This window comes from Mus caroli, unplaced genomic scaffold, assembly GCF_978045245.1.
Source record: "Mus caroli unplaced genomic scaffold, Mus_caroli_1 scaffold_15, whole genome shotgun sequence".
NCBI lineage: Eukaryota > Metazoa > Chordata > Mammalia > Rodentia > Muridae > Mus > Mus caroli.
In genome coordinates this window covers 47564975-47801416 of record NW_028227270.1, presented here as the reverse complement: position 1 = coordinate 47801416, position 236442 = coordinate 47564975, and the positions used below count along the sequence as shown (strand labels likewise).

At 48.2% G+C, this 236442-nt stretch overlaps 4 protein-coding genes and 1 pseudogene across 13 annotated transcripts; 2 read left to right on the top strand and 3 right to left on the bottom strand.

Annotated features, from left to right (window-relative positions):
• Window positions 1-12827: 12827 nt before the first annotated feature.
• On the bottom strand, window positions 12828-29622 carry Slc6a18 (solute carrier family 6 member 18). Of its 7 annotated transcripts, none has more exons than XM_021180620.3 (12): window positions 29356-29621; window positions 27316-27456; window positions 26963-27100; window positions 26032-26213; window positions 23993-24103; window positions 22868-22980; window positions 21000-21128; window positions 19204-19360; window positions 17934-18138; window positions 17366-17525; window positions 16606-16768; window positions 12828-15378 (listed from the first exon to the last, which is right to left on the bottom strand). In XM_021180620.3, the coding sequence occupies exons 1-12, from the start codon at window positions 29510-29512 to the stop codon at window positions 15187-15189; spliced, it is 1848 nt and encodes a 615-aa protein (XP_021036279.1). In that variant the 5' UTR covers window positions 29513-29621; the 3' UTR covers window positions 12828-15186. The 7 variants fall into 7 exon arrangements, with proteins under 7 accessions (XP_021036279.1, XP_021036281.1, XP_029324345.1 ...); XM_021180622.3 differs by lacking the exon at window positions 17934-18138 and adding an exon at window positions 17769-17859; XM_029468485.2 differs by lacking the exon at window positions 23993-24103 and having other exon boundaries at window positions 29356-29622.
• Window positions 29623-31332: 1710 nt separating this feature from the next.
• Slc6a19 (solute carrier family 6 member 19) lies at window positions 31333-53261 on the bottom strand. The gene is made up of 12 exons (XM_021180593.3): window positions 52992-53261; window positions 45040-45180; window positions 43661-43798; window positions 41683-41864; window positions 41468-41578; window positions 41015-41127; window positions 37644-37772; window positions 37343-37499; window positions 35758-35962; window positions 35481-35640; window positions 33581-33743; window positions 31333-33418 (listed from the first exon to the last, which is right to left on the bottom strand). The coding sequence occupies exons 1-12, from the start codon at window positions 53191-53193 to the stop codon at window positions 33215-33217; spliced, it is 1905 nt and encodes a 634-aa protein (XP_021036252.1). The 5' UTR covers window positions 53194-53261; the 3' UTR covers window positions 31333-33214.
• A 30881-nt stretch (window positions 53262-84142) lies between these two features.
• LOC110308547 (protein phosphatase 1 regulatory subunit 14B pseudogene) lies at window positions 84143-84799 on the top strand (annotated as a pseudogene).
• A 10977-nt stretch (window positions 84800-95776) lies between these two features.
• On the top strand, window positions 95777-179332 carry Slc12a7 (solute carrier family 12 member 7). Of its 4 annotated transcripts, none has more exons than XM_029468666.2 (25): window positions 95777-96046; window positions 147892-147986; window positions 148389-148511; window positions 152072-152218; window positions 153442-153496; window positions 154157-154287; window positions 155829-156070; window positions 157206-157417; window positions 158396-158563; window positions 158866-158964; window positions 160033-160090; window positions 160763-160937; window positions 161678-161796; window positions 162184-162282; window positions 162854-162973; window positions 163667-163771; window positions 164210-164378; window positions 167805-168000; window positions 168407-168576; window positions 168684-168815; window positions 171543-171650; window positions 172453-172631; window positions 173240-173254; window positions 176114-176247; window positions 177429-179332. In XM_029468666.2, exons 1-25 carry the CDS (start codon window positions 95836-95838, stop codon window positions 177518-177520), a joined length of 3354 nt encoding a protein of 1117 aa, XP_029324526.1. In that variant the 5' UTR covers window positions 95777-95835; the 3' UTR covers window positions 177521-179332. The 4 variants fall into 4 exon arrangements, with proteins under 4 accessions (XP_029324526.1, XP_021036671.1, XP_029324527.1 ...); XM_029468667.2 differs by lacking the exon at window positions 95777-96046 and adding an exon at window positions 126692-126880; XM_021181012.3 differs by lacking the exon at window positions 173240-173254.
• Window positions 179333-180714: 1382 nt separating this feature from the next.
• On the bottom strand, window positions 180715-208583 carry Nkd2 (NKD inhibitor of Wnt signaling pathway 2). The gene is made up of 10 exons (XM_021180640.2): window positions 208389-208583; window positions 208256-208291; window positions 207899-208002; window positions 189590-189650; window positions 188395-188522; window positions 187776-187871; window positions 186938-187082; window positions 185971-186055; window positions 185389-185516; window positions 180715-184238 (listed from the first exon to the last, which is right to left on the bottom strand). Exons 1-10 carry the CDS (start codon window positions 208411-208413, stop codon window positions 183661-183663), a joined length of 1386 nt encoding a protein of 461 aa, XP_021036299.1. The 5' UTR covers window positions 208414-208583; the 3' UTR covers window positions 180715-183660.
• Between the last annotated feature and the right edge of the window lie 27859 nt (window positions 208584-236442).

Here is a 236442-nt window from a genome sequence, read left to right as displayed (position 1 = left end):
GCTCTTAACACTCTGCCTCCTCTTTCTTGGGCTTCCCTGGGTTCTGAGGGGAGGGAATTGAAGAGGTTTTGCCGTAGCTCTCTGAGTTATCTTGTCTCTGGTTCTTGGTGACCCAAGCAGTGTTGGGTATGAGTTTCATCATGTGGAGGGAGCCTTGAGTCAAATCGGACATGGGTTGGCTACTCCCGCAAGTTCTGTGCCACCATTGCCCTAACATGACTTATGGGTAAGGCAGATTGTAAGATCAGAGGTTTTGTGGCTGGGCTGATGTTTACATTTCTCTTTTGGTGGCCTGCAGAGTGCCCTCCCATACCAAAGACACTAGAAGGTAGGGGTGAAGGCTTCATGTAGGTGCCAGCTTGATTTCTCTATATCCAATGATTTGTGTGGGTATTGTCCTCAGCAATGGGACCTTGCCGTCAGTTTGCAGAAAGCAACCTATTCCCTCAGCAACAACCCTGGGCTATTTGGGAATTATGGGACTACACACACACACACACACACACACTTTGGGCAACAACTCAAGAATACACCCCAGTCCCTTTACTAGAAGCCCCAGTTGGTGACTAATGGCTAGTTGAGACTCAGTGTCCCCAATTATTAGATCTCATTAGGGTCATCTTCTGCCTCACCACCTCCAGTAGGATCTGTGTGACAAGTTTCACAGACTGAGGCGGTTGACCTCAAAAAAGGGGGAGACTTCCTGGAACCGGCTAGGTTGTGGAACTCTTCCCCGGAGAAAAATTATTGAGCCGCAGTTCTCATGGCAATCTATCTGTTTTGTTTTCTCTTATTCCTTTTCTTATTCTACATGTTCCTGGTAGCCTAGGCCAAGATCTTAAGCAAGAATAATGAGTAAGAAACCATCCCTTGAGATGAGGTTACAAACATGACCTTATCCCCGGGGAAACCAACGCTTTACTTTTTAAATCATTTACAAAACTATTATGATAGATAAAAACTTCCCCAACAATAAAATTTCATATGGCTACACATGTGTCATCGGAGGTGGATTTTGGTATATGGTAAAGAAAGCCTTAATTAGAAAGAATTAAAATAGTTTAAATTTATGCGTTGAAGATTTATAAAAAATCAGGCATTAGATGTTAAATAATAATTGACCATATGGGACTGGAAAGTTAGCTCAGCGGTTCAGAGCACTGACCATAATGATTTATTAACCTTCTCTTGGAACTAGCCTTGGACAATTGCCCTCACTGAATACATTCTTTTAGAATTGTTATATTTTGATGATTTATATTAATAATGATGTTACCTGTTCTCTTTGTGATTCACTAAATACATGGTTTCAGAGTTGTAATGCTTGGGTGATTCTTGTGCTTTCTGTGCCAAATGATGTTTGTTGGTTATTTGTGATTGTTTCACTGGATATAGTTTCTAAGAGATGTAATGTTTGGTTTTTTTAATGTATAAAATCCCCTGCTTGAGAGCTGCAAAATACACTCATATTCAAACTGCCTCTGTGCTTGTTTCTGTTTGTCACCGCCGAATCCTTACCCACCTAGCTTCGAGGACCCTCATTCCAAGGACCCCCATACCCGACTGGGGTGGTCCGAGGCAATCTTTATACATTTTAGGAAGTTTCTGCTGCACTAGGTTTACATATCATCCCTCAAATGCCCATCATTTCCAGCTGTCTCTCTCTGAGTTCCCTCCCTCAACTCTATCTCCTCTCCTCCACCCCACCTGATCCTCCTGTTCTCCAGCCCCCAATCCACCCATAAAATCAAGTCTGTCTCCCCAGCCAGGGAGATCCATGTGCCCACCCCTAGTCCCATCCTCTATACCTAACCTCTGTGGTTCTTTAGTTTGCAGCTTGGTTATCACTGACTTCACAACTAATATCCACATATAAGTAGCTACACACCATATTTGTCTTTCTGAGTCTGGGATACTTCACCCAGGATGAAGTATCGTTCCATCCATTTACCTGTGAATTCTATGATGTCTCTTTTTCTGATGTCTGAGTAATACTCCATTGTGTAAATTTACCACAGTTTGTTTATCCATCCTTCTATCTAGGATCATCTGAGTTGTCTCCAGTTTCAGGCTATTATAAGTAGACCAGTAATGAACATGGTTGAGCAAGTGTTATCGTGGTAAGATGACGCTTCCTTTGGGTATATACCTAACAGTGACACAAGTGAATCATTCCTGATTTCCAAAGGAGCTGCCATATTGATTTCCACAGGGGCTATACAAGTTTGTATCGGTGAGAGTCTTGAAACTGAAGAGCCTCCTCCCAGTAGCACAGTTCCTCCAATGAGGCCACACCTCCTGATCCAGTTCCACCGACTGGGAACCAAACATTCAAATATAGAAGCCAATGGGGGCCATTCTCATTCATGCCACCGCCTTCCATTCCCTGACCCATACAGACTTGTAGCCAAATCCTTCTAGTAAAATGCATTCAGTCCAACTCAAAAGTCCACTTAGTTCTAAAGTCCCTGTGGGTGGCAGTAGTGTACACCTTTAATCCCAGCACTTGGGAGGCAGAGGCAAGCATATCAGGACAGCCAAGGCTATACAGAAAACTCTTGCCTGGGGTTGTGGGAGTCTGAAGTTTATTCTGAGACTCAAGGCAATCTCTTAATTTTATTCCTCTATAAAATCAAAAGGCCAATTATATACTCCCAACATACAATGGCACAGAATACACTGTTTTAAAAATAGAGGAAAGGGGGCATAGTGAGGGACTCAAAACCAAAAACCAGGAGGGCAAACTATAAATTCTCTATCTCTGTGCCCGCTGTCAAAAAGCTTATCAGAAAGCTCTCCATGTCCCACTCCTTCCAGCTTTGTTGATTGCAACCCACTTCTTTCCCTTAGACTGCTTCCATACCCTGGCTGCAGCTCTCCTTGCCAGGTGCCCCCGTGGCTTTGGCATTTCCAACATCTTGGGGTCTCCAATGCAACTCAGACTTTACCTTCACAGCTTCATGTAATAGCTTCTCCAGGTCTCATGAAGAGGCTCCCCTGGCACACAGCCCTCTGCTTTCCTTAACCACAACTCCTCTCCCTACACTTTCCTTGATAAAGTGATAACATGGTGGTTGATGCTGTCAAGTTCTTCTGCTTGCTTGGGCTAAAACCTGGCCCCCTCCATGACTTACATTTGCATAGGCTTAGCTGTTGGTGACTTCAGCCTTTACCTTTCAGAGGTTGCAGGCTTAACTGGATGGAGTCTCTCCCTGACGGTACCACTCCCTTTATCCCATTTATCGACAGGGTTTCCTCCCCGCCTTTTTTTTTTTTTTTCTTTCTTTTTTTGGTTTTTCAAGACAGGGTTTCTTTTCGCTGTCCTGGAACTCACTTTGTAGACCAGGCTGGCCTTGAACTCAGAAATCTGCCTGCCTGCCTCCCGAGTGCTGGGATTAAAGGCGTGCGCCACCACGCCTGGCTGGGTTTCCCCTCTTTTTGAGCATAAGGCTTGTCTCCAACATTGTCTTCTGGTGCTCTTTATTGCCTCAAACTTTATATTTGTTTTTACCCCTCTCACTCTTTTTCATTGTAGCCCTGCATAAGAGTGGTCACTAATAACCATGTGACATGTGACACAGTCAGTACTAGGTTGGCTTGAGATCTCCATGCTGGAGAGATGGCTCAGCGGTTAAGAGCACTGACTACTCTTCCAAAGGTCCTGAGTTCAAATCCCAGCAACCACATGGTGGCTCACAACCATCCATAATGAGATCTTACACCCTCTTCAGGTGTGTCTGAAGACAGCTACAGTGTACTTACATATAATAATAAATCTTTGGGCTGAAGCAAGTGGGGCCAGAGTGAGCAAGGCCAGAGCAAGCAGAGGTCCTGAGTTCAATTCCCAGCATCCACATGGTGGTTCACAACCATCTGTACAGCTACAGTATACTCATATACAAAAATAAATAAATAAATCTTAAAGAAAGAAGAAAGGAAGGAAGGGGAGGAGGGAGGGAAGGAGGGAGGGAGGGAGAAAGAAAAAAATTTCCACTAGTTCAAAAATTCTTCAATTTAGCCTCAGAGATTTTTAGGGCAAGGACAAACCACTTGCTTTGTCAAAATGTCACAAGAATGTTCTGTAGCCTGGCTGCTAATATTTCCCCTCTCTGAAACCTCTTGAGCTGAGCCTACATGATTCGCGTTGCTCTCAGCAGGACCGTTTTCCATGCTCCTACTAGGACAGCCTGTTGACCCGCACTTACAGCATTTAACTGATTTTCTAATCCAAAGTCCTTTAAATTTCTCCAGACAACAGAATGGAGAGGCATGTACAGCACCACCCCAGTCCCTGGTACTGACTTCTGTCTTGATTACTGTTCTATTTTTGTGAAGAAACCATGATTAAGGCAACTTATAAAGGAAAGCATTTATTTGCAGTCTTGTTTACAGTTTCAGAGGGTTAGTCCATGAACATTTTGTCAGGGAGCACAATGACAGGCATATATGGCATTGGGGCAGTAGCTGAGAGGGTTCACATCTGATCCACAAGTACCAGGCAGGGGGTGAGGGGAGTCTGGCGTGAGCTTTTAAAACCCCATCCCTAGTGACCCACCTCCTTCAACAAAGCCATTCCTCCTAATTCTTCTCAAACAGTTCTACTAACTAGGGACCAAACATTCAATTACATGAACCTATAAGGGCCATTCTCCTTCAAACCACAACAACCTAACAAAGGAGATTAGAGACCCCCTACTATGAAAACTTTAAACCCCTTAATAAATTGAGGAAGACACTAGAAAGCAGAAAAACTCATGTTAACAGGTTGGTAAAACTGCTATTATGAAAATATAACCATCTTACCAGAGGCATCTACGGATGCAGCACAAGCTTAATAAAAAACCCCACAACATTCTTCAGAGAAATAGAAGACAGAAAAAATAAAAAGTACTGCCAGGCAGTGCTATCAAAAGTCTTTAATCCTAGCACTTGGGAGGCAAAAGCAGGCAGCTCTCTGAGTTTTAGGCCAGCCTGACCTACAGAGTGAGCTCCAGGACAGCCAAGGCTATCCAAAAACCTCAATATGAAGCCTGAAACTGCTAGAAGAAAAAAAAAAAAAACATAGGCCCTACTCTACAAGATAAATGTGTAGACAAGGGCTTTCTGAATAGGACTACATTTGCCCAGGAATTACAGTCAACAACTGACAGGTGGGACCTCATAAAAGTAATATGCTTCTGCAGAGCTAAGGAAACAGTCAAGAGGAAAGGAAGGCAACAGTGAGGGTGAATCTTCTAGTTATACATCCAATAGGATGAATACCCCACACCATGTACAGAATTGTAAAATCAAAGAGTCTGAAGACAAATGAACCATCCAGAATATGAGCTGTGGATATGATCTGATCAGAGTTCTCAAAAGAAGAACTAAGAATGGCTTTTAAAAACCAAAGATGCTCATCATTCCTAGCAATTCAGAAAATGCAAATGAGAACAACTTTGAAATTTTATCTCACCCTGGTTAAAACAACTAAGGTCAGTAAACAACAACAAACGCTGGTGAGGGTGTAGGCAAAACCACCTGCTTTTGCTCTAGATTATAAACGGTGTAGCAACTGTAGGAATCAATATAGAAAATTATCAAAAATCTAAAAATAAATCTGTCATCCACATGATCCACTTATATCACAGCTTGTCCTATGCCCCAGGGATTCAGTATTCTTCTTCACAGATACCTGCATGGCCATGTTCTTTACTGGTCTATTACTCATAGCTAGGAAATGGAGATTAGACCTACATGTCTTTGAACAGAAGAATGGATAATGAAAATGTGGTACATATACACAATGAAATATTATTCGGCTGTAAAGAAAAAAAGAAATTGTGAAATTTGGAAGTAAAGGGAGAGAATTAGAAAGTATATCAAGTGTGGTAACTTGCTAAGGTTTGGTCTGTTGCTGTGTATTGTAATGCTAAGTTCTGTACCTGAAGGTCAATGAATTCTCATGTTTACAAGCTTTTGTGGTACAAACGTTGTTCCTTGATTTGAAACTACTGGTTGGTTAAATAAAATTGGCTACAGCCAATCACTGGAGGGATTAGAGGTAGGTGGGTTTTGAGTTACCTGGTTGGGGTGGAGAAGAGAGAGGAGGAGGAGGAAGCCACCATGAGGAGAGATGGACCATGAGCATGTGGTTAGGAGAAACAGCAAATATCTGGGGTACACCACTGGGGAGGTAGCAAGGCCAGAAATTAGAAAAGTATTAGGGATTACTCCCCAGTAATTGTCAAAGCCAAATAAAATAGCAAATGTCTGAGTCTCATTTATGCGTAAGCTAATCGGGGATAAGCTTAGAGTGGTTGTACTATAGTAACTCACATCCAGAAAGACAAATGCCACATGGTCTTTCTCATCTGTGATTCCTAGCTCAAAATCTTCAGATGTTACTGAATAACCTGGAGTAACTGCAGAAACCAGGAATGTAAAAAGGCACCATGGGGAGGGGGATGTAGGGAGTTGAAGAAGCTCTAAGAGAATATATGTTTTGACAATGGTGATGGAGGGTTCCACGCCTCAGACCCATAGCAAAGCCATTATCCAAATTGACCAGGCTTAGGAGTAACAGCCACGCTTCCCTTGGGATGTCAAATATGAGTGTTTATGAAGATGGTCAGTGAGTACTAAGATCAGTGACTGCAACTTCCTCCTAAATGTTTAAACCCTGAGGCTGCCTGAAGGGACCTCGTACTAAGGTAAATGCTTCCCTGTGCTGTACCTAATAAACATGACAAGGTTGCAGTTTGCAGTAGTAGTGTTTAGAAAACCACACCTGAATTCCTCTGTGTGTGTGTGTGTGTGTGTGTGTGTGTGTGTGTGTGTGTGTGTGATAGACAGAGAGAGACAGAGAGAGAGAGAGAGGTGGTGGAGAAAGAAGCAATGATAACGCTATCTTCAAGAGCCATAGACTGTTGCAAGATATTTGATCACACTGTGAACCCCAAGATTGTGCTGTTTACTGTAAAAACTTGTTTCTACTTGTGATGTGGCTCATCCCTTAGCACACACCTTTAGTCCCTCTGGCTGGAATGCAGACACGCCCTTACTACATTTCATTAATCCCCCAAAATGAATGTGAAGTTAGTTTGTAGAAGTTAGCACCCAAATTTGAAAGTGATGTCTAATTTATAACTACAGGGCTAGATATGTGTCCTTATATCCATATTACACGTAATCCTTATCCTTCATCAAAGAAGCTTTTGTTTGCAATAGATAGGTAACATTACAGAAACCCACAACTCTACAAAATACTGAAAGCAAGAACCCAGACCCAATGGATTCATCTACAACACAACCCATGAAGGAGTGTAATGGTTGAGGGGACAAGAAGATTGTAACCTTTTTCCTTTTAGGATGGCTGCAAAGGTGCACCTATTATACCTAAACATGGTTGCCTAAAAAGACCTGAACAAAACCATCACCAATATACATAGCTCTTCCTTGCTCTGGCCCCATGGTGGAGCAGACAGCCACAGGCTCTGTTCAGCGTCAAGTTGGAATGTTCAGGTGTTTGGGGAAAACACAGGAGGCCACAGGAACATAACCCAGGGTATGAGCAAGGCCATGGATATGCTGAAGGGTAGAAATCACTGGGGGCCTCTGGTGAATCTGGCCTTCTGGTCCTCACCTCTGCTTTTATGCCATGGGCCCCTACTGTAAGAGTTTGTCGGAACACCTAGGATAGGTTTGTCCTCATTCCTACAACCCCATTCCCCCAAGGAGATATCCATCAGTCAGGGCCCTCCTGTCCATTCTATTGAGATACCACCTGTCCCCACAGATTAGCACAGCAGCTCCCTGGAGAGAAGGCAGGTCTTAGTAAAGCTAGATAAATGCCATTCAATAGACAGCCTGCAGATAGTAACATGGGAGCAGGATTGCCAACATAAAGGGCAGAGGGGTGTACAGAACAGCCTTCCACTTCCAAAGGGACTGATTGAGCTGGATTCACTCATGTCTCATTAACCACCAATCAGCTTTGAGCAATTCTGGAAACTCTGGGATATCACTGGTGGGGCCACTGTACCTTGGACAGAGCTCCCAGTGCTGATGCAGCCTAATTGGCTTCAGCTGGCCTTATGGCATCGCCTTGCTCATTTGCCACCTTTCAGTGTACCCAAGTGACTAAGCCCAAGGCATTTACAGCAGAGCCAAGTCCAGGGACTGGACCATAAATGCACCCAGATTCCTGGAACTTCCATATGGAGGGTGTATGTTTGGAGCTCCTGGCAGCCAGCCTGTTGGAGCCAACCCCATCCCAGGGCAGAGGACACTCAGTAACAGAATCAAAATAGGCTTTGGAAATCCTAGGAGGCAAAGCCACAGTTCAACACGAGACTAGAAATCTTCCACCTGGACTGGGCATACTCAGGTTCTCAGGTGCTCCAGTAACATGTCATTGACCAACCCATGAGGTGCCAGGATCTTATCTCTAGTCCTGTTGATCTAGTTCCAACTCTCCTCAAGACCATTTTTATTCCTACCAGATTGCTAAGGAGTAGCTAAAGGCTCATGTTCTGATGGGCCCAAATCACGAAGTTACTGAGTTCTTTCTTCAACTACCACGGAGACTGTCAGATCTGCTCAGGGTGAAACAAAAATGGTAAAGTTATGGGGGGTTCTCCTAGATCTGAGCTGAATCAATCTCTCTCTCTCCCTCCCTCCCTCCCTCCCTCCCTCCCTCCCTCCCTCTCTCCCTCCTGCTTTCAATCCCAGAACTGTCTCAGTGAAGACAAGTGAATCCTTGGACTCCCTCGATGCTCTAGCAATACCTGCTTGGTAAGTTCAGGCCAGTGAGAGACCCTATCTGAAGATCAAATCAAATAGTTTTTAAAATATGGATGATGTACTAGATGGTTTTATGTGTCAACTTGACACATGTTAGAGTTATCAGAGAGGAAGGAACCTCAGTCAAGAAAAACGCCTCCATAAGATCCAGCTCTAAGCCATTTTCACAATTAGTGATCAGTGGGGGAGGGCCCAGCACATGATGTCATGGCTGGGGATACTGAGTTCTGTGAGCAAGCCATGGAGAGCAAGCCAGTAGGAAGCACCCCTCCATGGCCTCTACATTATCTCTGGCATTTGGATTCCAGCATTGCTTGAGTTCCTGTCCTGACTTCTCCCAGGGACGGACTATGATCTGGAAGTGTGAGCTGAGTAAACACTTTCCTCCCCAACTTGCTTTTAGTCATGGTGTTTTTGTCACAGCAGTAGAAACCCTGAGACAGACAGCTCCTGAGAAAGGACACTTTGTTCTCTGACCTCACAAACAAGCACACAGAGTCAAAGAACAGCAATGAAAAGGATTTGAGCACTAGGTGGCAAGGTCAATGGAGCCAGTCATGAGCTCCCCTGCAGGGCAAGAGTTCTTTTCTGCCCTTCTTTGGACACCCACACACTGGGCTCAAATCTTGGCACCTAGACGTTCATCTGTGTGGTGCTTTAAATGAAAATGGTCCCCACAGGCACATAGAAGGGGCACTATTAGGAGGTGTGGCCTTGTTGGAGTATGGTGGCCTTCTTGGAGGATGTATGTCACTTTGGGTTGGCTTTAAGTTTTCCTGCTGACCTAGTATAAAGCTTCCTTCTTATTGCCCGAGAATACAGATGTAGAACTCTCACCCCCTCTCCAGCACCATGTGTGCCTGCACTCTGCCACACCTCCTGCCATGAGGATATGGACTAAACTTCTGAACTGTAAGCCAGCCCCAAATAAATGTTTTCCTTTATAAGAGGTGCCTTGGATATGGTGTCTGCTCACAGCAATAAAAACCCTAACTAAGACAACATGCGAATGATATTATAGAGCGAAAGGAAGTTCCCAAAACTCGATGGACTTTACAAGTCCCCTCACCCCTAAGAGCTTATTGTCTTGGTTAGGGTTACTATAGCTATGATGAAACACCATGACCAAAACAACTCTCATCACTGTTCATCATCAAAGGAAGTCAGAACAAGAGCTCAAATAGGGCAGGAACCTGGAAACAGGAGCTGATACAGAGGCCTTGAGGAATGCTGCTTTCTTGCTTGCTTCCCATGGCTTGCTCAGTCTGCTTTCTTATACAACCAAGACCACCGGCCCAGGGGTGTACCCACCCATAATGAACTTGACCCTCTCACATCCGTCACTAAGAAAATGCCCTACAAGATGGTGTACAGCCCCATCTTATGGATGAATTTTTAACTGAAGTTCCCTCCTCTCAGATGGCTTTAGCTTGTGTCAAGACAGCACACTTGTGGTGAGCAGAACAATGACAACAAAGATGTGTTGTTCCCCCCAGAAACTGACTACGCTACCTGATCATGAAGTGTGAGTAAATTTACAGATGGAGTGAAGAGGGCTGGTCTGTTGACCTGTAGATATGGCTCATTCTGTTTATCTGGATGGACCTGAGATCATCACAGGGGTAAAAGGGAAGGCTAAGTAGAGCTGGGTTATAGAAACTCTAAGACAATCACTGTTGTCTTTGAGTCTGAAGAAAGGGCCAAGCCCAGGAATGAGGGCACAACCAACCGGACTAGCAAAGGACAGGTGCTGCCCAGCATACCTCAATCCTGGCTCAGTGAGATCCATCCAATTCGCACTCTGGGCCTCCAGGACAGTTAAGAGTTCAGATACATTTGGGATGAGCTTCTGGTTTTCTGAGGACCAGGGTGGGGACATGTGGCAGGTGACAGAGACTGGACTGAAACGTCAAGATTGACATGGGAAAGAAGCCATTTTTTTTCTTTTCTTTTTTTTTTTTTTTTTTTTTTTTTTAGAGAAAGACTGGAGTCTTTCTTCACCTGGACTTTTTCTAAGGAATGAATTATGTACCAGACATGAATGGGATACACAAACTTAGGTGAGCCTGGTTACATAATCCAATAAAGGACTATGGGCCACTTGCTCCAGTGTTCTTTGAGTTCTTTTCCAAGCTTACTAAGCACAGTCTCATTCTTGGGAGAACTTTCTCTTGCTTAGTAAGCTGTATCTCTTTCTCTTTTTTTTTCAATATTTTATTAGATATTTTCTTCATTTACATTTCAAATGCTATCCCGAAAGTCCCCTATACCCTCCCCCGCCCTGCTCCCCTACCCACCCACTCCCACTTCTTGGCCCTGGCGTTCCCCTGTACTGGAGCATATAAAGTTTGCAAGACCAAGGGGCCTCTCTTCCCAATGACTGTGAGCATCCACTTCTGTATTTGCCAGGCACTGGCATAGCCTCACACGAGACAGCTATATCAGGGTCCTTTCAGCAAAATCTTGCTGGCATGTGCAAATAGTGTCTGCATTTGGTGGCTGATTATGGGATGGATCCCTGGTCCATCCTTCTGTCTCAGCTCCAAACTTTTTCTCTGTAACTCCTTCCATGGGTATTTTGTTCCCTATTCTAAGGAGGAATGAAATATCCACACATTGGTCTTCCTTCTTCTTGATTTTCTTGTGTTTTGCAAATTGTATCTTGGGTATTCTAAGTTTCTGTGCTAATATCCACTTATCAGTGAGTGCATATCAAGTGACTTCTTTTGTGATTGGGTTACCTCACTCAGGATGATAGCATATCCTTCAGATAGATCCATTTGCCCAAGAATTTCATAAATTCATTGTTTTTAATAGCTGAGTAGTACTCCATTGTGTAAATGTACCACATTTTCTGTATCCATTCCTCTGTTGAGGGACATCTGGGTTCTTTCCAGCTTCTGGCTATTATAAATAAGGCTGCTATGAACATAGTGGAGCGTGTGTCCTTATTACCAATTGGAACATCTTCTGGGTATATGCCCAGGAAAAGTACTGCTGGATCTTCTGGTAGTACTATGTCCAATTTTCTGAGGAACCGCCAGACTGATTTCCGAGTGGATGTACCAGCTTGCAATCCCACCAACAATGGAGGAGTCTTCCTCTTTCTCCACATCCTCACCAGCATCTGCTGTCACCTGAATTTTTGATCTTAGTCATTCTGACTGGTGTGAGGTGGAATCTCAGAGTTGTTTTGATTTGCATTTCCCTGATGATTAAGGATGTTGAACATTTTTTCAAGTGCTTCTCAGCCCTTCGGTATGCCTCAGGTGAGAATTCTTTGTTTAGCTCTGAGCCCCATTTTTAATGGGGTTATTTGATTTCTGGAGTCCAGCTTCTTGAGCTCGTGGTATATATTGGATATTAGTCCTCTATCAGATTTAGGATTGGTAAAAATCCTTTTCCAATCTGTTGGTGGCCTTTTTGTCTTATTGACAGTGTCTTTTGCCTTACAGAAGCTTTGCAATTTTATGAGGTCCCATTTGTTGATTCTTGATCTTACAACACAAGCCATTGCTGTTCTGTTCAGGAATTTTTCCCCTCTGCTCCATTTCCTCCATTGCTGGTGGGATTGTAAGCTTGGACATCCACTCGGAAAGCATCTTCAAGACTTTTCCCCACTTTCTCCTCTATAAATTTCAGTGTCTCTGGTTTTATGTGGAGGTTTTTGATCTACTTAGACTTGAGCTTTGTACAAGAAGATAAGAATGGATCAATTCGCATTCTTCTGCATGATAACTGCCAGTTGTGCCAGCACCATTTGTTAAAAATGTAAGTTGTATTTCTATTTATAGCTATGTATCATTGGAGCAATCCTAGAATAAAATACCCGCTGAATTCAGATCTACAGGTTGGCACTCCTAAACATGCTCTCCCTGAGATTATGAGATTTTTCAATTTCTCTATATCCCTGTCTAGTTTAAAAGGTATAACTTTTTCTCCATCTCCCCTCCTTTAGCAATGCTGGAATTTTCATCTTGTTTATGTTGTTTGTTTCTCAAACTTTAATCTAAAAAAAAAATGTCCTCAAGCTGCCTTCTGAGTCCATTTTTAATTATTTTATTAATGAGACCAAGAACCTAAAGGGAACTCATTTTCCTGACAACAGAGACACTTCTGTAGCCCACCAGAACTGGTACCCACAAACCTACAGACTCACTCCCTAGTCACATGGGGGCGTCTTTCACAATGAGTTCCAGCTCCACCCATATGTAAGAGGGGTTGCTTCCATACAGTAAGTTGACTTGTCTGAACTTGTGCTCTCACGATTGCCTGGGATACAGAACTACCTCCCACCCTAGAGTATAGATGAACGCCTCTCTGGGTATAATCCTAACCTTAGTCATAGGATAGAGCTAGGGTGAAGAAGAATACTGAGAGAAGAAGTCTGAGTTTCATGTGGTTGAGGAAGACATGGACACTGTGTCCGTCTTAGAGTTCACAGGCTATTGATGGCAGCTTCATTTCTATGTTGACACTGTTGCCCTGAGAAGTAGTGTGTTCCAACAGGTTGCAGGTTTTTGTGGTCTGGTTTTTGCTGCATGGGCCTTGCCCATGGTTTTCTCAAGGGTAGGGTCAACTGGGGGGATACCTTGCATGAAGTGATGGTCATGCAGTTTCAGGTCATTCATTCACCTTTGCTCTGCAGTCTAGCCCCTTGTTCACCTCATCCTGAATAGTGCTTTGGTAGCCACCCCTATATCCCAGGCACTCATCAGGGGCTCCAAACAATCAACCTGTTTGATAGAGGTGGAACCTCTGATGTTTTGGACTGCCCATATGTTGATATGCCTACCTGTAAGCCACCCAGTGGACATGCCTCCTGTCCATCTTTCCTTCTACCTGGATATTTTCATAGCTGTATCAAGAATGTGTGCAGAATGGACTATTCTGAAGAGGTTAGCACCCAAGCCCTTGCTCTCTATGGCTAAGCAGGACTCCAGATTCTAGGGTCCATGCTTTCATTTCAGTCCTGGCAGAAGGCATATTCTTCCAAGGTGCTGGCAGAGCCCACCCTGCTTTTATGATGCCCAACACTGAAGGTATTTCCTTGATAATAGGCCCCTATGACAACCTAATTTTGAAACATGATATGGACATAAAATACCTTGTATAAGGATAGGTGCCTCTAATATTCCTGCTTATCAAGAATATTTATCAATGGCAGAATAGATGGACATAGGTAGTTGTCATAGTCCAGGATGCTGGACCAAGTGCAGGCTTTAACCCTTTGTAGACTTGAGTACTTTCTGTTGCACACCTTGGGGTTCATTCTGTGTATAGTGCTCAGTGGATATGCAGATGGATAAACAGAGACTTTCATGTTTACTTTGAATTCTGGGCTAGCCCTGACAAGGGTGGTTTCCAGTAAGAGCCACATTTGCACACACATAAGCCTTTTTTGTTTAAAATGTCATCACTGTGGACAGTACCACTATCCTTCTCCCCCTCCCCACCCTCTCGCCCCAAAGGCACCAGAGTCTGCTGTGCCTGGGAAGTTACTGACATCACAAAGCCACTGGTTAGTACAAGAAGTGAACATGCTTGCCCAAGTCCCCAGGTTTCAGAGATGACCCTAGTTCACAGTCTTGATGGAAGGGGCAGAAAACAGAACAGGGTGGAGGGTGGCTCTCTGAGCCTTGCAGTGACTTTAGAGCCATGGCTATACTTCAAGGTTGCAGAGGCCCACTGGTGAAGAGTACCAGTGAGTGAGCAGATGTGAGTGAATAACTGGTTATCACTCTCAAGAGAGTAGAATCTAACTGTCCAGGAGCCATTTTGTACTTTCTTGACAAGCTTGAAAAATAAAAATGACAATATGTCTGGTGAAACGGGGCACAGTCAGCCCCTCCTCACCTGTGACCACCTCCCCCTTGCAGCAATGATTGTAGGCATGGGAAACTCAGTCCTCTAGTAGTCTGGTATCTGCACCTGTGGATCACTCTCTTTATAGATGTGGTAACACCAGGATGATATGGGAGGAAGAAGAAGTTTCCTGCCTTTCAGGTTCCCCATGCCCCTGAGCTCAGCTTTCCCTTGAAGATCAACATTAGGTCTGGATTTCTAAAATTAGTAATGTGGAGGCCACTCCGAGAAAAGGGGTTCCACAGTCTTGCCACTATGCCAACAAAGTACACTTAGGGCTACCCAACTCAGCATGGATTCTAGGGGAAAGCCATGTCCACACAGAGTGCATCCTGTGAGACCTAGCTTTGGAGGAATGGCATCACACGGACTCCCACCGAGCAACACACAGCTAGCCTGAATCTGTGAGTCTTCCACCATACAGAAAGCTGGGAAAGCAATAATCACGTGGTCTCAGTAGTGGACAGAGTGTAATGAGGCTGCATCTGAGTGGGCACAGGTCTTCCTCCCAACCCTGATCTACCCTAGTTCTTTGCCTCAGCAGCCTCTGCTCTCCTGTAGCTTCAGACCACTTTCCAGATGCGTAGCCTTCCACCTCTGTTTGTACTGGGACAGTAACTGAGCCAGAGCAACTCCAGGGACCCACAGTGAGGGCAGGAAGGACAGGAGCACACAGGTGACCTGCACCCAGCCTGGGTAGAACTTCTCCTCTCTTGAGGGAAAATGTTCCTGTGGGGACAAAAGAGCATGCTCAGATATGTGTCCTGACAGAGACCACACCACCCATCTCCAAGTGGAGTCAGGCAGATTCTTGGTCACCATCAACATAAGTGGCCACTTCACACATGCACACCCTTCCTGTAACAACAGTGAGCACATGGATTCTTGAGAAAATGAAAGAAGTTTGCCCAGAATTTCCTCTACCCCAGCCCCTCCTGAAGGTGGGAACCACGGAGAGGCCAGTTGGATCTAGACACTCTGGGTCCCCAGCTTTCTCCTCTGTGACATGACAACATCACTCACCCAACTTCAGATGTTTCTTGTGTGTTTGCCCACACAAACACACAAGAAACATCTGAAGTTGGGTGAGTGATGTTGTAGAAGGTACAATCTAATGAGACAGTTCTCAAGAAAACCTCTCAAGTATACAGCCTACTTTGCAGGTCCCTGCTGGAGTCTTTCTTTGGGAATGCCTTGGAAAGGATTGCTCCCGTAATAAAGAGATAAGGCATGGGTGCAGGTCAGATTCTGAACTTGTGCTTCTGAGGACCAGGCAGTTGGGTAAAGGACAGGACTAACAGTTGGAAGAGACTACCCTACCTTAAGAGACTGGTCAGAGACTGGGGTCATATTGCTAATCATAAAACACTCTCTACTCATCACTTGTCTTCTCACAGATAGAAAATGAGCAGTTTTCTGGCTGTTTGTCCCTAGACACACTGAGACAATCAAATAAGTCCATATTCCTAACAAGGAGGCTACTAGGACCTATGATGTCCCAAGAGCAGTGGTCCTCAGCCTTCCTAATGCCGTGATCTAATACAGTTCCTCATTTTGTAGTTACCCCCGACCATAAACTCACTTTTGTTGCTGCATTATAATTTTGCTACTGTTCTGAATTATAATGTAAATATCTGTGTTTTCCAATGGTCTTAGGTGACCCTGTGAAATTGTTTTTCAGACCCCTCCCCCCAAGTGGTCATGACCTACAGGTTGAGAACAGCTACCCTAGAGTCTAGACACCATGGGATCCAGTCTCTGCTTACCAAAGCCCTTGCCTTGAAATGCCAGCAGTCTCAGGCCTGATAGCCAATCATCATATCTACATCTCTAATTTCCCTGTTACCAGAAGTGGTCAGACCACTCTGCCATGTGTAGGTCATCTAAGCTGTGAGTAGTACTATGGGTGCTAGGTCAAGCCAGAGGAATCCCCACAGCACTGTGGGAAGGACCTACATATTGGGGATTCCAGGCCTTGTAACTGGGCGGTGTCTGGATCAGAAGGACAACGTAGGACAGGAAGATTCCGAACAGCAGCATAGGGCTCACAACCCTCCATGTCACCCGCCAGTAGAGGCCGGGCCGCCGCCCAGTCATCCATTCAATGTCATCACAGAACCTGCAGAAGACACTGGGCTCAGGCTTCCTTGTATGGTCTCCTTGAACAGCCAATTCTTAAAAATGAAGAACAGTGGACATCCTGACCCCACCCTGGATCTTAGGGTACTGTACCGGTTGGTTTTATGTGTCAACTTGACACAAGCTGGAATTATCACAGAAAAAGAAGCCTCCCTCGAGGAAATGCCTCCATGAGATCCAGCTGTAAGGCATTTTCTCAATTAGTGATCAAGGGGGGAGGGTCCATTGTGGGTGGTGCCATCCCTGGTTCTTGAGTTCTATAAGAGAGCAAGCTGAGCAAGCCAGGGGAAGCAAACCAGTAAGTAACATCCCTCCATGGCCTCTGCATCAGCTCCTGCTTCCAGACCTGCCTGGATTCTAGTCCTGACTTTCTTTGGTGATGAACAGCAAAGTGGAAGTGTAATCTGAATAAACCCGTTCCTCCCCAATTTGCTTCTCCGTCGTAATGTTTGTGCAGGAATAGAAACCCTGACTAAGACAGGTACTATCTCAGAGTGTCTCCAAGATTTAGACATCTGTGAATACATACAATGCACCACAATACCATTCCCTGAGGTGAGGCATGGGAACAGCTCACCGTCTCATCCCATAAATGTGAATGACTCCTATCACTTCCATGAAGGCGAAGATGATCAAATTCAGAGAAGCTGCAAAACTGTCAAAGATCTCCAACCAGTAGTTTCCAGACTGCAGTGTGAAGCAAATGGCTGAGAGGAAACAGGCAAAGCAGGTCACCCCTGGGGACAAAGGTAAGTAGGGTGAGAGACAGTGGGATGGAGGGCCAGAAGACCCTGGGCATCCTTGCCCTCAAACCTTGATCCTTCCCACCCCCATCAGGTGCTGTGCCAAGCAACAGGGAGGACCTGCTAGGAATGGGGTTCAGCTTGCATAAGAATAGGAGGGGAAAAGCCCAGATCTTCCTTCTCCCTTATTCCCACTCCTTTCTTCCTCCCCACATCCTTTCCTTCTATTTCCCCAACCTAGGAGCACTGGGGCTTCACAGACTCTAGAAGTCAGCCTGGCACAGCCTTCTCCAAGAACATGGGCCCCAGAGATCTGCTTCCAGATGGGCTGGTGAACAGTGAGCAGGATGGACAACAGGCCAAAGTAGACAGTGAGGACAGGCCCTCCAGGCAATTACTCACCAGTCATGGCCTCCTTGGGTATACCTTTGGGTAAGATCCCCATGTCCAATAGTGGTGTAATGACACTCTCCATGTTCCCAAACATGGAGGACAGACCCAGGGTAAACAGCATCCCAAAGAAGAGCACAGACCACACAGAAGCACCTGGCATGTGCAGGACAGCTTCTGTGAAAACGATGAAGGCCAGGCCTGGGCCAGAGGCACTCTGCAACACAGATTCTGTGCTGTGGACATGTACACAGCCCATATCATGATACATGTGCATCCATACCATTACCTATGAATGCTCCATTGTAACATGCACATACTCACAGTGACATTATGTACACACACACACACACACACGAACATGTGTGTATAGCACTGTAACATGTATACACCCCATATCATGATACCTGTGTGTCACACCATTACCTGTGAATGCTCTACTGAAATGGTGTACACACTCACAGTGACATATGTACATACACACAGATGTGTATATAGCATCAAAACATATACATACCCCATACCATGATACAAGTGCCCTATAGAGTGACATATATGCTCCACACTACAGCACATACACACCCTCATTATGACACATGTGCATCTATGCTATAACACATATGCACCCCTACCACAACACATGTATACCTTCACTATGACATATTTGTACTCTATACTGGTACATATATGTGCCCCACACTATGACACAGGTACACACTGCACTGTGGCGTGAGCTTGAACCACAGCATCACATTTGTGCATCTTCTCACCCACCATGACATGTGTGTCACATACTGTGACATGTACACACTCTACACCATGACCTAAGCGCACGCACACACACACACCCCTTCTGGTGTCAGAAGTGCTACCCTGTCCTTCTGAGAAGACATGCCACAGGCACAGCTCTGAGAGAAGGAAGGATTCTCTTTGAATAAGGAAGATGGCATGGTTGAACAGAGAATCTATGACCTTGGAGTCAGAGACCAGGAGTTAATGCCCTGAGAATCTTCCCCCGAGTGACCATCCCTAGCCTGGTGCCTGTGGGTCCCCAGCACCCACTGGCCTCTATGACCAGGCTCTGACTACTCCCTCCTGGGTTCTCTATCCCAACAATGTTGTCATTCTGAGGTCATCCTGTCTGCCAGATGCAGATGGACTGAGGAGCTTTTTTTTTTGTAGTTTCCTATGGGATATGTCCCCAGCCTTTTGCAGCTCTGCATGCGCCCTAAGTGGCCCTGGTTTCCTAGGGACATCCCTCCCATTCTGCCCCTGTGGGTACCTTATCCAGAAAATCTTCCAGATGGCAGGTCTTCAGGGGAAGTCGGGCCACCCTCGCAGCCTGAGTGGCATTCAGGTACCTGAGGACAGATGGGTACTCATCCCTGGAGATGCTAAGCTCTGGAAGGTCGAACTCATCGATGAGGCTCAAGATATTTCTGCAGGAGCAGGAAAAAGGCCAGTGAGGATGAAACTGGATACTCTACAATCCAGCAAATGTTCCAGTGTTCCGGGAAAGTTCTCGAGCAAATAGCAGCACTCAAATGAGAACTTTCCTGGAGCCTTTGGTGGTTCATGGATACCTGTATTTGGCCGTAATTAGAAAGGGGAAGTAATTTCTACCTGTGAACCAAGAATGGGGGCATCTATATGTGGGCATTAGTGAGAAGGAGGCAGATTCTCACCTCATCAGTAAGGGATCTGGCAGTATGGGGATAGCAAACCTTGGTATCATCCTCTTGATGCTGCTTTTATGAGCGTGTACAATATAGGAGTTATAGGGCAAGTCTCCCTAGATTTCTAAGGAAAGTCTGGGAAGTGAGGAGGTGAAATGAGGTCACAGTTCTGAGGCAGCTGCTGAGAAGTCAGCATGGGAAGCTGTGAAGGTGAAGTGGATCCCTCCCGATGCTGGAGATACTTGGAACTTCTGCTAAGGAAAGCTGCAGGCAACAAGAACCAGTAGAAGAGAGAGGCCACACAGCTACAGCTGACAAGGCCATGGAAGTGGAGCTGCCAGGGCCTATTGGAACTCATACCACTACCATGTGTCCTGGGTACCAGACACAGAGATTCGGGATTTCACATCTGTCTCTTCTAGTTTTCAGTCTTGCTTTGGTTTGGTCCTTCTTTGCTGTTCTCCTGATCCTCCCTTTTAAAATGAGAATGTTTCCCACTTTATCTTGAAATATCTTCCTTCTTGATGTTACAGTTGCTTACAGCTAGGAATTTGTGTCAATCTCAGAGGAGACTTTGAACTTTCAAGCCATGTTACACCTGTTGACTTTGAGGATACCTGGACAGACTGGATGCATTTTTTATTACAAAATAGCCATGTGACTTGGGGGCTGAGGTGGAATGTAGTGGTGGAGATAGAAAGCATCCCACATAGGGTATGTGTGAAGTCCTAGTCTCAGGGGTATCTTTGAGAGAGTTTATTTCTTGATCCTGTCTCTTTTATTCCTGTTCACAATGATTTGAGGAATTTACACACACACACACACACACACACACACACACACACACACACACACACACACACACACACACTCCTGATGTGTATGTGACCATATGAGACCAAGCAAGCATGAATTGAACTCCCTAAATTTTAGAAACTAAAACCATGAGGAAAATAATCCCCCTTGAAGGTTATTTCCACCAGGTAACTTTTTGTCACAGATAAGAAAAGCAACCAACGCATTCCTCTTCTACAACCCAGTGGCCATAACCTTTGCTCAGTTGCATCGTAGCCTCTGTCCTCTCTATCACAGCTGTTTCTTCTGTGTCTATTTCTGTCCCAGTAGGACATCTATCATTGCTTTAGGACCACTCTGCTCCAGGAGTACCTCATCTCAATTCCAACTTTTCTTCCATCAAAGGTAGACTTACATCTTAGACCTACGTCTAATCGAGTCATATTCTGAGGCTGCCAGTGGACAGGAATCTTCGGAGGAAACTACTCATCTCATTGCCCCGGAGAAAGGGGACATGCCCATGCAGTCTATGCATATGTGGACTCCACTGTTAAACATCTGTCTGATGACCTTGCCCTGTAAATCCCAGTACAGCATCTATGCTCACCTGTCCAGGCACCTTCCATAGTCATTGGATGCCTTGAACCCCATGATGGAGAAGATGGTGATGGATGCATACAGGGAGGTCATACTGTTGACCAGGGCAATAATCACGGCGTCCTTCTCACAATTGTTCCTGGACACAAGCACATGGCCATCATGGGACTTTCTGGGTCAGAACCAGGCTTCCTATAGGAGGAAATGGAATGGTTCCCTCCTTAGCACCTCTGTGGCCTGAGATGTGCTCACTCTGAACCTAGAGGATGGTGGGGTTGATCTTGTGCTCCCAGGATGACTTCAGCCTCTTCCTATACTCCCTCACTACAACCCAGCTCAGGGCCACTAAGGGCCTGGGTATTCATGGGGTGGTGAGGAGGAATGAAGGTTTTTTTAAAGACTATCTTCCAATCATAATGTATGTAGGTGAACTTTGAGTGAATTCAGGCCAGTAAAATATGACCAAAAAATTATCCCAGATTACATATCCTTCCCTAAAGGCTGGTAGAGAAGAGTCACTCAGAAACTTCCTCTATCCCACAGAAAGGTGGGTGACCACACAAAGTTGGCTTGTTAGTCTGTCATAATGTGACCCACTGGCTTAGCTTAGGAGCAATGCATCCTGGGTTCTGTGCACAGACTATCTGGCAGCAACATCTGCATGGGTCAGCATCTTGGCTGTTTCAAGAGATTAGTAAGCTTAACGCTACATGTGTGCTTTTATGGTTCATGTACATGTCATACATACTTGGGTCAGCATCCTTCCCAGTGTGAAAGGCATGTGAACACTGTCATCAAAAATGAAATTGCTGGGGCTGGAGAGCTACTAGCACAGTGGGTAAGAATACTTGCTGCTCTTGCAAAGAACACAAGTGCTGTTCTCAGCACACACAAACAGCTATAACTCTAGTCCCAGGAGATCTAACACTTTTTTGGCCTCCTCAAGGCACCAGGCACATATGTGTACATGGTAGGCAAAACACCCATACACATAAAAATATGTTAATAAAAAATAATTTTAAATAAGTCATTAAAAATGGAGCTATCGGGGCTGGAGAGATGGCTCAGCAGTTAAGAGCGCCGACTGCTCTTCTGAAGATCATGAGTTCAAATCCCAGAAACCACATGGTGGCTCACAACCATCTGTAATGAGATCTGATGCCCTCTTCTGGGGTGTCTGAAGACAGCTACAGTGTGCTTACATATAATAAATAAATAAATCTTTTTTTAAAAAATGGAGCTATCAGCCATAACAGAAGGAAAAAACCAGAGATCATGACAGAAGGAAGTTCATGCAAAATTGCTTAATATAGGGGGGCTCTCCTTAACCACTACCTCACACAGAGGCCACCAAAGAATAGTTCTGCAAGGACAACTACTAATCCTGTCTGATCAGCTTCCGACTGTTTATTGGTCACTGTGTAAAGCTTGTAAATCCTCATCTTCTTTTGGATCTGACCATGGTCTACCCTGTCCCATTGATCTACCAGGATCTACTGTGTCACATGGTACATGCCTTCCCAGTGCAGTGCTCTGCTATTTCCAAACAGATGATGCCAAGATTCCTGAAGCATCCTTGGCTGCTTTTGTAACATACACTTACAGTTCTGTCCAGCCTCGGGTGAGCTGAGTATTTTGGTAGACTTGAAGCACTGCCACCAAGGCCCAACCTGGCAACCTTTAGAGAACACCCTGCCTTGTCTTCAGTAATACCTCAGGAAGTCTTAACAAAAGCCCTACTCAGAATGAAATTCTCGCTTGGAGTTCACAGGAGTCCCTTTATCCAACAGTGTGGTTCCAAGTGGTTGTGTCTATCTCAGGTTTGCCGGCTCAACATTGGAACTGTATAGGCACCCACACCACAAATGGGCTGCATACCTGGGTGGGTTGTAGCTTGCAAAAGCAATATGCCCTCCAAAGGCCAGGGACAGGGAGAAGAAAATCTGGGTGGCTGCATCCAACCACACCCGTGGGTTCTGAAGAGACTTCATCTGGAATGAACAGGGGTGGCCTCATTATGCAGAGGGCAGATTGTACCAGCTGGTCCATCTGACTCTTCCAAAACATTTGGCATACTCATGAGCAGGAGGGTGTGGCTTGTTCCAAAATCTCAGAAGTGAGCAAGCCTGGGGGTAGCACTAGACCCAGTTCTGATGTAAGTCTGGCAAGCCTCTAACTCAAGAACTTGCAGACCCAGGACTTTGGGGTGCTTTGAGGGTATCCTGGGAGCAGGATATATATGTGTGTGTCTGTGTGTGTATACATACATACATACATATATGTGTGTATGTGTATATATATTTAAACATATATGTGTGTATGTTCAAATACGTTCAAATATATATATTCATATATGTGTGTGTTCAAATGTACATATATATGTTCAATTATGAGAATATATATGTGTGTATGTGTATATTCAAAATTTTATGTTCAAATATATATATATGTTCATATATGTGTGTATTCAAATATACATATATATATTCCCTTATGAGATATATATGTGTGTATATACATACATATATGTATGTGTCTGTTCAATGTATATATATGTACAAATATTTATGTTCATATATACATACATATATATATATATATATATTCACACATCTATGTTCCCTGTATTTGTCACTATTACAGGGACTCTCATGGACCACAACCTCACACAAAGGCAACCAAAGAATACTTCTGCAAGGACAACTAATATATATGGGTACAGGAATCTTGACTCTTGTAGCTCCCTGTTATGGGGAGCGAGCGGGGCAGAGGTCAGGTGTAGAACACATGGTCCCCAGTCAGCCCCTCCCTGCACTGCACTCAGTTGCTCCCTACCTTCCTTCATGTGCCTCCCACTCAGTTACCTACTTGTCCTGGATCAAAGTATTGCATGCTATGATGCCCCTCCTAGTTCCCGTGGGAGCCCTCACCCTGCATTACCTTGGCAGCCCTTACCTACAACATTCTCTGGCCATGATCCCCGGAAGCATAAGGTCTACTTACATTGGGAGTAAACAGGTAGGTCAGGCCCTCTGTTGCTCCAGGCAGGGTCAGACCTCTGATGAGGAAGATGGTTAGCACCAGGTAAGGGAATAGGGCTGTAAAGTAGATCGCCTGAGGATAACAAAGTATGAAATGTGGCCCGGCATGTGTCACAAGAAAGCCTTTGTAGGAGCAGCTGGGTAGATATTCAGGGCCTGTGTTTCAGCACTCTTCTGAGACCAAGCTAGAAGTGGGTGCTTGGGAATGTGAGGTCAGGGCAAGGTCAGGTTCATGATTTGGGCTCATGAGCAAACATCAGGTGATCAGCTTCATTTTCACATTTGAGCCCTGTGGATCAGCTGAGGTGAGCATTGAGGTCCTAGGACACACAAGTGTCCTATCCCCAGCCTCCTCTTCCTAGCATTTGCTCTAGCCTTCCTTCCCACCCTCAGCCCTTCCTCTTATCCTCCAGTCTCTTCTGCCTCATTCCCAGACTTTGCTTCCCTTCCCCTGCCTCCTCCTTCTCATATCCCAGACTCCCCTCTTCAATTCCCCCTCCCTTTCCACAACTCACAGCCGCCTCCTCTACACCCCACTTTCCAGCCTCCTCTTTTTATACCTCTTTTGCAATAGCTGTGGGCTCTACTTGATCTTTCTTAGGCAGCCTTGTTTCTGAACTCCTCTTCAAATTCTCTCCAACCCTCTTAAGCCCATCAGGCACTTGCTATGTTATAAGGGCCCTCTATCTCATCCTCTTTCCCCTGATACTCCAGATGGCCAGAGGGCTAGTCCCTGTCTACTCCTGCCCACACTCTCCCCTCCTACACTGGCCCAGCATAGGTCTTCAGCTGGTTTTTCAGGCTTCTGCTCACTAAGTATCCATGTAAAAGGACATGCAAGGGAGAATTATGTATGTGTGTGCCTAAACCCCGTGACACAGACCACAGAATCTGCTGCCACATTTTCAAGAGCTTGCAAGAACACAAAAGGCTGCATGGACTCTGTGCGGAATCTCTGCAGCCATTGGTCAAAGGCAGGACCCAGATGTAAGGGTCCAAATGGCCACCTGAATAGAACCTGCACATGACATGAGAGACTTCCAAAACCTCTCTTTCCAGAGAAGCCACATAGACAGAAGTATCTCTTTTCTCAATCTCTAAAAGACAATTACCTGTGTATAGCAGAGCCTGACAATGCTTGTGCTATTAACACTTTATAAGTAAAAGCAGTGCCAAGCCAGGAGGAAGAGGTGGACAGAAACAGGAGAAGGTTCTTAAAGGAACAGGATATGTGGGGTCAACTGGTGATGAGTCGGAGCAGGATAGGAGTGTGGAATCTCTGCAGCCATTGGTCAAAGGCAGGACCCAGATGTAAGGGTCCAAATGGCCACCTGAATAGAACCTGCACATGACATGAGAGACTTCCAAAACCTCTCTTTCCAGAGAAGCCACATAGACAGAAGTATCTCTTTTCTCAATCTCTAAAAGACAATTACCTGTGTATAGCAGAGCCTGACAATGCTTGTGCTATTAACACTTTATAAGTAAAAGCAGTGCCAAGCCAGGAGGAAGAGGTGGACAGAAACAGGAGAAGGTTCTTAAAGGAACAGGATATGTGGGGTCAACTGGTGATGAGTCGGAGCAGGATAGGAGTGGACCAGTCAGTGCTTTTGGCCAGCTCTGTAGCAATCCCAGGAGAACAAGTGGGACTTAAGTCCTCAGAGAAAGAGCAACAGGAACAATGGTTTGTCGGGACTCACAGAAAAGAAGCTGATAGAAAAGCTGGTCCCAGTCACGTACGTTGGTGTGAGTGGTTATACCGGCAAAAGTGGTCAGAATGGGATGAAAGAGACCCAACAGGATGCTTTCAACAAGAGCACACATCCAACAGATACATCCAGAAGAGGGTGGACATGCTGTGTCAATGTACAGAAGAAAGCCAACCCCATCAAATACAGGTCAGTTCCAGTGCAGGCAGGACTGGGAAAAGGAAGCACTCAGTGGCCATGGAGGGGTCAGTCTTGAAAGCACCTCTGGCACAACAGAGCTCCCCGCACTCACCTTCCCCGTGCTCTCAATGCCTCTGATGACACACAGGTACACAGTTGACCAGCAGGCCACCAGGCAGAGGAACAGCTTCCACTGGATAGTGCCTGTGTTGCTGATGTCAGATGTGATATTCAGAGTCTGCCGGTACCAGAAGTAGCTCACGGTGCCACTGGTCTGGCATTCCTGCACAAATCCTGGAGCCAACAGCACTGTCACTGGCTAGCCACAGGGTTTGGGGTCAGTCCATACCATAATGAAGCATTAGCCAAGAACTGTAGGTGCCAGCGTGGCAGGCCCTTCACAGCTGACCTGTCACTAAAGCTGCCCTTGAAAGGCCTACCTGGGCTGTGTTTACTGCCTCCCTTTTGGGTTCAGGAGCCGTGTGTGTGTGTGTGTGTGTGTGTGTGTGTGTGTGTGTGTGTGTGTGTGTGTGTATGAAGGGTAAAGGATAACTTTGGGTATCATCCTTAGAAATATCATCCATCTTTAAGATAGGGTCTTTCATTGTCCTGATATTCACCAATTAGGGTAGGTTGTCTGGCCAGTGCACCCCAGGAATCTTTCTTTCTCTACATCTCCAGTACTGCGAATATAAGCATACACCACAACATACAACATGAACTCTGGGGATCAAACTCAGATCCTCATGCTTCTGAAGAAGCTTTGCCAACCGATTTATCGCCTCAGCCTCCAGGAGCCCCTTCTTGTTTCTTTTTGGGCCCCAACGCTGTGATGGAGAACTCTGCAAGAGACTAAGTGCCTCTATGAACCAATCTGTCCAGATGTCTCTGGGCTCAGCGGGTAGTCAGAGGCCAAGAGTAGAGGTGAAGGGCTGGATTTCAAATGTGCCCTTCAGGGGAGAGACCTGAGTGTGTGCCCTGGAGCTTGATCAGCATCTGTCCCGGGGCCGCACATAGAACCTCCACGCCCCGTGGACTCTCACCTGTTCTGTTGAGATCCAGCGGACATGTGCTCCAGGGCAGCGGGTGTTGGAAGGAGTTGAGGAAGTACCATAAGACCCACAGGAGAACCGTGTTGTAGTACAAACTGACCAGGAAGGACACTGAGAAGCAGCCCAGGCCTGCAGACATGGTAGTGCATCCAGGACCAGGTAGGCAATGAGTGGAACCCTTCCTTTATGTGTGGCCTGCTACTGTAGCTTCTGTGACTTTCCAATAACCTTCACCCTGTTCTCCTATGCCTGCCATGTCTCTCACCATAGGTGTGCCCCACCAACACAATTAAGAGGTCCCCAAGAGGTCTAAGCAGACGGCATGGTATGGGAAGAGAGCGTACCTACGCCACCGAGGTAAGGGGAGATGGTCTTCCACACTCCAATGCTTCCCCTCCGTAGGCGCTGGCCAATGGCAAGCTCGATGTAGAAAAGCGGGATACCCTCAAAGACCAGGGCAATGAAATAGGGGATGAGGAAGGCCCCTGCAAAGACACAAGGTGAGGGCATAGCTCCTGGCTGCCTATAGCATATCAGTGTGGTTAATGAAAAGACACATTTAGGTTGTGCTCAGAACAGTTTAAAAGCAGTGCATGTTGCCAGCATGTACTTTGACATTACCAGAAAAAGGGGCAGCAGAGGCCTCAGGAGTTACATGGGGATCCTACCCAGACATTATGGCCTTTGTTGCTAAGTTTTTTTTAAGGTAGTATCTTGCAAGCTGAGGATATAGCCTGGCTGTTAACGTGCTCATTTTGCAAGCATGAGAATCTGATTTCAATTCCCAGAATCCATGTAAAAAGGCTGGTCATGGTTGTGCACATTTGTAATCTAGGCTCTGGGATAGATTACAGATAGGCAGATCTTGCTGGACAGCCGCAACACCTATTTGCCTTGCCTAATTTCAGGTCACTAAAAGCTAGTGTGTCAAAAATATGGTAAATGAAACATCAGCTGAGGCTGTCTGTTGGCCTACACAAATGTGTGTAGATATACACACATACTCACTCACATTCATACTCACACTCATTCAATATAGACTACATTACTGAAATGCCCTAGGAAGCCTGTTTGGAGAAGATTCAAGCAAGGCCAAGGTACCTACCCACAAGCCCAGTCCCATGGAAATGAATTGACAGAAGTCCTACTACCCTCTCCTTGGTCCTGTTTGTTTGAATTTCTTTTTTATATATATATAAAGATGTATTTATTTTATGTATATGAGTACACCATTGCTCTCTTCAGAGACACCAGAAGAGGACATCAGATCCCATTAGAGATGGTTGTGAGCCTCCATGTGGTTGCTGGGAATTGAACCTCTGGAAGAGCAGTCGGTGCTCTTATTCACTGAGCCATCTCTCTAGCCCTTGTCTGAATTTCAAAAGGGTCAACACACCATGAATCTTGGAAGAGCCTTCTTATCAGATGGGATGGCTCTGTCTGCTCTTCTATCTGCTCTTGGCCTGGGGAGGTAGGGTCTGTTCCACCCACACTTGTACACACTTTTTCACCACAGCTTTCTCTGTCTTGATCACCAGCCAGAGCAGCCAGGCCCACAAGCTCACAACCCTGTCTGCTTCCAGGCAGTGAGTTTAGAACCACGGGCCCTGAAAATGATGCTCTCCATGTTGTTGAAACCAAAGCAGAGACACCGTGGAATAGGAAGACAGACCTGTGCAGCCTGGGACCCCAGAACTTAGAGAAGCTGAGAAATCTGAGTGGTATCCCATCCAGATCCCACAAAGTCACAACTGTCCTATGACACCTAGGGACAAGATTGGGAGATGCTCCATGTTAGCGTTCAGGATAGCACAGCTCATTTGTCTCCTCCTGCGCCCTCAGTATGGAGATATCAGTGTGAGTGCCATGAGTTTGTGGTTATGTGAAGGGAAACAAGTGTTTGATGGAGGGAGGCTCTGTGTGTGTGTAGAGGGGGGCAGAGACTTGGCTCCTTTACTAAGTAATAGGCTCTCATAAGGAGACAGTTTAATGGTCAACATAGTACTAGGTGTCCTGCAGAACCTCTGCACTCTCAGGAAGAGCTGCTGCCTTGGGATGAATCATTGGTGGAGCCAAACAGCTAGCTATAACATTATGCAAAGAACCAGGAAGAAATCAGCTCTGGGTCCAGCTGGACGCCGAGGTGGTGATGGGAAACCCAGAGGCTGCTGCTTGCAACCAGAACAAAGGCATGATGTAGCAGGCAACAAGTTAACACATTCTACCCTTGCTCAAAAACCCAGACCATTGGAGACCAGGATGGGACTCAAAGACACTGAGCTATTCTTGGGGCAAAAGCAAATTATAATTTCCAAGAAGGGAAACTTGCTACTCAAGGGCAGGAAATGCTTTGGAGAGGGCTTGGTGTGAAGCAGGAAGCTTACCTCCTCCGTGGGTCTGGCACAGGTAGGGGAACCTCCATATGTTCCCCAGCCCCACAGCAAAACCGATGCAGCTCAGAAGGTACTGGAGTTTGTTGTCCCACTTGGGTCTTTCATCCTCAATGTCCACAAGCGGGTCCATCCCTGAGGCCTGTGCCATGATGAGCAGTCACCTTGGGTAGGGCTGGGAAGGCTGGGTGTCCAGTGGACACTTTGCAGCACACTAGTCCAGAAGGCCCTCTAAGGAAGCTGAAGCAGTCAGGCCCTCCTTGAGGCATTTATCCATTTGTTTAAATGAGCCCAGTTAATTGATAACTGACATCAAATTCCTGCCTACTGCAGAGTCCATCTTCAACACCCACATCTACTGGCCTATCTGTGGCTTTCTGTACAATGTGATCAGTGAGTAACAGAGCCTGCTAGCACAACACTTAATATAGGCCGGATGCTCCCTGGAACCTGCAGGACTCCCAGAATGGAAAGTTCAGTTGGCCACTAAAACCTATTTATTCTGTAACTAAGCCTGTGATGTAAGTACTATAGGCTCACTTTCCATAAGGGTCAGTAGAGCATTCCTCAAACTGTTCTCTTCCTCCAGGTAATAATAATACCTTGTAGCTCATGGCAACATGTGGGCATGGTGTGTTATGGTCCAAAACACTGTGCCAGGACAGCTTCTGCTCTTCCTGTGTTGCTCATCCACCCCAGTGGCCCAGCAGCCCAAGCTCCCTGCAGTCTTCTCTCAGGAAGGCTCTGTAAGTGGACTTGGAGCATACAGCCTACCTCTGCTGCCTTTGCCCAGTACAGCCTGGAGTTCTTTGGGTTTCCCTAATGAGCAGTACGTAGTGCCCAGAGGGTATACTACTGTCCAAACCACACAGCCACCGCACCAGTCCTGTTGCGCTGTCACAGGTACAGCTGCAATGAGGAGCTGACCTTGGCTTTGTATGGATGTTGGACATGGTCTTTATTTCCCTGAGACATGGAGTCAGAAGGGGTCTACCACATGCTTAATCTTTAAGCACACTTATTTTTCAGGTATCTGTCTATGGGTTTTGTGGCTAGTTCTAAACCTCCATGGTTTGAGTTTGTCAAGAAAAACCCCACCTGCACCCCCCCCCAGACTACACCTGCTCCAGACCCTTGGCACAGCCCAAAAGACCCTGCCTGAGAATAGCCCATATCCATCTGTGAACAAGAGTTTTGAGGGGTGAGCACAAAAAGCTTCATCCTCGTGTACAGGGATTTAAGGGGCTTCTTCCCAACTTCATCCTCTGTACTAGTGACCTTGCTGTTGTCTGGGGGTAGCTGGGAAGGACAGAGTGATGCTACCATGTGTATTTGTGATGTTCCCCAGATTCTGAGACTCCTCCCTCATGATGTTTCTCCCTGAAGACAGGCTAAGAGCATCTTAAGCCCTTGAACCTATAATTCTCGTCCTCCTGCACACTGCTCTTTCAACTATGCAGCCACAACTCCAAATATGTACATTGCAGAAGCTCTATAGGAGATCCTATTTTGAGCGTGAGGGTAAAAGTGAGTAGAGGTTTGAGAAGAGACGGGAAATGAAGGGAAGTGTAGGGTATGGAGGAGGATCTTGGGTAGAGGAGGCATCCCTTGGTGTTACCCATAGGCTGGACACGTTTCTGGGATTCTCTGTCCTCTTGCTTCCCTCAACTCTCCACCTCTGTTTCCATCTGACCTTATTTCCATGCAGCCCCCACGTCCCAACTCCAAAGGCCTGCTGGTCACCTGCCAGTAGGCAGCAGAATGTATAAGACTACATTACCACTGCCTTAGTCTTAGTCTATCCCTCTGGGATATAGGAACCTCTTCAGAGAAATCCCCCAATCCAGAGCTGTCTGAGACATAGGGCTGGACTTGCTGACCATGTCATCCCTGCAAGTTCTTGGTGCCTGCCAGGGGCCAGGCTCATCCTTCTATGCCTGAGCAACAAATCTTAATCCAAGGACGTTAAATAGGAGTACTTTATTGAAAAAGATGTATTTTAGACCCAACAACCAACCTGCATTTCTGTCCCAATGGAGACATGAGGCCATCAGGCATGGACCAGAGAAATCAGAGAATTTGGTTGGCCTCCAGCCAGACCACACAGGACCAGAAAGGAATCTCCATTATGTACATAACAGGGCATATATTTATGGCTATAAATACCAGCAGTATTTTTCCAGCTGAGGCTTCAGAGGCCCAGAGGAAGAACCCCTGAAATTACTAGTGTGAGACTCTTCATATTCTCCCAGGGCCAACCCCCATCTTATGCCTCTGTCTGGTTCTTAAGGTGATAGTACTCAGGGAACCGATGTGTGTAGAAGGGAGTAAGAGGACTCCATGATTCAGCAGTAGGAGCCTCAGCTTTCTGGTGGGGGAGATGTGGCTGGTGTCACCAAGTAGAAGGCACATGACTGGTATCAGGGCCCACCACAGTTTCTTACCCTTTTCTGTGAGGATTTTCAGAAAGTCAAATTCAACTTAATTTGGGCTTTCCCATGAAAATAAGACATTAGCTTTTAACAGAAACCCCAAGTCCCAAGTAGATGGGTAGATGTGAACCCAGGAATAACCAGCCTGTTGTAGGGAGGAGCAGACATAGCCCTGCCTGGCTTCACTGACTGCCACAGGAATGAAGACTTCTAGGCTTCAGTCACTGGGGTGCCCATTTCGTTTGGAGTGTTCTCAACAGCAGTGTCCACAGCTGAGTTACCCTGTAACCCTCCTTTTCCAACACTTGGCTAAAGATTTACAGACTCATTCCCTCTTCATAAGTGTACAGAGTGGCCCCTGATTCGGAAGAGAAGGTAAGGTCAGCTTGGCTGCTCAGCAGCCAGCTCAGTGACCAATGATTAAGCAGGCATGCAGGAAGTGAGGGTGTATCAGATCTGACTGAGACAAGTCTTCTCAGCCTTGTCAGTCCACCAGCTTCCTGTGCTTCTTACAGAGCAGAAGAACCTCGGTCCAGCCCTCACAGCAAGGGGCAGAGGAACGCCTGGGTAGTGACAGCATTACCAGGAGCCAGGCCTGCAGCACATATTCACCTCCTACCATCCACTCAGAGGGAAGGAGACCAGACTGGACCCTCCACATATTCACTTTTGGCTCTCTGCAGGGAAAGGTAGATCCTAAGCTGTCTGTACCCAGGCTGTAGTCCATGCCCTATAGTGAGAGCAAGCGGAGGACCACCAGGACAGAGTGGTAGGCACTTCCATCAAGAGCATGTAAAAATATTTTCACATGTGTGCCATGTGTACAAAGATGGCATAGGAATGTACACATACCTATTTGCAATGAACAAACATAAACGAACAAGTGCATGCACATACACATACAACACAAAATTCACTTGAGAAGATACACACATACATACAGACATACATATATAATAAGTTTATGAGTGTGCATGTTCATACATATCATAGATTCCATTCATGAATATATGTATACACATGTGTACAGAGATATATGTTAACATGTGAGCATATATATATATACATCTAGATAACACATGTGTGCATATATACATGTGTGCATAAATATGCCCTCCTCAGAATATATACACAAACATATGCACATCATGTGTACATTAACTCACAATTACATGCATATACACTTATGTTTACATGTGGTACATGTGATCTATATATACACATGTGTAAAACTGGCATATACACATAAGCATGTCTATGTGTCCCACATGTTTGTGTAACGCTTGTGTACACGTCTGTGTGACATGAATACATGTATCTGTACTCACACATTCACACATATTACAGCCTACTTCCCCCCATGTGTCCTGCATCTTGCTTCCTCCACACACCATCTTCTGTCTTATGCAGACTAGGCCCATTCAGTTCTTAAGGTCCCCATTCACAGAGGCTGTGGACAATGTATTGACCAGCCCATGGTGGTCATCAGACTTCTGACAACAATTTCTGATGAGCTTGTAGATGGCAAAGCAGGGGATGGAGAGGCAGGGTACTCCAGCCACAGTGACCACAACTGCATACACCCAGCTGGGGTATGGAACCTTCTGAGATTTCGGGAACTCCTCCTGGGGAGAGAACCACAGGTAACGCATGTGGAAAAGGCCTGCCACCCCCATGATCCCACCTTTTGTTTCCCAGTGGAGCCCTTCTACTGCCCTCCCACCCTACTTCCTGCCTTCTTCCCCAACAGTTCTTCCTCCCCATCCAGACACTGTCTGGGCACTCACATAGTTAGGGTCCCAGATGCTATACATGAGTGTTTTGTTGACCTCAATCACAAAAAAGAAGAGGAAGATGACCAGCATGATCAGCGGACTGACCACTCTCCATGTGACTTGCCAGAAGATGTTGGGCTTATGGCCGATCATGAACTCGATGTCCTTGTTGAACCTGCAGCAGAAGCCAGAGTCACTGGTAGCTCATGAAGGCCAAAGACTGACCAGACTTTCTATATCTGGAAGTAGCTATCATCTTGGGGTGCTGTGCCTTAGCCTTCCCTTGATAAGGTCCTCTAATTTTGCAGGCAAAGATACCATCTGACCTTCTTGGACTCCCCACAGCACTGAGCTATGAATTCATCATCAGAGGTCTCATATCCTCACCTACTTCCTGTCATGTGACAATGAGGGCAGGGGGCCATCAGACTTTGCTCCTTCCAACTCACACAAGACTGAGCAGCAGCAGCCTGAAGTTAGGTGATGCACACCATTTCCTGGTCTGCTCAAAGGCAACTCTGTGGCAGAACTCATTTATCATAGGGATTTGATGTGATCACAATGAGGCATATTGAACTACTGGTGATTTTTCTGGGGCCCCAGGAGATTCTAGGGCTTAGATGCAGGTTTGGTGATAATCTTAGAGTAACCAGTATCGAGCCTATCACTAATCATGTGCCCTCCTCTCGTCACATCTTTGGGCAATGACTTTCCCAGTGCTACTCACAGTTGTGTGGAATTCAGACCCCTGTGCATATGCTAGCTGTAGCCACTCCAGGTATCAGCTGATACATTCCTCATCAATGGCTCCTAGCATCACAAAAGTCACATGGCTGGCCCTGCTCCTCAGCCTCCACATTGCTTCCTCGGGCTTAGAGTCTGGTCTCACTCATGCTGATGTAACCTTTCCCATGTCCCCTGTGGCCTTCCACTTTTCAGTGACTTGAAAAACATTTTCCAGAATAGGATCTCTAGCAGAGGGCTAACACCAACTTAATTTTAGTGGATCGTGATAGATCGTTTTACAGGGATCACAACACAGCTTCTTTAGAAGATGTAGCTTCCTGGATCCCTGTCCAGCAATGGAAATGATGCCTTGAGATATTGGGTCAAACTGATAGTTGGAAGTGGCCCTTAATAGTGGTCCTCTGTGCCTTTCTGTGCTTGAGTTCTAGAAATCTGCTGAGGCCTCCTTCCCCCTAGAAGAGCCTATGCCCACTTCCAGAAGTACTTCTGATGTAGATAGCTGCCAAGTGGATGAAGGGCATTGAGCTCCATCTTGCCTGAGGATGTGTGATGTCCACATCCTACAGAGCCCAAGTCCTGCCATCTTGCATGCCCCCCCTCCCTCCTCACTGCCTACTTCCATCCTGCTTTGGTTCTAGGCCCAGTGCTGCTTCTGGAACTCCAGACTGAAGATCATATATGTGTATGTATATGTATATATGTGTGTACATATGTGTGCATGTATACACACATATATACACATACATATAGTTTGTGTAATGAGGTGTGTCTGAATTTTCACTTGTATTTTCTTTCTCTGGCACCCAAAGTTACTACATGTCAGTTTCTAGTACACCTATAAATTCCTGTTCTTGGACAGGAAGCAGGGGCCATTGGGAGTTCTATGTACTGTTTAGATCATGTCTAATAAGAAAGGAGGCACCACTTCATCAAGGCCAACTCTTGACCCTTTGACCTCTCTCCACCTCTCGGACCAAGTGCCAGGACGAAGTCAATGCCAGCCCACTCCTATGAAGGAAGTCTCCACTCTTGTGCAATAGTGAAAGCTTTCTGCCATAGCATGCCTACTTCCCTTATGCCTACTTGGCTGGCTCAGCTTACCAAAGATTCTGTGACTCAGCTTTTCTGTAAAGATGGCAAGTCGCCACGGAGCTACCCCTCCTACCTGTCAACTCCATACACGTAGACAACGGCAAACATCTCACAAAAGGCGATGATTAGCAGAGGAATGGAGCCAGCATAGCTGTCCAGGAGAGAGAGCCAGTACTGGCCCGAATTCAGTGTGAAAATGAAGGCGATGAGATATGTCCCCAAGCAGATGAGGCCTGTGGCCAGACAAGGAGCAGAGCTGTGGCTACAAGGCTGCTCAACCCAGGGGTACATCCACCCTTGTCATGAGGAACACAAGTGTGTCCCCCTTAGATGATAAGCTTCATACATACCTGTCAACAGTTCTTTGGGCCACTTCTTAGGGGTGATATTGAGGTCCTGAAGGGGTACTACCACACCCTCCATGTTCCCAAACATGGAAGAGAGTCCCAGGCAGAAGAGCATTATAAAGAAGAGCACCGACCACAGTGGGGACACTGGCATCTTCGTGATGGCTTCAGTGAAGACAATGAAGGCCAGGCCTGTGCCCTCCACACCCTGTACCAATGCACAACACAAGGTCATCTCAGCTTTCTGTTCCTTTCTTCCCTCTTGGAGCAGCTATTGCTGTTGCCCTTCACTGCTTCCCCAGAGATTAAAGGTTAAGTCTCCTTTACTAAAGACACCATGCACTTTGGACACAGGATTCTAGAGAATCTAGCTGAATATGATCTGAAGACCTCCTTCTCAAGGGAGGAGCCCCTTTCACAGTACCAAAGGTATTGAGTAAGCTGCCAAGGGAGGAAAGCAAAACAATAACCCTCCTCAGCTGCGAACTATAACAACGATTTCGGAAAGTTCATCAGTGGCTTTCATATCCTGGCCTCAACCAACAGCTGTTTTAACTGAACCTAAGGCCAAGTTCAGGGAAATCATGCCTGGCACTGGACCAAGCCAACTCCCTGGAATGTTGAGGTCATGGATCCAGAAGGAGAACTTGAGCTACTTTAATAAACCTGCATAATTCCTAACTGCGTGCTGCGCGTCCATCCTTATAGCCACAGATAAGTGTAGCCCTTATCCCTCACCAAAGAAACTTCTCTTTGAATCAGCTAGAGACTATTAACAGAAAATGACAATCAGCCAAAACACAGAGAACAGTGGATCTTGGGGTGCCCGTCCCCAGTGGATGTATCTACAATACAACTATGTACCCAAGGTCCAGGGAACATTATGAAGGAGGGGACAGAAAGATTGTAAGATGCCAAGGATCAAGTAAACAGCTGTGGTATTGTGTTTTTTATGACAAGGAAGCAACACTCATAACACCTCAAACTCATAGCATCTGCCTACACACGACCTGAAGAAGAATAACACCAGCAGACATGACAATGACGTGGTGGAGACTGTAAATCTCACTGAGGGGAGGGGGGAAGGAGGAAAACACTCCTATACAAAGACCTATGGGCAACTAGGGAATGCTGAGAACAGGAGAATAGAATTCCCCAAAGAAAAACCCTATCGCTGGTTATCCAATACCAAGTGATCACCCTGAAACAATATACGTACAAGCCATGGTAAGTGGACTCAGCAGGCTGTGTTCATATAGCTAGGCATATATGTGTATTTATGGCAGTAACAATCAAAGAAAAAGAGGCCGTGGATCTGAGGATTGAGGGGGAGCATGGGAGGGGTTGAAGGGAGGAGCAGGGAGTGTTTTGTATAATTGATTTGAGAGGCTGGAGGAATTAAGTAAGGAGAGTCATGATGGGCGAACAGTGGCTCCTTCCTCCTGCCTGGTTTTTAACTCCTGCCACTCTTGGAGGGTAAGATGCTGACTGTACAAAGACTCTCTGTATGACTCACAAAGACCAAAAGAGAATGTTCTTCCACTCCCAACACATGAGGCTTTGATGGCATGGAGATCGCTGCACCTACCTCAGAAAGGAAGCTGTTAATGTCACAGGTCTGAAAGGTCAGTTGTGCATAGGCCTGGGGATTAGTGGCTTTGCACCACTGTTGGTAGGCCTCAAAGTTCTCTGCAGTCACATTGCCCTCGGGCAGGTCGAACCCATTGATGAGGGTCAGGATGTTCCTGGGAATGATGAAAAGGGCTGCTGTGTGTCCTAGGCTGGAGCTGCTCAAAGGCTGAACTTGCAAGGGTGGGTTGGGCAAAGAGGAGAGGGGTCTATGTGGATGTCCTCTGAACACAGCCCCAAATGCTAGGGTGGCAACTCACGTGTTGACACAGTCATCAAAGCGCTCAGTGGCTCGGAAACCAATGATGGAGTAGACCACGGTGGCCGCATACACAGATGTGAAGCCATTGATGACAGACACGATCACAGAATCCATCTCACAATTATTGCTGAGGATGAGAGGAGCGTCACCCCAGGACAGCACAGCTGATTCACAAGGCCCATACCGCACCCCCACCTGCTGAGAGTCAGCACACAGCACAGCAGGTCCTGTGTGCTCAGGTCTAAGGCTGGACTCCTGAGTGTTCACCCGTCAGCAAAAGGCTAATCTGATATAGGGCAACCCAGGACCTCCTATGTGGACACATGTGACCACTAAGGACTCAAGGTGACCAGAGGGCTGTGTCCTGACCCTGAACCAAGCTGCTGTCTTCTTTACTGTGTTCCAGTCCTCTCAAACATACAGACATTCACAGCTATGGAAGTGCTCTGAAAGCCCAGGATACGAAGAGTTGGAGATTTCTAGAATCAAATCCCACCTTAGGCCTTAGGCAAGCAGTCAGCCTCACAAAAGGCCAGGCCTTGACCTCATACTAACAGGTTCACAGGTCCTCATGGCCAAGAGGAAGAGGCCAAGCCAGGTTCTCTATGGCTTGAAGCCACTCTCCCAACCCAGGCTTCTCTAAAGATGATATTGTACTATTTATGCCATAGGGTTTTATTTATAAGAGCAATTTGGTGCCGGGGCCTAGCAAACACAGAAGTGGATACTCACAGTCAGCTATTGGATGGATCATAGGGCCCCCAATGGAGGAGCTAGAGAAAGTACCCAAGGAGCTAAAGGGATCTGCAACCCTATAGGTGGAACAACATGATGAACTAACCAGTACCCCTGAGATCTTGACTCTAGCTGCATATGTATCAAAAGATGGCCTAGTCGGCCATCACTGGAAAGAGAGGCCCATTGGACTTGCAAACTTTATATGCCCCAGTACAGGGGAGCGCCAGGGCCAAAAAGTGGGAGTGGGTGGGTAGGGGAGTGGGGGGGAGGGTATGGGGGACTTTTGGGATAGCATTGGAAATGTAAATGAGGAAAATACCTAATAAAAAACAAAAGAGCAATTTGGATTAGTATTTATAAAAGCAATTCAGTTCATAGGCCCCCGGGCCTAGTAGAACCCCAGAGCTGGGTGGGCTACCTGCCTGAAGTAAAAAGGAAGAAAAGAGATTCTAGAATTTTCCAGATGGAACTTGGCCACCTTTGCTGGCATTTGAGGCAGGGTCGGACCATCCTGAACATCTGCCCTTGCAATGTCTATGCCTCTCAGAAGGATGGTGCTCACCCACAGCACAGAGTGGAATGTTCTAGGGCCAGGTCCCAGACGTATTTCTGACCAGCCGAGAGACCCAGGTTTATGCAAAGAGTCAGCACAGATCTGTATGTTCCTGACTCTCAGGGACATGGAAGATGTGGACACAGCTCAGGGGCTGATCCAACTCTTTGGCCCTTATTCACCCTCAGCCCTCTGTGACCCCACACTGACTTCCTGACTGAAGCCTTTGCAGTTCCATCTGGAGATACTCAGCACAGCTTGAACATACCCTGATCCCAGTCTTTGAACCCCAACGCCCAACACTGCTGTCATTGTGCTGCCCCATGCTGGGTCAAAAGCAGAGTACACAACCATCAGAAAAGTGCATGTCACACTGCAGCACAGCCACCCCACCTGGAAGGAAGGCTACCCCCAAAACACAGATAATTACAAAAGTTGACAAGAAAGGGAAACAGAGGCCACCCTGCACAACTGGAGGGAACTTGTATTCACATGGTGCTATGGAGAGCAGCCTGTGGGTCCTTAGACCGCTGATCATGGAGTAGCATGATGGCAGGTCTCCTCCCAGATATACCCCAGAAACATGGCAGCAGCACGTGTGGGGCAAGCACCTTTCCCAATTAAAAGCAGAAGCAGCCAAAGTCCCTGCAGGTGGGTGGGCAAGCACATTTAGGCTGTCCTCACAGCAGGTGGTCAGCCAGCCACACCAGTCTGTAGCACCAACACACTTTACAATCAGGGAAGCATCATGTCCGTGAGAAACCAGATGCCAAAGACCCCACACCTCCAGTTCTACCCACAGGGAGTAGTCGAGCAGACAAAGCAGAGGCAGGAGCCAGGAAATGCAGTGGACCTGGGAGTTCAGGAATGCCTGCTCATCAGAATGTTCTAGAACTAAATGGGAATGGTGACTGAACAACTGTGTGAATGCGCTACAGCCATTGAACTCATGTGAATGAATTCATGTAGTCTAGTGTGGATGAACTGCATAGAATACAAATTGTCTGAATAAAACTGTCATAAAAATAATTCACACACAGCTCCATTTGGGCTCTACCTGCAGTGGCACTTCTAGGGTTGCCTTCTAGAACACTTTCCATGGCATCAGAATTGGTTTGTGAAGCCTGAGACCCATCAGTCAGTGACTAAAAGACAATAGTTCAATAGAACGCCTGCCCATCCACCCACTTTCAACACATCTTCTGGAGGGTCTGCACTCTCAGACCATAGGGACCACAGACACCCTCTAAGAACAGAAAGTTCCTGTGTTATGCCTATTGAAAACCACACCTCCCAAAACAGACATAATCTGACTGTCAGGCCCTGCCTCTACTCTAGCCTTGTCTGCAGCCTAGGTCTCTCCATGGGGTTGCCTATCCTGAGCCCATGAAGCTCTGTTTGTTCTACCAGGAGCCTCCATCCACTCCCTGCCCATCTCTCCCTCAGGCTTATCACTGCAAACCACCAACTGATCCCACTGCTTTCCCCTGACCAACACTGTTCATAGAGGATGGGTCTGGTTGCACTAAGCCTGGATAGTTTTCCCTAAACCTTTGTGGGAAACAATAAATATCACCTATATCCCTCTCTGAATGTTTGTGAGTGTTCTTCATTGCTTAGGGACTTTCCAGAAGATGTCAGGAAGCAATGCATGTCAGGGTCACAGCTTTCGGGATCTTTTCTGGGTCCAGGGTGAGCTCTGGGGACACCAACATACCTGGGAGTTCTGAGGTAGACTGGGAACAATGTGGCCATCAAGTTTGGGAGTGGAGGAGAGAGCATACTAGACCAAGCAGCAGAGATTATCAAGGGATCCAGCAAGGGGAGATCCTCTCAAAACCTGTGCTTCTGTTCCTGCCAGCTCTGTGCTTAGAGAGGGCTGGTAGAGGGCAGCTGCAGAGTCACACTGGCCAACACTGGTTCTGGAAACTGTGCTTTTGAAAGCACTTTCCTTCTTAACCGCACAGCATACATAGTTCTACATGGTCTGACCGAGAAACTAGACTCCAGAAGCAAGGTGCTCTTAGGGGTCCCACAGCTCCTATCCCTGGGGGCCCTCCCTTCACCTCCATACTCACTGCACAGAGTTGTAGCTGGAGAAGGAGATGAGGCCCCCGAAGGCCAGTGAGAAGGAGTAGAAGACCTGAGCACCTGCATCCAGCCACGTGTTGGGGTTGCTCAGCTCTGTGATCTGTCATACAGGGACTCAGCTGTGACCACAGAAAGCAGGCCTTCCCCTCCACTGAGGAAGAAGCTATCTCCTTCCCCAGGAGTGGATGCCATTCTACATAGAGGGGAAAAAAAAGACAAGCCACCCAAGAATTTCCCTCCAGGATACATATGTTAAAGGCCCACCCGTAGGCTGACCCCTTGCCAGGTCCTTATCAACCAGGACACTAGCCTCAGCATCAGACAGTTGGCTGTCACCATATAGAAATGAGCTGGCCTTGAAGCAAGAGAATCCAGCATGGACTTCTTCCTTGGGATCTGAAGCCCTGGGGTAGTCTACTGGTAGATGGCAGAGAACTCACATTGGGTGTGAAAAGGAAGACAATGCCGTTGGTGGCGCCCTTCAGAGTCAAGCCACGGATGAGAAAGATGGTCAGTACAACATAGGGCAGGGTGGAGGTGATGTACACAGCCTGTGAGGAACAAGGTGGGGGAGACACAGTGTGGGATGGGTGCAGTGGTCAGACAAGGAGAAAGGGCCAATTCAGGACACATCATGATCAGTTGCGTACTGCACCTTCCCAGTGGTCTCGATGCCACGGATAATACACACATACAGCACACTCCAGGCACATGTCAGGCAGAGCAGGATCCACCACTGGATGGAGCCTGAGTCACTAATGGAAGTGGAGATATTAAGCGTCTCTCGGTACCAGAAGTAGTCCACGGAAGAGCTCTTGGCACACTCTTCCACATAGCCTGCAGAAGCAGAGCACATGTCAAAGTTTGGGTCAAAGTGGGGACAGGCTAGAAATAAGCCAGGGGAAAGGACAAAAACCTAGCCTCTGTCTGAGGCGTTCACAACAGGAATATGTTTGTGCACATGAATATAGCCTCACATGTACACATGGGCACTTGTGAATACACCCACACATCTGCATCCACACACCACACATGTGTACATGTGCACACTTGTTTGTACATAAGTGCTCATCTATGTGAAGTCTGCTAAGAGATACTGTTGGGCTCTGATGTGGATCCAGGCCTCTGAGAACCAGCCCCTCCCTCACTCCTGGAAGGAACTCCCTATTACACCTGAAGTAGCTGGCACACGGTCTTTGCGACTCTATGGCCATACCCATGATCATTACAGTCCAACTCTGTTATCTTATCACCATAGGTGGTGTTTATCTCACCACCTCTTCCTCAAAGAACCAACTGGGGCTCTCCTACCAGAAGAAATCAAGATCCTGGGGAGGACTTGTACTTTGACCAAAACAGGTCCATCTTGATAGACTCCTAAAGGTTCATGTGAGACCCTCAGAGCTACTCTGCTAGTCAGGACAGTGGTTACCGAACAGGTTGCTCAATCTCCTCGGCAGCTTTCTGTGTCTGTGAGCCAGATGTGTCCCATAGATCATGGGCAAAGACACGTGCCTCTCTGTCTCCACAGGAGAAGGGCCTGAGATGGTACGGGTGACTTAAGACGCTTGTGGCAGTGTGATCTCTTTGCGCAGAGACAGGGAAAAGAACTAGAAAGTCTCCTATCAAGGATCTGTACCCTCTACTCTTGCTAGGGCTGCTTGGTGACTTGGAGACACCCGAATACTTCTCGTGGCTCCTCTACTGAAGGTCTCAACCATGTGACCATTATGACATAGGAAATCACCTTGTGTAAGGCTTTCTTCTTGGACTGTGGATTTCTGTTTTGTTTTGTTATGAGATGGTTTGATACTGAAGCCCATACTAGACTGAAACACACAGTGTAGATCATGCTGGCCTCAATCTGTAGCAACTCTTTTGCCTCAGCCTCCCAAATGTTGAGGTAATAGGTATGCCTGTGGATTCTCCCTCCACCTCCTTCATCCTCCCCCTACCCTTCCCCCCTCTCTCTTTCTCTCTGTGTGTGCATTGTTCTCTTTGTGTGTGTGCTTGTGTGTGTATGTGTGTGCCTGCATCTGCATCTGTGTCTGTGTATTTGTGTGCACATAGAGTGTGCATTCATGTGTGTGCAGATTCAGGTGTGTGAAAGTTCATGTGTGGAAGCCAGAGATCAATTTTGAGTACCACTCCTCAGGAGCTATTCATCTTATGTTTTTTTGAAATGAGGTTTCTCACTGGAACCTAGACTCACTAATTAGGCTAGGCTGGGTGGCCAGCAAGGCCTTAGAATCCCCCTGTCTCTGTCTTCCCAGCTCACTGGTATTATATGCAACACATGCTTGGCTTTTTATGTAGACACTGGAGGGTTAACTTAGGTCCTCGTGCTTTTATAATAAGCACTTTAAACTGACTATGCTACCTCCCTAGCCCATACAACATGAATTTTTAAATGTTATATGCTTTAAAAAATGTTCTAGGTTGGGTTTTGTTTTTTCTAACTCTGGTCTCTAAGAATCTAATTCTTAGAAAATGAGAAGGTATCTGGTCACAAGGTCTAAGAAGTTGCCAGCAACCATTTCTTCCACTCTCCTACAAGCTATATCATGTCAGACAGACAGGGGTGGGGGTTGGGGGTAGCATCAGCATTCCATTGTGTAGGGCAAGTGGCTCACCTGTCTGATTCTGGTTGAGTGGACATTCACTCCATGGCAGAGGTTCCTGAAAGGAGTTGAAGAAGTACCACATGACCCAGGCGATGATGGTGTTGTAGTACAGGCCCACCATGAAGGACACGAACATGGAGGCGATGCCTGTGGGGAGGGATGGCACTGTGCAAGGCGTACTGGTATCTCTAGCAGGTGAGTGCATGGGTACCCATCTATGCTGTCCTACCCCAAGGAGATGATAGGACATTGGGAAGGGCCTGCTCCCTGACCTGAAGAGCAGATACAGCCTGGACCTAGAAATGGAATATCATTGTATGATCACCTGATTCTCCCAGAGTGAGCTCAAGGTGAGCATTATACACCCTCGCCTGCTCCACCTATGGCCCCAAAAGATTTATCCAGGCAAGTGGTCCCAGAGTCCTTGCAAAGAGCCTTTTGACAATGTCAGTGGGGGTGGCTCTGCCTCGGGGAGACCTACTTGGCAATTAACAAGCCAAAGACAGGTACGTAGATTCAGGAAAAAAAATCTCTGTGAAGAAGCAGTGAGAGAGACAAGCAGAGATCGTAGCGGGCAATGGCTCAGTAGCTGGGGAGAACGGGTTGACCTATAAAGAGTTTCATGAATGTGCTTTTTTTGATTGTGAAACTAAAAACCAAATGGGTGTGAAAAGAAAGAGAAGGGAGGGAAAGTGAGAGCCAGAGTCAGGAGTGGGGGCTGGGGGCGGGGGCAAGGGCAGGGAGGGCTTGAGGGTAGGAAGAGGCCTCTGGGTGAGCTTTGAGCTGTCCAGCATTGGGCTTCTGGGATAAACATATCTGAACTCTCTGTCCGTGGACCCTGACCTTCCCTTCCCTGGCTGGAAAGCCCGAGCCACTTACTTGCATTCTGAGCTCTCAGTGAGCCATGTCCTCTTCGTGAGGCTGGAGGTTGGACCATCTCCAAGCCAGAGTTTGTAAATGAGTGACCACACCTAGGCTGGTGGCAGCGCTGGGCATCCTTACTGAGTATGTAGGAGTGATCAGAGTAGGCAGCCTGCAGCTAACTCCCCCTTACTGAGTGTGTAGGAGTGATCAGAGTAGGCAGCCTGCAGCTAGCTCCCCCTTCTGGCCCTGGAGGCTTTCTCTCTAGGTAGCTAGATCAGGGGCTCTCCCTCAGCCTCTAGATCTTCCTTGTGCCCTGGGCTGTGGGGACTCGGGCGACCTCTGCTGGCCTGTCTGTTCCCTGATGACTATGAGCCTGGCCTAGATGCTGTAACACTCCCATGGATTCTAATGAAAGGTTGCAGAGGGCGTCTGTAAGAACAGGAGCCTGGAACTGATTGGGAAAGCTAAGGAGGAACTAGACAAGCCCTGTAAACCCTAGGCCATCTGGGAGAGTTGACACACACCTATACCCTTCAGAGCAGGATGGATGGAGCTCCACACACCCATGCTGCCCTTGCGTAGCCTCTGACCGATGGCAAACTCCAGGTGCAGCAAAGGAATTCCCTCGAACACCAGAAGGATGAGGAATGGGATCATGAAGGCCCCTGGATAGGAAGAAACAAACATGCCATTACAATCCAGGACGCCACCTGGGGACAGACACTTTAACACCTTTAAAATAATGATTAGATGCCACCAACACCCCTGTGGCACTTGAACAGAGCTGATATGCAGTTGTAAGCCATGTGAGTGAGGCCGCAGCAAACTTCACAGCCTGGAAGTATCCCTCAGCAGGTAGACAGTGTCCATCCTCACATGGAAACACTCTCTGCTGGCTTGAAGAAAACTGCCATTAAACAAAGCATGTGGAGCCGGGCGTGGTGGCGCACGCCTTTAATCCCAGCACTCGGGAGGTAGAGGCAGGCGGATTTCTGAGTTCGAGGCCAGCCTGGTCTGCAAAGTGAGTTCCAGGACAGCCAGGGCTATACAGAGAAACCCTGTCTCGAAAAACCAAAAAAAAAAAAAAAAAAAAAAAAAGCATGTGACAGTGCTACCATGCTCACTGAGAATAACAGAAACCCAGAGGAGCCTACTGGCTGTCTCACACTGGCCAGAGCCTCATGGACAGAAGGACAGAGTCACAACTTCTGAGAATAGCTGCGCCTAGGACAGTGTGCCACTGCACAGTCAACTAATGCTAAATCTGCTGTCAGACACCAGCATGAAGGGATCTCTTTACTAGTGGTGGTGGGCAACATGGAGGGGAAGCAAGTACCCTTCGGCTTAAAGCAGCTCCATTTGCTGGTATATGTTCTTTACTTCAAAGTGTAATAAGTACAATAATGGTCTCAAATAACTGACCACACTGCCCTCATCTGTGCAAACCCCTTTGTACTATAGACCTAACAAACCCTAATACTAGGAAGTGCGCCCCTTCTGTGATTTAAGAAAGCAATTTTCAACTGTGTCCTGCATATTAATTATATTTCTATAAGAGCTAAATTAGTGAAAAAGTTTAAATAATGTATATTAAATAACAATATCGGAACTAGAGAGATGGCTCAAAGGATGCTAAGCACTTGCTGCTCTTACAAGTTCCTTCAGTTTCTAGCACCCGCATGGTGGTTCACAACCATCTATAGTTCTAGTTACAAGAGATCTAGTCCTTTTTTCTGACCTCCATGGGAACTAGGCATGCACATAATACATATACATATTTGAAGGCAAAATACTCATACACATATAATAACTAAGTAAATCTTAGAAAGAAAAAAAGAGCCGAGCATGGTGGCACATGCCTTTACTCTTAAAAGGAAGATCTCTGTAAGTTCTAGGCTAGCCTGGTCTACATAGCAAGTTCCAGAACAGCAGGTCTATATTGAGAAACTTACCTCAAACAAGAAAGAAAGAAAGAAAGAAAGAAAGAAAGAAAGAAAGAAAGAAAGGAAGGAAGAAAGGAAGGAAGGAAGAAAGAAAAGAAAGAAAGAAAGAAAGAAAGAAAGAAAGAAAGAAAGAAAGAAAGAAAGAGAGAGAGAAAGAGAGAAAGAGAAGGAAGGAAGGAAAGAAAGAGAGAGAGAGAGAAAGAGAGAGAAAGAAAGAGGGAGAGAAAGAGAGAGAGAAAGAAAGGAAAAAAGAGGAAGGGAAGGGGAGGGGAGGGGAGAGGAGAAGAAAGGAGAGGAGAGGAGAGGAGAGGAGAGGAGAGGAGAGGAGAGGAGAGGAGAGAAGAGAAGAGAAGAGAAGAGAAGAGAAGAGAAGAGAAGAGAAGAGAAGAGAAGAGAAGAGAACAGAAGAGAACAGAAGAGAACAGAAGAGAACAGAAGAGAACAGAAGAGAACAGAAGAGAACAGAAGAGAAGAGAAAGAAGAGAACAGAAGAGAGAACCTGTGGTATAGGAGTAAAGATTTGCAAACTACAAGTCTGGTGAGTTATTAAAATTCTCAAAATATGTAGAGGACAAAACTCAAACAAAATTCAACTTAAAGAAGATAACAGACCCCCCCCCCCAAAAAAAAGATGTTGACCCAGAGAAGTCACACAGAGTCTATTAACACATAAGATGTTCACATCACTGAGCATGCAGAAAATTCAAGTTCAAATTGTGAGTTACCACCTCACACCATGAGGATAGCTACAAAAGCAAGAAAAAAAGGTATAAGGTCAAGAGAGGTGGAGACTAAAACCCTCTGTGCTGCTGGTGAGAAAACAGAATAGTACAACCACCATGGAAAACGGTGGAGCCATTTGTGGAGTGAGACTAGATACAGAACAGCCATGTTATCCAGCAATTCCATATGTAGGTCCCCAAGAGAATTGAGAGCAGAGCCTCAATGAGGTGTTTGACGCCTGTGTTCAGTAGCTGAGTGGATGAACACACACCACAGTCTATCACATACAGTGGGATTTTAACAGAAGGAAGAAAATGGAGGATTTGATTAAGTTAGGCAAAAATCCAGTCACCAAAAGTCCAAATGGTCTACTGAACAGGTCCCTGGGTACAACATATTCATGGAAACCATAGAGTGGAGGTTGCAGGGGCAGGAAGCAATGTGGGGTGGTGATAATTAGGGACAGTTTCAGTTGGAGAGGATGAGAGTTAGAGATATGGACCACGGTCATACTGTACAGCCTGAAGAGCACACTTAAAAATAGCCAAGTGGTACATTTTACAATGCATGTTTTCTCACACATGGATGCTGAAAGTAGAAAACACATGAAGCTCTCTCTATACCTACAATCTTACCCATATCAACTCCCTCTCCTCTGAGGGACACTCTAGCTATCACATTTGGCCTCCAGTTTCGAGCATTAAGAATTAACCTTTGGGGCTGGAGAGATGGCTCAGCGGTTAAGAGCACTGACTGCTCTTCCAAAGGTCCTGAGTCAAATCCCAGCAACCGTATGATGACTCACAACCATCAGTACAGCTACAGTGTACTCATATACATTAAATAAATACATAAATAAATCTCTTTTTAAAATAACCTTTGACGTATGCTGCCCTGTGGGCATTTGGAAACAGTTGTAGCCCAGTGCTGGGGTAGAACTAGACAGAAGATGACCTATCCCAGAGAAGCTGCCATGACAACGGGAAGACTGAAAGACTAAGTACTTGGGAGCTACTTTAAAATAAGGATAAACCTGTGCTGCCCTGTGGAAAGTACTGCTTCTAAGAAGGCTAGGTTCCATCCCCACATGTGTCTTGTAGGAAAGCCAGCGCCAGGCTACTGCTGAAAGAAAGAGCTGGCATGAGCTTTGGGGCGATCACAATGCTTAGGAGAATTTTCATGGGTGTTTACTCCTAACATCGTCACAGTAGTCCAGCTTTTTAGAAAAACATAGACAGAGAAGTGCAGCAGAGAGCTGCCACTGTTTCTGTTGTTTCTGTTGGAGGTCTCAGTGAGGCTCAATGAAGCAAAGCATAAGTTGAAGCCAAGGCCTAAGAACCCAGATTCAAGAGCAGCCTGGCATTAGGAGTGTACAGGCCCAGACAATGCCTTGACTCTCTATAACACTTAGGAATCACTGACCTAAGGTAGAGAAGGACAAGTAGGATGGGGAATAGATGAAAAGGTATACAAACAAAGAGGCTGGGGCAGACAGACAGAGAGGCAAGAAAAGACAGAAAGAAACAAGGGAAGATAGAGAGAGAGATGAGAGACAGAGAGACGTGGAGAATCAGAGACAGAGAGGGGAAACAAGAAAAAAACAAAAAGCCAGACCAGGAGAAGCAGACACAAGAAGAGACAAAGGTATGGAGGAAAGTATAGAGAGATATTCTCATTTCTCTAATGGTCCTTGGGTCCATGGGGTGGACCAAGTAAGTGAACCAAAGATGGTAGACCAGTCCTTGTTGTGCCCCACACAGGGGAGCCAGTCACATGGGGGTATATCAGCTGCTGACAATCTTCAGGTTCCTGCAGTGGTGCCCAAATGGCAAACTTAGTGCAAGACCTGGGCTTCTGTGGAAGCTGGCAGGATGCCAGCCCTGGATAGGGTCTTCATCTCTGAGCCACTGTCCCACCTTTCCACAGGGTGTGGGGGCAGCAGAACAGGGTACAGGTATTGGCCACAGCGACACTGGTGATCCAGGATGGAGTACCAAGGACTAATGTCCAAAGGTTCCCAGAGATAAGGCCTTTCATGCTGCCTAGAGTCCTCGGCATTTGCTGTTTACACAGAAGAGAAGCACCAGAGCGGAGATGGTGGCAAAGTGGGGCTGAAGGGAAATGGAGTGTGCAGCTTGAATAAGACCAGTTCTGTCTTTGAATCATGGTTGGAAAAGTAGGAGTAAGGGGAGAGACAGGAAAGCAACAGAGGAGCCAAGAGACAGAAGACAAGTGCTTCAGGTGGAGAGAGGTCTATCCTATCCTCTTTCCAGCAAGGGTGTGTGCTAAACACACCTGCATATCACTGTACACAGGTAACAGGTCTAGACGGGGTGGTGGACTCACTCTGGGGCTGCAGAGAGGATGGATGGAAAAGGTTAGAAACTTTCCGTGGGGGGTAACCTGATCCTTGAGGGAAGGCAGTGACTGGCCAGGCACCCACGGCACTCACCTTAACCACAAGGGCTGTTGTTGCTTGGACACAGAGGAAAGGTGGGTTTCCCAGTGTCCTAAGGCTTGTAGCCAAGGCCCAGGACATATATGGACAACCATGTCCGGGACAGATGCCTACTGTGATATGCTGTACCCATGCAGGCTCTTGAGTATCCTGGGTAGATATGGTAACTTCCATGTGAGAGAAAGTGGGATAAGGGGCCAGCTGAATGCCACTGCTGTCGGAGCCACCCTCAATATCTCCCATCACATTCTTTCCATTTCACAGGTGCGAATACCAGAACCAGGTTGACCTAAGAGGCTGATCTTGGACTGCTCTGTGTCTACACTACCTTTGAGTACAGTTCTCAGGAAAAGGGCTTGAAGCAAGCCCATTTCTCCCAGGATCACCATGGGAGTTGGTGACAGGCTTATATAATTTTTGGTGGACAGTCTGAGTTCCCAAGAGTAAAGCGACAGAGGAACCAGGGCTGCCTGCTTCTCATGTCTGGTCCATGATGCACTGGGAGTATGTGTAGTTGACAAACCCAAGAGCTATCAAGGGACAGAATATCTAAGAGTCTTGGATCCCCAGGACACCACCTAGCTCCATTGTCCTTGTCTACCAATAGTCTCTTGCCCCTCTCCAAGAGTCTGTGGGGTGCCCTCAGTCCTCTCTGTCTACGTAAGAATCCTCTGAAGACTAGATGAGGGCAGCAGCCTCACCTGCAGGCTTTCTTTGCCAGGGTCCAGAGTCTCAGTCCAGAACAACAAATCTACCTTGCAATAGAACTGTTTCTTCGTCTTTTTTTTTTTTTTTTTTTCCGAGACAGGGTTTCTCTGTGTAGCCTTGGCTGTCCTGGAACTCACTTTGCAGACCAGGCTGGCCTTGAACTCAGAACTCCACCTGCCTCTGCCTCCCAAGTGCTGGGATTAAAGGCGTGCGCCACCCGTCGAACTGTTTCTAAGAAGTCATTAAAGCGTGGGGTGTCATGGCGCCCACCTTTAATCCCAGCACTCGGGAGGCAGAGACAGGTGGAGTTCTGAGTTCAAGGCCAGCCTGGTCTACAAAGTGAGTTCCAGGACAGCCAGGGCTATACAGAGAAACCCTGTCTTGAAAAAAAAAAAAAAAAAAGTCATTAAATCAAGAAGCCAACCCTCATGTCAGCAGGACCATCTCTGGGTCCTGCTCTCCTGACTTCACCTGACCCAAACACAAATTTTCCTTCCTTCTGGGTGATGTTCTCCCTCTCCCTCTCCCTCTCCCTCTCCCTCTCCCTCTCCCTCTCCCTCTCCCTCTCCCTCTCCCTCTCCCTCTCCCTCTCCCTCTCCCTCTCCCTCTCCCGTGTGTGTGTGTGTGTGTGTGTGTGTGTGTGTGTGTGTGCGCGTGCGTGCGTGCGTGTGTGTGTGTGTGTGTGTGTGTATGTGTGTGTGTGTGTTAAGGGTGTCAACACAGGTCAGAGTGACCCAAAGACATGTGGCTCCTTCAAGAGGTGTTCTCCCCACTTTACCTAGGCTGTCCCTCTAAAACCCAAGCCCAGGGCCTCTCAGAAAGTCAAGGCTCAGAACAGTGTGCCCAAGGGATCAAGGCTATGGCCAGAGCCCTCACTGCCCTCGCCCCACTGTCTTCCCAGAGTTGGCACAGAAGTCTGCAGTACTGCCTGATCCACAGACCACTGCACCACACACCTACAGGGATGGATGGTGCCACACCGCACGGTCCCCAGTGCATTGTTGGCTTAGAGTGGCTCATTGTGAGCCCAGCACCCCAGGCACAGTAGTGATCTCAGGTGCTGGGAATCTCCAGCAGATTCCCACTGAAGCCTGAACTGTAAACACAGCTCTTTTGTGGAAATCCTGAACAGTTGTTTGTGGCCTAGCCCTTCTCTCCTGGACACAGGAATGACCTGACATATCTGCTCCTTGCCTCTAACCCTCCATCCATTTGACACATCCACACCCTACAAAGATCCTCCACATCAGGGTAGTACAGGAGAGCCTAAGGGTGCCCTGCCTGGGTGGAAGTGGGAAGAAGTCCAGAGTCTGTTTGCTGTGGGAGTGCCTACAACCAAATGTGGTCCTCAGAAAGTAGAGGGGATCCGAGAACAGGAGGTTGGAAAGCCTCGGGCCAATTCTGTTGAAATCACCTAGGATCTAGGTGAGGTCACTCGAGCAGCAATGCCTGGGACTGTCAGTTCCCTCACTTGCTGTGGAGCCTGGTCTAAGTGAAATGCACTGGCAACGTCATCATAAATAGCCAACCTACACATCTACACGGCAACACAGTGGCCATTTCAGCTTAGCTGTGACAATCATCACAATCCCATCACAATGCCAGTGTGTGTGACTGCACAAACTGGAAGTAAAGAAACCTGAGTCAGAGAACCCCGATTAAGAGGGGAATGTCTGGAACCCATACAACTGCACCTGTGGCACACCCAGGCCCAGCAGAGCCAGTTCCTACAGCAGTCAGGCCTGCCCAGACCTCCATTGGCAGCTCCACATTAAGAAGACAGAGCCTGGGCTCAAGGTGAGGAGGCAAAGGCAGAAGTCACACACACACACACACACACACACACACACACACACACGTCTGTCTGTGATGGTGTTTGCAAGTATGTATGAGTGTTGTGTGAATGTGCAAGTACATGCATGAGGGATTACTATCAACTGGAAGATGTTGTCTCTTTAATATAGGAACCTGTGGGGCAGCTATGCCTGTGACTTCTGTGCCCCAGCTGTGTCCTCCTGAGTCACCTGGATGTGTGTTGCAGAACCCCTTTAGTGGAACAAGGGTCAGAGTCTGGGGCTCTCTGAAGAGGGGGTGCCGCTGGGGAAACATGGGGCCTCACTGGGAAAGCCAAGGTTCTCTTAAAGGCTGCCACATGAGCTGAGGCTCGTGAGTCACCGAGTGCAACAGCTCCTCTCTACGTATGCTGGTCCAGGGCCAGTCAGGAGTCCAACAAGACCGGCTCCGTCCATGCCCTGTCCTCTGAGGATCACCCTTGAGAACCAACTTTCCCTCTTCCAACAGGATCATGCAGTACCCACCTTCAAAGTGGGCCTAGGTGAGTGTTCTGCTCTCAGGGAGGGATGTCAGGGGACTACCTGTACCATCCGCATCTGCAGGGGGAGGTTTTTCTGCCGCCCCACATAAATCATCTCATTCACATGGGCAAGAGTAGAACACATGTCCCTCAGCAACAACTTTAGAGACTTTTACCCTCCATCTTCCTTCCCTACCTGTGACCCTCTTCAATACTGAATCCTGAGGAACATCCATCCCATGTCCTTGGTCTGTGTTGCTTACTCTTGGAAGCAGGAGTGCTTTAGCTTCCACCCATACCTCACCCACCAACCAGGGTCCCGGGTCCTACCTCCTCCATGGCTCTGGCACAGGTAGGGGAAGCGCCACACGTTGCCCAGCCCCACACAAAAGCCCACACAGGTGAGCATGTACTGGGCCTTGTTGTCCCATTTGGGCCTGGAGCCGGCCTCTTCCTTTTCAATGACCTCTAACTCATCCAGAGATGGAATCCGCTCCTCTAGGCCAGGGTTAGGCAGCACAAGCCTCACCATGGTGGTCGCTGGGCTGGGCCGGGCCTGGCACACTCAGGCAGTTTGGCAGCCAAAGGGCAAGTGGTTGTGTCCAGGAGCTCCGGCTCTTTATAGAGAACCTTTGGCACCTCACCCCAAGCACCTGGGCCGAAAGGAGGCGTCAGCAGATCCTCAGGGTGCGTCCTGCAGAACTGTTAATGCCTTATCTGCAGAGGCACCCAGCCTAACCAGCTAAGCCACCCCCTCCATTCACGGACAGGAGATCCTGCTGAAGGCCTGGGCACCCTTCCTCCTGCACAAACCCAGACATAGGCCAGGGTTGGGTGTGGAGGGGGACAGTGTCAGACCACTCCTCAGGAGAAAGGGAGGCATCTCCAGCAAATAGATCAAATAGATGGTGTCTGTTGATGTCCTGTGCAGACCAGCAGGATACTGATTCTCCCCAGACTATTGGAGCTCCCAGAAATCTGTTTCACCCATAGGAAGCTGAACAGGGGTTTGCCCGCCACATCATTATTCCTAAAGGTGGCTGAAGCCCTGTTCCCTAATTGCTGCTCACACAAAGTGCCACAGTATGGCTTGGGTTCTTCCAGGCACAGCTCTGTGCTCTAAGTGTCCCTCGGATGACCTCTGGCTATCCCCAGCTTCTAGCTCCCTGTAGTATTTGTTCTTCCAGGGAGCACTTAAGGGGTGAGGAGACTGTGCCAATGCCAGGCAGCTACAATGATGAAGTCTTGCCACTGGCAGAGTGATCAGATGGGAGATACAGAGAAGCCAGCATGACATCAGGGAGGGCCACCAGTTGCCAGGAAAGGCTGGGGTAAAGGGCCTTACTCAGCCTTCGAAGCTAGAAGTCCAAGAAAAGGCTACCAAGGGTTATGTCTAAACTAAGAGCAGAAGCAGAGATAGTGTTCTTTCATGCAAACATTGCAGGGTAGGACTTAGGTGGGGCATGCCCTCTGTTCTGAGCCCTTCCCCTCTGCCTCTCCTGCCTACCCCATGACTCCCCACCCCTGGGAACTCTCCTGAGCTTCTCAAGGGCCAAGGATGTTACCCTATGCCCTTTCTCAAATTCCTCTCCCACCTACCTTGGTCCAGCCTCAAGGGTCAGCTCTCCAGGGGGCCCTTCCTGGACTGTACTGACCCAACCTGCCCTACATCATGTCCTTGGCACACGTGACCTTCCTAGAATTCACAGGACTTTCAGTGTTCTGTTGTCTTTTTCCTCTTCCTTTTCATTGTGCTCTCTTCTTTAAAATGATGAGAGATGCAATTTTTAAATTCTGTCTCTGGTTATTTATTTCATCAGTGATCAAAACACCACTAGATGCTAACACCCCTAAAGCCCAAATTTGTCCGTTTCCCCTACATTAGTTCCTGCTGATATCCCTGAATAGCAGAGATGAAGCGGGGCATCACTCAGGGTAGAGCAAGTGCAGGTGCCTGACCTTTGACCAAACACACTGGGAAACTAGTAGGGTGGAGGCCAGAAGCGAGATGAAGTTTACATTCGAAATATCCTGCCTACAGAATGTGAAGGAGAAGGTGAAGAAGAACCCAGGATACAGAGACAGAGAGGAGGAGACACAAAACTAGAGACAGGGAAAGATTCAGAGAGATAGAGGGATAGAGATATGAAGGAAGAGACAGAAAGACACAAAGAGATGACAGAGAGAGAGAGAGAGAGAGAGAGAGAGAGAGAGAACACGAACAGAGACAAAGAAACACACACCATTACAGAGATATGACCCCCAAAAGACCCACAGAGACAGAGATAGAGAGGGACAGAGACCAAGAGAGGTACACAGATAAATAGATAAAAGCACCAAAGACAGCAGTGCAGAGCCAGAAAGAAGCTCAAACGCAGGCAGAGAAAAAACAGAGACAAAAATAGAGACAGAGATAGAAAAAGAGACATAAATAAAGACAGAGACTGAGATACAGAGAGACAGAGAAAGGCAGACATAAGGAGACAGAGATAGAAACATAGCGATAAAGAGACAGAAAGGAAGGAACCAGGCCAGGTGGTGGGACCTGGGAATATGGAAGTAAGGACAGTGTGGACAGGGAAGGAAATGTTGCCTGGCCCAGAAGTCCAGCAAGCAGACTAAATTAAGAACCCAGAACTGCTCTAGAGACACAGTGTGAGGCCTATGGGGGTGGTAGGGAGGACTCTACCTATGCAAGCCTCGCTAAGACCACACTTTTTCCTCCCCTCAAATCCTCTAGACCCTCCCACAAAAGAAATGAGATAGAGAAACTGGGTTATGGGCCGATGTCTCCTGGGCAACAGCCTACACAATCAGTGCAGAGACCTTACATCCTGTGGGTGGATTGTACACAAACTGTCTAATGCCTGTCATTTCCTGAGAAAATGGCAGAAATGACTCTCACTGCAAGGCTGGTGCCCAGACTGAGTGGATGGGTGGGGCTGCGATTCAGGACTGGCGTCGTCCAGATGGGGATTTTACTATAAGCTCTGTGGGGTCCTATCATTACCACCTATGTCTTCTGCATGTGCCTTATCCACTGAAGGTGTGATGCCAGGTGTCTCCCCTGCCTTAGAACCTGAGTAGGCAGATGAGGACAGAGGCAGCTCTCTAGGGTCAGAGCCAATCCTTTTTCCATCTGTGGATCTTGCCTCATGGCTCAGCATGGAGTGAGGCTCAGGCAGATGTCACCCTCTGTGATGCCACCATTAAGGGCCTCATGGTATCCCTGCTTTTTCGTACTAGCAGAAAAATGACCCGGTCCACAGGTCAGTCAATGGGGTCTGCAAGAGAGAGAGAGTAGGGATGTAGGGGCAAGAGACTACAAAAATAGAAACAAGACAGTCTGTCTGATCAAGTCTCAAGTCTGGTTTATTGGAAGGCAACTATGGATATATATGCATTCGCTGGGGAGTGCAGCTGGAGACACTTAACCACAAGTCCAGGATGTGTAGGGGGAAAAAACAAGATGTTATCACAGTGTGTTCAGCTGTGGTGGGCTTCTTGCAAAAACATCATGCTAGGAAGACAAGTCTCTCGTCAGGGTGGAAAAGTACCACCTATAAGTAAATAACCCAAGATAGCTGCAGAGATGATGGCCACTTTCTGCTAAGAGTCAGCTCTCAACAGAAAGGCCTTCTGTGACCTCAGCTCTTCAGTTGTAGAGCAGCCCAGAACAGCATTTTCATGTCCAGATATTGTCCAGATATTACAAGATCCTGCTTCCTCTTCAGAATGCTCTGGTGTCACTATTGGCAGAGACTACCAGCCTCCAGATGATCAGCAGGGTGCTACCTGCCTGACCCTTAGTCCTCACCCCACTTGAAGACCCATCTAAGTCTCTCTTTTTGCACAGTGCTATTTCCTTCCTTGACTACATAGCTTACAGGTTCTAGGCAAATTGCGGCAGTCTTAAGCTGGTGCCTAAGGCTGTTGAATCCAGATCTGTGTGTCTCTTTCTAGTGGAAGAATTCATGTGGACAGAGAACCACATATCCAGCCGCCAGATAATCTATCCAAGTTTTAACCTCTCCTTTCTCAACACGTACACAGGAGCAGCTCAGTAGAACCTCAGGAGACTGGCCACACAGGGCCTTCCAGACAGGCAAGTTTCCTTTCAGAATCTAGGACAGTTCAGGACAGCAAGTGAGAGGGTGGAGTGGCTATGTGAACCTTTTGCTTTTACTGAAACAGCATGTGAAAATAATAATTTTTTTAAAGAAGATTAAAACTTGCAGAAGATATTGTTGACCCAGTCCTCAAATCTCAATGATCAGAAAGGAGGAAGCCTCACTTAGCACCTGAGATGAGGAGGTAATTAGGACAAACAAGACAGGGTCCTGCAGAAGGGATTCCACACACTGATGGGTCTGTATCCACACACAGCCCACCCAACTGGTGGCCCTATGCCAGCATCTGGGAACAGATGACTAGTTCATTCTCTCAGGAACAGTTTTTACTATAAATACAGTACCCACCATATTGAGAAGACAGGTGTTTCCAGTTCCATGCTGGAAAAGACACAGTGATTCCTCTTCGCCCCTTAGTTCACAGTTGAATATGCAGAACACGTATCCTTCCATCTGTCCATCCCCCCATCTGTCCTTGTTTACCTCCGAAGTCCCAGTATCTATATCTGGCTTTCACTTAACATCGTAGCTTGAGAATTTTCCTTTCATTGATTTTTCAAATAGATTAAATTGACTTTAAATTCCTAGTTTTAGGGCTGGTGAGATGGCTTAGTGGGTAAGAGCACCCGACTGCTCTTCCGAAGGTCCGGAGTTCAAATCCCAGCAACCACATGGTGGCTCACAACCATCCATAACGAGATCTGACTCCGTCTTCTGGAGTGTCTGAAGACAGCTACAATGTACTTACATATAATAAATAAATAAATCTAAAACATTTTTTAAAAAATTCCTAGTTTTACATTTGCACTTTTACTTAGTTTTTCCTCCAAGTATCATGTCTGAGTTGTGACGCGGAGAGCTCTTAGTGTACTGGGTACTCACAACTCTTTTACCAAAACTCCCTGAATGCAGCTCATCTGACTTCAGCCTCCTCTCTGTGCTGCTGTGTTGAAATGCCTGTTGCTATAGTCTGTGCCCAGAGCATTTCCCACAGGCCACATGCTGCAGCTTGATCCTTGAGGTGGCAGTGTTGAAAGTGATGGGACCGGGACTTGGGAATGTGACCTTAAAGGGGAAATTGGGAGCCTGGTCTCTTTTTTAAATTTTTCTTTTCATTCTTGGCCATGATATAGGGGGTTTTGCTCTACTGTATGAGACTGTCATGATATGCTGCCTTGGCTGAAGAGCAACAGGCTAACCATGGACTAAAGCCTCCACAGTTATGAGACTAAACAAAGCTTTCTTCCTTGTAAGTGGATCATCGGAGGTGTCTGTTATGGTGACAGAAAGCTGGTTAGCGCAAACATCTTTTTTTTCAAGTGGATGACTCTTTGTGATGTTGATAGGTTCATGTAACTACCACTCAGGTCAAGATCCAGAACATTCCAGAATTCCAAAGCCCCTGCTCTCTCCCAGGCATTTAGCCCCCTCCTCCTGAGACTTTGTTTTTTAGAGTCTTGGGCATCTTGATAGCTCCATGCAGACTGTGTGCTTTCAACTCTTAGCACTATGATGAAGTAAATGAGTGTAGAGTTAGTACTGTCCATGCCGGTCCTGGCTGCAGTGTTCCTGGAGGACATGCCGTAGCTGTCCACCATTCTATTGCTCTGTAGCCAGGAGCAGTTATGTTCGTCTTCATTGTGCCAAAGCCACCACTGCCTCTTAGCCCATACCTATCTGGTTGTTTTTTTTTTTTTTTTTCCAGCCACACATCCATGGGAGCATCACTGCCTCCCAAGTCTTAAAAGCCTTGTAAGATGCTGCCAGAGCTGGGGGTAGCTCAGGAGGGTGCACAAAGCCTGGTTTTGATTTCTAACACTGTGGCAAGTTAAATCTAGCATAAAGATACATGCCTATAGTCCCAATACCTGGGAGGCAGAGTGGGAAGATTGAGAATCTAAGGCCAGCCTGGGCTACACACTGAGATTCTATCAAAAAGTGCTGCTTAAACATTTTTAAGAACAAGGGACCAATACTCAGACACTCTAGGGTTGTATGGGTCCTCTCATGTTCCGTGCCTCTCCTGCATAGGATCCTGCCCTTATATTTTCACCACAGAAGCCCATATTAATCATGGGTTCTATTGTTGTTCCATGGTGGCCTATGACATTGAGTTGTTGACTTTGGGCCTTGTTAGCCCTCATCATCTAAAACACTTCCCAGTCCACTTCCTGAGGGATGGTGACCCTTTCCCATGCATTCTTTTTTGTTTTGTTTTTGTTTTTTTTTTGTTTTTGTTTTTTGGTTTTTCGAGACAGGGTTTTTCTGTATAGCCCTGGCTGTCCTGGGACTCACTCTGTAGACCAGGCTGGCCTCGAACTCAGAAATCCGCCTGCCTCTACCTCCCGAGTGCTGGGATTAAAGGCGTGCGCCACCATGCCTGGAAGCTTTTGGGGGAGGGGGGGTAGGTAGAGTTAGTGCCTTACAAATGTTTCAACATACTCAGCTATTGCCTTTCCATTTCTGATGGACAGGAGCTTTTAATATGAATCTAACTACCCATCCTTTAGGAAAGGCTTTACATCTTCAAGGTGCTGAGTTACCCTGGGTCTTTTCTTGTATTCTTCAGGCTGCCTTGCTGAGAGGCTGTTCCCTGTGTAGGTGGTCAGTCCTTCACTCTGGCCCCTGAGCTGTCCTTTGGCTTTATACTCTCTCCACCCTTACAGCTTCATCAAGAACCATGATGTCTAATGGTCCAGGTCCCATGGCCATGTTCATAATCTTCAGGCAATTTGGAGTGTTTTCTCCACCAGTTACCAACCCTCAACTTGCACTCCAGCTCCTCAAGACTCCTGTTCCTATCCAAGAGATTCCTTTCTACATTTTGGAGACAAGTAGACTGCCCCCCCCCCATTCTCTTAACATGATTGCACAGTCCCTTCAGAGTTCTGCCACTCTTTCATTCCTAGGATGATCCCAACTGATCCAGGGCTGTACCTTTCATACCCCTGGGTGGGATCAGCTCATAACAAATCAATTTTTACATCTCAAGACTCCACCATCTACCCTATCCACAATCCTAGTTGCTATGAGGGTCTTCTAGGTCACTCCTTAAAGTCAAATGTCTCTACATAAATATCTGTACCCATATTGTTGCAAAAAGCTGGGTTTCCCTCCCACTACTGGAGTAAAGACATACCATTCCTCTCTCTCTCTCTCTCTCTCTCTCTCTCTCTCTCTCTCTCTCTCTCTCTTCTTTTTTCTTTTTTCTCTTTTTTTTTTTTTTTTTGGTTGGTTTTTCGAGACAGGGTTTCTCTGTTTAGCCCTGGCTGTCCTGGAACTCACTTTGTAGACCAGGCTGGCCTCGAACTCAGAAATCTGCCTGCCTCTGCCTCCCGAGTGCTGGGATTAAAGGCATGCGCCACCATTCCCGGCTTTTTTTACAATTTTTTTTTTTTTTGGTTGTCTCTCTCTCTCCATCCTCTGTTCCCCTACCGAACCAACTAATTCCTTCAATTTAAAAAAGTATATTTAAAGGCCAACAGGAGAACACATCAGGTAAAGGCATCTGCAGTCAAGGCTGACAACCAAGTTCAATCCCAGAAACCCACATCCCACATGGTGAAGGAGAGAACTTCTACAAGTTGTCTTCTGACCACCACTGATGTGTGTGTCTGTGTGTGTGTGTGTGAGCACATGTGTGTGAGCACACGTACTTTCCTATAGCTGCAATAAAAACACCATAACCAAGACAAGTTATGGAAGGAATGGTTTATTTGGACTTCTAGTTTCAGAGGGATAAAAGTCTAATAGCATCATGATATGGAACCTTGTCCCTATAAGTTAGCCTTTTGGGGGATTCTTTATTTTATTGGGTTCTTATGTCTGCCACCATTCCAACCCTTATTCCACCCTAATCCCTTCCAAGCCCCTATTACGAGGTAGGAAAGAAAGAAGGAAATGAGGGGTAGACCTTAGACTACTTCCTACTGAATAGGGCCATCGAGTCCCTTGGGGTAAGTCCAATCTTCATTGCCAGGATATCCAATTTCTTCTTGTTGTCTCTTTGCTCACAACCACTTGACAAAGCACAACAGCAGGAACCAGCAGCCTCCTCAGAGCATGCCCCTGGACCCTCGTAGGGCCCTTGCATTTATACCCTCTCAAAAGTTCCCAGAATTCCAAATGTCACACACTATCTGCAGCTGACAAAACCACACCTCTGCTAGAGCCTGAGGCAAATCATAATGAACTGCTGTGAAGCAGCCTCTTATCCCACCCCTGGGTTAAAACAGAAACATATTCACATAACATAACTAGGTTTTTAAAGAAACCAAAATTCTCACTACATGTCCCCAACACACACTTTCTCAGCTGCTGTCACAGGGTGAGTTATTGGTGCTCCACCATGACATACTGCCTCACCACAGGCCTAAAGTAACAGAGCCCAGTGACCATGAGCTGAAACCTGAAATCTTTCCTCCTGTAAGCTGCTTATCTCTGGTGTTTGTCACAATGGAAAGCTGATGAGCATGGCTCCTTTCCATCAGTACTATAGACACTTTTGTGTTCAAATCACAAAGATACCATTTTATTCAACATCTGCTTGGCCACCGCTGCAGTTACAAACACTCCCAACGATGCAGAACAACAAGTATTGATGAGTCACAGAAAGTGTCCTGCAGGCTGACCCTAGGACAGCTGTATCTTCATATCTACCTTGGCATCATAACTAAGGAGAAAGGGCAGGGATGAGCCATCCTGCTGACCAAAGAAATCACATATCTACCAGCTTCTTCAAAGGGTGAGAAGGGCAGGCCCATGAGGCACAGTGGGGGATGGAAAGTCCTGGTAACAGGCACTCACAGTTACCAGAGTCAATAATGGCTTATTAGACACTATGCATTTTCCCTACCCCATGCTTTGAGCCACAGTCCTTACAGTGTTTTCTGCTGGGCAGGGCAGCCTCACCCAGCCTTCAGGAACTTGTTTCTGAGCATCCTGATAGAACAAGAAGCCTTCTGTGTCCAAAAGATGATGCCCTTTCAGACTGCATGTACACCCGGCTCTGTGGTCAGGATCCTGAAGTCTGTAACATCTGCTTGGTTACCATAGCTGAAGAAGTGGTCAGCCACATGGCCTCGGTCTCACCAATGAACGGTGCTTCTGCATTACCAGGCCCCCAGCTGGTCCCCAAGTGGTCAGCATCGTGAGCATTCCTGGCCCTCAGAGATACTTGTGTGGCACTCTAGTTCCCATCAGGGTGCTAGGAAGCAGAAGGACCATTGGGCAGGATGCCTGACCCTGACCTTGGCTGTCTCAGGGTTTCTTCTCAACTCTCCCCATCCTTACCCTCCTCCATGAAGAAGAATGACTTCTTCTATTGGGTGGGGACAGTTGCAGAGAGGCTAGTCTTTCAGGGAGAGGAGAATGTCATGGAACCCAGGCTTGGCCATTGATCCCTGTGCCACCAAAGCAGGTCTCAAGGACACCACCAGTCCAAGGTTAAATGTCCCTAAAGGACCTAGCATTATACCTCTACCCAGATATAAGCAGCAGGTATGAAAGGGCATTTGGCATGCTCTCGTGACCTGTAGAGGGAGAGCCAAAACTCACACTGTTTGAGTGTCAGTCATACAGTAACATACAGTCATACACAGTAACATCCCGTCTTCTGTGGCTAACAGCCACCAGGCCTGTGTTGACCAAGGGGAATGGCTGGGGTTTCTTGACTGCACTGAGGAGTGAACAGGGAGAGAAGTTTGAAGCCCTGCCATGATGCCCCCAACAATATCCACCTTGTGTCTTTCTTATGAGAGCAGAGGCAGAAATTGGGTGAGGAGCTGGAACAGGATGCCCATCTCAAAGACTAAGCAGTAACGTTCTGAAAACTCCAGTGCCTGGGCCACGAGGCACAGAGCAGGATTCACTCTGATGGCTCTCCGGAGCCCTCCTTTGTGGGGCCTGTGGGAAGGGCTAAATTGGAGGAAGGCCATGGAGGAAGAAGGCTCGTGATGGGCAGTCATTAACCTTTGTCTGAAGCAGTTTGTTTACAGGGGAGCTGTGTTTGGAGGCCAGAGTTGCTGAGCAGCACTCAGAAGTCACAAGACTCCAGATGCACCAGCCTCTGCTAAGCTCAGTATTGACTCTGAGCCCGCAGTTAAGCCCACGATATTAGCCTCACCCCTTAAAGTCATCTCTGCACATTTTGTTTGTGTCTCCTGCCTTTGTCTTCTCTGAAACCTTTCTGTGGCAAGTGGGTGGGGGTGGGGTGCAGAGAGAGGGGAGACAGGGGAGAAGAGAGAGAAACAGACATGAGGAGGAGAAACAGAAAGAACAAGACGGAAGCAAGGGGAGAAAGTAGACCTTGGTGCTGAAAGCATCAGAAATTTACTGTGAACCTCTGGGCTCTGGTTATTAGAAGGAGGCTTCCCCAATGGAGCCCTGCTTGACTCACCTCACAGGCCTGGCAAGGAACCATTCAACCTGTAAGGGATTACTGCCAGCCAGCTGTTTCTTACTAGAGATCTTGGCAGAAACAATTCAGGATGCAGCTGGATTTGGTCTCCGAGTTATAGCACCCACTGACCCTCAGCCTTGTGCAGAAAAGAAGGGGAGCCAGAATGACCGGTACCTCCCTGAGCACACTCACTACCTCAGCCCCAGAGCCATCTGCTACTTTGCTGCTAGTGGCCAGGGCTTGACTGCGATCCTTAGCTATTATGAACACTGCTGAAACAAGCCCCTTGTTTCAGAAGTCTTCCTTATACTCTTCACACACAGGATTTCTCAAAAAGTGGCTGATGGTTAAGAGAGATGAAAGCTACTTCCAGGAAGCACTTCCAGGAAGGGGCCTTGGGGAGGATGTCCCTCGACTCCCTGGGAGCACTAGTTAGTTATCATTTCAATCTTGTCCAATTTAAGAAATAGAAAATCATACGTGGGCTGGACAGATGGCTCCGTGGTTAAGAGCACCGACTGCTCTTCCAAAGGTCCTGAGTTCAAATCCCAGCAACCACATGGTGGCTCACAACCATCTGTAATGAGATCTGACGCCCTCTTCTGGTGCATCTGAAGACAACTACAGTGTACTTAGATATAATAATAAATAAATCTTTTTTAAAAATTTTTTTAAAAAGAAAAAAGAAAGAAAATCATACATTATGGAATTGGTCTATGTTCCTTTCACTTCAGGCTAGCTTGGCAGTTTCCATATTCACAGACTTCTATAGGTTTTCTGTGACAAGCTGTTCCCCCTATTCCCATGGGCTGGCAACCTAAACATTGCCCCCTTGAGCCTTTGCGTGTCACAACTGAAAGGCACAAACAGGCCCAGCACAGCCTCCATAAGGCCCATGTATCTCAGGCTACTGGGCTGAGGCACTGGGTAGGGAAGACGGGAGCTGTATAAAGAGACTCTGGGGCGAGCCCTCCCCTGAGCCCAGAGCACTAGCTCCCTACTATAAGATGCAGGTGAGTTACCTTCAGGCACTACTTGGCAGCTATCAAGCTGTGTTGGATGTTTCACTGAAGACTAGTCTAGCCCATAGTATCAAGGTAGATTGGGTGTTTTAGGAAGAGCTTGGCAGGTCCCCACATCCCCAAGATCCCTTGCCAAGACAACTCCAAGAGGCCGTGCAGCAGCAGCAGATGGTCTGGTGTGAAGGTGGAAAGCTGGTGTTGAACTGTGAATAGCCAAGGGCTGTTCACAGGAGTCAAATATCCTTGGGGGTAGAAGTGTGGAGTAAAGACCAGGGCTGGGGTCAAGGGCTGTTTAGGGAGATGACTGAGAAATTCTATAGCTGCTTACCTCATGGGGAAGGAGTCCTTGGTCTGTCAACCTAACCCTAGGGACCCAAGAGAAAAGTGGAGCCCTGATAGGAGCTAGAATCAGACCCTCTCAGGGCTCCAGCCTGTGAATAGAACAAGGGTAGCACCCAAGGTCAAGTCATGACTCCACCCCACTCTGAGTTATCATTTGGCTTCTGTTCAAGCCATGTTTAGAAACTTGCAAAATGGTCTTTAGGTAAATGGCCCGTGCCAGATTAACCATCAACCGAGGGCCTGGCTTCTGGGCATGCTCTCTGGTCAGTACTTTTCCAAGATGAATACATGCCTTGAAGATATCTCTGAGAGAAGCCAGAGTCAAGATAGGGCCTAACACCTGTGCCTGCCTTGAATTTGTGGCCTTGAAGTTCTGAAACAACTGTCCTAGGGCCAGTAGTGCTTCCCAAAACCTGCGTCTGTTCCCAAAGCAGACACACTGTTCCTGGTGGTCTGATCCCTGCCCCCAAACCTTCTGGGCGGTCCTCTAGGTCTTCTTGATTTCCGAGTATCTTCTATGGACAACCCTATCCTTTGCCTCTTGTGCCTTTCTACATTCAAATACCAGCTCAAATCCTTGATGTGACTTCCCAGAGAGTGCTAGCTCTTTGTGTGTCCCCAGACTAGCCTGGTCATGGTTCTCCAGCAGACTGTACTTGTTAGGTACCGAAGAGTCCTGCATCTCAGCGTTTGAGATCTTGCCCTGACCTGGGAGTTGGCTTCCAAGTAATTATAGCTCTGGTCCTGTGTAATTGCAGTGTAATTGACTTCTTGTGCAAAAAGGAACCGCTATTAAAAAGTCACTGGGCTTGGCCCTTTTCACTGGCTTACTAATCTTCCTGCAGACAAAGCAAGGCCACATGCACCTGTATTTTCAAATGGAAGCGGCTAGAAGGAAACACAGTGAAGGGGACATCTCAGAAACAGAATTCACAGCTTATGAGAAACCCACCTTCAGAAATGCCTCTGGATATTCCCAGCCTTCTTTAGGTCCATCCCACCTTCTACTGCAGCTCTCACTCGGATTTCAGTTCATCGTGAGCAAAAGCAACCAAATCTTTTATTCTTTCTGGTTCATACACTGTGAGGTCCCAGGGTCAACACAGATTTAGCACTGAAACTCCCCTTTGCTCTTTCCTTATAAACAGTGTAAGGATGAACAAAGGTGAGCTTCTATAAGCTCCTCTTGCATCACACTCATGGGCCTTCCCACATGTTACCAGTGGCCAGCAGTGGCAGGAAGTCTGTGGCATTGAATCTTTTCCCATGGGAGTTCAGAGCTATGCCTAAGGGGCCTTCTGCCCCTGGGAACCTTGGAAGGTTTCCAACAAAGGTTGGAGCACAAGAAAGGGGTTTGCCTAGGTCGCTAGAGTTGGGGAAACAGGAGCCTTTTTACATCACCAGGGCTTGCTGCAAGATGATGCCAGAATCTTTGTAAAGATGATGCCAAACTATTTGTTTTTTGTTTTGGTTTGGTTTGGTTTGGTTTGGTTTTGGTTTTTCGAGACAGGGTTTCTCTGTGTAGCCCTGGCTGTCCTGGAACTCACTCTGTAGACCAGGCTGGCCTCGAACTCAGAAATCCACCTGCCTCTGCTTCCCGAGTGCTGGGATTAAAGGCGTGCACCACCACGCCCGGCAGGATGCCAGACTATTTGTAAACAGTCTGTTGGTGGTTGGGTAGGGCATCACTTAAAACCAGGGCGTTTGTGAAGGGAAGAAAGCAGGCCTCTGTTTTCTGGGGTTCTGACAGCAAGCTTGGCTGGAGCTAGAAAAGCCTGACCCCCAGGGCAGGGACTTCCTGAGAACTTTTGTATGCATGGTCCCTACAGGATTGTCCTACACACTGAGAGTTTAGGATATAGAAGAGAGAGACACATTCAGGTAGGTGGTGAAGTAGGGTGCTCACATGAATGATCAAGTGAAGCAACCAGGTGTAACCAGAAAATACAGAACTCAGGAAGGCAGGAAGAGCTGGCATGGGCAGAGGGAAGGACCCAGGGCATGGTGATAGAGGTGGAGCTGGTGACAGAAAACCAGAGAAACCAGCAGAGCCCAGCTGGACAGGATGGAGAACTCGCTGCCTCATCTGGGATACAAACTGGGCTTTCTAGAAAAGAGCTGGCTGTAGGTGGAGAGCCCCCCACCCCGGGAGACAAAGGAGAACAGAGTGTCTGGGATGCCATGAAGATACTGAGAAGACTTGGCTTCAGTGACCAAGACTCCGGAGAGGAAGCTTAGGGGGAGAGGCAAAAGAGGAGTTAGGTAGGAAGAGTAAGGAGGGAGAAGAAGCAGAGAGGGTAGAGCAGAAATGGTTACCAGAGTTCAGATTGGAACTGTCAAGGGCAAGGTGTGGTCTTGAGATTGGTAGCCAGGGTACAGAGGACAACGCTGGGGGGAGGGATAACTGGGGCGGGGGGGGGTGCAATGAGTCATTTTAGAACTTTGAAGAATGAGACAGGTGCTGAGTAGAAGGTCTAGCAGTCCAAGTGGAAGAGGACTTCTGGAGGAATTTCCAGTGAGGGGTCAGGATCTTTGCCTGTCATATCCTGCAAGTACATGACCCTTCACTCCTTGAGGGCCAGGGTAAAGGGAGAAACCAGATCCCTCCCCCTCCTTATTCCCTCCTGCTTTACTCAAGTCCTCTCCTCTCCTTCCTCCTCCCCCTCCTTCCCGCCTCCTCTGTCTCCTCCTTCTCTCTCCTTCTCCTCCTTCTCCTCTTCCTCCTGCTCCTCCTCCTCTTCTTCTTCTTCTCCTCCTTCTTCCCTATTCTCTTTCCTCTACTTCCCTTTCTTCTTTCCCTCCCTCATCATCTTTCCCTCTTCTCTTTTTCTTCTTCTCCCCTCTGCATTCAGAGAAAGGTGTGGCCTGTTATTCCTAGGACTTTGCCTGGGTCACTCCCATCACCTACTCACAACACTGTGTCCCTTCTAGTTTATCTTGCCTTGGATAAACCTTGACTACACATGGACCCTTAGTCACTGTAGCCCAGAGCCCAGGTCTGCCCTTAGTTCCCAGCTCAGGAAAACAACAAAGACTTCCTGAAAAGCTACCCACGCTGGCAGATGCAGAGGCCAGACTCCCGAGCTGGCAGATTCTACTTGACTCCCTCCAGTGGTCATGATGCAGATCTGCCTTACCTGAGGCACCAAAGGACAAAACTCGCCTCTCTGAAGAGGACCCCAGAGCTACAGAGATCAGAAAATACGTACAGCAATACCAGAGACAGAATATCTTAGAGTTTCTTCATGACCAACATGCACATTGGGGAGGAAAGGGTTTATTCAGCTTATACTTCCAGATCATAGTTCGTCATTGGAGGAAATCAGGACAGGAACTCAAACAGGGCAGGAACCTGGAGGCACACGCTGATGCAGAGACAATGGGGGATGTTACTGACTGGCTTGTTTCCCATGGCGTATTCAGCCTGCTTTCTTATAGAACCCAGGACTATCAGCCCAGGCATGGCACTATACATGATAGGCTGGCTAGGCCCTCCCCAGGATTTATCACTAATTAAGAAAATGCCTTACACCTGGATCTCATAGAGGCGTTTCCTCAACTGAGGCTCCTTCCTCTTCCTTATGTCAAATTGACACATAAAACTAGCCAGTACACAGAGCTCTTAGAATTTGAGCTCACAAGGACATGTGGAAACACCACCATGAAAAGAAGGTGGCCTAAGAGGACACCCCTGCACTACCTAATCTCCCTAGAAACCTTGAAAGTACAAGAAAAGCCTTATAGGGCTTCTTGCTGAGCACCAAGGGTATAGCCCTAGGGAATCTGAATTCTGGATACCATCTCCTGTGTGTAGTCTGCTCCTGGCCTCTGAGCATAGAGAGGTTCAACCAGATGAATGACTGAATGATTAGACAGAAGGATGGATAGGGGCTGATGAATGTGGAGTGGGTGGATGGATGATAGATGGAGGGAGGGTGGTGGTGGGTAAGTAATTAAATAACTATATGGTATGTCGATGGTAGATAAATGGATTTGTAGACAAATAGTTCAGTGGTAGTGTATAGACGGTGAATGGATGAATATGACAGACAAATAGGTAGAGCTATGGATGGTGGAGAGTGGATGATGGATGAGCCCTGCATATATTGGCAAGCAGGGTCAGTGAAGAGTCTGCAAGGCTAAAACACTGCAGAACATATACTTAAGAGTTCAGGGGCCGGGCGTGGTGGCGCACGCCTTTAATCCCAGCACTCGGGAGGCAGAGGCAGGCGGATTTCTGAGTTCGAGGACAGCCTGGTCTACAAAGTGAGTTCCAGGACAGCCAGAGCTACACAGAGAAACCCTGTCTCGAAAAACCAAAAAAAAAAAAAAGAGTTCAGGGGAGCCGGGCATGGTGGCGCACGCCTTTAATCCCAGCACTCGGGAGGCAGAGGCAGGCGAATTTCTGAGTTTGAGGCCAGCCTGGTCTACAGAGTGAGTTCCAGGACAGCCAGGGCTACACAGAGAAACCCTATCTCGGGAAAAAAAAAAAAGAGTTCAGGGGAGGGGCTGAAGAGATGACTCAGCAGTTAAGAGCACTATTCTTCCAGAGGTCCTGAGTTCAATTCCCAGCAACCACATGGTGGCTCACAACCATCTATAATGGGTTCCAGTGCCATTCTGATCCGATGTGTCTCATGACAGTGGTGGTGTACTCTCATACACAAAATAAATAAAATCTTTAAAAAGAAAAAAAAAAAAAAGAATTCAGAGGAAGCTGATGTCAGGTCTTGGCACAAGCAGGTTTGTGAAAACATTTCTTGGTTGCTGATTCTAACCCTACATAGTGAGAGAGATAAACAACTATCTTTAAAAACAACTCACCCTTCTACATGTCAAATTACAAAGTACAAAGTTAGGCATTTGAGAAAAAGCAACAAGAGAAGCCTATGGAATCTTCAGATATTTTGAAAATAAAAGAAACTGTCACATGCACCATGTGAGTTTACCTCCATGTACTTCACAGAATTCCAGTCAGTCATGCAGACTGGACAGCCAAGTTCTCAGAGCCAGGGCACCTGGAAGTATAGGCCCAGGGCCTGACTGGAGGGAAGCCACTGACACAAGTGTCAGGTCCTATTCCTGTGTACTGACTGGGAGGCCAGGGTGTGGGGGAAAGAAGCCCTTGAGAACTGTGGTGTAGCCTCTTTTGCTGCACACAGACATCTTCAGAGAGAGGCAGAGTCCTCTTGCTTGTATTTCAACTTCTCCTGTGTGCTGGATAGTCCCAGGTCTGCATACAGAGAGGGGTATGGTAAGGGAGGCACCCTAGATAGCATCTCAAGTAAGTGTGAACATTCCTAGGGTTCCAACATTCAAGAGTGATGTACATGGCCTGAGCCCATCTTAGGAGCAGTGACAGCCTCTCTGTTTGTGGCACAGTGGTCCTGGGAGCCAATGTGTGGTTTATGGGCCTGTGGAAAGATCAGGAGATGAAATATCAACAAAAACCAACTTTATATGCAAGTTGAAGAACATGGTCTACAGACATAAGATGTTGGTGTGTAACCTTTGAATATAGCTGTGAGTCCCAGAAAGTCTTGGAAGTGAACTGGTGAGTCCTTTTTGGAACTATTTCTGCCCTCACACTCCAGTGAGTGGTTCTAGAGAGAGGGTTAAGCCAAGGAGCTAAGTATCCTGGCCCAAGCCATCAGCCCATGAGATACTTACCCAAGTAGCCTTGTAGCTTAAGTAAGGTTCTTTGAGTCCAAGGCTCTGGAGGCATCAGAGGGAGGAGAGTTGGGACAAAGAAAAGGATGAAGGATATAAAGGCAAAGAGGGCAGTTAAGGCTCCATTCACTTCTTGTCTTAGTTAGAATTTTATTGATGTGAAGAGACACCATGACCAGGGCAATTCTTTTTTTTTTTTTTAAGGTTTATTTATTTACTTATTTATTATATGTAAGTACACTGTAGCTGTCTTCAGAAACCCCAGAAGAGGGCATCAGATCTCATTACAGATGGTTGTGAGCCACCATGTGGTTGCTGGGAATTGAACTCAGGACCTCCGGAAGAGCAGTCAGTGCTCTTAACCTCTGAGCCATTCTCCAGCCCGACCAGGGCAATTCTTATAAAAGAAAACATTTCATTGGAGCTGGCTTATAGTTTCAAAGATTTAGTCCATTACTGTCATGACAGGAAGTGTGTCATGGTGCTGGAGATGGCACCAAGAGTTCTACATCCTGATTCCATGAAGGGCCAGAGCTTTGAGCTACAAGGAACCCCCCAAAAGTGAGAGCAACTGATAGTATTCCCAGGTAGGCAAAAGTAGCTAAGGAATGCCTCTGCAGAAGGATGGATGAGCAACTGATATAGTCAAGTTGACAACCAAGATTACCCATTACAGGGAGGAAAGAGCTTATTTGGCTTATACGTTACAATATATCGTCAGGGGAAGCCATGGCAGGAACTCAAAGGCAGGAACTGAAGCAGAGGCCATTGAGGAACACTACTTACTGTCTTGTTCTTCATGGTTTGCTCAGACTACTTTCTTATACATCCCAGGACCACCTGTCGAGGGTAGCACCACCCACAAAGAACTGGGCTCTTCTATATCATTAGTCATTAATCAAGAAAATGGTCCACAGACTTGCCTACAGGACAGGGAAAGGATACTGGGAGCTCAGTGGTCACACTTTCTGATCTTTTTGCTGTTTGGCTTGGCTTATAGTGACCTTGTTGAGTTGGTGGTCCTCAGAAGAAATCCTGAAACAAGGTCCCTGAAATAGTGCAAATGCATTCCTGCTTACATGCTGTTCCTCCCCTGGCTCTGAGAACCCCAAGCTCAAGTTTAAGAAAAACCTTGAAAGCAGATGACTTCTCGGCAGCAAAATTACTAAAGTATAAATGCTCAGATATGGCATCCTTCCCTGAGCCTAACCCTGAGTTCTCTCTCTCCAGTTTAGATCACTTTATCTATGGCAGAACAAGAAGAAGCTCAAACCTTGGCCTTCCTATCAAATGAGAATTCGAGGAGGAAAGAGAAGAAAGAAAGGATTATCATCCATCTCAGCATAAATGAAAATCTCAATTCCACACTCTGTAAAAGAGAGAACTTGTGGAAAGCCGTGCAGCGAGCAATCGCTGTGGAGAGCCGTGCGCATGCCGCGAGCAATCACCATTATAAGATGGCGCTGGCCTCCGCTGTGACTAACTAGTAAACAAGCCTTGTGCGCAAGTGCGAGAGTGAACTCACTCCTAGTCACTGCCCATTCTCGGGGTGTAATAGTGGTGTGATGGGCGAGCAACGAATCAAGAGCTGTCACGCCACATCAGGTGCTGAAACGTCATGGCTGAGCGCTATATAAGGGACTCCATTTTCTGGGGTCGGGATCTTCCTGAGAAGTAAGCAATAAAGCTTTGCCGCAGAAGATTCCGGTTGTCCTGAGTGTGTTCTTGCCGGCGGGGACAAAAGCTCGGGATATGTGGCGCTGAAGACCCGGGAACTACCATCACACCGGCGCAAGGAAGATCCCTCGTTCGCGGGGCGGAACCAGAACTGCGGGACATTACAGCTCTGCAAGGTAAGTATTGTCTTGAAATTTCTCCAGAGTTAGATGCCCTTTTGATTGTTTGCACGGCGATCGCACTTTCCCTTTCAGTTTAGTTTTGCTTCCACCGCTGGAACTGCTGACTGGTTCCCAGTCGCAGTCAGGCTCGGACAGCACCTGGACAGTGCCTGGACAGCGACTAGTTTCAGTCACGGTCAGGACTGGATAGCGGCAGTATGGGAATTTCTCACTCTGTAGTAGTGGCGTTAAGGTCAGTCCTGAAGCAGTGTGGCCTAAAAATCGCCACTAAGAGTATAGAGGCATTTGTCAGGGAGGTAGACTGTGTGGCACCATAGTATGCTTGCTCAGGTTCGTTAACTGTCACCTCTTGGGACAAACTGAAAGGAGATCTAGTTAGGGAACAGCAGAACGGCAAACTTAAAGCAGAGATCATGCTGTTATGGAAATTGGTGAGATCGTGCTTAACAGATGAGGATTGTGAGCAAATGGTAGAAGCAGGGCAGAAGATTTTGGACGAAATTCAAGACAGTCTATCAGAGGCAGAGTGGGGAGAGAGATTGAAAGTTGGGATGAAACAAGGTGCACCGAAGAATTTAGACCTTTCCACGGGCCTTGAGCCTGAGGAAAAGAGATATAAAGGAAAGAATGCCTTGGGAGAGATTAGAAAAAGGGATGGAAAGGGAGAGAAGAAGAGAGAAAGAACTGGAGAGGCACATAAGGAAAGGAGCCTCTACCCGCCATTAGATGAGTTTAAGGCACTAGCTGTCAGTAGCTCAGAATTGGATAAGGAACTTAGCTCCTCTGAGGAGACAGACTTAGAGGAAGAAAGATACCAGCCAGATGAAAGACGAGCTAATCAGTCACAGAATAACATAAAGAAAGCAAAAGTAGCTAGAGACAAATGTCAAATCACTATGCGATCTTCAGATCCGCAACCTCTGGGTCCTAGTACACCTCCGCCCTATGTGCAGAGGTATCAATCAGACTCATTCATTTCAAAAGAGGAACAGAGAAAAGTGCAGCAAGCGTTCCCAGTCTTTGAAGGCGCAGAGGGTGGACGCGTTCATTCCCCAGTGGAGTATATACAGATTAAAGAGCTAGCAGAGTCAGTTCGTAACTATGGAGTCAATGCCAACTTTACTGTAGCCCAAGTCGAAAGGCTTGCGACTCTGGCAATGACCCCCGGCGATTGGATGACCATAGTAAAAGCCACATCTCCTAACATGGGAATGTATTTAGAATGGAAAGCTTTGTGGCAAGACTCCTGCCAAGCACAGGCAAGGGCCAATGCCAATGTTGAAGGGAACCAAGGAACATGGACTTTTGAGTTGCTTACAGGTCAGGGACAACACGCTAATAACCAGACAAATTACCATTGGGGAGCTTATGCTCAGATCTCAGCTGCTGCAGTTAAGGCATGGAAGGCACTCTCTAAGAAGGGAGAGGCAAGTGGGCATTTGACCAAGATCACCCAGGGCGCACAGGAGTCATTCTCAGATTTTGTGGCTAGAATGACAGAAGCGGCAGGGAGAATTTTTGGGGACCCAGAAACAGCTATGCCTTTAATTGAACAGTTGATCTATGAACAGGCTACCCAGGAATGCAGGGCGACTATTACACCTAGAAAGAGCAAGGGACTGCAGGACTGGTTGAAGGTTTGCCGTGAGATTGGAGGACCACTCACTAATGCCGGTTTAGCAGCTGCCATTCTACAAGGGCAAAAACGCCCTGACATGGCTGAGTTCAAACTCTGCTATAATTGTGGCAAACCGGGACACTTAAAAAAGGACTGTAGAGCCCTTGTCAAAAGGAGAGCACCAGGACTGTGTACTAAGTGTGGAAAAGGATATCATTGGGCTAGAGATTGTCGTTCAGTCAGGGACATTCAAGGCAGGCCCCTGCAGCCAGGATTCCCTCAAGCAGTAGATAATGAGACCATTCCAAAAAACCAGTACAGGGCCCTCAGGTCTCAGGGCCTGAAAACATATGGGACCTCGACAGGCAAAAGGTGGACCCCACAGTCCGCAGGGCAACAGAAGGATCAGCTGGGTTGGACCTCCGTACCACCACCCGATTCATGCTAATGCCCCAAATGGGGGTGCAGCCTATTCCTACTGACTATAAAGGACCTCTGCCATCCAGGAGTGTTGGCCTAATATTGAGCCGGGCCTCCCTTACCTTACAAGGTCTTATTGTTCACCCTGGAGTCGTAGATCAAGACTATGAAGGGGAACTTCATGTTCTCTGTTCCTGTCCTCAGGGTGTCTTTTCTATTTCACAAGGGGATAGAATAGCTCAGTTAATAATTTTGCCAAGCCTACATGGCTGTTTTCCTTCCTCTGGTGTCCCTCGAGCTACCAGAGGGATTGGTTCTACTGGAAATGATTCTGCTTACTTAGTGATGCCTCTTGACTCCAGGCCATTCTTAGAATTAGTTATAGAAGGAAAACAATTTAAAGGGATTTTAGACACAGGAGCAGATAAAAGTATCCTTTCTTCCCAATGGTGGCCAAAAACTTGGCCCGTTACTCAGTCATCACGTTCTTTGCAAGGTTTAGGTTATCAGTCCTGTCCCACTATTAGTTCCCGTTCTTTGAGCTGGACAGCTCCTGAAGGTCAAACAGGACGATTCACTCCCTATGTTTTACCACTCCCAGTAAATCTCTGGGGGAGAGACATCTTACAGGCACTAGGACTGACTTTGACTAATGAATACTCGCCACAAGTTGTTCAAATGATGAAGAAAATGGGCTATAAAGAAGGAAGGGGATTAGGGAAAGGAGAGCAGGGTAAACTTGAACCTATCCCTCAAAAAGGTAATAATGGGAGACAAGGTTTGGGTTTTTTCTAGGGGCCGTTGAGGGCTCCATGCCCATACCATGGCTTACAGAGGAAGTTGTATGGGTTCCTCAATGGCCTCTCTCCTCTGAAAAGTTAGAAGCAGCTACAAAACTAATTTCTGAACAGCTACGCTTGGGTCATTTAGAGCCCTCTACCTCACCCTGGAATACACCTATTTTCATAATTAAGAAAAAATCTGGCAAATGGCGCTTATTACATGATCTTAGAGCTATTAATGCACAAATGCGTCTATTTGGACCAGTTCAGCGAGGGTTACCATTGCTTTCTGCCTTACCCAAAAATTGGGAAATTATAATTATAGATATTAAAGATTGCTTTTTCTCTATACCTTTATGCCCTCAAGATAGGCAAAGATTTGCATTTACCATCCCAGCCATTAATCATTTAGAGCCGGATCAAAGATACCAATGGAATGTCCTACCTCAGGGGATGGCGAATAGTCCCACCATGTGTCAACTGTATGTGCAATTGGCACTTAAGTCAGTTAGAGAGCATTTTCCATCATTACAGGTGATAATTTATATGGATGACATTTTGATTTGCCATAAAAATTCACAGTTATTGCAAGATGCATACCCTATATTAATAAAAACGTTAGGGCAATGGGGATTGCAGGTGGCCACTGAAAAGGTGCAAGTTGCTCAAATGGGAGCCTTCCTAGGGTCACTCATTTATCCTGACAAAATTGTTCCTCAAAAATTAGAGATTCGCAAAGATCAACTACATACCTTGAATGATTTCCAAAAATTGCTAGGAGATATTAATTGGCTAAGACCATTTTTGAAAATTCCATCAGCAGAATTAAAGCCCTTATTTGACATATTAGAGGGAGATACCCACATCTCCTCCCACAGAGCACTTACCCCAGCTGCATGTCAAGCTTTACAAACGATAGAAAAGGCCTTACAAGATGCTCAATTACAACGCATTGACGAGTCAAAGTCATTTGAATTGTGCATATTAAAAACTGCACAGTTACCAACAGCAGTCTTATGGCAAAAAGGACCCTTATTGTGGGTCTATCCTAATGCTTCCCCTGCAAAAATCATTGAGTGGTATCCTAATGCAGTTGCTCAACTTGCACTTAGGGGGATAAAAGCAGCTATTACTTTTTTTGGGAAAGAACCTCATATGCTAATCGTACCTTATACTTCTGCTCAAGTTCAAACCCTGGCAGCAACAACTAACGATTGGGCAGTCTTGGTTGCCTCTTATTCAGGACAAATTGATAATCATTATCCAAAACATCCAATTTTACAATTTGCCTTAAGCCAAGCCATAGTGTTTCCAGTAATAACAGCCAAACACCCACTTCCGGATGGGGTAGTAGTGTATACAGATGGATCCAAATCTAGCATAGGTGCATATGTAGTAAATGGCCAAGTAACATCTAAACAATATAATGAGACATCACCCCAGGTTGTAGAGTGTTTGGTAGTTCTAGAAGTCCTTGAAACTTTTCTGGGACCGCTCAATATTGTATCTGACTCTTCATATGTGGTCAATGCAGTTAATATGCTTGAAGTTGCTGGCTTAATTAGACCCTCTAGCAAGCTTGCTCACATTTTTCAGCAAATTCAGTCAGCCTTGTTACATAGAAGACATCTTGTGTATATTACTCATGTTAGGGCTCATTCTGGCCTTCCTGGCCCCATGTCTCATGGAAATGACTTGGCAGACAAAGCTACTAGAATCGTGGCTGCTGCTCTGTCCTCGCAGGCAGAGGCTGCAAGGGAGTTTCATAAACGCTTCCATGTGACAGCTGAAACATTACGCCGCCGTTTCACTTTAACTAGGAAAGAAGCTCGTGACATTGTCACCCAATGTCAAAACTGTTGTCAATTTCTGCCTACTCCTCATGTAGGGGTAAACCCCCGAGGCATCAGACCATTAGAGGTCTGGCAAATGGATGTCACTCATATTTCCTCCTTTGGAAGAAATCAATATTTACATGTTTCCATTGACACCTGCTCTGGTGTTATGTTTGCTACACCTTTAACAGGTGAGAAAGCCTCTCATGTTATACAGCACTGTTTAGAAGCATGGAGTGCTTGGGGCAAGCCCACAATTCTTAAAACTGATAATGGGCCAGCATATACCTCTACTAAATTTCAGCAATTTTGTCATCAAATGGATGTCACTCACTTGACTGGCCTTCCTTATAATCCTCAAGGACAAGGCATTGTGGAACGTGCCCACCGTACACTTAAGTCTTATCTTATAAAACAAAAAGGGGGAGTTGATGAGACTCTGCCCTCAGTGCCAAGAGTAGCTGTATCTATGGCACTCTTTACACTTAATTTTTTGAATCTTGACGAGCAAGGTCGCTCTGCAGCTGATCGACATAGCTCAGACCCTGATAGACCAAAAGAAATGGTCAAATGGAAGGATGTCTTAACTGGTCTGTGGAAAGGCCCGGATCCTATTTTAATAAGATCCAGGGGAGCTGTTTGTGTTTTTCCACAGAGTGAAGACAACCCATTTTGGCTGCTGGAACGACTCACCCGCAAGATATTCATCAAGGATGGTGCAGAAGATGCAGACCTCCCGAGGACTGCTCCTGATCCTGACAATGCTGAACTTGTCTCAGGTTCCTAGTATGAGGGGCAAACAGAGATGGGCCATTCTCTCGACTTTCCCTAAACCAATGCCAGTTTGCCATAATGCTATAGTTTTTCCAAAATTCTTTACTACTAATAATACATTAGATTTGCCATATCTACCCAATGATCCCACCCGAGCACCATTAGGGGAAAATCGCTCTTTATTAGAACAGGGTTCTTTATGTTTTCAAATTAATGGACCAGGAAAATGTATCAACCTCACAGCTCGAGCTTTGGGGAAGTTTAATGAGCACCGAGGAGGTTGGGTAAGCACAACCCAAGATACTTCCAACGCAGATATAACCTTTACAAATCGGACCTTTTGGCAGGAGGCAATTGGGGTTAATGGTACATTTCTACCACCTAACTTTTCAGACAAAGAACGTCCCCACCAACCAAAAATAGCCCCTCATTGTAGCTTGGAAGATGAAGGGCTGATACTGCCTTGGTCTGATTGTCAATCCTCCATTACTCGTTGGGCAGATCAGAGTAAAACCTTTTCCTTTTCTCCCAACATGATAGATAACCCAGAGAAGGAATTTGTTATGAAAGAGGGACTTTTCATACAGGACTTTAGAATGCATCCCTTTCACAAGTGGGTGCTTTGTGGAGTCAATGGCAGTTGTACAGAACTCAATCCTTTGATCTTTATCCAGGGAGGAGCAGTTGGAAAGGCTTCTTTTACTGGCATCTCAAGATTTGCTCAGTATTGGGGAATACATGCTGCCTCCCAGGACTCTTATGGATATACTAATACCAGTGTAGAGATCACTGGGTTCAATAAAACTTTGGTAAACCAGATTAATTATCCATCTACCCCAGTCTGTGTTTACCCCCCTTTCTTGTTTATTCTTTCAAATGATTCATTTGAAGTCTGTTCCAATGATTCTTGTTGGATTTCTCAATGTTGGGACGTAACAAAGAACACCCGTGCCATGGTAGCACGGATCCCACGTTGGATCCCTGTTCCGGTGGAAACACCCTCCACCTTATCTCTGTTTTGACAAAAAGGAGATTTTGGAATTACTGCTGCCGTGATCATAGCAATTTCAGCCAGTGCAGCTGCTGCTACAGCTGCAGGGTATGCTATGGCTAGTACGGTTCAATCAGGCACAAAATTAAATCAGCTTTCAGCAGATCTGGCTGATGCCATCACTGTCCAAACTTCTGCTAGCACCAAGTTAAAGGGAGGGCTGATGATATTGAATCAGCGCCTTGACCTGGCAGAAGAACAGATAGGAGTTCTATACCAGATGGCCCAGTTGGGTTGTGAAAGAAAACTGGAAGCCCTGTGTATTACCAGTGTCCAATATGAAAATTTTACTTATGCAGCTAATCTGTCTAGACAGCTTTCCTTGTATCTTGCAGGAAATTGGTCTGAGGGATTCGATGAGACTCTTGAGGCCCTGAGGGTGGCAGTTTTAAAGATCAACTCAACGCGAGTGGACCTGTCATTGACAGAGGGCCTCTCCTCCTGGATTTCATCTGCATTTTCTTATTTTAAGGAATGGGTGGGGGTGGGTTTATTTGGTGTTGCCACCTGCTGTGGACTTGTGTTCATGCTCTGGTTGGTTTGCAAGCTCAGAACCCAACAAACACGTGACAAGGTTGTGATAGCTCAAGCACTTGCTGCCATTGAGCAAGGCGCCTCCCCCGAAATCTGGCTATTTATGCTCAAAAATTAGTTGACATTGGTGGCTGACCTCTTTTGTAGAGTTCGCCATAGGTCATTTAGTAGTTACTGTCACATAGCACTGCGGTATCCAGGGATGGGCAACTTTCCTCATGCACAGATCATCCTAAGACACAGGGCCCAGTGGCGATAGGGTTACCCTCTGACAGTAAAGGCTGTGACATTGGAGGAACGACCTAAGACAGGAGCCACAGCGGATGGGCATAATTACACAGACCTAGTCCAGCCTCAATTTAATAAAATAAAAAGGGGGAGATGTAGAAAGCCGTGCAGCGAGCAATCGCTGTGGAGAGCCGTGCGCATGCCGCGAGCAATCACCATTATAAGATGGCGCTGGCCTCCGCTGTGACTAACTAGTAAACAAGCCTTGTGCGCAAGTGCGAGAGTGAACTCACTCCTAGTCACTGCCCATTCTCGGGGTGTAATAGTGGTGTGATGGGCGAGCAACGAATCAAGAGCTGTCACACCACATCAGGTGCTGAAACGTCATGGCTGAGCGCTATATAAGGGACTCCATTTTCTGGGGTCGGGATCTTCCTGAGAAGTAAGCAATAAAGCTTTGCCGCAGAAGATTCCGGTTGTCCTGAGTGTGTTCTTGCCGGTGGGGACAAAAGCTCGGGATAAGAACTGATTCCAGCTAGCTGTCCTCTGACCTCCACACTTGAGCTGTGTCACATGTACATGCTCACACACACACACACACACACACACACACACACACACACAAAGTAAATAAATAAATGTGTAATAAACATTTTAAGCTTCACTTTTGTATTACAGACTTTCTCTCCATCCACCTTGTGCATTCTGGGCATTTCTCTGTGGTGCAGGCTGAGATGTCTGACAGTCACTTGTAGTTAATGTGCTTGGTGTAGTTCCATATCATATATGTGACTTGGCTTCAACCACCCACCTCTTCTTCCCACCCCTTTTCTAGTTATGTTAAGCATGTCTTCCAAACATGGCCACAAGGTGGCAGCATAGCTGCACGACTGTTTCCTAAGAACAACTTGGACAAATCAGGCAAGCTGTTAGGCCTAAGAATAAGAAAAGGCCACCAATGAGGCAAACAGGCTAATTTCCGTCTCTCATTAGGTGACAGACCCAGAGATAAGTTAGAAACATTGGCAATTAGAACTGGAAGACTCCTTAGAGAAATTCTTGTCAAATGGACTGCCCAAGTTACTAGCTTAAAAAGTTTGTTGATTTTTAAAATCTTGTGTGTGTGTGTGTGTGTGTGTGTGTGTGTGTGTGTGTGTGTGTGTGAATATGTTTTTCTGAAAATACCTCTTGCCTTTAAGGAAACTAAACATTTTCCAAACCTTGCAACTAAGTTGATAATAGACCTTGAGGTAATTTAAAATTGTATATTCTATCTGCTGTTCTACTATGTAGTCAACCAGTTTAAGCATAACATGTCTTCAGAAAAACAATGTAACCAACCTTACCATGCCTTAAATTCTCCATGTAATCAACTTTCACAACCAAAGCTAAATGTATAACTTTACTTTTAAGTAATGTAGTCTTTCATGCTTTGACTCAGAACGGGGGTGGGGGGGGGAGTGGGGGGGGGTAATTGATCATTTGCTGAAAGTAACCAACAGACTTAAATCAACCTTAAAGGCAACAAGTATCACATAAGTGTTGAAAGCAGCATGTGGATGTAGGTTGATAGCATCAGTGTGAGGTTTCTAGTGCAATCCTAGACCAGTAAAGAAACTTCTCTTGTAAACCTCTGTTAAATATTTCTGGGTTTTTTTTTTTTTTTTTTTTTTTGGTTTTTCGAGACAGGGTTTCTCTGTATAGCCCTGGCTGTCCTGGAACTCACTCTGTAGACCAGGCTGGCCTCGAACTCAGAAATCTGCCTGCCTCTGCCTCCCAAGTGCTGGGATTAAAGGTGTGCGCCACCACGCCTGGCAATATTTCTGTTTTTTAAAAAGTGCTCCTCATTCCTTTTTCCTAACACGCTTTCTGTGGTGTTCAATAAATATAGATCACGGGCATTTTTAGGGACCAACAACAGAGTCAAACACAGACAACAGACAAACTAGAGACACACCACAGACTATGAACAGACAGAAGATTCAGGGAGAAAGAGGGAGATTTCAAATCTAAGCCGGATCTTGCTCTAAAGTGCCCCAAGAGGAAGTCTCTGTTCTTACTATCTCATGTAATATCCACACAAATGTTCAGCTGCCAGAGGTTTTGTCTTCCTAGTGAGAGGCCAAATCTTTTAAGTTCAGACTCCATTTTAGTGAACCTGACCTAAGTTTGAACTCAGGTAAACTAACAGGCCGGTACCTAACAGTTTCCATGTTGCCCTCCAACAAATTCTGAGCCTAGCTCTAGCCTATAGGCTAATCCCCAACAAGACCAGCATCTCCAGGTTATTCCCCCCAACAAACCTGCACTCCCAGGTTACAAGCCCACCCCAACTGGTGGCCTAACAACCACCAATGCAGAGGGAAGCAGAAATTAAGTTTATGATATGACTTCCCAGCACGAGCCAATTATATTAAAGGCCACAGTAGCTTTCCAAGCAGATCCTTATACACTTAACACACACACACACACACACACACACACACACACACACTTGCTGCTTATTATAAAGCCTCGCCCTCTAGATATTTGGGGCTCGCCCACCACTAAAACTGTCAGTGACAGTGGTGCATTGGGGAAGCCCGAGCTAGCTCAAATAGAATAAAGACCTTGCTATGAGTTGCATCAGATTGGCTTTTGTCTGTTTTTTTAGGGGGAATCACTAACATTTCCCTGGCACTACACTAGGACTGGAGTTCCAGTCAATTGAAAGATATCTGAGGTGGATGGGTCCTGGGAATCAAACTCTGGTCTTCTACAGGAGTAGTGTGTGTCCTAAATACCTGAGCCATCATTCCAGCACCCCAAGGTTGTTATTTAAATATGGACTCTGACTCTGCTGGTAGAGCCCAAGAGCCTCCCTTCCTCCAAGTTTCCACTCTTGTTGTGAGAGACCTAAGCATCCTGGGTGTCCTAAGGCACTGAACTGGAGAGGCACGTGTCCCTTCTGTGTGTATCTGGTGAAAAATTGCAGATCTTGAGCTTTGTCATTAACGATATTAGGCAAGTTCAAATTGAGGCTTTTTTTTTTTTTTTTTTTTTTTACAAAAAACTGGCTAATACTCCTCCAAAAAGGTTAAAGGCAGCCAAGTAAAGCAATTGGGAACTTTTGGCCCATAAAATTCCAGGCCAGCTTGAGCTACGTAGTAAGACCCTGTAATAACAACAAAACAAAGTGCTAACTGGGCATGGTATCACAAACACGCGATCCAACTAGTTAGGAGGTAGAGGTGGAAGGATCAAAGTTCAAGGCCAGGCTCCACAGTGCAACAAATTCAAGAAGAAACTGGCCTACAAAATGACATGAGACCTGGTCTTTTAAAAAAGCCAAAAATGCCAACGCTTAGGGAGGTATCACAGGCCTTCAAACAGGTATTCAGAAGGGAGAAGCAGATGGCTCTCTATGAGTTCAGGGCCAGTATGATCTTCATACTTCATACTTCCATGCATACTAGGGCTATAGAGTAAGACACTGTCTGAAAACAAACAACCAAACCACTGAACACTCATACACACACACACACCAAAACAACTTACCCACAACTGACACAAACTACTCAACTAAATATAGAAGCCAAACACTGCGCAAAATCCCTAGAACCACTGCATAAAATTTCCAGATGTTAGTTGACTAAGGCCCAAGACTAACTTGAACTACATAGTGAGCACCAGGCCAACCTGCCCTTTGGCCTCAGGCAATACTCTGTGTAAAGGCTTTTGTCAAAGTGGGACTCCTTTTTGTTGTTTGTGTTTTTTAGATTTATTTATTTTACGTATGTGAGTACACTGTCGATCCCATTTCAGATGGTTGTGAGCCACCATGTAATTGCTGGGAATTGAACTCAAGGATCTCTGGAAGAGCAGTCAGTGCTCTTAACCACTCTCCAGCCCCAAAGCGGGACTCCTTAGCAGTGCCGTCTACTCTTTCTGCTTATCACAAGGCACCTACTGTCCTTGAAGCTTGCCTAGCCTATTCCTAGGTTTGATGGAATGTCTAGCATACGTGGAGAGCAAACAGCATAATGAATTTACATTGACATAAGACATGAGTTATATCGTGTCTTAGATCCTTTTCCTGTGATAACATACTAAGAAGGCAGCTAAAGAAAAAAGGGGGGGAAAAGGTGTTTTTTCCGGTTCAAGGATACCATCCATCCTGATGGGAAAATCAAAACATTATCTAGTTACGACCTACTCACAGTCAGAAGGCAGAGAGACACCCAGTATGCATTCCCCACCTTACAGTATCTCCTGCTTAGGGGATGTTTCTACCCACAAAGCTGAGTTATGCCATGTCAATTAACATAATCAAGATAACCCCTTACAGACACCCTCAGAAGCTAACACTATTTACAGGATCCTTCACAGGTATACCTGGAGGTTTGTCTTCTAAGTAATTCTCTCAATTGGCAGGACTAACCGTCACAACTACCCAGTAATAGCATCCGGGAAGTTTAGAAATTGCCAATGCTTGGGTTCCCTTCTAGACAAATTAAACTAGAATTTGTGAATGGAACTTAAGCATCATTTCTTTTCATACATTCCTCAAGGATTTCAAGGTGTGGCCACATTTTCTATTACTCATCTGATTTTTCCAAGTCTTGTTGCATGATATTTGATCACCCTGTGAACCCTGAGATTGTGTTATTTACAGAAAGAAGAAGAAGACCTGTTTTTAGTTGTGGCATGGCTCAGACTTTAGCATACACGAACCATAGAATGAGAAGGAGCCAGAAGATTAGAGCTGATTGCCAGAGTTACTTTGAGGCCAAGAAGAGCAAAATGTCAGAGGCCAAGAGAGAAGTCAGGGGCTGCCATGGTGGACAGTGGCCCCGCGGGGGGCGCGGCGTTAGCTGCCCCGGGCCCCTGGGCCGGGCAGTGGCAGCACAGGGCCCCGAGTCTACTTCCAGAGTCCTCCTGGGGCTGCAGGCGAAGGCCCCGGGGGCGCAGAAGACGATGGCCCGGTGAGACTGAGACAGCAAGGGAAGGTTACTGTCAAGTACCACCGACTGCAAGGAGCTACGGAAGCGCCTCAACCTGGAGGAGTGGATTTTAGAACAGCTCACGCGACTCTACGACTGCCAGGAGGAGGAGATCCCTGAGCTCGAGATAGATATGGATGAACTTTTGGACATGGAGAGTGATGATACCCGGGGTGCTAGAGTCAGGGAGCTGTTAGTTGACTGTTACAAACCCACTGAGGCCTTCATCTCTGGCCTGCTGGACAAGATCCGGGGCATGCAGAAGCTGAGCACACCCCAGAAGAAGTGAGGGTCCTGACTCAGATGGCCGTGGCTCCCACAGGACAATCGCTGCCCTCCAACCTCGTAGCAACAGCAATACCGGGGGACCCTGCAGCCAGGCCTGGTGCCATGAGCAGGGATCCCGTGCCCCTGCCTAGGGGTCATTTCCCTTGCCCTCAGTTTTCCACTTTTGGGGTTTTTTATTGTTATTAAACTGACGGGACTTTAAAGAGAGAGAGAGAGAGAGAGAGAGAGAGAGAGAGAGAGAGAGAGAAGTCAGTTTGAATCAGACATCTTGAAGAAGAGTTTGAGCCAGAACAGTTGAGTTGAACCAGTCAGCCAGGGCTCAGAAAGAACTAGAAAGAGTGAACTTAATCAGCAGTAGAGCAAGCTGTAATCCCAGCAGTAAGAAGGCAGAGGCAGGCAGAGCTCTGTGAGACCTGCTTGGTCTTCACAGCAAGTTCCAGGCCAGGCAGGAGTACACAGTGATATTCTGTCAGAGAGGAGACTAGGAGAAGCAGGGCAAGCAAGGTGGAGAGATGGAAATGTCCATAGCTTCCTGGATGAGAGATAAGGATGAAGAGAGCCATATCTTCTGAGTAGAGGCTGACAAATAAGCACACGGCAGACAGGCAGCCCCACAGGGAGGGGGAAAAAACATCAGAGAAAGAGCAAGAAATCCCAGAATATCAGAGAAAGCATGCCCAGCCTCCTTTTAGCATCTGAATAAAAGAGGAGTTAAAAATAAGGAAAGGGGGCTCAACAAAACAACAACAAAGAGGAGTAACTGGAGGTCCCTAAAGGAGAAAGAATACTTCAGGCTGCTGCGTGTGGGTTGTGTCTCTAGCCTGCTCCCCTGCTGCTGCTGCTGCTGCTGCTGCTGCTGCTGCTGCTGCTGCTGCTGCTGCTGGCCTCCTCAGGCCAGTGCTGCTTTGAACAGAGCCTGGCAGAAATGTTGCAATGCAGAAGGAAGAGTCGCGGGTAAGGAGTGGGTTGCACATGCAGGCTTGGGAGGCCTGTTTACCAAAACCTCTAACCTTGATAAGTCATCCAGGGTCAGAGTCAGACAACTTAGGTCAACCACGGGGGTAGGGTAGGAAAGTAGCGACTTGGCAGGCAACCTCACCTCTAGCAATGTTACTCACGCGAGGATGTTTCTCCTCCCCCGGGGCTGCTTCTTGCTGGCAAGCCTGAATAACCACCTAGGGCCATATGGACAGAGTTCACTTGCTGCTGGGCAGTCTGTATTCCTGGCCCCAAAGAACTCTACTCCAGCTCTGACCCTCCTACTGGAAGGAGAGGTTTAAATGGGGATGGTTCAAAGCACTGAGGAGGGAATGAGGAGGGAGTGGAGTCCTGTGATTTTGTGCTGGACGGGCTAACTCAGGAAATAGCTAGAAGAACCACATGATTGGACCAGCAGAGGGCACCAACACAGAGCATATTCACACAAAGTTTGTACTAAGGTGGGATTTCTACAGCTTGGGTGGGGGCCCGCCCTGTGTAGGCTGTTGATCATGCTGGCAAGGGCAGAACTGAGAGCAAGTTTGGCCAAAATTTTTCTAGGTCCCTGGGGATGGTGTTGCCTTAACATGGGAATAGAGACAGACCTGTCCCACACTCATCAGGCTGAGTAGCCCTTATACATCATGTCACTTGAGACAATGAATTACAACTAATGCTTTCAGAGGGACACTCTAATTTACATGGAGGAACACCCTTAGGCAGGGGTAAGATGAGTCGGGATCCCCAGAATACCCAGCTCCCTGGACCTGGCATCTGCACACACAGGGTCCATGGAAACCCTGATGAGCAGTGTTACCCCCAGCCAGCTCAAGTCACCCAAGATTAGTCAGTCCACTTAGGTCATAAGGACTCTGCTTGGGATTCCTAGGTCTCTCCTGTCATCCTGGCTGCCCCATGCTCCCACCTCAATACTGCATCAGTAGGCTCCTGTCACAGAGCCTTCTTGTCCACTCACCCAGAAATCTTAGGCCTGGGCTTGGCTATCCAGGGCATTGGTGGACTATCAGAACGATGCATCTTGTTGTTGGGCAGGCCTTCTTCAGGGAGGCCATAGCCAGGGGCTGAGCAGCTAACCTGAGAGTTGTATAGCCAGGGATGCAGCATTGATCTCTCTTGAGAGCTTCTGGGTATTGTGACCTTGAGATTCTCTAAGATAGATACTGAGTTCTCAAATACCTGTAATGTGCCTACTGACAGCCAAGTCCTGGTCACCACTGCTCAGTAAACCCAGGCAATGACCCAGCCACCTTCACTGACCACACAGTGTCTCCCATAGGTAGACCCATCCTGAACAGACTTTGCCTGATCCCACCAGCACCCATAGCCCACTCTGACCAAGTTCCTTTTCACAGTCACTGGGAATATGCCACCACATCCTGTAGGTGCTGAGCAAGAGCAGAGAGGAACAGCTGAGATGCTCCAGCACCTCTTAGAAAGACAGGAGTTGGGGCTGGAGAGATGGCTCAGTGGTTAAGAGCACCTTCTGCTCTTCCAGAGGTCCTGAGTTCAATTCCCAGCAATTACATGGTGGCTCACCCTCATGGAATACCCTCTTCTGGTGTGTCAGAAAATAAATAAAATAAATCTTAACTAAAGATTTTGACTTTTGAGAGAGAGAAAGAGAGAGGGAGAGAAAGAGAGAGAGAGAGAGAAAGAGCGCACTGACTGTTCTTCCAGAGATCTTGAGTTCAATTTCCAGCAGACACATGGTAGTTCACAACCATCTGTAATGGGATCTGATGCCCTCTTCTGGTGTGTCTGAAGTCAACAACAGTGTATTCATACAAAATAAATAAATAAATCTAAAAAAAAGAAGGAAGGAAGAAAGACAGACAGACAGAAGTTTATAGCTAGGACTGTGATACATCAAGAAAACATTTGGGATGTTCTAACTGACCCTGGCCACATACATCTACAAGGTTATATTTTTTGCCAGTCTCATGAGTGAGTATATATATATAGTATGTGTGTGTGTGTAAAAGTACCTTTTATTCACCTGATATAATTGTCTCAGAGGCTTACTGTGTCTGCCTAACCTAGTCCTAATCGTGGAAGCCTCTAGCCTCCATAAACCTTATCTAGTCCTAGAGTGTTTTCAGTCTCTGAGACTTGCGGCTGAATATGCTCACCAATTCCTACTTCTTTCTGATCTCTGACTGGCTGATTTAACTCAGCCATTCTGGCTCAGACTCCTCTCCAAGCTGACTGAGTCTATCTGACTTTTTTCTTGCCTTCTCCTGAATTGATCTGCTTGGCCTCACACTGACTTTGGCAGTATGTTCTAATATTCTAGCTTCTTCATTCTCTGGCTCATCCCATCTTCACCTGTGTCTAGCTTGTTCTCTCTCTGCAACATGTTTCTGTACAACTGTCCTGGTAAAACTGCCTCCCTTCTCTCTCTGCACTGCTCTCTCTTAAGTAGCCTTTCTTTTTACTCTGCTCTCGTGAGAGGCATATCCTATTGTCTAATCTCTCTCTAATTCATCACTTTTCTGCTTCTTTTTTTGTTTTTTTTTTTTGAGACAGGGTTTCTCTGTGTAGCCCTGGCTGTCCTGGCACTCACTTTGTAGACCAGGCTGGCCTCGAACTCAGAAATCCGCCTGCCTCTGCCTCCCGAGTGCTGGGACTAAAGGCGTGCGCCACCACGCCCGGCTACTTTTCTGCTTCTTAATTAGACATCACTTTCAAACACGGGTGCTTCCTTCTACAAACTAACTTTACTTTCATTATTTGGGATTAAAGGTGTGTGCTAAGGGTGTGTCTGTATTGCAGCCAGAGGGATTAAAGGTGTGTGCTAAGGACCTGTCTGTATTCCAGTCAGAGTAGCCATGTTGGTGGATTAAAATCCTTGTACAATACCAAAAGAAAAACTACCTGTAGACTCTAGGAATACCCACCAAGGACTTGTTTGAACAGAGCCTGTCTCTGCTCCAAAGCCCAGGAAAGCTCAGGCCCCTACCTGTGGTGGCCCCTGTAGCTGGAAAAAAAAAAAATCTTCTAGAGGCAGAAAGGAAGGAAGCACCAGCTCTCCTGGGCCTCCTTCCATGGCCAAGTGTCAGAAACAACCAAGATACTAGCTGACTCCTTCCAGTGTCTCAAGAATTAATGTGTTCCATTGGTTTGACTCTAAGTTTAGATCTCATTTTAAAGAGAAGTTTAGAATTACAGCATTTAGTGGACAGAACGAGGCAAATCCCTCTTGTCTGTCTCCCCCACCTTTTCCCCATTGTTTCAGTGAATTCACAGAAAAAAAAGCCACACCTTTGATAAATATTCGAAACACTATTGAGCTGACTAAAGTGTCTTGAGATTTTGGAGATTTGGAATGTTGTAGCTCTGGAGTCAAATTATCCTGGGCTATCTTTAACACCCTCAATACTTAGCTACTCACCACCTCGGTGTCACACATAATGTCCTTATGACTATTAGATAAATTCTTGCAATGTGTCACTTTAGCAGACCGCACTAGCTTTCACCAACCCAAAAGCTAAGAATGTCATCAGATAACATCTAAGACTTCTGGTGGCGATCCCCCCCACCCCAGTTTTCTATACATCGTGTATCTGAACCAATGTATTTGGAAAATGCCTTGATTTATGACCGTATTTATAACTAAAAAGCTTTGTGAAATCATTTCCTCATTGGTGCCTGGTGTTTTGGGGCTCTGGGGCTGTGGTCACTCATGTTTGGCTCAAGTGTAAACTCTGCTTCCCTTTGAGCTGTGTCCCACCTTCTGTGCAAGGCTGAGTGACACGAACAGACCAGTATCAGCTCAGGGACTCTCCCTTCCACTTGGAACTGGGAGTAGTGACCGTGAGAGGCGTTGGGAGGGGCTACTCTGCCTCTCTCAGCATCCCAGGTCAACAAGGTACTTTCAACACTGCCACCAGCACAAAATGAGAGTCTTGGAACAAGGAGATGAGGTCCAAAACTTCCAGGAGAGGTGTCTCAGTGCAGGCACCTCCCATGAGCCTTGGAGATACAGATCCCAGAGAGAATACCGTTTCCAGAAGAGGAGGCCAAAATCAAAGGAAATCCCGTAGAAGCACAAGTTAAGCAAGGTTGCCATTTTAAGTGGAATTTCCCTTTTCTGTCCAGAAAGCCTTAGACTGGTCCAGGGCAGATCAGATTGCCTTTTCCTTTCTACTCTGCTCCGGAGGGGCCAATTGTTTTTCTGGGAATTCAGGGTTGGCAGCAGGGTGTCCTAAAACCCTTAACTGGCTGGAGCTGGTTACTGTGGGAACGGAGCCTTGGGGGGAAGGCTGACCTCCTGCTGGGTGAGCACATCCAGGAATTGTTAATAGTAGGTGGCAAGTTCCAAAACTGACAAGGATCTGTGAATATTTACAACATGTACACGCAAACTTTCTGCTGGCTGGGATTTGGTCCACCTTAATACCTAGGGCGCAGGGTGGGGACTGGACAATGGACAAGAGAGTTGGCAGGATCTCCCTCTCGGCACTGTATCAGTGTGAAGCAACAGCTTCTGCTCTCACCACCCACAAGCAACTAACCAGACAGGCCCCCCTGGGACCCTGGCTCACACCAGATCTGCAGCCTCTGGCTCACAGCTCTGGCTGATCTTCACCCGTGGAGAAGAAATGCTTCGGGGCCTGAGAACAGTTGACAGCATCTCCCTGGTCAGGGGGATGGTGATGAAAGTCTCTGACCAGGCATAATCCTTCTGTCCTGGGGAGACCATGACCATGGGCAAGCTTCAAACTTCCTGTGATTGGCATCTAGGGTCTCCTTGTTCAGGGTCAGACTTCTTTACCAACACTTGATTAGGTGTAGACATGACACAAATCTCCATTCAGAATAGTGAATGGGGGACCCAAAAATGAACAAGGTCTACCTAAGCATCCAAACTCTACTGCCCTCATCTGGACAGGGCTTCCGATATTTGTCACCTACTGTAGTTGCAGCCAAACACAAAGACCCTCCCAAAATGGGCACCGATGAGACTGACTTTCTAGAGCTGGACTGGGTCTGGGGGAACCAGCATATAAATCCATGGGCCACATCTCTAACCTATCCAGTAGTAACTGTTCTTACTGCCTCCACATTCCACTCAGGAAAGCCCACCCTATGAAAGCCCTAAGACAGCCGGGTGTGGTGGCCCACGCCTTTAATCCCAGCACTCGGGAGGCAGAGGCAGGCGGATTTCTGAGTTCGAGGCCAGCCTGGTCTACAGAGTGAGTTCCAGGACAGCCAGGGCTATACAGAGAAACCCTGTCTCGAATAACCAAAAAAAAAAAGAAAAGAAAGCCCTAAGACACTCCCCCAAGCCCAAAAGGCTCTCTACTGTGTGGTAGGTGGGACACCTGTCATCTTATAGAGAGGTAGCTGGTTACAGCCTTGTCTCTCCGCCCACACTTCTCAGTCTCTATAGTTTTGTTTCTCTGGCATCTCTCTATGACTTCCTTTCTCTGACTCTCCCACCTTCCTGCCTTTTGATCACCCAGGCTTCCTTGAAAACCCTTTCCTGGCAGAAGGAGACACACCCTGGAACACTCCCCACCTCCAGGGATAAGATTAGATATGCTCCCTGAGTGAGGTCAGAGGAGCCTGGTTCTGATTCTGGTGACCAGGCCAGCCCTGGAGTCCTGCTCTACCAAGGTCTCTCTGAAATAAGTTGAAACAGGTTCATTCTAGCTGCCCACTTGGGGTAGGGTCTGGAACAGCCTAGTTCACAATTCTTCATGGCGTTCCCTAAAATGAGAACTTGTGATCTTCACCTCCCTTTGGGCAATGTCCCTCTCCCTCCCTCTGCTGCCACTGAAAGTGTCATCTTCCCTTGTGGCCCCAGAGATGCCTGATGCCTTTTCAAAAGTTCCTGAAGCCCCTGTCAGCTCTCTTAGTAGCCTGGGCAGTGATCATACATGCCTTAGTGTCTTTTCTGGAGGCCTCAAAGGTGGTATGAACAGTAGAGAGGCCACTGCCCAGTATGGTAGGTAGGACACTCTAGTGGATCCTTAGGACATACAAATGTTGACAGGCTGGGTTTCTGTGGCCAGGGTCTGTGGCTGATTGGGGAATGAAGAGGCCTCCTTGCTTGTGAAGTCCCATGACGAAGTGTCCCAGATCTGCTACTTGCTTTCATCTGAGTCACCGCCATGCCCTCTGCCTCCTGTGCCTCTCATGGTGACATTCAAGGTTCATCCAAGTATCCATGCATTGGCACCTCTAGTTTGGAGAGGCCTCTAGAGTCTTGATCTGACAAAAAGGGTACTATCACATGGCCAGGGGAATGTCTTCCTGAGCAAGGCTCAAAATGCTCTGTACAGTAGGAGGTGCCCTTCAGAAAAGACAAACTGAATGGACAGAGTGGGTATAAGGGATTAATGGTATGATCTATGGAACTCTGAGAAAAGTATGCCGCTTGCAGGGCTAAGTCAGACCTCACCAACAGTCAAAATATTGCAGAAGCTATAAATAGTCTGCTGGCCATCAAGATTGGGATTACAATTATAGACCAGGAAAGTGTGGCACTGAGGCCATGTCTGTGTTGGAAGGACAATGTATTATCATCAATGTTTTCTTTATTTACTGAGACATAACAGAGACAACTTATTGAGAGCTGGGTATGGTGGCCCACGCTTGTCCCCTCAGTCATTGAGGACTGCCAAGAACTCAAGGTTACCCTGAGCTATAGATTTTGTTCTAGACCAGCCTGGGGTATAGCATGAGCCCATACTTACAATTCAGATGGAAAGAAGAATGAACAAGCTAAAAGAAACAATAACTGTGGAAACCCACTGACAAATTGGAGGAGACACTGGAGAAGCTCTCTGTTTCCTCAGGACTATGCTCTATCCTGGGCCCTGCCTCCCACTTGACACCGTGTCCTCTACCTGTCTCCTACTTACTGCCTGTGCCTCCTCTGCACTCTGTCATCCTCACCCCATGTACTGCTCAAAATTGGGGTTTTGTGTAAAGCAGATTCCATTTCCCTGTTTGTCACTGTACAAAGTCACTAGACTTTTCTCTTGTGTGGGACCAACTGAATTCCCCATGGGTTAGTCCTGTCTGGCCCCAGCCTAGATGTGCCCAAGGCCCACAGAAGCATTTCCAGGAACCTGGACTCTGGCTGCAGGACGCTCCCTATGGACAACTTCTGGCTGTGAACCATTCGAGGATGTGCCCCATGGAAAACTCCTTAGCATTGGCTGTGAGCAGCTGACTAATACTTCTTGGTGGCTACAGAGCCTTGTGGATTCTTGGGACACTTACAAGCAGAGGGATATGGTGAGTTAGAGGTTGTGTCCAGAAAGGATAGAGCTGTCTGGGCTATTTTTTTTTCCTTTTATTTTTGTTTCTTTTCGAGACAGGGTTTTTCTGGTTCAGTTTCCCAAGTGTTGAGATTAAAAGTATAAGCCATCACACCTTCTAGCAAGACTCATCTTGAATATGGGTGGCACCACCAGCCCACGGGCTGCAATTCCTCACTTTATAAAATAGTGGGAGTCAGCCAAGCACAGGCACTCATTTCTCTGAAGGGCTCAACGTGACCAACTGCCTCATGACATCATCATCACGACTTCCCACTGCCATGGGCTGTGTCCCTTCCTAAGCCATGAACCAAAACAAGCTTTTCCTATCTTAGGTTGCTTTTGTCAGATATTAAGCAACAAGCTTAATCCGTAATAGTTACTCAATAAGGAACCAATACATGGCAACTTTAAAATATGACCCAGAAGTTCATCTTGGGAGAAAGGGCCAAGAATGACCTTGGAAAACTGAAGGAGATTGATTGGAGGAGAGCCTCTTCCTGCAGGGACAGGATCCCGAGAAGATGTCTGTGCATGTGAGAGAATTCCCACCCTGGTTGGTTTTCCCTTCTCTGGCTGCCAGGCAAATGGAGGTGGGTGGTGAAACTAACTTCCTAAGAAAGATGCCCTGGTTTTCAAAAGAGAAACTATCTTTCTCCTGAGCTGGATACATCTTGGAGAGGCTTCACACATCACTCACAGCACTAGATGCACCATCCAGGCTACAGTATAGGTGGGGGCAGCTAATCGGCCTTCTCCTGTCAGCCTCTCTACTGCTGAAGGACAGCTATGATAGCTGAGCCACAATTAACTATAGTGGACCCAGTTCCCTTAAGTTCCCTTCCTTTATTCTTTGCCTCTTTATCAGATACCTTCTTTCTGCTCCACTCTGCAAGGTGTGCTTCAGAGAGGCCCAGTGTGCTTAATATCTGTCTCCTGTCACTTTCAGAGCTTGACACAAGGCACTTTTAATAAATGTTTTTTTTTTTTTGGTTTTTCGAGACAGGGTTTCTCTGTATAGCCCTGGCTGTCCTGGAACTCACTTTGTAGACCAGGCTGGCCTCGAACTCAGAAATCCGCCTGCCTCTGCCTCCCAAGTGCTGGGATTAAAGGCGTGCGCCACCACGCCCGGCTTTAATAAATGTTTGAGTGAACAAATACACAACCAATGTTATAGAAGGTTTAGGGTTTCCATTGCTGTGAAGAGACACCATGACCAAGGCAACTCTTTTTTTTTTTTTTTTTTTTTTTTTTTTTTTTGGTTTTTTTTGGTTTTTTCGAGACAGGGTTTCTCTGTGTAGCCCTGGCTGTCCTGGAACTCACTCTGTAGACCAGGCTGGCCTCGAACTCAGAAATTCGCCTGCCTCTGCCTCCCGAGTGCTGGGATTAAAGGCGTGTGCCACCACACCCGGCCCAAGGCAACTCTTATAAAGGACATTTAATAGGGGCTGGTCTGAGGTTCAGTCCATTGTGCTCATGGCAGGAAGCATGGCAGGGTCCAGGCAAGCATGGTGCTGGAGGAGCTGATAGTTCTCCATCTTCATGCAAAGGTTGCAAACTGTCCTCAGGTAGCTAGGACAAGGGTCTCAAAGCCCACTCTCACAGTGACACACGTCCTCCAACAAGGCCACACCTCCTAACAGTGATACTCCCTGGGCCAAGCATATTCAAGCCATCACAGTGAAGAACTATGTCAGGACCTTGAGCACAGAGTACTTGGTGTCCCCCTTCCAATGTCCACTTGTTCCAGGTCACCTGAGCTCTTCCAGGAGTCTGGCAACCCAGGCATAAATCTAGAATGCCAACAGTATCAAAACTTTATGTTGTGGTTGACTCCCAATTATAAAATTAGTTTTGTTTCTACTTCATAACTATAATTTTGCTACTATTATGAATCCTAATGTAAATATTTTTGGAGGTTTGCCAAAGGGGTCATGACCTACAAGTTAATAACAGCTGCTCTAGGCCCATTGGCCAGAAAGGCCCTCACTCCCAGAATACCTTACCTTGGCCCTTTAGAAGACATTCATCCAACACTGCATTCCCTGACCCTCCTAGGCCCTGAATGAACTGTGCTTGGCTGGAACACCTAACCGTCCATTCCATAGCCTGTCCCATCCCAGTCTGGCCCTGTGTCAGATTCTTTTGACCTGGTAGGTTGTTGGCAGAGGAGGATGGGGGTGGGTGGGTTGGAGGCGTGTGGGGCTGTAGGAGTATCCTAGGCATTTATCAAGGTGGGGCAGGGAGGGGCAGGACAAGAGCAGTGCGGGTGGAGATGGCAGGATAGAAGTGGTGAGTATGGGAGAATATAAGAGAGGGCTGAGAAGCATCAGGGGCTGTGAGAATCTTGGGCTAGGCAAAGGGGTGGGACCCGGGCAGGAGAGCTACACTGAAGTGACCATCCTGGAAACCAAAGATTCAATCTTGTGGGCAGGTAGTGACCAGTAAGATCTGTACTGCCATTACCAGATAGGCCATCGAATGCCCTTCCCAGGCCATCTGCCCTGCATCTTCCTGCCCAAGTATCGTCTGTTTAGGTTCAGGACAGGTCATTCCCATAGGTCCCAACTCGCCCGTACTCCTGCCCGCAACTTCATCCAAGTCCCACTCGCCCCTTACCTGCCTTCTTCTATTTCGCTCCCGTCTCCTATCCAGGTCCCTGCTCCCTTTCTCATTCTCGCTCTTTTCTGCTCTCACCTCCTGCCCCAGTCCCACCCTCTACCCCTAGCCCAAGTTTCTCACAGCCCCGAATCCTCTCTTATACTCTCCCAGACCCACCCACTTCCATCCAGCCATCCCCACCCCCACTGCTCCTGTCCTGCCCCTCCCCACCCCCGCCTCGGCTTCCTCCTGCCCCGCCCCCACCTCGTGCCCCGCCCCTGCCCCGCCCCGCTCCCCGAGACCCACGGTCAGCACCGGCAGTCTTCGCATCCAGCAGTCATCGCGGCGCCTGGCGTTCCGACGCCAACATGTCCCAGCGCTTCGTGGTGACCCCAGCACAGAGCGGGACGGGGGACGCGGGAACCAGGGCAGAAGGCGGCAGCCAGCGCCTGTGCTCGGATTCCGACCCTGACCCCGACCCTGACCCCAATCCCGACCCCAGCCTGGCGGCCGCTCTGAAAACTCAAGAAGTAGATGCGCTGCCCATTCTGCGCTACTGCCGCGAGCCCAGTCGCTATGGTAGGTGCAGCTAAGCCATCCTTCCAGTGGGTCACTGCTACCTCTGTGGGAGCAGCGAGTGACAGACTGTCCAGGTGTCAGGAGGTGGCCATTGCCTGCTAGCTTTGGGAATAGCTGCAGGTCATCAAGTGTTACAGCGCTGGCTCTGGAATCAGTTGGTGTCCTTTGTCCCACAATTTAGTCCTGTTAATCCTTGGCCCTGCCTGATGTCCTGTGGACCTTGTAGGTTGTAACATTCTGTAGAGTGGTTGTAAGAATCGGTGGAATATTGGTGGTTGGTGGAGGATAGCTTCGGGGTTGTCTTCTGACCACTAACGCTGGATCCCCCACACTTAGGACTGCTGAGAATAGGAGCTGTCTCCTCTGTCCTGGTGAGGGATTTTGAAGGTACAAGGGAGACTGAGGCAGCCAGCCTTTGCTGGGAACTGTGAGTGTAACTTCACTGTGGATGCCCACTCGACTTACTAGCCTTTAGAATGACTTGTAACCCATGCCTGCATGTGGGAATCCTGGAACAGTACAATTTATTGTTGGCCACACATCAGCTAAGCCAGACTTTCTGGGTAACAAGAGACAGGAGCATTCTCTCGCAATGCACTCTCCAGATTGTGTTAGAGCCCTACTTTGGGTCTCAGAGTGAAGATGAAACCAGATCTGGCCCTTGAGCTGGTGCTTGCCCCACCCACTTGGAGGACAGATGGCACTGGACAGGCAGGCATTCTGTGAGAGACCACTACCTTCTGAACACCTACCTACCTGTCTGCCTTCCTGAGTAGGGTCTCCAGAGCTGGATTGGCACTGGTCTAAAAACACCTGATACCCAGATGCCATGCATGCCCTGCCCTGCTGAGCTGGGGAGAGGCCCTATCACAGGTACCTATGTTCATGTTGCACACATGCAGTCTTTTAGAGACCTGGATGAGGGTATGCTGTGACACTGTGACTAAGAACTTAGAATGGTCACTTGTCTGGGGAGTTAATATATATAACAAAGTCTGAGCAGTTGCTGTCTCCCATGTGAACTTGGGCATTGCATTGATGTGTGTGTGTGTCTGTATGTCTGTGTCTGTGTGTACATACTTGCTACAGTTACCCATTCCCTAGATTGCCTAGACCATGGGCATGCTGAGCTATGTCTCCACCTGTCTTTGTTCTGAGCTCTAGGTCAGGAGTTGTCTCATGCTTTTAGAGGACAGTCAGGGTTGCCAGGATGCTTGTCCTGCTGGATAGCAGTTGACTTTCCTTAATCTTGGCATGGCAGCAAGGTCACATATTGCTGTCTGCCTGCTTGCCTCAGGGTGTGGGTGTGAGAAAGCAGGACAACCCCAGCTACTGAGGTCCTCTTGTTGCTGAATTAAGGAGCCCCACTGTTCTCCTGGAAAGTCTCCCCCAACTGTTCAGGCAGAGAATCTGCTGATGGATGGTGTGATAGGGCTGGGGTCTATGCTGACTTTGACCTGGGCTTTCTGGCTCCCGCCATGCTCATGAAGAACTTCAGCCTCTCGTACTTAGTCTCTCCTTTTGCGTAGGACATTGGTGCCTAGGAATACTGTACACCTACAACACCTTGAGCCAGAAGCATGAGTCAGGCCAACACTCTAGTATCTTCTGCCTCTCATCCTCCAAATCCTTTATGCTGGACTATAAACCCCATTAGAGACCCTTGGAGACAGGATGCCAGGGGACAGGCATGGATGGAGACTTCTCCATGTCTCCCTCTCCCATTTCAGGCGGTTAAAGTAATGTAGAGGAAGAACGTGACCCAAAGTCCTGGATGTAGCAGATGAGACCAGATTAGGCAGACTCACCAGGAGACCTCTCAGCCCCGAGATCTCTACCCTCCTTTCCTCTTTTGTAGGTGGTGTCTTTGACTTCTGTCTAGAAGACCCAGAGGTTAGCTGTCCAGGGGGTCAGACACCATTGGAGGCTGGAGATAGGGCTGGGCCAGTCTCTGTCACCCCCGTGTGGATTCTAGGGATGTAGGACTCAGTACTGTACTGAGACCTTAGCTCTGCAGTCTCCTGGCTGGTTGACTGCATCCGTCCATGGACAGCTGGCTCCAGCTGTGTGGGATTCCGTGTGGCAGTTCCAGACAACGGTCAATCCAGTGGTTCTGTGTTGTGTTCCTACGTGGGAACAGAAGACCTATTATTTGGTGTTTCATTAACACAGTGTAAACTAAGTTTGAAAAAACAAACACAGGTTTTATTGGTCCGACTTGGGCACAGTGCCAGGAGCCAAGCGCTGGATGGGGTGTTGTCCTGAGTCAACCTTTGGTTATAGATGTGTGGCAGGTGATGACAATGAACTTTCTAAATCTCCAGAGACATCAGGTCTCCTGGCTTGCAATTTCCTTTAGTACCAGCTCCCAAAGTTTTCCACTTCTATCGGATTCACCATGTTACAAGGGTGCTGGACCAGCTGATCCTTTGGCTCAGACCAACACCCTTGAGTATTTTGGTCTCATCTCATTAGGTGGGGGTATGCAAGAGTAGATTGCACACAGTGGCATGGTCTCCCTTTGCTGTGTGGAGGGACATGAGTGTGATATTGTGTCTCATTTCTGCAGAGCTTGCTCAGCCTTATGTCCCATAAGACACATGTTTCAATGCTGAGCTTTTGAACTGTGTTCTGTTTACTTAGATGAAGATGGCACCCATAGAGGGACAGAAGTGAGTCTGCCACTTGCTAGGTGTGACTCCCTGCTCCCTGGTTGTTATTGTATCTTCAGTGAGCAGCGTGGCAGAGGGAAAGGTGCATGGGCCAAGGGGTGATGATGACTCAGCACAAAAGACCCACAGGAAAGATCTTGGCCCTATGGCAAGGGTCCAGAGAGAAGGCCCTCTCTGCTGTCTAGCTGAAGGGATTCTGGTGAGAGTTCTCATGGCCAGTGACAAAGGTGATCTCAGAACCATTTACCATCACAGTCACCAAGTGGACAGTCACTGAGAGTACCCCCTAGACAGAAGGGCCAAGGAAAAAAAGTCTCCAGATAGCAAGAAGAGCCATATGTGCAAGGCTTCCAAGGAGAGCTCCTGGGAGACCCCCACAGCCTAGAAGGTCATAAGTGGCTTGGGGCACTCTCTGCCTTCCCCCGTTATCCTGCCCTGCCTGGCATTTGGGCTGCAGACTCCTGTGGTTTCACTTCTGTCCAGGACAAAGACCAATATGGGTCCCTGATTGGAGGTTGGCATTTTGCTTCCCGTCACTGTTATGGCTGGTAGGACCACATGTCTGCCAATCCTTGATAATTATATTTTTAGGGATGGTGGTTCAGGGCTTGACCACAGAGATCTAGTGTCTCCTGGAGACCCAGATCAAGAGAACATCTCACCTTCTACAACAATGCCCTCTCCAGTCAGGTACCCAGTGTGTCCAAGCTGAAGTCCTGATGTGTACATATATCCACATGTGTGTGTGGCTGTGAGTCTATGCATCCTTGTGTGTCTCCTTACTATCTGCAGTGTCTCTATGCTGTGAATATATGTTTTCTTGTGTCTCTCTACTTATATGTATGTTGTCTTCATATGAGTTCTATGATGTATATGTCATGTTTTCTCTTTGTGTCTCTGTGTCCCTGTCTCTATATTATCTGTGTGTTTTCATGTTGTGTCTATTCTGTCTGCATGCGTGTTTGTGTATGGCCTCCAGTGCCGTCTTGTCTCTGTGCTGTCTCTTTGTAGTCTCTGGTGTCTGCATGTGAGTTAGTGTTGCCTTGGTGTGCCTGTCTTCTTCGTGTTACCTATGAGTCTCTGTGTTCACCACAAGTAGCTCTGTGGTTTGTTGCTTAGCATATTTTCTGTGGCCTCTGAGGAAGTTTCTACAAGAACACTTCTAAGTTAGGCCCATGAGGAGTGCCAGCTCCATGGTGTGTTCACACATTGGGCAATGTCTCTCACTACAGTTCTAGGTCCTGCTGAGGGAGAGTCTTGGTAAACTTGTATCCCAAGCCTTGCCTGGGTTTCCCGTACAGAAATACTACTAGACTGCCTCCCTTCAGGCTGCTGAGGCTGGAGAGCTAATGGCCAGGCTCTGGTGCCTGAAAACCTGCGGCCCGCTGGGCAGACTGTTTACTTTTTGCTTAAATATTTCATAGGGTGTGGCCCTCCTGGTAATCGGTGAGATGCCTCTAGCTCTCGGTGAGCAGCGCCAGCTCAAGTTCTGTCACTTTGCTGTGAAAGAAGCCTTGCTTTGGTGATTGTTAACTTGGCCTAACAAGAAAATGCTCCATGCACGTCCTGTTCTCTTCTTTGCTAATAATATTTAACTTGGCTTCTTCCCCCCCCCCCCCAACTGGAATAGGCTAGGGTTGAGACACATCTCATCATATATGGGAAGGAATTTTCTTTAAATAAAGCAACAACATCCAGAAGAGAATCACAACCAGATAGGAAGAACCTGTGTTGGAGGCCTCGGGTGGGGTTGACCCTGAGCTGACCTCCCAGTGCTGGTGCAGACCCTGCAGCAAAGCAGGGAACCTTGACCCCAGGGCATTCAAGATGACCACCATTCTGGTGTCTCCTGCCTAATAGGAGAAACAAATACATGAAAACTTCCATGTCCAGGTGACACCCACCCTCTCCAACCTACTAGAGGGACAAACACATAGGAATGGTTGTGTTCAAGAGAGGACAGTTGGCCTTCCTCAACCTGATGGAGTAACAGACACTTGAGCATCTGTGTCTAGGGTACCCCAGCCTGAACTAAAGCAGCTCCAGCTGCAGAGGAAGCAACTGGATGAAGTTGGTAGTGCTATTCACATGTAGAAATGGGTCTGTGGGGATCCAGCTCTGTGTGTGTGTGTGTGTGATGCCAGTTACTGCATGCATGTTAAAGTGGAGGAAGACAGTTCCTAAACCCACAAGGTGAACAAACTGCAGGGACAGAAGAATCTGTTAAATATGACTAGGGAGGACACTGGCAAATTATCTACCTGGTAATGGATTAACTACTGGAACTTGGCAACTAAAACACCCACCCCCCTCCAAAAAAAAGTTTAAAAATGGACAAAGGGACTGGGGATACAGCTCAGCGACAAAGCATTGCCTAGAAAAGGCCTTGGATTCTATCCTTAGCACCTCAAAATGAGCAAAAAGACTTGATAGCTAGCAAATAAACTCATGAAAAGATGCTCAACTGACTGGTCAGCAGAGAAATGCAGGTTGGGAACCATAGCTTAAGTTGAGGACGTAGCTCAGTGTTAGAACCCTTGCCCCCTGACTCCTATCCTAGTACTAAAATATAACAGCAAACCAAACTAAAACAAAATAATCTGACCCATAATGAAAAATCACTTTATACCCCTGATGGCTATTTTTTAAAAGTTGAAAATATCAATATTATCAAGGATATGGAGAAATGGGAACCCTGTGCTTTGCTGATAGATGTCAAATAGCGAAGCCCTGGGAGAAGACAGTATAGAATTCCTCAAGGGTTTAGAGGTAGTCATTTGGTGCTTATCAAGATGGCTCAGAGGGAAAGGTACTTGCCCCCAGACCTGGCAACATGAGTTCAATCCCTGGACCCCATATAGTGAGAGGAGAGAGCTGACTCCCGCACATTGTCCTCTGACCATGCAAGTGTCATGGTGCCTGCTTTCCCACATTTTCACACACATACCACAGATGAATCTGATACAACTTCTAATTTAGTTATGTGATAACTAAAGTAACAACAGTTGCATCCCCACGGGTGCCAGATTGAGGTGATGCAGAAAGATGCACAGCAGTGTTGTTCATAGCAGTTAAGGCAGAGCAGTCCAGGTCTCTCAGAGGGAGAGTGGGGAACCACAACGAGGTAGGAATGATGTGAAGTGAAGTCATGGAGGATGTTGTCTAGGTAGACCCTCTGCGGTAGGCCCCAGCTGTTGAAACCAGACCAACATGGAAACCACTCATACCAAATTCCATATCATCACATGGACTCTTACAGGAAGCGGCAGGTAGCCAGCCTGACACTCAGGCTGGTAAAGAGGTCTTTGCTACTTTAACCCTTTAAAACGGGGTAACCTGAGCTAACCAGTCAGGTGTTCCCTGTGGTTCCATTTCCTGTTCCCACTTATAAAACTCACCAGCCAAGACTGGTGGCTCAAAATAGCTAAGTTCATTCAAATTTTACCTTTTGATAATGCAATGTCACCCGGCCTTTAGAAAAGGACACAGGTGCACAGGAGGGCAGTCTGCTGAGTGACAGAAAAGGACATGTATGTATAGTTCTGCTATAGGAAGCTGCTGGACTGTCACATTATCAGAGACAGAAGGTGGTCCTGAGGTGGTGGGCGCTGTTACTTAGAGCCATATAGAGTCTCAATTTTGAGATCTGGATTTTACCAGATGGATGGATGCAGGTACACAAGTGCACAGCCGGGTCCATGTGCTTAGTGCTGCTAACTTCACTTAGAATGGTGGGTTATAGTGAAATTTATAAAATTTATACTTATTTTTTAAAAACTGTTCATTTTTATTTAGGGGTGTGTGTGTGTGTGTGTGTGAATGCCATGTGTATACAGGTGATTTTGGAAACCAAAAGAGAGTGTCGGATCCCTTGGAGCTGGCGTTATAGACATTTGTGAATTGCCGGATATGGGTACTGGGAATTGAACTCAGGTTTTTTTTTTTTTTTTTTTTTTTTTTTTTTTTTTTTTTTTTAGAAAAGCAGTATGTGCGCTTAACCACTGAGCCATCTCCAGAATGAGCAGAGAACTACACTATATGATTCACTACATAGACTTCCAATACATCAAAGATAGCTTACCTGCCTGCCTGCCTTCGAACACAGGGGGTGTGTGTGTGTGTGTGTGTGTGTGTGTGATAAAATATGCAAGGGTGGGATGTGGATGTGTCATGTGTGTTTGTACACACACACACACACACACACACACACACACCTGGGAAGTGGAAAGAAGATGTAAACAGGAAGTAGAGGTCTGAGAAAACCACATCTTCCAGGTCCTCCCCTCCTGGAGGTGAGAGCACCTGATGCTGGCTCCTTTCAAGGAAGTAGGAGGGGCATCGATCTGATTAAATCAATTTACACCAAGGCAGCTGTTCTCAGAGGAGCCCTTTATCATCTAAATTACTCTCAGCAAGGTGTTCTTTGAACAGATATTTTTGTCTTAGGATCTTCCTGTTCCAAATTACATCCTATTACCAGTAACTGTGGCCCTTGTAGGGGCCAAGGGTGGGATTGAGATGTCGGGTATGACATGTGAGTTCATGTACACACACACACACACACACCCTGTGATTGCAGACAGGCAGGCTATCTTTGGTGTATTGGAAGTCCTATCTAGTGTATCAGAAATTATTTTCTGCTCAGAAATTCTTTTATTTGCCTTGTGCTTTCTTTCTAATTTTAAAGGCAAATCATTATACCTTAGCGTACAGTCCCCCTACCTGTAATCTGAGCATTCAGGAGGCTGAGGCAATCACCCTGGGATTCATAGTGAGTTTCAAGATGACACACTGTCTATTACATGCCATAGAATGAGACACTGTCTATTATAATCAATAAAGACAAAACAACAACGACAAAAACTAATTGTAAACCCAGGCAAACAGAATTTAAGAAAGCACGTGGCTGGGCATAGCGGTCCATGCCTTTAATCTCATTACCCAGGAGGTAGAGGCAGAAGGCTAGTGAGCTCCAGCCTGGTTTACAGAGTGAAACTGTCTTAGACAAACCATGAAGGGAAATATGACTGGGGATACTGGCGGTGTAACCACTCATCCTTGTGATGCAAAGAAAGGCCCAGCCTCAGTTTCCCTCTCTAAGCTGCCATAACTCAGAATTCTCAGACACTAAAGTAGATGAAGCCAGCTTTCCATGTAAGCCTTGAAGTGATGGGGCTTTTGAGTGGCTTATGACCTTGTATCCAGCACATGGAGCTACATGGGGTGGGGCTTATTAGTACTGTAAAGTGGTGAGCCTTCTGCCTTGGACTTGAGCCTCATCCTGGAAGGAGACAAGAGTTGTGAGTAGGCTTGTCTCCTCAGGTGTTTCTAACCAGTCATACCTATGTGCACTGTATTGTGCAGTCAGTGTTGTGACTGAACAAGTTGGTCCACTGTTGTGATGTGATGAAATTGGCATCAAGCGGGCTGTGAATGGGACATTCGGGTGCTGACTGTTTGCTCCTTGGTTGCTTTGTGTACATCACTATCTCCTCTGAGATTCCTGGGAGCCCCAACTGGAGGCCTGTGAATCTGCAAGCAAGAACCAGATGGTGAGTGTACCCTCAGTAAGCCATTATGTGTCTGTTCCTTCAGACAGACAGACAGACAGACCCCTTGCAAAGCAAATGCCAATGGGGCAGCGTTAGCATCTCATTTCCATTCTGGTGTGTCAATTCCTGCACTGTGAGGAACACTCAGAGCTTGTGCTGATGAACAGTGGTGGGTGAGGAAGGCTTGTATGCTCAGAATTTTGTCTATGGGATGTCTGCAGAGGGGCTCTCTTCACTGAAGTCATTTCTGTGTCAGGGGCCTCAGTGGTAGCCTGCTGTAGACTCGGGTACTCGACAGCCCCTGGTAGATGCCAGTGTGTTGAGATGCCTATCTAGAAAATCTCCATTTGAGTTCTTTCCTGGCTCCGGGTTTCAGCTTGAGAACATGTTAGGTGAGCCTATACAAGCCAGGGTATAGGGCCTCCTTGCCTGTTGGCACGTGAAGGAGCAGGTGAGGAAGACCTTCTGAGCTGGGATTTTGCTGTACTGCTATACTGGGTTTGCTGGATAGACTGACAGAAATCTGTGGTGTGCTGAGACCAAGCAGTGACAGGCACCCAAAGGTGAATGCGGGGTTGTCTGGGGCTGCCACACCACCTGGAGCTAAGGAGCCAATAAAGAGCCCTGGGTGTGCAAACAAGACTGCAAGGTTAGGGGATCCCGCAGAAAATGAATATAAACCATACCTTCTGCTATGGACTGATATGTGTAGGCTAAAGCCCTCGCCTCCAAGTGAATATCCAGAATAGAGTCATTACAGAGAAAATCAGAGCTAAAGGAGATTGTAAGGAGGCCCTGCAGTGATAGAACTGTGTGTGACCTTACCAGAAGAGAGGGACCAGGGACTCTCACAGGGAATAAGTGAGGACACAGAGTATTGGGGCTATCAGGAAACTCAGGGACACCAGCCCTTCTCAGCTTCTCTGGGAAATGCCCTGAAGTCATGGCTCTTGTACCCATGCCCCGTTTAGCTCCCCAAAATCAGTCTCTCATTGTGGTCCACTAGGAGATCACTATAAGCCTGCATGGCCAGCAGCCCTGACTGTGCCTCCCAGGCCAGGTGTTTGTCAGTTGCTTACCAGGGAGTCCCCTGAAGCCACCTCTCAGGCTCTGCTGCACCCCCTCTGCTGGCCACCTGTGCCCTCCCTGGGGCCCTACGCTCCTAGAGCCTCTGATGCCTCCATCTCGTTGCTTGGCAACTACAGCTTTCTTGTCCCTCTGGGCTAGACAGCTCAGGGCTGGGACAGCCCTTGTTCCTGGGCTAACCAATGCCCCTGGTTGTGCGGGGGGCCTTCATCTCTCTGTTTACAGAACAATGCTCCCTAAAGGGGCTCAGGGGAAAGCAGAGTAAAGTGAGCAGGAAGTACCAGCAGCTTGAAGTTAAAACATTGCCCACCACCTCCTGCAGTTCACCTGTGTCCATCAAGCCTGGGGGGCAATGGAGGGGGGAGTAGGGATCAGGACACAGATGCTCCTGGTGTGCAGAAACTTACAATGAACCAAGAACCTTGGAGACTTGATGTCCTTCTTTACCTGGGATAAGTTAGCTAAGGGCTGGACCTGCACTGGTATGGGCCAGGTAGGGGTTGCGAATCCTGCGGGCTTGGGTCTTCTCCAGCTTCAGGACAAGATAAACCTATGTCTTCCCAGGAACAGGTCCCTGTCACACTGGCTTACAGGCAGGCATGCCCAGGACATAATCTTTGTACCTGTCCAACCCAGCAGAACTCTGCAACTCCCCGTACTTGTGAATCCAGCCTGGGCTGTGGGATGCTGGTCCCCAGCCACCTGCCACTAAACATAGCATTTCACAAGCGGCTCCAGAGAATAGGATGGCTCCCGTGGGAGGCTCTAACAGATGCAGAGGTAATGTGGCTCCCTGGTCAACATGTGCTGGGTATTCTGAGCAATGGCAGAGCTCAGCTGGTGTAGCTCAGCTCCTTGCCTCCTGTGTGCTGTGGTTTGAGGATGCTCTGGATGGGGAGTGCAGGCAGGACATATGCTGAACATTCTGGCATATCCTGTGACCAATAGGGTTCCCAACAGGTCTCACTCACAATGACTCATTTTTCTGAGATAACCTGGAAGGAGACAGGGTGTAGAAGTATAGTATAGCCAGCCCCCCCACCCCCAGTGGGTCAACCGAGATTCTTTCCATCACTCAGAGGACATACAACTGAGTTGACTTCTGACAAGTAGCACTAAAGGTCATTCTGACCCCTTTCCTTAGGCATACATGTTCCTGGGACCATTGGCCAGCCAGTTGTTCAGGGGACTCTGTGTGGCACTGTTACTGCATTGTGGTTCCATTCTCAGAGGAAACAAGTCTTACAATATAGACTTACCGAGTCCCAAGTGGTAAAGGCTATCTCTTCATAGTCCTGGTCTCTGCCAGCTATGCCTTTGTTAGGACATACTGAGCCACAGTGACTGGGAGTGATCCATGTCCCTTGGGAACTGCCTTTCCATTCAGGTGTGGTGTGGCCACTATGTCACTAGCCAGCATCCCTGTTAGGGAAGCCCTTCCAAGCACCATCAAAGGCCAAGAGATGCCATCTCCAGAGGTGGGGGGTAGCCTGAATTATAGGACCAGAGAGTCTCCCACGGGGGACCTGCTGCTGCTCAAGGTGATCTACAGCCTTTGACTAAGGTGATCCCCTCATATTTGTCACCTTTGTCAAAGGTGATCTCCTCATATTTGGCGAGACCCTGAGCAAGTCTCAAGTGGTCAGAACTACAAAAGGATCACCTGTATGAAGCCATCCACTTGTGCTTATAGAAGCCCCTGTGTTATCAGGGTAAAGGTCCAGGCTGCCAGCTGCTCAAATGAATGTCCTAGGGGAGCTGAGCATTGGTAAGGAGTCAGATTTTAGGAAGGGTGGCAGTCCTGAGAAGGCAGTAGCTTCCTCAAGGCTCAGTCTTGGCCAACTCAGAGCTACAAAAGGCTTTCAGGGAGGGAAAGAAGTCTCAGGGAGACTGTGGGTAGGGAGGTTACTGCTGCTGAGCAGTCGTCAAGGTGTGTCTGATTCTTCTGCTCGGGAATGCACCTAGACTCAGACCTCCTGGAGCCAGATCCTGCCTCTCTCTTTTTACACCAATCCCTTCAAGAACTGAATATAAAATGGAAGGGGGCTTACTGAGGTCATTAGAGGTTCTGGGATCTGAATCTAAAGAAAGCCAATATGCTGTGAAGGATCCAGGACATAAAAGGCGAAGAGAAGCATGACAGACATGTAGAAAATTGCCAGGGACAACCTTGTCCTGGTTGCTTGTCCTGCAGCAGGGTGGCCCATGTTGTAGGGAGGTACTCGTCTGGGACAAGTTTTATGGGGTGCTCCTGCTCTGGGGAATTTGCATACCTGTTGCCCCTGCCTCATAGAGCCATCTTAGCACCCCCATCAGTTCTTCTGTCACTCCGTGCTCCCCCAGATATGGCTGTTCTGTATGCCCAGCTCAGGCTGAACAATACATCTAGTCTCCATGGAGACTGAGCATCTAAGCCCTGACCCACCAAGGTGGTACCCTCATTCTCTAGGACGGTCATGGGGGCTCTATATGAGACATTCCCAGGAGGGTTAAGCATGGTATCCTAGCCCAAGTGGACAGCAGTGTGGGATGGAGAGGATAACCCATGGAGCCCTCCCCATCCCCAAGTGTGGACCTAAGCCAGAAATTCAGTGACCAGGGCAGGGCAGCTAAGCGGGTACTCAGTGGGCAGGCCATCTGCTCAAGGGGAATAGAGGTGGGCACCCAGGTGGGTCATTATTCCCATTGGTCCATCACAGTCTCACTGTTCTGCCTCATGGGACACCTCTGTAACCTTACCTCAAGGATATCATCAACATCTGCAAAGCCAGATTTCCCTGAGGTGACAGAAGCCCTCAATGGAACTGTGGAGGATGAAATGTCCCCCTCAAGTCCCTGCCTGAATCAGCCTAACCCTAACCCCTAACCTTAACCCTAACCTTAACCCCTAACCCCTAACCCTAACCCTAACCCTAACCCTAACTCTAACCCTGAATTCTATGTTCAGCTAATGTTAGCATCCTGCACTTTGCTCATGTTTGGTAAGAGCTTAACCTGGAAGATCAGCTGTGGTTTTAAACCCAAGTTCAGGTAAATGGATTTAGCACCCTGGTGGTAACATCAGGTACTGTACTGCAACCGGAGCACAGAGCTGCAAAGGACTTGGGGTCAGGCCAGTAAACCAGAGGGGACACAGCCCAGCAGAGATGCAGATGTGATATAGGCAGCAGGGCCTTGCCTTATCTTTGCCAGAGGGAATGGTTTTATATATTTTTAAAAGATTTATTTATTTTATGTTTGTGAGTACACCATCACTGTCTTCAGACACACCAGAAGAGGGCGTGAGATTCCCATTACAGATGGTTGTAAGACACCATGTGGTGGCTGGTTGCTGGGAATCAAACTCAGAACCTCTGGAAGATGAGTCAGTGCTCTTAACTGCTGAGCCATCTCTCCAGCCCCTCCTAACCTTAGCAGAGAGGAGTCTGTGTCAGCCCCTCCATTCATTCATATACTGTTCCTAACCCTAAAGCTTCAGTCTGAAGAGGTGGGACCTTGGGAAGCCAGATAGGGTTAGGGTTTAATTGCTGTGACGAGATACCATGGCCAAGGCAACTTTTATTTTGTTTTTTTTGTTTGTTTGTTTGTTTGTTTTGTTTTGTTTTTTTTCGAGACAGGGTTTCTCTGTGTAGCCCAGGCTGTCCTGGAACTCACTCTATAGACCAGGCTGGCCTTGAACCAGAAATCCACATGCCTCTGCCTCTTGAGTGCTGGGATTAAAGGCGTGCACCACCACTTCCCAACCCAAGGCAACTTTTATAAAGGAAAACATTTAATTGGAACTGGCTTATGATTTTAGAGGTTTAGTCGATTATTGTCATGGCAGAAAGCAGGGCAGCATCCAGGCAGACATGGTGCTGGAGGAGCTGAGAGTTTTATGTCTTAATTAGAAGGAAGCCGGGAGAAGACTGTCTGTTCTGCAGACAACCAGGAGGAGGATCCCTTGCACACTGGGTGGAGCTTGAGCATAGGACATCAAAGCCCATCCACATAGTGGCACACATCCTCCACCAAGACCACACCTACTTCAACATTGCCACACCTTATAATAGTGACACTTCCTGGGCCAAGCATATTCAAACCACCACAGGGGGTCAGGCAGGAAAATGAAGCTGTTGGGTCTTCCCCAGATGAGTGACAAGCTTTAGCAATTACTTCTGTGAGCCAGGAGGCTGGCTATCAGCAGACACTTTGATCCTGACCTTCCAGGACTATAAGAAATGTGTGCCCTTCATGAGTTATAGAGTCTAGGGTACCTTGCAGCTTAAAGAGGCTAAGACTCAAGGCCATATGGCATGTTCTTTTCTTGGAAGTTTACTTGAAGACTATGACAGCTATTTTGGGTTGTCAACTTGGCTACATCCAGAGTTAACTAAAACCCAAGCAGTGAGTAAAACTGCGAGGGACTTTTCTTAATTAAATCATCTGAAGTGGGAAGACCCAACTTAAATCTGGGCCATACCTTTTGCTGGCAGCCTTTATCAAGGATGTGAAAAAAGAAAGTGCTCCCTCTTTGCCTGTTTGCCCTTGCTCTTCAAAGTTCATTCCTTCACTGGGATTAGAACCTACTCTTTTGGGATTCTAGAATATATTGAAGACCATCTGAAATATCCAGCCTTGTGGATTGAACTACTGAATTCTAGGCCTTTCTCTTGATAGAAAGGCCATTAGACTAGCTGGACCACAGCCTGCTATGCTCTATATAGAGAATGTGTGTATATATATATATATATATATATATACACACACACACACACACATATATATAATACATATATATGTATATATACATATATAATATATGTATACATACATATGATAAATCTACTTATACACATACACACAGCATACACACACACACAAAGCTTTGACTAATACAAAGACAGGATGTTTGAGTTTAGTTCATTGTGCAGCTTCACTCTATGCAGGCTGATGGGATAGCCGGATATTTTCCCTAATTATCTGGGCAGGGTCCATTTTGGTGGGCAGAGGAGCTAGTGCTGATGAATCCCCTGGGGAGCAATTCCTGGTTGGGTGTGTAGGGGTCACTTGGCTGGAAAGGGACTCCTTGGTTAGCAGATTTCCTATATGTTCATGTATCCTGTGTGTAATGATCTCTAGGAAGGATCAGCATGGTCTGCAGCCTTGGGAGTCAGAGCTGTGTCCTTGGGAGGCAGAGGCACCTTCTAGTGAGGACTCCTCCCCTAGCCGCTGGGACGGGAGGGACTGCTGAGGAGGTCACTGACCAGGTGTGGGCACAGGTGTCTGAGGATCGTAGACCTTGAGCAAGGACAGCTGTGGGCTATGGAAGGATGCCTGAAGCTCAGAGTTGCCCAAGTCCCACAGGGCCTCCTCCTGCCATTTGTTGCCTGACAGATCCTAAAAAGAAGTCCCTTCCTGAGTGAGGATCTGGCTTTCGTCCGTCCGTCCGTCCGTTTCCCTGGAGTTCTTGCAGGATCTCTTGGCCCCTGGGAAAGCCAGGGCCCCTCCTCCACCTTCCACCGTCCCTAACCAAGCAGAAGATGAAGCAAAGCAGCCTCACTCTGCTGCTCTGCCCAGCAGGTGTCCTCACAGCTCAAAAGCTGCTGCCCAGGTGCTGAGGCAGGAAGCGGAGAGGGATCTTCCTGGTCGGGTTTCATGACTCACAGGCACAATCAAATGCCCTGGAGATACTGGAAGGTTCTGGATTGCCACCTCAATGGAATAGCCCGAAAGTTACTCATAGGTGAACTCTCAGGTCGACCAAACAAAAGCAGTTTTAGGATTTGTTTGTGGCAAGGTCTCACATAGCCTAGGCTGGCTTTTAACTCCCTAGGTCCTCTGTGAGGCTGACCTTGAACTTCTGATCCTTTTATCCATCTCCCAAGTGCTAGGGTTAGTAGCGTGCACTACTACACCCAGTGCCAGTGTGAGTTCTGACCTACATCTAGAAATAAAGCCAAGTCGGTAACATCCAGACCTGCATGGCAGTTTACACTCTCCTGCTTAAGAAGGGGAAATTCAGGGGGCTGGAGAGTGGTTAAGAGCACCGACTGCTCTTCCGAAGGTCCGAAGTTCAAATCCCAGCAACCACATGGTGGCCCACAACCATCCGTAATGAGACCTGATGCCCTCTTCTGGTGCATCTGAAGACAGCTACAGTGTACTTAGATACAATAATAATAAATAAATCTTAAAAAAAAAAAAAAAAAGAAGGGGAAATTCAGAATGGGCCTCTGCTTCCTGCTGGTGCTGACGTGCTTTGTGCCTGACCCCAAACCCACAGCTTTGTTGCCAGGCATGGGTTGATGGCTTCAGGTTTGGGGACAATGGCAGAGCTGAGCTGCCTCTGACAACAACAGGAGTGGTTAATCACTAGTTTCTAACAGTGGGCAATGCAGAGCCCAGAGAGCTAGGCTTCTGAATGTAATCTCAGCCAGGGTCTTTTATTTCCTTCCTGTTTAATCATGTCCAGAAATTATATCCAGCAGAGTGGAACTGCAGCCTCCTTCCTGAAACAGTGGGTGGTTCCTGAGAGTTCTTGGGTTTATTTGTGTGACTGAAGCCCTGCCTAGAGCTGCCAGTCATTCTGGGCAGAGGTTGGCTGATGCCAGCCAGGCACCTGGCCCATGCTTTCCCATCTTCTAGGGATCCCACGAGGATGGAAAGAACAAGAAGGTGACCTCTTCTATCAGGGAAGCTCTGAAAGTGTCTCTGGTTAACCTGAGGCTGGAGTTTCGGGGCATATTCCTTGTAGTCCCGTGTGCCACCAGCCTTTGTTGGAGATCCATAAGATTCTGTCCTATAAGGAGGGGAAGAAGTGTCACTAATGCATCCTAGGCGTCTCTCAGAACTGAGGCAGCACTTCCTGCCACCCAGGCTGGCCTAAGAGGATGGATGAAGGAGCTAGCACCAATAGCAATTGTTAGCATTTTGTCTAGACTCTGCCCCACAAGTTACCTGGCAACAACCAGGTGTGCCCGACTCACCATAGAAGGGGCTGCTTGCCCCCTCCTCTCTCTTGCCTTCTTGCCCTCCCTCTGTCCTCATGTCCCTCTCCTCCTCTCGCCTCATTCCCCTCCCCCCTCCATGTGCTCATGGCCTGCCTCTATATTCTCTGTGCCTTTCTCTGTCTCCACTAACCTCTCAACTCCCTTCTCCATGTCCTGAATAAACTCTATTCTATACTATACCATCATGTGACTGGTCCCTCAGGGGAGAGGGATGCCTCAGCATGGGCCAGCAGAGGCACTCCCTTCCCCCACACCTGACTGCACATCCACCAAATGTATTCCTTCCCTCTTTATCCTTTTATAAAACACAACAGTCGTGACTGCAGAAGGCACCTTGCGGGAAGGCATAACTGTGCTCCAGGAACAGCAAGCCCTGGGTGCCGGTTGTTCTCAGGACTTGCAAGGGTGCAGTCTTCACAGAAAAGTGCCATGTGTGGCCATCAGATTTACAATCTCCAGATCCTACCCAAGCTGTGCAGGAGCGCCAGGGGTTTGCAGGCCATAAGGAGAGTAAGCCAGAGCAGGTGATGGGATTTAGCCGTGCCTTGGAGAAAGAGAAGGTGTGGCAGCTGAAGCCACAATGCATGACAAGGATGGGAAAGCAGCCAGGGCGACTCTGAGGCTCCCTTGAGTGTCTGTGCAAGCACGTTTGCAGTTGTGCCCAGTCTAGAACAAGCCCGAGGGGAGGAAGCAAGGCTGTGCTCTTCGTGCATCTGAATCTGGTACTGTGGGAAGAACCTGGGTTGCCTCAGGTGGATTTTAGTCAGGGTGTCTGTGCCCTCTTCCCAGGGACATTTAATGAGGCTCCCTTATATGACATTTAAATAAGGACCAGGTCTAAGTGCACAGTTCTTCTTTTTTTTTTTTTCTTAAAGATTTATTTACTTATTTTATGTATGTTTTCAGAGACACCAGAAGAGGGTGTTGGATCCCCATTACAGATGGTTGTGAGCCACCATGTGGTTGCTGGGAATTGAACTCAGGACCCCTGGAAGAGCAGTCAGTGCTCTTAACCGCCAAGCCATCTAACCAGCTCTAACTGTAGAGCTCTGTAGGCTGTAGAACTTGGTTTCAACTCGGGGCCACAGCTCAGCCTGTTTTCTCCAAAGACTTTCGCTATGGAAGACGTCCACCCCAAGCTACCCTTCCTAGCTGCTTGAGGGGCACATTGCTACTCACACAGGATGGCATATTTATACATGGTGTACATACTTCACAGACACGTGCCAGGGGTCACACGGATGTGTCACACCACACTGGAGTTCTCAGCCTGTCAGATTCTTGAGAGTCAATGCAGTTCTGAATTTTTTTTTTTGGTTTTTCGAGACAGGGTTTCTCTGTGTAGCCCTGGCTGTCCTGGCACTCACTTTGTAGACCAGGCTGGCCTCGAACTCAGAAATCCGCCTGCCTCTGCCTCCCGAGTGCTGGGATTAAAGGCGTGCGCCACCACGCCCGGCTCTGAATTTTTTAAAATTAGTTTTAAGAACTAATATTCTTAAGGAAATAACTAGATGTACTGAGTGAAGGACCTCTAGCCAGCCTGAGCATGGCAAACCACTCTGGCAGGCCTCGCCCTTCTCCCTGATTACCTCTGCCTTGCTAAAAAACCATTAGATTACATTCCTAAAGCTAGCCTTGGCCACTTCCTCCTCCTGAGGCTGACAACCAAGGTCCAGGAATCAAAGTGTTGAAATCCAGCTATCAAAAGCCCCCTTTGGCTCATCTAATTAACATGCCCAATTAAAATTAAACACCTCATTTTAACAGGGGGTTTCCTATTTTATATTTATAAACTGCCACTAACCAATGGGCCACCTCTGTCACCTCTCTACCAAAGGCAGTCCTTTAACTCCCTCCAGGACAAATACCCCTTCCCTTCTCCCTTGTTCCCTTCTCCTTCATCCTCTATCTCCTGTGTTTGTCTCTTATTCCCTGCCCACTCTCCCTCTGGGGCAATTAAATCTCCTTTGTGCTGAGAACTGTGGACTTGGGGGCTCCTGAGCCTATACTGTCCCTACAGTTGAGTGTTGTAGTATTGTTATTGGAGTAGAGAGAGTCAGAACCTGGTCCCTGGCTGCTCTTGCATTCCAGGCTCAGTCTCCTGTCCTTAACAGGCCAATTAAATGAACAAGGAATAGTGAGAAGCAGAAAAAGATGTATCTGTATGGCCACCCTTGGAAGAGGAACAAAGAGATGCAGTAGGCTCTCCTGACCCAGTCTCTCTGAGGAACCAATGAGAGGTTGAGGTGGAACTAGAAGCCAGGATATCTGTGTGACTAAGAGTCCTGGTCTGAGGGTTGGTCTACCTATCTCATTGTCTGAGCTCCAGTCTGCCCTGCAAGGTGGTCTGTGGAGTTGTCACAAGTGTTAGACATCTCTTTCCTGGAAATAAGCTTTCCTTCTGGGTAGCACTAGGCTTCACGCAGCTTTTTCCTTCTCCCAGCATGAGATTCCTGAGAAAAATTCCAACTTCTTGGGGGTCTGTAGTTTCAGTAGTTTGATAGCCACAGGGAGGGGCACGGATGTCTCAAATATCTTTATTTCTGCCAGGATGGTAAATGTTGTTGCTGGATTTGTCTCCACTCAAAAGTCAATATTCAAGAAATGTGAGCTGGAAGGGAAATCAGATTTATTCAAGGTCTTTACTCAAGGCCCTTAGAATAAGAATGAGGGCCTCTCCTTCTCAAGGTTCTGCCTGAAGGTACTTGGGGATTTTACAGAGTGGGAAGGAAGAGCACAGGACAATGGTCTGGAAGGCTGTGTGCTGCATAGAGTCTTTGTCACCTCTGGTAGGTTCTTCTTGTGTCCCCCTTCGGAACCTTCAGATCTTTTTCCATGAGGGTGCCAGGCATGGAATTAGTGCCCACAGCATCACCTCATCTCAACTAAACTTTTGCAGAGGTGCTGGTTCCCATCACGGTCTGTTCCTCTGGGGTCAGCTGGTTTCCGTGCTGGAACGCACTGCGGTTGTGTAGCCCAGTGAAGTGAGCGCTGCTATGTGGAGTAGGAAGGCACCTGGGATTGGATTTCCACATGGCTCTCTGGAAACACAGTGTAACCCCCCCTAGATTGTCTTTGTAATCACTGCTAGATCCACAAGGAGGAAACTCCTCTACCCCCACCCTGGGGAAACAGATAGGGTTCAATTTCAGTTGGGACTCCTTCAAGACATCAGGTCCTTGGAATGCATTGCTTAAATCCTCAAGGCTTTAACAATTTTCTTGTGGTCTTTCTGTGGCTGACTTTCTGCCCGTTCCTTTGTGAACAAAGGTCACATTGCTTTTTGTTCCCATGCTAGTGGAGGTGAGTAGCCTCAGTGGAAGGGGGTAGCATGGTGGAGTGAGATGTGTGCTTGTACCAGCTTGTACAGTCTTGTCTTAATCTTAATCTCTGATTTTTTTTCCCTGCCCAGTGTTTTTTATCAGTTACCAAGCCCAGTGTTTTGAAATCTCTAGCTTCTCACAGCAAATTGTCCACTCTTTATTCTCTTGGGTCTACAGCTCCTCCAGTGAATGCCAGGGCTGTTTTCTTTTGCCTCCTTTGGGATTGAACAAGTAGTATCTGTTTGTTGCAGTCCTAGGGATTGGACCCTAGGCATGTGCTAGGAAATTGTTCTACCACAGAACTGTATTCCTCGCACAGAAGAGTGAATTTTTAGAAGTAGGAATCACATTCTTAGTATGTGGCCCTAGCTTTTGTTGAGACAGCTGCCGGCGACTTGCTCAGAAAGCTTGTAATTAAGGCCATTTGCACCTGAGACATCTGTGCTCTTACCTCCAAGGCATCTCTGTTTTTGGAATCTGTTCCACACAGCTGCTATGTCTAGGAGGTAGCTTAGATTGATCTTCATGGCTGGCCCCTGTCTCATGGTCTTCATTTCTGGACTTTCTCAGGACCAGGCCTGTGCTTTTATGGTTCTGGAGATGCCTTGATTCTGCAGTTATCTTCAAGGAAACATTTGCCAAGTGGTCATGTAGGTTGTAGGCATCCTAGTCTCTTGGACCGACCCTTCCTTTTTTTTTTTTTTTTGTTTTTGTTTTTTGTTTTGTTTTGGGATTCTCTGTATAGCCCTGGCTGTCCTGGAACTCACTTTGTAGACCAGGCTGGCCTCGAACTCAGAAATCCACCTGCCAGCCGGGCGTGGTGGCGCACGCCTTTAATCCCAGCACTCGGGAGGCAGAGGCAGGCGGATTTCTGAGTTCGAGGCCAGCCTGGTCTACAAAGTGAGTGCCAGGACAGCCAGGGCTACACAGAGAAACCCTGTCTCGAAAAACCAAAAAAAAAAAAAAAGAAATCCACCTGCCTCTGCTTCCTGTGCTGGGATTAAAGGCGTGCACCACCATGCCCACCCCTGTTCTTTTTAAAATTAAGTTCAGAAGCTGGAGAGATGACTCAGTAGCTAAGAGCATTGACTGCTGTTCCAGAGGTCCTGAGTTCAATTCCCAGCAACCACATGGTGGCTTACAACCAACTGTAATGGAATCTGATGCCCTCTTCTGGTGTGTTTGAAGAGAGCGACAGTGTACTCACATACATAAAATAAGTAAATAAATCTTTAAAACAAACACAAACAAAACAAAAAGCACCTGTTGTTCTTGCAGAGGACTTGGGTTTAGTACCCAGCATCCACATGGTAGTTCACAACCATCTATAACTCCAATTCCATGAGATCTAAAGCTCTCTTCTGACCTCTGAGGATACTAGGTACATACACACACACGGTGCACAAACATGCATGCAAAGACAAAAACAAAAAACAGAAACCACAACAGAACAACGATAACAACAACAAAATATTAATTTCACTTACTTGATAACCTAGAACACAAAGTTAGAGACGGAGAGAGGGAGAAAGACAGAAACAGAGAAAAAGGGAGTAGGAGAGATACTGGTTTTTTAAGTCAGGGTGACATATCTATCTCCTCAAACATACACCACACCTATGGTAAAACATTCATAATCATAACAGGGTACAGTAGAACTACATGTACCTGTTAGCTGAACTAACCGCTACTTGGTGATCTCTCTCCCCCCTCCTTTTCTCTTCCCTCCCCTCTAAGTATTGAACTCACAGCCTCATGCATCTATATATGCAAGTGCTCTGAATACATCAGTCCTGACCCTGCTTCTCTCTCTCTCTCTCTCTATATATATATATATATATATATATATATATATATACATATACATACATATATATACATATATATATACACACACACACAACACACACATATATATAATTTGTATTTGTCTCTGGACTCGGCCATATCCTGGTATTGTACATCTATGGACTGTGCAATTTGTCTTGTAGAAAGGATCGAGCTTGCCTTGGGGGGAGGCTGACCTGGCATAGTGAGTTTAGAGTTGTGAGGGCCATGTGATGTTGCAGTCCTTCAATAGCAATCAAAGCTCATCCTCAAAATGTATTTTTAACTCATGCCCCGAGGAAATAGAAATTAATGACTTGCATTATTTACACAGAGAAGTTCACTCTTGATGGCAGCAATTTTTAACATTATGTTTGTCTAACTCTGTCATGGGACATAAGTCAAATATTTAAGGTTTGAACAGGGTGATTAAGCCAAGAGAGTTATCTAAGTCAGCAACTGCTAGGCAAACATATTTCTCCTTCTCTCTTCTTTTAATGAAATAGAAGAGAACTGGTTGTGGGGGAAAGGTAGATTTTAGTTTGGTCTTTAAAGCAAAATTCAAATTTTAAAATGTGAGAAGATGAAAAACTGAGTCAGTTTTTTTTTTTTTTTGGTTTTTCGAGACAGGGTTTCTCTGTGTAGCCTTGGCTGTCCTGGCACTCACTTTGTAGACCAGGCTGGCCTCAAACTCAGAAATCCGCCTGCCTCTGCCTCCCGAGTGCTGGGATTAAAGGCGTGTGCCACCACGCCCGGCTCTGAGTCAGTTTGGTAAGAATTTACCATCCTTAGCAATGTACATGCAGGTCCTCTGGCACACAGAGAAATGCTCAGAGGTTGAGTGTTCCTCAGCCTATTGGAAAGGGTCCACCTACAATGCCTCAGTCTCCATCTGCCCCGTGGTCTTACTGAACGGCTGTCCCTAAGGGTGTAAAACATGGCTGGAAGGTTTTACTCATCCATCTGGAAGTCCTTCTGGGATCCAACAGTGGACCCTCTGGATTTTTGAGGCGCTGGTATTATTTCCCAGCAGGGCTGCACTGCAGATGTCCAGCCCCAGGCTTCAAGGGCCTTGCATTGGTATTCAGGCCCCTCCAGTGGGCTGAGGGTCCTGCAGTAGTTTCTACTCTGCTTGCTGAGGTGTCTTTCGGTGGGTGCAGCAACAACATCCCCCAGGGTCTGCAAGACTGCCATCTCCACCTGCCTGCAACCAAAGAATGACCTTTGGCATAGACCTTTGTCACCTTGCCGACACTGGTTTAATAATAGGACAGAGATCATGGTGGGAGGTAGCCTGCTTATCTCTGGGCAGTGAGTGGCATCTGGTTACTAAAGGACTGTGCTGTATTCTGTCTGGCCAGTGCTGCACATGTTACAGAATATGCTTGGTTTAGGCAGGGCAGGAAGTCATCCCTTAGCCCCAGCAGACAGACCCCACCATGCTGTGTCTCGCTTTTCCCAGATAGGTTGTATGTGAATGTGTGCTTCTCTATAGGAAAGGAGTGGTGCATCCCTTAACCACTTTTATCCTGCTTCGGCATATACCCCAGGGACTGTGCTGTTCATTCCATATAGGGGAAACTTAAGAAAAATTATTCACAACAGTGAAGAGGTGGGAAGAACTCGAGTGCCCATCAGGTAAGCGAGACGTGGTCCATCCCATGATGCAATGTTACTGGCTCTGGAAAGGAAGGACACTGTGATACAAGCTGCATCATGGATGAGCCTCCAGGACATTGTGCTCAGTGAATCGAGCCAGTTCTGAAAGGACAGAAGTGTGACTTCAGTCACGTGGTGTCTCTAGAGTCACTGTTATCCTAGACCAGGAAGAATGGTGGGGTCAGGGGCTGGGGAGCTGCTGTTTCTTGGGGACAGAGCTGTAGTTTGAGAAGAGAAGGCGTTGGTATTGGTGATGCTGTAAAGCTGTGGGAAGCATTTCAGGCCAAAGGATGATGCTAACATTTATTCTATTGGTAGTTTTTCCTTTGCACTTAAACAGAATACATTATTTTAAAAAGGAAAAAAAAAATGGTGGTGCACGCATGTAATCCCAGCACTTGGGAGTCAGAAGCAGGAGGCTGAAGTAACTTCAGAGGTCTGCCTGGTCGACATATTGAGTGCCAGGCCAATGAGTGCTATTCATTGAGATTCTGACTCAAAATAAGCAAGCAAGCAAACAAACAAACAAATCCCCCCCCATGAAAACCCCCTCAAACTAGGAAATAGCAGCTAAATAACCAGATTAAATTTTTTCTTTCTTATTCATGAACATATTTGCATAGTATGGGGGTAGGGATATTCCATGGCATGCATGTAGAGGTCAGAGGGCAACTTTGTGGACTTCTCTCCTACCTTTGCTTGGGTTGGAGAATCAAACTCTGGCTTGAATAGCAAGTGCCTTTACCAACTCTAATTAGAAGTTTTTAACACCCACGAGGTGCCAGCAACCTGTGGACAGTGACCTGTGGCCAACTGTTGTTAGTGTGGCATGTGACAACTCAATGGCCACAGTTACTCTGCGAGGAGGGATTTTCAACTTGGATAGATGTCAGTCCTGATTCTGACACTGAATGGGTTCTTGAATCTTACCTCCAAAATCTCCTTGACCTTGACCAGTCCATAGAGGGAGGGGACTGGCTTGGTCAAAAGGTCAGTTTGGCCGGGCGTGGTGGCGCACGCCTTTAATCCCAGCACTCGGGAGGCAGAGGCAGGTGGATTTCTGAGTTCGAGGCCAGCCTGGTCTACAACGTGAGTGCCAGGACAGCCAGGGCTACACAGAGAAACCCTGTCTCGAAAAACCAAAAAAAAAAAAAAAAAAAAAAAAAAGGTCAGCTTGTCCTGATGTTCAGTCAAACTGGAAGGAGAATGGGTTAGTTGATGAAGCTTGAATGTAAGAAGTCTAGAGCATGTGGGAATGGGCACTATGTGGGAAGAGCTGGCTCTATCTCTGTAGACTGAGACAGAACTCCTACTGTGTGCACAGCCACAGCTGTGATGCTGTCTGGGAGCTGTGACTTAGGAGTGGACTGTTGGGCTGAGGAGGTTGGTATGGGACTCACCCTGACATTCATAAGCCACATTTATCTTCTAGGCATTCCACCACCTACACAAGTCACTGGATGCCAGCATGAGCATCTATTCTGAGGCCAGGATGGTGCACATAACCGCTTCTTCCCATCTTCCCATCAGAATCGTCTCAGTTCCTAAGGGCAGCTCAGGCACGTGTCCCATTGGGCAGGGCAGAGGCTTCCTGGCCCTTTCATCCATTCCAGGCTCCTAGAACTTGTTTTCTTGTCCTGACCCTGCCCTCCTTTTTGAGCAAGTGACTTGGCCACCGTGGAACTCAAAAAAAGGCATTATGTTATTACTGTGTCTATAGATGTTGTCTTCTTTTCCAGGGTTATTTGAGGCTATGAACAAAAAGGGCTTAGGATGTGTATTAGTCAGGGTTCTCTAGAGGAGCAGAACAAATATATGTATATATTACAGGCACACATACCACACACCCCAGCGTAATTAAAGAGCTTCAAGTGTTCCTGGGATCAATTCAATATTGGGCTGCTGTCCTGCTGAGAGAGAGAGAGAGAGAGAGAGAGAGATTGAGAGAGAGAGAGAGAGAGAGAGAGAGAGAGAGAGAGAAAGCACTGACCTTGAATTTAGGCCTCCTCCCTACCCAGTGTGGTTGTAAACACTGTGAGCTCTACCGCCACATTCACGTTCGGGCTGATAGGGAAGATAAGGCTGGGGCTCTTCCTGGCCTTGGTGCAGGCTGGCCACCTTGGGGCCAAATCTTTATCTAGGACTTCTACTTCTAGAAATTCATCCCTTGGGGCTTGGGGCCAGGCACCTTTGTCATGGACTGGGGGCCAGATGAGTTTTTCTTTTCTTTTCTTTTCTTTTCTTTTCTTTTCTTTTCTTTTCTTTTCTTTTCTTTTCTTTTCTTTCTTTCTTTCTTTGTCGGCTTTGTTATTTAACAAACTTTTGCTGGCTTGCCTCTTTCTGTTGACAAAAGGATAGGTCAGAAATACCCCTGTTCTCTCCTTGTCAAGTAAGTGTGGAACTTGCGGACTAGCAAGCAGTCACTTGGTGCGCTTGGGCAGGGTGCAGGGCCCTGGATTAGGTAGTTCTGAAATCTGTTACAAAAAAAAGCACAGACTTGGGCGTTGAGGTTAGAAACTGGAAGAATAGTTTTGTACTTTTTTTTTTCTTTAAAGATTTATTTATTTTATTTTATGTATATGAGTACACTGTAGCTGTACAGATGGTTGTGAGCCTTCATCTGGCTGTTGGGAATTGAATTTAGGACCTCTGCTCAATCCAGCCAACCCCACTCGCTCTGGCCCAAAGATTTATTTATTATTATAAATAAGTACATTGTAGCTGTCTTCAGACACACCAGAAGAGGGCGTCAGATCTCATGGATGGTTGTGAGCCACCATGTGGCTTCTGGGTCTGAGTTCAAACTCAGGACCTTCGGAAGAGCAGTCAGTGTTCTTACCCGCTGAGCCATCTCACCAGCCCAGTTCTATACTTTTTTTTTTTTTTTTCTGGTTTTTTCAGACAGGGTTTCTCTGTGTAGCCCTGGCTGTCCTGGAACTCACTTTGTAGACCAGGCTGGCCTTGAACTCAGAAATCCGCCTCCCTCTGCCTCCCGTGTGCTGGGATTAAAGGCTTGTGCCACCATGCCCAGCAGTTCTATGCTTTTTAAAGGCTGAATGGACTTCCATTTTCTTCCTGAGGGCAGCTCAAGCAGGGTGAGGCCCACTTCTACAGTCTGAATTCTGTGCATACAACCCCTGTTCCCGCCAGATCAGGTCAAATGACATGACCATCTCCTGCACTGGATGTGTCTTCCATATAGTCCTCAGGTCTGGGGTTTCCATTTCAAACCTCAGGTGGACCAAATTGCAAGCACCTCCTTTAGCCTTCAGCAAGGGCACGAGGGCAGCACCTATTAACCTGTGTGGCAATGGCTCCAATTTTCAAGACTGTGGATGCGCTGGGGAACTCTAACATTTCCATGATCTGAGCACTCAGTCCTCTGGTCACTGTTGAACTGGTGTTTCTGGATCATTGTTTTTTCTGGTCCCTGCTGTACAGTGTGTAGAGGTGGCTGCAGGTTATGCATGCCCCTGACAGCCTGGGAACTGGGTTTGCTACAACAGGGTGGAACTATGGCTTGGAGCAGTCTCTTACATGTGCCTACAGGTGCCTGCCCATGCGTGATGTCCCTGGTGGACTAGCTGATTAGTCTTTCCCGCTTTTCTATTGCTCTTTGTAGCATGCACCCGTGTACAGTGGCTATCATGTGCACTGGGCTCCCTTCTTCACCCATGCTACGGGGGAACAGAAATGTCCAGATTTTCATGGAGAATACTTTTTTTCCAGTTTATCCTGGGAGATGATTACATTTGGAGGTCACAAAGGGATGCTGAAGGCCAATCTGCACTTGGCAGCTGCTGCTGCTGACAAACACTGCAAGCTAGGTTTCTTTATCAGCCTCTGGAGGCCACATAAGGGATCTCTTGCCCAGCTGGGCTCCCATAGCTTGAGAACATCTGAGCAGCGAATTAGACATGGCAGTCACTACAGCTGAGTGGATGGCCCTGAGCTGATAGCAGTGATGAGCAGTGCAATCTGAGATGGTGACCAGACAGTGGCATTGAATGGCCATTTTGGGTGACACTCTGTGCATACCATTGGTCTAAGTGGACCATATTTTGGATGAAGAAAGAATAGCATTGTGGAGCTGGTTGCCTGGAGGCAGATGGACCTTACCAGAGCCCAAGGCTCCTGACCCTAGCTTACCCCTCACAGAACAGTACTAGATGGTCCCTTCCTGACCATTGCTGGAATAATGTGCATTGGGGAAGTCTATATGAAGCAGGCTATGGCCTTGGTCTATCTTGACAGTGGCCTCCCAAAGAAGCATTCAGCTTAGGCTAACCCTCAGATGCCAGGGCCTATGGTTGTGGGTGACGAAGCCTAGAGGCAACAGGAAGTTCCTTTGTGCCTATGACTATGTGCATCAAAGCCCTGGACCTTTAAAAGACAAGCAGTCACAGCTAGGAGTAGGCGTTGCTGGTGTGCCTTGGTTCCTTGAAGCTAACAGCTTGGGGTGGATAATAACATATAGGAGAGACACAGCTCTACCTGTACTGTACCGCTGGTCTCAGCAGTAGCTGAATATCAGTGCTTCATTAGGCCTAGATGGTGCCTTTGAGCAAGGGCAGACCTCTGAGGCCGGGGAAGAAGGTGACAAGAGAGCCAGGCCTTTGCATCTTATTTCTTGAGTGGCTTAAAAGCACTTCAAAGGGCTGGAGAGATGGCTCAGCAGTTAAGAGCATGGGCTGTTCCTCCAGAGGTCCTGAGTTCAATTCCCAGCAATCACATAGTGGCTCACAACCATTTGTAATGGGCTGTCTGAAGACAGCGACTGTGTACCCACATACATTAAATAAATAATTTTTTTTTTTTAAAAAAAGCTCTTCAGAGGTACTGGGGAGAGGGCCTGGTTGCAAGTGTTTTACTGAATCCTGTAACTCATGTAGTATTTGTAATCCTAGCACTACTGGGAGATGGTGGGTAGAGACAGGTGACTTCTTGGAAGCTCAGTGGCAGTTAGACTAGGTAGGCTCCGTGCCAAGAGTGCCAAACTATCTTGAACAAAAGGAAGAAGGTGCCTAAGGACCCATAGTGGAGGTTGTCACATGCATTATCCATGTGCTTACCTACAGCACAAGCCAGCACACACACACACACACACACACACATGCTCACACATCACACATGGAGAGGGAGGTAGGGAGGGGGCACAATGGACCAAAGGATGCACATCTCATTGCAGCTTGAGAAATTTTACAGTCTGGTGCTCATTGAATAACATGTTCTCAGAGTTTTCCAGTCTCTAACCTCTGCATGCATGGTCTCATGTCAAGAAAAATGTAGTTTCATAGGTTGAGTATTTATGTATCAGCTTTGGGGGTCCTGTCTGGAGCAGGTATAAAGTACAGTTTCATTCCGTGTTTTGTAATCCTTGAAGTCAGCAGAACATCCCTCACATGTGTAGGGAGGTGTGGTAGCTGATGTACTGTCTGTCCACTGGTTCTGTGTGAGCTACTTACTTTCTTTCAAGTTAAAATACCTGGTGCTACATTGGCCCTGAGGCTCTCCATACTGCGTTGATGGAAACCTTACATCTCTACTTTGTGGGGATTAAAACATTCCCATAGGCTACTCTTCCCTGTTCCATGGGCTCTTCCTTTAAGTCACCAAGCTCACAGGGCACCCCCTCCCCACTCAAGTTCCCAGTGTACCTGAGTGTATTGACAATAATCTTCCTTAGCTTCACTGGGTGCAGCGTTCAGTGTTGTCTGAGTTCCCAGCCTGTGGATATCATGCCATAGTAATAGACCTTGCTGGTGCTCAGTCAGCCAGAAGAAATGGGGCTGAGAGACAGGCACATTTGTCAAAAGGACTATAGCTGGGCATGTCTGTACATGTATGTAATCCCAGTACTTGGGAGGTAGAGGCAGGAGGATCAAGAATTCAGTCATCTTTGTCTCTATATCAAAATTTGAGGCCAACCTGGGCTATGAGACCCCGTCTTTAAAAACAATAGAGGGAGAGGGCAGGGAAAGGGACAGGGCTAAGTTTCAAGTGTTTGCCAGTCTGGAGGGTGTTCTGAGGAGGAGAAGGTGGTCACTATTTCCACCTAAGGTCCAGCTGAGCAGGGGAAACAGGTGATAGCCCTTCCCTCTTTGCTATGGATAGCTCCTGGAGGGAGGTGGGGTGACAGTATGATCTGAGCAAGCTGTACCCTATCCCCCATAGGAGCTGGAAACTGTATAAGAGGCCATTCCTGAGTGGCCCATGTTTCCCCCAAGCTCCTTCCTGGCAGAGGGCAGAAAGCCGGTACAGTTGGACTTTCATAGAAATGGCTTTTCTGAGTTGGTTTCGAAATATTTTATTCTCATCAGTAGGATATGCAAATCCCTTTAACTCCGGTATCCCAGCCTATCCCAGAGGTGTCACTGGTCCGGCAGCTGCCTTCCAGTCCGTGTCCCTGATTGAACTGGGCCAGGCCACCTGGCTGGCCCTGTTCCACAGGTTGTAAGGCAGCTCTAGACATAGTTTCTCATTGACCATCTAAAACAGTTTTGGTTGACTTGTTGCACCTGGGGGCTATGGCTTTTTGTAGGATGTGTTGGGTATGTATGATACCAGGGTCTCTGAAATCGTAGCGAACCCTCTCCTACTGAGCCTGCCCCTAACATTTTAGTTCCATTCTCTCTTGAAGAGTATTTGTTTCCAGTTTTTCACTAGTCTTTCATTGAAAATGCACAAGGTCCTGAAATTCCGGAAGATCTGTGACTTCCACCATGTGGTATTCTGGAACTCTTTGCTCAGATCTTCCTGTCACTACTACCCTCGGAATTTACCTGTCCTTGGAGCCAAAGGGAGGAACTGCCACCCTCCAAGTTTGGGCTGCAAGGGTTCCCCAGGTTGGATCGTGGAACACTCCTGCCAGCAGGTACAAAGAGCCTTGGGCTTGGCTGGCTAGGCCTGTCCCAGAGCCCAGTGACCTTCTTGGGTGGGATTACTTAACCCCAGGGTACACAGCTTCCCCTTATTAGCCATTACTCCCTGGGCTAGGTTAGCAGCCTGACCTGGTCAGGGCCTGGGCCCAGATCACCAGCGTTGGTGGGGATGAGGCGCTGCAAACTGAGAGAAAGGAGCCATGATCTGTGGGGTGGTGGGAGAAGAGCCCCACGAGAGTTTGGAGTGAGAATGGAAGAACTGAAGCTGTGGAAGTGGTGAATGAGCAGCTCTTGGAGGGCGGGAGGGCTCTGAGTCTGTGTTGTGAGTAGGAGTGGGAGGAGGACGCGGTCCTGCGGGGCGGAACTGGTGTCTCCTATGCTGAGGGAGGTCTGCATCAGTGGGCAGTTCATTCAGCGGTGGCCTCTAGAGGTTGGGTTTGTGCGTACCGAGTCCTTGAGGGTACAGGGCTCTGGCGGGACAACCCTGAGACTGTGGCTACAGGGGCGGAGTTTCAAGGGGCGGAGCCTCTAGTGGGCGTGGTCGTTCCGGAAGCCTCCCGACCCCACCCCGGACAAACTTTTCCCGAGCCGTGGGGGCGGGCAGGTGAGGTCACGTGGCGGGCAGGGCGGGCCGGGCGGACCCCGCCCCTACGCCGGAGTCCGGCGGCTGCTCTGGGGCAGCGTGTGGCTGCGAGGGACAGCAGAGTGTAACGGAGCCATGCCCACGAACTTTACGGTGGTGCCGGTGGAGGCGCGCGCCGACGGCGCCGGGGACGAAGCTGCTGAGCGCACGGAAGAACCTGAGTCTCCCGAGAGCGTGGATCCTACCTCCCCTACGCCGGGTGAGCTTGGCCGCACCTGCAACGGGACAAAGGCAGAGGCTGGGCCCTTCTGCTGCCGCTGGGCCGCTCTGACTCGTTGGTTGGCGGCGGCCCGCGCGGAGCGTAGCGGGGCGATGGGAAGGGGTCAGAAGGGCCAACTGGTATCTGCCTGGCTCGGAGGAGTGACCCGAGACTGGAGAGGATTCTTGGGCTGGTGGTTTGTTGGCCCTGTTCGTTCAGTCTCTTGAATTCAGTGCTCTGCTCCTTGCTTGAGGCGCCCGCTGCATATCTCCCTGTTGGCTTGACTCAGTCAGCCCTGGGGGCGCGGTTCCCACCTCTCTCCATGGCCTGACTGGAGCATCGAGGCTGGAGCACCGGAAACTACTTGGTTTGGCAACTCTGACGGGACTAGGGAGGAGTTGCAGAGCTACTGGAGGTACCTATGGAACGGGAAGGCCCAGGTGTCTAGGTGGTACCTGGGAGAGCTGGAGGTACAGACCCCTGGATGGGTGATCTCACTGACGGACAGCTTCCTCTGGGCAAGCTTTCTTTTTCTCCAGAATGGCCCAGTGTGGTCATCCGATAAATCTGACTGGGATCCCAGATCTGCCTCCACTGACCTTGGACCAGCCAAACTTCCCTTGGGATCTTAGAGGAAGGACGGAGGCCCGTGTAAGCCTGGGGAGGGGGCTGCGCACTCTGAGCGCGGGCTTCTCTTTGCTGCTCTTTGTTCCTTGGATCCGGAGCTCTCTGGCACTTTCACTTTCCACGGGGTGGGGATGGGCCTGGGAATCTCTCTCCATCCTACTTCTAATCACCCCCTCTGCTGATGGCAAGTCACCTTGAACTGACTGCTTCCTCCCTGTTCCAACTCTCTTCTAGACCTAGATCCTAATAGGCCCCACTCCAGCCGTTGAGGTGAGAGGACCCAGCACAGACCTACAGCTGCAGCTGGCCTTGCACCTACCCCAAGTTTTACATGGGAGTCTCGGGCTCGAGGTTCTGGGTCTGGAAGGAAAAGAGGGTGCAATTCTCAAGAGACAGATCTTTTATATGGCATCAGAGCTTTTGCTGCCCAGAATACAGGCAGTAGAAACTGCGCTTCCTCTAGTCCATACTTTTAGGAGCCTGCATTCACAGACTAGGAGTGCTGGCCCGGAAGTGGCCTAACCCAGGTTAGCAGCCTGCCTGTCTCACTCTGTGCCCCTCTCCATGAGATGCTGGACTGTCCAGCTTTCTCTGCACAGACAAAGCATTCTATATCTCAAGGGGCTGCTGCCTGGCTAAGCACATAAAATCAGTTGTAAGGTGGAGGCAGAATCTAGAAGTCCAAACTCAGTGTCCATCAGCCAGGGAACTGTGGAGGGTCAGCAGCATTAAGAGACCCCACCCCCACCCCCCAGAGTAGAGTCCCCAAAGCTCTTCCTGGTGCCCAGTGGCCTGAGGCAGACAATTCTACACATCTGCAGATGTCCTATATGATTAGTGTCTCAGGCAGAGGTAATTTTCCTTTTGATTCATTTCTTGTTCCCTACAGTATCAGGACTCTAAAGTAGTGCCTGACACCAGTCAGGGCTGAGGATTCAGCTTCTAGGAAGGGAAGAACTGTCTGGCTTCCTGAAATTTGCACTGTTAACCAGAGGACAAGCATGCACTTTTAATTCATTAGTTGTTTTGAGACAAGGTCTTATGCGGCCTTGAGTTCAATCTGTAGTTTGAAGATGGCCTTGAACTCCGGATGGGAGCCTCTACCAACTGCTTGTATTACAGTAATGTGTTGCCACACCCACTTTTGTTTGTTTTGTTTTTTAAATGTACTGCTGATCAGGATTGAACCTGGGCTTGGTACTTTGCTAGGCAAATCTTCTACCAACTGAGCCACATCCTGAGCATGTGTGTTTTAACGATCCTTTCACGCTCCAAGCTGAACTTGAGTAACTTGGCTGGGCTTATATAGAACTTGCATTTTGGTGCTCTGTATACTTAATATTTCTATAATGATAATTTTGGAAACTTCAGCCGCTGTACCATGACAGGGATGACTGCGTTGTAGTCACAAGTCTGCTGGGGTTTGCCCTGAACTCTTTCTTTTTTTTTTTTTTTTTAATTTTTAGTTATTATTTATTTATTTTTGTTTGTTTTCAATTTTTATTATTTTACTTATTTACATTCCAGTCATTGGTCTCCCACTCCACCTCTCAGTCCCCCCTCCCACAGTTCCTTATCCCATTCCTCTAACTCCTTGCCTCTGAGAGGGTACTCCTCTCCACTCCCCAGGCCATTCCCTTTCCTGAGGCCTCAAGTCTCTCGAAGATGAAGGCAGACCTCTGCTATATTTGTGCCAGAGGCCTCTGACTGGCCTGTGTATGCTCCTGGTTGGTGGCTCAGTCTCTAGGGGGTAAGTTGAGATTGCTGTTCTTCCTATGGGGTTGCTCTCCCCTTCAGCTTCTTCAATCTTTCCCCTAATTCAACCATAAGGGTCTCCGACTTCAGTTCAATGCTTGGGTTTAAGTATCTGCTTCTGTCTCAGTCAGCTGCTGGTTGGGCCTCTTTGGGGGACAGCCATGTCAGGCTCCCGTCTGTAAGCACATCATAGCATCAGTAATAGTGTCAGGCCTTAATGCCCCCTTATGAGATGGATCCCAAGTTGGGCTGCTCATTGGGCCGTCTTGTCCTCATTTCTTTTTTTTTTTTTAAGTTTTTTTTTTTTAAAGATTTATTTATTATTGTATATAAGTACACTGTAGCTGTCTTCAGACACCAGAAGAGGGTGACAGATCTTATTATAGATGGTTGTGAGCCACCATGTGGTTGCTGGGATTCGAACTCAGGACCTTCAGAAGAGCAGTCAGTGCTCTTAACCGCTGAGCCATCTCTCCAGCCCTTGTCCTCATTTCTAACAGGAGCGCCAGATACCAGCCAGGAGTAGGGAAGGGACCTCACACTTAGTTTTTTGGTGGGAAAGTCCTGTACAGGTAGGATGAAGGCTTTTCAAAGGTTGGCTGTGTGAATCTATACCATGTGTGTGGGCATCATTTGTGTGGACATGTTTGTGGGTATATGTGTGGGCAACAGGCCAGAGCCAACTTGCCTGGTCACAGGAGTCATCTTTGTACACTGCAGCCCTGTCTTGCCCCCTATTCAGATCCCTTGGTAGTTCTTGGAAGTACCATTTTTCTAGACATGTCTCCTGCGTGTTGCTTGTGATGGAGTGAGTTTGGAGACCTCATTAGGTCTACACAGATCCAGGCTGCAGTTGAACTGGACCCTCATAGGCTATCTAGCTTACACAGCCAGTGTCTTTGGAACCAGAATGTGGGTCTGGCATCGGACCCACATTCTGTCTAGTCTGCCTAGGGATTTCAAGCTGTGAACACATGGCTATAGGGAACCCATAGCCCGCTTGTGCCTGGTGCAGCTTCTATTCTACCAGGGATACAGGTAGTGTGAGGGTAGGGAGTGAACCTTTCTCTGGGCCATATATCAGGCTGCGTCTTAACCTTGACCTCTCCTGGTGCTGTGAGACCCAGGCAGGGCCTGGGCTGGCAGTTGAGTGGCAGAAATGCAGTTGGTTCTATATTGTAGATAATTTATGTCTACTTATAAAGTCCTTGGCTCTGTGTGAGGAGCCAGCCTCCCAACACATATACTAAAAATCAATTGGGCAAGGAGAGAGCAGGCGTGGTGAGTGTGACATCCACATTTTGCTTCCTCAGATTTTTTTTTTAGCTTCCGTTTCCCCTTCTCTCAGGGCCCTTCCCTTAAGCACGTGTTCTAGAAGGACTTGGGATTGTGCGTCTGGACAGGGAACATGTCCGTCAGCCTCTCTGCAGGACAGATGTTGGACCTAGATTTTATTTATTGTGAGATTCCTCTAGAAGTGGAAAGGACGTGTGAATTCTTGTTCGGTTGGAATTTTTTTTTTTTTTTATCAGTGGAGAGGACACTGCTTGCGGCCAGGGTCCTTCCTATCAGAGTTGGGCATCATTAGATCTCAAGACCTATAGGGAACCTGTCAGGGAACGTGCAGGGCCCCTAGTGAGGTGCCCCAGGCCTGGGAAAAGAAATTCCACAATGGAGTCTTTCTGGATTTACTGCAAGGTAATCACTACCTGGGAGCCCTTCCACTCCAGGTCAGATCTGACGTCTGTGCAGGCTTCCTTCTAGTCTGGTTGCGAGTCCCCTTTCAGATTCCATCCACGTGGTATTATGCTCTGTAGCTGACTTCATGTTGGTCACCTGGGAACTTCTCTTGTTAGAGGTGACCCTGTCTCCTGATACACTAACGGAGACAGTCCTGAGTTACCTTTGTCCTGTCTGGAGGTTGAGTGGAGGCTGGGCAGTGGATACTGTTCTGTGCCCTCAGGGCTGCTGTTGACAGGGGTCACAGTTAGGACATAACGATTCAGAGAGGTGTACAGTTAGAAGAGGACTGAGCAGGAGACCTGAGGCCCTGCTCTGCTAGGCTAGGATGAGAACTAAAAGCCTCATCTGTCATTTTCAGAAAAGGGTGTGTCACACTAGTGCTGGAGATCCAAGCAGGGGCTGGTGGGCCTTCTCGATGTCTTGCCTCGAGTCCTTGAAGGTGGGGCTGAATGTGTGAGCACGGACCCTAATACCTTTGGGAGTTCTTCATGGTGGGGTTGAGGGTCATTTACAGGGACAGCAGCATCTGATGTGTGTGGAATCAAAGTAAGAGGGAAACATACACTGTTTCCCTTTTCAAACCAAAGAAAGTGCTGGGTTATTTATTGCTCAGTGGTAGGGTGCTTGCCTTGGGGCCATGGCTTTGATTACCAGTGTTCATATTGTAGGACAAAGCTGCACAAAACAGCTAGAGGAAACAAAGGATCCCACAGATCAGGTGACTGCTGGCAACCCAGGTGGCCGTGGGCTGCGCCCCACCTCTTCTCAACTGTATCCGTGCAACAGGCCCTTCCCTTAGGAATCAGAGGTACAGGTGTCAGCACCAGTCATCTTGCTAGGTCCATGCTCTTGTGGGTGAGCATTCATATATGTATTGTGTGAACACAGGAGGGTTAGGGGAGCTGGTTCCTCCCCAACGGAACGTCACCTGGTATTAGGCATTGCCATTTTCTATGGCCAGACTGCCTAGCAAGTGGCTTGGTATCACTGGCACGGCCTTCAGGACTGATGGGGCATTTGAATGTTCTCTTTACCCAGTCATTGCCTTTTTTAAAAAAAATTAATCTGAGGGTCCTCCCAGACCTGGAAATGCTGAAATGTTGCCCAGCCTTCCTGACCACTGTGCTGGGTGGATGTCTTTTTTTTTTTTTTTTAAGATTTATTTATTTATTATATGTAAGTACACTGTAGTTGTCTTCAGACACCCCAGAAGAGGGCATCAGATCTCATTATGGATGGTTGTGAGCCACCATGTGGTTGCCAGGATTTGAACTCGGGACCTTCGGAAGAGCCAGTCAGTGCTCTTAACTGCTGAGCCATATCTCCAGCCCCTGGGTGGATGTCTTAACTGCTGCAAAGGGTTGAAGAGACAGCTCCTGTGATGAAAGGCCTTACCTAATGCCATGCGCTTAAGGCCAAGCAGACTTGGGTTGTCTGGGCACTGGGCATTGTAGTCACATTGATCTAGAAAGATCACCTGGTAAGGCGGTGTCTCTCTTGGGTCTGGTGTATCTGTGACCTGGCACAATAGGAACCTAATATGATATATAGGGCAGTATGTGATGGAGAGTGAGTTCTGTGGGGCTGCATGTCAAAGGGACATAGCATAGGATGCTGATCTGTTGCCTGCTGGAGCAGTGGGAGAGTGGGCATGTGTTCCTTGGGACATGGGAGCAAAGAAGAATCCCAGTAGGGTGTTCACTCGCCAGTGGTGGCAGAGACAAACTGATGGCTTCCAGAAAGTCATCCTTGTAGCCTTAGGAGACTTGTGAAGGGCCTAGGCTGAGGATTAACTTAGCTTTTGATGGTGGTGACTCAGGGTAGCCATGGGGTGCTGAGGTGGCCATGGGGAATTCCTTAGGAAAGATGGCCTTGAGCCTGGCAGGTGGAGTATTATGTGCAAGTGTGTGCATGCCACAGTGGCTGAGGCAACTCTATCAGAGCAGGGCTACCATGGATTCTAATATGAAGAGGTTTCCCTTAGGAAGCAGCCAGCAGTGAGTAGCATTGTGTGAGCTGCTGGGCTGTGTGTTCTTAGCATGTATATATATATCTTGTTTGTTTGTGTGGGTGTGCTACTGTGAAGTTGCCTGCTGTTCCTAGTACACCACAGGTGTTGTAAGCATAGCCTAAGAGCTGCTTTGGGTGTTAGACTCTGGCTGAGGAGAAGCAGACGTAGGCAGCAGTGATTGGATTTTTACTGCACCCCAGAAAACATCTCAGACCTAAGCCTTCACCTTCAAAACCATTTGGGAGCTGTCTCACTCTGCCTGCCTGGCAGTGAATCGGGGAGAGAAAGGTCAAGGAGTAAAGGTGTATGACTGCCACCTTAGCAGACAAGGTCTGACCTTGTCTGCTCCAGTGTTGAGGGGCAGAGACATTGGGCCAGGCCTGCTGCCTTCTGGTGCTTGAGACAATGGCTCCCTCTTGCTAGCTGTACAGTTGGGTACAGCGTGGGGTCAGACACCCAGCAGTATAGCGGAGAGTGCAGCTGGCTAGACAGCCTGTAGTTCCTGTTGCTCTTCAGACATTAAACCCTGCCTCTGCAAGCCTAGAGGGCAAAGTTTGGTGTACAGTGTTAAGCATTAACCACTGTTCCCAAGCTCCTGGCCCTGGCCAAGTGGCTGGGTGGAGTTCTCTGTCATTTGGAGTGATAGCTACATAGGAGGCAGCCACTGGAGTGTATGAGTCCTGCTGGACTGGACTTCAGAGGGAAGACTCCTCTATGTAGAGGCAAGGAAGCCCTGTGTGGACAGAAGTGGATGACACTCAGGAGTAGTTAGTCTTGACTGTGGTGGCTTGAGGTGGCAGGTCCTGATGGGTGCTGACTTTGAGTCCCCACTAGGGATCAGTTATAGAGTTTACTACCTTCCTATTATGCAAAGGAGAGAAACTGCCCTTTAGGGTAGGATCTGGGCTGTGCAGATAAGCTTCCATTTCTGCTCAATGGCAGGCCCATCTTGGTGATGAGGCTTTCAGCTGTCTGTTCATGTGTATGTCCTTGGTAGCCAGGCCACAAGCAAGTATAGGTTTGGGGCTTCTGAGTGTGTAATTGTGTTGTCCCTGGATCCGACCCATGACCTTAGTAAGCATGTCAGATGTCCCCTTTGGCTGCAGGCGTCTATAGAATCATGTCTCTCTTAAGTAAGGGCCTGTGCTGCTTTTGCTGGTGTCTTAGGGTCTAGGATACCTATAGGTGAGAGGCAAGACTGGTGCCACCGGCCAGTTGCTGGAGTACCTAGGCTGTTTCCTCCTTGGGTAGGCTTGTTTTAAGAAAACCATTGGGTTAGGTGTAGAGGTGGACTGGTATATTGGGATCTGAGCTGGCAGCACCGCTTCCGATCTGATATTCTCAGAACCGCACATGCGTTTTGTCACAGCCCCGTGAGGGAAGGATCTGAGGAATTCTAGGGAAGAAAAGGGTAGCAGAGACACATTTTCACTTCCTTGCTAGTTCATTGCAGGGGCTTGGGAGTCATCATCTCTGGCCTTCTGGTGGCCTGAGCTCCTGTCTTTGATGCCTGCCTACTTTAGAGTGACCCATTTCTGAAGATGGCAAATGACTTTTGAGCATTTCTCAGTGCCTCAGTTTTCCTCACCAGGGCCTTGTCTCTTACAAAGGCAGCCATGACCTTTCATTTTTAGGCCCATCCTTTTGTGGGTCTCTGGCGCCAGCAGGCTGGGCCTGGCTTTCAGGGAGGCTCAGGAAACATCTGATGGTCACTGGGGAGGACTGAGTGCTCTGGAGGCCAGAGGAGGGAGTGCCAGTGGCTCTTGGGTTTCCCTTTTCATTTAATGGAGGGACTTGACCACAGCCCAGACAAGTATGTAACTGAAGCTGCCCCTGGGAGGATCTGACTGGTGTCCTGTGGGGCTGATGTAGGGGTGCACAGGCTCCATCCTCTTCTGCTTTTTGTTTGTTTGTTTGTTTGGTTGGTTGGTTTTTTTTTTTTTTTTTTTTTTTTCCGAGACAGGGTTTCTCTGTATAGCCTTGGCTGTCCTGGAACTCACACTGTAGACCAGGCTGGCCTCGAACTCAGAAATTCACCTGCCTCTGCCTCCCAAGTGCTGAGATCAAAGGCGTGCACCACCACGCCCGGCCCTCTTCTGCTTTGTTGTAGACCTCTATCATCTGGGCATTTGGGGAACAGCATGCCCTTTCTCAGCTCCGATGATGCTCTGCTCTCTGGGGAAGAGAGACAGGATCATGGCTAGCACCAGCTGTGACATGGGATGTTGGAGATTGAGGTCAATGAGGCTGTCTTCCTGAAGGGTATACTTTTTAGGTTAAAAGTCCCAGACTGCTTAGGTAGCTTCTAGGGCTGTCATCCCATAGATGACTAATGTACTGTTCCACAATGGAACAGTCTGGAGCTCTAATTTCTTTTGGCCTTGTGTGGGGGGTATGTTGCCATGCAGATCTACAGTGGGCATGTTTCTATGTACATGCATGCATGGTATGCACACATAAGTGCAGTGTACATAAAATTATGGTATATACTAATGAATGGGTGAAAACATGTATATGTGTGAGTGTGCATGAGTAAACATGTGTAAGCATATGCCATATGTACACATGTAGATATATGTTGTGAGTACTGTGTCCGAAATCTTGTCATTGTAGTGTGTCAGGCTCTGACCGCTTGTCTGAATTAGCTGCTTCTTTGCATAGAATCTCTTGGCTGTCAGGCTGTAAGGCTCCACTCTGCTTCTCTGGATTTTAGCTGGTTTGAACATAGATTTAAAAGCCGATTGGAGGAGATGCTTACCCAGGCTGCTTTGTAAGTGGACATAAGGAATACCAGTGACCTTTATGGTCACGTCTTGGGGACAGTCCTACTAATCCTAGGGTAGGAGGTAGAACAGGTTTGCCACATCATTTGGGAAGCCTTGCTTTATTACTCTCCGGGCCCCCAAACCTTTTTACTACTGTTCCTCTGAGCATCTTTGCCTTTCAAGCTATGTGAGACATGGTGCTACTGAGTTAGGTTAGGGCGAGCAGGAGAGTGGACAACTAGTTGTGCATTTAGGTACTAACCAAGGTTTGCAGGGTTTCCCGCCCTCCTAGGCGTTAACTTTGCTCAACACCTGGTTTGACAGTTTCTGCTTATACCCAGACCTGTAACCATGGAGCCTTGTGGAGAGACGTGGGCTGCCTGCCACTCTGGTGCAGATATCCTCCTGCCTGTGCATTAGAGCTGCAGCCCAGCATCAGTGCAACCTTGAAGCAAAATGTATTGCTTTGCAGGAAGAAGGTGGGGTTGGGCCTGAATGCAGAGGAAACACTCTAAGCCACTAACTTCAAAAGTTCCCACACTGAATCAGAGTGACAGAGAGGCCAAGTCGGGCCTGAAAGTCTTGAGCAGGACTCGGAACAGGTGGGAAAGGACTGGGCCTGTTCCCTGAAGGACAGAGTGGCTCTCGACTGGACCTTTCTGTCCTGGAAACCTGAGATGGGAGGCAGGGGTTAGAGGAATGTGCATGGAAAATGCCATAAGAAGTAAGTGGCCCTCTTACAAGTTCTGTGGGTGGTTCTTGTTTCTCAATATTTCCTTTGTTTTCTCTTCAGAATGCGTTGTTCATTCAGCCAGCAGTTTGCTGTTGAAAGTGGAAAGCTGTCAGCCTGGGGTCTTGTCCGTCAGCCTGTGGCTCTCTCTCATTAACCATGCTCTATCGGCTGTCCCGCTGGCCTGGATTTTCCAGGTTGCTGGATTTTCAGGATGTGTGAGGGTTCTAAGAATCTGGAGGGCAGTCAAGAGCTGGTGGGTATTCTTTTGAGTTTTCAGGGCCCTGAAACTCTGAAACCCATTCTAGCACAAAACCATTTCACAATGCAGCCACCAGGGTAGTTTTATGGTGGTGGTCTTGGCTCGGGGCAGGCCATCCTTAGGAAGCCAAAGAGCACCTTAGTGTTACCAGGCGGGACTTCATTTTGTTGTGGGTGCTTAGTAGCCAGGCCTATGAGCTACAGTTTGCCTACCTCCTCGCCTAGGCCTCTGTACACAAACTCAGCTCCTCTGTGACCCATGCCCCATCTCCAGTGTTGCTAAGCTGGATAGACTTTCCGCCTACACTTGATGGCAGGAAAGGGAGGAGGCTGCTGGCCTTTGCAGCCAGCTCTATTGGCCAGCCTCCTCAACCTATCAGGGGATATGGCTCTGAGTCCCCGGGGTTGCTTTCTATCCCTCCCTTGAGCCATTGAGGGATTAGTAGTAATGTCCTGGAGTGGAGCCCTGCCTGCCTCAGGAAGAACAAGGGTGGGAGGAGGCTATGCCTGGGTCATGCTGTTAAGGCCTGGCTGCCTGTGAATGGGTCTGGGGGCCTGCCAGGTTGCGCCTGGTTTCTCCCTACTAAGACACCACTCTGCAGGGAGCAGGCTGGGAGTGGGGAATCAACTTGCTGCCCTGGAGCAGATCCTGGGCTGAGGGCCAGCAGTGGTTCTGGCACTGCTTGGCTATGCCTATGAAACTTGGCTGGATTTCACAAATACCTGATGCTTATCTAGTGGAGAGGTTGTCTCCTCCAGTGCCCAGGACCCTGGCCACCTCTGACCTATGTGCACACCTCTCTTACATAGTCAGAATCTCTGAAGGGACTGGGTTCCTAAAGCTGCCTTTAGTTCCTCCTTCAGTGGGAATGGAGAGACTGCAGCTACAGGAGGAAACTGCATTTTGTAACATGCTTGCTGAAAAGGAATACCACATTTGCATGCTTTATTGGAGAGATGGCTCAGCGGGTAAGAGCACTGACTGTTCTTTCAGAGGTCCTGAGTTCAATTCCCAATAACCACACATGTGAGGGGTTTCTAAGTAGAAGGTGGGTAGGTGCTGGTCTTTGTTAAAAGTCAGCAAATTTGCATTTCCACAGGTGAGTTGCATCCAAACACAACCTTGTTTGTCACATGCAGGTCACAACCAAACACAGCATGGTGACTTTCTGGGGCATTATGCTTATTATTATCTCTGGTTATCCGTACACTTTAAAATGCATCAGGCTTCAGTTGGACATCTATGAAGCAGGGAGAGCCTGTATGTAGTGGGCATCTGCGAACAACTGTCCCTAGACTAACATAGGGCTGTCCCCATGTAAGATGACAAAGTGAAAAACCAAGGTGTTTCTCCAAGTTGAAACACATCCTGTAGCCTTCATGACAGAGGTCAGGGTTGGCCCAGGTTCCATGCAGCTTATCACATGTCTTCCAAAGCATCTGATGCACTTGAAAGAAAACTCCATGGATCTCTGTGGGCCCAGGGCCGTGGTGACTTTTCATAGGAGGCCTTGCAGTGGGCCTCTCCTCTCCCCTGTGAAGAACTGCAGCCTATGAGTAAACACGGGCTTGTGGGCAGTGTCTACAAAACTGCCAGCCCTTGTATGGTGGTAACTGTGGCTAATCCCCTTTATGTCATAGACAGGATGCCCAGACAACACCCTGACCATCCAGGTCGGTAACAGGGTGTTACAGCAGATGGGTCTTAAGTGGGGGTTCCAAGGGTGGTAGGTTGTTGGGGTGGCTGATCAGGATCTGGGCCTCCCTGGTGCCAGGTAGGAATGATACAGTCTGCCTGACCTTATGGCAGTATTGTGGAGCTGTGCTGCGGCTAAGTCAGCACTAAAGAGTTATGATAGATGTGTACTCTCTCTGCGACTGCTGCCATATTCCCCAGAGGGGCTCTGTCCACTGATGCCTAGGGTTTCCTTGTTTTCTTTCCATGCATGTTCTACTTACATGTATGTCTATGTACCATGAGTGTCTTGTGCCCATAGAGGCCAAAAAGAGGCCACCTAGAACTGGTGTTACAGTTGGTTGTGACTCACCTTGTGGGTTTTGGGAATTGAATCCTGGTCCTTTGAAAGAGCAGAGTCTTAGTGTCTCTGTCCTGTCCCAGGAGTCCTCGGGATATCTAGTTATCCTTGTAAGTGTTTCTTACACTAACTCATTTCTGGTAACCTGATGTCATGGGAGTAAGGTTAGGTCCTGGAGAGTTCTGTGGGGATCATTTCACTTCTGGTTTGGGTCTGGGAGGAAGGGTTCAGGGGATGAGTGCCTGTCCTTTAGTATAACATTGGGTCTTTCACTGTCCCAGGATTCAGCCCTGTTAACCTGATCACTGGGGACAGTTGTCTGAGGTCCTTCTACTCTATCTCCTCTCTAGGTCTCTCCCTTAGCGAGTTGGCTGCCCTATCTCCTTCACTGAATTGTCCACAGCCAGACCCTTTAGCCTTTGGGTCTGACATTTAGCCCTTTAATTTCTCTTTCTCTTTCGACAAATGACACGAGGTGTGGTCAGCTGATATACCACCCTCTCTGGTTTCTGTTCAGGCTGGCTGCCCTTGGAACAATCCTTTGCTGCTGAGGCATCAGCTGGCAGCTAGTAGGTATAACACAGGGAGTAGGCCCTGGCTGCCAAATGGGGCAGTGAAGGATTACGGAGTCACTGGCTGCTAGAGATGTCTGAGACCTTTATATATGCATCTCAAAGGCAGATGTCAGAAGATAGCTGCATGTGGCACAAGATAGGTAGGCATGGTACCTTCAGTTGTGTCTTTCTAGGAGTCTATCTGGCTTCCCTTGGTTTTGAGGTTCTTTGTTTCTGTAGTTGACCGTTTTATAGTTTTATACATGATGTTACCAATGTAGGCACCAGCTCTGCTGGAAGGTTTGCTAGAAGTGCTTGAAGAATCTCCATGGTTTGTGGCCCCCTCTAATCTAAAGGAAAATTCCCTCAGTACTTTTTAGATCCTCTCTTCTGTGTCCCAAGACCTGTGGGTCTGTGGGCTCAGAGGCTCTGGGGTTTGTAGCAGATACATCACAGCTCAGCCAAGCAGTCTTTGTCTTCCTGTTGTTTCCATGAGTGAGGCTTGCAGGGAGGAGAGGGTACATTCATAAGTCATTTGTTCTATTCTAGATTTTATGGCTGGAGATCCTTACCTGTCATTTGTTATTGTAGTTTTATTTTTGTGTTTCTGAGACAGGGTTTCTCTATATAGTTCTAGCTGTCCTGGGACTCAACACGTAGACCAGGCTGGCTTCAAACTCACAAAAAAATCAACCTGTTCCTGAGTGCTGTGATGGATTAAAGGCGTGTGTCCCAGCCATCAGACTCTGCCACATTTCTTAATGACAAAATCAGCCAGGAAAGATACACTGTGAGGCAGGAAAGATACACTGTGAGGCAGGGAAGATACACTGTGAGGCAGGGAAGATACACTGTGAGGCAGGGAAGATACACTGTGAGGCAGGGAAAATACACTGTGAGGCAGGGAAGATACACTGTGAGGCAGGAGAGTGGGGAGAGCTGAATGACTTAGTCACATCTCTAGTCCATCACCAACCCTTACAGAACCCAGGTGTCTCCAAGTAGTGTTCTCTGTCTCCCCATACTGCATTTATAGGGAGCGCTTGGCTTCGCAAATTTCTAAATCTTTGCTGCATCTCAGCTATGGAGGGTTCTGGGCTCTGACTGCCCCGTGACTTCTGAGTGAACCCTTTCAGGTTGTTCTGTTACCGGGTAAATGGCAGGCCATTGCTAACTGAGTGTGAAATTGACAGTTTTTTAGAAGTACTTCTGTAATGAGGGAAATGGATCGATTCTGGTCCACAAGTGTGGAGGCTTATCAGAAAAGTTTGTCTTCCTTCCTAGGGTGGAGAGGTTGCCTTGTGGTCTCGTGACCTGGCCACCTGATCTTACCCACAGGTGGAGAGAGTCTGTCTGCTTGGCACCTACCTGCAGAGACTGGTGCCTAGATTTCCTCCCAGCTGGTGGAGAGGCCATGTTTAAGTGCTTGGCTGGCAGTGGGTACTTGACCTAGTACCCACTCCTCCTCATGCTATCCATCCCTCTGCCTCCTTGGCAGCTGTGTACTCAGCTGATCTCTGCCCAAGATGCTTCTAGTTGTTGTGAATGTGTAGTCTGACACAGAGGGACGCCACCTCAGGTGAGCAGCTTTGCCTCAGAGCTCAACAGCTTTCAGCTCCAGTGACTCCTGAGCTCTGACTGTGAGTGAGTGGTTGTTGTGTGTGTTTAAATCAAAGTTCCCTTTGTGCAGACTGTAAGTGTCAAATATCCTCTCAAAAATATGATTCAGACTTTATTTAGATACAGAAGTAATTAGCAGAGATCTGAAAATCAATAGTCATCTAGATGACAAAATGGATCCTGGTGTGTTCTTTTCATGTAGATGCAGGTGTACTTTTCATGAAAGCATTTCATTCATTCATTCATTCTTTCTGTCTGTCTGTCTATTTATCCATCTATAACCTTTTATCTACCTATCTATTCTCTACCATCTATCACCTATCTATGTATCTGTCTGTCTGTCTATCTATCTATCTCTATCTTTATCATCTCTCTTTCTCTCTCTCTCTCTAATGTGTTTGAGTATACAGTCAATCTCTTCAGACACACACCAGAAGAGGGCATCAGATCCCATTACAGATGGTTGTGAGCCACCATGTGGTTTCTGGGAATTGAACTCAGGACCTCTGGAAGAGCAATCAGTGCTCTTAGGTGCTGAGTCATCTCTCCAGCCCGTTTTATTCTTAATTATCTCTGTGACTCTGGTGGAATTAGGAAGGGAGGACTTTTAGATGCTTTCTCAATGCCCTGAGGATGAGGTACCATAAATACTTCCCATCTGTTTGGTTTAGGTGTGATCCCACCTGTGATGTAATCTCTTTGGATCTGCCCAGCCAGAGCTTGGACTTTGATGATGGGTGTATCTGTTAAAGAATTGGTGTAACTGGGCTTGGGGGGACTAGAGAGAATGGTTGATTGTAGACTTACACTGTCTTTAGCACAGCCCCCAACTGGAGGAATGTACTGAAATTCTGACGATTTGTTTTACTGTCTTTAAGGTTTGCATTTGTGTATATGCAAATGTATGAGTGTGTGTATATATGTGTGTGTGCACGTGCATGTCTGTATTTCTGTGTTGTGCACTCATACATTACTTTGATAAGCGATGAAATGAAAAGGCAGATTTGTACAAGTTGCCACAGTGGACAACTTACTGTGAGCCAGGTTGAGGCTGTGTGTCATGTCTACCCCAGTCTCCCCAGCATCTGTTTGTATCCTTACATTTCTTTCCAGGTCTGGCAGCCCTTGGCCATCCTGTACAGTCGTCCCACTGAAGAGTTGTTTAAATGTCATCTGGTAGACAGCTTCACAAGGGTCTTGCCACCTCTCCCTGGGAGTGTTGGTCGGGCTATGGGAGTGCTGTTTCCTTAGATGAGTGGTCATCACTATACCTGTGCATCTGGGCAAAGGGTGAGGAAAAGTTTGTTGAGCACACCAGCTGTGACTGCTCAGAACAGCATTGTGGCTGCCTTTTGTGAAAGACCCAGGCAGGTGGGCTGTGGTTGGAGGCTGGAGGTACGGTTTCTGAAGAGCTTTTGCCCTTCTGTGTCTTTCCATGTAGCCCTCCTCCCTGGAGACTAGTAACTTGAGCTGAGCTGGAGGTGAGCAGCAGAGACTTTGTTCAAGGTCATGAGCTCGAGTTGGCTCCATTTGAGCATCTGAGGGAGAATCTGAAACCCTGTCTCCTGACCCTCTGGAGGGTTGTTGGGCTATGAGTCACACCCTGGTCCTCTGTGTCCTCAGAGCTGGTGACACCAGAGTGTGTTGTATTTGTATGTGTTTGTTTGTTTTTGTTTTCAAAACAGATTCTCACTGTGCAGCTATGGCTGGCCTAAAACTTGCCAAGTAGACCCGGCTGGCTGGCAACCCTCAGAACTTTATCTGCCTCTACCTCGTAATTGCTGGGATTAAAGGTTTGTGCTACCACACCTGACTTCTTTAAACCTGATATTAACTTATTTCCTGACATCAGAAAATCATAAGAATATAAAGAAGTCTCTCCTATGCTTGGCTTCAGCTCTCTGCATGGGACATTTTTTCCCATGATGAAATATTCTTTCTCTTTCTCTTCTGCATCTGTCTCTTCTCACACACATGTAAAGGCTGTGAGGCTCTTTTGGGACGTACCCTCTCCAAAAAACACATTTTCTTTCAGACTCTCTATAGCATTTACTAGGTGAGAGGATTACTGTTCACACAGCAAAGATCTTATTTGAGTTTCACCGGATCATATAGCGTGTGACGTCACCACAAAAAGCCTGCTATCTTGGCTTCATTCTGGAATTTTCCTGTGTGCCTCTGCTTTCTGGGCAGCAGGAACTGCAGGCTTGTGCCTGTGGGCCCTACAGCCTGGATAGTGGCATGATGGGAGTACCCCCTGAGACGTAGGGTCAAGAATGTTTGCAGTCCAGCTACCCTTTACTATGATATGATAGCTGTGACCCCTCAGTAACTCAGCTGGGCCTACCTCACTAGGCTGTGTATCCCCCCATTGTCTCTCAGCTACAATTCCCAAGGCAGTTTCTTCTAGCCTGACCCCTGGTCTGCACACCGAGGTATTGTAGCAGGTCTCCATGGCTTGGGTGGTCCTCAGATGCCTGTGTGTGTCTGTGCTCCAGTCAGTTGATGCTTAGATGGATGGCCTCAGAAGTGGTCATGGGGGACTTTCCAGATGGTGCCTCTTGGCTTTTGACATCTCTGACATTTCCTGGTTACATTTAGTCTTAGCATCCATCCCCCTGCCTTAGCTCTGTAGTCAGTGATTCTCTTGAGATAACCTAAGTGGAGAATGAGCTTAGCAAGTCAGTTGTAGGTGCTGAGAATACACTTAGTTACTAGTGTGCCCTTCTTCTTCTTTTTGTTTTTTTGGTTTTTGGAGACAGGATTTCTCTGTGTAGCCCTGGCTGTCCTGGAACTCACTTTGTAGACCAAGCTGGCCTCAAATTCAGAAATCCGCCTGCCTCTGCCTCCCAAGTGCCACCACCGCCCGTCTGTGTGCCCTGCTTCTTGACTTGTTAGCTGACAGAGGTAGGAAGCTACACACGCGTATGCATGTGGGTAACATGTACACACACCCTGAAAAGCCCAGAGTTTCCCTTCATTCTTCAGATGTGTCACGCCTCAGGGCTCATCTGGTCATCCCTTTCCTGGAGGGGTAGAAACTGGCCTCCACTGTCCACAGTGTAGTTGGGTGTTTGTTAAATTTGTATCTTTTACTAGAAGACCTGGGATGCTGTTCTAGAATGCTTTACCCATACTCTGGAGAAGGAACTGAACAATGAGGATTCTGTGTTTGCTTATAGTGTTCTGGGTGGTTAGCATAATATTTATATAGGTTAAAGGTTATGAAAGGAAAAGTATTGGCCCAGGAAGGAGATTTATCTGCCCCACAGGGACAGATGGTAGGGAGTAAGAAACAAAGGCAGGAGATAAAGGATGATGGGAGAAGAGCAAGGGAGAGGGTAGAGGGTTATTTGTCCTTGAGGACAAAGGACTGTCTTGGAATAGAGAGGAGACAGACATGGCCAATTGGCGACTTCTAAAGGTAAAATAGGAAGGCTTGTGTTAGGATGAGGTGTTTAATTTTAATTGGGCATGGTGAGCCAAAGGGGGCTTTTAATCGCCGGACTTCAGTACTTTGATACCTGGATTTTTGGTACTCAGGCTCAGGAGGAAGGATTGGTCAAATAAGGGAATAGACCTTGGGGGCTAGCTCTAGGAATGTAATCTAATGACTTTTAGCAAGGCAGAAGGAATTGGGGAGAAGGGCAAGGCCCTCCAGAGCCATGCTAGAGCTGACCAGCGTCCCTTCAGCTCACACTTCTTTCCTTGGAAGGTTTGAACCACACTGTTCAGCTCTCTCTTAGCCAGGGCTCTTACATCTGTTAAGTTTCTGTCTTGCTGTGGTCCACCTCTCCTGTTTCTTTCCGTGTGACTTCATCTGTCTTTTGACTGTCTTATATCTGCCACATGTAAGTATGGTGAGATGAGGAGATCTCACATTAGGGACAGTTGATAGTACTGGGTCTTGCCTCCAGATGGAAGGAAGTTCTGCAGGATGCTGGCCTGGTGTCTCTGCATAGGGGCAGGTATGGATTTGATGGGTACCCAGGGAGGTTGTGCCTTGGTCTGTATGAAAGGCTCTGCCTGATTTTGCAAGGGTGAGCATATATGCATAGGCAGATCAGCAGACCTACTGTCTCCAGCTTCCTCACCATTCAGTAAAGGACCAGCCAGCCATATTTTCAGCATCAGTCCATGGTGTGGCATACAATCTTGTCCCCTCCTACTTGCTCCAAGGTTCTGATGTATGAGCTCTGGGAGGGATTGTGTCTTGCTGTGTATATTCCACTGTCCTTAGAGTTCCTGTCTTATCAAAGGCACACCGATGGGAAGCATAGTGTGGCTGTGTTTTCAGCAGTCTGTGCTGCTCCATTGAATTCTCTGCAGAATCAGTTCTGCTCCTACCTTACTGTCGTTCCTTGGTGATCTGGGGAAAGCTAAGGGCCATGAATTAGGAGGACTGGGACATGGGTGGGAAGGGTATGGGTGGAGGGGGAGGCTTATAGCATTTGAGTGCAGTACTGGTGAGGGAATTTCTTATTAGAACAAAGCCACTTCTGGGCTGTGGGCCCTAACAAAGGTTTCTCCCTCTGCTTTGGTTTAGCATAAGTAATCGGATGCCACATTTTAGGGGCCTACTTCAATTCAGGGCAGGGCACTTTGTGTTCTTTTGTTCCCTGACCCTTGATGACCTTGATTATTGGAGTTTGTTACTAGGACCTGGGTCGGGTGTATCCTGAGACAGAAAGGATCTAGTGAGCTTCAGGGACCTGCGTCAGCAGCTCCTGTTTGGGTACCAATCAGGATTGATGGTAAACCACCGTCTGAACTAGCTAGTAGGGTAGGAGGTGTGTGTGGGCCTTCCCCGGAAGGCCAGCATAATCCCATTGGGATTTAAGGAATTTGAAATTCAAAGCTACTGTCAAAACAAAACAAAACAAAACCAACCTCGGTGTGTGTGCCTCCTCCCTCAAAGAGGGCTTTAGTCTTTAATGGGGCCAATCGCTGAGGTACTTGGCTTTTAGGATAGTCATCCTCAGAGGTATCACATGTCTGGTTAGTAGGACTTGAAAGGGGAACAATGTAACTTGCTGTCGCCCAACTGGAGGCTGTTTAGAATCTTTACCTGGTTCCTCCTTCCAAGTAGCTACCTTGAAAAAGTCCAAGTAAAGAATCATTGCCTGGCTCCGACCCTATGCTTCCTACCCATGATGCTCAGCGATCAAGACCTTGGTTCCAGACACCAGCACAGGGGACTCGAGCTGTCACATCAGGACTCTGTTCTTGGTCCTCCTGAAGCCCTTTGTTTCTGTCATCTGAGATTGTGAGCTTTAGTCTTACTTCCAAAAGGTGACCTGGACTCGGGGAGAGGTCTCAAATCAGAAGTTTCCTTCAGGTTCTTTCCTTCTTCAAGGATGCTCCCTTCCTGCAGACCTCTGACCGCAGTACCTCAGGATCCCTACTTAAGCCTCAACGGATGTCAAACTGTAACCTTATATTTTTTTGTGACTGAACAAATGTCTGCATCCTGGGGCAGCTGGAACATGAGGTATCAAGACCATGTGCCCAATGCCTCGGTGCTCCATGCTCAGGAATCCAAACCCCCATGGTGTGGTCTCCCTATCCAGGGCATCATAACATTACAATGGTTACTGGACCTGCCTGTCAAGGGCCTTGAGTGTCCAAGACTCCCCGTCCACTGTGGACATGGAGGAAGCAGAGGTGAGGACCCTCCTTGTAGGGTACGAGTGTAGAACACACTGAGGACCTAACCTGTCTCCCCTTACCCCGTTTGCCAAGACTGTTCTTGATTTTTTGGGGGGTGGGGTGGGGTGTTCCTTTTTACTGCCCCTGTTCCTGAGAGGAGTAGGGTCACTCCCCCTGCCTCAGGCCTGCATTTCTTTGCACGCATAGCCCTGTGTACCCACCCACTCATGCCTCACCAGAGGAGGTTATATAGCTGTTGCTGGGTTAAGTTTCCTTCCCCCTTATTTTTTTTTTAAATATATTTTTTTATTACGTATTTTCCCCAATTACATTTCCAATCCTATCCCAAAAGTCCCCCCTAGCCCCCCCCCCCCCCACTCCCCTGCCCACCCATTCCCATTTTTTGGCCCTGGCGTTCCCCTGTACTGGGGCATATAAAGTTTGCATGTCCAATGGGCCTCTCTTTCCAGTGATGGTCGACTAGGCCATCTTCTGCTACATATGCAGCTAGAGACACGAGCTCTGGGGTACTGGTTAGTTCATAATGTTGTTGCACCTACAGGGTTGCAGATCTCTTTAGCTCCTTGGGTACTTTCTCTAGCTCCTCCATTGGGGGCCCTGTGAACCATCCAATAGCTGACTGTGAGCATCCACTTATGTGTTTGCTAGGCCCCGGCCTAGTCTCCCAAGAAACAGCTATATCAGGTCCTTTCAGCTTGCTAGTGTATGCAATGGTATTCCTTTCCCCTTATAAGGTCGTGTCCAGCAGCACCTGAAGTTCCTCCCCATGCAAATGAGGCATCTCCAGGACCTCAGTCCCAACCAACCCTCAATTGCCTGCACTCACCCCCCCAAAAGGTTTAAATAGCCTTTGTTCTCCCCGCCAATAAACTGAGCCAGTTCTCTGAAGCTGTTCCTGTGTGTGTGTGTGTGTGTGTGTGTGTGTGTGTTCTTACTTGAGTACTCACCAGTCCAGTGTGGTGTGCAGTGAGCCTGGCTACCCTGAGGGGAGAAGCAGACATAGAACAGTACCATCTCATATGTGGAAACTGAGGCAGAGAGGACTGGTCTGGGAACCTGGCTGTATGAGACCTGTCCTGGGTACTAAGGGATAAGGAGTCCCTCAGAGGCACATCTCTGCCAAGACCCTGACGGGGAAGGAATTAGAATACAGGGTCCAGTACCTACTGATTTGGCCACTCCCTGGCTCAGAGCCTGCATGGCCTATGATCCTGAGACTAACCTGACTATCTTCCACAGGTGATGGAAACCCCAGGGAAAACAGCCCTTTCATCAATAATGTGGAGGTGGAAAGAGAGAGCTACTTCGAGGGGAAGAACATGGCACTTTTTGAGGTAATTTTGTTTCAGTTTCTACACGAAGAAGGTACATTAGTGAAGAACCTGTGGGAAGAAGGTAAAGGAGTGGCCATCTCCCGTGCCCCAGGCAAGGGCAACCTGCTCCTCTGCCTGAGATCCACTGAGTTTATCTGTTTCTGATAAGTGAGCTGCAACCTGGGCTGGTGCATTCCTTACAGTTCCTAAAGCCTTGAGGACTCTCTCAGTGCCCCTGACTTCTGATTCCAGACCTGCTGGATAGATGTTCTGGGCACACAGATGTGGGGGTGGGTGGGGTGTTCCATTCACTTGACTGTGGGCTCTTGGGCTCTACACAGTCCTGGGACAGATGGATCTCCTTGGCTGCCTTGAGATGTTGACGGACCTGGTTCCTACCTATGTGATGCTTTGCCCCCACAGGAAGAGATGGACAGCAACCCCATGGTGTCATCACTGCTGAACAAGCTGGCCAACTATACCAACCTGAGCCAGGGTGTGGTAGAGCATGAAGAAGATGAGGACAGCCGGAGGAGAGAGGTCAAGGTACACGCGCTCCCCTCGGCCGGATAGCAGTCTTGGAGGTTTCTAGACAGAGAACACCCTTGCCAGGTTTTCAGATGATGTGTGCCTTTCCCTTCATGAGGCCTGACCATTTTCATCTATACGGTACTGTGTCTCAGTGGACACCTCCAGCTTCTGGGAAGGGACAAGGTCCTAGAAGTCATGTGCAGGCTGCCCTGGATACTCTTGAGTGGGCATCCTTGGGATCCATATAGCTCCAAGGAGAAGGAGTGGCACTAAACCCTGCCTGAGGCCTGACTTTGTGTTTCATTTTATTATTTGGTTGCAGTGTTTGTTTGTTTTTGAGATCGTCTCACTCTGGCCAGGAGCCCACTATGTCACCCAAAGTTGGCTTTGAACTCACAGTAGTTCTCCTGCCTCTGCTTTCAGTTACTAGGATGACAGGTGTGTGTGCCATTATGTCTGGCTTAAAGCCTTCCCTAAAGCTTTTGAGTTTTGTTCCCCTCAGTTCTAGCTCCCTGAGGTCTCTGCTTTCTCTGGAAGGAAGAGTTCAATGCTGGTGAGCAAAGATGAAGGTGATTTGTCACATCTGTTTGTCACATCTATCTGCTTCCAAGGTGCTTCTCATGAGCCAGTACCCAGCCTGACTGTGGCTCTATGAAAGTCAGGCCACAGAGCGGCATTGGCTGTCTTCTTTCCTCCTGCTGTAAACACAGCAGGGTCAGGTCTACACAGTGTTCAGCACTTCGCAGACGATTCAGATCCGGGGCCATGTGGTCTCTGGGGACAGGGCTACGGTTAACAGAGGCATGGGCTGTCTTCTTGGCAGTAGAGCAGTGGTTCTTAGAAACATTGTCTGGGCCATGCCTTTTCCTGCCCTCTCCTAGATACTCCGGGCATCCTTAGCTGACCCTGTTGAGATGGCAGAGTCACAGCTGCCCAGATCTGCTGAATGATGGGCTGCTGCTATAAAGGAGAATTTAGGAGCTGCTGTAGTGGTAGGTTTGTCACTCAAATGTGTTGGTGGGGTATACTTGTGCCCCCAGCACTGCCCCATGGCCCAACAGGCTCTTGGGCCTCAGAAGCCCTAAGCCTTCCCTGTCCCCAGCACACATGTCCATTTGTCCATCTGTCTATCTCTTTTGTCTCCTGGAATATGTGTCCAAGGAAAACTTGGCTTGTGCCAGGGAACAGACACTAGACTGAATGCCTCTTGGAACTGACCCTCAGCTGCAACTCTGCATAGTCCAGGCCCTGCTCAGGATGATTCCGTAGTGTAGTCCTTATTTCCTTAGAGTGGAGCCCAGCAGACTTGGCTGCCCACAACGGTGGTGTGGAAGGAACCCGTCCTTGTAAGCAGGGCATCCAGGTTTGGGGAGATTATACTTCGTACAGCCATAGTATATTTTACCCTAACACAAAGTATGTCAATTCTCTGGCTAGTGTTTCCCTGGGTAACATGTTTCTGGACTGGATTTCAGTTGATTAACAGCTCACAGCAGAGCTGCTTATCGTGGTTGAAAATGTCCTACTTAGGAATCCATTGGGTTGGCAGGACAGAAGTAGAGCCCGCCTCTGGTATCTCCTCTGATGGCACAGAAGTTTGTCCCCAGAGACAGGAATCACTTTCTTTTGAGCTGCTTCTGGGTTGTAAACAGGTCTGGATCATCTGGACAAAGCTAAGAGTTCAGAGGTGGCCATTCCCTTTTTGAAGGCACTGGGAACCCCAGGCAGTAGGATATTGGGCAGACAGTTAGCTCCTGAGCCCATGTCTCATTGGGATCTGAAGCTAAGCTATGTGGCCTGGCAGCTGCTTGTGTATCTCAGGCTACCCATCAATGGCCTGCCTAGAGACGTTTTTTTTGTTGTTGTTTTTTTTTTTTTTTTCTGCCATGTTTCTATTAGAGCTATTGGCTGCCTCTAACGTCCATCTCACACTGTGTTCTTGTACACATACATTTTTTTTTTTTTTTTGGTTTTTCGAGACAGGGTTTCTCTGTATAGCCCTGGCTGTCCTGGAACTCACTTTGTAGACCAGGCTGGCCTCGAACTCAGAAATCCGCCTGCCTCTGCCTCCCGAGTGCTGGGATTAAAGGCGTGCGCCACCACGCCCGGCATTTTTTTTTTTTTTTTTCTTGACATTCTTTAGTTTAACTGAAAAATTAACAAGACAGGTTGGAGAGATGGCTCAACAAGTGAGGGTGACTGCTACTCTTCCAAAAGATCCATGCTGGACAGCTCACAACCACCTAGACTGCATTTCAAAGGGAGCCAATGCCCTCCTTTGTCCTCTATTGGTATTTGCATTCATGTGCACTATACCAACACACGTATATGTATATATAACATAATAAATATAAAAATAATTCTCACTCATGTGCATATACCAACACACATGTATGTATACACAACAGAATAAAGATAAAAATAATTCTCAAAAAGTCCCAAAGGCTTTTCTTCATCTGCCAGCTTGTAGACTACAAACCCATAAAGACTTTATCTTCTGACCCCAGAATGCAGTGTCCAGGCCTCGAAGATAGGGAGGGCGTGAGGTTAAGGCTTAGGTCTCCCTCTTGATATATATATATCTCAAGAGGGGATATATATGTTTACTGTGATGCTCACTGGCCTTGGGCTCAGGGCTAAGGTCTTCAGGCTTTCAAACCCAGAGCTTCCTCCCACCCCCTCTTTTCTTTTCCTGTGAAATCTTTGATGTCGGGTTGGTGGAAGTTAAGCTGCCCTGCCCTGGATGGCTCACAGTGGCAGGGGTCCTATACAGGCCTGAGCTGCCATCCTGTCTTCTCAGGTTTAGGTGGTCAGTTTGCTCTTCTTGAACTCTGCCCTCTGGCCGGCTGCAACCATCCAGTATCGATCCTTAGCTGCTGGGCTCTCCCTGTGTGGTCTCAGGTTGGATGACATCCTCAGCCAGGCTTCGGTGTGAGCATTGCTCTGTACCAGCCTTGTGGTCATCATCCACAGGGGATGTGCTCATGCTGGTCCTCCATGCTCATTCTGTGTTCTCCTAAACTGAGAGGAGCCTCCTTCGTTGGGGTCTGGCTCCTCAGCTCTTGTTTCCCTAGGTCTCTAGTCTGTTTCCTGTCATTTCAATGAGACTTTTAAACTTTATAGGTAGTCTTACCGGTATCTAGCCTGTCTCTGGCCTCCTTTCTTTCATGCCTCAAGCTTCCTGGCACCAAGGTCCAGGCCCTTAGCTGTCTCACAGATATAACAAGGACTCCATCTTACTGTCCCAAACTTCCCACTCCGACTCTTCTCCCCAGTAGGAAAGCAGAGCCAGGTGGATTTCCCCCCATGTATGCATAACATGGTTTTCTTTCCCTCCAGCACAATGCCCTAGATGCCTGGGGTCTGCTCTAGAACCACAGACCCTCATCTTATTTGGAACATAGATTTTTGTCAGTCATCTTTGCTATCCTTGTAGCTTCATTGTAGATGGCCACCATGTTCCTCCCCAGTTTCTATTTCCTGTGACCTCCAAACCAAAGCATGGGGTAGGGTTCCAGACTGAGTTACTGGGTACAGGCTTTGAGCCTCCCTGGACATATGATACTCTGTTCTAGGCCCCACGCATGGGCACCTTCATCGGAGTCTACCTGCCGTGCCTGCAGAACATCTTGGGTGTTATCCTTTTCCTGCGTCTGACCTGGATTGTGGGGGCAGCTGGTGTTATGGAGTCCTTCCTCATTGTGGCCATGTGCTGCACCTGTGTGAGTGTTTACAGCTAGTCCTGGGTCAATTTCTCAGGAGCTGATTCTGGGGCCCAGAGAGACTACTGTTGGGAAATCCAGGTCTGCTTTTAGGTCCCTCTCCAGGAACCAGCTCCTATCGAAGACTTGGGAAAGATGGGCCGGCCCATGCAGCCTGGCAAAGGCCAGGTTTCCTACTAGTCTGAAGATTTTACCTAGCTGTATCTATGTTGAGGGTGGCATTTCTACATCTGGGGACTTAAGGAGGCTGAGTCAGGGGCAGGTACCTTTTACTTGGCTATGATGAGACTCCACCTAGTTTGAAAGGATCATGGATATTTTCAGGGTTTCTCTTAAAGAGAAAGGGATACATACAGATCTGTAACTTGTTCAAGTCCAGGCCTCCAGCATGTCTCCTTATTTCTAGTGACATTTTGTTACGCTGGTTTATCTTATACTCACAGCCCATTTGTTTACCAGCCAACTTTCAACCATAATAAGGTTGAATGAGTCTCCTTGACTCCTACCGCAGGCTACCTGACCACTTGTTCCCTGATAAGCTCACACCTGTGTGTCTATCCCAGGCTACCCACTGTCCTTTGACTGGTCATTCCTTCTGGCTACCTGCTTGCTTGTCCCATGAGTGGTCAGTCTATGTTGACATTCCAAGCATCTAGTTAATGCTTCCCAACTGGTCACTTCAGTGTCTGCCCCACCATGACCAACCTAGGGCCTATATTTCCAGACTGGTTATTCCATACGGTCACCCCAGGCTGTCTTCTGTTTACTTTGTGTGGGCGCTTGAGGCTACCTACTTCATTTATCACCCAAATGTCATTCTTTGTGGTATTAGCATTCCTGGTACCCACAAATAAACTTTTCCTAGCAGAGGGTGCTTGCTGGAGGCAAGGTGGATAAAAGGTGAGGTGCCGTATTCCCTGTTGGATGCACATCTCGATGAAGCGTCCCTCTTGTGCTCCGTGGGTTGGTAGAAGTGTAATTGGGTCAGGCACCTAGATGAGGTTCAGCTTACAGGGCTGTGGCAAGCAGGGTCTGAAGCCCGTGTTTTCTGTGACCTTCGGGAATGGATTTGTGGGTTGGGTAGAAAAGGGTTGACAGGCAGGAGGCCTGTCTTTCCTGGTCATTTAGTACCTCCTTTGAGGTCAAAAACCTACAACCTCAGGCTGGGCATGTTGGAGCATCTTAGGGCACACGTTTCCTGAAAGAGCTGCCTCTCTTTGCAGACAATGCTGACAGCCATCTCCATGAGCGCCATCGCTACCAACGGCGTGGTCCCAGGTGAGGGTGCCAGTGCCTGTGGCCCTTGAATTGGTTTATTGATCTTTTCACAGTACAGGACAAGAGCTACATGCGTATGGGTGCCATTCCTGCCCCAAGCTCATGTGGTGACTGTAACATTTTAAGTTGTTTTCACCGGGGTGGCACTGGAGTACTGTGCTGCCCATGGAGTGAAGAGAGGCTCTCTTCCCCAGAGGCTCTGGTGTGGACACACCCTCACTGCTTGCCTGTCTGTTATTATGATGATGGGAACCACATCCTTGAGTTGGACACAAACCTGAGTAGAATGCAGGTCCTTCTGAAGTGATGAGCTAGCAGAGATACACTGCCAAGCACTACTGCCTGTCCTCTGCATAAAAGAGTTGGCAGACCTGTGCCAGTGTCTCTCCTTTAACCGTCTGAGGGCATAGCAGGCTTTCCGAAGACAGATGATGTACTGTACCTGCCTGTATCAGGCAGTTCTCATCATGCTTGAGCTAGCCTGTACCAGTAGGCAGGCTAGACATGAATTCATAGCCCAAGGCTTTCTGGTGGTTCTGTTTTGACGGCATGCTAAAGCTGCTTGTCCCTTAGTGGGGACAAATCTTTCTTTGTGAGTGCTCAGTGTTCATAGTGAATGGCATTTCCTGACCCATATTTTATCTTGGGTTATCTTTACAGCGGGAGGCTCGTACTACATGATCTCCCGTTCGCTGGGGCCTGAGTTTGGAGGTGCTGTTGGCCTCTGCTTCTACTTGGGCACGACATTTGCAGGCGCCATGTACATCCTGGGTACCATCGAGATCTTCCTGGTGAGTCCATCTGTGGAAGTCTTCCTTACCCAGGCACTTTGCCCATGGGCTGATTCGTATGTTACCTCTGACTGTCCTCTATCCTGCTGCTCTGCATGTCTTGGCTCTCAGAGGGTCTGGGTCTCTGATGGGTGAGACCTCATAGTCTGTGATATCTCAGGAGGCATGTGTAACTCCTTGAGCAGGATTCTAGCCCTCAAAGGCAAAGCAGTTCTGCTCATCACTGTTTTTTTGTTTTTTTTTTTTCAATTTATGTATTTATTTTATTAGATATTTTCTTTATTTACATTTCAAATGTTATCCCCTTTCTTGGTTTCCCCCCCCAAACCCCCCTATCTCATCCCCCTTCCCCTGGCATCACTGGTTCTTATAGTATGAAACTCTTATTTTATTTTATTTTTTGGCTTTTTGAGCCAGGGTTTCTCTGTGTATCCCTGGCTGTCCTGGAACTCACTCTGTAGACCAGGCTGCACAACTTCTACTGTAGAAGGACTTCCCTGCAACTTGATGTTGGGCTTGGGCTCAATGTCTGGTGGGCTTTGTAGCATAAGTTTCTGTTTACCATGGGTACTGTTTATCATAACCAGGAAATCATGGGGGCAGGAGCTTGAAGCAGTGTGTAGTGTCAGCTGTCAGGAAGAAGAGAGATGAATCCTGATGCTAGGCTTTTTCCTCCCTCTTTATACAGTTCAAAATCCCAACCCAGGGAAATGGTACCACCTACCCTAAAAGTGGTGGGTCTTTCCATCTTTAATGAACTCAAAATAATCCCTCACTCTTGTGAGCTAATCCCAGAGGAATCTAATATGACCCAGATCTTCCCAGAGGTTTTCTCTTGAGTGGATCTAGATCCTGTCAATTGATGATAAATACTAACCATCGCGATAACCATTTCGATGGAGATGGCTTTTTTTCTCTGCTACCCAAGCATCCCAGAGCCAGCAGAGAAGCCTTCCCATGCTTTCTAAGAAAGGTTTCACGGGGGGGGGGGGGGGGGGGATGATGCATATTCTAATTTGGGGAGTCTGGGCTGGGACCTAGGATTCCTTGTCCCACTATGGGTCCCGGACCCGCAGACTCTAGATTGTCATGCTCATTTCTAGGGTCTGGTCGGTCTCTGAGGAAGTCCCATTCCTACAGTAGAGCAGCTTGGAGGACACACTAGCTATTTGGTAGCTCTCTGGAGATGGCGCTCAGCAGTCAGCTGGTATTAGTAAAGACGGAGGAGCTGTGCTGGGCTCTGCTAAGGCTGTTGGCAGGAGTCCTTGGCCCCTCACTACAAGGGTTCTCCCCTGCCTGTTAGTAACCTGACCAAGGTTACATTCTGGCTTTGGCAGTTTGAGGGAACTGGACAGGAATGACTGCCGGCTGGATGCCCTGGGTCCATCTTGGATGGCACACAAGATTCTGTCTCCATGTACCCAGTGGCCTCAAGCCTGACAGGCCGCCTTTGCCAGTATCAGGGAGGGAGGCAGTGTGAGGTCAAGGCTGGGTGAGTTCCTGGACAGGACCTTCTTTGCTGACCTGACTTATTCTCACAGACCTACATCTCTCCAAGTGCGGCCATCTTCCAGGCAGAGACGGCGGATGGTGAGGCGGCCGCACTGTTGAACAACATGCGCGTGTATGGCAGCTGTGCGCTGGCACTCATGGCGGTGGTGGTCTTTGTTGGTGTCAAATATGTCAACAAGCTGGCACTGGTCTTCTTAGCCTGTGTTGTGCTTTCTATCCTGGCCATCTATGCTGGTGTCATCAAGACAGCCTTTGCCCCACCTGACATCCCGTGAGTCCCAGGCCATCCTGGTGGTGGTGTGGGTGTGTGGGTGTGGCTTGGATCTAATGCTGGGTCACCTTGCTGTGTTGTTCCAGGGGCTGGGCCTGGCCTCCTGGTTCTCTCTCCTCCTAGCTTCTCTGGGGAAGAACATGGAGGTATCCTTGATAATCACTCTTGGGTTCCAGTATGGTTTTAAGGAACTTTGGAGTTTGGGGTGGGCACAGTGCCCATGTAGAGGGTTCTGTGTGCGTCTGTGATGTCAGGAGGCTGGTGAAGGTTGTCCGTATTTCAGTGTGGACAGTGGATTAATTACTTTTTGGTGCTGTGATAAAGCACCGTGATTAGAAACAGGCTATGAAAGAAAACGTTTATTTTGGCCTGTGGTTCTAGAGGGGTGAGAGTCTATCATGGCAGGGAGAAATAGCAGCAGAAAGCAGGCACGTTAGCAGAAGTAAGAAGCTGGGGGGGGGGGAGGGGAAGAGGGGAAGAGGGGAAGAGAGACTGGCAAAGTCCGTCCCCAGAACATAACTTCCTGAAACAAGGCCATATGTGCTGAACCTCCCCCCAAAGCACCATCAGCTAGGTTTCAAGTGTTAAATGGCTGAGCCTACGGAAAACATTCTCAAACCACCACAGTCAGATGGCCAAGCTTGTTAGACCATTCTTATCTCATGAGACATGGCTTCCTCGTCTTTATAGAAACCCTTCAAATGAGCTGCCTCTTGTCCTTCTATGGGCATCCACCTATGGGTTAACCAAGGTGGCCGGTGTCGCAGCAAGTTGAGTGAGCTTGGACCAAGGTGCAGACTGGACATGTTAGGACTGACCAAAGCCCTTGGTAGGGAATGTGGGAGCCAGGAAGGGATGAAACCACAGAGCTGTAGTTTCACCATTTTTGTGGAGGGTTTGGCCACCTTCCAGAGTAAGTTGCCCTGGGCAGGAGGAAGACAGCCCTCACCCATGGAGGGCTTGTATGTGAGATCAGTCTTCAGGCTGCTGGACTGTGACCCCATGCTTGCTCCTGACATGTGGCCCCGCAGTAACACGGGTTACATTTATTAGAGTTGCTCAGGAGGTGTTGAGCCCCGCAGTGAGACAGCTGAGCAGCGTGGTGAAAATGAGCTCTGCCCTTTCTCTGCTCTAGGGTCTGCCTTCTAGGGAACCGCACGCTGGCAAACCGCAACTTTGATACCTGTGCCAAGATGCAGGTTGTCAGCAACGGTACAGTAACCACTGCACTCTGGCGCCTCTTCTGCAATGGCTCCAGCTCGGGTGCCACCTGTGATGAGTACTTTGCACAGAACAACGTTACTGAGATACAGGGCATCCCTGGTGTGGCCAGTGGTGTCTTCCTGGGTGAGTGCTTGTGGGGACGGCTAGGGCCACCTCTCTGGGTTGTTTGGGGCTACTCTTAGGGTCCTGGTTCTTCTTGCTTAGCCGTATTCCTAGGGTCCCATCCAGCCAAACCCTAGGCTAGAATGGCCTTCTTCATCTGCTGCAAATCAGCTGCGTAAGGTCATGCATTCAGTGTTTGAGACAACCACTCACTTTGCAGCCCAGCATGGCCTGGAAATTGCTAGGTAGCCTTGATTGGTCCAGAACTTATCCATGTCATTACCTTCTACATACTGGGATAACAAGTAGCCGGGGGAGCAACTTCATCTTAGAGAGAAGGACCCAGTCCTGGGGAGCCTGAACACTTGGTCCTCATACTCTACTCTGTGTGAGGTTGGGATTCTGTATGCCCCCCAGTGGTATGGTGTGATGTCAGTGGGCAGCTGAGGGCTGTGTCTGGGTGATGGGGGGGAACCTGCTGGAGTCTCGGAGGCAAGATATCTGGAAGCAACCCCCAAAGGGTCTCAAGAAAGGCAGCAAGGGCATATGGATTGCTGGCTGGAGGCCACCTATGAAGAGGTCCCTATGGGTGGGTGGGGGGGTGGGTGTCACTGTCAGTGTAAGACTGCACTGTGCCAGGCTGGAATGCAGTAGAGAGTGAAGGTGGCCATACTCCCTGGATTATTGGAGGAACCAATATGGTTACAGGCTCTGTGTTTCTGCCTCGTGCATGGATGCCTAGCAGGGAGGAGGCCACCAAGACTGTGGGCAGCTAGCTGTTGAGGAGCATGTGTGCAAGGATCCTCTAGTGCTGAAGCCTCATGTTGAGTTTTGGGGAGAGTGGCTTCGTGCATGTGGTCCTCACAAGGTTGAGTGCCCCTGATTGGAATCAGAGCCATGGAAGAACGACCTGCGGTTGTGAGTGGTGATGCTGGCTGTGGAGAGTCCAATGGGCAATCCTGGCCGAAGGCTGAGAAATCCTGACTGTTCGTATTACAGATAACCTGTGGAGCACATATTCAGACAAGGGGGCATTTGTGGAAAAGAAAGGCGTGTCCTCAGTGCCTGTGTCCGAGGAGAGCCGGCCTGGTGGATTGCCATACGTCCTCACAGACATCATGACCTACTTCACCATGCTAGTTGGCATCTACTTCCCGTCTGTAACTGGTGAGGCCCCCTGCCTTCCCTCCTCTTCTGTCTTTGTGTCTGCTTCTCTGTGTGTTCCTACCATGACTCTCTCTCTCTCTGACTCTTTCTTGTCTTTCTATCTCTTTGTTACTGTTTCTGTCTCTTGGTCTGTCTCTATTTTCTGGTCTCTGTGTGTATGTCTATGTTTCTTCTGTCTTTCAGTCATCAGAGATCACCTTTCTAGCAAGCAGTGGTGGTATTGGCCTATCTTCTCTGATGAATCTTTCTATAGGCAGCATCCTCTAGGTTTCCTGTCACTGTCATCCCTGTCTACTCTGCAGGGATCATGGCAGGATCCAACCGCTCCGGAGACCTCAAAGACGCCCAGAAGTCCATTCCAACGGGGACCATTCTGGCCATCGTGACTACATCTTTCATTTGTATCCTTTCCTTAAGGGGCCCTGTGCCGGATGTGTTGAATTCTAACTCTACTGCCTTTGCACCAGGCCCCTCCGTCACATCCTCATTGTGCCCATCTGTGGTGTGCTGTCCAGATTCAGGTCCTGACCACAGCCTGCCCTACTTGCACAGCCTTAGGTGATGTGCCACATTAAAGCATGGCACCTGTATTCCTGTCTCTTATGATTGTGTTTGACACAGTGTCCCTTTAAAAAAATCCAAGAGAGGACCAGGGGTTGTAGTTCAGTGGTAAGAGTGCTTATCTAGCATGCACAAGGCCTTGGCTTCGAATCTCCAGTAATACCAAAGGAAAAAGAAATACAACACATCACTGGATTGGTGTACACCAAGGGTCCACAGCCTTGGTTGGGTGTGTTGTGAAATATGGCATGTCTTAGTTAGGGTTTTACTGCTGTGAACAGACACCGTGACCAAGGCAAGTCTTATAAAGGATGACATTTAATTGGGCTGGCTTACAGGTTCAGAGGTTCAGTCTATCATCAAGGTGGGAGCAGGGAAGCATCCAGGCAGGCATGATTCAGGCAGAGCTAAGAGTTCTACATCTTCATCTGAAGGCTGCTAGTGGAAGACTGATTTCCAGGCAGCTAGGAGTAGAGTCTTAAAGCCCATGTCCACAGTGACACATCTACTCCAACAAGGCCACACCTCCTAGTATTGCCACTTCCTGGGCCGAGCACATACAAACCATCACATGGCTTAAGCACAGACCACAGTTGCTTTTGTGAAGCTGATGTTCCAGGAGTCCTGTCCTCCTGGCAGGGTGGTTGGTCACCAACCATACACCTTTTGAGTACCCTGTAGCTAGCACTCTATAGCTGGACAGATGTGAGGACAGTACCCAGAGGACTGTTGGAGGTGTTGGGCACATCTGTGGGGACAGGATATGGAGATGTCTTACCACATGGTGACCTTGGCTACAGTGTTGCTCCAGGCCCATGGAATGGGACTCACTCTCCAGCATGCATTTACCTGGAGCTTGCATGCTACTCTATTGCCACAGGACTGTCTGTTCCTTGACTTCAACTCAGATCTTTCCTGCATAGTGCTGTTTGGGGCCTGCATTGAAGGTGTAGTCCTGCGAGATAAGTATGTTGGGGTTTTACTACATGAAATGACTGTAGTTGGTATTTTCTTTCCTGAGGGAGACTTCGGCTTTGAAATTAAATGACCTCTGGGCCTCACAGTTGTATATGAGTTAAATGCTCTTATCAGAGGGTCACACTATCTTTTGCCTGACTAAAGCATTGATGTGTCACCCCTTGGGCCTGGAGCCTGAAGACTGCTCAGAGCAAAGTTGAGGCCTGATGAAGCTGGGAATGGGGAATGAATACAGGTGTGTGAATGGGAGAGATAGGATCTAGGGACCCCAGTCCTGCTGCTCAGTTAGCAGAATCTTAGTTTGGACTATTGTGGACTCTTCATTCTTAGGGTACTGCTTGTCAGAATCTCAGGGCTTCAAGGGTTCTTATATACCGCATGGTGAAGAAGTATAGTACCACCAGGCCTACAGAGAGATGACCTCGGCAGAAATGGCAGTGGCCAGCACCACCTTGGTATCAGCCAGGGCTTCCTGTTCCTGATAGGATTCTAGGGGAACAGTTTCAAGCCACCTAAGCCCTTTCTGAGAGGGGCTGTCAGGCTGACTGGGTCCTTAGTCTAGGGGTTCACACTCAAATGAGGACAGTTTTTTTTTTTTTTTTCTGCCTTCAGATCACTCTTTAGAAGCTCTACTGACCACCTTCCCTTACTCACCTATAGGTTTGGGGAAGCCTTGCAAGGGAACCTGGTCATTGGCATGCTGGCCTGGCCATCTCCCTGGGTCATCGTGATTGGCTCCTTCTTCTCCACCTGTGGTGCTGGCCTGCAGAGCCTGACTGGGGCACCCCGCCTACTGCAGGCCATCGCGCGTGATGGTATCATCCCCTTCCTACAGGTGAGTCCTTCACTCAAGGTGCAGGAGATGAAGCTGGCTGCCCTAGGAAGAACCATGCAATGTCATGTCTGGGTGTTTAGGGGCCCCTAAGAGTCTGTCCTGCAGAGCTGGACTGATAGAATGAAGACAGGGGGCCTATGTCCTGCTTTTGGATTCTATACTGGTTATCTCACTTTAGCTGCTGGGCTGAGGGTGCAGGCCCAGGGCAGAGGTTGCCTGGCTGTTACTAAAAGTCCTTTCCCAGTGGGCCATGTTTATCCATTGACCCACTGAGGCCATGTGAAGGATGGCCCCACGGGTGTCAACCATGGATTTGGTGTCCCTGGACCTGGCCTCTAACTGGTTCTGAAGTTCCTGGAGTGAATTTAGAGGTACAGGATGCAATGAGAGTCCTGGAATGAGATCATCAAAATGTCATAGTCCAATGGCTTAAACCAAAGGAAGTTTCCGCAGACTGGAGACTGACCACACAAAAGTGATTTGAAGATAGAAAAAAAAAGGGAAAAAAAATGGAGGTTTGGGTGTGGCAGGACTGTGCCCTGAGTCTATCTGTCTGTGTGGCTGTTGGGTTTTCTTTTACATACAGCATGGTGACATGTGACTAAAGCTAGGTTTTGCTTGTAAGTTTTGTAAGTTGTTCCATGGTTAAGATGTTGGGATGACACTGCCTTGCAGATGGTTCATTCCATTCCCACAGGCAGTTTCCAACCCCAGCCCACCTACCTCTCCCCATACTGCAGGTGTTTGGCCATGGAAAGGCCAATGGGGAGCCCACATGGGCCCTGCTGCTCACGGCTCTCATCTGTGAGACCGGTATCCTCATCGCCTCCCTGGACAGTGTGGCCCCCATCCTGTCCATGTGAGTAGCCTGCAGGGACACAGGGTGGAGGGTGTAAGGACTTGGTTACTGTTCCTATCTGAACATAGGGTAAGGACTAAAGATACATAAAGGGTAGGCGCAGAAGGCCAGGTGGCTATGCTGTGGGCACACAGCTGTTGGGCCAGCTGAGATGAGTGTGGTTGGACAGACAGCTGCTATGGTAGGTGCAATGGCTGCACCTGTGGTAGGTGACAGGGACAGTAAGCATGCGACTTGTTCATAGGGTCCCTCGGCCCTAGAAGAGCTCTATTGTGTAAACAGGTTGGGTCTCCCTAAAAAGTGGTGAGCAGTAGATGATAGAACAATGGCAGGATACTACTGTGCCATCGTGGGTAGTCAGCAGCCTCACTGGACCTTTTGCTCTAGGTTCTTCCTCATGTGCTACATGTTCGTCAATCTGGCCTGTGCCGTACAGACCCTGCTGCGCACACCCAACTGGCGTCCACGCTTCAAGTTCTACCACTGGTAAGGCCTTCTGTGTGGACGCCCTGAGGGACCCACAAACCTGAGCACATACAATCTGTTCTGGAGGCTGCCTGCTGCTGGGCTTAAAACTATTTTGGTGGAAGGAGACCCAGTGAAGTCTAGGAGGCCATGGTCCTGTCCTGGCCTCTGACTCATAGTTCCTTTCCTGAGTACACGTGTGATTCGTATGTCAGCTTGGTCCTCTCCAGCCAGAAATGCTTGGCAATCCCAGAGCTGCCAGTGTTCTTCAGGCTCCTTTCCAGCACAGTGCTGGATGGGTGGATGGAGCCCATTCTGTGTTCTGCACGTAGCTGGGTGTCTTGTGCACCCCAGGAGGGAAACAGACAGTTGTACTGTCTCCAGGCTGCAGCTCTGCTGTGCCACAGCAGGATCCCTGGGAGCCATTTCGTATTTCAGGGATGACTGAGTGGCAGACCTGATTGCCAGGCATCATGGGCTGATGCTCTGTTCAAGGAAGAGTTTCATAATAGGGAAAGTGCTGTTGGTGAAGCAGGCTTTCAGGTGCCAGTTGGGGGCTGTACGGGCCTGTTCTGAACTTCATGTCCACTAGGACCCTCTCCTTCCTTGGGATGAGTCTCTGCCTCGCGCTGATGTTCATCTGCTCCTGGTACTACGCCCTCTTCGCCATGCTCATTGCTGGCTGCATCTACAAGTACATCGAGTACCGCGGGTGAGTGGCAGCCCCTCAGAAAGCCGTGACTTCACTACCCTCCTCATGTTCACACAGAAACAGAGCAGTCAGTTGACCTGCCTGGGGCATGAGTCTGGGTGCTGCTGCTGAGGTCTCATGGAGGTTAGACACCCTGTGAGTCCTAGGTGTCTTGTGTTGTTCCCTAGTCCCAGCCAGGCTGACTCACTCGGGTATATGCTGATTTCCTGCCCGGGAGTTACTGTGCAGAAGCAGGGCAGGGTTTTTGTTTTTTGTTTTTGTTCATTTCATGTGTGTTCTAATTTATTAATAGGCGCATCTATGGCTTCCACTGTTGACAGTCTGTTTAAGGAATTTGGTACCTGTCAACCATAGCACTGTCATGTCCCAGGAGCTATGTTCAGAGTTCCATTACCACCAAGTTACCTTTGTCCTTCCCTTTCATTTCTGTCTTCACTCTGGTCCTTGAGACCAATCTAGTTCAGGGCTTCCAAGTCATGATTTCAGTCTCATTCTTCTCTGTCCCTGGTGTCCCCAGTGAATGGTACCACAAGGAAGTCCTGCTGCTCAAACCTTTTCATTTTATCCAGTAGCCCTGCTTGTCCTGGGAAGCCCCTTTCCTGTTGGGTTTACACACATTGTGACTGTCCCAGCTATGTAAACATTCTTCAAAGTGCTACTGTGACAAGGTGACCTTCCTCTGTACCCATACAGGGCTGAGAAGGAGTGGGGGGATGGCATCAGGGGCCTGTCACTGAATGCTGCCCGCTATGCCCTGCTGCGTGTGGAACATGGGCCCCCACATACCAAGAACTGGAGGTGAGTACACCCCACAGCCACAGCCCCAAGGTAGCAGAATGGAGTGGAGACCCTTATCCTGCCAACTGGTTAGCACTGTCTTGGAAGCTTTTGCTCTTGGCCTTCTGAGGAGAGATCTGACAGGGCATCACTGCCAAAGAATGGGAGAATAGCCAGAGGTGGGTCCTGGATATCCAACAAGCCACCAGCAGTATGGATTGGAGGCATGCTCCTCTACGGGAGTTTCCTCTGTTCTAAGGCCAACCTTAGCTGGGACACCTGAAGCCTCAGACACAAGGTCCTACCTGTCCCATCTGCCCCACCTGTCCTTCCCATGCCACCTGGTCTTCCTAGGATGTCTGTCTACTTGCTTTGCTATCTCTATCCCATCTGGCTCCATGAGCATGAGAGCCCTGTGTGTGGCCATTGTAACTCCTGTCCCTGCCTATCCTACCACAGGCCCCAGGTGTTGGTGATGTTGAACCTGGACTCTGAGCAGTGTGTAAAGCACCCCCGCCTGCTGTCCTTCACCTCTCAGCTGAAGGCTGGCAAGGGCCTGACCATCGTGGGATCTGTGCTAGAGGGCACCTACTTAGACAAGCATGTGGAGGCCCAGAGGGCTGAAGAGGTAGGCAGGTGGAGTGCCGAGTAAATGAGGTCTGGGTTGCAACCACCTAAGAAGAGCTGAGCCACATCCTGCATCTCAAGGCTTAGGGGCACGATTTGTACACGAGCTTTTTTCTTATGGCTATCCTTATCTGGTCTTGCTTGTGCATTCAGGCTTCCTGCTCTCTGTGTGTCTCTAAGCTGCATCCCAGTTTCTGAGTCCAGTCCATTCCGGGTGGACTGTGGAGTGGACTCTGTGGAGTGTATTCTGAGGACTGACTGTGGGCATTGGTGGTAGTGACTATTGATAACTCTGGTCTGGAGTGACAATCCTGTGGCTTTTTCAGGATGACATTACTTGCCCAGCCAGCCTGTCAGGCTGCTTTGAGATTTGGCCAGTTCAAAGAGGACAAGAGAACAGATGGATCATTTTCTTGCTCCTCCTTTAAAAGAGCCAGCAGTTGTCCCTTAGAATGTGGAGCCTCCGATCCGAACCCTGGCTGCTGCTGACTGCAAACCCACGAATTTAAACATCATAGCTCTAGTCCTTAAGGATGGGAGGTTTTCTGTCTTGTCCTTTGGTGTCTGACCTGTAGCTGGTCTGAGGGGCATTTTGTTATGGGAGAGAGGGTGGCTCTGTCTTGGAGGTGCTCATGTTTTTATCTGTGATATTTCTTGGGAACAAAAGAAGCCAGCATCTGCTTTAAGCAATGGTATGCTCATGTCCTTTCCTGGTGTCTCCTCCACACTTTAGAGGAGATCTCTGGAGTTAAGGCCACCCTTTGGACAGATTCTAAGGGTGTGCATGGACTCTTGTTATCTGATGTCACTGGCAGAACATGGGGAAAGGTATTTGTGTTGAAGTGAGTGCCTGCTGGGGGCCCTCTGACTCTGGTTTCAATCTCCATTCTGATAAGAAATGAGAAGAGTACCTGTGGCCGGGCATGGTGGTGCACGCCTTTAATCCCAGCACTTGGGAGGCAGAGGCAGGCAGATTTCAGAGTTCGAGGCCAGCCTGGTTTACAGAGTGAGTTCCAGGACAGCCAGGGCTACACAGAGAAACCCTGTCTCGAAAAATCAATCAATCAAACAAACAAACAAAAAACAAAGAGTACCTGTGGCTATCTCATGTATGTCTGTTAGATTAATTTATATTCTGTAGTGCTGGGGTGGGACCCAGGACCCCATATGTGCTAGACAAGTGCTCACTCAGCCACTGAGCCACACTCAAACCCTGGTTGGATGATTTTAATCTCTATTTGCTTTTAGGCAGAAGGTTCTAAAGAATCTGAATCAGGAACACGTGTTGAGAACCAGAAGCCAAGTGCTCGCCTCTCCTGGTAACCAGAGGAAAAGTTTAGCATTGGAATTAGTCATTTTTATTGATCAGCAAAAGCCAGAGGGAGCTGCCCAAGGGTCCACCTGTCCCTTGTGCCTGATGGAGCTCTGCCCTTTAGTCGGACTATCAGTAGTAGTATTAAATGAAGACAGTTTGGGAAAGCCATTTTTTAAGTGATCAGAGCTTGTGTAAGAAACTTGTTATGGGCATTATATAACAGGATTAATATTACTTTCCCTCTACTGCAGCATTTGCATGAGAGGGCTTGAGGGTTTGAGTCACCCTATCCTTCCCTAACTAAGGGTCCTATCTTCCTCTTCTGTGAGGTTTCCCTGCCCACAGTGGCTTTGGCAGATGTGCCAACTTCTTATCTGGACCAGATTCCTGCCTGGTCAGGGCTCTGTCCTCTAAAACTTTAGGCTGGGCAGGCGATTCTCTAGGAGTAAGGCAAAAATTAAGATCCAGCTCCAGCTCTTTGGGTCTAGCATGGGGAAAGCAATGTGGCAGCCTTTGTCAGGGACACAGGCATCACAAAGTCAGGGCAGGGGTGTGTAGGTACCCTGTACGGTAGGCATATCCTACTGGTCAGTCCTCCGCAGTGTTCTCTGTGCCGTGACCTTTAGCCAGCTTCAGCCCATAGGAGGACAGAGTAGCCCTGCCACACACATGCCATCGAGCTGAGTCAGCCTCTCCAGTACTTCTCCTATGAAACCCCCATCATGGGCACTGTCCTTCCTGCCTGGGAGCAGCTGTGTCCCTGGGACCACGCCTCCCGCCTGGGCTGCCTCTCAGTCTCTGGCATGTTCCCCTTTTGGGACAGTGTGTTTAGATTGTTTCTGAGTTACACAGAACTCTATAAGTGGAACATGTTCCTCTTGTGAGCCTCATCTACCCTAGATGACTGCCTGGTGCCTGGTGGAGATGAACATAAAGCAAGGATGGAGGTGAAAGGATGGCTGGGAACCGCGTGTATTGTCAGTACAGCTTTAGTTGTGGAACTGTAGTGCAGGGCAGTGTCATTGTGGGACCAATATAGGAGGCAGTCGAAATCAGGCAAAGGAGGGAGAATAGTGAGTCTTGTGACCAGTGGAGCAAACCTAGACTAGGTGAGGTCTAAATTTGAGGTGTGGGCAGAGTGGGCTCAAGTCACTTTCTCCCTCTTCTGGCTTTGCTTGTGGGAGCTCCAGGCATTCCTAGGCTCAGCCTGTCTCCACATGCCTGCCTTCCTTCTCAGATCTCTCTTTCCTCCGTCTTCTCCGAGTTACTTGTTACTGAGTTCAGGGTCCCATTGAACAGTTAGGATACTTTTTCCAAATAAGGCCATGTTTCCCCATTTTGGCTGTAGCACAGTCAAAACGAACCCCTCTTGGGAACACCATTCAACCCCCTCACTGTCCTCGTTCCCCAAGCACATCTCCCTCCCACGCAAACTACATTCGTTGCACTGCAGTCTCCAAAGTCGTAAGCATCACTAAGTCTGAATCTCATCACAGGCCACACCGAGAGGGACTCCCCTCTGCTTACCAAGTGATGTGGTCTTCCTGTTCTAAAAGGGAGAGCACAAAGGCATGAGGGTCACCGTCCACATAAGTGTGAAGTCTAGTAGGGCTGCTCCTTTAGGTACCATCAGACACCCTGCACCCAATAGGACCTAGTAGGCTGCCTGCCGTAGAAGGACAGCATCCCTAGGCTGTTGACTCGTGAATGGTGTGTCCCAAGTCATAGCGTACAATTTCTCTCTCCATTGTCCCTAAGCTGCTCTGGGGAGGGAGGAGCTGTCCTGGTAGACGCCTGACATAGTGATGGAATGACGTGAGTGGACAGGTGTGGAGACTGACATCGTGGCTTGTCTGATAGCCCCTGCTGGAGCACTCCATTCGCTCAAAGGCTGCTAAAGTCGGTCCATGAAGCATGGCCCATGAGCGTTGGGTGCTTATTCTCTTTTTAAAGATTTATTGATTTTTTTATTTGTATGAGTACATTGTAGGTGTCTTCAGACACACCAGAAGAATATGTGTGGGGCTGCCTCACTGTAGGGACGAAGGGCATGGTGTCCCTGGCATGTGTCTTGGCATCCTGTACTATCACCTGCCTCCACAACTCCCACAGAATATCCGGTCTCTGATGAGCGCAGAGAAGACGAAGGGCTTCTGCCAACTGGTGGTGTCCTCCAACCTGCGAGATGGTGCGTCCCACCTGATCCAGTCGGCTGGCCTCGGTGGCATGAAACACAACACTGTCCTCATGGCCTGGCCAGAGGCTTGGAAGGAGGCAGATAATCCTTTCTCCTGGAAGAACTTTGTGGGTGGGTGTGGCAACCGTGCCCATCCCAAGTGTGACTGTCACACTAAGTGTATGGCCAGAGAATACAGACTGGGGGCCTTGGAATGTGCTGGCCAGGTTGTTAGTTACAGAAAAGCAAATGGCCGGTTTACATTCTTGAATGCTCTCCCCTAATGCCCAAGCCCAAGCCCCATGTGGGGGTTTTCCTAGAATGTGACACACTGTCCTCTGGAGATGATGGAATAGCTCTGATATGGGACCCCCCCCCCCCCGCCCGCCATTAGATGACTTCATGGGACCATGCCTACTTAGCTTGTGACAGTCTCCCCACTGTCTGGAGGGAAGCTAGCTCCCTGCTCGTCCCCCCATGAGACCCCCATGGTCCAGCTGGCCCTTGGTAACTTACCCATGGATACCTCTCTCCACAGACACAGTCCGTGACACTACAGCAGCACATCAGGCCTTGTTGGTGGCCAAGAACATTGACTTATTCCCACAGAACCAAGAGCGCTTCAGTGACGGGAACATTGACGTGTGGTGGATCGTGCATGACGGGGGCATGCTCATGCTTCTGCCCTTTCTGCTGCGCCAGCACAAGGTGTCTGCCGTAGGACCATAGGCCAACGGCTAGGCTACAGGGAGGCCACGACGTGGAGGGCGTGGCCTTGCCTGAGTTCCTGCAGAAATGTCCCCCCTCTTCCCCAGGTGTGGCGGAAGTGCCGGATGCGCATCTTCACTGTAGCCCAGGTGGATGACAACAGCATCCAGATGAAGAAGGACCTGCAGATGTTCCTGTACCACCTCAGGATCAGTGCGGAGGTGGAGGTGGTGGAGATGGTGCGTGCACAGCTGTGTGCTGGGGGCGGGAGGGTGCAGATGGACAGACAGATGGGCGGGTGGACCTGCCCATGCTACACTTCTGGAATAACAAGAGATAGTACATCCTGGCATGTTCCATAGGGTAATACTTGTATAGTCTTACTGTTCCCATCCTACATCTGAGCTTGTCTCGGTTGACAGCAGCTCTGGTGGAGAAGGTCTGGGATGTACTCCCTGGGAGTGAGGTCTGCTCAGAGGTCTGGAGCCTGGGGTTCTAGTTTTTTTGTTTTGTTTTATTACTCACTCCATTCATTTACATCTCAAATGATATCCCACTTCCCTGTTACCCCATCCCACAACCTCCCTCCCCTTTGCCTGTATGATGGTGCTCCCTGACCCACCCACCCTCTCCTACCCCACCCCTCCAGCATCCCCTTACGCTGGGTCATCAGACCTCCACAGCACCAAGGGTCTCCCCTCCCATTGATGTCAGACAAGGCCATCTTGTGCTACCTATGTATCTGGAGTCATGGATTCCTCCCTGTACACTCCTTGGTTGGTGGTCTAGTCCCTGGGAGCACTGGGTGGTCCAGCCAGCTGATGTTGTTTTTCCTGTGGGGTTGCAATCCCCAGCTACTCCTCCAATCCTTCTGCCAGCTCCCCCACCAGGGTCTCTGAGCTCAGTTAAGAGGCACTTGCTGACAGGAGCCTGATGTGGCTGTTCCTTGGGAGGTTCAACCAGCAACTGACCAATGCAGATGTGGATGCTTGGGGCTCTGTTTTTGTCTATGACTTCATAGTTCCTCAACTAGAAATTATTTGCCTATCTGTGGATCTATCGGGCCATGAGTGAAGTCATGCTGGGGCTAACAGATAGAATAAGTAACCCTGGGTCACAGTAGATGCGGTTTACTGTGTCTGAATGACGAAGGAGTGAGGTTCATTCTGAGGTACCCACTCCAGCTGTGACCCAAGATTGTTCCTACTGACCGAGCAGCCCCTTGTGGATTGACTGTGAATCCTTTGCTCCTTCCTGCCTTCTGCTTTCTCGGAATGCTATGTTCTCACTTGTGTGGTCTCTATGGTTTACTCCTCTGTCACCTGATCATGGATGACACCCAGTACATGGTCTCTGCATGGCTGTGTAGCTCAGTTTCTGGAATAGAACTGGCAGATAGTCACATTGGGTAGAAATAGTCCCATAGAGGCCTGCTTCTCTACAGTCTCACAGAGGGATTATGTTAGAGGGGTGTCCCAGAAGGGCCCATTTCTTTTCCATAGCCATGTGGAGTGCCTCATTGAGTAAAGGGACCTCCCACTACCCTTCATGGTCACATGGAGGAGTCCCAGCTCCAGGGCTGCAAAGGTGCTTTGCTGGAGCTTACAAACTGCTTTTCTCTGCCTGTGTCTCTTTAATCATGGATGAGGTCTGGCATCTCTCTGCATTATTGACGACCTCTTGCATCTTCTTGTCAGCTCCCAGGGAACCTTGTGGTATGGGTTTATGTTTTCTCTCTCGATAGGAGACTATGTATAAGACTTTGAGACCTCTATGAGAGTTTTGGGTATGTGCAGGTTGGGGTATCACTGGGTCTTGTTGCTCTGGGTGTGCTGTTCAGAAATGCATATCCACATTTGGACATTTCTCAGCCATCTGGAGTTGCAGACTCGCTCTCTGTGGCTTCTGTTTGTAACCTTCTCTGTAGGTGGCACTCTTAAGTCTGTCTGCATTATTAGTAGTCAGAGACTACCTTTTTTGACTAAGTAACAGAAGCTGCCCACACGAGGTCTTGTGAAGTAGTCCAGGCTAGACATGGAGACCAGCAGTCCACTGGCCTGGACCAGTGTCTGTAATGTACAATGCATGAGCTGCCTAAGCTCTCAGCCTCGGGCTTGGCTTCCAGAGCTAATCTCCCTATGAGTTCCCACTAGAATACAGACCTCTGTCCCTACCCAGGGGACATGGTCAACTGATAAGGGGCTACCCAGAGTGTAAGGTTTTAGGTGTTTGGGTGTAACAGACAGGGATAGTCTGAATGTCAACATTCAGGGTCATTAGATCACTAGTGCTTAAATGCTGCTGTCCTTGGTTTGGTATCTTTTCCCTATGAATTTAATAGCTCTGTGAAGAGTGAGCTTGTCTGAGACAGGAAATGAAACCAGTCATTTAGGAGTATGTGTTCCTTGAGACCACAGCTCTTACAGACAAGCCAGGAATGCCCTGTCCAGATCCCTGAACAGCTCTGTGCTTAGTCAGTGTGAACTGCAGCAGCATCATTGACAGTGTGGTAATGTTACAGAGTCCCCGGCAGGAACACAGGTAGGCTGTTGTATTTGTCCACCTGTTATTGCAAACCACACATTTGCATCAATAGTCACACATTCTCATGCCTTCCCAGGCTCCTCTGGGATAGAGAGCTCTGATACTCCAGGGACAGAAATCTAGGCCTGGCGTACACGGCCACTGCTTGCTTAGGTCCACTTGACAATGGGGGTTGGGTAGGTGGTGGTTGGCGGTGACACCATGTTTTGTTTTTGCTTTTTTTTTTTTTTTTTTTCTTCGAGACAGGGTTTCTCTGTATAGCCCTGGCTGTTCTGGAACTCACTCTGTAGACCAGGCTGGCCTCGAACTCAGAAATCCGCCTGCCTCTGCCTCCCAAGTGCTGGGATTAAAGGCGTGCACCACCACGCCCAGCTACCATGTTTTGTATACATTGTTTACTTCTGTGACTTGACGCCTTTTAGGTTGAAAATGACATTTCCGCATTCACCTATGAGAAGACGCTAATGATGGAGCAGAGGTCACAGATGCTGAAACAGATGCAGTTGTCAAAGAATGAGCGGGAGAGAGAGGTGTGTGCACTGGGGAGAAAGTAGGTAGGGTCCGTGCCATCTGGTCCCAAACATGGGATCTATGTTGAGGGGAGCACAGAGCAACCTAGCAAAAACAATGGCACTGGATTCACACAGTTCCTATGGCATTTGGCTTTGGTTGTTAACGAAGAGCAAGCATGGCCATCTGTGCCCTTTGATACAGTGTGACTCTGAGGGCTGGCACCTTTGTAGTCACTTCAGATCTTTAAACATTCACTTTGCTCTGTCAGTGCCTAAGCCACTGAAGGAGGCTATGTAGGTAGACACTCCCTATGTTCACCCTTCCAGGGCTACCAGGCACTACCCATCTATGACCCTTTAAAGCCCCTGTGAGCCTGGCAGCCAGAGGGGTTGTTGAAGCAAGCCCCTCCCTGAGATGGAAGCTGCCACAGAGGTGTACCATGGTGTGTCCTCATCAGGGTTGAATGACTGAGAGGTCAGGGGCTACACCAAGTAAGGAGACTCTAGCACCAGTGTTCTGATAGTTCAGCAGAGTTCTGGGTCCATTTATTTTTTTCTTTCAAGGCAGGAAAGTGAGGTAGGAAGAGGCAGGGGAGGGAACCAAGAGTCCATCTGGTAGTACAAGAAACAGAGGAGATCCTTTTGGGATGGGGACAGTGCCAGAGCTCTTTGTGGAATTACTGTCTACTAGTTGAGGAATCTTATTAGCCAGTTACACATGAATCCTCTTGGTTCATTCTGCAGCCTGCCTGCCTCATTGGGCACATTCTCTCAAGGGTGGCTTTCAAGAGCGAACCGCTGTCTGTTCTTCCCTCACCAGGCCCAGCTGATTCATGACAGGAACACTGCATCCCATACCACAGCAACTGCTAGAACCCAAGCCCCGCCAACTCCTGACAAAGTGCAGATGACGTGGACGAAAGAGAAACTCATTGCAGAGAAACACAGGAACAAGGACACCGGCACATCAGGCTTCAAAGACCTCTTCAGCCTAAAGCCGTGAGTGTCTATGTGGCCTGGGCCAATGCACAGTGAGGACAGACTTCCAGCCCCACCCTCTAAGGAGTTTTAGAGGGCAGCTCACTGGCCCATAGACCTGCAGAGAACTGGGACCAGCCAGCCCAAGGCTATGCTATCAGTGCCAATGGGCCAGGTCATGAGGGGATTGGGCTATGAGTCTTACTCGCTTGATGATAATGACTTCCCAGGCTCCATTCCCACCCCCATAGTCTAGGCTGCTGTCATAGACCTCTGGGGTCTTGTCATCTTGGTTGACTTGAGAATCCCAAGACTGTGAGGTCCTTGTGGCTGTCACAGAGATATGGGGATGCCATCATGGCTGATTCAGTTAAGTCTTCTTGACACAGCCTCCCAGCCCAGTAGTGGGCCAGAGCCCCCTCTGACTGGGTCTTTATGGTGGGATTATTCTAAACTCCCAAGTTCCTAGGGAGAGGAAGGGTTTAAGGGTTCTGTGGAATGGGAATCTATTGAAGGGCCAAGGCCAGCCATTTCATTACTTAGCATGGCCACCACCAGTACTTGAATTGGTTGAATCGTGTGGAGTCCTCTGCTGGAGTAACCTGCTGTTTGTGTTCTCTTCCATGTAGAGAGTGGGGAAACCTGTAAGTGTACTTTCATTTTCTAGACTGCCTTAGACCGAGTTGCCTTGCATGCCTGCGTGTGTACAGCCCTGTGTGTGTAGAACATCCTGCTGACCTCACTGCCTCCCCTCAGAGTGGCTCAGGGCACAAACCCAGATGTCATTCTCTTAAGTGACACCAAAGGCAGTGTGGGAGAGCTGGTTCTGAGCTGCTCTGAGGCGGGGCAGACGTGTGTGCTTCCTGCATCAATGAACAGATTCACCCACATCCCTCCAGGTCTACTCAGTCAATATATAATTGCTTCCTTGGCTCTCCATCCATCCGGGAGGCTGCCATCCTTTCCTCTCTAGTGAGAAGGGTTGTGGATCAATTCTGTATAGTCAGACTACCTGTGTGTGAGCTCTGGGACTGGATGCAGGGCCAGGAGTCCTAGGCAGGGGTGCAGGGTCTGAGGGTCTGCCTCCAAGCCCATAGGTGGAAACATTCTGGGAGGACATACGCTGAGGTCGCCTGGAGATGCTACTGTGGTCCTTTCATCTGTGCTGTCCCTGTCCTGTCTCCCTCCAGTCATTCTGTGCCCTTGTCCCTTACAGACAGGTAATGTGCAAGATGCCGGTTAGGTGGTTAATGACTCTAGCTGAATTACTCAGACACTGAGGAAAACTTGAGGAGCTTGGATAACTGGGAAGCTAAGAGCATCCCAGGCTTCCTGCTGTCTGCAAATCTAAAAGCCACCCTCCCATAGTTTATTAAAACACATAATCAGGAAGGCATAGTAACAGGGTTTGACCCTATGCTACTTGTGCACATGTACCTATATACACACGTGCCTGTACATAACAGACAGATTCCTGGACACACACATGGGCACTCTCGGTGGGATACTTACTTGACAGGACCCAAGCTTAGCCAGGGTCAGGAAGAAGCTCCAGGGTTCAGGCCTATTTCTTGGTTAGTCTAGCAAGAGATGTGTTTCCTTTCACAATTTCCTTGGAGCATTTATGGCTGTGGATGTGTGCTGGGTTAGAATGCATGTATGTATTGGTTAGAAAACATGTATGTACCAGGTAAAGCTCATGCATGTGTTGTCAGCTGAGCATGTGTGCTGGTTTGAGTCTATTTGTGTTGTGTACACACTAGTGTACCTACCTGCATGTGTGTGCTGGTATGCACCGGTTAGCATTTGTACATAGTTATGTGCATGTATTTTCTACTTTGGATCGTCCTAGGCAGTTCTTAGGCAGTTCTGCCAATAGCCAGCTAAGGATTTCTGACTTCACTTCCTGCTTCCAAGACTGCTGTGTAGACTTACACTCCCAGGTGTAGACACTGTGTAGAAAGTTCATCTTGTACGAGGCATCTTACTGATCAACTCTGCTGGATGACTAGGAATGGAGGCGGGATTGAGTTAGCTTTCAGAACTCAAGGATCTTTCCTGGACCCTCTGGTGGTTTTCTGGCTTCAACAGGGCATTCCACAATGGCATAAAAAACAGGCAAAACCCAGACCTCAGGTTCCGTGTGACTGCTGTACTCTCCCACCCCCAGGCTCTTGCATTTCATGCCGTTTGAGAACCGCTGTTGGACCAAACACACAGTAATTGTGCCCTTTCCATGGAGTGAATTCAGAGTTCCTGTAATGAAAGGCCTGACTGGTGCCACAGAGACTCACCTATAATTTTATCAAATTAAACTGAAGAGAGAAGATAAAGGGCCCATGACCGTTTTCTTTCTGGAGAATGGCAGTCACAAGCTGTTGTATTTGGCTTAGAGTTGAGTTGATCAGTGGATGTGATTATGGGACATCTCGGGACCTCTCTATGACCCTGAAATGGCAGCTTCATCTGCCTGTCCCTCTCTCTCTCTGAAGCACAGATGCCTCTACTCAGAAGGGCTGCCATCAAGACTGTACAAGCAGATTAACAGGCTAAAAATTCTGTCCTGTGTCCTAAGCCCAAGGATACTCCAGATGTCCCAGTATCGATAGAAGTGCAATTTCCCGAGGTAGTTTTCTAAACATTGGTTCAGTTCTCTAGAGCGGGGATGTTTGCTACCAAAGAGAAGGCACCCGAGTGCTTATGTGTGCTAGTGAGTATGAGCCTGTGATATCCTCACACCTATGTGGGTGTGGTCCCGGCTACCTGGGAAACTGAAGAGTACAGGGCCCCATACAACGATAGAGCACTTGGTTTGGGAACTCAGCAATGTTCCGCTCATCTCAGAGGTTAGAAACATGAATCTGAACCATGCAGTGCCAGGGCTCTGTCTCTTTGTCACAGCTTGACGGTGTCATCTGGACTGGCTAAGGGTAGGAAAGAGGGTTGCCTAAACCCAGACCCAGTTCTCTGCTGAATCCCAGCTTCCATACAGCATCTGGCAGAATCAGGACGGCAGGGTCATTGACTAGCGAGAGGACACTCTAGAGCTCGCCTCTTGAGCACCTAGTTCTTACTACACCTAAGTACTCTGTACTCAGTTCAACAGATATGCTACTTGGCAGCACCAAGCATGTCAGTAGGATGCCAGGGATTCAGCAGTTATACCGGTGCCCTAAGACACAGGCCAGTTCCCACGCCTGCCCAGATGGCTGCTGTGCCCTCCCTCATCTCCTGTTTCTGCCTGTACCAATGGTTGCTTCGCACATGCAGCTTATTGATGTGTTGTAGTTTACCTGCATTACTTTATGGTCCCCACAAGCTTAGCGGTTTAGTGATGCTCTGTTCTAAAGTGTCTAGAGCCAAATGCTTTCTGCTGCTAAGTCACCCTACACCCCATCCTCAGATAATATGCTAAGCCTTGCCCTTCCCATGAACAAGCTGGGAAGGACAGGCAGACTGCAGGCCTCAAGCCCATTGTGCCCACTCTACCATCCTTCTCCCAGGGACCAGTCCAACGTCAGGAGGATGCATACTGCTGTGAAGCTCAACGGCGTAGTTCTCAACAAATCCCAGGATGCCCAACTGGTCCTGCTGAATATGCCAGGCCCCCCAAAAAGTCGGCAGGGGGACGAGAACTGTATCCTTTTCCAATGTTTCCCGGTGGTGGTGAGCTGTATTACAACTGTGGCACTATCAGACCTGACTCCTCTTGTTTACAGAGCCTCAACTCCTGTGAGTTGGGGAAGATAGGTCAGGGGAGGGTGGGGCAAGGCAGGCAGTGATGCGTAGTATGAGGGGTCCACCTAGGCCTGTCAATGCCAAAACATGCTTTTCTATGTGTGGTGTATCATGCATTACCCCGGGGACCTTGGACCTAGGGACATAGGTAGGCAAGTGCCATGGAGTCTGGGCAGACTGGGGAGGGCTAGGGGGGTGTCAGGTCCTTCCTAGCATTCGAGTTCCTGAGGATCGGTGATGGCCCTTCCTTACAATGCTGGGACCAAGGGTAGCGCCTTGAGTATGCTAGTAAGCGCTCTGTAACCCCATCCCAGTATGTACCTTTGATTTGCTTGATACCTGACTAAGCCAGAGCAAATCCACATGGTGTGTCTCTGGGTGACAAGCCTTGATGCAGAGCAGTATACACTGGGACACAGACTGGGGTCATCTGAATGCCCAGCAAGTGCAGTGTGATCCTAAGCCTGCCTGAGAAGAACAACCCCTCACAGGAAGAACTGAGCCCTTGTTCTCCTGCATGTACCTGCCCATGGTCTCAGTGGTTCCGTGCCCCACACAGAGCTGGCACTGGAGCAATGCTGAATCTCCCTGCCTGGATACAGTCTGCTCTGAGCTTAGTCTCCCTCAGCGGCAGATCAAGCAGGACAGATGGCCTGCTCTTCCATTTCACAGTTCATGCTGTTAGCCATAGCTTTGACACGTGCTTTGCTAAGTGTCAAGACGTCTCTGGGGCCTTGTTGGACAGCCACTTGGGGCCACAGAATGGCAAATGAGGGAGATGTTTCTTTGCTTCCTGGTCAGAAACCACTGAACCACCAGGGTTCCAGTGACCCATGGTTTCAAGTGGATGGGATTAATAACTGAGGCTCCAGAAATCTCTCTGCCTTCTGGAGGTGGCAGCTTTGTCCCTGTTCTTTCGTGGTACCACATCGTCATTTCCTCCGTTTGGAGGTCCCTAGCTTCTTGGGATCTTCCGATCTGCCACGGGCCTTGGTTTCTCAGACTGAGTCTGTAATATGAACTGGGGTGGGTCCCTGATATGAATAGTTGAGATTGGTATGGCCTTAACTATCAACCCAGACATGGAGTTCCTTGAGGTCCTGACAGAAGGGCTGAACAGGGTCCTCCTGGTCAGGGGTGGTGGCCGGGAAGTCATCACCATCTACTCCTAACACCTGCAACCTGGACACACCTGGATGGGGTCAGGACTGTGCAAGCTGCCTGTGGCCAGGCTGGGGCTTGCCAGCATGCCACTGTGATAGCCACTGCTCTGGCACTCATTGCCTGGCCTACCAACATGTTGCAGTGATTCTGGTCACCCTGACACACATGGCTTCCCACAGACATAACAGTTCCTAGGCTTCCTCCAAACAGAAGATGCTACATGGCAGGGAGTATCTAGAGCTGTTCTGGTAGGAATGGCTCCATTGTTGTCGGCAATGGTAGGTATACCCAGGAGATCTGGGGCAGCTCTTCCTATTATTGGCAGGGCCTCGCCTCCAGACACTAGGATCACCTTTCTGCAGATGGCTGTCCAGCATTTTGTGGCAGTTACATTTTACTTCCACCAGAAAATAGTACAGAGGCGCCTCTGTACTTTTCATGAACCTGACAGATGAACCAGAACACGTGAACAAGCACACAGTTCCTTGGGGCTAGAATGTCACTGAGTTGTTCTCCATTGGCTTCTTTGTTCCTTTGAGTATCCTTGCCGTGCTTTCTGTACAGTAAGCACACTGAGGACTGTCCACCCTCACCTCCTCGTTCTCTCCCCCACACTCCTCAGACATGGCTCAGGGTACCACTGGAAAGTGAGATAGTGTTTACAGGGTAGGAGTGGGTCACCATTTGAGCCAGTGGTACCTGCCAACTGTGTTCCCATCTGAGTCGATGCCCTAGGAGCTCCTGCAGAGAGAACCTTTGTTCTGCAGGGCTATCTGCAGCTTGCCTGCTTTCTCTTCTCATGGGAACTCAGCCACTTTGTTTCATAAGCACCTTGCTGGGAACCTCAAGCAGGTGACTATTGAGAGCCAGAGTGTAACAAGCAAACGGCAAGAACAGAGAATTCTGCACATAGTCCATGACAGCAGGCACCATCCAGAGTGTGAACCATGATGTGTCTCAGCATACGGCTTTGCACATGAAATGCCGTCCCATCCCTCACCCTCCTGGAGAGAAAAGCCAGGCCCAGCCCAACACCCTCAGCGTCAGCAGCCACAGCCCTGGGTGTGTGTCTTTCTGGCTGAGTGTTGTCTCCTGCCATAGATCCTTACTCAGCTGGGGGCCATAGGCGCCTCTGCACTTTTCAAGAACCTGACACATGATTTGCACTTTACCCTTGGGCATTCTGCTCTGTAGGTCATGGTTTGTTCACAGGCTGTAGGCAGCAGCACCGATCCGTTCCTCACGTTCTGTATGGCGTATTTATTTATTTAACCCTCCCCGGGGAAGCTTGATAGAGATAGCTTCTGTGTGCATGGCCCGTGGTGCCAGGCTCTGGGCATCTCAGACTTCCTCCAAGAGAATCAGCCCTGTCCACATTCACGACAGTTCCAGTTAGGGTAGAGGCCAAGTTTGCACCTGCACAGGTTCTTCAGACTTTGTTAGGCACCCAGGTAAGCTAGCCAGAGTAACTGTTGCCCAGTGTGTGTCCCCGTCAGCATAGTGATTTCCACACCTGCTTTTGTCTCAATTCTGAACTTGGCTCAGACTCCTGAGCCCTGGATGTCTAGGCCAGAGCAGGTGGCTCGCCTCTCCCAGCTGTTAGGAATGCCCTGGACAGCTGGCTTTTCAGGTTCTGGGTCACTGCTTGCAAGAGTTGCCTGTCAAGAGCGTCCAGCCTCCTTTCTGTTGCAAACTCCATGTTCCTGGTAACCGTGGCCGTTCAGATCAGTCTCGTGTTTTTTCCTTTTTATAGGCTTTTGTCTTTGTATGACTTTGTTAGTAGAAGAGTAAAGTTATATAAAATATAAATGTTTAAGGAACTTCGTGTGCCTCATTTCCATAGAATTCAGTGGTGGCAGAAGGTGTACTGACCTATTCCTTCCCAGAGCTCCTCAGAGGCCCACTTCAAGACTGACCACCCAAGAGGCTAGACCACCCAGGGCTCTCAGGGTCAGGGGTGACCCTCCTGCATTGGAGAAGCTCTACAAAAATATAAGGGGAACTCTCATGCCAACTTGTTAGATTTGTTAAACTGCCAACTCAATACTGCCATTGTAGGGAATCCACTCAGAATTTTCTAAGGATGGGAGCCCCAGAATCACCACAGTGCAAGTGAGGCTATAATCTAGAAAATGGGGGACAGGTAGGAGGTGTTGAGTCACTGGAATACAGAACTGTGCAGCCATGGGACTGGTGTTGGCACCTCCACAGTTGTTAAGTAGGTTTATCTCTATGGCCCAGGACATATCCCCACAAACCTTCTCCCTGGCATTCATCATGGTGTCTTCCATATCCAGGCATTCTGCAGCAGAGCAGTGTTTGATTATAGAAACGGGGCTCTTGACCCGTGGCATCATGCACAAACCTGGGAGACTTACTCAGAAGCTGCTCCCATAGTATGAGAGTCCTCTCAGGTTGGGTCCCAAAAGAAGCAAATCCAAGGGCTGGTGAGATGGCTCAGTGGGTAAGAGCACCCGACTGCTCTTCCGAAGGTACGGAGTTCAAATCCCAGCAACCACATGGTGGCTCACAACCATCCGTAACGAGATCTGGTGCCCTCTTCTGGAGTGTCTGAAGACAGCTACAGTGTACTTACATATAATAAATAAATCTTAAAAAACAAAACAAAACAAACTTTAAAAAAAAAAAAAAAGCAAATCCAAGAAAAGAAGCAAATTCAAGAAAACCGTTTGTAATTCAAGGAAGTGGGGTAGTTCAGGAAAGACTGCCGAGGGAGCACAGAGCTGCTTTTGGGAGGATGTTCTGATGTAGAAGCTTGACATGCTAATGAGTGGTGTAGTCACCCTGTCTGTGGTGAGCCTTGAATACAGTGGACACAGTGTTGGCTATGGGAATGAACTGGGAGAGTAGCTGTCCTTTGGCCCTACTGGGGACCAGAGTTCTTCTCATGCATGCATGGCTTAGAGCACATAGGCCTGGCATTCATGGTAATGATTAGGAGTTCAGGCCTAGGGGTGTCATTGGGAACAGACAGACACAGAGCAGAGTTCAGCATATATCCAGAGTCCTAGCAACAGGTTCTATGGCAAGTATAAAGCTTAGGCAGGCGGTGTCGTCTTTGTAGCCTGTTACACCTTGCAGATGGGACTTTGTGAATATCGTTTGCCTTTGAGGGAAACACCATGGTGAAGTTTCCAGAGCTGAGGAACCACAGATACCTTCTGCTTAGGACACTAGAAACAGAAAGGGCACCACCCCAGAATACCCCTGAGGATGGACTTGGTTCACTGACAAATCACATCCATGATGATATCACTGTACTGAGGAACCCCAGGGCTGGGGATCAGCACACAGGCCACTTCATCAATGGTCACAAAAACATGCAGCTGTGAACAGGCCCAAGGGAATAGCAGAATGGTCTTGCAGGTGGAAGGTACAAAGAGTATGCTCTGTCACCTAGAGTAGAACAAGGGCCAGGCAGCAGATACTCTTGAGCTGCCCAGCAAAGGCCTGGGCTGTGTTAATTCACATGGGGATGGTCCAATGGATGTCAAAGACACAGACTCCTTATTGGTTCTAAAGCCAGCTGAGAATGGCAGAGACAGCCTTCTGCTCTCAGAACTGGCCTTGATAGCAGGCAGGAGCAGTCTGTGTGTTTATGAGCCCTGAAGAGACAGGGTTACCCTGAAGGTTTAGAAGAACAAGGACCCTACACTTGTCTGAATTTGCTAGGAGACCTCCATGTGTGAATAAAGGACACGGCCAACTCGGGGCAGCAGGATTCCAGATCATACTTGAGAAATTAAATAGAAACTGGAGTCAAAAGATTCACCCTGAAAGTGATGGGGTACCTGCTAAGAAAGGGGCATCTTGGCGACACCTTCATCCCCGTGACAGTTTATTTGGGAGTGTACATAGATCAGGTTGTTGAGTTCTAAGAATACACAGTAGCCACAACCTCCACATACACAGCCAAGGTTGGTTTTCCTCACCACAGCCACTGTCGTCTGAAGCCAGTGTCGTCTACTACCAACTGTCACGGAGACACCATCCTGGCACCCAGCACAGGGTGGGCTAAGCATCACCACTTCTGTCTTTCTTATCTCTGTCTCCATTTTCAACATTGCAGTTTTACTACTAGGCAGTCCTGGAGTCTCTGCGTTAACGCAGGCCAAGTTCCTGCATCTCAGTAGATCCACTCTTCTCAGACACTAGTGACCACGTCCAGAGTGGCTACATGCTGGAGAACATGAGCAGTTTGGGGGCAAGTGCTTTCCCATCTCTTTAGGTCTTATCATGGCACGGAGAACCCTCCTCCACTTAACACTCACACAGTGGCAGGTGCTTGGCCCCTGCCATGAGCTTGTTAGGGCTTCCACCTGCCCTGAATTTTTAAAACGTGAAGCCAGGGCTCAGGCTTGGCTGAGTCTCCCCACTTCCCATGCTGCTCAGCTGGACCATGGCCCTAGGTGTCATTGGGGATATCCTGTAGGACATCTCTCAGGGCCTGAAAGGACTTTTTTTTTTTTTTTTTTTTTAAAGCTTATGTTCATTGGTGTTTTATGTACATGTATGTCTGTGTGAGGGTGTTGGAAGCCCTGGAATTGGAGTTACAGACAGTTGAGAACTGCCATGTGGGGGTACTGGGAATTGAGCCCAGGACCTCTGGAAGAGCAGCCAGTGCTCTTAACTGCTGAGCCATCTCTTCAGCCTCCTGAAAGGACCTCTTAACACAAGCCCAATATAAGAGTGCTGCATACTGAGAAGCAAACTGGGTGGTCATGCTGATTCCTGTGCAAATCCCTCTGCTGTGGTGTGGGTGATGGAACCTCACATACGTGCCATCTCTACATCCATGACGTGGGTACTTTAGACATGTTGTAAGGAAAGGGTGACACACTCTAGCCATTTCCGTTTTCGGGAGCATGTCTAGCTGTGAAGTGACCACAGAACAGTGAACAGCCTACAGAGGACTGATGGTCCCCAGGTCAGAGACATCACATTCAGATCTTCAGGAATTCCTTAGAATAGGTTGGGGGAAAGGAGATAAACACAAGGTTGTGTTGCTTCCCAACAGTCTGCATAAGCTGGAGCCCACGGAGCCCATCTGGAGCTTGGCATTTCTTGTTAACATGAGCTGAACTCCGGGTTTAGAGTTCTGGTTTTTCTTAGTCTAGAAATCCCTTATTAAGAAGCTTTGCTATGGAGTCGTTGTGCGTCAAGCAGCATAAGCCAAGATGGTTCTACAGCATTCACCCTCCACAAGTACCTGTCATCTTCACCTGCAGCTACGGTGTGTCAGTACACTAACCACCGCTCTCAGAAAAGTGTTTTAATACAAGGCTATGTGTGCCATGTTACAGAATGCACAATTCTTTATTATGCCAAGAAGGCATAATGCCCAACCTTCATAAACTCACAAGAGGTTAAAAAGTGCCTCTTGTTCTGTCCTGCTGGTGGAACCATGAAAATTGTGGCTTCTTGAGGACCCCACACCTTTGCAGCCTTTATGGAGGGACATCTAAGTATCACTTGGCTATGCACAGCCTGAATGAGGATCCCCAGCATTGTACCTGATCCTTCTCATCCCAACCCGTCTGGGTCTTATCCATATCTACCTAGGATGCTGGAAGCTCGACACCAAGCCTCATGCTGCCCACGGAACATCACCCTGTCCCTCTGCTCAACAGTTGCCCCCTCCACATTTGCTGATATTCTGGCCTCTTTGTTTTGCTTTGTTTAACATGGTACATTGAAGAAGAACCACTTTCCAAGCCAGTTCACTGACTTTACAACATAGAAACTTCACAAAAAGCATTGCCTTTTCTATTCAGGTACCCGAAGGTCAAAGAGCCATGAGGATTCAAAGAATGCCTTCAAATATCCCATGGCCACACTGCAGCAAAAGCAGGAACAGATGCTTTTGTGCCCTCATGTATGGGCTTTTTGGATGACACAGGAGCACATGTCACTGGTAATAATTGGCTGCATCAAATGTACTGGTATCCAAATGGCAGGGAGAAAGGTAGCTTTGTCCATGAATATCCAAGCCTGGTGCCATCTCCCTGGTGTGTCCCCTTGACATCTGCAGCCGGTGTTGAGCCAGGGGATGCTGTACTCTCTACTGGGCACATGCCAGCCCCTGCTCTGTTCCCAAGGGCATTTGGGCAGAGTGCTTGTTTGGGTGCTAGGATGGGTGGAAGTGGTGGTGGTGGTGATGGTGGTGGTGCTCATGGTGATGGTGGTGTTCATGCCTCTGGACCACAGGCATCACATAGCCCTCAGGCCCCAGCATGGGAGGCAGGTCCCGTACCACTTCATGCTCCACCATGGTAGGCTGGCCATGCCCCTTAAGTGGTGAGTGGCCTTCTCTGGCTTTCTGCCGGTACCGCTTGTGACCATAGGGCTGCGGCGGAGGCTGTGGTGGAGGCTGAGGAAGGTGGTGGCCGTCCTGAGGACCCTGGGGCAGTGGCACGGCCTGCAGGCAATAGCTGAGAGCTTTCCCTGGCTTGCCACTGCCTGGTGTCCCAAGAGGTTTTCCTGGACCCTTAGGAGACCTGAGGAACTGCTTCTCCTGCCCCTTGAGCCGGGGCTGTGCAGCCAGGGCCCGGGTGGCAGGCTCATTAGCTGGTATGACATGCTCAGCCAGGACTTGAGACCTGCGGTGGTGTATAGCGTGGGCATCCGACTCTTGTGATCGGGACCTGCTTGGAATGTGTGTGGCCCTGCCATGATGTTCTTGCCTGGCCTGCTCAGGTGGTGACCCTAGGGACAAGACAAAGGTGGTCTAGAGTAAGGCTTGAGATATGTCATATCTGCACTATGGGTTTGCAATAGAGCTGGCTTTCTGACTGGGTCACGTCTCAGATGGCCACATGCCCCAAGCTGGGCAGGGAGAAGTAAAAGCTCAGCCCCCCACATATTTTATACTCCATCTGGGTGTCAGACACCTCATTAAAGAGCCCGAATGTCACTCCTTAAAGGGGTTTGGCCACGCTGGGATTTTACTGCTTGGGTCAGCTGGCCTTTTGTCCCTATTGTGGGTCCTATTAAGGAGATTCTCTACTGGGATAGACAGAACCCTTCTAGGATATGAGGAGGGGGTGACAGAAAGTTATGTCACACTAGGGGGCACTCCAATGAGATGAGATCAAGCCGACTTCCGGGATGGTCTGGTTGCAGCTTCATGAAATGCTTAAACCCTTAAGGTCAGCCCTGTGCAGTGGCCTTAGTACATGGGGCCAATTAAGGTCACACTTCCCACTAAACCCTTTAGAGTCCCTCTCCAGATGCATCCCTCCTTCCACCCAGCATCAGAGGATCGAAGCTCTAGTACAAAGCACATGGAGCCAGCCGTTCCCAAGTGTGGGTCAACTTCAGCCAGGGACTTTAGCTGATCAGAGATATTGTCACAATGGATAGATTGCCTGCATGGACTCTCAGGGATGCCTAGTGGGGATGGGGTGATAGTAGAGGACTTGGCCTCCAGCTTTCAGAGTGCCAGCCAGGCTATAGTTCATGAATCTCTAAAGGTTACAAGAGGCACAAAACCAGAAAGGAACCTCGTGTGTACAATGCTGGCTGTCCACTTGTGCTCAAGCTGGTAATTCTGCCCTAACTGCCAGCTCCCCCTGCTGGAAGGCTCCTGAATATACATCTAGTAGTTTTATATCTTCCCTAAGCCAGAATATGTCTCATACATACACCTGGATGTTGAACCACCTTGCTTTCCAGGCCCCTTGCCAGTGACAGAAGGGTAAGCTGTGAGTTCACATCTAGGCAGAGGATAATGGGGCACCCAAGTGGGGTGGGGACACCTGGGACCCAACATCCAGAGCCCCTTGCCTACTTGCACCTTCAGGGAGACATCTATACCCAGGGGGTAGATACAGGGTGGGAGTCCTCCAGTACCTACCAGGACCAAACTTAGATGTGTAGTTCTCGATGCCAGCAAGGTCTAGGTAGTGGTTTCTGCGCTCTGTGTTCTCATCCACACAGTAGGGCACTCGCACAGAGCAGGGCTGGGGATCAGCATTGGGCTTCCTGTATGGAGCAGAGGATAGGCCTGACAATTTGCTCAAGGCCAGACTTTAAGTCATATAACAGGGCTGCTTGCAGAAGTGGATAGTGGTCTAGGAGGTCTAAGGAGGGACGTTGACTAGTATCCAGTACCCAGAGAAGGCAGAAGTGGCACAGTTGGACAATGTTATATGTTGTCCAGAGAATTAAGGTCCACAGCCCATGATGGCAGCCTATCAGCACCCAGGATACTACCATATGTCTCACAGGGCTTGAGTGACCCTAAATTTAGGGTGTTCTCTGTTTACCTACCTGGGACCACAATGCCCCCTGCTCCCTTCTGTTGGATAGACATGGTGCTCATCCCCACAAGGTACCCTCACTCTTCATAGCACACAGTGTCCACCTGTCTCAGCACCCCGCCTGACAGGACACTGGGGAGGCTAGCAGGAAGCCAACCACTGAACTCACATCTCACCTGCTGTAGGCGGAGAGCCTTCTGTCAGCCACTCGGGGCTCATCTGTGAGCTCAATCTCTGTTCTGCCACGAGTGGGCTCCCGGTCTGAAAGAAAGGCATCCCATTCATTCATTCATTCATTCATTTCATTCATCCTTTGCAATTCAGTTATTCACTCACCCCTGACCTACCTGTTTATCCACTCATGCATTTCTTCTGCCTATTCATTTTACAAATCTGGACATCCATCCACACTCATCACAGGCATGCTATAACCAGTGCTGTCCTTGAACTCCACGCCCCCCAATGTTAAGACAGAGGGTTTATTTCACATCATACATCATTATACAAGACAGTGCCTCTTATACACGGACAGGGATGCAGGGATTTGATAGTTTAGGCTGTCTTAGAAGCACAGTATGTGTTAATGGCTTAAAATAAATTAATGGTTAGATACAAAGAAAAATGATTGGACTCGCAGAGCACATGTAACAGAGGCGAAGGTCAAATTTTATCAGTACATGGGATAAAGTGCAGGGGGGAGACAATCCATGCTGATTATGAACAGTTAAAAAAACAAGTTAAGGCTGGCCTTGAACTTTTAACCCTGTTGCTTCCCTAGCGCTTACATTCGAGGCCTATGCCACCATGCCCTTTGTTAATGAATTACTTTCCTTGCTCATCTATCCACTCACTAAGCAAACAGTTTCGTCTTCTGCCAGGTACCAGGTTCTGCTTGGGACATTGTGGAAGCAAGAAGTTTTTGACTGGAAGTAGTAAGGGAACATGAACAACATTGATACCCAGGGGCCAGTGGTGGGGAGATAACAGTGGGGAAGGGCAAGTGTAAAGTTAGGTGGCTGAGGGTGCGGCCTGCCCCTGCAGGCCTGTCTTAGGGGTGCTGCTGCCCCTGCAGACCTGGTTTAGGGAGATGCTCATGGAGATGATATTGTTTGTACAGGAAGGCTCCTGGCATAGACCCCTCACCTTGGCCAGTGAGAGGACATTCCTTCTTGCTGGAGGGTTCAGGGCTGACAGTTAGCTTCACTCGAAGGGTCTTGCTGCTGCCAGAGGAGTGATTGACAGAGGCATCGACAACCTCATAGATGGTGTGCATCAGGCTGGACATGTCCTGGGACCAACATGACAGACTTCAAGGGACATTTTTCCTTTCCTTACCAAGCAGGTATTCACCCCATGTCCACAGCAGGCACCTTGGGTCCATTTACTCCCCATCAGAGACTGACTTATACCCAGATTAGACCCAGGATGTTGTACATGGCTTAAAGGTAGCTCCGCTGTCTGTCCTTGAGGCCAGGGTTAGCCTAACCTCTGATTTTTATATTCTAAAACATTAGACGAGCAAGCAGATAAGCTTTCTATCTAGATACACTTTTTTCAGCACCATTGTCATGGCCAATGAAGATGCTTCCTCTGCCTCTTTTAGACACAGTTCAATGGAGCAAGAATACTCCACAGGCCCAGGCTGCCTTCTGAGGAACCCAGGCCTGGCCTAGGGATGTCAGAGCTATAGAAAAAGACCGTGCTGGAATTAGTGATGAGACATGTGCAGACTGCCAGAGTGAGGAGACGCTGATACTAGCTAGGTCAGGATGTTAAAATGGGCTCTGCCTCCCCTTCTGTCTCAGGAAAGTTCTAGTCTCTTCTTTCTCCCCAGTCAGGGCTCACTGTGTCTCTCTATCTAAGGATCCAGACATCATCTATCCATCTGTCTACTGAACCAGATTGGTTCCAGATCTCAAGAGGTCTTACCCCCATAGGACTCCCCATCCTATGGGTGGACTGACAGAGGTGGGCATATTACCTCTCTGGTGACTTTCCCACTGTTGTCAAAGTCATACAACGTGAATGTCCATTCTTGGCGGTTGTCTTCTTCCACTGAGACGTCACACTGCAGTGCCTGCAGGCAGCATGCAGGGGTAGGAGGCAAGGAAGAATCAACTGGCGCCTGAGACCCAAGTGCCCCAACTGAGGTTCTTCCTGGTTGTCAGCCAGGAAGAGGTAGCTCAGGAGAAGTTGGCTTGCATCCCTTAACCCTGCTTCTTGCCCACCCCCGCCCCCTAGTGAGGAGCCGATTCCATGCTTCATGACTCAGTTTCCCCCCTGTGGCATCTGTCTCTGCTCATGCAAATACTCAGGGTCACTTGGAGTTGGAGGAATTAGGACTGTGTGTTCCTGCTGCTCCCCTCTGTTGTTCCTTGACCAGTAGTGCTAGATACCTATTACATCTGCCCAGCAATGCCAAGTTCACAGCAATACCAGGCAAACCCCCAGAGCATCACATTTTAGTCCTGCGATAAGACCTCAGAGAGGCTAAGGAAACCACAGAGCTGGGATGGCCATGGTTCCCATTTAGGGCCACCACTAATCATGCTGAGGCCCAGGGAGACACTTAACGCAGATGTACACAGGAGAGGACTTACGTCAATGTTCAAGTGCTTCTTGCTAAGTCTCAGTGGACCCTCACGGCTTGCTGCTTTCTCCCCATCATCTGTGCTGAAGAGCTGACCCTGGCCCTCATGGCCCTCAGACTTCTCAGGGGGCAGCACAACTAAAAGGGCAAGAGGAGGTGAGACAAGGGCCTGTCCCATGTGGGTAGTGTGACTATCTTGCTCTATTCTGTTCTACATGAGCTCTGAGCTAGAGCCTGCTCCTGTAAAATAGGAAAGTAGCGAGAAGAGAGAGGCCTCACTAACGTTCAACTATGTATACCCTGGCTGTACTTTGCAGTCTGTAGTGACTTTCAGTGAGCAATCTGTCTCCTCTAGGCTGACCTTGTACAGATGGGGTGGGAGAAGGACCTTCAATATCAAAACAGAGTAGTCACCATTCCTGAGTCCTCCAGGAGAGTGAGTCCCTGTATCCCCAGGTTTTCTCCTCATTTTCTAATGCCTTCATCTAAAACCCACTGGCAAGGCCACATGTGGGCTAGCTGTTGGCCAAGCAGTCTTGTCTCCCCTGACTTCCAGTGTGGATGGATAAGAAGCCCTGTTTCTGGGGCTCACATATTCTCAGGGTCTCAAGCTGTGTCTTGACAGGGGCCCAGGTTGTTGGTCAGGTGTCTGTCCAGGTATGAGCTGAGAGGATGCCCAGTACCTGAGTTCCAGTAGGCAGTGCTAGGAGTCCCTCTGGGCTTCAGCAGATGTCTGAAGGGGGATCTATAGGCTAGTGCACCTACTAACTAGAAGCCGGTAAGAACTCATCACATCTCTGTGTGGGGCTAACTCCACCAAAGATACACACATATGATAGTGACTCAAGCAGGGTTCAAATCACAGGTTTAGGACCACTCCACCACTCTACAACTGGTGCAGCAAGTGGCCATGACATTAGCTCAGAATTCAAGAGCACCAACCAGTCCATGCAACCCAACCTCCCTGCTCAGTCCCAGAACTACACACACAAACCACTGTACGGGGACCCTGTGGCTCAATATTTTGCTTCTCCTGTGGACATATCCGAGCTGCCTGCTTGGTAAGGAATCTCAGGTGACTGAGGTCTCTGCTTACTAAAGAACTAACTTCTCTTGAGACTAGGAAACAACTGATCTCAGTCGTATGCCAGTGTTGAGGGTTCTGTGGTGTGAGTCCTAGGCTCGGGGTAAAGAGCTAGACTTACCTTCTAGGGAACCCTTGTCTTCCCAGAAAGGCCCCTCCTTAGGGTCTCCATTGAGCAGCTCCTGGAAAACAACATGGCAACATAGGACTACGAACTCTAGACTGAGAAGAGCAGAGGAGGACAACAAATAAGCCTGAGCCTGAGACCTCAATAGAAACCAGCAACGGGCCTCTAAGAGGCCTTCTCGGTGTGATCTGTGGGTCCACCTAGACCACCAGCTCCTTCCGGCTTCACACAGCAGAATGTACAAATGCCATGTGCTAGAGTCATTTCTAAGACTTGGCCTCATTGCCTGGAAGCAAAACCCACTTTCAAGCGAGACTTGGGATCTCTCAGGGCTCAGTCCCAACACTGCCAACCCACATGTATAGAAGCCTCTAATCCAAGAACCCTTATGTGTTGTCACTCTGTTCCTGGCCTAGCTTGCAAAGCTTTCCACCAAAACTGCCCCCCACCCCACCCCCATGGTACCCAGGGTGGCATTCACTGGAGCAGCAAAGGGGCCACTGCCTCCTTCAGGGCTGGGCTGAGGAGCAGGGATGACTGCCAAGAAACATCTTTAGCCCACAGCTGATCTCAAGACAAGCTATGGGAAAACGGGAAGGACTTCAAACACATCCAGGCAACATTTCAGCCAAGAGACTCTGCAGAACAAAAGCTCACATGGTTCTCGTAAATAACCCGCAGAAGCAAAGGCTACAAGAAAGGAAGTATAAAACGTGCCACGGAAGCCATCTGCAATCAAAGGGCCCTTCGGGACAGGAGAGCTCGCAGCCCCCAGCCCAGCACTCAGGGCCCCAGGGAGCATTTCCCACCAGTTGTTTCCTGGCATTTCTGTTTGACTCCAGGTGGCTTCAAAGTTTCAAGAACCCTCAAGGAGATGGGAAGTTGAGCTAAGATTCATTCATCTGGCAACGTCCCTGCGGATTACATGGGCCAGATGAGCCCTTAGGTTGGTAGCTGGGGGCAGGAGGAAGATAAGACTCCTCAATTTTATATCTCATCCGGAAAACTGAGTATTCCAGGGACACTTTGGCACATTCTCACCTGTCAGGGACTACAGGGTGGTCACTAGCGCCTACCCCATTCCTCCCTGTGGATCACATGGGATGGTGTCTGGCAGACATAGGTCTCATTCAAACCCAGAGCGCGGAATGACAGAGCATATTTAAAAACCTGATGCCTTTGGGATAGGGTGGGGGGAACATTCTGTCTCTCGCAGCAAATAAGAAAATAACAATGAAGCCCCCACCTGAATGTACGGGCTGACTGCTCTGCAGTATGTGGGAATGAATACCAGAAATGCTCAGGTACGTGGGACAGAGACGGGAATAATACAGCAGTATTCTGGGCAGTATTCGCTGTGTGAGGCTTGGGGAGGACAAACCCAGTGTTTGTCTCCTGAAAGGAGAAGCCAGGATAGCCTTGGGACTAACCCAAAGTGCAACATGGGGAAGAGAGAGGGGCTCCTCTCTAGGTGTTTGTCTGTCTGTCTTTGTTTGTTTTGGCTGTGCAGCAGTTGTAGGAAATACAGCATTTGAGGAACCCTTACAGAAAACCAAATGGCCAAGCTGAGTGACTAGGGCCAGGAGGTAGGGGACACTCCTGCTCATATTGACATCTAAGAACCCCATAGTCTTCCTCTCTCTGGACCTCCTAACTCATGGAGCCATCATGAATAAGATGCATACAGGGCTTGTTAATCTTAGGATGTCACTTCGGGGATTACGCTAGAGATCATCTTAATGAGAAGACCTCCTAATTATTAAAAAGATTAGCTACCCACATATGGCGGCATGTGTCTTTAATTCTAGCATCTGGGAGACAGAGGGGAAAGGGATCTCTGTGAGTTCGAGGCCAGCCTGGCCTACTTAGCAAGCTTCAGGACGGCCAGGACTAACATAATGAGAAAGGAGGAGACGGTCCTCATTCAGTCACTGATCAAATAACCCACAGACGGAATGAAGGCTCAAAGGATCTGGCTGTAATGAAGTGCAAGGAATGAATCCGTCCTGGCTCTACGAAACTTTTTTTGTCTGCAATGCATAGTGACATGTCCTGCGACTGGAGGCTTGAGCTTAGAGAGACAGGGACCAGCTTGTCCCAGCTGAACATAAAGTATGAAATTTAGTAATTTCTAAAAACCTTGGGGCTCTCTCTCTCTCTCTCTCTCTCTCTCTCTCTCTCTCTTTTTCTTTGAAGTCAGAGTAACTCACGGAGCTTCAGCTCCAGATCCTATGAAGTATAGAAACTAAGTTCAAAGACATGAACCTCAGGGGCTCAGCTTCATCCTGGAGGTACCTCGGGTGCTGTGGCTGACAGCTCCTAGGTCTGATTACAGGTCCAGGGGTTGAAAGCTGCTGCTGACAAAACACAGGTATGCGGGGAAACCAAAGCTGGTGGTAGGTACCACGGAGAGGGTCGAAGACTCAAGTCGATGTCAAGAGAGAGGAGCAAGGGCGAGTGGAGCAAATGTCAAGGTGTCATCTCCTGAGTCACCGCACCTACCCTCAGGGGGAAAAGTGATGCAGGCGAGAGCAGGGACGATCCCTAAGATTCCCAATAGTTCCTTCCCCCAGGGGCTCGCCAGACTTATCTCTCCCCTCAGAGAGCTCAAACCCTTCACAAACAGGCAAGTCTCACCTGACTAAGAAACTGGTGGTGGGTACAGCACCCCCAGATGGCGGTACAGCGGAAAGGCTAGAGCCTAGAGTTGCCAGCCTCTGAGTTGTTATAAACTGCCTATCACCACAACCATACTTTATCCTGTATGTGAGGCTGGAACCACTAGCATTCGTGGATACCTTCCATTTCTTATTTAAAAAAAAAACAAAAACAAAAAACAAAAACTTGAGTTTTGGAGCCTTGCATGGGCTATAGACTTTAAATGCACTGTTAGGTGGGGAACCAAGGACATCCAGTTCAAATGAACTTAGTGGAACGGAGCATGCTCAGTATGCATTGCTCTAGGTACAATGCCCAGCACTGCAAGAAAAGACGAAAAACAAAATAAAGAAAGAAGATCCTGCACAAACTCTAGCTTGGTCTCCTGGGACATTCCTAAGGCTACAATAATAGGCCAGAGATGCTATAATTGACCAAAGCCACACCATCTGTGGGCAGGGCCACTGTAGCAGATTCTGTCAGCACACACCAGAACCCAGGACAGGGAGGATTCTAGGCACTAGCCCAGGGGTGGGTGGAGAGGCCAGATCAAAGGAGAAAATAAGTGTGTGTGTGGGGGGGTTAATTCTGGCCTCTGCCTGGTGATTTAAGTCAAATCTGTCCTGCTTACATAGAAATGCCCTTTAATCTGCACTGCTTTAGTTAAGTAGAAGAGCCAAGAGCTTTAATTACATCATATAAAACCTGTACAGAGCCACTGGCCAGACACGCAGCCCCTTCCCCAATGCAGCCAAGTCCCTGTGACTTAGGCTCCTAGGCAAGGCTGTCAAAGGCAGACATTACCCAGCCCTGCTGTGACAGAGTTCGGTGATCTCAGGCCCTAGCAGATTCTCCTGAAGGTCCCACCTCAACGTTCACCTCAGCTCCTCTTAAAGAACTAGAACTACACCCTCTACCCGAGCCTTCTTGCTCTGGCCTCAGAAGTCACTCCTCTCTGATCAAGTTTTCCCTCTTCTTCATACTCTCGTGGCTAGACACTCCAGATGTTCTGTCGAGGTCAATGGCTTGATGAGGCTCCGGCTTAGCATTCTGCACACGTCCTCAGTGCCTGACCCATAGGCACCTCCTGCAGCACACCCCCTACCCCAAGTTGCTTGCTGCCTTTGAAACATCGCGTTCCAGTCTCTGATAGGTGTTCCCCTATTCACTGGGGACCAGTGCCATGATTGTGGGGGGGCCCATGCCACAGTGGGAGTGTAACCCACAAATAAGGTGGCAAGCATCTAAGGTAGGTATGTCTGGGACTAACTTGTGCTGGCCTAAGGGGCTCCTTGCCCCGCTGCTACTACATGGATAGTCCACATACTAGAAATATTCATTTATTCACACTCAAAATGAGGGGTCCACAGTTCTTCAGACTTTCTGCCCTGTTTATTCACCCCACACAAAGTGTTGAGGAGGTGACAGGATCCAGGACAACCCAGGTCACAGTCCTCAAACAGTTCCCACAATCACCACTAGGTGGCAGTAGTGAGCGGGGGACGTTTCCTGACAAACCCCGAGTCCTAGTTTCCTAAATAAGAAGATAACTTCTTTGTCATAGATGCTCTGTTAATTACGGGTAGCTCACACCAGGAGGCTTCCAGTGCACCGTGCTCCACATATTTCCTTGCTAACTTTGCAGCCTTGAGGATAATTGGCTCTTCAATGACCGCTTCCCACCTTGGCAAAACACACCAAACAGACAATAATCGTTACTGTTGCCCTATGTCTGCCCTGCCCATTGTTTTCCTAACACTAAACAAAAGGAGGCTGAGGACAGAGAATTTATTTTGTTATTCTTTCCTCTCTTTGTCAGGCCTATCAAATCTGTAGCATTGGAGAGAAGGTGTACCTAAATGAACTACTTAAGGAGTGAACTTTATAACAATTGTCTTAAGAAAGTATTTTAAATGTTTATAAAGTGATTGTAAATAGTAACTTAAAATACAAAAAAAGAAGAAAAAAAGAAAAAAAGACAACTTGTCCTACTGTCAGCAAACAGTGCAGTCAGAGATGGTGGCATCTGCATGCACCTTTGAAAGAGGGTCGTGTTCCTGAATCATAGAACCTACCAGAACCTACAAGCCCTGGGAGACCACACCTCAGCGTCTTCCAAACGCCCACCCACCCTAGGCAGCTATAAGAATGGGGAACAGAACAAGCACAGGCCAGATAGGCCTAAGGACAACCACGTGCCAGGTGTTCACTGCCTGAGGCGTCCCTGGACTCAGAAACACAAGACCACTGTCTCCACCTGGGCCTCATGCAAGGGGTCTTTGCTCCTGTCCAGAGAACAATCTGTGTGTCCTTCCAGAAGCCAGGTACAAGGACTTCTGTAAGGAGAATCCAGGCTCAGGTAGGGCATCAAGCCAGGCCTCAAGTGGAAGGACAGGCCATGACAGCTCCCATAAAATTCTATTCTCTGTGACAAGGTACATGTGTGACCTTCAACAGAGCCTCTAGGCTGGTGGAAGCTCTGGCTCCCCCTGTCAGTTTTAAGGTCAAGGTTGTACATATTCAAACACAGACCTTGATGAAGGGTGCGATCCTGTCAGTGTCTCAGAGATGGAGTGAGGTTGTGGGGAGGGATACACTGAGAGATTTCCCATAAAGAAAGATAGAGTCAGAAACAGGCACATATGGGGAAAGAAAAAAGTGGGGATTAGGCTTTTAGTGGGTACTCTAGGAGAGGGGAAACAGAAGGAAGTGAGACTAGAGCAAACTGACTGAAGCCACTGTCCAGAACTGTGCCCAATAGGACAGCAGGCACCACAGCCCCCCCCCCCCACCTGGGGGGGTATGATCTAAAACACATGGTTAGCAAGTACTGGGATGGGTCTTTGTATGTCTGATACTCCAACAAAAATTAGTTCCTGACCATCAGAAAAACCACCCACATTAACTTCCTAGCTATTTCCACTCAGATGCAGAACTCTCCAGAAACACATCACAGAGGCCACCAGGATGACCTTTGAGGCAGCTCTGCAGTGTCAGCCCTGGCCACTGGTGCTGGGGTATGAGTCCAGGCTAAGAATAGTCTGCTGGTGGGAAGATAGAGCTACAGGACCTGTGTGAGATTCATACCATGTTTGTGGAGTCAGACAGAGGTAGAGCCATACAGAGGAGTGGCCAGTAGTACCCTCAAGTGTGGGCTGCAGCTTCTTGGGGGCCATGCAGGAGATCCCAGGGAACCAGTGGAACACCTGGGCTCCTGCTTGGAGACTGTTGATGTGCTGGGTGTGGAATTAATGTAGGCATCCCTCACACATCTCAAGTTTAGGGCCTCTCTCATGGGGCAGACTAGTCTTGGAGACCACAAAGAGCTATGATGCCCTGAAGAAGGTGACTGAAGACTGTCACAATACTAGAGCAGGCAGGGTAAGGAGGGAAATGAGGGAAGAGGCTTCAGGGTAGAAACAGCAAGGCCACATCCTCTTCTGCTGGGGAAGATACCAGGCGGGACAAGAACTAACAACAAGCAGGGAACAGGAGACCAGGAGGAGACAGCAAGGGGAAGGGGGCTGCAGACAGCTTTGGAGCAGGAAAGTAGCACAGCCCTCAGATGCAGGGACCTTGTTCTCCACACAGGCTTCCAAGTATGGCATCTAGCCCCAGGCCCCGAAAAACAGCGTTTTCTTAGGAAAACGTGAGGAGGCCGCTCTGCTTCCCGCCAGGGGCTGGAATTCCACTTCCAGGTGCCGGCCCACTCGTCTGTCTGGAAACGCTTGGCCAGCTTTGAAGTCACGACTCAGCTTCAGCAGCTAAATAGTTTCAGATGTGACAATCTAGTTTTATAGGCTTAATAATTCCGACACATGTGCAGTAGGGGCCCAGCAGTTCCTGTGGTGCCTGGCGGATCCCCTGCAGGGGCTGGGAGCCATGAAGTCCTGAGTGCCTGAGAATCTAAGTCAAGATGTTTAAGGATGGTAGATCTAGAGCCACCGCAGAAAGGGAACACAACAAGTGCACATGAGCGTCTTGCTTTCTTCTAAGATCTGCAGGGTGTTTTTACTCTACACAAACACACACTCATTTTTTTTTTAAATTGGGGGAGGCTTGGACCATTTTCATCAGGGGTTGTATAAATAAACCCTTGATGAAATTTATAAAATGAAATTTATAAAGGCTGGGTAGCTGGGGGGCGGGTAACAGGGTTTCCTAAAACACATACTTCTCCTTCACACCAGTGTCAGTCCTCCTCCGTTTCCTGTCCAGGCCAGAAAATACAAATATTGCCATCATCATCTTCCTCCTATTCTTACCACAGTCTCTCATTTGATTAATAATAGAAGATATAACATGGAACACATTGCCAGCACTCATTCTTCCAAAAATACACTAATCCCCAGTTTGTGTAGGGATTGATCAGCAATATGTACTGTGGGGAGGTGACCAACTACTATACACAAAGACATGGACACCGAGGAAGCCCAGTTCACAGAGAGATGCAAGAGGGTGGATGAGTCCCTGAAAGGATGCATTACAGGGATGAGCCTCGCCACTTGCTGGAGAAATCTGTTCAATGAGAGATTCTGCAAGGTCATATGTCATACAGGGTCAGCAGCCTCCCCTTAAAGTCTGGCAGCTAAGACTCTCTCTGTCATGCAGAGAGAAGGATTCAGGTGAATTGTGTCATCCACACTAACCTGTACAAGTGGGAAAGCAGCCCCATTCCTCAGCAAAGAAAGAAGACCCCACATCCTCCCAAGAATCCAGCTCCAACAAAGACATCCACAGAAGACCCACCTTGAAATAAACCGCATGCAGCACACACATTGAATCTCTGTGTGAGTGTGAAGACTCTACATAAGCAGGTCTGTGCTCACTGTACATGCAAACACACACACGTATGTGCACAAACATGCATGCACACACACGTGGACGTACAGACAGACACATGTGAACATGCACACACCCACACATGTACAAACATGTGTGCATGCACACACACATGTGGACATGTATGCACAAATACACATGCAAATGTATGCAAACACATGCCTACACATGTACACATGCATGCACACATATGCACATGTATGTGTGCGCACACATGTATACACACATGTGCACGTGTGTGTACACATACACAAATACATTACACACAGAAACACACACATATGCTCACATTCATGTACATACTCACACATATACTCACTCATGCATGCATACATACATACATGTGTTTGTTCAGAGACAATAACCATAAGCCATGCGGACTACTTCTCTTGTTTTGACTCTTGGCACACTGAAGTTTCTTTGGTTTAGTCCTCCGTGTTCCAGTCATTTTGCAACTGGTCTACACCTTGATCTTTTACCAGTCATGCCTGACACTACGATTGTCTTTCACAAAAAATGATGATCAAAGCTGACCAACCTTCCCTGATGGTGACTATTCACAGTTCCTATTCACAGTTCACAGGCCACAGAGGTTGCAAATTAACAAAATGGAATCTAAACTCAGGTCTCCCAGACTCAGATCTCCCTGCCTCTTGCTAGGATGAAGGTGGACTCTTATTCAGGAAACCCACTGGCCATCTTTGTTTCCTTCCATTCCTATTAAAGCTTTATTTTTCTTATTTCAAAGGCAGATTAATTCCAAAGCTGGGAGAGAAGGTGACTCAACCCTAAGTTGCTGTTTTTGTTTTACTTTAGAAGGCACTGTGTGATGTGGCGTTCTTACCAAAGATAAGCAGGCTAAGAACTCGGCGCCAGGCCCCTGGGGAGCTCACAACTCAGAAGAAGCAATAAATGCTGTTCATTTTTTGTTAAGTGCTCTCCATAGAGCTCTGTGGAAATATACCTTCACTGGCTCTGCTGCCTGGCTGGGCTGTGAAGATCAAAGACAGCCTCATAGCTACCCTATCTGGCAGCAGCTGCATGAAGTCCTTAAAGGGAAAAGAAAAAGAGCCAAGCCTATATCCTTCAAACACACTGTAAGGAAATGTAGTGGGGTCCCAGTGACAAACGTGCAATGCAGCTCTTAACAAATAATATCGTTTCAGAAATGGCACCAGCTCCAGGAAGCTGGAAGCTGCACAGCTGCAAGGAGAGCTGAAGGGAAGTAAGCCCAGGGTCAGCCAGACACAGAAGGGAGCCTGGACATAGCAGGGCTCCTGGGAAACAAATGGGGTCCAAGGGACTGCATTCTGGCTGCCAGGGCTGGCCAGGGAGAGGTGAGAGCTCTGAGCTGGCTACTTCACCCACTAAGGCTCTGGTCCTCTGCATGGGCAGATATGGTAACCTGTGCTTTCCTCAATGCTTCCCAAGGACTCTTCCATACAGACAGAAGAACACATGTTCTTTCTATTCCATGCTAATCTCTGCCCTATACTCTGTGTGTCACAAACACAAGGAACCCCAAGTCCAAGTCCACAGAAACTTCGGGGAAGCTTCCCCTCCCACAGATGAGCTAATGCCTCCTCTGACGGGATTGCGGATATACAAAGCAAAGCCAGTGGCCAGCTACTGCTGCCTTGCCATGCCTGGTAGGGATGGGGTCCTTAGGGCCATCACTGCAGTGGTCTTCCCACAGAGGGTGTGCCTCCTAAGGTCATCAGATGCCATTGGCTCCTCATCCCAAGCATGCCCAATCACAACCGACTCCAGCAGAGCTGGCTACTGATCAAAACACAGCCAGAGGGACCAAGAATAAAGTGCCAATAGGCAATTTTCCCAGAGTTAACACCAGCTATGTTTTCAAGAAAGCCTAAATCATTACAAGTCTGAAGTAAAGATAACGTTATCCCGCATCCCTGCTCCTCAGCCATGGAGTGGGTCTCAGAATCCCCATAAGGCCAGCAACAGGGGAGGAGGGGGGCTCGGGGGGCAAGACAAATGATGACCCTCCCCAGGGGCTTCCTGTAACCCTTCCAGCTGTCATGCCTGTCCCAGACAGTAAGTGGCCTTCTAGAGCCACAGGAAGGGTTGGTTCACATGGCTTTGTTTACTGTAGCTCCTAGGAGGCAGGTGCAGGTCACTGTTGGTTCTCTGTATACGTTTCTCCTCCTCCTCCTGGAATGTGTGCTGTTTACTCCTGCCCAGGGGCCTTTCACTGTGATGTCTGGACAACCCCCCTTTGTCAATGCTGCCTCTCCTCTGATATCCACACCAGGGCAATCCCCTGACCATCCTCTAGTTCACTCTCGGAACCATTCAGGAACCCTTGTCTGGCTCCTCCTTCAGCCTAGGAATAGGTGAGATAGTGAGCAGGCAGGCAAGCTTGGAGCAGAATAGCAAGCAGTGCGGGAGGGTGAGTGGGGTGGGGGGGTGGGGGTCAGGAGCTTATGGAGATTAGAGTCCAGGCTCCAGGACGCAATACAGCATGACTCAGTAAACTGCCAAATCTGCTGTACCTTAGTCATCTCCTTTATAAAGAGATTTGGGGACAGGATTGGAGAGGCCATAAGCAAGCCTGCAGGAGAAGCTCGGGCACATAGGGTCTGTATCTGTCTGAGCACTCACCTTACTCCTAAGACCTTTCCTCTTTGACCTTTTATCTTTTCTCTTCAGAGACACCCGGACGTGGCCTTCCTCACCGGACTTGGGGTACTCTTTGCTTTTATCCCAATACTTCCTCACTTCTACTCCAGTCTACACAGGTTGGGCTGCTAGATGGTGCCCACTGCAGCGAGTTGGTACTCTGTTAGTGATGTGTTCTGGTACTTTCTCCCTAGGCCTCGTGTTGAACCATGTCTACCCCTGTGGCCTCACCCTGTCATTTTAGACTCTGCACTCCACTAGGGTTCACCTGGGTTCACCAACTTCTCCCACTGCTCACCTCGCCAGTGATCCTTGTGGCCTTCGGGAACCCACTCCTTCCTGTAACACACCTCTGAAGCACGTGGAACCCTTACCCAGCTTTCCAAGGAATCCATCAAAGTACAATGTAGTCCTCTACCCATCTTTCTCAAAACAACGTCACCTTCAGATTAAAGCTGGCTCTCCCAAACCCTAGGAAAATATGCTCCAGGTCTTTCAGCATGGGTGAGGCTCACCTAAAGTTGATGGGAGAGGAAGGTAGCTGCAGCCTAATCTAGGTTTTCCACCTAATATGTCACTATAGGAGCCGTAGGGCTAACCTTGCCAGCAAGGGGGGTTGTGGGCGACCAGAGAGAGCAGCAGGGACATCTATACAGGGTATAATAAGAATAGGCCAAGTTCAGAGACACCTCACTCATTTGGGAAACCTGTGGGCTGGACACCCTGAATTGGATGAGATATGTAGGGGATTTCTGAGCATCCCCGGGAGGGCAAGGACCAGGGGTGGATGAAACTTCAGAGACCAAACGCCAGTCCAGCTAAGGCACCCAGTCAGCTATGGGAAAGGAGGGCTAAGTGGGCAGGGGACATTGAACAGGATACGAAGACAACAGTTTTGGGTGAGCAGCCAAGACTTCCTTATGAAGAGCACAAACTGAGGAAGGGTAAGGAAACCTGTGAGACCCCACTGAACAGGGTGAGCCCAGCTGTACTCTCAATCTCTCCGGGAGAACAGGAGGTTCCTGTAGTGGAGGCTGTGTGCCAAGTCCTTGGGGCAGGAAGAAAGAGGTACTGTTTCATGCCATTTCTGAGCAGGTTCTTCTTCAGAGCCGGGCTGAGGATAGACTTTTACATCAAGAGATATAAGTAAAACGTATCCCTTCAGCAAATAAACAGATCAGCCCTGGGCCTCCGCATCACAGGCAGAAGAGAAGCCAGGAGGGCCTTGCTACTCCCGCACACAAGGGCAAGCAGCACCTACGATTCTGGCGACAAAGAGCAGGAAGGGCTGCACTTCCTAGCACACAGAACATCCTTTACAGAGCTCTAAACACCGACCAACCAGGATGCCTAATGGTATGTTAAAGTAATCTCCCTCTGAATGTCTGTATTAAAACATAACATGCTTTTTTAGCTTCTCTGATTTCAAGGCTCAAAACGCGCTAGGGCTAGCTGAGAAGATTCTGAAGAAAAAGAGTAAAAGAAATCCTCCCTTCTGGCTGCCAGGCTTCATTGCCATCAGCCCATTCCAGCTGTGTGTGGCAAACAGGATCGAACAGACCCAATTTGTTCAATGCTGGCATGAAGAGCTGCCAGACGGACGCTGCCAAATCTCCCATCAACGTGAAAGCTGATTACAGCAAACACCAGCCCAGCAGTAGGTGCAGCTTGCTGTGAGGCAGGTTAGGGGGCAGAGAGGGTTTTTGATCACTAACAGGCTTATCTGTAAGTAGCGGCTCCAGCAAACCAGTCTTGCCCAAGCCAGTGCTGTGCTTTGCCCAGGATGGTCCTAGCATCCAACCACGTCTACCGACTACATGAGAGATCAAGCGCACACACAGTACCCCACTGGGACTAGACAACTCTGTGTAGCAGAAGGGCATATCCCATCCGACAGGTCATAGCTGTTCCTGGTGAGGTAGCCGGCACATGGGAAAATCACCCTCAGCTCTCACAGCCTAGGGCAATGTGGTCCTCCTTAAAAGAAGCCAGTCCATGTTCTAGGCCAGGCTTCAATGTTCCCTGGCACCAACCTCAGTTAACAAAACAGAACAGCCTAAGGATGATCGCCCTCTCCCCACCCCCACCCCCACCCCCATACCTCAATCACCACTGGGTGGCCCAAGTGGAGCCACTTGCTCTGACCCATGCTGGGTCACAGTGGGCAGAGAGCACACGTGTTTTTGACAGCCCAAGGATAACCACAGAAAGCCAGTCAAGCAAAGGGCTGGGAAGGGAGTGGGGTGTGTGTGTGTGTGTGAATAACCTTTCCATATGTCACCTCAAGTATGAGGAGCCTAACTTGAGCCACATGTTCCAATGACCCTGTAGCCACCCCAGAGCCCAAGTTTCTCCTGAAGCTATGGCCACCTGGGCCCCACCTGGCTCTGCTTGTCAGCATGTCTACCAACTACCTGATAGATCAAGGACATCAACAGTGCCCCAACTGGGACCAGATGACTCTGTGTAGTGTGAGGGCTTATCCCATTCTTTCACACTAGTTCTATTTCAGTTTTTCACATGAACCAGGACAGATTCTGGAAACCTGACCCACAGGCTTGCTCTCTGTACCCTTCTAGGGATCACTACTGAGACTTGAGATTGGAGACACAGTTCTGTCCTCTTCTTCCTCCCCTCCCCTCCCCTCCCCTCCCCTCCCCTCCCCTCCCCTCCCCTCCCCTTCCCCTTCCCCTTCCCCTTTCCCTTTCCCTTTCTTTCTTTTTTTGGTTTTTTTCAAGTCAGGGTTTCTCTGTATAGCCTTGGCTGTCCTGGAACTCACTCTGTAGACCAGACTGGCCTCGAACTCAGAAATCCGCCTGCCACTGCCTCTCAAGTGCAGGGATTAAAGGCATGCGCCACCACCACTGGCCCTTTTCTTTCTTTCTAAAGATTTATTTATTTATTTATTTATTTATTTATTTATTTATTTATTTTATGTATGTGAGTGCTCTATCTGCTTGTACACCTGTGTCAGCATTAGATCCCATTACAGATGGTTGTGAGCCATCATGTGGTTGCTGGGGATTGAACTCAGGACCTCTGGAAGAGCAGCCAGTCCTCTTAACCACTTCTTGCTTACCAAGACACTAAAACCACCAACCCCTGTCCCCAGACTACAGAGCAAGTGGCAAGAGATACAGAGCAAGTAGGCCTGTCCCTAATGCTGGGGAAGAACTGGGTCTGGACATGTCACCTGCATTATCTAGCTCTGGACAAGCTATAGCAACTGGGAAGTTGCTTCATGTGCAGCCTGCTCTTGCACATGAAGCTGGACCGCGGTGCTAGAACAGAATGCTCATGAGGCCAGGCCATTCCCCTGTATATGGTTGAAACCATGGTTCCTGGCCATGCCATTGACTGGCTTCTGGCTAGCCTTGCCCCCAAGCTCACCTCAGACCCCTCCCTCCTCACCAGGGCTCCAGGTTGAATAGGCCTTCTGGTCAAAAGTGGTAATCCCAGGTTAACTCTTGGACTGTCTCAAAAAACCAAGGTGGGTAGCTTCTGAGGAACAATGACCAAGGTTGACCTCTGGCCTCCACATACATGTGCATACATGTTGCATATATATGCACATGCACATACACATGCACACACATAAAGCACAACCTTTTCATATATAAATTACTCAGCCACAAGCAAAACTGTAGGAAGTAACCTGAGTTCTAGAGAGGTGGCACCACTTGCCACAGTGGTCAATCTGCTGACAGGTCAGGATGAAGCCACTTTCCCCCTTTTATTAGTATTTCTAGAAAGCCAAGATTTTAGCTCCTTCAGCACCAAAATAAGTGGCTGTGACTTGAAGCTATTTTAGAAATCCAGACAAGACAAGTTACCCAGTATAAGCCTTAGTCCTAGCTGTCTATGAAACCTCCACCTCCCACTCCCCAAATCCAGATGGCACCTTGATGCAAAACGCCCCACATCCTGAGAGTCTTGACCTATGCTTTTCAGATGCAGAGGTGCACAATATGCACATCTGCATATGCCCATTCCCTCTGTGCCCTCCAGAGAGCACTTGCTAATCTTCTTGGGAACCTCGCAAAGAACTTGAATCCCAGGGGAACACTACTCCAACGGCCAATGACCTTCATGCAGAGAGACTGTGCTAGCCAACACTACTGCAGACATCAGGAATCTGCCCCTCCAGTCTCTGTGGCCACAGTCCTAACCATGGCCTCATATGGTCAGCCTCTCAGAGCTCCTGTCATCAGACACCAGAGAACCAGGCAATGAGCAAAGGCAGAGCCCAACCATGCACTGTCCCTCAGTGGCAGAGTACACCATAGCAGTTTCAGGGCCTCCAAGTACCAGACGGGGTCAGACATTGACTGCATGGCACCTGGCTAGTGCTTGAGGTTACCTCAACACCTTCTGCAACACAGGGATAGCCCCGTGGCCTGTGCCTCCTTTCTCTCCTCTATTTAGCCCTATCCATCTCTTGGGAGGTAACCTTCAGCCATGTGCCTAAAAACACTGATACCAGTCCCTTGAGGTTTGGTTCTCAGGCCAATTTTGCCTCACCTCTCCTAGAGGCATTTCCTGCAAATCAGCCAGGAGGTTCCTGAGACCTCGGCTAATTCAAACCCTTTGGGTGAGAACCACTCAGCTTGTCACACATTTGTGGGGTTCAGTGAGACACCTGCAAATTCAGAAGCAAAGAAGGGGCAGGTATTCAGTGCCACCTGACTACTTGACCATGACTCCTTGATGTTACTAGTCCCCCAGGCCTGTCCTTGATGTTCCTGCATCAAAGTGAGATCCTGGATCCCTTTGCACTTCTGTGGCAACGTCTCGAGACTCCGACTGGGTCCCAAAAGCCAGACACAGAAGGCACAGAGGTGATGGGGAGCAATGATGATATGCTGTGATGGCTGCCACTGACACCCAAGCTATTCCTCTTCTACTCAGGTGCTTTCAGGGCCTCCATTCTAAATGTTCTGTAGGCAGTCCCAGAGAAATACTGCTTCTTCTTGGGGGCTATAAAACTTAGCAGCTAAGGAGAAGCCATGATGTTCTGATCACCTCCCTGGAGCTCCATATATTTCCCTGTTTCTGTGTCGACCAGGGATAGGGAGGTATTCAGGCTGTGACAGAAACATGAGGAATTTCTCAAAGGCTAACATCTCCCCTTCCCTAACAAAAGCATGTAAATTTGCAGGCGAGGCAGCTCCTGGCTCAGGTCAGGCAAATAACTAGCCACCTCTGCCACAGAGGGAGCATCAGAGTTAAGGGGCTGAGGCTTGATAGCCAGGTCCAGAGAATTCTAGCCAGTCAGAAGGTATCAAAGCATGAATGGGCAAGATTTCCAGTTCCGAGGAACCTACAGACAAGATGATGATGAGGGCTGATGGGTTTTGCTAGAAGCCAAAGTCTGCACAGTGGATTCAGCCCTCAAAGGTACCACAAGGTCTTAGGCTGATCGCTCCCATATCTTACAAAGTTATCTCCTTTCTGCAAGGTAATAACATGGCAGCACACACAGAGCAGCCATGGAGATGTGGTTGGAGCTGGCAAGTGGCATTGTAAAGTTCCAGTTTGCTCAAGACAGCCACACAAGCCCCCAACAGGCTAAGCAGCCATGTCCTTCCCTCTTGCAAATATGGACAGCTGTAGAATGTCCACAGACAGCCATGGACATGGCTCTCAGTGGCCTCCTCAACTTACATACAGGCAGATCCCTCAAAGGCCAAGTTAAAACCCCACCACTAGAATGAGCAGGATGTTCCTTCCTCGGGCTCAATGGAAATCTGTGTTTAATTCACAACAACAAAAATAACAGTGACTCTTGTCTTCTTAGCAATTTCCTGTCAGCCTGGGGGGGGGGCAGGAGCTGAAGAAATTAAAGACAGTCTCGTGGAAGAAGGGACACACATAAGGAGACTATCTCATGGAAGACTACTCAGTCACTTTGAGAAAAGCCTCCACCAACTGCTGTTTGAACTACATCCCCATCAGTACTATCTCAAAGCCTGTGACCACAGACGTTCTGAAGCCACGTGCCTCTCTCCAAACCAGCGCTTGGTTATTGCTAACAGACCCATGCCCCTCCCTTCATATCCCCACAGGCAAGGAGCCACACAGGTGCTGACACACAGCAGAGCTTCTGGGAATAGCAAAGGAGGCCAATGAAGGCAGGAAGTGGGACTGAGGGGACTTTTAGATATAGACAGATGCACAAGCCAGTGCAGACTTATAGATGGACTCAGATGTACAGCTCAGTTAACAGAGTCAAAAGCAACTCCATCCTTCTGGTTTTAGAGAATGGGAAAAGCAGATGAGAAGCCAGAAGAGGAGATGCAAGTCTCCCAATGACCTGTCACTGGGAGTTGGTGGTAGGAAGTGTTATGCAGTGTAATCAGGGCTGCCTTTCCTTAGGGCACAGCCCCTGGGAGGACAATAAGTCAGAACTCTGGACACTGTGAAAAGAAGGATTTCAGAAAGGACACAGACCCAACACTAACTATCCCCACTTAGTTTTCCAGACAGAAGAAAGAGTATGGCGATATAGTCCCTGCCAGACCTGGGCAAGAGCTACCTAGTGTAGCCCAAGGCACAAAGGCAGCAATGTGGCCTCAGCTCAAGGTCTTGCCTGGCCAGGAGCCACAGCCAGATAAGGAAACCCCAGGATTGTTGCTTATAGCTACCTAAGCCAAGTCAGTTCTACGAAGACTCTGCTCTTAGCCACCTTGGAAAAGCCAAGGACAACGCTAAAAGAAGCAATGCAAGCCAGAGCCCACACAACAAAACAAAAAATGACCCAAAGGATATACTCATGGTCCTAAGATCACAGCTTCACTTTAACAATTCCACTCTACACAGGGAGTACCTATACTCTCCAGAAAGATGCTCTGGCTTTCACACTCCAGTGACAACCACTTCCTTGTCAGCTAAATTGTGTCCCATTCTGAATACCAGTGCTCTCAAGTGAGGAGTCCAAGGATTGAGCTCAGACTTGTTGCTAGGGAGAAAGACCCTAGGCTTGACAGCTAAGGGGAAGGGCCAGTCTCCCATGGCATGAACAGGTTCCCAGAGACCAGCCCCAATACCGTGCATCTGAGAGCCAAGCTGTGTAGAAGCATCAACTGGCCACCAAAAACTCCTCAGCAAATGTAAGTGGTAGCAAGATGGACCTGGGTGGGCAGCACTGGCTGTCTGGTCTGGCCTCCTCTACTAGAGATGGACAGCATGTAACTGTTTGAATCTCCACACTGGACCCACAATACCTCAGCATACCCGCTTTTACAGCTACAGTAGATCCGCTCAGAAAGCACACATCCAAACTCTAGTACATATTATTTTAAGCCTCCGTAGCTCCAGGTCTCAGATCAGGGCCACACCAAGTATTCATGAACACCCAGAGGTTTCTATTCACCTACCAGAAGGTCCTTTCAGAAAGAACACTGACGCCAGTCCACTTGCCGACTTCACAGAGCTCCCAGCCAGTGAGGGGGTCTATCTGTAGTGGGAGCCAGTACTGGGGAGCCAGTTCTAGGTGACCAAGTGTATTGTTCTTGTCCTTTCAAACTCTGCTCTCCCCAACACCAATAGCCCAACGTCTACTTCCTCTTGCTGGCAGATATGTGGGTGTTTCACCCAAACTCTATCACATCTCATCCTTGGGGCCCTGGCCCTGGGCAGTTCTCTGCTCTTAAACACAGCACATGGATCATCTACTCTCAGACACAGGGTAGCTCTTGTGGTTTGGGGACACCGTTTTTTTTCCACTGCCCATTTGTCCAGGGACGCTCCCTGCAGGCCTGTAGTAAGCTCTCTAAAAGATGGGAGGCAAGGGTAGCCTTAACCTCTGGACAACTTCATTGTGCAAGCAATCAGCCCTATAACATCCATCAACAGATGGAGAAGGTCCTCCAACTCAAGCCTGGAATTCTGAGATCATGGCCCCCAAGTTGAGTCCCACCTCTGCCTTAGAATCCCTTCACCAGCTCCTCCTGCCTGAGGGGTGGAGCCACCGCCCAGCCTAACGCTTGGAGGTTCCAGTACCACCCAGCCCCTTCTGGGATACTATGCCAGATGCTGGAGAGGGTTAGGCTATCCTGGCCAGCCATATGAGCCTTCTGCATCTCCCGACTGTAAAGAGGCACGACTCCGGTTCTGCAAGGCCCTTGGTTGCGCGACCCCGCCCACCTTCCCGTAACCTACCTGCTTGTCCCATGAGCGATGTTCCACACCGCTGCCCGCACGCCGGTCGGTCTCTTCCGCTCCCCTGCGACCGCTCCCGTACGCAGGCACCACGAAGCTGTCCCCTGCGGCCCGCCCGCAGACGCGCGGGAAACAAGGCACCCACGGAGAAGGAAGGAGACCGTGAGCTTCGTGGAGTGCGCTTCTGCCCAGCCTGCCTTGCAGCGCCCACCCGGTACCCAGAGCCCCGAGGCCACGCGCTCCCGGAGACCCAAGGCGTGTCCCAATCGAGGGCGCGAGGCAAGGCGCGCCCCAAGCTTGGAGCTCTGCGCATCCGGCCCCGGGGCCGCCTCGCGCCCTGACCGCACCCGGGCTCACCTTCGGGATTCTCTCTCCTCTTGCAGGCGGCTGCGGCTGCGGCACGGTCGCAGGACACAGGGAAGACGGAAGGGACAGTGAGTGGCGGCGCCCACCCGCCCCCCTCTCTCCCGCCCCCCGGCCCGCTTCTCACCGTGCTTGGACTGAAATTTCCCCATGTCTCCGCTGGGCCTGGACCCACCCTCCAGCCGAGCTCTCAGATGTACATCCGAGGTTCGAGCCCGGGGTGCGTGAATCCCGAGCTGAGAGCAACTCGTGGAGCCTGGATCCCGGGCCGTGCAGTCTGGCGAGGCTTGGCCCGGCAACCGGAGACACCGGCGCGGGCAGCGGCCGGCCTCCCTCTGAGCGCGCGCGCCCGCGACGGGGCTTTAACAGGGGTTCTCGCAGCGCCCCCCGCGGCCGCGGACCGTAGCGCAGTGGACCTTAGCGTCTCCTTTACCCTAAGACTTTACTAGACAGGCGGTTTGGAACCTGCTCTGAGCAACGACTGGCACAGGGCATCAGTGAGGGCAGACAGAGCTTACCTGCGTGGACTCCAGGTTTCTAGCTCTCTGCGGTTTCTTTTGGGGGACACCCTCCACCCCTCACCAAACTTTTTCTTGAGATTCCCAAATTCAAGAGTCGGTATTAGGAATCCTCCTTTGAAAGACAGTTACCTACATCTTAGACAACCTTCTTGATACCTTTGGCTGTGAGAGGAGTTAGGCACATGCTTGTCGTGAAGGGGCTGGGGGTGAGTGGGGTGCGGAGGTAGATGGCCATAGGAAGGTACCTGGAAGAGAGGGAGAGCAGGTAGGACTAAACTGCGTCCTGGCCTGCTGGAGCAGACCTTCGTCCCTTCTTCCCGCATTGGTGAAAGACCAACGCTGCTCATTAGTGTGGACAGGCACCCTTTTCTTTGACTTTGGCTGGGGCAGAGTCCTTGCTGGGCTGTGGTTAGTCCGTCTGGCTCCTCTTTGGCTGGCCAACTTCTGAAAACCCTCTCAGGATCCCATCCTACAGCTTCTCCCTTAGAGGAGATCACCCACCCTTGTTTCAGAGAAATCACATTCCCCCTTCTTTCTTGGGCTCCAGCTTATTCTGAGGATATCTCTCTGTTTGGTTCTCCACTTTGCCCATAGAGCTCTGTAACACACAGATCAAGAATGAATGTGTAGTTTTCTTTCCCAGCCTTCTTGAGATATGGTTCATATACCCTACAACTCTCCCACTCAAGATTCACCACTACCCAGTAGCCAGTCTCTGTTCAGAGATGTGTTGGCATAGTCTGCTCAGAACATTCAACTCCTAGAGTGACTTAATTTCAGCACATACATTCTGCTAAGAACTGCAACCCCAGGAGTGTAGTCCTTTATGTCTGTCTCCTCTCTCTCTCTCTCTCTCTCTCTCTCTCTCTCTCTCTCTCTCTCTCTCTCTCTCTCTCTCTCTCCCTCTCTCTCTCTCTCTCTTCATGGTCTGTATTCCAGGCTGGCCTTGAACTCCATGTATAGCTAAGATTACCTTGAACTTCTGAAGTCCTTTGGAATTGTTGATATTAAGGATTCATGACTGCCAAAAAAAAAAAAAAGTGCAGAATGGCTTACCTTGAACAGGACCATCTCACAGACATGGGCATGACACAGGTAGAAGGGACTCATGTAATTATGAAGACTCCTTACCCACCAGGCCATTCACCTAGCCTCATCCCTCCTTTGTGCCAGGGTTTCACCCACAACCAGCAACTGAGGAAGAAGGAATGGGATACCAGGAGAGGACTCAATGATCAGGATCCACAACTATGTTTGGGGGAGTGTTTGCAAGTACAGCCATTATTATCACTGAGGCCATAAATGAGGAAGGTTCCCACAAGGACAGGCTTCACTGTGTTCCACTGCCTACCACAGTCCAGGCTCAGCTTTGGGTATGTCCTCTGCTTCATCCTGTTTAGGTGTAGAGAGTGCGGCTTCCTAGTTGATGAAGACAGACTTGGATGGAAATTTCCAGAAATGTCCATTCTTCCCACCCTCCCCAATCCCAGAGCCACTGCTCAGTAAGGTAGGTACATTATTGGCCTGAGAAGACAAGACCCAGTGTAACTGTCAAACTGGGCAAAAGTAGCCTCAGGCTGGGACTTGAGGCCCAGGAGGTGACCTGGGGTGAGAGTCAGTTTCCATTCACTGATCCTGTGTCCAGGCTTATCTCTGTCCCTTGAAATCTATGCCCCCTACAATTCTATGCTTCTGTGGTCTCTCTGAGCTTCGAAGGATTTTGACATCAACAAAGAACATGAAGACTATGTGTGGCTTGCGTGGCTTCCTGGGGAGAAATAAAGAGACATCTTTTTGCCCCAGACAAAGAGCACAGACAGACCAAAGACACAGGTCTATCCAAGTGCAGCTTGGTGATCAATTACTGTATTAGGGTTATTCACAGGAACATACAGAGTGCATAGGCAGCTGTACCACCAAGAAGTCCAACCCCTGGCTTTGCTTCTTACATAATATCAGAAAGGGGAAGAGCTTGGGTGGGTGGGGGTCTCCCTGAAGGTTTCTCTCCCTCCATGATGTAAAATTAATATAAAATCATGAAGGTCCAGAGAAGGTGTCTGCAGCTTCTCTGCTTCAAGATAGCCATGGTCATTTCCAACCAAGAGGAAATTGCTATAGGTATGAAAGCCACATCCCAGTGTCAAGGCAGAATCCATTTAGACTATGACTTCATCACAAGTCCAGTGGAGCAGACACCTGCTTTACATGCAGCTAGCCTGACATGTCCTCTCTGGGCCTGACTCTGGTTCAGCTCTTTCTCCTGTACTCAAGCTTCTTCGCTGCCTGTTCCTGCCTCCCATTTCCCACTCTCATCTTTTGGAATAGCCCGAGTTTGGGGCTCTCTGGCTGGAGCAGTCAAATGTCCTCCCCCTGCCCCAGTTGTTCAGGGTAAGATGATTGAATACAATTGGGCTGGCCATATGAGGACTTACCTCTGCCCAGTATCCAACATCCTGTGTTCTTGGTCTAACATCTTGGGTCCAGCATCTCACACCTAGTATCCTGCCTTACTCAGACCTGAGGCTCTGGGAAGAGTTCACCAGTTGATAAAAATCAACTCTCAGAACTTTCAAAGAGCAAGGCTGTGCTACAGCCACACCTGTCTCATTAAGCTGTGGGCTTGAAGCTGTTCAAAGCACTTTGTCATTATCTGTCAGAGGTGGGTAGGGCAGTGCCCTTATCTCTAAGATGAAGAGACGCTGCCTGGCGTCCATCTCTGCATCCAAGCATCAGCTACTCACACCTGCCCATGTTGGTGTCCCATGTTGTGCCACTCACTTCCAACAGCAAAAACTCAACAGCTCCAGTAGCAATATGTTCTCTGCTCTTTGAGGCTGGACGCCAGTCTAAAGGAGGCATAGCTATGGGGGCTCTCCATGAAGGGTCCTCCACTTTTCCACTTCTGCTTGTGGTGGTGATCTTTTGTTGGGTCTGTTTCAGGCATGGGAAGAGGACCCTTGCTTTCATGTATTCTTCAGAAAGAAGCTCTCTCTCTCTCTCTCTCTCTCTCTCTCTCTCTCTCTCTCTCTCTCTCTCTCTCTCTCTGTGTGTGTGTGTGTGTGTGTGTGTGTTCTTCCCTGGGATAGCATGCCACCATATGGCACCTGTTATAAACTGTTCTTACATGGTGACCACTATGCAGAGAAGCAGCTTGTCCTGTTTCTGTGGTTGTCTTGGTTATGGTTGTTATTAATCATCACTTTCCCCTCTTCAGAAGTGAAAGGAGGTCTGTGATGTGTTGTGATTTGCCCAGTAGTAGGCAGAGGACGCAGGGCAGAGGACCCTGGGAAGAAGGTGGCCCTAGGGCCCAGAACTGAGCTCTGCGCATCCTAGTCTGTTTGAGGCCAGTCAGCACGCAAGGAGACCACTTGAATTGTGGGCCAGGATGCATGCAGGCAAGCCTCCTTGTGAGACTGGGATCTTGTTTAAGAAATAGGGCCTGCTTTGGGACAAACACAGAATATTAGGTAACAAAGTTGGATAGAACAAACCAATCTATCCCTTCAACCTCTTCCATTAAGGTATCACACATGCAGACGGAGAGAGAGTTTGAGGAACTATTTCCTTCACACAACATGCACTCATTATTTTGTGGCCGGATTGTTGCTTCTGATTGTTTGTGAAATATTAGCCACCAGCTCTCCACAGGCATCTGTTTCCTTTCCAACAACACACTCTGGTATTTTACAGATCCTTCTAAGGCCTGGACAGAAGAGCCAACACTGATTCACAGAACACAGTGTCTTATTATTTCAAGCTGTGTCTTCCTATCACAACATAAGACCTTATCCTGAGCACAAAAGAGTTTCGGTGTCGTTGTGCTGGTGTGGCAACTCCTAAAAGCTAAAGGGACATGAATTTGAGGTCATGAGCCCTACCTCAGCACACATGAAATTTTCTATACACCGAGGTTCTCGAAGCATTTATTTACCTCATCACTCTGAGAGTCACCCCAATAAGTGAAGTGTGTAACTCTGCTACTCAAAGAGACCGACGTGGTATTGCTTTATGGATGGGAAGGAGATAGGGCTTTCACTATCAATCCATATTTGTGCAAACATTTCCTGCAAGTTTGTATTTAGAAATCAAAGGGGAAATCTACCCTATTCCCAGAGTGATTTTTCAAGCATGTCCTCAACATAATTGTGTGTGTGTTACTTGTTTTAATCACAGTTAAGATCAAGCTTTGTAAGCTGTAGAACAAGGGCATCTGGAAGGCATAAGTGAGCATGGAGGTTGAACCCTCTCAGACCCAAGTGCAAGCATGCATTGGCAGGTGCATACATAAAAGCCTATGAAAGCCATCACTCATGGGTAGAGGATTATTTAAGGAAAGATATATGGCAGTGAATGTGAGCCCCACGCACTCACTTCTGAAAGCCTGACCCATCCAGCGGTGCAGACAGTTGCCAGATGTCTGAGAAGTGTGTTTGAGAGTCAGTAGATAATGGCTAGGCCTAACCACTTGCATATCCCACTCTCATCCATACAGACGTTTGGATTGCTCACTCTCTGTGGTCCCATTAGCTCTTAGATGGAGAAAACTCCAATCTGTAAGGAATATGGATCTATGTGTAAGATGCTCCTGTTATTCTCAGATTATGATTCAGGCCTCACATCCCAGGTAGTGGACAGAGCTGACCATAAGATGAGAATGGTCCGACAGAGTACAGCAAACACAGGAAATGGAGACCATACCAGTCCAGTGTGACTACTCCCAGGGGTGTGGAAACAAATGCCTATTGACCCCAGATAAATAGCAGACTGAAGAAAAGAAACTTTCACCCAAGTCTAGCTTAGTGAACCAGTGAGTTTATTTGGGGTTATTTACAGGAGTATGGATGGCTCAGGGGCAGCCCCATAACCAGAAAGCCCACCACAGCATGAGTGAGGACTCACCAGAGCTTCTGCACTGGAGCGCCTTGCGTGACTGGCAGGCAGCCCAGTAGTCAGAGAGCACTTGTTATGAATGTATAATTTTGGGGAAAGGGGTTTGTGAACTTTGTTTCAAGAGCTTTCAGAGACCTGTAAGTTCTGTTTACTTCCTAAGACTTAACAGAAAGGACTTTAGGGACCCAAGTCTACAGCCCATTTCATCATCGTTGGAACAACTCTTCCAGTGTCCTCAAAATGAGAACCCCAAACCCAGAGATCCTAGGAAGTGGGATATGAAGCACAATGTCTTCACAGGAAAGATGATGAGATGGTTTGTATAAGCTTGGCCCAGGAAGTGGCACTATTAGAAGTAATGTTCCTGTTGGAGTAGATATGGCCTTGTTGGGGTCGGTGCGTCACTGTGGGCATGGGGTTTCAAACTCTCATCCTAGCTGCCTGGAAGACAGTCTCTTCCTGTCAACCTTCAGATGAAGATGTAGAACTCTCAGCTCCTCCTGTACCATGCCTGCCTGGATGCTGCCAAGTTCCTGCCTTGGTGATACTGGACTGAACCTCTGAACCTGTAAGCCAGCCCCAATCAAATGTTGTCCTTATAAGAGTTGCCTTGCCGGGCGGTGGTGGCTCATGCCTTTAATCCCAGCACTTGGGAGGCAGAGGCAGGTGGATTTCTGAGTTTGAGGCCAGTCTGGTCTACAAAGTGAGTTCCAGGACAGCCAGGGCTATATAGAGAAACCCTGTCTCGAAAAACAAAAACAACAACAACAAAAAACAAAAACAAAACAAAACAACAACAAAAAAGAGTTGCCTTGGTCATGGTGTCTGTTCCCAGCAGTAAAGCCCTAACTAAGGCAGATGATATGGAGTCAAGGAACAAACACAAGCCTCCTTTATACTCTTGCCCACATCACGGTCTATTCCTTTAGAAGAAGGTTCTTTTTAACTTTTTCCCACTGGGTCTCCTCATTGTATCTCACAGTGCAATACACAGGCACCCAAGGGTCTCTGGGGGCAAGGAATACATGGCGGCAGCTTGTGGGTCAGAAATTCCAGGCTGAGTGGGAGCAGATCTAGATGGGGTTGTTTTGAGGTACTCCAAGCTCAAGGCAGGCAGACCTAGGGGACAAGAACCAAAGAACTTGTCCTGTACAGGTACTGTGCATCCTCTCCTGGGGCTAAGAGTGTGAAGACACATGAACAAGACTGACACAGACAGCATCCCTATCATGGCTGGCTGGAGCCATTCACAACCCTCTTGTTGGTTGCCTGGAGTTATTTACATCACAGCTTTGGTCAGGGGTATCTTCTACCCCAGCTCTCTGAGCCTCCTGGACCTGGACCACCAACTGTCTGATATCCTTGCAAAGCAGCAAGGGGGTGAATCTCCTCGTGGCCTCAAGCACTGCCGTGCTGTCTCCTGTCCCACAATAGGAGGTGTTTATTGGCTGAAGAGCTGAGGGCCCCTCTCACCTTCTATTTTCCCTCCCACCCTCTGCATGTAGTGAGGCTGGCACCTCACAGATGTGTTGGAGCTAGATTCAGACAATGCATTTATTTATTTAGGGAGGTAAAGGTACATACAGTTTAGGGTGAAGATCTGTACAATTGGCCCCTGGGGAGCTTGGGGGTAGCTAGTTTGCCCCCAACTTTCACCTCAATTTAGAGCCTGGCCTTCTGTGGCTGGTCTCATCTGGCAGGCCCTGAATCCCCCCAAGGTGTTCTGCTTTCTTAAGGAAGAAGAGATCTTACTCTGAATATGTCTAAGTGAAATAAATTCTCACAGTTATGAGACAACAGGAAGTACTTCGTCATGCAGAAAACTTCGTTTTATGGAGAGATACCATAGGATTAATAGGCCTGGATCAGCACTGGAGCAGAGAGCTGAGGAGGTACCAGGACAAGGTGGACTTCCCAAGTGTTCCCTGTTCAGGCTCACTCTTCATCTTGCTTTCTTTAGCAGACAGAACCAAGCCTGTCTTGTGATTGACAAGAACAAAGGCTGAGGAGTGACCTCTAACAGGTACATAACCATGCCAACCAGCACCCATCCATGCACAGGGAGGCAGCCAGAGCACTAACACCAGGCAGAATGGCATAGCCTGTGGAAAGCCTGTGGCCTAGGGAAGGCAGGCTAAAGCTGTGATCCTGTTGTAGGTAATATAGCACCACACCCTCAGCAGATTGTGTGGTCCCTCTCTGGTGGGCAACTATTGTAATCTGAGGTGTTTACAGCAGATACGGTCTTTCTTCACCTGGTTCAGTTGGCTGTGGAAAAGGATTGCCCTGGCCAATTGGCCTGTAGGCCTGTCTTGGTGTCTAAACTAGGACCTAGACTATACATTTCACATTGCCCTCCCCTACCCCTTTTTGAAACCGGGTCACTCTCTGTAGCCTTTGCTGGCCTAGAGCTTGCTATGTAGATCAGGCTGGCTGGCCGGGAACTCAAAGAGATCCACCTGCCTCTACCTCCTGAGTGCTGGGATTAAAGGCCTTCGCCACCACATCTGTCTTGAGCAACTTGTGTCAAATCCTATGAATCTGTCTTAGAACGTCAGTAACCGCCATCTCGTTTGATCCTAGAGGCTAAGCAAGGTCAGGCCTGCCTAGTACTTGGATGGAAGAGTGTCAGTGTCTCTGAAAGTCACAGATATGAGCATAAAATGGCCTGTAGAGTTCCAAGGCAAAGGGCAGGTGCCAGCAGGAGAATTGGGCACAGGAAGGCAGCTTCAGCAGGGAGCAAAGATTGGGAAGAGTGTTTATGAAATAATGTCCTTGTGGACCACATCATGTGAAGACTGAATATAGAGGGAGGAAGCTGGAAAGGTTGGAGCAAGAAGAAGGCTCATTTTTGCAGACTCGGCATCATCTTGTAGCCCTGGGGCCTTCTCTAGGGCAGAAGCTGTTCAGCCTCTTCCACACCACAGCTCCTTCCCTGTGGTAATAGAACCTCTGAGCTCTGGGCTTATAGATGAGGCTCAACAGCTGACTGTGTTTCATGATGTATTCAGGTCAGCGGGATGCTCAGATTGCTTCCCAGCAGGCTCCCTAAAGGATAGAATGGTGTCCTATGTCCTGAGACAGAGGAAAGACTGAGACATGCACTGCCCTCTCAGAAGGCTCTCTGTGATGGACATCAAGATCCAGGTAGACTTGAGGTTCCCAACAGTGACTTAAATAAGGACCCATGCCTAGCTAAGTCAGAGAGCTGGTGCCACCCAGACAGTGTATTGCCCAGAGCCAAGGACAAAGGCATAGGCCACTAGGTCTGCAAGAAGCCATGTGTTAACATAAAGATCTGTACTCAGATGTCTGAGGTAAGTTGCCTCAGACATCTACACAGGGTCCCCTTAGTAAAATAAAATATTTTCTGTTGTTCCATATAAGAGCAACCACAGCTGCTGTTCATCCCAGTGAAAAGCCTAGAACCTGGACCATGATGGGAGACACCAACTCCTTAGGCTCAACCTCAGGGGCTGTTGGGGACAAGCAGAAGAAACTTATTTTCAGACTCCATTTAATCATAGAAACTAAATTCAAGGTCCCAGGCCCTCGGGGAGCCAGGGACTTTTCAATAACTGAAGAGTTGTCTGAGTCCAGACATCGCAGAGACGACTTGTAAGGAGACAATGTCTTAGCCCAGCCATCTCAGACAGCTTCTCTTTCTTGCTGACAGGGTCAGACAAGTTCTTTGTTCTCAGGTCCAGAGACCAGCATCTATCCTGATTGATAGAAACTCCCTTGCTCAACCCCTATGTCCAAATATGATTGAACAATGCTATAGCCCACCCTGCTCCCCCCCTCCCCACTCTATGGCTTTTTCCTTTAAATATGCTGTACAGCATCCCTTCAGGGTTGTAGTTCAGCTCACGAGCCTGTTCTGCAGCCTTGATCAGTAGTGACTTGCTTACAATAAATTTTCGTCATCTGCATTGACCTGGTGTTTGAGTTACAATGGATGGAAGCGAACCCCACAATAAGGTAATACTACCTGGACTTCCAGCACCAATGGCCATAAGCTTCAGGTTCCTTCAGGGCCAGCTCAGTGGAAGACACATTATACACATCCATTAGACATCAGGCTTTGGTGAGAGGCTCCTGTGTGAGCTGAATTCTGTCTTGCTGGAGTAACCTCTTAGAGCAAGGTCAGTCCAGCAGTGCATTCTTTTTACCTTGTATCAGGCAACAACTACACATGACCAGAACCTCAGTGCTGGAAGTTTACAATGTCCACGCTCAGTCTATGCTGCTGCTTGGGATTTAATTACCTCCAATCAAAATGCCCAGTGCTTTATTCAGCTCAAGACAGAGAAGAAGGTTGGAAGACTGCAGAATTGAGAGGGTATGACTTATGCGATGCTTGCATCCCACCCCAGCCCTGTTCCTGACTGCTCCTCTGATATCTGTCTGTCTCAGCCTCTCTGGCATTCACTATCACAGCCTAATGAAACCAGTCCAAGTAATTGGCAATTTGACTACATTGAATGTTTTTCTCATGAAGATAAAACCATCTTGGAGGGTGTGTGTGTGTGGCAGAACAGGTGAAGACAAGTCCCTAGAGGCCAGGGAGGTTGGAGGTCCTGAGAAAGTCTTACCTTGGGATAGTGAACAAGCTGGGTCAACAGCTAACCAGGAGCTCACAGCAGTGGAGGGCATGGCATGGCAGAGAGACAGTTGGCTGTGTCTAGACTGGATCTCTCTCTCTGTCTCTGTCTCTGTCTCTGTCTCTGTCTCTGTCTCTGTCTCTGTCTCTCTCTCTTTTTCTCTCTCTCTAACCTGGCTTCACAGGAAGGAGTGAGAGCAGATGCCCAGAACCACCAAGACTGGCACTGAGAACACTCCAAAACTTAGGCTGGAGCTGAGCACCCACAGTGATGAATGCTTCTGCTTAGTAGAACATTGCCAGCAAGTTCACATGCAGGTTTCTCTGGGTCACTTTTTCCAGGGTTTGTAAGATAAAATATTATCTTTTGTTACAACAACAGGCCTGCATGATCACGCAGGAGAGTCAGGGAGTACAGAAGAATATTAAGGGGGAAACACAACACTTCCCCAACTCTTTATTCCCAACTCTCCCCGGTGAGCTGCATTCAGGCTATTGCTTCACGTTTTATCGGAACTGTCTCATGGCTGTTCCTCTTGTGCTCGACTAGTATAATTATATATTCTTGTCTGATCCTCCATGTGAGGCTTGGTGTCACTGTTCCCTTCCATTCTACTTGATCTAACATCTACCCTTCAGGATATCCAGCTAGCTATACCAGGGATTTTTCCCCTGAAGGAGACAGAACTGTTTTCCCTCTTAAACTGTGGAACTGAAAAGCCTTTCAGAAGGCTCTTTCCAGTTTACATCAGCAACACAGGCTCCACCTGAGGCGATCAAGATGATGAAGCACAAATAGTAGGCTTTGGAGTTTACATTCTTGGCTGTGGGGAGGCTGACATCTGAGAGACAGGGCTATGGTTACATTTCTGCAGCTGAATTGTTCATATTGCTTAGGAGAGATTTTCATATGTGAAAAATATTTTCTCTGTTTTTTTTTCCTGCACTTATCTCACTTGCTCATAGGTTTGCTTGCAACTTTAAAAAAAATTTTTTTTTTCAAGACAGGGTTTCTCTGTGTAGCCCTGGCTGACCTGGAACCCACTCTGTAGACCAGGCTGGCCTCAAACTCAGAAATCTGCCTGTCTCTGTCTCCCAAGTGCTGGGATTAAAGGTGTGCACCACCACTGCCCGGCTAACATTTCTATGTAAAAAAATTAAAAAATTTTTTTCTTAATTTTTTGTTTTATTTACTTTGGTTTCTTATTACATAGCTCCAGGTAACCTCAAATTCATGATCCTCCTGCTTCAGCTTCCTGAATGTGGGAGTTACAGGTGTGCACCTGGTCTCTTGTTTAATCGAAGAGTGTTGATTATCAGAGTATTTGGTCTTCCCTGTATGAGAGAGTGACAGTTATCCTAGACTCTCGACTCATCTGCTGGCGGAAACTAGAACTGAAGAATCTGGCCACCATGTATACTTGCCACAGGGTGAGTTAGTGGAATACCAGCAGGCTCAGCAAGCAGGAGGGTGGATGCTCAGAGAAGAGCCAGGCTGGGCCACAAAGCACTTTGCAGTCAGATCTGGGGCTCAGAATGCATTTGGAAGGCTGAGGTAGGAATGTCTCAATAACCAGAACAGAGGAGCCAGGCTTCTCCTCAGTGGAGATATGTGAGTAGGCTCAGGTCAAGTTTCCTCCTGTGCATAGCCTCTCTCCCAGGTACTCTCACTTCTTCAGAAAACTCCTGGTTTGCAAAAGGAGACTGGCTAGACCTAAGACCAAGAGTAGAACTCCCCAAGCCAGTGGAACTTTTTGCCCCAGAAGGCTGTGGCAGAATGAGGAGCAAGATGGCCCTGTGGCTATGTGGTCAGAGATCCTGTGGGCCTACATATCTTACCTCACACCCCCTGAGGTGATAGTAGGGCTCACTAGCCTTGAGGACCTATGATGTGTTAGCCTGAAATGATCTTGAGCATTCTGTGCCTGGATCAAGCCAGATCTTTTTCCTAGTGACCAGGCCCACACAGCTAGCCTCCTACACAACCTCAATAAGTGCTTGGGGATAGGTCCTGAAAGGTGGCTCTCATTGTGTTTCCTCAATGTTAAAGTATGCCTAGGGCCCACCATGACAAAGAAAGTCTGTATGGGACAGCCTTCTCCTTCCATTTGTGCCTAAATATTCATATACGTACATACAGTACTTGCTTTGGCAAGTGTGCGCGTGTATGTGCGTGTGTGCATTTGCATGTGTGTGTGTGTGTGTGTGTGTGTGTGTGTGTGTGCGTATGCGTGTGTGTGTGCCTTCTCCAAGAGGTGATGAGCTAGGCTCTGCTGCTCTACATTTGCCCAACTGGGACCCTGGAACTCAAGTGTTATTTTCTTCATATGAATAATGATGTCTTCAGCCCCAAATTCAGGATTCCATTTGGTGGGATTCCAGGACCCAAGTAGCACCTGTGGGATGTAACATCTTCAGGGCTGGCAACTTGGCTCAGCCACATCATCCGAAAATGGTCAGACCTTGTAACTGTACAACAACACTAGTCTCATAGCTTAGAGTTATAAGGTTCTGGGGATTCGCGTAAGGCAGAACTCACACACAGCTGGCCCCCGTGTGGTTCTTACCAGTCTGTGACATGTGATCCTGTGTGAATGTGTCTGGAGTGAGTTGGGTCTTAACTGACAGGACTTGGGCAGGGGACTGTCCTTGGGGTAGTGAAATTCTCTTCTCTTTACTTCCTGGATAGATAGATCAATTTGCGGCTTGTGCTCGTTCTTATGTGCCTATGTTCTACAGCTCTAGGAACACCACCCCTTATGTCAGACAGAGCCACTGAGACCACTGTGGAGAGAGGAGTGAGTAACATGGCTCAGTCCTGTGGGATGGGAGGGTGGGTCTTGGCAAAGATAGGATGGGGATAAAATGGAGCAGATCTGCCTGGCCTCTGTGGGTGGAGGAATCTGGTGGACCTTGTACCAAGTGAGAAGCCTGGCAGGTCCCCAAGCAGGGTTTTCTTCCAAATTGTCATATGAGGCAGAGCACATGTGTGTTCTTGCTCTCATCAGACTTAATCTGCTCTAGTACTCAAGGACTCTGACGCTTGCCCTTGATCCCACCCTACCCAAGAGGGCAGTAGAGACCTCCTAGAATGGATCTTGTGCAGGTGGGTTCCATTCCTCTGCCATAACCTCTGAGCTTGAAGTGGTTAGCTCTCCTCAGGACAGGAGTGGCTGCTCTGAGTGAGCATTACACATTCAGGGAAATACCAGACCTCCTCAGCAGCCAGAGAGAGATGGGGAAGCCTTCCTCATGGAGAGCTATCTAGACTGAGTCTCAGGCAGCCATTCAGGCAGGACCATGGGCATATTCAGTTCAGTGACTCATAGCCATGGAAACCCAGGCATGTCATGTTCAGTAACTGGGGGTGTATCCCAGGAGTGCCCGTGGAGCATAGTCAATGTTGCAGAACATTCTCAGCCTCCGGTTACCTGAAGGCCAAGAGTGTCTCTTTTACTTCTTGGTGCAACTGTGGTCTGAGAGACCTAATAGTACTCTATGTGGGTGACCTTTAGCAAGATTCCCAGTATTCCCAAGGTTCCAAGTGGCTACCACGTACATAAGACAGTAGATTTGTTTTTAAAGGCAGCCAGTCCAGAAGATTTGAGGGATTCTAGGCACTGCCCCCACAACTTTCCTTCCCAGCACATGAGGTTCAGTAGACTATGGTGGGGTATGTTTATATCCCTTCTCAGGTTTCTAGAATTGAGGATGCAGGAGTGAGAGACCAGGACTTCTTTTCCCAGATTTGGCTGCCCGTGAAACTAGACTTAGGGTCCTTGTGTCAGCAAGGTTCCACACAGCTGTGTTTCTGTAGGCAGTTGTGCACAGTCAGGGTGGGGTCTGGCTTAGGGCTGTTAGGTTGTGAAACACTGGGCAGGTTCCTCACTTTGTGGTTTGGTAATAGGTATAATTATGGACCTCTCCAGCCAACAGATTGATTGTAAGGATAGACCAAAGCAACTATTAACACGGACATGCAGGAAGCTGATATTGTCCCACCTTGCCCCAGTGCGAACTCAGCCATATCTGGACACTGGTACAGGGGTGGGGAGCATAGGCTATGACTATTCATCCTTCTGTCTCCAGAGACTCATAGACAAGTGCTGTACCTGGAACCTCTTGGAGAAGTCTTGGGTGTCAGGTGGCCTGCCTGCCAGGCAGCTACTGGCCTCCTTGGGCAGGCCCCATCACTGAATGACTCCTGACATAATGAGGCATTTCTAAGTACAAATGCTCTCCTTTCCAGGACCCTTAAGGTCTCAGTCTAGTGCCATTCCTCAGGCTAGGGGCTATGGGTGATATCTCATAAGTACTATGTAAGTTGATGGTGCTACTTCAGTGTAGGTAAAACCCAGGATTGGGGCAGAGAGGACACTAAAGAAAGAACATGAGATTCTGTTCTGAACACCATAGTAGATTCTGAAACTTTACAGAAGAACCCCCTTTCAATTACTACTGGAATAATATGGGTCAGCTCAACCCTAGAGGAAAAAGTGGCCAGGGGCCTTCACTGGAGACAGAGGGGCCCAGTTTCCACGCTGGAGATAGCTATTCTAGGAACATTTGAGTCCAATGAAAACATCAAATAACAACACAGAGTCTCAGGTGCATATAGACAAGTACCACCAGGTCCTTTGAAGTGTTTAGACACAAGACTGGGCTGAGTAGGAAAAGAGCCATCTAGCAGGTCCCAGAGCAAAATCTATGGCTATTCACCTTTCTGCCTCCTGGTACATAGAGTAGAACCCTTTTGGAAATATTCTGGTAGCCTCTTGCTGCTTCTAGCTTTGGGGTTTGTCTTAGTCAGGGTTTCTATTCCTGCACAAAACATCATGACCATGAAGCAAGTTGGGGAGGAAAGGGTTTATTCAGCTTATACTTCCACATTGCTGTTCATCACCAAAGGAGGTCAGGACTAGAACTCAAGCAGGTCAAAAAGCAGGAGCTGATGCAGAGGCCATGGAGGGATGTTACTGTCTTACTTCCCTTGGCTTGTTCAGCCTGCTTTCTTATAGAACCCAAGACTACCAGCCCAGGGATAGCCCCCCCCCACTCTTAATCACTAATTGATAAAATGTCTTACAGCTGGATCTCATGGAGGCATTTCCTCAAGGGAGGCTCTTTTCTCTGAAAACTCAAGCTTGTGTCAAGTTGACACACAAAATCAGCCAATACAGGGTTCTAGCAATGATACTTGCTGATAGTCACCAGCCCAAAGAACCTGCAAAGTGGCGTAGCAGACAGAGGCTTGTGCCTGTAAATCCAGATCTAACTTATAGCTCTTGTGCCACTTAGCAGACCTTTCCCAGACAGGAAGTCAGCAGGGAAAATCATGCCATGCCTATGAAGTTTGGGTGTAATATGTCCCCCCACAGGTTCACCTTTGAATACTTGTTCTCTGGCTAGTGATACTGTTCTGGGAAGTTGTTGAACTTTGGAATGTGGGCTCTGGCTGGTGGAGGTAGGCTATGAAGATGATGCCCATTTCCAGTCCTTCAATGAGGGCTCTGATTCCTGTTTGTAACCATGATGCTCTCTGTATCCTGTATCTGTGCTAGGCATGGTAACTCGTGTCTTTAATCCCAGCACTCAAGAGGCAGAGACAGGTGGGAGGCAGAGACAGGTGGATCCCTTTGGGTCTGAAACTATCCTGGTTTACACAGAGAGTTCTAGGTCAGACAGAGCTATATAGAAAGAACCTGTCACCTGTCTCAAAATACACACACACACATTCATAATATATACATACAGACATGCATGCATACATACAGACATGCATACATACATACACACACAGGTATTCATGGTGTATCAATCTGTCCTTTTATTCTTTCTTATGCATCATGTTTGTTGAAGATCACAAATCTTTGGGTGTGTAGTTTTCATCAACATTTGATGAAAATGTAGGGTTTATTTCTTCAAATGTTTATATATTTCCATCCTTTGGAAATCTTACTTTTAACATTGTTTCCTCTCCTCAGCAGTTATTGGCTGATATTATTTAAGGGGGAGCCTTGTGAATCTGGCAGCTTACTAGTGTCCCTATACCTTGTATGTTTTCTTAGCTTTAAATAGAATGTTTCGATTTAGAGCAAACATCTATGTACCACACACTCAGGACACTCAGAAATTTTCCACACTCTTCCTACTAAATTCACTTTTTTCCATTTCCTTTTTCTTTACCTGTGTCATTTTTGGATAGATTCCTTCATTGTAACTTCCAGGACATAAATGTTAGTCTCGGGAACATCTGTTTTGTGTCTACCACATTCACTCCAAGTTTAGTTTTAGCCACTAAAATCCAGTGTTTCTACATGCCTCTTAAGCCTTCTATCCTCTGGTGTTTTGAAATGTGGGCACACTGTTTTGATGTCATTGTCTGTGGAATTTGTGTCATTTAGAGATCCATTCTGAGTCACATTTCCCTGCTTCTTTGTAGCTTGCCAACCTCGGGTTGACTTGCAGGCAATGTAGACTGTGCTGGGTAAGGTACTGGGTATCTTTTTCATAAACATCCCAAGCTTTGCTCGGGGCTTAAGCTATGCGGAAATAGTTGGGCTCTTTCTGCTTTTGTTTTGAGGCTCTCCAAAGTGGGATCAGACAGCATTCAGCCTAGTGACAAATCCATGCCTCTGCTATTGGGGGGCTGACTTTGATCCCCACTCACTCCTTAGTTGAAATCCTGATGCTCGGTACCTGAGAGTCAGATTGTATTTGAGAGTAAGAGTCTTTGTAACAGAGTCAGGTAAGGTCATTAGGTTGAGTCTTATGCAATGTGAGCTAGGATACAGGTGCACATTGGAAAACACAAACGGTCATCAGATGATGCTCCTGCAGGACAAGGGTCAATGCCATCAGGGCGGGGAGTCTCCTTATCTTCAGGGGAGTCAGACTTGCCTATGCTTCTTCACAGCCTCTAGACACCAAAACTCTGGGCTGAATAATTTATTTTACTTAAACCATTTGCTCTATTGTGCTTTTTACAGACAATCCTAGCAAACTCCAATGCCTGTGGGACAAACTCCTCTGGCTGGTAAGATGGATAATGGGCTTACCCTGTGCAGGCCTTGAAGACGGGGCTGGGGACTGTCCTGGTAGGCAGCTTCAAGCTGAGGGACTCATATCTCCTGTCTTCTTTCGGGTAGCTTTGACATCCTGTGACTTCTGTATTCTCAGCCTGTCTGGACTAGCATTTCCTTGGCTTAGTGAGGCTCCTCTTGAGCTCTGCCTGATCTTTCTTCCCAGAAGTATAGAAACTGCTGTAGAAGGACACTGAGGACCACGGCTGTCCTTGCTTACTCTCTCTGGTGTCATTGTCCTTTGTTGCCTTGTGTCTTGTGTCTGGAAAAGCACTGTTTCACATACTTGGATATTTTAGTATTCAGATAGGTGGGTGAACTTAGTTCGTACTATACTGCATCTGGAAGCAGAGGAGTTAGAACATCTGAACTGAAAGTTGTGTTTAGGCAGAGCATAATGTATTTCCATTTTGTTTATTTTATTTTGTTTTTAAAAATCTTCTCTTTGTGTTGTGTTTATTTTGTCATTTTTCCTGTCCTTTAAAGTGCAAGGCTTTGTCTGATTTTCAGCCACTCTGTGTCTCTTGAATACTATATAGATATACATAATCCTCTCAGAGCTGCTTTGACTGTACTCATAGGTAACTAAAGATTATGCTTTGGATAAGTCTTGCTTTGCCTATGTGCTAATCCTGATTTCTTGTCAACTCAACGTAATACTTATTAAATGTATGAATGAATTTTTGTGTTTTTTTCTAGCTAATTAAACTCTTTGTATGATGCTATGTAATCTGTCTATACTTTTTTGTAAAATTCTATGAGTGTCCAAAAGACCATGTACTTTCGATTTTCTGGGCAACTGGCTTTCTATGTAGATAACACTTTACAATTGATAGCTATGTATTTAACTAATCTAGCACTATGTTCTAATTCACTGACTATGAGTTTATGGAAAAAACATGGTTAATATCTAGCTGTGGATTTGTTGACCGATTCTAGTTGATATTATATGTTATATGTTGTGGTTCACAGCTTGGTTCTTCTCTCATGTTGGCCTGAGTCTTCTATGCAGCGTTTACCTTGTTCCATGTAACACATTTTGAAACTTTTTGCCACTACCTCTTTGTTTCACCAAGAAGTGGTGTCATTAGACCCATGGTTCTTGTTCACACGTGCCTGCCCAATTCCTTTCTAGATCTTTCCTCCTGGTTTGGAGGAGTCTCTCATAAATGAAATCAGCTACATTTTAGATTTCTTCCAATGAAGAACAAGCTAATTACTAAGAGCAAGGTAATTTAGCTGGGGGTGGTGGGGGTGGTGGTGGCACATGCCATTAATTCCAGCACTCCTGAGAAGCAGTGTGATCTCTATGAGTTTGAGACCAGCCTGGTCTACATAGCTCCGGGACAGCCTGTGCTATGTAGAGAGACCTTGTCTCAGTCTCAACCCCTGCCCTAACACACACACACACACACACACACACACACACACACACAGAGAGAGAGAGAGAGAGAGAGAGAGAGAGAGAGAGAGAGGGAGAGGGAGAGAGAGGCTAACTTCCTCACTGCAAGGGACAAGGGAAGAATGAGCTTGGTTAGTTGACTCTGACTGGGAGGGGGACAGCAAGTGGTATATAAAGTGATTAAGTAAAAAAATAAAATTAAATTACAAAAAAAATAAAAAAAAGAGTGAGCTTGGAACCAGCATTGCTCCTGACTCACCAACCTTGTCACATGTCACATGCACTATAAGTTAGTGAACTTAGCTTCAACTTGCCCTCCAGAGCTGGGAACATGAGAAAGGAGAGCTAGATTTCGATTCCTGTGGTTAGCGGTGGGAAGCTCTGCCCGTGAGATCCTGTGGCCAGGGGTGTGGATCTCTGCAATCGAGATTCCTGTGGCCGTCAAGACAAAGAACCACAGGTAGGCGGCTCTAACAATGAACATTTATTGTCTCACAACCCTACCTTCAAGTCAAAGAACAAGGTGTGTGTAGGTCTGTCTCCTGAAGGCTGAGGATGTCTGGCTCCACCCTTCTCAGCCCTCATGCTCTTATAACCCTTGAGGTCTTTGGCTTGTAGACCTTTACTTGAGGTCAGTCTTCAAGTCCTGTCCACTCCCCATCTGCAAGTCCTTTTAAAGTTTTCCTTTTTATAAAGACACCGGTATACAAGACTGAGGCCATTCTAACCAGTTCACCTTGAATGAGTTTGAATTCTGAGATTCTGAGGGGACGGATCAGTGCATAAACCTCATGCTGCTCTCATGCTGTAAGATGCTTTTATCTCCCTGTCTTCTCTCCCTTCTGTGTGTGTCTGACTTTGACTGTGTTGCTCCATCTTGTCTCTCTATATCTCTTTCTGTGTCTTTTTATGTCTCTCAGTCTCTCTTGGTGTCTATTTCTCTCTATCTCCCAATCTCTGACTTTACATCTTTCTGCCTTTCCCCTTACCTATCTGAAATTTTGCTCCCTTGGGGACTCTCACGCTGTCCATGAAAACAGGTCTAGGCTTTCTCTAATTAATCCTGAAGTTAGTTTGAAGAATGAAGCCACTCTGCTTCTGATGCCTGAGCAGCCAGAGTCACCCCTTTAACTGTAGAGTGTCCATCAATTTCTGCTCCAGCACTTATCGTCTCTTAAGGAAACCCCCCAAGCAGAAAGCAAGTGACCAACCTTGCTGATTTCCCCTGAAGAGGGGCAAGGACGCTCTGAAGCCCAGGGCTGCCCCTGTAACAGGTAGGTATACTTGGCCTTATGGCAAGAGAGGATTACTGGGACTAATCTTCTTATAGACTGAGACATCTTCATATGGCTCTCAGAGGCCTGAGAACAGTTTTTTTTGTGAGTCACTGGAGAACACTAACCTCAGAAGTTTCAAATAAGGGCAAAAAGATAGACATTGCCTTCTCAAAATTCAGCACCCTCACCCCTGTGCCTTGTCTTTGAGCTAGAAATGATGAGCTGTGCTCGACATGTAGGTGGACTGTGCCGTGTCTCTTTGCCATTGTCTAGATAATACTTCTCACTTCAACTCTCTGGCTAGCACCAGATGAAACTGTGATATGGATAGAGTGGCAGCGTTGTTCTCCTGAGGGCAGGCTGAAGTGTCATTTGTGCTCATCGCCTGGTTCACAAACAGATTTAAAGACTAGAAACCCTAGATGTTTACCCATGGAGAGTTGAATATGGACTGCTCATGTCTCTGGTATAGAACACTAATCAGCCTTTTAAAAAACGGTCAGTTCTAAGACTTGGTGTCTTAGTCACTGTTCTATTGCTGTGAAGAGACACCATGATGAAGGCAACTCTTATAAAAGAAAGCATTCAATTAGGGGACTGCATACAGTTTCTGAGGTTTAGTCCATTATCATGGTGGGAAGCATGGTATGCAACAGGCATGGTAGGCATGGTGCAGGAGGAGTAGTAGAGAGCTACATCCTGATCTGCAGGCAGGGGGTGGTGGTGGGGGGAGAGAGACAGACAGACAGAGACAGACAGAGAGATACAAAGAGAGACAGAGACAGACAGAGAGACAGAGAGACAGTGAGAGACAAACAGAAACAGAGATGCACACAGAGACAGACACACATAGACACAGAAAGACAGAAACACACACAGAGACATGTAGAAAGAAAAGCAGATAGCAAAGCATGCATTTCATCTGGGGTGTATGGTTCCAGGGGGTAGTCTAGAGTTCATAACCAACAACAGGGAGCATGGCGGCGGCAGCAGGCAGGCATAGCTGTGGAGCATGGCGGCGGCAGCAGGCAGACATAGCTGTGGAGCATGGCGGCAGCAGGCAGACATAGCTGTGGAGCATGGCTGCAGGCAGCAGGCAGACATAGCTGTGGAGCATGGCGGCGGCCGGCAGGCAGGCATAGCTGTGGAGCATGGCAGCAGCAGCAGCAGGCAGACATAGCTGTGGAGCATGGCAGCAGCAGCAGCAGGCAGACATAGCTGTGGAGCATGGCTGCAGGCAGCAGGCAGACATAGCTGTGGAGCATGGCTGCAGGCAGCAGGCAGACATAGCTGTGGAGCATGGCGGCGGCCGGCAGGCAGGCATAGCTGTGGAGCATGGCAGCAGCAGCAGCAGGCAGACATAGCTGTGGAGCATGGCTGCAGGCAGCAGGCAGACATAGCTGTGGAGCATGGCTGCAGGCAGCAGGCAGACATAGCTGTGGAGCATGGCGGCGGCCGGCAGGCAGGCATAGCTGTGGAGCATGGCAGCAGCAGCAGCAGGCAGACATAGCTGTGGAGCATGGCTGCAGGCAGCAGGCAGACATAGCTGTGGAGCATGGCGGCGGCAGGCAGGCAGACATAGCTGTGGAGCATGGCGGCGGCAGGCAGGCAGACATAGCTGTGGAGCATGGCGGCGGCAGGCAGACATAGCTGTGGAGCATGGCGGCGGCAGGCAGGCAGACATAGCTGTGGAGCATGGCGGCAGCAGGCAGACATAGCTGTGGAGCATGGCGGCAGCCGGCAGGCATAGCTGTGGAGCATGGCGGCGGCAGGCAGACATAGCTGTGGAGCATGGCGGCGGCGGGCAGGCAGACATAGCTGTGGAGCATGGCGGCGGCAGGCAGACATAGCTGTGGAGCATGGCGGCGGCAGCAGCAGGCAGACATAGCTGTGGAGCATGGCGGCGGCAGCAGCAGGCAGACATAGCTGTGGAGCATGGCTGCGGCGGGAAGGCAGACATAGCTGTGGAGCATGGCAGCAGGCAGGCAGACATAGCTGTGGAGCAGTTGCTGATAGCTTACACCAGGTCTACTAGCACAAGGCAGAAAGAGAATGGAGTGAGTGTGCTAGGAATGGCATGGGCTTTTGAAATCTCAAAGATTACCACGAGTGACATACCTCCTCCAGCAAGACAATGCTTCCCCAACGGTCCTACCAACTGGATATCAAGTATTCAAAATTATGATCTTATGGGAGCCATTCTCATTCAAACCGTTACAACCTGAAGGGTAGAGATATGCTTTGATGACAAGGCCGTGGAATCTGAGTTTGGATGGCTAAGATAATGTTTCTTTTATCATTCATTTTGCTTTAAACGAATAAAATAAGCACCCAGATTTTCTCAACAACAACAACAACAAAACAACAAAAACCAAAAAACCCGAAAAACTACTACATCAAGAATTAATTATAAGCCGGGCGTGGTGGCGCACGCCTTTAATCCCAGCACTCGGGAGGCAGAGGCAGGCGGATTTCTGAGTTCGAGGCCAGCCTGGTCTACAAAGTGAGTTCCAGGACAGCCAGGGCTATACAGAGAAACCCTGTCTCGAAAAACCAAAAAAAAAAAAAAAAAAAAAAAAAAAGAATTAATTATGTTGCCAGGCAGTGGTGGCAGACACCTTTATCCCAGCACTGGGGAAGCAGAGGCAGGCAGATTTCTGAGTTGCAGGCCAGCCTGGTCTTCAGAGTGAGTTCCAGGACAGCCAGAGCTATTCAGAGAAATGTTGTCTCAAAAAGCAAAAAGCAACAAAACAAAACAAAACAAACCCCCAAAAAATAAAAAAAGAATTAATTATATGATGTCATTACATTTGCAGTACTGGAGACAAGGGACAAGTCTGGCATTAATCAGCTGAATTTGAGGCTTCAGTTTTTCCTCTCTGCTCCAGACCTGGACCCCAAAGACTGGCTGTTCTTACTGAAGACACAGAGGGAAGGTGCGTGGTGGGGCCGGATCCCCAGGGCACAGCCACTGGGGTTGATCCTGGACACAAAGCTTTTCTAGCTTCATAAACTGCCAGGCACAAAACATCTCCCTTAAACAAAATGGAGTGAATAGAGTGGGGGTTCTCTTGTCAATAACAGAAAGAAAAAACAGGGTTTTTTTTCTTCCTTCTAACTTTGAAGATGTACATAGCACAGAGAAGGGAACTGGAGAGAGACAGAGTGTTTTTCTTTTGTTCCCTCTCCCTGGGATTCTCTTGTCTGCTATAACTATGCTCTCAGCTCCCAGGGCTGCTTTCCAGGAGGCTAATACAAGGACAAGTGCCCCAAACAGAGAGGCTCTTTTTCCTGCTTGCTTTGAAAGAGAGTTAATTAGAGACAGAAGGAAGAGGCTGTGTCTAGTCTCTCAGACTTCACAAACCTCCAGCAAAAAAAAAAAAAAAAAAAAAAAAAAAAAAAAAAAAAGGCACTTTCCACCCCCAACCCCCAGAAAGCTTCAGAACTAACTAACTAACTAAAACCAGAAATGAGTCCTCCAAGGGCAAAGATAACTTGCCACTGCCACTCTGGTCCTCCAGAGGTAGTGACTCTTGCCTCCTCACTGTGGCAAATGGCATGAGGGACACAGTTGGTGTCTAAGGATAAAAGCCCTTTGGCCAACTGTCTTCTTAGGCTTCCAGAAAGGCCACTGCCATTTCTAGCACCTTATAAACATCAGTCAAAACAGCCCAGAGAAGACATGCTGATCCTGTCACGTCTTTCTCAGATGCACGAGATAGTTATCTATGTACCCTTTCGAGCACTTTGATGGGTGTCCATGGAGGACAACAGCCTCTGCTTGATGGCAGCGGAGTCTGAGCATTTATTGACTCTGCCATAGGACACGGTTGCTGTTCATCCCTGGCTGAGACACTGGGGCCATCTCCACTGTCCACCAACATCAGGATGAAAGGAACAGCCCAGAGAGAGAGAGAGCAAAGGGAGACTGGCTGGCAACCATCTTAAGGACCCTTCCTTCTCTCAGAGGAAGGATGAGGAGAGGGAAGGCTGGGTGGCAGCACTGTGGACACTGACAGCTTGTATCAAGCTTTTGACAAATCTCTGAAAATCCGGGAGGCAGAAGAAGGAGGGAGATAGTAGTTCATCCTGATATGTGGAAAAAGATGATCCGGACTTGCTTGGATAGCGCTGGAGAGATTGTTCAGTGGTTAAAAGCATGGTCTTGCAGAGGACCAGGGTTCATTTACCAGCACCTACATGGTAGCTCACAACTGCTTATAGTGCCAGATCCAAGGGGTTCAGGGGTCTCTTCTGGCCTCCGCATCTACCAGCACACTATGACAGAAACACAGATGCAATATGTACAAATAAACAAATCCAAACATACTTTAACAAGAAAGGTGGCTCTAAGGGAGGGCTAGGCAGAAAGGAAACGCTCTCCTCCTTGGTGACAGACAGGGTGAAGGAGCTCTACGGAGATGGAAGTGTTTTTCCAGGCATCTCCACCAGCTCGGAGACCAGCCTCCCTGGATGGTAAGGCAAGATATGTTTGACTTGAGCATCAACCCATCACATTTTCATCCTGGACTCAGACTTGCAGCCAGACAGTTCCTCTCTGCAGGAAGGCAGCCGTGCATGCTAGCAGGAAGCAAACGACATCTCTAGAAACATGTCTGCTCTGTCATTTCATACATCTTAAACTTACCTAAGCAACTAAAACAAAACAAAACAAAACAAAACACCCAGCCTGTTCTGCAGCCTCCCTTAGCACCCTGGCTGGGCTCTCCTCATCCTCTGAGTTACTGTTCTAATGAACTCCAGGGAGAAGGACCAGACCTGTGGACATACTTCACAGATGTACCCGTGAGTTTGGGGAAGGGGCAGTCACTCTGCCCTTATGGTATTTGGGGAGAAGAAAAAGAGGCAAAGCTCAGGTTGGATTTCTGTTCTCCTGTTCAGCTGGTTGTTGTGGTGCTTTGAATCAGAATGACCGGCACACACTCATTATTTGAATTCCTGGTCATTAGAGTGGAACCACCTGAGAAGATTAGGAGATCTGGCCACTTGTTGGGGTAGGTATGGCCTTATTGGAGGAAATATGTCACTGGAGATGGGCTTTGGGGTTTCAAAAGTCCAAGCCAGGCCCAGTGTTATTCTTCCCAGCACGCCCGGGGTGCGGAACTCTTAGCTGCGTCTCCAGCACCATGTCTGCCTGCTTACGATCATGCTCTCTACCATGATGACAATCAACTAAACCTCTAAGACTAAAAGCAAGCCCCCCATTAAATGCTTTCTTTTACCTAAGTGTCTCTTCGTGGCAATAGAACACCGATTAAGACAGACACTGTATTAGTAATATTTTTTCACTGTGACAAAATTACTGAGAGGAACCACGGAAGGAAGGAAGGATAAATTGGCTAAATTTCAGAGGTTTTAGTCCACCATTGTGGCAGGGGCATGGAAGAGCAGAGGGGAGAATGTCTGTACTCCCTGACTTCTGCTTTCTCCCCTTACTCTATCTGGACCTGGTTATAGATTAGTTCCATTGATATTGAGGCAGGTCTTCCCTTACCTTGGTTAATCCAATTTGGAAACAGCTTCACAGACACAAGAGATGCGCTTTCCCAATCTCTTAGGCATCTTTCAATTAGATAGTGAAGATGAACTACAGTCTATACTCAGCACCCCCTGCATGCTCATACCCTGCTTCTGAAGCCATAGACAATCTCCACAGCAGCCAGGAGAAGATATGGACTCTGATTAGCCATGAGAACTATGCTATTGCAGGGGTCTTCAGCCACTGCAGTGCTTTCATCATATCAGTGGTGGGAGGGATAGAGGCATGATTCTGTCTTGTTATCCATAGCAGTGTGAGGAATGCCCTTAATCTTTAGGTCACGCTGACTTAGGTAAAGCCATACACTTTTAGAACAAGCAAAGCTGGACTTCATTGAAAACAAAAAAGGACGGCTCTTAGAGAAGAACATGAGTGTGGGCTTCTCCAGAAGAGTCACACTTGACTTTCTACAAGAGTCACGTATAGGAAGTTGGTGGATCCTGAAGCTATCATCTTCAAAGGGTGTCCAGGAAACCTAAATGAGACCACAGGGTGATTCCTGGAGAGGGACAGACAAGGTTACAGTTGAGATGCTAAAACTCCAGCTCACAGAAAAACTGGAAGATAGAATGTCTCCACCATGGACAAAGTTAATAAAGAAAGATATCCTACCTTAGGTCATGTACACTCAGGCCTTAAATCTGGGTCACTGCTTTTCAACCTAAAACATTTGCAGATAAAAGGAACATTGTGTGTATGACAAAAAGCTTTCACAGAAAATGTTAATTATGCTGGATTCTTTGACTTTTCTTCTAGCAAGAAAGCTTAACTGGACTTTGGAATGAGGGGCTCCTCCTCCTTCCTCCTCCTTCCTATGTCTGTCTAACTTACTGGTCTTTCTGTCCTGTCTTTTTTTTTTTTTTTTTTTGGTTTTTCGAGACAGGGTTTCTCTGTATAGCCCTGGCTGTCCTGGAACTCACTTTGTAGACCAGGCTGGCCTCGAACTCAGAAATCCGCCTGCCTCTGCCTCCCGAGTGCTGGGATTAAAGGCGTGCGCCACCACACCCGGCTTTTCTGTCCTGTCTTAATCACATTCAGCCAGCCCTCCTCCTGCCCACCTCCCCTATAATCCTTTTCTAAGATACAACACCACACGTAGCTTTGCCAAAGCTTCTCTCCTCACACTCTGACTAGGCTTTATGCCAAAGCCTTTCCCACTCACAGCCTCCCACCCAAAATCACTCCTATGCCTACTTGGCCCTTCTTTTCATCCATTCATTGTCTGTCTCACCCAAAGCTCAAAAGATGAGGTGGACTGAGTGGCCGTGATGATTCGAGGAGCAGCATGGTTCTACAGGGCCATTACAGCAACCACACAGTTCCACATGTATGTATGTGCATGCAAATGTACACACAGGTGCACACACATGCACATGCATACCCATATATACACATACATATGCTCCAAGCCCAAACTTGTATACTATGCACAGTGAGTTTTCATAGTTCTGTTGTCAACCAGGAAGCAGTGAACACTTTTAAGCTTAAAAAACAAGGACCCTATAGACTTTTCCCCAGATACCATATGTACAGATTACAGATATCACACATCTCCAACCCTCCTCACCCCTAATCTGGAAAGCAAGAGCTGCTCCTGGTGATTAGGGAGTAAGACCCTGTCCACAGCCCAAGCAGAAACATCAGTAATAAACAATATAGTCCTGTTTCTTTTGGAAAGCACCAAACACCAGATGTAGACAAGTCCCCAGAAGTTCCTACAAACCAGATTATTCCATGTAGCATCTCTTCCAAGAAGCAAACATAGGCCTGTCCTACAGGTCCTAGAGTGCCTAGAGGCACTGGAGACCGACCACTTGGATGCCTGCATACTTACAGAGTCCCTGATGGGGGTTTCTAACCAGCATGGCTCTGGAAGAAGTAGACCTGCATGGCAGCATTCAGCAGGACCCAGGGATAGTCTGTTTTGTTTTAGAGTGCATCAGCCAACGGCAGAAAGTATCATCCTAAGCTAGTTGGATATGAGGTGTGGCCCCTGACCATGTAAGATCTTCAATGACAGCTTAGGCATCTCCACCGAATGCATGGCTCCAACCCAGCCACACCTATTCTTTCAAAACAGGTCTTAGGATCTAGAGCCTGGGCATAGCACCAACTTCTGGAAAGTTCTAATTACCCAACACAGACTTTCTGGGAGGTGCCCAGGAAGGACAGGGTTCCTCTGGGCTCAGGTTCCCTGCTATCTCCACTACCCGCCAAGGTTCCTTAAGTAGCTAAGACTGGACAAAAGACTTAATCCTATCTGAGATAGGGCCCTAGAGTGAGTTCCTGTCACTCTGTCACTGAACTTTGATGATAATAACACCTGGAAGCTACCCTGAGAGGTGGCCTGGGCCTCACCACAGGGTGTGGACCACCACAGGTCAAGACTCTAGACTTTCTCTGTGAGTGGATAAGTAAGGATGTGCTTAGGACATGGGGAAGTTGTGGTCTTGGGTCTATGCTGGGGTTCTGAATGGCTGGGGATCAGCTATGGGCCAACAAAGGAAATCCAGCAGGTATGGTGATGTTCCTCTTCTAAGAAGGAAGAGAATTGGTGCCCCTCACTTCTTCTTTTGACCTACCTCATATATCCCAGGCTGTCCTTAAACTCGAACTTGATATATGACTAAGAATGGACTTGACTTTCTGATTCTCCTGCCTCAACTTCCCAAAGTACTGGAACTGTACTCATGTACAACCATACCCACTTCAGAAGTGCAAGGAATCGAACATTTAAAAACAAAACTTAAGCTCGGTCATTCCACAGCAAGCAGAAAGATCTCTGATATGCCTGAGCCAATCAGAGGAGACTAAAGTTGTTTAGGCAAGAATCCTAAGGGAAATGT

What these genes read in the sequence shown, in the direction of transcription:
- Nkd2 (XM_021180640.2), bottom strand. Translation starts at nt 208,413, where the DNA reads ATGGGGAAATTTCAGTCCAAGCACG. An exon ending in GTGGGAAAGTCACCAGAGAG is followed by an intron (nt 187,083 to 187,775) that starts GTAATATGCCCA and finishes TGTTGGTCCCAG; the next exon opens with GACATGTCCAGCCTGATGCA. An exon ending in CACATCTAAGTTTGGTCCTG is followed by an intron (nt 184,239 to 185,388) that starts GTAGGTACTGGA and finishes TCTTGTCCCTAG; the next exon opens with GGTCACCACCTGAGCAGGCC.
- Slc12a7 (XM_029468666.2), top strand. Translation starts at nt 95,836, where the DNA reads ATGTCCCAGCGCTTCGTGGTGACCCCAGCACAGAGCGGGACGGGGGAC. An exon ending in TTCTGCTGCGCCAGCACAAG is followed by an intron (nt 168,577 to 168,683) that starts GTGTCTGCCGTA and finishes CCTCTTCCCCAG; the next exon opens with GTGTGGCGGAAGTGCCGGAT. An exon ending in TCGGCAGGGGGACGAGAACT is followed by an intron (nt 176,248 to 177,428) that starts GTATCCTTTTCC and finishes CTATCAACCCAG; the next exon opens with ACATGGAGTTCCTTGAGGTC.
- Slc6a18 (XM_021180620.3), bottom strand. Translation starts at nt 29,512, where the DNA reads ATGGCACAGGCCTCAGGGATGGACCCGCTTGTGGACATTGAGGATGAA. An exon ending in CCCTTACCTCGGTGGCGTAG is followed by an intron (nt 27,101 to 27,315) that starts GTACGCTCTCTT and finishes CCATGTCTGCAG; the next exon opens with GCCTGGGCTGCTTCTCAGTG. An exon ending in AGGCCTGGAATCCCCAATAT is followed by an intron (nt 15,379 to 16,605) that starts GTAGGTCCTTCC and finishes TTGTCCCCACAG; the next exon opens with GAACATTTTCCCTCAAGAGA.
- Slc6a19 (XM_021180593.3), bottom strand. Translation starts at nt 53,193, where the DNA reads ATGGTGAGGCTTGTGCTGCCTAACCCTGGCCTAGAGGAGCGGATTCCA. An exon ending in GTGCCAGAGCCATGGAGGAG is followed by an intron (nt 45,181 to 52,991) that starts GTAGGACCCGGG and finishes CTTCCTATCCAG; the next exon opens with GGGCCTTCATGATCCCATTC. An exon ending in TCTTCCTTTTCACACCCAAT is followed by an intron (nt 41,128 to 41,467) that starts GTGAGTTCTCTG and finishes CCTGTATGACAG; the next exon opens with ATCACAGAGCTGAGCAACCC.